Consider the following 243,793-nt stretch of genomic DNA (forward strand, 5'->3'; position numbering starts at 1 on the left):
GTTGTTGGTGCATGATGTCACGTCCATAAAGTTGTTTGTAACAATACATCTGCAGTTTGCAGAGGTGAAGTTGAAATATTTCAAATGTTTAAATAGGTACCTAGTAAAAATTGACAATAAATTATATATTTTGATATTAGTTATATACATTTTTTGTTCCATACAATCATTTTTAATTAATTAAGTTAGCTTCATTATTAATCACAGCCAATGTTTAAAATTGAAATTTATAAGACAATTGGTAACGAGATCGTACTGGTAAATTTTCAATTATTCGCTATATAAAAGGATTAAAAAAATATGGCTTCTTAAAGTAAAATGTAAAAGTACACAGTAACTCAATAACATATGCGATCATGTTAAAAGTTAATTGATTTTTTATTGTGAGGGACATATATACATTATATGTAGATACACTGTTCATTATTAATTTAAAATAGAACCATTATAGAGGATAAAGGTCTTCGACATTAGATTTTACAAGCACTTAAATGGTCATTTAATTTCCAAAAATTAACATTTTTAAGTTTTTGTGCGGAAGTCTTTATAGTTATAAACAATACAAGGATACCATTATTTGACTTTCAACAAATATGGATATATTTTCACAAAACATACTGAAAAAAAATGACACAGTATAAGACAAATGTGTGCATTGTAATGGATTGAGTACAAAGGTATAATTGTCTTTCACATAGTGTGGAAGGATAGAACACGATTGAGAACGGTCCTTATCGACTGTACCTTTTTTAATAACACAATTGAGAACGTTTTAACCTGCTAACTTTTATGCAACATTGCCACATTAATTAAAAATATAAAATATAAATAAAATATACGATAGATGTAATAGATATCAATTACCATATTTCTTTGAGTTTTTTGTTACAGAATAAACTTACCTTAAATTTGATAAATAAAAATAAACACACACACACATCATTGTGAAATCAATACATTTATCACTTATTTGTCAGCTTAAGGCATTTTTTAAGATTAAAATTTAAAAAATTAATATTTATTTATAACATATTTATATTTTTATTTGTCAGTTTAAGATTAAAGATTAAAAAATCAAAAATCAAAAGCAAACATGCCGAAAATCTTTTGTTAATCGCAAAAATGTTCGTTCACTTTATAAACAAATTTAAGGTGAATTTTGTCAAGAAATGCAAAAAAAAATACAAAAAAAAATCAGTATTAATCAGTAGCATTTCAAAACATAAAAAAAAAATATGCCCTTGGATCAAAATCCCAGCCCTAAAAATTATTACTAAAGTTTAAGATAAATGACAACGTCGCTCGAAAAATCGTTCTTAATCGTTCGATTTTAAGGTACAAAATATTGTTTTTTTGATCTGCCGACAATCGTTCTCAATCGTGTTGCTAAAAAGGTAAAAGTTCTCAATCTTAAAACATCGGTGTGGAAGACGGAAAAGAGGCCCAGAGAAAAATCGTACACTGAAGAAAGTATGATTTATTTTTTCAAAAATACTTTATCGGCTTATAAATAATATCAAATACAAATAATAGAAGATATAATGTAAAATAAATAAAAAAAATTTAGTTATTAATTTTTATATTTATCAGCATCTAAGACCATTACCATTTTTGATACGATTAGTTGAGGAACAGTGTGTGTACTGTGTAGCAGCTAGGTTTCTTAACTAAAAACTCTAGCGACGTCGGTCGATGCTTGACCTTAAAAGACGTGACAGGCCAATTATTACCGAGCCACACCAAACCCCAACAGGTTAAATATTTACAATTAATATAATAATAGCAAATATTAATTATATATATTTTATTATCGGTCACTTTAGATCAGGAAGTTTTATAAATTTTCACTAGTGTTGCTAAACTTACGAATTTTTAGTGATGGAAACACTTCACTTCATGATTGCAACGCTATTTTAGCGTATTTCAGTACATACCAATGGTATCTGGAAACTGAAGTATAATCATCCGTTGTATATAATTGGCTTGTAATTCAACATCTGCCTTCTGGTATCATAAAATACGTTATACTAGTATACTACGTACAAAGTTGTAAAAACAAGAACAATCTTCTATACGGAAGTGTTCACCGATACAAACCAAACGGTATTTATTGTACTTGTTTAAAATCTAAATTTCTAAATTGTGGATCTATGAAAAATCCTCGTTTGTCACATTGTTTAATACTACGTTAAAGACTTCTTGGTAAGTGCAATAATTTTATTTTTTGTACCCATTACTAATTATTTGTTTCCCATCTCAAAATCACTATACGTCCGCTTCGATACAAATAACTTAATAATTAAAGCATTACGTGAACTTTTTTCAGAGATTCCATGTAGTGTACCTACCCTGGGTAATGACGGACAAAGAATAACCTACCACCATCGGCTTCTGTACTGTTCTTATAACCACCCAGGAATAATGAGCAGCACTAAATTCACCAACTATTATATTATTGTTTTACTGTATATAATGTAATAATATCAATACCACCATGTTAATTTCTCATTACATATCAATTAGACAAATAAAATTAAAACAATTTATATTATCTTTGTAAATTGTTATAATTTTTTTTTTAATGTATACAAGCGTGTAACACGTCTATTTGACTAAAATGGTGGTGATGACCAACCTTTTAATGATAAAAAAACACTGATTAGCAAGAAATAAATTTGAATTTTAACAAACTTTGAAAATTGTTTAAAAATCAATGACATAACCAAATAAAAAATGTTAAACGTATAAAAATAGATATAAAATAGGTATCTTGGATTATATAAGAAAAAAATTTAATAGAAAATTTAAATCATTTAATTTTAGTTGTAAAAATAAATAACGTATAAAAATTATAGTACTGATCTCCAGAAATTATTAAAAACAAAAACATAAAAATATTAAATAGAAAAAAAGTTATAGCATTAGTCAAATAGACCTGTTACATTCTGTATAATTATATGTAATACTCGTATTATTGAAGCTTCGAGCCTGTCTTATGTAAAATTTAATTTACCTCGATTTTTATACAACAATGCGTGAATTGTCTATATATAACTTGTCTTGTACGAGGATAATCAAATTGTAATTCAACATTATATAATTTATGTCTCGGGGTAATATTATAATCATGCATAATAGTGGCATATTAAAAAAAATTATAAGCAGTTCAACGCATTGTTAAAATTTGTTATAAATTGATCAAGGTCCACCAATGTGCTGTATAAATATAATTGTATTATTTTTAAAACATTCACTAATTTTATTACCGTATTTCCCAATGAAACTTTTTGTTCGAGGTAGTACCTACTACCTATACAAGCATCATCATAAATTGTAAATACTTTCCTATATTATAGTGATGTTTAAAAAACTAGAATATACTAACTCGAAATATATTTTAACTGTAATACATTATGACTTATGAGTCAGTGCAACGTACGTTTATTTAACAAGTGAACTCGCTCACTGAATATGGGTTTATAAATCTGAAACAGGTGTGTTCATATACAAGCACTAACTAATTAATATATATATTTTTTTTTTTAATAAGCCCATCGGCCGTAGATAGCATAAAAAAAATACACTTATTATAATCAAATGTCGGAACTGGGCTGCATTATTCAAAATGGTCCACTACAGTGAATGTCTCTGGTCTCTGGTATAATGCTAGTTAATATACGATTTATAATGCCTGATACAAATTTTATACTATTTCATATCAAAATAAATTGTTGAAAAAAGCATTTAAATTTACAAAACAGTACAGATTAAAAAAAAATTAAAAATAGAAAAATATTTACAAAATTAAATTAAATTTTTATTGTCTAAATGAAGTTGAATAATTTTATATAATGAAATTATATTATTATTATTGTATTAATTTTTTGCATTGGTTGTTAAATTTTTTCAAAATTCGCAATTTAATATTTAATAAAATAAAATTCGTGGAAGTAGGTTTTATTACTATATTTAAATACTTCCGATTGATTTTTTTCAAACGCCGTGCCCAGGATGTAAATTATAAGAAACAATGATTTTAAATAATGTGAATGTTGCTCTGCTGTATAGTAAATGTAAATTTAAATGTACATCATCAGTAGTCAATCATCATTAAAAATTTTATTACGTGGTTAGGGGTAGCTTACCAATTACAAAAAAGTACCTTGGTAATGTGTATAGTCTAAATGTATTGAAAATCGCATTGTTTATAGACAACATTTTTTTCATTGAAATTAAAAACTATGGCAATAAGTTTAAGTCCCTATGAATAATATTTAATGAATTACAATTTACAAACATGATAATTAAAACCGTTACTTTTTGTTTTGATGTTTAATTATGTCATATAGGTATAATCTATCGTACATTCATCTACATATTGTATTTTATCACACAAGCATTATCGAATACAAAGCTGTTATTAATAACTATTTATTATATCTTATTAAATGATCATAATATGTTGTTTATCGTTTTACTTTTTAGTTGTATCAACGATTTCAATATAATGTTCAATGTTATTAAGCAAAATTATAATATACCAATATATTTTTATTGAATACGTTTATTGGTAATATTTCATTTTAGATTTGTAACGTATAGCCTGCACTCTGCATGCAAACGCGGAAATATTGTTTATCTTAACGATTCGTGATTTTCTTAGTTCGTTTTTTTAAAATAAAATATATATTACATAATTTTCTTTTATTATTTGATTTGATATTGGTATTCAAATTTCCATCAACTGTGTAGTTGTAACCTTGATGTACTTCTTAAGTAATAAAAATAATAAATAAAAAGGTACTTTGAGGTGATTTCTTATTATTACATAATCTACAATAATTGTAGTGAAACTAATTATATTATCTTAAATTAAAATATCTGACTATTATGTGTGCCTTATCTGTGAATTCCTTCATCAACAATTAAATAAGTACCTTAACTATGTACATAACAATTGTAGAAGTGATTTTCTGGGTAAGTAAATAATTATTTTAGTGTTAGTAAACCTATAATGGAATAATATTTTTCTATTTTTAACATCAACTACAAAGGTTACTAGCTTAGTAGCTTACATTAATATTATATAATCTTAAAATTGTATAACACTGTACATTTCAATTTTTTACTTGAAGAAATCGTATAAGGGGGTATGAAAATAGACCAATTGCTTCATATAAATTGCTCGGAATGTTAAATTAATTTCTGACTTTGTCCAAGTTTGTGCAGTAGACAACGATGTACTATACATATAGTTGTTCGTGTTGTTTTTATTTATTATTATAATTAATATAAGTTATTATCGAGTTGTCGATGCATGATTTTAATAATACGTAACATGAAATTATATATCGATAGCATCGCCAACTTAGGGATATAGCTCTAGATAGATTTACCAACCATGAAGCTGGAAAAGTATACGAATCACGTTTGACGCTTCATGAGACAATCGAGCGAACCTTAATTTGTATGCCTATCTACCATTATGGCCTATAGGTACCATTTATTTCAAAAGATGAATATAGAATGTTGAACCTATATTATATTAATTGAATAGTAACTAGGTAATGTAAGACATAGTTAAGTATGATTCTATGAATGTTATTAGCATTTTTTAATTCATATTGTTATTAATTGCTAAGCCAGTTCAAAACGAGTTTAATTTTTAAAGTTTTCGATACTTTTGTTGATATCAAATTGTAAATCAGTATCATTATTATTTACTTCATAAATGCCAAAATTAAATGAAAAGAAAATTATAATAAACGGAGAAAATGTATTTTCTGATTATAAGATTGATATAAATAGTAATATAATTGTGTGAGGGAATAAGAGGGGACTTTCCTTTTCCTACTGATATATGTATGTGTGGTGTGTGTGTGTGTGGGGGGGGGGCAAAGTTATCATTTTATCCTTCAAATAATCCATCAATACAAATCTTTAAATCTTAAAACATTTGTAAAATTGAAAATTCATAAATTTTTACAGTTAAAATGTATAAAATGTTCGATTTGTATAGCTAAAGATCTCAAATTTAAAACAAGGTCTCGTGTAAGTATTTCAAATTTTATCAAAATAATTTTAAAAATATATGACAACCGTTTGTTATAGGTTAAATTTGGTCAAAATTAAATATTTAAATGAAGAATATCGATTTTAGTTTTGTGTTATAATTTAAAAATATTATTCATCCAACTCAAACATTTAAAATATATCCTGATAAACTGTCTTCGTTTCGAATCATTGTTTCTATACTTTGATATTATATATATAATTGAATTAAAATATAACGACATCTATTACAGTGACCTATTTATTGTATCCTACTGTACAGCCGAGTGTCACCCACTTACCTGCTTTTCTTATTTACATAAATTTTATAATACTATACTTATGAATTATGATGTACTTACTATTAAACTATTTAGATAATCTTTTAGATAATTCAATTTTAATATTAATACAATAATACAAATGTTGAAATGTGTTTATTTTTATTTCGTTGGAGCAAAATTATTCACATTTCTTACAGAATAATTATAATTTTACAATATTTTTTAGGAAGAATTCTAGTCATATATTGTTTGATATAGGTAGGATTTAGGTAGAACCTACCTGAATTAGAATGATTTTTCTTATTATGTATAGATCTATTGTGTATAACACTATAATTTATACAGTCTGTTGAAATAGAAGTACTAAGAATTAGATAAAAAACTAAACTGTTATTCGAGATTATGTATTGTGCTTAAATATATACTTAAATTATTCAAACAATATTTTTCAAAAAATAAATCAGTTGAAATTATATTATTATTAGAGTTATAACATTAGTGTTACATTAGTTTCTTTTTTTTAAATAAATTAACGATTACCTTGACAAATGATCATTTAACATTTTGGTTCATATTCAAATGTTGGTGATTACGAATTTAAACTGTTGAAGGTCATAATAGCTAAATATTACCTAAGTGATATATATGTCAATATGTCAGACAAACTGCAATACTGCATCGTACTCATTCGATTGGAGAATTAATAAAATCTATATACGACGATCACTATCATTGAAATAAATAATAATTAAAACAAGACAAGGAGTGAAATACATAGTTCCTCTAAAATGTTACATACAACTATGTAAGTATATTGATACCTATAACATTGTCAAATCGCATTATTACAAATATTACACATGTGTAAAGAGTGGCTGATTTTTACGTCCATATGTTATAAAATAAAGGTGTATTATATTTATTTATAACACGTTTTTTAATATTTATAAGTTTTGTATACTATTTAATGGAATTATGGCAGGAATGAATAATACATATTATAACAACTTCATATATATACGTGTTGTGTATAAATTATTTGTTTTTAGTTGATTATTTGTGATATTTATTTTCAAATGAAAAAATTAAATGGAGCCATGGATACTTTTTTTATAGTTTATAATCTTTGATTATTTTTTTAGACTATGTTATGGTTAACTATAAAATAATAACGATCCATTTGTCATATTTTTTTTCAATTCCTTTTAACTTTAACCTAACCACTTAAATGCAAAATAAAAATGTTCTATCAATCATTTTATACATACAAAATACCTAACCAAAGGCAATTATCATGCCAAGAATTTCCATTCAGCTGAATATATATAGGTAGGCTAGGTATCTGATAAAGTGATATCATAAAATCATTAAATTTATCACTATTTACGATATATAGTCACATAAGTACCATATAGGTATATATTTTAATATTTTTAGAATATTTGTAAAAAAACGACAAAACTTATGGATTGCAATTAGCTATTAAATGAAGTATAGATAGTGCGTATTCCTGCAATCCTGCAGATTTAATAATAAAAACAAATAAAAGTTAAAATATTAAACAACAAATAACAATCACACGCGCCACGTGCCACGTATAAATTAATACTTATGATTATTAATTATTATTCAGATAAATTATTGTATAAATAGTACATTTATGAATACACCCATAGGCCATACATACTTACCTATAATCTACATGTATACTACATATTGCTTATAGTTGAATAAATAATGACAAATTTCTCATGGCCTTTAATTTATTATTAATGCAATCAATGAAGTTTATGTTGAAGGGACAGTGTACAAACTTAGTAAATAACTAAACAATGCATAATAGTCTCGAGTATTTTATTCAAGTTGAATATAAATGAAGAATAATTTATAGTATTATATTCGACATGTATATATATTTTTTTACTAAGCTTTATTGCTGTTTGAGGTCATCTTAATTCCAATTAATTACAACTAAAATGTTAATTGAAACATTCAAGTAACTTAATTTATATTTTTTTACAACTTCGTAAAAGTTAACGTATATATTATTTAGGTACATTGAATTAATCAGTTTTAAAATATGTTTTGCAATGCAATGAAATAATTTCGTTTAAAATATTGCTATAGTACATATTCGCATCAAATATATATCTATTTAAACTTGTTTCACTATTGTGCTAAAAATCTATGCACAAATACAAGTTAGTTATGAGGTTGTCGATTTTGATCGTCTTAGTACATTTATATAATACTAAAAGACAATACGCATAGTGAATATTTAAAAAATGAAGTTACTTGTAAAAACTATATTGATATTAATGTATAATATATTTATACTAAAATATATAATGTATTCACTTATTAATAATTTATAATTATAATAATATATTTCATGCAAGTAAGAAGTTGTTTAGCACATTTAATTTAAACACTACTTAGTATACCTAGATTAGGTTACCAATTATATAATCACTATTGATTGATTAATAGCTCGAGCATTCAATGTTAAGTTCTGTGTATTTTACATAAGACAAGAGAGGTAAACTTTCTATAAGCAATGATTTTGTAGACACAATTCAAATTTGAAAAATGATAATTGAAACTGAGATTATTGAAAATAGTATTATTTATGTTTAAAAATAAATTGTACATTTAACATAAGTAATAATTAGTTATTCTAAACTATTATAGGTACTACAGGGAAAAAATTTATGATATATAGGTAGTTAGAAAATTAAACGAAACATCTGTATTATATAATGGTAGTTATTCTTTTCTATTCTATGCACATCTGTATTAGTTATAGCCCTTAGTCTATACTACATGTTTACTACAATCTGATCTGTTGTTAGGTTTTCTGAATTTCTATCACAAATTACGGTTAGTTCAGCACTTCTGAATACTTTCATGATTCTGTGATAGTTGTCGTTATATTTACGTTTTAAAAATATTAATTATTGTACTTTAATACATGGATTTTTAATAGTAATAAAAAGAAAATAACTAATCGGTTGAACTTCAGTGCAGGATTTTTGAATTTTTATAACTATTAAGTACAGACTATAGAATACCCAAACATTTAGTTGGCGCGGCCGCTCCTTAAAATCCCTATCGTCACGCCACTGGGTGTGGCGCTACATAAAATATTAATACAATTAAAATAATAATATAAATTTATTTTTATGAATTCCTATTTTTCAACTTTGAAGGTTAATTCAGAATTTTATGAATTCATTATTTTTTACATGTTACATCGATTCATCAATTACTTAAAACATATTTTAAGACTGAATTATTAACAGATATACACTATTAGAAATATAATATCATACCATAATATTATAATATATTTATTACTGTAGGCTAACGTGTTTTTTTTATGCTCTATGGAAAATCAGTGACCGCTATACGTATAATTATAGTTATTTACTATAGTAGGACAGGGGTTGCACATTTTTCTAACGTCACATGCCAAAAATTACCTTATATTTTCCCTACAGATCATTGAAATGTATTTATTAAGAGATTTAATCATAGAAACATGCAAATAACATAACTAATATAATTAATGTACCCTTACAATTTTTTCAAGTGCCACAGATTTGCAACCCTTTCTATGTGACATATAGGTAACTTATATATATTAAAATGCTATACACTCAATAAAGAATATAATATTTAGTTAACTGATCAATTTATATAAGTAGATTACCTATATTTCTATTATACGGGCATTGTCTTGTCTCATTAAGAAAACGAATGATAAAATATACGAATATAACCTCAGAAGTTAATGGTTTTATACCGATAGCTAATAAAAAAAAAAAAACCTCAGAAGAATATTAAAATATAGGAAATGATTTTGTAACTCTTATTTGCTGCCCTTCTAATGTCTTGTGCATTTATTGTCATCTTATTGTTGACATTTCCTACATTCTTTTGTTAAGGGTCAAAGATTATATATCAAAAAAAAAAAAATAAATAAATAAATGAAAGTAAGCTGCTATGTATATACTACTCATTAAACTTTTTTAATGAGTGGGGTGCTTCAAAATCGGACAAGTCCGAAAGTATATATTATAATCCTACGAACTTCCAATCATTAGTACCAAATCGAAGTTATAGATGTCTACTGAAATATAATAATATGTATCTAAATTAACAATTATTATTGTTTCTTTTTGAATTTAAAAGTTTATAAATTTATAAAATTAAACATAAAATTGTAAATTATGTAAAATTCATGTAAACCATCATGTATATTATTTGATTTATTTAGTTTATATTTTATAAATGTAATCAAGTAATGTATCTTTGGTACTAAGCATAATAATTTGTTAATTGTTATCTTTCCAACTTTTAAAATTATATTATTTATACTTTGTGTTTTATTTAAATTATTTTAATGTTAATTATAATAAAGATTCTACCTATAATATAGGTATTCATTTTGATATCCGAGTAAAAATCTAACAAATTATTTAATAATGACATTAGGAAAAATACAATTATATAAATTTACAATAATGCTCATAACAATATAAATACCTACTAGAATTATTTTCATTATAATTTTATTGGTTCAAATCTCAGTATTTAGTATAAAGTGAATAATGAAATAGCAACATAACTGCTGCAGAATGCAGTGATGAATATTCTTATTATTATAACATACTCTTGAATTCAATTTGTCTGATGGGTTAATAAGATTTATAATAATTAAGGTTGCTCAGAACTTGTTCTTTCAAAAACATAAGACTTAGTCATTAATATTGTGATGTTAAAATGCTTTTATTACATATTAATTATTATTATTTCGTTCGTATAATTGTATTGGTTCCAGTAGTGGTGAAATAGATACTTATAATTTATGTATTAAATAAAAAGTTTTTTATTATAACTACTATTTTTTGTATCGTTATTCAACTATAATATTGAATAATAGTTTTAAATTAAGTTATAGTAGATATAACTTATTAAACAATTTTTAGGATTTTGTAAATTTGTCATGAGGAGGCAGGCGAACGCATTGCGATTATGATGATCGATAAATTGCGTAAGTTTTATACACTTTGTATAAATATATATAGATTATGACATGATTATATCACATAGGTACTGACATACCTACAATAATACAATGTAAAAATCATAAGATTATTTCTCTAATTAAAAATAATAACTTAATAGTTAATATAAATTAAATTATCATTTAACATAATATGCAGTATGCACGTTATTTATAAAATCGAGGCTCGGAAAACAATTCGTAATGGAATTTTTAATTTATACATTACGTTCTGCTAATAATAATAATATACATATTTTATTTGAATTAAGCCTCGGAAACTATGGCCATTGGTAACAGCCAACAATGGGTTTAACTCAAAATTATTTACAATTTATATAATTTACATATTAAATACTATTAATAAGGTTGGACTTAGTACTACTATAATATTGTTAATCGTCATATAACTATGTAATTTTTTTTTTATAGTTTTGTGGTCAACAGATATTTTAATTTGGAAGTAATTGGATCATGTGAACAGTGTTTTTCTCCTATAGATTCACGAACGTGTTAGGCGTATAACATACACGCGTATGTATTAAATAATAATACGATATGAATTTTATTATGCGCAATTTATTTAATAGATATTCTACCTGCAGATGATCCACATCCCGAAAGCCAGCGATTGCAATATTGCAAGAGTAAATATTGCCTGCATTTCCACCCCCCCCCCATTTTCATGATATATAGGTGCAGCATATGTATTATATAATAGCAGTGACGTATTTTCAAATTTTTCTGGGGGAGGGGTCCTCAGTTTATAAGTTGTGACTTGGAAACCATAGTCAGAATAACATTACTATAAATCTATAATTTCTATACTTATTACTTATTAAAACCATGCTGAAGGAACATGTAGGTTGTATAGGTATCTGTTTCAGCTATTGTAATACTAATTTTAAACTTCATTTTATATAATATTTTGTTCACGGGGAAAAATTATATCCACGTGACTGCGCGTGCCTCCATAAATCAGGTTATGAAGATATGTAAGAATTTAGGTTTTTTGCGAGAGTGAGTGAGAGAAGTTCTGGAGGGGTCCAAGGGTACTGGACCCCCCTCCCTTCCCCCTTAAATACGCCATTGTATAGAAGATACAAATACGATCGCCGACTCGACTACAACTATTGCTATATATGACTGTATTATACATTAGTAGAGTTATATTAATAAATTACAGCTAACCACCCCGTACGAATAAAGTCGACGAATTTACCAATAGGTACCTCTTCGATAACACTGCAACAGCAGTGGAGTGTGTCTGCTTATGGACAAAATTGTAATACGAAATCGTGGCAACCAAAAGAAACTCGTTTATTACCCATACCATTAATACCACCGCGTGTCGTCGACCTTGTGTATACCTATAGCATTAATGATGATAATTAAAAACAATAAAAGTATAATAAAAGATCATATTATTATTATTATTGCGCGTTAAAATTGTATAGCATAATATAATTTATTATATATTATTATAAACATCTAAGACAGAGCAAATAAATCGGGTGATTGGCTCAAAACACTCGATGACGGTCACCCGTGATGGTCACCCATCAGACGCAACAGTCACTACAATTGTTAACAAAACGTATTACGTTGCTATGTTGACACGACGGAGAGATGGAGAGAATCTCCGGCGAGAGCTGGAGAGCTCGCCGGGTGAAAAAAAATAATAAATACATAAAGCACTCGAGTGGGGACCGTATAAAAAGGTCATTGAAAAACAATCGTACGTTCATTGGTACATTTAACGTCGGCGCGGGTGCTGAAATCGTTCCGGGTTGTTTTCATTTAATATACACACGTACATTTACAATATATAAATATATATATATATATATACATAAACGTGCATCGTCCACGCACATAATATATACATTATATCGATATTTTTTAAAATTTTATTTTGTGATTTCACCAGTACCTACATTTTTTTTCAACATTTTATTGTGAAACCAGTCTCTCCCCGAAACCAACTGCAGCGCTCACTTGAAAAACAGTAAGTGTTGACATTGCACCGATCAATCCACATCATAATACTATCATAAAACCTTAAACCATTTAATCGAAAACAATATTTTATTTTCCATTGTAATACCTACATAATGTTATTTGACAAAATGGCACATGTTATATATAGGTACTTAGGTCCTATGCTACGACGTGTGGTTATATTCACTGCTCCTTATATTGTATTGGCCCCGTCTCTACATTTTCAACTTCTTATTTTATTTAAATCGTTATATTATGAATTATGATTTATGATTTATAATTAATACTTACTATAATTTTGATTTATTTTTACTCCCGCCAAATTTTCAAGTACAAAGGTATAATATAAACTTTAAATATCCTGAAAGATAATTTTTTTAGAAAATCTTTTTATGCACCATACACCTAAAACACAAGTTTTGGCATTCTAACACTATACATTATACAGTAGCTATAAACAGCAATAATTTGAATTTTAAATCCGGAGAATTATGGGGAGGATTGCCAGCTTAATTAAATTTTTGCTCTAGCGATTCAATAATAAATATTAAATAATTAAAAAAAAATGAAAGTGAAAATTACACGTTACAGTTTGAAAATCAAAAATTATCATTATTATAACAATATTAAGCGATGAGATGAAATTATTATAATTAGGTATTATGAAAAAATATAGATTGCAATATAGTGCAGTATTAACTTTAAAATATCATTGGATAGGTATCAAAAAGTTTTAATTTTACAACTAACATAATTTAATTTAACCTAAACAAGTAATCATTATCCTTTTTAAACACGAAACTATTTATCCCAATAACACACTTATTTTTGAATACAAACAATAATAATATGTATAAGTATTTTTTAATAACTACCGAGTGGTGAGTAATAAGTAATAGCAAAAAAGATCATATACACTATACTTTGTCATATTATGATAATATGTAATTGTAATCGACAGTAAAGTGACTTGAGTTATTATTATACAACCTACATATTAAATGTAATTATATGTTAATCAGCACGTTTTTTTACGACAATCTAACTTCACAAAACATGTAATTGATTCAACAGATTCGTATTCATATTATAATAGTTCTTTAAAAAGAATTATATAGATAAACAATATTTTCAAAGATTGTAGAATATTTACGTACTACGAAAGAATAAAGATTTCAACAATAATAATCATTAATTATAATTGCAAATATTGTAAGCATAATATAATATGAACTCATTTACACGGTTATGATGTTAGTATATCACTATAAATACTTTCAACTTTTCGATGTTCAGTTTTACTAAAAGTAATAGTATTATGTAAATTATAATATCAAATATATACATATAATAATATACAATGAATGTATAGAGTAGAACCTTATAATTATAATATACAATTATTATTTCTGTTGACTGCAGTTATTTTATACACAATTAACGTTAAAAAACGTCTGATAAAAGAATTTTTTTTAACAAAGACAATTTTCAATATATTTGATAACTATAGACCCAAGTGAATTGTGCTGTGTGCTTACATTTTTCCATTCTGATTATACGGAAAAAAAAGACATAAAATAGATTATTTGCCCGACATAATAATTATAATATAATATACCTACATAATGTCTATATCTATCTAAAAGAATCCAAATAATAGTTTTATAATTAATGATAGTAAATAATGGCTTTTAAATTAATTTAAAACGACTTTTGTTCTTGGTAAGCGTCGCTTTTGATACGTCACATAATATTAGGTCTGCGTTTTTCGTTTTGCATTTTATTTAAAGTTCGTATACGCATCGTATGGCATCAATCTGTTGTCAGTACGTATACAAACGAATTCGATGATCTTTGTATTTAATCGTGTATACCTGTTAAACGATTATTTTATATTTTTTGTGGTTTGACGAGTCCGCTGGTACTTTGCGTGATACAAGGACTTGGAAAGTACCTATCGCCACCACCATGGTCTTTGATATTTAATTAAAATCAATATCAGTACATTGTTTTGTAACACCAGTGATTTATGCGGTGGCTGGGCCCGCCGAAGGCTATCTAACGTGCGCGAGATTGACCGTTTTCGTCTTCCGCCGACGGGCCAATAAAATAAACAATAATTAATAATAATATCATACTCTGATACACGTGATCCCGGTGAACGTATTTAAAGCATAGTATATTTATTACTTATACATGACAGGTATACTGTTGTGTTTAATGTTTACGACGTAGCAGGTACAAACACCGAATAATAACAATAATTTCATATTATATTCTGTGGTACAAATAACATTCATCATAAAATCCCAAACGGAAAATATGTAGAGAATATTTATTATAATATCATTTTAACACATACTCGGCACATCATTAATTAATAGACTAGGTAACGATGATTGTAGTTTATAGATTACTAAAGGGCCGCGACGATTATTAATGATCTTAAATCTTGTTTTAATTCGTATTTCATAATGCGGTAACGTCGCGTACGACATGTTACAATAATAACGATATTGCTTTCACCGTCATTATTGCAAGCCGGTAATCCCACAATATCATATTATCGAAAAATGACTGTTCCGACGGATAGTTCACACTAAGTTTAAGTATACCACAATAATTACACACGTGTGCATTTGATACACGCAAGCACCGCGTATCATTGTCATAACACATAATGTATTAATAACAGAGTACATAATTAAATCTCGTATAATAAATAATATTTTAGCTTATAAAATTGAATATTATCGTAAAAAAGCTAACATATATATACGGACGCGCTTGTCTATATAAGTCTCGCAACAGGTAAATTCACTCTAACACTAAAGCCAACTCCACAAGTTTGGTCTACCGAACATACAAATTGTCCATGTTGAGCGTAGGTCGTAAAAGAGAGAGGGAGAAATAAAACAAATAATGCGCTGACAATGACGTGATATCTTAATAAAACACGAGACTATAATATAGCCGATGAATTCGCACAGATCTCCTCGACTATACGTCTGCGATCTGCAATATTACGGGCAACGAGCGGTCGTAAGTTTTGCGTAATTTGGCGTATTTTAATAATGTATAAACATCCATGGTACCTGCAGCTGGGCGCCTGCCTAAGTGCCTACTTAGCTTAACTACTACTGGGTCACACACGCGACGCAACGCGGCCTTAGCAGTTATATATATATATGTAATGTTATTTCTAATGGGACAGCGCGCGGTGTCAACGTGCTGCCGAGTCGGTGCAAGACTACAACGACTTTATTATACTATGCTACGTGGTTGGCATTGAGATGACGGTTGTGATTAAATTATTATTTATATTATTATATTGTTTTGAGCAAATTTCCAAATCGTATATAACGCAACGGCGACAAAGTTGGGTGACAATGAGTCGTAGGTATCTGTATAATAAATTAATAAGTACATAATATACTATGCGTTTATTTATATTAGCATATATCTTACTCTTACAAGGAAGATAAATAATAATATTATATTATTATCCGTAATCAAGTTGCACGACAATACGGCACGCGCTCACGCAGATACCATTGACGTATACACACTCCATAAGTAGTTTACGATATTACAATTATTGTTACATTTACCCTATGGTTTTCTTAAGTTGATTTTCTAATAATCACGCAAGTCTGAAAGATAATATCTGGTTATCAATGTATTATAAATAATAACTCGAATAGTAATTTTTCATTGCAAATGTAAACATAATAAATGTTAGACATACCATATATTAAATTCATGTGCATATGTGAATGGAAATTTGCATTTGGCGGACTCGCTGTGAATTTGGACTGAATCTCGGAAGAAAAGTCCGGTGAAAAAAGTCCTAGGTAGTAAATTTTTTGAGTTAATGATAAGTCTGAAAATATATAAACTATTCAATTCACAAATTGAAAATATTTTTAATATGTGATAAATAATTATTATTTAGTAATATTATTGATTGTACCCTATTTAACCACGATAAACTATCGTCTATCAATATACCTAATACTAGTTCAAAATTCAAATGGGGCTGTATGGCTGTAAGTTATTGTGATTTTGCATACTTTGAATTTCTTTTTATGTTTTGCTCACTATTATTATTATCGATGCTGACAGTGTGATACGTACAAAATGAAGAACTTAAAACCTAAAAAGTGATTTAATTTCTGAAATTGTATATTTATAGTACCTATATGTATCGATACATACTATGTTTCTTTCTGTGGGCTAATAACCTAAGCTGTTGAAGCCTTTTCATTAATTAAAAAAAAAAAAAAAAAAAATACTATGTTCGATTAATCGCAAGTTTGGGTATTTAGTGATTTTAACGCTTACATTTATAGCTATTCAAATAATTTGTGAAAATCAGAGATTCAACTTTTAAGGTGACGAATTACATGATCAAATACCTACCACATAATTAAGACCGTTATTTGATTCATACGTAGTAATGATACTATGATAGTAATTATTTGTAGGACGATCGACAATATACAAATCATAATTATTATAATCATTACTCTTTATACTTGTTATGACAGCCGCGAATGCCGTTGAAATCGAGTTCATAGAATCCATCCCTCAGGTTTATGCTACCTTTAACGATCTAGGGAAAATTACCTTGTGCTCTTTTTGTTGTACCGTTTTCGATTCCTTATGAGAATGTATACGCATCATCGCACATAATATACCATATTAATATATTCATATATATATATTTGACTTTTGTTGATTTTTACGAAATTAAAGAGAATAATATTATGTGTAATGTCATGTACACAATACATAAATATGTATGTTGTGTATTGGTGGTGCGGCAAGCCGTGAGACGGTTTCTGCAGTTCAAGGTCATTTACCTATTTCATAATAACTACTATGCGGCTCGGTGATTTTTGAATGTGTGCCACGCGCACGACCGCACACTATAGTGTAGAGTTTCCATTAGAGACGTAAGGACGTTCGAGCGAAATAAAAGGCTTTCACCCGCGGGAAAATGATGCAAAAACAGTCCCCAAAGTGCTAATAGGACATAAACGAATAATAGATGAGCGGAATACGTTTTCATCGACGGCGTGTTCCGAGAGACGCGTAATATTTATTTTCAAAAAGGGTTTTAACTATTAAATGGATCTGATTAATTTATTGTAAGAATAAAATATAAAAATTTTCTGATCGAAAAACCTCGAAGAATCTCTTGTAATTGCGTACTTGAGGATGGTATCATTTTTGTTCACTGAGAATCTAAAATTTTAAATACAGCCTTGGGTTCACCACTGCACGTTTCGTACATGAATTACGTACGTACAAACTTAAACGCTCCAAATTTTTCGTCCCCACGGAAGTCACATTCTATACATCACGCTATCACACCCATCACACGGTGCAATAAACGCCTACTCAGAATGAATTATTAGTGCGTTTGTTCGTAGATGATAATCTATATAATACACATACACACACACACAAGTCCCACGGAAGTGTATATATGCGCGCTCTGATGATTCACTCTCCGTCATACGGATACAAATGATATTATGATTAATGGCTAAATGTTATATTATTTTTAAAATGTACAGCACACTGTCTAAGACGCACACGAATCGTCTTGTATATCCATTATAATAATATTATTATTATACATTTTATTTAATACTCGCACGTGCATTCAATTTTCGGCGAAGGACGTACGACATCATCTTGAATCGCCGTCGTCTCAGATTTTTGCGCTGTCATGTTAACGATCCTTTGATTCGAACAATCGGGACATAAGAATTTCGCATGACGAAGCACGTCGCTTTGTGTAAGATTCTATTATTGTATTTTTGAAGACGATCATTAGTATAGTACCTCTATATATAAGGAATTTGAATGGTGCTCATTCGACGTTTGTCTGTAATATGATTTACGCGCATAGGTATGCCGACCTATAATACAAAAATGTTATCTTCGCAAGAACAATTTTTTTGATTTAGACATCCCGTCGGGATGAAACAATATATAATATTCCAATATTGTACTGTAATATCCTCCCGTTGATATATTATTATTATCTACGATGTTCGTGTAATTATATTTGTTACGAAACACAAGTTTTCGTATTAACTGTGAATTTGTCAACTATCGGTGTACATTATAATAATATTTTTAAAGACTAATTATTTTCGATAACAAAATAACAATATAATGTATAATGCAAGTAGGTACTTACTCAGTGAATGTAAAATAATAAAACTATAACTGTGCGAGACAAAAAGCCATGACACATAAACCCATTCAAACACACTGTATATCAGTTGAATAATCCTCATCTGACCATGTAAACGACCCCTCTTTTTCAACTACCAGTCGCGTGGTCGGTCAGTCAAATATACTTACTCGTATATGTTTTGTGCTCGGGACTTAAATTCCGATCGTTCTTCGTGGATAAACACACGCTTAATATAAATACTCGCCACCTTACTTTCTTGATGAATATTGTACAATATATTATCCTTAACTTAAAAATATATAAACTTCTAATTCGACCGACTCGCTTATAAGTACCTCGTTGCTCAATACATTATATAGGGTAGTGTGGTAGTTGTATGTGATTTATATTGACATAATGACATATAATATAACAATATAACGCACATTATACAAACTTAACGGATTGTCTTACCAATGATTTCAGCACAATCAGACATGGGCGTTTACCCAGCAACGACTTCGACCCTCCAAGGGCCTTCTGTCTTGATAAACAAAGACATTCAATTGCATAGATTGTTTGAACGAAACGAAAGCGCTTATCCAGAACACATGGCTGTGATGCATGGAGGTACGTGCATGAAAATTAATTTCATTATTTTTTTATACGGTTCAGTAAACTATCGTATCAGTAAACATCGTGATTCTTGTTTTTATTATTTTAATATATGCACTGAAACGCGTTTTCGTGCGTTTCGTCTTAATGTCATGAGCTTTTGTCCTCAGAACTTGGACAACCTTCCATGAGGCTTAACTTCACGGAACTGAATGCCATATCTAATCAATTGGCCAGAGGAATAATCGCACATGCTGGCCCTAAAAATGACGACGATGACTTCGTAGTAGCCGTTCAGCTTCCTCCGGGCGACGGACTTATTGCTACTCTATTGGCTGTTTGGAAAGCCGGCGCAGCGTATTTGCCATTGGACGTATCAGCGCCGCAATACCGGATCCAACACGTGATCGACGAGGCCAAGCCGTGTTTGGTGATCACCTGCACACCCGAAGGTAATTTATACACATGGGTTATTTGGATGCACAATATACACCATTCACACATTATGTACGATTTAGTGAACCATTCGACGAGTACAGAATTCATTTTAAAATGTATTGGTTAATCTATTATTATTATCAACTTTTACTATCACAGTAATATTGTATGTGCTTCGAATATAAATGAAATCGGCGTATACATCATGTGTTATTATTTATATTTGTGTTTACTGTTGTATTTACATAATTATTTTATCATTTTGAATTCGGTTGGTAGGGAACGTTAATTTGAATTTGAATTTGTATTTTATACTCGTATATTACGTGTTTATTAAAGACATCACCTTGGTCTTAGCTTCTTGGATTTCTTAAATTATTTTCCACCCATATCCTATAAGTTTATTGACTTGTATTTTTACTATATTTTATTATACAGCTCAAGTTTATAATGACAATTCGAAAATCGTATACAGCCTTAAACAATTGAAGAGCCAGTCTGTTGCGCTTTCCGCATCCAACCTAGAGGACCGTGAAACACTAGTGGGCTACGTTGATGGTAGAAGACCAGCAACAATAATTTACACAAGCGGCAGCACCGGAACGCCTAAAGGTATTGAGACTACCATGAGGTTAAGGGCCACCAAATAAATTTAAACACGTCAAGGTCATCAACTTAAAAAATTGACTTTAAGAAAAAATCTTTGAGTACAATTCTTTTTTTTCCGTTTTGGTTACCTACCTAAAAGTACCAACCATTTTACACGCCTACGATATAACGAATAACATATTACCCGTAAATATAATATTTACAAAATGCAGACCAGTGTCTGAGCATTATTGCCTGAAGGAAGTTATGGGTGTATTCAATTTTTCAAAAATAAAAATAATACTTGCATTTATTAATGTATTATAGACCTTAAAAATCATACTATTATGATTTGATTATATATATTGACTGATACGATCTATGCTTATTAATTTTAGCATGATGTAATGTTTAAAGAAAAATATAATATAATACTTGTTATAATAGCAGGTATTATAATGTGAATGATTATCAATTTTGAACGGGCTAGTATTTAATACAATTAATACAATTTAAAATGTAAATATTTTATTTTATTTTTTGAATAATAATGCCTTAAATTATTAAACACTAAATGTATAAAAATTATGTTAAATAAAAATAAATGTTTATTTATTTACATTTACCAAGGTCGTAAATATTGTAAAAAGAAATTTGAATGTTCATTGATTAAAATTATAATTTATTTAAAACAATGTCAAACATTAACTAAATTATAAATATCGGTTTATAATCTTATCACTAATATTATAATATAATATAGGTAGAATGATTTTTATAAATTTTAAAATTCCGAAAAAAAGCGTGCCATATTTTTGTCAACATAATTTATCAGACGGCGTCTTGAATAGGCAAACTAAGTACATGTTGATAAACAAACTAATAGCTTTATGACTAAATATATTGTATAGTATTATAATATTATACTCTTTCTGACTAACATTCTCTTCGGTTATTGAAATTATTATTATTCATTTTATCATGTAGAATTTATGAACTTCAAGGATATTTTAACCATTATTTTGAGTTTTAAAATGGTGTTTACTATAAATTGTCTTTCTTTTTTCTTATCCATGTTTAACTGCCCAGTAACACAAATTATTATGGACATAAAAATTAGTAATGTATAGAAATAAATCAAACTGGTTTCCACACAAGACAATATTTTAGTTGGACAAATTATTATGACTTTATTTATTTCCTATAAAAATAATTTCTTAATAAGATGTATTGATATATTGTATATTGTTATTAATAGTTTTACTACACGTACTCTTACATGTTACACAAAACTGGATTTAATTAGGTGCATTTAACATAATGATTACTTAGACACTTCATACAAAACGGTACACACCCAAGATTATTATGATTTTCTAATGATGTTAAAATTATTAATTAATCATTATTGATCGTTAAAAGTTGATTTATTATACCAATTCATAATATATTGCTGAATTAATTTAAATAATTTGAAGTGTAATGTATATATTTTCCAACGAAATAGGAAAACTAAATGAATAAAAATTTGAATAGATCCCGAGGGAGTAGTTTATTTTTAATTTTAAACATTACGAAGCAGGCTATTTTTTACTTTTTAATCCCTGTTCACGAGAAAACGTTTACTTAAAAACATTATATTCAACAATTTAATCAAAGTTCCTTCCAAAATTCCAGTGTTTCAATCTCCATTCACTTATTATTCTAAGATTATCCTAACAACTGATATAACAAAAATATACATTCAGTACTTAGTTTATTCAGGTAAATTATTTTTCTGATATTATTACTTTTAAGTTATACCGATACTTGTAAATGTTACAATTTTCAGTAACTTCTAGCCGTAAATACAAAATGAAAATAATCATATAGTTACATTGACATTACGTATTTTTGTATTTAATATCAAAACAATTATTTTATGAATGAAGTGGATTAAATGTTTTTATACAGAGTGATTCCTGAAGCATGTTTGCCCTCCTTTTATAATGAAGTAATGCATTTTGTATACATTCAAAGTTTTGGAATCCTTAGATATTATATCATTTAAAGAGTCAGAGTATCCTATGTTAATGCAAATTATCCAAAATAATTCAAAATTCGGTTTTTCAATGCAAAATGGGTAAATATTACGCATTCTTGGTGAATCGCCTTATATATATATATATATCAAACACAAACCAACATAAAATTCAATTGAATGTGGAAATTATAATCAGTTAAAAGTTATAGGTATATGATGGTATGTCAGGTAGGTATCGTAATTCATATTGGAAATCAATTCAAAATTTTTAAGAGTATTGTCCGGGGTGTATACATCTATAATTTATATACCTAAATCGTGTTTAAAAATCCAACCTAACTAGTTTTTTTTTTTTATTATTAATGATACCCTCGGCAACATGGGCCATTGGGTTTAAAGTGAAAATTATTTATAAAAAGAAAAAAAAATACATGAATTGTATCTATATCCCAACTAGTTTAATACGATATTTATACGTATATATTATGTCTTTACATCGAATGATTTAAGCAACTGTAGAAAAAAAATTAACACGAAATGCATAATATTACAGGTGTAAGACTTCCGCATTGCGTCATTTTCAACAGATTGAACTGGCAATGGAACCGGTTCCCATATAGCGATACCGAACATATGTGTGTATTCAAAACTTCATTGACATTCGTGGATTCAGTGGCAGAAATTTGGGCTCCGTTGTTGCATGACACACCTAGATGCCTGATGGTAATACCCAAGGCCATCACCAAAGATCCAGAACGGTTGATCAATATACTTCATGAAAACAAGGTAAAATAAAGTACATTGTGTTTATTATAATGATCGATACAAACAATGAAAATATGTAAAAGTAGTAGATCAAGAGTAAGTAAATGAATCGCAAACCACGCGTTACTGAATATTAAATTACAATTATCACGAATCACGATCGATGTTAGCATGCGTGGGATGGATTCATAATGGGTTTCGAATTTTCAATAAATTGAATAAGACAATATAGAATATAGTATATTCGTATATTTTTCAACCACATCTCTCCTTCATTAAATTAGTCATTCACCTAATACCTAGGATTTTATTTAAATTATAAAACAATTTGGTGTTTAGATTGAACGTCTAGTATTGGTCCCATCACTCTTACGTGCCATATTATTATACATGAGCATTTCCAACAACAATGAACATCAATCTTCAGTGATAAATCAAGTGAGTATACTACAAATATTGTAATTTTTATTTCAACTAAAATTTTGATAAATCTGCAAACAATTTTTTATCTATATTATCTATCATTGGTCACAATGCATTAAACGTCTGTATACTTATTTTAGTTTTCTTTTATTTATTCTTTAGTTATTTTTATTGGAAAATTATCACTTTTACTTTCCAAGTATATATTATCCTTCAAGACTTTAACAGTTTAATAACGGATAGCTAATCCAGTATTATCTTCGTTAATTATTGTTATGATTATTTAGTATAAAATGTTTTCTTACATTAAAGTAGTACAATTAATGCACATATCAATGTTATATTTTAGATGTATTGAAATCGAAAATTACGTTCAATCTTTAATAATTTTTTCAAAGAAAAATAATATTAAATTGATAAATTTACCATCCATGTAGGAAGCTCGAATAAAACTAATAATTGCATGTAGGTACTATATGACGTAGTTAATTAATCAATAAATACATATTTTCGTTTAAGAACGACGAACAGGGAATCCTATCGAGCTTGAAGTTATGGGTGTGTAGTGGAGAACCTCTGCCGGTGTCATTAGCCAAACAGTTTCTAGACACGTTTTCTGGTCACACGCTGTGTAACTTTTATGGCAGCACGGAAATCATGGCAGACGTATCGTACTACGCCATTAAATCGTTCAAAGACTTGTGTTTTGGTGACAAAATTCCCATTGGTAAGTCACTACTCGCACTGTTATAAAAATAAAGAAATATTACATTTTTATATATACTGTGCTTAAAAATGACGTAGTTTAAGTCTCGCCGTACTTATATCTTCCTACATTCATAGCTCCCATCGCCACTGTATATACGTTTCACTATGCCCATCATGCTCATTAAATTAACTTATACAGTTGTATACACATGATTTTTTTTTAAATTATTATAGCTAATTTAAATAATAATAAAAAATAGACTTATACTTAATACAATTTATGAACACTTAACATTATGAAGTAATAATTAGATCAATTAGCGTAAATAATAAGCCCCTAAAAATATGGGTGTTGACCAGTTGCCCCCCACGGCTGTTATCGGAATTTTAATAATATACCAGTTGCCCTCAACCAAATATACCAGTTGCCCCCAACCGAATGTACCATTTGCCCTCACATGTTAATATATACACGAATACAATATATAGCATTTAAAATAGGGGAGGTGAATATACAAATAATAAATAAATTATGACAAAAGTTCATAATAAATAATTTAATTATAATACTAATTACTAACTCAATGTGATAATTTGTCAAAAAAAATAAAAAACAACTACAAAATGATACCTTTGTAAGTATTTAATTGTAACGGTGTTAATGCTGAGTGAACTTCAGAAATAGATTTTGGTAGTGGTAGAAGTGTTTTTCTTCTCGCACGATAAATGCTTCTGCGAATGGACTTTATACATCGTTTTATGTTATATCACTTATATCCACGACGTTTGATTGAACTTCTTCACGTATTAGTTTTAATGAGCGTTTGGAAATTTCATCCACAGCTTTGCACCAAGCAGGCTATTATTATTTAAAAAAATTTTAATTTTATCCATCTTATTTGTATAGTACTCGTATATTATATTTAATACAATATTAAATGTAATTCCAATCATATGAATTTGATTCAATCATTTTATACTATTTTACTTTATTTTCATAAATAATTTTATATTTTATTTATTATTTGTATATTCACCTCCCCTATTTTACGGGTTATATATTGTAATCGTGTATATATTAACATGTGAGGGCAACTGGTACATTTAGTTGAGGGCAACTGGTGCATTTTTCTCTAGGTAGTTTGAGGGGAATTGGTATAAAAAAGGTACTTTTTGGGGGCAACTGGTACATGCCCAAAAATATAGCCAATTACGATGTAAGAAACAACACAAAAAAATGTCAAAAATATAATGTACAGCAAAATTAGTTATTTTGGGGAACCAATATCCCAACATCTCACTATATGGTCCCTAAAATAATTTATAATAACACTTCTATTCAACTACAATTTATGTTTTCGTATTGAAGGCGTTCCAGTGGACAATACGACTCTATATCTGTTGAACGATAAAGGCCAGATAGTGGAACCTGGCTGTTTGGGTGAATTGTACGTGGCTGGAGCGAACGTATCCAGCGGTTATGTTAAAAACCGTGACCCGCATCGGTTCGTAGAAAACCATTTTCCTCACAACCAAGGTAATATCACCATGAAGTGTACTTTTCAAATATATATACAGTTTTCCTTAATAATAACTGAATAAATCTTAAATCGTTAACTATACATATTATATTATTATTATTATTATTATTATTTTTTATTGGGGGTTGAGACTTCGACAACAAGGGCCATTAGCCCGCGGAACTGTCGAGGAGGGAAATGTTGGTTTTGATACTCGTGGATGTTTTTGGCATAATTTTGAATGGGCGCACCCGTAGGTTTCTGCCATGCCCGGGGGGGGGGGGGGGGGGCGGCCTCTCTTTCCAGAATATAGAAAATATAATATTATGATATATTATATTTACCTACCTATTATTGCACAAACGCGTCGTCGTAACAGAAAAACATTTTACCCACATGACTTAGGTATGGGCATGGGCCGTATGTACCAGACTGGAGACTACGGAAAAGTAGTGAATGGCGTGCTGTTGTATGAAGGCAGAACCGATTCACAAATCAAAGTCAGGGGACACAGAGTCGATTTGACTGAAGTCGAAACTGCCATTCATCAGTTGCAAGACGCGGGAATCGACAAATTAGCCGTGTTGTGCTACAAACCGGGTGAAACAGAACAGGTATATATAAATTTGAGGGATTTTATTCTGAAATATTCATAAATTAAGTTAATTTAAATAAAAACAAATCGTAGAAAGTATTGAATTATACGAATTAAACATTTAATAACATTTTCATATCTAAGTTTAAGTACATTGTGCACGTGTATAGGGACTAGGTATATAGTGTTAGTTATAGCCAGTATTGGTACAAACTACCTATATGTACATATAAATGATAATGACGTGTTATAAGGTAGGTGATAATTATGAATAATATTTTAATTATTAATTTAAAGGTACTCTAAGTATTATAGTTATACATTATATGTACAATAGTAGGTATACAATAAGATATACAAGGCAGCAATCTAAAGTTATAAAATTTTGAAATTATGACTATTATGCGAAGTTCATGATATTATTTTTTTTTTGTGTACCTATAAATAGGCTTTGTTGGCGTTCGTCGTGTTCGACAGTGATAGCAAAATGACGGCCACGGACGTAGAGGATCGACTGAAAAACAATCTGCCGGAATACGCTCTGCCACAGGTATACTTATTGTCGTGGAAAATTTCGTTGACGGTCATGATTTAGAATGCATCACTCGTCAATTGTGATTGTTATACTTACACGTTATTGATTTAGGTGATTTCGATCGATTCGATGCCGTATCTCGTGAATGGAAAAATCGATAGACAGGCGTTATTGCGCCAATACTCTGAAATATCGGGTAAGAGTGTAAGGTGACAATTATTATGGATATATACTGCAGTGACGCTTACCGCGGGGTAGGTGGTACGTATACTCGTGTTTTACGGAGTCTTCGAGAGGACAACAAAATCCAACTGATACAAGTACATTTCTATATTATTTTCCAAAAACGATGAAAAACAAATTTATTACTGGGGAATTGAAAAAAATTATTTTTATGATCACTCGGGTAATGCGTCGAATTGTGCGTACATATTTGTTTGAGGGTATTGCAATAGGGGACAAAAGTCTGTACATCCAGACACCCAACAACTACGTCACTGCAGTAGACCTGTATACAGTACACCTATATATTTATAATAATTATGATATTCTGGAGCATTAATTAATTCACAAAATGTTTTGAACGTGCAGTGTCGGAAAATTTCAAGGAATCGAAAATTGACTTTACCGGCATCGATGAAAGCCAAATGGAAACTGCTAAACACCTGTTCGAGACTGTGTCCTGCGTACTGGGAAGTTCGCTGAGGTCACACATTTCTCCAGCGGCAAACTTTTTCGCACTCGGCGGCAATTCACTAAACGCTATTTACACCATAAGTAAACTGGCCGATTTAGGATACTCTATAGGTGAGCGCATCACGCGGTCGGTTAGCATTTTTTTGTAAAAATCTAATCGTAATGGTTACATGGCTTAAAATAATTTTTACTATATTGAACAATCTGTAAACGAGTAATGTTCAATAAGTAATTTATTTAAAAGTAGGAACCTACTGAAAAACAAAATAAACACTTGAAAGAAATTCTCATGATCAAGAATTCGAAATAGTAGGTAACTAATGATTTTAAATGAAGATTATCTCAATACGGAATTCGACTAATTCGAGACTACTCGAATACAATGCAATTCACAATTGATCTACTGCGCATCTGTGCAAGTTCCCATCTAAATCTGATCGTTTTGACGGTCAAACCAAACTGGTTTATTAAGTATTAACGTGTTGCAACAACTGGTTGACAGTTTTAATTTTCGATACTCTGGTGTGTCGGAACGGCGAAACATTACTGCACTGCAGTGCACATGTTCCTGACGCTAGTTCAGTTTAACACGTATGTTGGAACAAACTCATTATTTAAATGTCTGGTCACAGCATCAGTTCCGTTTTAGAAGTCTAGGTGGATTCGCTGGAAGTTTGACTGAGAGGTTTACAGTGTAGTCAACTAAACAAGGGTAAATGGGGCATACGAAATAATTATTTTTCATTTCCGTAGAAAAGTTAGAATATCTGACAGTCGGGGTTATTCAAGAACTAAAATTAAGTTTCCTTCATATCCTACTCTTATGTTCTGTTGACTGTTATTACTTATTTTTATAACTATATATACTATATACTTATCAATTTGTTTTTAGGTTATATCTAACGTCTTAATTTCAAACATCTACCTATTTATCTAGATAAATCAAAATTAAATTTTAATTTCTACCTAATATAAATATAGCGTTATAATATTAATAAAACATTACATATTTTTTGTTTAAGATAAAAACTTAAACAAATAGCATCGAAACTCAATTATTAACTATTACTTATTAGTATTATTATTTATTATGTACAGCGAATCAGAAACCTAGCATCTTCGCATAATATAATTACAAAAATAAAACTATATAGCAAGGAATTTATAACATAATAATGTAATCCAGAAAATGGAAATGCATTTACCTATACATAATTAAAGCTCGCTTAATTTTTTATAGCTGTCAGTGATTTTATAACAGCGCCTAATTTTGGAATAGTCATAAACAAAATGAGGTTTAGTAGTAAACGAAAGGCGTGCTGTAACGATGAAGAATGGCTCTCTGAGAAATATACCAGGCAAATGCTCGAACCCAAACATAAAGACGACGTGATCAAGTAAGGATTTATATATATAATGACTGATTACCTACGTACTTAATGTGTTTTACTTATTAGTTATTACTTAATTAGTGTTATTACAATATCCCTTATTGCGTTATACACATTGCCTCATGTTTTTATTCATTTACTCCTTTTGCGAGATAGGGCAGACTGTGGTTAAACTAAAAATCTATATGGTAAAACGACCCTATAATATCCACTCGGTTAAGTATCTGTGGAGGCGATTTCTCGCCCCCTTTACCCTCCCAAAGGTTACGACTATGCTCGTAGTGCCTTTTACATATTATGCCATGTATGAATTAGTAAGTATGGTCGAGAAAGATTGTATTTAAATAGGTAAGTATCTTAATATATGTTTCGTTTTTCGCAGGATAATTGCAGACAGTTTTTACGAAAAAGCAGATCTTGAACACTGGATTGTGCCAAAAGTGCCTTACAGCGAATACACCGATGTCCTTGAGTTATTGTGGGAGCCATTATTGGAAAAAAATTTGAGGTAAATAATGATATTTATAAATAATTATAACTGATCGAAAAACGAAGTATACATATACTTTAATCACATGATAACGGAAATGATGTGTACTTGTATAGTTTTGTAGTTAAATCCAAAGAGTCCGATCGATTAATAGGCGCTGCGTTGAATTTTGACGCCTTAGACGAGCCTGATATTGAGTTCAACGGGCGTTTGACTGTCATTTTTGAATTCCTAGAATCCCTCGAAGGTCCCATAAGGTATTAAATAAGTTACAATTAATTAAATTTCTCTTAGTAATATGATTATCATTGCATAGGAGAGATCATCTGCCCAAATCTAAAGGCAGCATATTGCATAGTTTTATGATGGGCACGGACAATACACTTGACACAGCAACTAATGTCGAAGTCATAACTTACATGGAACAAGAAGTCTTACACTTGGGTAAAACCAATGGATTTGAAGGCATATTCACAACAAACACTAATCCCTTAACACAAGTAAGATTGGAAGGATATAAATATATTGAATTAGATAAAATACATTTCAAAATTGTTTATTCATTAAGCATATTATTTTTTTAGCAACTTGGAGCCAACGTATTCGGTTATAAAATACTTCATGATTGCCAGGTTAATAATTATATAACACCTGATGGTAACAAGATATTTGGAGATGCTCCAGACGACCAAAGAGCATTATGTTGTTGGAAAGTCATACAATAAAGTTAAAAAATTAGGGTATATTTATTTATAACGTTCATTAGTCTTGTAATGTATTTATTCGTTTGTAGATTTTAGGATTGTTATATAATATAAAAAAAAAATGTCATCTCATTTAATAAACATTATGTAAACTTACTGTTTGATACAAACAAATGTCTTTTTTATACGATGGAAAAATTTGGTTTTTTTTTTTAAATTAATTAACAACAAGTAGCTAAAAAACAGCCAAGTTAATTTGGAGCGGTCGACATAAATTGCAAGGTCAAGATTGATTTTGTAATGCAGTGGCAGCAGCTGCTAATGCAGCAAGTTGACTACTGGCTACTGGCATACTTGTTCGCTCCAGCTCGATATATTTCTTTATTCTCTTCCATTCTCCTGTATTATAATTCATTTGGAAGTGTGTTTCAACTAACATGTTTACTAAAGTGTGGTCATTTTGCAATACAGTCTCGTGATCTTCGCTCAATTTAACAGTTACTAGGCTGCCCAATTGAGGACATGGGTTATCTAAATTAACAAATAATTCATTGTTAATGAGCGTTAAAAATATTTATTCTTTTTTAATTCAGTCTTAATTACCTCGACTCCCTGCCATGAATCCTAATATTAAAGCTTTTTCAGGACGAGTTACTTTATTAGCATTTCTAAACATGTCCTGGGCTTCTTCCATTTGACTCCTCTGTATTAAAAATAAAATAAATTGATTTAAGTAGACAAATTAATATTACTAAAATGTTATTAAAAAAGTTGGGCATACCGTTAGCGAAAGCTGTGTTGGAGCAGTAGTATTTGAAGTAGTTGTAGTAGATACTCCGACTTGGGCAGTTTGTGAGCGCACTTGCATTTGCACCATTGGTGGCTGAAATAATAAAAAAAAAACATAATATAATTGTTTCAAAATTAACAAATCATTTGTTCTAAGTGAAATCTAATAATGTATAAGGTTATATATTTTTTAATGCATTACAAATGTAATCAAAAATAATAATGAAAACATTTTTTTTATTTACATGAATGACTTTTGAAACAGCAGGAGCAGTAGGTGGAGATTCAGCTTCTGGTTGAGTAGCGCTTGAAACACCTGAAAATTGAATATAAAATATAAATTTATAAAAACTCAAAAACATCCAAAATACATAAATTATCTTAATTTATATAAAAGGAAATATTTAAGTTTACATTATTGACCAATTCAGTCAATTAAATTAGATATATTAGTCATTAAGATGACTGTCAGAATAATAATCAAATAAAAAAAATTGTAATTTATTAATTTTATTTGCTTAAAATGTCCATATCAATTAATATAATATCATAGGAGGAAAAAATACTTTCAAATACGGTAAAAAAAGAAGTTGTTACGATTTTTAAGGTTATACATACTTGCAGGCTCATTTAAAGGTTCTGCTGGTATAGGCGTAGCAGGCGCTATATAACTAGGTACATGTTGAGGTGTAGATGGTGCTGGAGTTGGTGGGTTTAGAGGAGCTAAACCAGCAGCATAGTCTGGTGTTGTGGATGTAACTTCAGTTTTAGTAATTGGCTGACAAGTTGTCCCAGAAGTTGATATATTGTTAGCTTCCAAAAGACGTTTATTTTCTTCCATTTCTGAAAGACGCCATAAATTATTAATCATTTTGAATAAAATTAAAATTGACAAAATTAACTTACCAGCCTTCTTACGCTTTTTAGCTTGAGCATAACCTATAGGTTGCTCAGTTATTTCTAATATTTTAATACCACAGTCTTTACGCACTCCCGGTCTTGCAGGAGTAGCCATAGTGCTATTTACAGGATTAGAACGGAATCCACCACTAGGTATTGAGCGGCTTGGTATGCCTTTTAAGGGAGCTGCAAACATAATAAATATTTATAGTAAGGATAATTAGTAATGAACCATTGACTAATATAGAATTACTTGTATCAGTCATTTTACGAGGCATGCCCCTTGATCGTACTGGAACAGTGGGAGCTGCATGCTTTTTAATATGATTAGCTGCATCAGCAGCTTTTTGTAAAAGTTCAGCTTTTATAGCTGCTGCTTTGGGTTTTCTTTTTAAGTTGAAATGCTTTATTGCAGTAGGCTACAAACAATAACAAAACAATTTGTTATAAAAAGATTTAAAATTCTTAAAAACTTGATTTGATTTAGTAATGTAAGCAAAATTAATATTAGCAAGTAATATTGAAGAAATAGAAGTAATTTTTAAAAGTAACTAAAAAAAATTAAATAGTTGTAAAGAGTAAAGACTTATAAGTTAGGTATTAACTACGATCACAGATAATGGCATCAGTCTTTGGGTCATAATTATTTATTTTTAATATGTTCCACCCATAATATGTAAAAAATCTAGCAAGCAAGTAGTTTTTGAACATTAATTATTGGTTTATTAGTATGTCACTGAATAATATAAAATTATGTACTGCAAATGATTCCAAATGGTGTTTTTAAACTCAAATGTGCAGAATGACGCAAATTAGCGTATTTACCTTGCCAATAAATGCATACAAATTTGGTCAGGGTTAAAATTTTAATTTTTGGTTTAAGTCTTTAATAAATATTATTTCATAAAAAGATGTAAGTCAAACATTGATATTTTAATTTTTCAATTAAAAAAAAAATTTTAGCTCATGACAAATAAACTCATATATGAATAATTAACATTTTTGGCATATTGGAATTAGATAGTCAATTTTATAACCATAATATAAATAACACTGACAAATAATTATTATCTTAGTAGTAAAGCTATTTAATAAATTAAATATCAAAATGAAGAAATAATTAATTAATTATTTGTTTCTATTATAACTTACCGGTTGTCCCACGACATTAATTAAAGCATTTTTGTTCAAATAAAGACATTCTAAAGGCAACATTGTGTAATCCATATTTTTTCGTACTACAGACACATAAAATGCATAATAATAACTTGGTTTTAAATTAGAATAAAAGATTAACTGTACACAACTCATACCTAATTTTTTTAAATCTGTAATTAAATCATTAAATATTCTGTTATTGTCTTCATTATGAAAAAATTCTGTTACATTTAGACTACCGGTTGATGGGAATGTTTTCATCATTTCGGCTAACATAGATACCCACTGTTCACTATCTACGCAAGCGACTTCTAAGATTTCTTCCAGTTCTGTTCGCCACTACATTTAAAATAAACATTGTTAAGAAAAAATCACATACTACAATGAGTACAATGTAAATAAATCATTACTTCTGCAATATTTCTTCTTGGAATATGAAAAAATGATAGTAACAGTTTGAGTTTTACTTGGGTTTGTAGATCGGGGAAGCAATCTTTTATATTACGCAACACATCGGATGTCAATTGTGTACATATCGAGCCACTAATCCATGTGTCGCTGGTTGTGCCCAATTTATTGTGCAACCATAAAGATATGTCACTGTCCCTGACACTTGCCATTATCTAAGAATTGGATTCTGTAAAACTGTGAGGAAACAAAAAAAAACCAAATGAAATACTAGAAACTAAGTAACGGAAAACACGCTTACAAACAATTTCGCTACAACACGTCATCAATGAAATTAATTTTGGAAGCAGTATAGTGAGAAAAACTACTCATTAGTACGATTTGGGTAATTTTAAACAAAAATAATCCATTATTTACTTTTTAAAATGTGTAAAAAAATTGCACGAAAATTATATCATTTTATCATTTTCAACATATTTTATCTCTTGAACGATTGCAGTGTTGCCAAGCTGCCAAACTAGTGAATTCTTAAAAATTCCAATAATATTAATGTTGTAAATATAAATCTCCCATATAATAAATATATAATAATATTGTTAAATCTTAAATATTATATTTATTTTTCAACACATTGAAAACTGAAAATTAACTTATAAAAATATAAACTCAACAACAACCTGATTACGTGTACAAAATATATACAAATCCAGTTGCTTAGAAAATATATAAATGTATAAAATGTAGGAATGTAGATTTACCTATCCTCGTTTTTGATATTCAGCATTAATACAGTAATAATAAATAAATAATAATATACCAAGGCGGATTTATATTCCTCGAATTTAACTATGAACTAAGAAAAAATTATACCCATTATCTTAGTTCATGATAATACCTATATTAACATTTAACATCATCATTATACTATCATACTGTGTAAAATTAACATGTAGGTAAACATTTCTCCTTCAAACCATATTCTACAACAAATATCATAATATCATCTCTAAGATGACATCTTCACTGTGTTCCCGCTATTTTTCGTATTATTTATATAACTTGGTTGTGATACTGTTAGGTAAAGGTAACTAGTCCTATCATTTTGAAATTGTTTGAGGTATTACTTCCATTTTAATTATAGCTCTCTTTGGGAGAGATTATAAAACCAAAAATTGTGTAATATACAAGAATATTATTTATAATTACAAAAATGACAAAAACATTATAGATAAACACGGGTGTATGGTGTATATTATACTCATTTGAAAATGCATTTCAAAAAGCAAATAAAAAACTATTCAACTTAATATGATAAATAAAAAGATTCATGAATACATTTAAAATAAGTATAAAATAAAAAAGGGATTTGGGGTTCATAATATATAAGTATGAAAAGGAAACAAGACTACGATCCCAAGATTCAATGAAATTGATAAAGAATTTTTAAAACGATGTTTAAATGAAAAGCTAACAAAAACTAACATTACAAGTTCAAGAATAAGCAAATGTATGATAAAAAAATATTAGAAGAGGTCTGTGGACACTGAACACCCACAGACAAATGCATATTTTGAGAATCAAAAAAATAAAATATAGGTCTATATGCTTACCAAAAAATATTATCTACATATACTATAATACTATATGTCTATATATTACTTACTTACTGCATCACTTATATTTACTCAATGATTGTTTGGTACTTACTTGGTATTTTTACATTACTTCTTTACACTAACGTATCTAAAAAAATATGTTTTATTTAAAAATTTAAATATTTGCATTATATAACTCAAAAAGACAAAATATTTTGAAAATGTAATCAATAAGTAAATACAGAAAATGAAAAGTTAAATATTTAGTAAAAATGTTACTGTAACATATTATTTATGAATAAAATATAAATTTACTCAATAATAAAATCATTCGATGAGAAATTTTCAGTTAACGGATGACGGGGTGAGTATTGAATTTCGTGATAATTTGAACTTCAAAAATTGAATTTCTTTTTCTTTCTTCTTGCATTTGGTTTTCAAATCTTAAATATAAAAAGAAGAAAAATTTTTATAAATTTCTACCTACAAAATAATTAGCCTATATTCGTGATTTTGATTTAATAAAACAGTAAATATCATCGTTTCTCAACCTTTTTAGTGTCGCGACCATCATAGGCGTAAATTTGGCTTGCTAGAAGGGGGGGGGCTAACGCTAAGATTATAATTTATAACATTAGAAATTTATAACAAGGCTATACTATTTTTTAGGGGGGGCTAAGCCCCCCTAAGCCCCCCCCCCAATTTACGCCTATGGTCGCGACTCCCAAAATAAGTATAAAATATGGTCAACCACTTCGCGACCCCCTCCATCTATAATAGGTAAAAATTTGAACGGTTAAGATATCCTATCATTATCAAAATCAATTTTAAATAAGTGTTTTATTATTTTTGACTTACGCGCCCCAAGTCAAGGTGTTCGAGATGGTCGCGAACCCCTAGTTGAGAAACGCTGTAAAAATAAATATTATATTATTATATCTATAAATATATAGAATATGGTTATGTAAAATTTTCAAAATGCAATGGAACAAATTCACTTGAGCTACCCTGCATGTTTTTTGATTTTATTTATCGATTCAAATGTATTTTAACGAGTTAAGAACGATTATGCAAAAATAAATTTGGGGAAACCATTATTTTGGAAGTTATAGCCATTGGCCATGGATGAAGGCATGAACACATGTATATATATCATGATATATATCTGTGGGCATAGAGCTATGGATTAATAATAATTACTCAATGAATGAAGCATTGAAGCCACAGAGTAATAATAAATTAATAATATTGAAGCACTAAAGCCTATTGTTATCTGATAATATTACCAAAATATAACATATATCTAATATTGCTAATATCACAGAATAACATTATTCTTCATATCTGTGATAGTATATTCAATAATTAAAGATTATAATTTCCGACTAGTTGTTAGTGTTGTTACTATTTAGTATATTTTATAGTTAATAATTACTAAATAAATAGTAATTACTAATTTGTACGTCTCATAAATTAAATTATAGAACAAGTATCTTCATTGATTTTATACCAATTGAATGATTTAAGCATTCAATCGTCAGTCGTTACTTTGCTACTTGTTAGTGTTTAAAACTATTAATTTTGTACAGTTACTCTGACTACAGATAATTGCAAATCATCAATTTAAAAAAAAAGCCATACTTCAACCTTGGGTTCTCGTTAAAATAATTGTTGAGAAATGTCTGCAGAAGACGTTTTATTTGATTTGTTACACTCAGAAATTGTATCGTATTTAGTGTCCAAGTCCTCTGAGGTAATTATTGTACAACTAACGTTCTAATAAAATATGATTTAATGTTTTTTACTTTTGAGTGGAATAACATTTTTTTTTCTCATAATTTATTTACAACAATTGTTATAATTGGTATAGGACGAGGATTTATCAATATTAGAACACTTGGGTTATTCTTGTGGTTGGCGACTGATTGAAAGGTAAATTTTATTAGAAGTATTATCTATAACTATTGAGCATTATTGTGAAACTGTCTACTTTTGATTTAGAATAACAAAAGAACTGCCAAGGTACAAAGAAGAGCTAGAAGTTTTAAAATTTATATGTACAGACTTTTGGTCATGTGTGTATAAAAAGCAGGTGGATAATTTAAGAACCAATCATCAAGGTGTCTATGTATTGCACGACAACGAGTTTCGCTTTTTTAGTAAACTGTCAAATGGAACGCAGTACCTTAAATCTGCACCCAAAGTAAATTGTGTTAAATATATGAACACTTATTATATTGTGAAAAATTATAATTAATCTTGTAAAATTTTGTATAGTATGCTACATTTACTTGTGGTCTCATTCGAGGAGCTCTAGAAAATTTTGGAATTTCAAGCATTGTAACAGTTGAAATAATTAGAATGCCGTCATGTAAATTCCACATACAAGTACTTCCGTCTTCGTCTTAATAATTCATATACTCATATGGAAAATCAATACTAATGATTAAATTTAATATCAATTTTAGAATTCAATTAAATGGTTTTCCTGTACTACTAATACAAACAATTATTATTATATTCTATGTAAAATAATAATAATTCATTTAATTTATATAAATCATTTTCATTTTGAACTATGGTTTTAAATAAGACAAGTCTGAAATTTATCTTTGTCATACCAACCAATTACCTGGTTTAATTGCATACAATTTTTATCAGAATATGTGTAAATACATTTGCATTAAAGGTTTTTTTTTTAATATTTAAACCACACCTAAGAAATTACAAATATCTGAAAATGTAGTTGTATAATTAATTTTAAAATTACAAATATCAATGTAACTTAAGTTTGACAATTATTTAGATAATTTAAAATTGATTTATTACTTAGTATATTTTGGCAATTAAAATACATATAGTGGTCACTGTACTCCAAACAGTTGTTTCCAGTTCCAATTTATATGTATACTTATTACTTATACAGCAAAGAATTTCTTTTAGACTCGCACACCAATTGAAGTCATTTTGAACCTAAATAGGGAAAATCGAAAGGAGTTTTAATCAAAAATTAATTAGCTACTTAGCATATTTAATTATTACTATATTTTGAATAAAACAAAATTTCTCCTATTAAATACTTACACATATTTTTAATATTATACATTTTTTTGGGGCTTTGTTGGCTTATTCGATTAATGGATTCAATTATTCAAATGGTCTGGTCCCAATTTATCTAATAAGCAGCGACCATAGTATAATCAACCAGTATTTTATTTAATTTATTATTAATACTAAATAATAGATAATAGCAGGCATTAAGATTTAAAATAATCAGTAATTTACAAATGAACTATAATATATAAAATTACTATTACTCCCAGGAAAAAATGTATCAATGCTACTGAATTTATAGAGTATTGAATTATAATAAGCATATGACCACAGAATAAATTGCTTTATGATCATTTAAAATTATGATTTTTAAAAAACCTTGTAGGTACATAATTTTTTTTTAAGCATTCGTGGCATTGTAAATAAAACCAAGGGTTATTAAAGTATTTCAATGTTATCATACTATATAGTATATATCAAGTTATGTTTAAAAACACTGACTCAAACATATTACACACTAATATATTAAAACCAAAAAAATGAAATAATAACTCATTTAAAAAAAAAAAAAAATACATAATAATCTTATTAATAATGTTGACTTTAAGGTGTAAAAAATGTACATGGACTAGTATATTACAAATATTGATGTGATAAAATTAAATTTGCGTATAAAGTGAAAATGGGTTACAACAGTTTATCATATGCTACTAGATTAATGAAAAAAGTAAAGATATAGTAAAATAACAAATTGAAAATTTTATAGTGAGTGGTGATATAAATCAAAATTTGATGAAAATTAAATTAAAAAAAAAAAAACCTTATGTAAACTTGCGGTATCTATATAACTTTGGAGGAGCTGAAGCAGTCAAATCCATAAAGGGTAGTGGTGGTGTATTTTCAATTCCATTATTAACTCCTTTTCTAACTCTTTCATCTTCCATGTTACGCCAAAGTTTACGACGCATATCCGTTTTGGGTGTTTCGACCAGACGATTTTTAATGCATCCAAGTGCTCTTCTATTTTTCTTACTACTATCTTTCATTCCTTTAGAGTCTGTACTGCTTATAAGAGGTTCATTATCATTTTCACCAACTGCTGAATGGAATGAATCATCTGTATCATAAGTATTACTAATAATTGGTGTTGACATCAGTTGATTTCCAGACAAAGCATTTTCAAATAATTCGTTGTTTATTCGTGTCTCTGTAGATATATTTTCTTCGTCAATTATCATTTTGACTACCTATTAATTGTAATATAAATAGGTAAAAACATTAATTACAAAAATCATACTTGATTATTAAACTCGTGGATTATCATCAAGATAACAATTTAATTATTCATAATGATTAAGGTCATTATTAAAAATCAATGTTGAAGACACTGAGTTTATTTTATATACCTACTATATATACTAAATAACATAATTGAAAAAATAATCTAAGACATTTTACAAATGAATTAAATTTGAATATCTGACTCCAATATTATAGTCATAAAACTTGTCTGATTTTTTCTTATGAATTTTAGGAATACATTTCATATAAGGTTTTTTTAATTGTAATGAAGTGATTAAATTGCGAGCAAAATAATAAAGTTAATATGTAATAAGTAAAAAAGAATTGCAGTCTTTCCGACTACCAAATGACAGGTTAATTTGTATTTAAAAAAACAGGACATAGTATACTTACACGTAATGGAGTTCTGACAAAGGCAGCAGTAGGCGATCGCGGATCTGGAATTTCCACAATGTTCGACATGTCTAAATAAGAAGGGCACATTTATTTATAAATAAGTTTTCAAATATTTAAATATCGATAATACTGCAAGCAGCATTTGCTATTTGGAAAATTGATAGATACCTGAGGATTAGCGACTAGAAAGTGACGACAATGACTTCTATACTTAAATGTTCTCAAAATGTCAACCGTGGTCTGAGAATAACGAGCAACCTCTATTTACACCTCTTACTTCTTAGTTCTAAATTTCTAATGATTAATTAAAATAACGATAAGCTACTAGTCTATACTATCTGTGTACAGAAAAAATTATAATTTAATTTTAATTAATACCTACAATAGATATGGAATATGTTAATAGAAAACGAGCAGATGCCAGATGGCATTAGGGAATTGCGTATTAGTTTATTTTATACTCAAACGTCTCAAACTCAATAGTCAATAGGCAATAGGCAGTTACCAAGATATAACTCGGGATTTGTAACGGACTGTTTGAATACAATTTACTAGTGTTACAGTGTTGCCGTAATGAAAAATACATTTTAGCACAATTGTAACTACTAACTTGAAGTTTATGCTGGGATAGCGAAATTTTACGAAAAAAAAGAGGTCATACACTCACGTCTGGCTTTATTGACTTATAAGTTATAACAAGCCAATGCTCGACTTTAATTAATCTTATATAGTATATACTTATAAGTAAAAGATGAATAATTTTTTAATAATTATCCAACTTTTATAAAATATCTGAAAATGAGGGTCCATATTTTAAAATAATCCGTGTCTGACGCACGAATTAAAGATGTTAAAATATATTTTTATATTTATCTAGGATTTAAGGATAAAAATAATAATAATGATTGTATTTAATAATTATAAATGTATCCTTGATATTTTTATTCGATAGTGATAAACAATGTGCACATTTTTTAATCTCCCAAAAAATCATTTATTGTTATCAGATTTCTGGGATCTGAATTCCGAAATACTTTGAATAGTGAATAATTAATAATTAGTGATATCTACCAAGTACCAATACGTCCAATACTAGAGTATCTGACCACTAAACCCCTTCTCAATTCTTACTTATTTTCCTCCTACTCATTACTCTTCGGTTATCGTTGATGATGAACGTTGATCACCTAAATAAAAGTGAATTTACGATTAAATGCTTTATGATACATTGTACACGTATGACGTAGCAGTGCCCGCCAGTGAGCAAAAAGCAAACTACGATGACAATGGATCGAACGCCAGACCAAGGCGATTAGGCGACTGCAAAGTGGTATTCGTGCACCCACTGCACCCCTAGACACTACCTGTCGCATACCTAAGGTGTTCGGTCCAAGGCCATTCGACAACCGTGTAGAGTAGATCATCCCCAGAGGCGACCAGAGCTCTACGTCGTCCCGCGATTTCTCTTTTTTATTAGGAAATCGGTTTCTGTGTTCATCGACCCCCATGACGAGTGGACACGTAGGACATATTTAATCAAAATATTTCGTCTTGAGAACGCTTTATATAGCAGTAATCGATCAACGTGTACACGATGGCAACGTTAGAAGCAACGGTTATGAAGTTGTTGCGTGGTGAAGCTTTGGACGAAAACGATGAGTTATGCGACTTCACGTTGGCTGATCAAAACGAAGCTTGCGGTAATGACATCGTTTAATTGTGTTTTATAAATAAAAATTATTGTTGTTGACACGATCGAACGATATAGAACATCTGAAAGGCGGAGGTTTCATGTATAATAGTGAATTCCTCGAAATATTGTGACATTAAATTAGTGTACAAGATGTACAACCGTTATTAAAACATTTTAAACTTGATTTATTATCAAAACATCTCATACATTTATATTACGTAAATAACGTATCTAATATTAGAAGCTGTGGGACAGTATTTTTATAGTTACAACTGACCATTAAGAGTATACTGTATGGTTAATTAAAATCCACAAATCTTTATGTTTCTAGTGGCTAAAGGTGTGACACCCATTGGGCCTTCTGACTATGTACCTGTCACAAAAAGCACAGTTACATATATTGTGCTAGTAGTACTAATCAACAGCGAAGATGAAGTGCTCATGATGCAAGAAGCAAAAAGTACTTGTGCAGGTCAATGGTACCTACCAGCAGGTCGTGTTGAACCTGGTGAAAATTTAAAAGTCTGTTATATATAAAAATATACTTAGAAAATTCAGCATTAACAAAATTAAAAATATGCTACTTTATAGGATGCCGTTAAAAGAGAATGCTTAGAAGAAACAGGGTTAGAAATGGAGCTTGATACATTGTTGACCGTTGAAGCTGCATCTAAAGCATGGTTTCGATTTATTTTCACTGGAAATGTTACTGGCGGTTGTTTGAAAACACCAGCCCAAGCTGATAGTGAATCTCTACAAGCCAAGTGGATTAAAAATATTTCTGAAGTATGAAAATCTGGTCAAGTATGGAGAAATGAATTATTATCACATTTTTTCAATTTTAGGTCACTCTTCGTTCCAATGACATAATACCATTGATTGAATGTGGTCGAGCTTTTCACAAAGTAGCTCAGCATAAGGTTCGAAATGATTGGCACCATAATATTTTGCCTGTTATTAAACCTCATAAAAAACTTCTGTTACGTCTTCTTATCTGTGCTCGACAAAAAACTAGGTGGGTTAAATGTACCAATTTTCATACCCACCTCATTAATGATTATTTATTTATTTCAGTGCTAAACTATATGTGCTTATGTCAGAAAAAACTCAAGCCCATTTTCCGATGTGTGAAATCAACCATAATCGGAACTTGCATTCGACATTACGCAAGTTTATGACTGTAATTGCAAATATTTTATTATATGAGCAGTTATTATAATTAATATCATTTTTTTAGGAAATATTTGGTGCTGATGTAGCTCTGCATAAGCCTCATGGAGTATTGAGCATTGAACATTGTGGCCAACCGGAAGGCTCTAATGATGGTTTATGTTTATCGTTATTGGTCACTTTTCAAAAGACATTAGAAGAAGTATTTCCTATTGGCAAGTATAGTTGGACGGCTGTATCCACAGAATGTTCAAAATTAATTGCAGTGAGAACTGTACGCAACATGACTGTTCCTCTTAAAGTTATATGTTAAACAGATAATTTTGCCATACATATTATTTTTATGCTCATCAAACTACAAAATATGTGCTTTATCATATCAATATTAATAAGCACAGAAAAGTAGTGTTATACATTTTTTTCTCATTTTTTATAACAATGATTTTTTTAGATTTTATTTATTATTATTATACATTAATTATAAAAATTTAAAAATTGTTAAACTTGTCCACCTCTTAATTTCCTTCCTTTCTTACTAAATTTCTTCAATTTTTTATTTTGAGTTGCAACTTTGGGTTTTTTAACTGCTGGTCCATTTTTATCTTCATCGCTCTTCCTTTTAATTTTCCTCTCTGCATAAGTTTTCTTCAAACCCTTCATCTTCCTTGTTTGCAATGTATTCACATCTTGTTTAGTCATATGCAGCCGACCCAATTTAGATCCGAAATTGTCACGACGTACACTCTTGATTTTTTTACCCTAAATATTAAAATAAAAATTTTAGTTATATACTAACTATATATTGATGTAATCCCTAAAAAGACATATATACCTTAATGTTGGGTCTTTTGCACGCAGTTTTAAATAGATCAGCACTAGCCATATGATCTCTTCTAACTACAAAATCAACAGATGGACCTACTTCATGTAGCTCAACACGTGGAGTTTTTAAACTGGTTTTTGACAAAACTGTCCTAATGAAAAATAATAATAATAAAAAACATTAAGTTACTCTATTAATATAAGATTGTGTGAAGACTACCTATAAGAACGTAATAGTATTTTACTATCAACTGCTGTGAAAGACATGACATGTTCAATACCATTAGGTCTTATCTGTTTGAGTGGTTGCCTTTGAAACATGTCTATGAACAAATTGCGTAAACGTTTTAGTTGTTGATCACTGTCAAATTGTTCACCTAAGAAAACCAAAACTGGTTTTACACCAGCTGAAATTTCAGATAAGCCTTTAAATTCACTACACCCTTTGTATGATTCGATACCTAATTCAAACATATCTAATATGTGTTGGTCATAAGTACGGCCTGTAAAACAAATAATAATTTTTTTATTTAGTGTAAAGTAATGATTAAAGGTATTTAAAATATTGTAAAAACAATTTTAAATAACAATATGTATAATTTTCAATTAAGTCATGCTATACTCAATGCCACGAGAGAACACATGCGGCATACACATCTTGATGATCGAGCTCTGTTATTTTGAGGCCACATTTTACCCTCCTCCCCCCCACACAGCAACTGACTAGTATATACAGCGACGGATGAGCAAGAAAGAACTGAAATTGGTTGGACACCGTATGCATTCTCTAGTGGCCAGTGGCGTGCAGAACATTTTTCAGACTTGAGGCAAACTTTACAATTTGACACCCACCCTACAACCATCAGGTTTTTCACTTAATAAAAAATTGTTTACATTTATATGATATTTAAAATGTATTATCAAACTAGTGCCCAGTTGGTCAGTTGCACACCTATAATAGTAACCCATCCACCCACCCACCCGTATTTTCTCTGAGGCAGTTGCCTCAAAAAATAGCTGTGCAGCACGCCACTGCTAGTGGCACAGAGTATAGTTAAAATCATAAGTACTTATAAAATGTAACTTACATTTAATTGTCTAATAAAACATTTGTCATAGGATGTATTATTAACTACATGACTTATTAAAAAAAGAACGAAATTGCATAATATATATATATATATATATATTTTTTAATTTTATTGACGAAATCTACAATCTATACATATTCATTGTACAATGAGTAGGTTTGATAGGAGACAGAAAAAAAAACAAGTTAAATAACATGAATTGAATGATTAGGGAGGATACCCAGTGGTAACATCCTATAAGTGCAGTAAGTAACAATAATAAATTATAAATTTTGAAAGGTGTTACCTAGGAGAAATACCCAGCACTTATTCAGCTTGCTTACGGAAGAATAATATCTCTACACCATTGCCTTTAAAGTCATTGGTGTGGGTTACGAGGGAGTATGTTCGTTGATAATTTAAAGATTAGTGGATTTGTGTTGTTGAAGTTTATTAAGAAATCTGGTGTAATATAATTTGGATATTTGATTAATATTTTGGATTTTAAGGTTTTTATGGAGATTGTTGATGGTTAGGTACCTAGTTGCAGATGAAACTAGATGAAGACATATTGACTGAAAGGCTTGGATTGTACCAATGTTAGAAGGTTTAGCTTTAGCAGCACCCTATAATTGCACGCCGTAGTCCATAGTGGTCTGAGTAAAGATTTATAAATAAGTAGTTTGGTGTTTATATTCATTTTAGACTTCAATAGAGGTCTAAGAAAGTGGAGACGGGTATAAGGGGCTTTTCTTTTGGCTTTTAGTTAAGGATTCCAGGTTAATTTATTGTCAAGGATGAGACCAAGATATTTGACTTCTGGGTAGGAATGGATTGGAATGTTTTTCATTGTAACTAATAGGCAAGATACTTTTCTTAGGGTGAATGTAATGAAGGAGGACTTGAATTCTTTCATTTTAATTTTCCATATTTTTTTCGAAAGTTTGATTATGTTGAGGTGTCTTTGTAACATACTAGAAACAATGATTGAGTTTTCATTGGAAGTCACAATTGCCGTGTCGTCCGCATAGGAACCGAATTCAGTAAAAGAAGTTTTGGAAATATCGTCTGTAAAAATATTGTATTGAAAGGGAGCAATATCGCTGTCTTGGATAACTCTAGCAAATATTTAATATGTTGAAGTAGTTAGACTAGTTAGAGAGGCTCTTTAGAAAGGCATTTTTGGAAAACTTTGGATAATGTTAGGAATAAGCTTATAGGGCAGTAAGAAGTTACTTTTTCAGGAGGTTTATTGGGTTTTGAAATCACTATTATCTCTAAAAATGTCTAGGTAAGGGGGTAATACGATAAGCGCAGCAAAGGGTTATAGATATAGGAAAGTAATATAACTTTTTTGAGTAGGTTTTTGGCAGAACAATTTGTAATTTGATCAAACACAAGAGCTTTTCTGTAATGAAGTTTCTTAATAATGAATTCGATTTCTCCAGGACTGGTGTTTAGCTGAAAGCGAGACAGGTAACGCAGACTCTAAGGAATGTGTGACAATTTGGGTTTGAGTGGGATTTAGAGTTATATCATGAGTAGTGAAAGTTTGGGATAGATGTTAGCCAAAGAGGTTTGCTTTTTCTGTGTCAGAAACTGCCCATGAATTATCTTCTTCACAGAGAGGAGAGGAAGTGGAAACAGTTTTAAGGATTTTTTTTATCATTTTCAAAAGATAAGAGTTATGGGTTGTTAAGTTTTGGATATATTGTAGAAAAGTGATGGAGTTGTGTTATTGGAGTCCTTTCTTTAGTTTATTATTTAGTTGGTTATAGTATGATTTTCGGTGGGGTATTAGTGCTTTTGCCACCGGCATTAATAATTTAAAATACATATTATTTATTTTAAATGCTGAGATATTTTATACATATATATATATATAACTTAATACTTACCAAGTACCAAATTGTTTGGTCTTTTCTTATTATGTGATGAAAAAAAAAATAAAGATGAATCATGCTTCTGTAATAATTTTTCAATTTGCACGGCGTCGTCGAATGGTAAAATATCATTTTTATGAGTTAACATTACGGCATCTGGCTTTTTGAGTTTCAACTATTGACAATTGCTAATAAATTAAACCATTCATCATAATTCAATTTAAACTTACCAAATCTTTCATACAGCTGCTGACTATTAAAGATGATTTACGACCAGGAATAAATACACAGTGTTTAGTGTTTTCTATTATCTTAGGTTCTTTTTTTAACAAAATTCTTTTACCTCGTTTTGTCCTCGGTTTCCTATAAAAGTAAGATTTCAATTACAATCAATGGAATTTAATAGTTTGGTCAAATACATACACAACTCTTTGAATAACGGCCATTTTAAGAAAACAGAACAAAAGTTATGTCCAAATTGGCTACCTAATAAAATTGAAAATAGGTATATTACTATATTAAATGAATTAACTATAAAAATATTTAATTATTAGTAAAACAGTAATTTTTATTTTGTTGAATATCACGTGCTTTATTGTAGTAATGTAGTGTTTATCAGCAAAAGCAATCAGCATTCAGCAGCAAAATAGAAATTAGAAATGTAGTTAATGATAACATATAAGACTGAAGTATGGTACGACATTGATGAAAGATGATATGGCAATTGGCGGTTTTTTAAATTCACTATTAATTATTACGTGTAGTGGAGGGTATACGACGGTATATACGGTATGCGCCGTATACTTTCTGGTTATTTCTAATAAACTCCGTATACCTGCTGATTAAGGTCGTATACTCATTACTCTCTGTTGTAATGAAATTACCAAATAATATAAATATAAAAGTCATTCGATTATTATTAATATTGAAAAGAAATAATTTAACAAAATCGGAATCCAGACAACATTGATGGAATATTTTTCAATAAATTTATTTAGAAAAAATGTTTAGTTTTAATTTTAATTTTCACAATTAATGTATGTGTGTTGTGTTATTTACCCTCTACCAAAGTGATACCTAATGATAGACGATAGTATGAATGTTTAATATTATAACTCATAGTATACCCTCTGCTTTTTTTAGGACTACAGCACTGTGTATAATGTACCTATTAATGTTTAATATGATTAACAAAATTCTACGTTCTAGCAGTTACATAGAAAAATAGAAAATTACAAAACATAAATAAAAGAACTAAAAATTGAAATATTCCGTATTATGGTATTGAAGTCTGAGTTCAAATCATGGACAAAAGCCATAATGTATTAATAATGGTCAATGTTATATATAAATCATGAACACCAGAACACCTGTATAGTTCAAGTACAATTAATTATGCTTTATTAAAAAAAATGTTTTCTTACATTAATTTTTTTCTTCTATTATTTAGCAATTAACCTTCTTTTATTCTCACGTCTTATCCCAACACGACAATTATCGGAATGATTCATGTTGATTTTTTTAAATGAAAATTGTGTACTAATTAATAATTATATTATTGAAATAGGTTAATAGGAAACCTACATTTACCTTTTAATATTTAAATTAAAAATGAGTAGTCATTTGTTTTTACTTAAATCTCCTGATCTAGCCATTTTCGTTTACCCCGCAAGCCTTAAGAGGACGCCACACCCGCATGTGTTTTCTTCGTCGTACAAGTGCGTAGCATAGCAAATTTTACGCTAAAAAAAATCTCGTTTATCTCCTTCAATTTAAAATTTAGAGTGAATTGACCTATTATAAAAATTAAAGGCAAGATTATTACCGAGGGCATCTCATAGGCTTTTTATTATATTTTAATTTTAAACCGAGTTATGAGTATTTTTAGATATAAAAATAATTTTAAATTTTAAAATACTCATTATATATATATGAATATTATTATTTATTATCAGTTTATCACCCATGATGTGTACATTTTTTCCTTAGATCATATACTAGTATCTAAGATTTTTTCTATAACCACAAGCGTTATGATTATTGATAAAAAAATTAAAAACTGTACAATATCTATTATTTATCAAAATTAGAAAAATTGAAATATTTTAGTGAATTAATTTCCATTTATGAATAACAGTTTTAACTATGCGTTTATAATATGGGATTATCCCATTGAACCAACGTAAAACAGTCATTATCTCAGAAAACAGTTCAACCCCATGTAATATAGTGGTTACAGTTACAGACGTGACAAAAAAGACTATATTATGAATTATGATTTATTGTATTTATTTACGCATCATAAACAATTATAGCCATATAATTTAAACATGCGTTATGTTATCAAATATTTTAATTATTATTTGTAATAGCATGGAAAAAAGTCCTGTACATAATATAATATTATGGAATAATATGGAATATTAAGGTACGAATTTGATTGTCATTTAATAAAAATGTTAATCGAAATATTCGAAATTATACCATAAAACTTTTCTTAACATATCTGTTATATATTTTTTTAAACTGCTTTTCGTTCACTTTATTTTTAATCTTCTTCGATGTTTCCAAATAATTTAAATACAAAGAACGACAGTTAATACTACATTCGAATTTGAACATTTCCTGGTTGTTTTCTTGGTTTACCCAAGTACTCACCACTCTGGGTGTTGTTTGAATATGATGTATAACGTTATTGTAGACTGAATGTGGTATTTCGTCCAAGTATACTTCTACGTCCGAATCTGTTTCTTCGACGAATGCCGAATTGTTTTTATCCAAATGTTTTCTAGACAAACAACATTTATAATTACGAATATTTAATATGAAAGAAATTTGAAGGAGTTAAATGATAAAAATATATAGCTAGGTTATATTATACAAGTAGAGTAGGAAATTATTAAAAGTTTAAACTTATAAATTGCAAAGCAGCGCTTTCTCTTTCTCTTACACGCAGCACGCATGTACGCACACTCCAAAACGGAATTTTACAGACATGCACAGTAATTTAATATAAATGTATAAAAGACTCTTATACACTGTACCGTCTGTACATTTTATAACAAGTAGGGTTTGGAGGTTATAATTTTTTTTTTTTTTTTTGTAAGGAGAATCCGCGGCAACATAGGCCATTGGGTGTGGGGTGGTACGGTAGGGATTATTTTTGTATGTTTGTTTGTAGGTTTTTAAGTGGGTAGGGTTGCAACACGTGTTTGTGTATGTGTGTGGCAAGGATATGTTGCTAAAAATCCTGGGTGATCACCCATCCGGGAGCTAGCAACTGCGGCCGGTACGTACGCTCAGTGCGTTTCCGCAGATTGAGCGTACGACCGCGCCTCACCAAGCCACGGGAAGTTATAATGTCGTTATTAGTTTATTAATTATTAATTCACAGAAAAAAAAAGTTATATTATTGAAAACTAAAATACGGCGACTGCCGGTTGGCATTTAACATTTTATTGAACTGAAAAAATAGTAAAATAATAAATATACTTTCTTTATTTTTGAAGTGAAGTATTATGAAATGAATATATATTTTATAATACCTGTTAAGTTAATGCATTGAACCATGCTATTATTTATACATCATTATACAAAATTTTTTTAGAAAGCATTAAATACATCTTTCATCCCCTTCGTATATCCACCTCAGAGGAGGGAGGTATCGTATTATAGCTTACCTGGAGTTTAGTACGAAATCTGAGCACGGCATTTCGTCGTCATCAAACAAGCCACTCGAGTAACGCTGTCGTCGGTGCTCGTAGTCGTCGTCGTAATCACCGTCATCATCGACATCGCCGTCTCCGCAGACGTCACTGTCGCGGCACTCGAAAGATATTCTGCCGCAGTCCCGGTGCCTCGAGAACCATTCGAAGGTGGGTGGCTCGAGCAGTGCTTCAAGCCGCGATTCCGGCAGTCCTAGGGTGCGGGCGAAAAACGTTTTGCACACCTTCACTTTGACGTTGTCGTTGTCGCCGCCGTCGCCTCCGCCCCACAGCCAGAACTCGGCGGTCTGCTCGATGATGTCGTCGTCCGTGTCCACCGTGCGGTGCTTGAGCTCAATGCAAGCGCACAAGTGCAGGTTTTGCGCTATGCGTACTTCCGGCACCCGACGAAATGCGTCGTAAGCCGCGCGCCGACTGGTCGCTGACACCGTCATGGAACAGTCGAAATCGCAGTCCTCGTCGCAATCTGCGGCCAGCATATCATCGTACGACGCCACCAGGCTAGCGTCAAACAACACCGGATCCGGCGCGGCTGCAATGTAATTATCACAATTTCTACCATTTATCTCATTTAATTTATATTAATAAATTAATATTATACTATAAACTATGAACTTTAATATTTGAAGGGGGTGTGGGGGCATATAGCCATTAGTACAATATTATAAACTTATGTCATCCCACCCCAGAACTAATTCCAAATTACGCCAATGCTGACTGCTATACATTATATATTACATATACAGAATATCTACAGCCATGTGAGTTCCCCGTTATTAATAATAATATAATAATGTACACCAACATCTTAAAAATACCAAAGGTTAATAAATGTATAAACCTAAGACCTATATTTATAGGATTATATAGCAATATCGTAATACTACAAATTGTATACGAATCGGAAAAGTGAATACGTACTATAAAAATATGAAAAAATAAAAATCTTACTTGTCAAATCAAATTTTAGTGCTTCTTGCATGATAGAAATTATCTATAAAACTCAAAAATACAAAATTATGTAATTATGTAATTGTTTGAGTTGTACTAATCACATATTTTAGCAAATATAGAGAAGGAAATAAATTATGAGTTGTAAACATAGATTTTTACATATTAGGTACCTACTACGTATAATATGAATCATAGATTTGGAATATATGTATAATACTTCTGCAATCAGCTGTAACATTACAAATTTTCAAGATATCTATGTATTATATATACAATAAAAAACAAGCACACCAAATGGGTTCCGCGCATAGAGTAATACTTACTAATAGTAATAATACTAAGTAATAATTACTCTATGATCCGAACTCATTATTTACTCATTAGGTAATCGGTAATCACATTTCACTCTATGATATTTTCAAACCGCGATTTAGTTTAACTATAGTCTTGTCCGTGATTACAAAAACAATAATGATAATTGATTATATATCAAATGAAGTATATTTAATTTGATCTATGTCAATCTTAGTATTTTAAATATTTAGTTGGTAAACTCAGCATCATTTTAATGATCAATATACCAACATCCAAGTTCTTACATTATACCACTGATTGTAAATATTATAAATCAATTGTATTTATAATCAATTTTTTTGAATTTAAATACCAACATTAATTCAACGTATTACAACAATAATTGGAGTTGACTATATATATATTCCATTTTTGATAGATAACTTATTTTTAATTTTTTTTACTGTGTAGGTACCTATATTTAATTTTTATATGCAAACATACTTAAATTAATATTCAAGTATGGATTTGTATATTATTTACTTATATTAGTATGAGTGTACTACAGTACTTATTTTCCGGGTAACACAACAATATAAAAATAATTATAGATTTATTGACATAACTTTTTACAAAATTCTTTATTCAGCTAAACAATGTAATCCCACAAAAAAACAACACGAGAAAGCATAATTTATTATTTAATAAAAAGACTTCTAGTGAGCAGTTAAAAAACATTTGAACCTCTTTATTCTCATAACTAGATAATATTCAATTAATTCAATAACCATTTCAAAATTTGATTATGAGTTATGAGTTATGACTATTATCACGAAACATTTAAAATCAATAAAATATTCCAATTCGTTCAAGTTTACTAAATAAACGCGATGATACCTATGATATTATGACTGATATGACTAGATCTTTATTTTACACAATAGTCGTTATGTTTATAATACGTTCATCATTCATGAACGAAAATCGTATAAGATTGGATCTTTGTTTAATGCAATAGTCGCTAAGTTTATAATACGTTCGTCGGGGGACGAGGTGACCGAGTGGTCTACGTCTACCGCGTCGGCTGTGGCTCAGCCGGACCGGGTTCGATCCTAGACCATCGGGCGGCATTTTTCTCCGGGCAAGTCACGGTGTCCGGAGAACAAGTGCCACCATCCCCCACTCCGGGGCATCGTTCAACGAACGAAATGAACGAATCAAAATTAAAAAAATAATAATCACTAAACATTTAATGTTCATGATTTGTTCATTATATTTTAGTTTGCCATGACAATCAATCGACAAAAAAAAACATACCTATCATCACATTATTATACATATTGCATTCATCTAAAATATACATAACATCAATTAATGTAACCTATAGCTTTAGGTGACATTTTATTTTATTTGTTTTATATAGGATAGCAGTGAAAATGTTTTGTCTTTATAGTTTATATTATAATCAAGTTAATTAATTCAATAGTTGAGTAGATAGGTACCTATAGAGGTATCAATAATATCAAAGAACAAATAATAATAAATAATATACATTCTATTTGTATACAAATATTGTTTAATATGGTACTTACCTACCTTAGAAAAATAATGCATTTTTGAATAGTATTTATTGAACTATTTTATATTATGTAGACATTAAAATATACAAAGTATTACAATATTACATTACCTTCCATTGTATCAAAATTTAACACATCAGATTCAATTTTTTTTTCATGACAAGATTTAAAATGTAAAATATATCCATTCATAGAATAAAAGGTTTTAAAACAATTTTCAAATGAACATATTATGTTTAAACCCCGAGATTTTTGTTTTACGTGGCATTTGACGTGCTGAATTATTTTTTTTCACATTAAATGAAACATCACAACTATTACAAAGTAATGTTATATGTTACACTTTTAGCTTTTTGTAGAGAAATTAATTCACTATGTTTAGTACGTCTGTGTTTATAAAACCCAGATTCTGACACACGTCGATTCACAAAATTCACAACGATACATATTAGAAAAAAACTGCAAAAACGAAGTGCAAACTGCAAACAAAATAGAAAAATACTATTGATTATTGAACTGTTTACAGTTTTAAATAATGCTGTATTTTTGTTCTATATTAAGCAAAAACCACAAGACACGGGGGACAGATGTCATACTGGTTAGGTTTTATCTAAAGTACATTACTTCCAATAATAATTATCAACAATGGTAAAATGATAAGCGGCATAATTACGTCATGGACAGTAAGACATTTTTCCTGCTATGATCCATTCGTGAAAGAACAACTTTTTATTATTTCACGATCCGGATTGTTTCGTTTACAGGTTAGACCCGTTCATTTTGATCCGTTCGTTCGCGTACGACACATCTCTAAGAGCCACTATCCAATCAAAATGGTAAGATGTCTTTATTGTTATTAAAACGTGTAATATGTTGAGATATTTCGTCCGACATTATTCTCAAAAGTTATTGCCAAGCGGCAAACATGTAGGTGTGTGTGGTTTCAACGTTTCGGTACGCCATAATAATATCATAATTGTCTTCAATCAATCGATGCTTCCCTTTGGCAAATCATTTCTTTTTACTCTGTAGCTGGACCTTCTCGTAATTATCATGATTTGTTTCATAAGTTCCATCCTTGGTCTTCCACTTCCAATCACACTTGTATACATATCATTAGAACACACTTAATAATGTAATGTTATACTTAATGTCGAATGTGTAGTGTCCCTTGCGGTTTTGTAATTTTATTTGTTGCATCTGTTGTCTAACTTTAATTTTGTTTGAACAGGCTTCAATTGCAACCAAGTTCCGTCCACTCTTTGATCGAGTTTTGGTCAAACGTTTGGACGCTGTTAAGCAAAGTAAAGGAGGTATAATGTTACCTGAAAGTGCTGCGAAAAAAATTCGTGAGGCAACTGTCATAGCTGTAGGTCCAGGAGCTAGAACTCAGGTACATCAACTATTTCATAATGAGTACCTTTATTAATGAGAATCCTAAGTGCATGATTAATTTTTATTAATTATTTTAATTTTAGGATGGAAAAACAGTACCAATTGATGTTAATGTTGGTGACCGAGTATTGTTACCAGAATATGGTGGTACTGCAATTCAATTAGATGATGACGACTCATACACAATTTTCAAAGAATCAGAATTATTAGCTAAAGTAGAGTAATTATAAAAATATAATTAGGTTACCAAATTATAATGCGACTGATTAATTTAGTGGGAGATAGTTATTTTCACCTTTGTTTAAAATTTAAAAAAATTCCAACATTTTACTTCTGATTGTGCTTAAGATAGCTCTGTACTCTTTTTTTCAAATTTAATTTTATCTGCTGTTTTTTATTATTTATATTCAAAATAAAATAGTTTTGAAAATTTAAGCATTGTTTTATTATTATGAATATTCTTTATAAAAGTAGTGTCTAACTAATTCTCTCATTAAAATATGCACCTACAAAAAAAAATGTATCAAATAAATTAATATGTTATTTTGTTAGATAAATAATATCTAGGCTTTCTTAATTTGTATTTAAGTACCAAATACCTAACGTATTTTATCTATCTGAGGAAATGTTGTTTAAAAATATTACCAATGTACTAGTTCTAATTTTTCATTTTTTACTCAGACTATAAAATACATTTAAAAATGAACAACTTCATTTTATTGACATATGTACACGAGTATGTACATATATACAATGTTCACTTTAGTAAGTCATTATGTCATTATGAAGATCTATTACAAATTTTTGGTCAGTTATCCAACCTATCACTTGAAAGTGTTAACATGACAAAATAATTGTACAAATAGTCAACCGATTTTGTCATGACATTAATATTATATTATTACAACAACATAACATCACAGATTATATTAAATAAAAATCAATACATGTACCATGGCACCATAGTCTTCTAAGACTGCCTTTGGTGTTTGTATCCATGACTAATAAGTAATATATTAGTATATTTACTATACTATACTACAGTTTATTTAGTAGTTGAATGACATGCAAGGTGTTAAATATTGATTATTGGTACAAGTATGAAGTATTGATTTATTAAAATTCTTAAATAATTATGCCTATTAAGTTTTAAAAATAAACCCATAAATCGATCTGATTTTTTATTTATTTTTTTAATAACAATTGTTGTCTTACGTTAGTTATTAAAAATCTACGCTCACATAACATAACGTATGGCAATCGCGTATAAGGTTAAGGGTATCTTTAGGCCAAAACATTTAAGCTCGAATTACCTATGGTAAATGGTGATTTTGGATAAAAAAAAAGGTACCCACGTGTGCACGCTCAAACAGACGATGCCAGCTTTTAATGTGGTAATATTAGTAATATTACATAGGCGTAATTCGAGATTTTTAGTTAGGGAAGAGGGCTAAACTTTTCAGAACTTCTTACTGATATTAATATTCTCTGTCTCTCTGACCTTAAATTAAAAAAATTCTTCAATTAATATCACACCTCATACAATTCATTTGTCATGATTTTATGATTGGTAATATTAGATTAAAATAATAAATCGGGCTAACGTCGACCGCCAATCAAATTCGACGAGTATAAAGGGAACGCGGAAGCAACAAACATATTAATATATCATATAATATTAGTATCTTCTGCAGCTGATCATTGGTTGACATGGTGAATGGTGGGGTAAGCAGTTTCTAGAAGATTCTAACAATACGATAAACTCATTTGGAAGAAAATAATTAAATAACTATCAAAATAAATGACAAAATCAAAATTTATAATTAATTTATTATTTAAAATTAAATAGTAGATTAGTAGACGAGTATTAGTTGTTGGAATATGTGTTAACCGTAGTGGAAATAATTTTGATACATTTTGTAAATGGGATTTATTGACTTATTATTAACCTAACCTTATAAAATAGGTATATTATATTTAATATCTTAAAGTAAATGCGAATTAAAATATATAATTCGATATATACCTAATAATTAAAGCAATAAAATACATAATACATATTTTTGAAATTTGTTATCTATATTTTATATTATTGTTTTTCCGAATAATGATTTTATAATTGATAACATATTTTATTCTAGACAATGTAAAACAAAACGTAATAAATACTTAACAATATTTTTTTCCTCGTAAGCGACGACACTGTAAATTAGAAACCACTTTTGCATCAGCTTGTTACTCAGAACGATATAGGGAACGGCTTCACTGCTTCAGTCTCTATCACGATTTAAGATAGTATGGTTGCCCAACGAGCTATGATAAGACGGCATACGACTTAAATTTTGATGCCGGCTTTTGGTGGACTATTTTAAAATTGTCAATACTGTTTAATGTATTTATGACATACTATATAATAAGTAATTTTACTATCAATAATGATAATGACAACAATTATTAATTATCATCGACCAATGACCATCGTAAATTCGTAACACATTATAAATTAAAATAAAAACTAATTAATAAATAGTAATAAACATGTATATATAATATAATAAACTTTTTTATGTCATGGAAATAAATATTATTCATCATTAATAGACAAACATAATAACATTAATAACAAATTCTAGTTATTCTACAATGTATTTAAAATAATATAATTAAAAAACCAATTTATAATATAAATAAATAATAATAATATAATATGATTTATATGATTATTAATTATTATTATATATTTATAAGTGTTTATCATAACAATGTTAATTCGTTTTTATGATTTTAACCGTTATGAGCGCTAGATGCGGAAACAGTCACAGATCACGTGACTTTTTGATTCAAATCGTTGCTGTGTGATAACATTTTTCTAATGGGTCGTTGGGCAACCATACTATCTTAAATCGTGCTCCTCATTTAGTCTTATAAAAAAACAACAGAATTTTGATATTTGATATCTTCTTTATTTCGTGAGATATCGCAATGGGTAAATCTTCGCAGGACATTCTGTATTACATAAAAATAAAGATGGATTTAGATATTTAGAATTTTTTTCAGTTACGGCCTTTCGTAATAATATATAATATGTTATGTGCAAGCCCTAATAATATAGCCATAGTACTAAAAAAAACCGGGAATTAATTTTATGAGCCCTTTGCTCACAATGGCACATTATATGCCACTTAATTCATTTCTATATTTTCGCACTTAGGCAATTGCTATTTTAATGAAATGTGAATACCTACATCACGGACTATTATATATTTATATACAAGCCACTTGATTCATATTTCATATTTCTATATTTTCGCACTTAAGCAATTGCTATTTTAATGAAATTTGAATACCTACAATCATTAATCGTGCACATGGACTATCTAGTATTCTAGTATCAATACTGGAAATATAAGGAAGTAATAAGTAATAAGTATACGAGAAGCCATAGACGATAGACCTTATATAATATACATTAAGCGAGAAGGGAAATCGGGAAACTTGGGAATTCGCCAATTTTTTTAGAGGAAATCAGTGTGACCATTTTACACAAATAAAACATACATAATAATTAATGAATTTATATATAACAATATAAAAAAGTCGCTTATTATTGATAAGATTTCAGAGTGTCCCGTACCCCCGTGTCCATATTATTCTTTGGAGGTATTACCACAGAATAGATTAAATGGTACTACCACGGAATATATGAAGTTTCATATATTCTGTGGTACTACAACCTGATGATAGCTTAAATCTAAAAAGCCAGTCTAATCACTAATAAGTCTATAAGTATTTATAATATAAGGATATTAAGATATATAAATATCTTAAATCGTTGGCCAACAGTAAGTTGTGTTAGATCTAAGGCATTTCGAAATCCAACTTCAATGACACAATTGTCTTCATAGGGAATTACTAGACTTCGTATGATAATTGATTAAAAATTAAAATTTTAAACGTTCATTTATATTTTATTGATGAAAATAACACATTTTTAATATTTTATTATTATTTTTCATAGTGACAATTTAGTTTATACTTACGTTATACTCATAATAGTAGTGTTGATTATTATTTATAGTAGAACCGAGTCTGGAGTACTAACTGTCAAATAAGTAACTATTAACTAATAATTACTTGTAGTGTAGTGGTAAGTACTAACTGTTGATATTAATAATTATCGTAGTTCTACTTTATAATATTGACGCAACTTGTTTAAATTATAAAGTAGTGCAATTATGAATTATTTTCATAAGTACAAGATAGTTTGTAGGTACTATTGCCATGGAAAATCGTTGTTGTGTTTTGGGATGTTTGATGACTTCTGATGATGGAGTTCAATTACACGAGTATATATTCTTGCTTATAGTTGAATGATTTAATCAGAATAACTGAATAATTACTATGTATTATATTGTAGATTTCCATTTGATGATGAGATGTTACTGCCCATTTGGATAATGGCTACAAATCGTTCAAATTGGTTACCAATAGATAAAAGTAGAATATGTAACAAGCACTTTTGTTCTGATGATTATGAAGCTGGCAATAAGAACAATATGCTTAAACCAAATGCTTGTCCCATAATTAATAATATGACTAATGGAAATGTAAGTAAATGTAATAAAGTATAAAAATATAGTAAGTAAGTTATGAATTATGAAAAATTATAAGTATTTGTGTATAAAATATTACACATGAAAAGATATTGACAGATTCTGAAGACAGTGAATATTTGTCTACAAGCGATATTAATTCTGATGATTTACTTGATACACCAAATACTAGTGATATGAAATCCAGTGATGATGATTTAACAAGTACATCATCTTGTAGTAATTTTAGTGTAAGACATTTTTATTTAAATTTTCAAATTTTGAGTTATTAAAATTACTAATTATAGAATTTTTTTTTAGAATTCTAATGAAGCTACTGGATTTGATGATGATTTTCTATCATCACTTTCAGACACCGAAGTTGAACTAGAAAATATAGATATTGAAGAAACAATGTTAGAATTAGACTCTGTATCACTATCTTCATCTGTAACAAGTTTTGTAAATGTTGGTTCAGTTATTTTATTATTTTAAGTAAATATCTAATAATATTTTCAATTTTTAGACAAACCAATTTTTTAACCAAGAATGTGCGGTTGTATTATGTAACCAAAATGCAAGAAACCAGTTTGATAGATTATTTTTTATTAACTTTCCAAAGGATAATAAAGCACTTTGTGATATCTGGTGGAAAATCTGTGGGCGCAAAGACAAATTTGATCCTTCATACAAAATATGCTCAATTCATTTTGATTCTGATGATTTTACATCTGTTACAATACTACGAGAAGGAAAACTTTTTAAACAAACTATTTTGAATAATAATAATATTGTACCAACTCTTTATTTACAACCACATGAGTATACAAAGTTTGTAAGAAAACGAAAAAGGAGCTTAAATGATAGTTATAGTAAGTACTATTAAATTGGAGGTTATCATATTAATGCACATGTATTGTTTTAATATTTTGAAAAAAAAAATATTATAAGCAGGTATGCAATATAATTCAACAGAAGTTGAATCCTGTGTTATTAAAGGCTGTGATAAGACATTTTTGAAAGATGAAAAAAGAACATTGTTTTTTAGGTAAAGTAGTTATTTTTAATGATCCTGAAATAAAAAAAATATATGTATTTTACTTAAAGCCATGAATATTCATTGAATGTCAAATAAAAAACATCCAACAAAAAATTCCATTTATAAAATCATATAAAAAATATAGTTCTATATTTTCATTTAAGTGGTAGTTATTAATTCAAACTTTAATATTTTTACACATTAAGTATTAGTATAAATTTAACCTATGTAATATCATTTTATAATGTACATTCATCATTAATTTTTCAATATTAGGAATAATTGATAAAAAAAAAGCTTTTTACTGTTATGTGTCTACATGTCAGCCCACAAAAAAAGTAACTTGCATGATATAAAAAACATGGTGAGATTGCAAAGGCCCAGAGTTTGTTTAAATCTGCTCAACACATAATTTACTTCATATTTTTTTTTCTGCCTTCTTTTTGGCTGAGTCATATTTAGAGAATGAATTTTATCTAAAATACATATTTTTATTTTTTAATACACTTGAGTCTGTTCCCAAGTCCTATTTAATTAATTATTATGTTGTTAATTTTATATGTTTATATTACTCTTAGATTTCCATTGGAAAACAAAACTATGCTCAAAAAATGGTTAGATAGTATTGGATTATCTAATTGGCAGCCCAAAGATACAGATCGAATTTGTTCTGATCATTTTGAAAATAATGATTTTGTAATGACTAATGTTAGTCATGGTCTAAGTGATGATGCTGTTCCATTAATTAAGCCACAAGTATATATACTATTTTAAGGTAACAAAAGGTTTAAAGGTCATTTAATACTCATTGATTTTCTATATACTTTGTAGAATCCATTAGTAATAAACACTGAAGACAATCATGTTAAAAAATATGCATCCACAGTTAACAACAGAAATATTGATATTATTTTTAATAATTTAGAATTTAATCATTTAGAAGAAAATACTTTGATAGTTAAAGATGTAGCATGGGAAAATAAGAATGAAAGTTTATTGTTAAATTCATTGGAAAATAATTTTGATGGTCAAGGATCTGAAAATCACAAACAAATCTTTAATACATCAACAGACCTATCTAGTTCAATAAAAAATAATAGATGTGAAGGTAATTAAAATTTAAAATGATTCATATTAATAATCATATACAACTCTGAGAAATTATTAATGTACTTAATTTACAAAAGAAAAAAACAATTTTGCAACATTAAAAATAAAGATTTCACTAGAAAAATAAAAGAATAACTGTACGATAACCATCATATTTAAGAGCGCTAAAATGCAAAGTGAATCGAAAGTATAAAATTGTATTAATAATTATTGGTTGTATTATATTACAATTTCCAAAAAAAAAAACACTTGTTTAAACGTTGAATGTTTATTTTTATAAGAATTGACTTTTTAAAAATAAAAAATTATTTCTTGTTAATAAAAATGCAATTGCATTATTTTCTAGAAAAATGTAATAAATCAAATTATGAAGATGATAGTGATACTTTGGATGATGTTGGTAAAATCCAACTGTCAAAACATAATATTACAGATAGTTCTACAGAACAATGTATTAAACCAAATGATGAAGAAATCGCAAAAGGTATTACTTATAAAATTAAGTTTTTCTTAACTAATTTTTATGATACATTATATAGATAAGGCAATATAATAAAACATACAGATAAAGCAGGGACTGTAGGCACCACGTAGCCCTCATTGTTACTTTAAGTTGCCCGCAAGTAAAATTTATAATTTGCATAAAAATCACAAGTTAAGGTCAAAGATAGTATGAACTAAAAACTGCAGATTAAAACATTGTTTCATTTTAGATACCTACAATTTTTTCATATGTATACTGTATGTTTGTTGTGTATACTAAATAATATCTAATTAGTCAGTTAATATTTTAATATAATATGTATGCATGTTGTTTCACTTTGCCTAATTTAGTGATAAATTGATAAATTATCACAGTAAAAAATGCAATTTATTAAATAATTGTTTTAATCTATGATTGCAATTGCAAACATCTCTTCTTAACATTTTGAAGGTTGCTTATGCGGCCTTATGTTTGGTTATATTGTGAAAATAGAAAAATTACTTCTTTATAGTACCAACCAGAAACTATTTTAAAGCAGCTAAATGAAGTATTATGCACATTTATTTTATCTTAAATATATAGACAAAATAATGTAATGATTCTCATATAAGGTTCACAAAGCTTGAAAGCGTTATTCAAAGTTTCTCATGGTTGTCTATACTCTAATCAAAAAATATACCATGTGTTCAATTTTAAAGGTAACAGGAAATATTTTGAACACATCCCTTGGAGTTTGATTCAGTGTTTTATAACTGCCTACAGTACATATAAATACATTAGTATTTGATTAATTCTAATTTTTAACTATTTTTATCGGCGCATGCATAGTAAAATCAAAATTTCTTATATAGGAACCACTATTTTTGAGACTGGATTTGGATTGATTTATTTTTTCTGAGCAACTGATATTTACAGATTTTTGATATCTTCAAAATTGAAACTTTTAGTATAGTTGAAAATTTTAAACTGTTTTTAAATTTTCCCTTAAAAAATAGTTCTATATCATATGATCTAAAGGACCATTGTACTGGAGCATATGTCCCCATCCATTTATGGCCGAAAGTTTGGTTAAGGTATTCTCGAATAACTATTGCATTATGGGTGGGAGCCCCATCTTCTTGGAAAAATAAATTACCTTATTTAAAACTTTTGGCTGTCCTATAAATTTCAATTTTGAAGATATTAAAAAACTATAAATATCAAAGTTACTAAAAAAATAAAACAATTCAAATCCAGTCTCAAAAATAGTGGTTTCTATTTAAGCAGTTTAATTTTACTATGCGAATGCGCCAATAAAAATAGTTAATAATTAGAATTTATCAAAAACTGATGTATTTATATGTCCTGTAGGCAGTAAAAAACCCAAAATCAAACTCCAAGTGATTCGACATATTTTCTGTTAGCTTTAAAATTGAACACAAGGTATATTCTTTGACATTTTCAAAATTAATTCAATCTAGAGACTGTATTAATATGGTCTAATAGTTAAATAAATAACTTTTATATAACAATATCATAAAATATACACAGTAAAATAATAATATAGCTTGATAGACTAACTTCAATCAGAATCATTTTTTGTGTAAAATAATAATCACCTTTTGTTATTTTAATATAAAATACATTTCAGAAAATAAGATTATAAACAAAAATTCAAATAATAATGATCTGGAGTATGTTTATATGGACATTTTAAACTATAAAAATTTGAAAAACCACCAACAATTAATACTAACACTAGTATTAAAGGTACCTAACTTGTTATTGACTTAATTATCAACTATAAACATTTTTAGTGGTCTGTTTTAAGAAATGTTTTAATCCATTTTTAATACTTAAGTTGTATTCTTATGAAGCTTACCTTATAATTTTTAGCCCTCTTAAAATATTGAAATAATTTTTATCTTTGTTAGTTAGTTTTTATGTACACATTTCTGTTTTTATGATGTTCAACTTAATAAATCTCTGGTGAATAAGGTCTGAAACTCTTCATTGCACTTTTAGCCATTGTGTTACAAAACCCTAAACAACTAAATGTGATCTTCAGTTTTAAATATAAATCTAGCTAAAATTTATGATTTTTTAATAAGTTGACTAAATTGAGTATCAGCCAATTTTCCAGCTTAATTAGTTTAAAAAAAACTTGAGTTTTGATGGCTATACATACTAACATTTTTTTTTTAGATTCATACTGCTTTGAAGTTTTCATGTAGGATCTATCACATCAATATCTTTTATTATAACTTAAATTCCCATCTACTCATTTTGTTTTGTATTATTGTTATTTAATTACAACTTTCTCTCAAAGCTTTTAAAATGCAGATTTCTTCATTCCAATTACCATATTTAATTGATAAATTTAAAAAAAAGGAATTAACTTATTTAGAATATATATTTTTAACTTTTAAACAATATTGCCACTAACTAAACAAAATATCTAAATAACTCGTATCAAATATTTGTATGTTTGAACAAGTTCATGATGTGTATACTAGACAATTGACATTGACTCTTATGATTGTTTCCTCTGAATAATAATAATAACAAAGTAAATAATGGTTATATTTAATTTATTTTATGAAATATAATTTATTAATTATTTATTTTGTCACAGATGAATGTAATCAGACTAAATTAGGATCAAAACCATATGAAAATAATAGGAAAAATATGTCTGTTAATGATTCAAATAACACTACTTTAACAAAAAATAAATGCATTTCAAAAGTAGTTAAGAAATCACATAAGGAATCAATTGAAAAAAACATTTTTGAAGGTAATTAATTAACTATCAACCAATTTTTACTGATTAACTCTTAATGATTGTATTAACTCATATATAATGTATTAATATTAATGTTCTCAAACAAAAATAGATTGACCTTTTAAAATGGTAAAATATTTTCTTATGTTTTTATATTTATTATTTTATCAAAATTAAGCCAATAAATTCTACAAAAATTATTTTTATTTTAATAGAAAAAAATATGATACCAAAATCAAGGAACAATGGAAATGGCTGTAATTATATATACTTAGACATGTTGGATGGCGATGATGTTAAACATTTGTTATCATATGAAAATAAAAGTATTTCAAAGAAAACCAAAGCAAAAATTCTGCAACTATTAGAAAAAAATCATGCAGATGGTAAGAACAGTTTACTTTTAAACCTGTATGGTATAGGTTCTTAATATTTTCTTTTTAATAGACCCTTTCAAACTGGTTTGTCCCATTACATATGGTAAAATATGGGTACAATATATACCAATAAGCATTTTGTAGTATAAAAGTTTTTCAAAGTAAACTTGACTTATAATTATCAAGAAATATTTTATATTTCATATTTTATTATATTTTTCAAGATCATAACCTTTTATAAAATATTAATAAGCTTAGTATTTATAGCAGAATAACAGTGAAATTTTTTGTTCAATATGTTAGTATAAAAATAAGGCATGCTTAAAAAGAGCTTTTTTTATTATACTTAAATATTCTACAATAATTGATTGCAATTTGTAATATATTTTTTATTATGCTAAAAAAATTGCATTCATATGAATACATTTTTAATATTTATTATTTTTCTAGGATTTTTTCTGACAATAATAAATGTTTTTTTTCTTGCCATTTGATACAATTTCAATGTTTGTATTTTCTTTGTAGAAACTCCAAAATCCATTATATATGATGAAGACTTAACAGAATGTTATGGTGAAATGCTTCTACCTTATTGTGACCCGGACTGTCAATTAATATGTTATTATTCTCTACCTGGCCCTCAAAGAAGACAAATTTATAAAGAATTTCAGATGTTGAATGTAACTGAACAAAATTGTAAAATAACTGAATTAGTACAATTACGTATGTCTAAAAAAAAAGATGGCACTTTTGAAAGCTGTCCGTTATATCATTTTATTTGGAATAAGGCCTTTATACAAGTCTGCAAAACTTTTTTTATAAATACATTAGGTATTTCTGAACAACGGCTCAATGCCATCCTAAAACCTATTAATTACAGTTGGTATTCTGATAGAGAAACTGCCTTGAAAGCCAATCAACCAAAACAAGTGACCGTAATTAGTGAGCCAGTTGTCATGACAGATTTTATGAAACAATCTTTAATACCATTAGACAAGGACTACAATTCATATCAGCCTGAGGGTGAACCAGAAGTTAGTTTAGAAAATGTACCGTTTAAAGAATATGAAAAAGTATTCCTATACATGAAAAGCATTCCTAGGATTTTGAGTTCATATACTGGACCATTAAAAAAACATTACTTTGAAACCAGTATTTGTTCGGAATATATGTACAAGGCATATTCTGAAGATTTTATTAAAAATAAAACTCCCCCACCATACACAAAACGTCAGTTTAAAAAAATCTACAACCAGTACATGAAGACATTTTTAAAAATGGTTTAAATCCATATCATATTTTATTGATTGGTATTGACTTGAAAATATAATTATATTGATACTTCCATATATTCTCATAATTAAAATTATGAATGTAGTATTTTGGCATCTACACAATCCTATTTTTGAACAACATGACAATTTTTTTTAAATTATTATTATTATTATTCTAAATAAGTTATCATTTTTATACTTATTGTTTACTGTTTAGTATTTTAATAGATCTCTTATTGTGTAATTATCAATGAATATTAATCATTGTGTGTATATAAAATACATTAATTGGCAAAAAAAATTAATGTACCTGTATTGTATAATTATAGTTAATGTATGTAGTTAAAAGGAAGTTATAACTCATATGTGTGGTCTCTATATTACTAATGTATAATATAAATATGTCATCATTAGAATAATCTAATTTAGTCTGTTATTTTTAAAATTATCATGAATGACAAATCATTTAGGCAAGAATATTATCTATGACACACATAGGCATTTTTGGATATTTTAATTTTGAAGTAAGTACATGCTCATCATTACTTGCTTTAAAATTAAAATATGAATAAAACTATATGCATCTAATAAAAATAAGTCTTGCTGTTAAAATGATATTAGATCAATTAACCCTAATATTAAAAATAACAAAATTAAATACATTATTCTAAATGTAAAATTTGGCATGTTATGTGTTTGTAAGACAGAAACAGCACATGCAATTACATTATAATACTTATTTAATTTGTTTTATACGCAACACAAAAACTAAAATATTAACCACAGTAACTGAAAAATAATTTTGATTTTAGTTTTCATTGATATGTGTGGTATTTTTCAAGTACATAGTATAATATAAGAAACATACTTTTATAATCAATACCATAAGTGAATACTATATGTACTTCTGAATCAATTACAAAATATGAATGTATATAATTACAAAGATTATATTTATTATTAAATGTTATTATTTATTGTTATTACTTACTATGCATTCTAGATTATTCAAACATTTTTTTTATATAGATTATTAATTCTAAATGATAGATTATTTATGATAGGGCCATAGGGGTTTAGTTCAGAAAAGAAAACTTTCTTAAAATTGAAAAAAATTCTTAGGTGTATAGGTAAATTGACCTTTAAATTAAAGGCTTTAATTAATAATATTGAGTACAGTACTCTGGATATTGGTGGACGGTTGAAATAATAATTTACATGATATTATTGACAAGAATAACATTTAGTTATTAAAATTATAACCTAAACTACTTTATACAGTTTTAGGTATATCAAACTATCAACCATAGACTAAATAAAGAGGAGGAGGATTGGATGGGCTTACCTTACAGTTTAGCTACTCAAACCCTCCTAAAATGAAATATGAATTGTATTTTTTTTATCGAAAATGTTGGCATTCGCAATTTTAATATATTTTCTTTTTAATAAGTGTGAAGGTGTAGTCCCACAACTATTTTCCTCTGTCAAACATTTTAGCTATTGACCTCACTCAATTTAATGACTTTATTTATGTCTATGATGTCAAAATTAGTCTTTACTAGGCTAACAACATAGTCATCCTGTCTTTAATGACAGCAGTTGTTGTGAGCAACTCCTCGACCCACTCACCAATAATTTAAGTATAATTATAGTTATTACTTATTATAATTACCTATTTTGTCTTCATATTTATTAATCAACATCAGATGGATATACCATAAGGTTTGTGATATTAGCCACCTAATCATGCCCCAGCCTATCAACCCAACGGGATCAACTTTTTTCTCTTTTAACATTTTCCAACATTCCTATCGATACTAAAAATATCTTTTCAACCCAACAAAAATATATTGTTTTGTAAATTTTATCCTTTTTCAGTCATACAGGCTTTTTAATCTAATCAGACATCTTCTTTTCTTTCTTATTTGTAAATAGCTTATTTATATCTTGTATTTAATGTCTTTTAATTGTTAAGACTAATTGTGAAACAAAGTTTAAATTAAAAAAATTAATAATTTTACAAGCGTTAGAATAAATAAATATTATACATAAATTTATCAATAAAATTAAAATAAGAAAATGTACCTATATATGTTATGTATATCCTTCAAAAGCTACTTTTACACCTGTTTTATTGGATTTAAAGGTTTCCATTTCAAATGTTTTTAGTAAATTGAATTATAAAAATTTTAAATGAAAAAAACTTTACCGCTTTAATGACTGTCAATTGATTAAAATTTGTTCACTCAAAAAATAATAAATATTATTAAAGTATGAAAAGTGTACATGGGAAATTTCCAGTAATAAAATGTTATTTTATATTTTACCATTATAGTTATATTTTATGATATAGTATAAAAAGGTCTCCTATAGTCAACTATGAGGACACTATGATTCCTACTTAGAGAATTTCCAGTAATAAAAATACATCTTACTCTATAATTTTTATTTTTATTTTAATTGAGCCTCAACAACAAAGGTTATTGGCTTTAAACATTAATATTTTTTTACACAAGTATGAAGCATTAATAATAATTAATAATATATACATAACAATAATAATAGTATGAAAAAAAAAGATTGAAATATATGTAGATTAAATTAGTTGGCATATTTTAGTTTGTTTTAAATAATTAATTAATTTTTCTACGTTGATTGGTTGTGGACTTAGAGCTTCTTCCAGGTTGTCTTCTAGGTTGAGCTTAGCTCTGATGTCGGTGAATTTACAGCAGTGGCATATATTAGATGTTCAACCGTGGAAGTTTCACCGCAAGTTTGGCATTGGTCAGGTTCAGATCTGTTCATAAGGTGTTTATGAGTCACCTATGTGTGACCTATCCGTAGTCTGTTTAAAATTACTTCCTGGCGTCTTGGTAATGAGAAGAATGGCCATGGGAAGACTGTGGATTTTATTTTATTTAGCTTGGTGAGGCATGTTGACCACAATTACTCTATATTATATTAAGCTATATGCCTATATTGTATTCGTGACTCATGAAAAATAGAAACATTTTTATGAAGTATAATTGTAGTAATTATGCCATTATGAAATCTTGTTATACCTTCTATATTATGTTCTGGAGTACTGGAGTGCAATGTACATAACAATTGACGATTGTGGAACACCTGAGCTTATTTCACCTATTCTGTGGAAGTGTGGGCCTATAGTGAATAAAATATTATACCTGCAACCTGCAGTTATGTTGCTGAATAGTGAATAGTGCCATAGTGGTGCAACTGAAATATTTTATCGTCTACGGATATGGTCAAAAAAGTTCCCGCCACAAAAAAAACTGGTCACCATTACAATTAAATATTAAGAAATTCACATATTATTATGACTTTGAAAGTTGAAATACAATTAAAAGGTTTTAAGAGGTAATAAATATAAGATAATATTAAGAATCACTCTCAAGTAACCAGGCTACCTGGACCAGTCGGACCAGAGTAAGTTTAGACGTTGACGTATGTCCTCCTAGTGAAACTATATTATAGCAGTATCTCCAATAATTGAATTGTTGGGAAAATGAGCTTTTCGATTTCTTTGTTTTTCACCATAGAATCATTATTTTTACCCACATTTAAAAAATTAATTATTAGTCATAGGCATTCTTAATTTTTTGAAATATTTGTTTGAACTTCTATCATTATTTTGGTTTTTTTTCATATTTAAGGATATTATGCATTTATATCTAGTATTATTGTGTATTAAAAAATAAATTAACTTTAATAAATGCGGTATCTCCATAAAGAAACTTTTTATTATAAAAAGTACACATTTATATAAATTACAATTTAGAACTATTACCTACCAGGTTTAGTGTACAATGGGTTCTATCCTTCTATCTATTAAAATATACTAATAAATAAAATAAAATAATGTAAATTGCATTTAGTATGTTTATTTTAGTGAATTTAAATATTCAAATTAAAAAAAAACAAATATTATATCTATAAATATCATAAAACAGTAAATACATGATCATTTAGCTTAATAAATGCCTTTGACCAAAACGTTTGGTACATGGCATGTGTGACTGTCTAGTCACGACCATTCATTGATGAAAAATAAAGTTTACACATAGCAAATCCGTTTTGGAGAAAATTACTAGGAAAATATGCAGTATTTACATTGAGAAATACTATTTTATTAGTAAAATAAGCAGTATCTCCATTGGATATACCATGATTTTATCATGGGATATACTGCTTTATTCTCTGGGACATGCTATTACATGCGTGTAAATACTGCGTTTTTCCCATAGAGTAATAATTCATAATTACTCTATGGTTTTTCCCTAGTATTTGACAATATTTTGGTACATACGACATTTTATAATGTATTATAAGGCATTTATAAAAAAAAAAAATTCGGTAATTAATAATTATGCAATTATGCTGAATATGAAATAACCTCAAATTTTGAAATTTGGCACTTACCTTTACTAATAAATAATCTACTATACACAATACACGTCAATTAGTCTTTTATTTATTTACACTTGTTCCACTAGGAGGGTAGTATAGAGTATAGTCACAGATTATATAATTTTATATAATTTTATATAATCTGTGGTATAGTCGTACATCGTATAAATACATGTAACATGTATAATCATTGTTGTCAGAGCCATGTCGTATTATACGTTTTGTATTTTCTATTTATAACTTTTTATCACAACCAACCATAACGTCGGTCTGATATTTATCATATTATATATTATACATTTTAAACGTAAATATGATAAATAATAATGTTTGGGTATTAATCATCCATGTATTAATTTTTTCGCCAAATGATATTATTGGTTTTTGACGATTTTGTAGTCAACAATGTCAACCATCGTCACTTCTCACTAAGATGTCTTTCATTCCCTCGTCCGATTCAGTGGTTTGAGACTCAGACAACAGTGAATCGTTGTGCGCTATTCGATAAATGATTTCTGTCCATTGTCCACGTGTCTGGACCGGCGTGCTTGAGGCCTAACGGATATTATTAAGGATTATTATTAAACAATCACTATGACGGATACCGATTCAAGCGACGTTTCTTCAACGAGTGATGTAAATTATTCGGACATCGACTTCGATACACCTAACACCACAGACATGAAATTGAGTGACGTCAGTGATGATCCATGTGATGAACGTCCGCTCAAAAGCGTTTCATTCGAAAGAGTAAGACCGTTTTTTTTATTCAAATTTTTGTACGGCGTTGTGAACCCCAAGTGTTAATTATGGCAGTCGTATGATTTATGTTTTATTTAGAAAACAAACCGAGCCCTGAGATCATTTGACCAAGATTCGCCGTCGTCCCCTTCAGAAAATGAATTTGATGCTGTGTCGTTGTCTTCAAATGTAACGAGTTATAGAAATGTTTGTATAGTTGTTTTGTTAAAACTTTCAATTTTTCGCAAATATAATAATGATATTGTTTTTATTTTTCTCAGACCTATCAGTATGACAGTAAATGTGCTGTTGTCTTGTGTAATGCAAATGCAAGAAACCAGTTCGATAAATTATTTTTCATCAACTTTCCCAGAGATAATAGAAGTCTGTGTGAAATTTGGTGGAGATTATGTGGACACAATGGTACGTTTAATCCTATGTCAAAGATATGTTCAATACATTTTAAGGCCGATGATTTTATTTCTAATATGGAAAGGAGAGATGGCAAGCTTTATAAGCAAACTATATTAAAAAACAATTATATTGTACCGACTCTTTATTTACAATCATATGAGTATACAAGGTTTACAAGGAAACAAAAAAAACTTGTTAATGATGTTAAAAGTGAGTAAACTTTATTACTCATTAATTTAAATTATTAATTTAAATTTTTTATTGTAATTATTGAAAATATGATTTATAAACAGGGTTACCTAAGAAATTAACATCAGTTTATATATGTGTAATTCAAGGCTGTAAGAAAACATCTTTAAAAAATGGCAAAAATACATTATTTTTCAAGTAAGTTAATAAAAGATAAATTATTTTGTATAATTTAAAAAAAAAAATACAAACATTATAAAAGTACAAGCAGTTAAGCATAAAAATGTTTACAATCAGTGGCTGAACTAGGATAGTTGAGGGTGTAAATATTAACTGTTTTAACTTTTTATAGTGTAATTACTAATGTGCCCAAAACAAAAAATAAATATTACAGTATATGTGTTAATAAATAATAATAACTCATTTATTTTTTTATTTTTAAGTTATATGTAAGATTACAAAATACTTGGGATACATAATACAGCATCAAAGTAATATTTTATTAATAGTTATCAATCAATTGTGCCTATTTAGAATCTAGATACTGAAACTTACAATAGTAAATAATTCACTTAGTTTTATAGTTAGGGTACTGGTCTTGAGTGAAGAATAAATACCCAGTATTTATATATTTTCATTTAAATATATTTCACATATTTTGGTACTTAAGAATAAGAAAATTCTAGTATACTGAATTTAATTGAATGCAATATATACTAAAATTACCTTGAAATGTATTCTATATTATTTTGTTTTTAGATTTCCACTTGAAAACAAGTTTCTACTTAAAAAATGGTTAAATATTATTGGATTACCCTATTGGAAACCATTAAAAACTAATCGAATATGCTCTGATCATTTTGAAAGTTATTATATTACAAAGATTGCCAATACTTATCAACTTCATAAGTTTGCCGTCCCATCTATAAAACCTAAAGTATGTATATTGAGTGTGTGTTCAGTTTGAATCTAAGAACAAAAGTCCGGTAAAAAAAGTCCTATTTATTTATTAGTTATTTGTATGTTTATGTACGCAATATTATACTTTTATATGATACATAGAACAGAAGACAAGAGGTTGGGATCCGAGAGTAAAAAAAGATATAGGGTAGGATTTAATATTTCATTTTTAAGTTCAACAAATCATACTTCTTGACTTGGTGAGGCACGGTTGTACGCTCAATCTGTGGAAACGCACTGAGCGTCTGTTTATGATTACGTATAAAAAAATCATTACAACTCCTTAAGTCGCATGCAGTGCATATTAAACTTAATACAAAAAATTGGCATTTAAATTATATTGGTTATTACATTGATAAAAAATTATAATGTCATATCTTGTGTTGTATTTTAATTTTTATTGTACCTATAATATTGATTTAAGTTGAAAAATGTATACTTCTAAATAAATATTTTTAATAAATAAACCTAACTTTTTTTTACTGGATTTTTGTTTGCCGGCTATAAGATAAATTCCCAGTCAGTACCTAGTTTGAAACATAATATGCTTTTTACATATATTTTGTAGAACTTGTTTAACCATGAAGATTACAACAGTAGACAGCTCAAAACATCTTTTAATGATAAAATAAATCTATGTGATTTTAATAGGCTAGAATTTAATATTGTAGACAAAAATACTTTGTTAGTCAAAGAAAAAAAAAAAAAAAGTATTGATGAAAGAACTATTTTGTTAAACTCAATAGAAGATAAAATAGATCAACAACTAAAAAAATATGATAAAATACTTGAAACATCAACCCTTTCCAAATCAACTGTAAAAAACAAGAGTGATAAAGGTAAGATGAAGATAATCTATTTATAATCTTATGTATTTCTAAAAAGTACAACATGACATTTTAATGAATAATGTGTAATAATATGTATTGATTTAATATTATATTATTCAATAAAACTATTCATTAGAAAAACAATTATTAAATTCCTCAACAAAATGCAATAAATCAAATAGTGAGGAAATTTTAAATGATGTCAATGATATTAAAGAATTTGAATCTAAAGAGAAGATAACTCAAATGCTACAATCACTAAATACCTCAACAAAATGCAATAAATCAAATGTTGAAGAAATTTTAAATGATTCCAATGACATTAAAGAATTTCAATCTAAAGAGAAGACTACATTAAGTTTAACAAAACAATATCTAGAATCATTTGAAAAAGAAATTGCAAAAGGTAAACATGATTTTTAAATTTTTATATTTTAAATTCAAAAATTTGATTAAGAATTTAATATCATTAAATCGTACTTATGCATTATTTATTTTCATTATTATTTAGAAGTATTGAGAGTGTTGGCTATAGTTTTACCTAATTTTTTAAAGAGTTTTTACAATAAGTATTAATTTTTCAGTATAAAAATATGTGTTGTATATTTAAACAAAATTTATTATCATACCACCACTTTTAAAATTGAAGTTGAATCATACAATATAGTTTGTCACGTATCGTCTGATTGTAAATATCTTGAAATTCAGTTTGTTTTACAGTAATAAGTAAGAACATTTGAATTAAATGGCATATAAGAATCAAATTTTTGGTGCATGAAAATCTGTAAATATCAAATTATTTGTAGGACCTTGTAAAAGTGTATTTTCAGCATTATAACATGAAGAATACTCAATTTTAACTGTTTCCAAAATTAAAACATTAATCTATTGATATAATTTCGACCAATGGTTTTTAAAAGTGATCTGATACTTGCTCAATTTGATAATTTTGCAACTTAATTTTTGCGAGAGTAACATTTAAGCGTGTTAATGTAATCATGAACTGAGAAGATATAAATTCATTTAGTATAGTCACTGGAAATAAAAGAAGTAGGGAGTAACTATTTGTTATACTTTAAAACTTGCTACATTTTGATTTAACCAACATCATTGGTGCCTCAAAAAAATTTCATTAAATGGTTGACTGTCTGGTAAAGTAGAAAAGTTCTCAATACAAAGTAGATTGTCATTTAAAGTCCATGTTCCAATTGAGATTTATTAAATCAGGCAATTGGCAATGTTTAGTAACTTTATTTACAATAATTTAATCCAGTCGTTTCACTCAATTTCAGTATATTTTTAAAATAACTAGAAAAACATGATTTAAAATAGCTATATAAAAATTTTAAAAATGTTTGAATTCAAAAAAAGATTAATCTTATGCCATTCAATTAGAATTTCCTAATTGTTGAAAAAAAAATACTGTATTTAATGTATTGATTTGCCATGAATATACTAAGAGTGATATGGAATTTTTGGGACACTGTATATTATTAAATAATAAATTGCTACGTATTTATAATTGTATAATTGTATATTTCTCTTGTAGTTTGAGAAAATTATTATTTTTAATGCTTCAAAAATATCAACCTATATTATTATGTTTAAAATTGTGTTCTTTTATTTTATGATGCCATATTTTTAAAATAAGTTGATAATGCTTAAAAAAATTAACATACTATAACAAATTTCAGAAAGAGAGATCATAAGTGGAAATATAAATAATAATGATATGGATTTAGAATATGTCTATTTGGATATATTAAATGATGTTAATATGAATGCAAGTGTAATGGAAGTTCAACCTACATGTGATACAAATAATAGTTTAAAAGGTAACTTGTTAATTATAATTACAATTTTTTACAAAAAATAATTAATATCTAACAAAAATAAATATGCTCGATATTCCCCAAACATACTCATCTCCCTTTTTTTCTTAAAGAATGCAGTTTTTTAAATTTGAATTTTCGTATTTTACATTCTGAGCGATGAATCATGAATATACTGATTTTACTATCAGTGTTTTTTTGGTTACCTTTTGGACAATTTAAATGCTTTAGTTTACAATTTGGCATCTTTTTGGTAGGAAAGTGAATCTAGTTGGTGCTTAGTATAAAATGATAATTTTACCATTTTCGATGTGTGATACAATCTTGAAAATATTTTGATTGTTTTGAGTTGTTAATAGACATTTTCAATTTTCAATTTTTTTTTTGGTTTTTTCATTACATTTTATCACTTGAAAATTCATTGCTAGGTTGCTCATTAGATGATATAACAGCAGTTGATAAATATTAGATAGATATATTTGGACATACTTATTAAAGAAATAACCCTCAGTAACTTGGCCTGTATTATTTAATAAGTTAAGATAAACTTAATAAATATGTGGGCCAATAAAATTTATACAGGTAAAAACTAGTTGTTTCACATAGTAATTTACTTACCTTTAGAGTATAGTTTAAAATTTTTGTTGAATGTATTTTATACTACTTTAAAGACATTGATGATAAAAAGTGTTCAAATTCTTTAAAATATTTAAAATCTTACAAAATACATTTTTGTTATGTATCTATTCCTTTAACTGTAGCTATCACTTATTGCTGCACAACTGGGCATTATCTATTAGAATTTTTAATATTTTTAAAAAACTATACAGTTTATTGCAATTCTGATATATCTATCGTCTTTACACAAAAAGTTACACATTTATGTATAAATCAAACATTAAAATTAAAATTTTTAAATAGATAAATCATTGTGTAAAGTAAGAAACTTTTTACACATATAAAATAGGCAGTTGTATTAGGAATTGGTAAATTGAGTCCCGAGAAAAAAAGGTAGTAGGTATTAGGTAAGTTGGGTCCCATGAAAAAAAGATTATAAGTCCTGCCTACTAATAAAAAAAATAAAAAATAATATTATAAAATATTATTAATTATATATTTTTTTCCCAACGATAAAATAACGATACTCAACAGCACTTACAGTCAATATAAGTCGATAACTTTGTAACAGTGTACCTTTGATTAAACATAATGAAAATATTTAATAAAGTACTAATATACTAATAAAGTATTTTAATACATACATACGTATATGTATGACATATTATTGTGCTATTGTGTATCAGGTTACGGTAAGGCGATTTTTACGTATTTTGTCAAAATTCAAAACTTTGAATGCTTATAAAAAAAAATTGTGACTATGAATTTCTTTTATTTTTCAACTGCTATTGTAATAATATATTAGAAGTGTCTTGTATTACATTTTCAAACTTTTTTACCCATAATAAATACATTTTTATCGATATTAATTTTTAAAAAAACTAATAATAATCGAAAATTGTATATACCTATAAATAGTTCACTTAAGTCGAAATTTTTTGAAAATTGCATGATGGATAGAATATACTTATATACAAATTCGGTGAAAATTTCATTTATCTATGGTCATTTGTTTTAAAGTTACATGAAAAACCAAAATCGATTTTGTCGAAAAATGATTGTATGTAAAATTTCCCGTTTTCCCTTCATTTTTAGTTTGTTTTTGACCCCCCAAAGTACCAACTAGATTCACTTTCTGATCGAACGAGGTACTGAAGTCAAAAATCAAAGCATTTTTACTGCCCCAAAACGTGATGGTACGATGATTGGAAAACATCATGGTAAAATCAATACATTCATTGCTCCGCTCAGAATCTAAAAATGGAATCGATCAGACTAGGTGAATTGTACGTTTATATTCTCTGAAAAAGTATAACTTAGTATTATATTTTGTTAAAAAAAAATGGTTTATTTTAAGAATTCTGCTGCAATATGATTCTTATGCTGAAATGTGTTCCGAAACTAATGAAATAATATTAATTGGATTTTACACATAGACTTCCAATTATTGAATGATTTTCATAATTGAATTTGTTTATAATAATATAATTTTTGTTAATTGTTAATATATTAAGATAATACAGCTGTATTGGAATTTAATAGAAATAAAAATGGTTTGAAAAATATGTCTGTAGAATCAATAAAGACAAATTTATTATTTTATGGTACCTAATTATTAACACACTTATTTTAATCATTTTTCTTTCTAAATTTATATGTATCATTTACTTTAAAAACATAAAATGAACCCCAGACAAAAATTTGTATATAAAAAATTATTGGACATGATTTGAGTAACATTTTTTGTTCTATGGTTACTGCTCCTAATTTTTATCCGAGCACATTTTTCAAGTCTGACAAATGATCTATAAATTCAAATTATTCAATTTATAAAATTAAAATTGAAAATAATTGTTCTTAAAATTATATATTTAATTTGATTACTATTTCTTTTACCTATTCCATTATAATTGTCAATGTATTAGTTTTGATCCTGACTTAGGTATACTGGGTACAGTGAAACCTCTCTAAAACGGAATCGCATGGGACCAAACATTTTTCCGTTAGAAAGAGTTTTCCGTCATAGAGAGATAGAAATTGCATATATTATTTGCACGGAGACTATTGACATTTTCCATTATTAGGAGGATTCCGTTTAATAGAGGGTCCGTTATAGAGAGGTTTTACTGTATATACAATTTTGTGAATTTATAAATAGTTTGTATTTTTGGAATCGTTGACTCATAACCTTACAACATAGTTTTATTATAAATAAAATTATATAAACATTGAATTTGTTAACTTATTTTGATAATTTTAGATAAAGAAGCATTAAATAAAATTTCAAATACTAATGAAATAGATTTAGAATATGTTTATTTGGGTATGTTAAATGATGAAAATATGATTGGAGTACATCCTTTATATGATTCAAACATTAATGTAAAAGGTAATTTACTTATGACAATTTCTAAAATGCTTTTACAATTTAATATTTATTTTTTATTGTAGATGAATGTAATGCAACTGAAATAGGATTTGAAACAAATACAACTAATTCAAAAATAATTGAAGAATCTGAAACGCATAAAATTGAAGAATCCAAACACCTTGAATTTGGGGCCAATAAAAAGCAAATTGTTGAAGGTAGTACCTATTTTTGATAAAATAACCAATGTATTTTTTTTCCTCATGTAATTGATACATTTTCAATGTCTGTTTTTGTTACAGAAACTCCAAAATCTATTATATATGATCAAGACTTAACAGAATGTTATGGTGAAATGCTTCCACCTTATTGTGACCCTAATTGTCAGTTAAAATGTTATTATTCTGTACCTGGCCCCCAACGAAGAGAAATTTTCAATCAATTTCAAATGTTACAAAATGTAACTGAACAGAACTGTAAAATCACTGAATTAGTACAATTGATTATGGTTGAAAATTTAGAAAGTGATTTTGAGAGGTGTCTGACATTCCACTTGACTATGAATAAGGAATCTGTTAAGGTGTGTCGAATGTTTTTTATGAATACATTGGGTATTTCTGAACACCGTCTCAATGCTGTTTTGAAACCAGTCAGTTACAATTGGTATTCTAATACTGATACTGCATTAAAAGCTAATCAACTAACTCAAGCAAAAGTAATTAGCGAGCAGATACCTATCACAGATTTCATGAAAGAATCTTTAAAACTGTTAGATAAGGACTACAATTTATACGAACCTGAAAGTGATACCAATGTTAGTTTGGAAAATGTGTCTTTAGATGAAAAAGAAAAAGTATTACTATACATAAAGAGTATTCCTAAGGTTTTATCCATGCCCAATAACCCCGGGGACGTGAGGAAACAAATGTTTGAATCTAGCATTTGTGTGGAATATATGTATAAAACATATTCTGAAAATTACATCAAAAACAAAATTCCTCCGCCATATACAAAACGTCAATTTAAAAAAATCTACAACCAGTTTATGAAGTCTAAATTAAAATTGGTCTAAATCAAAAATTACATATTTTATTTGTGTTATATTTATACACATACAGTTTTAGGGATTACCTGTTTCTTGTTTATGTTATATTTTATTGATAAGTTTTAAGTTCATTTATTTTATGTATTACATAAATAAAAATATTTCATTGTTTTACAAAATATATAACTTAAAATGTTTTTTTTTTATGATATATTCTTAGAGCAAAAATTTTCTTTATGATTTAAACATCATACAACTTTCTCCTTTTACAATATTTTCTTGTCATTAATATTGAATATTGTATGCATAATAATAATTTGTAATTGTAAAATGATTGTAATAAGTTTTTCAAGTGTTGTTTACAATTTTTTTTAAAAGTATTGATGATAGAAATATATTATTAATACATTTGATAGTATACAGTTATAAGAATATACTATCATTAAAGTATATAGTGATAAAATTTTAATTTTTCAAACTAGAATTACTAATAATATTAAAATAATCGACTATTTGACCACACTGTATGTAGAGATATATCTGCATTAATTTAAAATTTAAATACTTAACATATTTATACATACATATATAAAATACAATGTTTTATAGCAATATAATACATTTGAAAAATTTATCAAAAAATAGATTTTTGTATTATTTTCAAATAGATGATTTGGCAAACTTTTTTTCTTAACTATTATTTATATTGCTTATTTATAAAACAACTTTAATAGAATTTTTCTATTTCAATGACTTATCAATAATAAAGAAAATACTACCCTATTTAAAGAAGAAAAAAAAGGAAATAGCTACTTCTATAATATGTTTATCTAAAATGTTCACAGTATTCAAAAATATGATTTATTAGAAAAAAAAATAACCTACATTTCAACACTATAAAAATATGTCTTATACAAGGCAACAATAAAAATAATTAAGACCAGTATTTTTTATTTTGACATTTAAAAAATTATGCGTTTGTTGTATTTAACAATCCAATTTCTTTTAAACACTCTTTAGCAGCTTCCATTTTTGCCAATTTTTTTGTTTGACATCTTGATGAACAGTATTGTACTCCATTGACAACTACCTAAATAAAATAAAACTGGTGAAATATTTTCATGTACATTTTGATTATTGAATACTTACTGTCATGATAAATGTTTTTCTATGACTAGGGCCAGATTCATCAAGGGTATTAAACTTAGGTATGTCCCACTTACGTTTTGCACAAAATTCATTCAATAATGAAACTGGATGTTTTCCTACAATAATGAATTATATTTATTAAATAAAGTTATTATTTTATTGTTTGTTCATAAACATATCCTATTGAGATAATTTACCTTCCAGTGACAACACTGGTAGCACTGTTGCTTTTTTTGCAAATCTCTTGATACGGCTTCCTTGGAGTTCTTCTTCAGCTACCAGTCCTATAAGTATAGATAGATAAAGCATATTTAATAACAATATTGAGGATATTATTTTTTACCTCTTTTATCCATTTTTACATCCAGTAAAAGTGGTTCTAAAGATCCAGATTGATTCTTTCCAAGACCTTCTCCTGGTTTCCATCCCATTTTTTGTAATAAATGAATCCCAATACCACTGTTTACAGGAGCAGAATTTTTTAGCTGGTCCTACAATTAAAAATTAATTGTAGTAATCAATTAAGATAAGTAATTTTAAATAATCAACTATAAAAAATTGTATAGTATATATTGTGATAATTTTTTTACAGCCGCATTGTTTTCGGTAAAACATATCTGTGTAGAACTGGATGATCATTAAAATCCATATAATGATGTATTTTCATTTATTAATTTTAATACTTACAAAAATACATGTTAAGTATTTTCAAATCTTTGTTTCCATTTTAAAATAAAATTAACTAAATACTGTAAATGTACCCACTGTTAAAGTGCATACATTCAAGTATCTATTAAAATTACCAAGGGGCTGCATCAGATATCCCGTGAATGTTCAGCAGACGAACCATCGTTCGATTGTGGTGTTGTTGATATAGCGCTTAAATATGTTAAACACAAGTAATACTGCCTGTAACAGATTTCCATTTGGCTTTCATGCACTTAATATGCATGTTTATTTAGCAATGTAGCAATTGCTAAACAAACATACGGTTCAAAAGAAAATGTCTTGATATAAAATGTATAAAACTTTCATTTAGAATGATTAAATTGTACAATTGAAATATTACATCAAGACTATTTCTTACAAATTAAATAACTAAACATGTTATTAAATTTATTTTGCCTGAATTGAGTAGATACTCGATAAACAACATAACAGAGTGTATCCAATAATATCAAAATGTAATGTCATTTTTTAAACTGAACACAAAAGTTTTTTTTTTTTGATAACCATTCTAGTTTTATACTACTTTAAGAGTTAAAGTAGTAGTTCTAAGTGGTTGAAAGCCCAATGAAAATTGTCAACATCGAATTTGTAGAAAAGAAATATATAGTGCAAAAATATGTTATACCCACTGTATATTAAAAAAAATAAATAAAAATCAAAGTATAATATTCCTATACATTTTACCTTTTTCACCCAGGTTTGAAATCCAGCAGATAGTTCTGCAGGGGTTAGTACTTTAGCACCAGTATGACCAGTGAATTGTCCAGTTTCAAACGACAACAATGAATAGCTGCCATGTGCCTAGAACATCAAAAATTAATACCTTTAGCTTAATGACTATTCAGCCACTTGGTAAAGTAATTTTAGTATTTTTATTTACATAAGGTGTGATTGCTGGAGTTTCAACAGCAGGTGACACATACTGATAATCCATAGGTACTATAGCATTGTTTGGACTAGAAACAGGCTGAATAACAGGTTCCACCTAAGTGAGACAATTATTTTACATTTTACCATACAATAATTATAATAATTATATAGAATCTTACGGCAGCAACTTTTGGAGCATGATGATTATGATGTGATTTGTTAGGAAGTTTGTTTCCTTCATCAGGTTTAAGTATTTTATTTAATTTTGCAGATTCCTCAGGACCTATGGGCATCCATTCAGTAAGAGCTAAACTATGAGTTTGACCACTGGATACAGGAAACTGTTGTCTCAATATATCTTGTCCAATAGTTTTTTCTTGAAAGGATTTAGTAGGTAATTGAGTTGCATTCTAAAAATATGGGTTATAATTAAATGTTTAAAGATATGATGGAATTTTAATGAAAAAACTTAAATATAATTGAATTGAGGTTTATTTACTCTAATATTCATGACTATATTAGGTCTTTCCTTGACCAAAAATGGATGGTGAAAAGGTTGTTTGAACTCGTCATCATCAGAAGAATAAGAAGAATCTTCATGATCTTTATCCTTTTTTGAAAGTTTACGACAAAAATCTTAAACAAACAAACTGTATGAAACATATATAATATTTATTATGTTACTTTCATATTTCATAATTTAAAATTTTACTTATAATTATTAACAATTTAAAGAATATTATAATCTTCCCATAGGCTTTGACAGAATTTTAGGAGGGGGAGGGTTAAACCATTTTATTAAAAGAAGTAGAGGTTTTAGAAAATGTTCAATAATTTTCAATAGGGGGAGGGGGGGTTAAGCCAAAAAAAATAAATATTTCCCGAAGTCTCACTTAATATTGCCTAAAAATTTGATTAGGGCTACCTTCTTTATAAATTTGAAAAAAAGTTCTTCCTTTTCCTTATTTTCTCTTGTTCCAACCCTACATCAATAATCGATTCTTTGTAAAAAAAGTAGGCATTGAGATGTTAACAATTGTCTCTATTCTAGCTGGTGTTCCACAAAGTAATATTTCCTCTTCCTTCCAATATAAATTGTACACAACCGACAAATCAACTACCCTAATTGTCAAATTTAAACTGGACACAAAGATTCCAATCAATCACCTTGCACATAATAAGTATGACATATTTCCATGTATCCAACTACATAATACACACAGATGTACAAATCAAAACTGTCTGAGAAATATCCTCAATCATATATAAACATTATCGTTCACAATTAGTAAATCAACCTTATCCATAAATCTCAGCACTTGTTCAAACAAAATACCTGGAAATCCCCAAAGGAGATTTAAGAGAAGATGGAGCTAACTTTAACACTTGATCCTAAATAAAGTCCAAAAAAAAAAATAATCAAATGTAAAGTATAACTGCTGGGTTAATTCTTTTTTTTTCATGTAACTCATATCATGTTAATTTAGCGCATATTTTTATTGTCAATTAAGTTTCACACATTGAATAAATGAAATTGAAAAATAAAATATATTTGTGAAAAGGAAATACTTTGAATGTGCATTACCTGTTAGTTCATCTACAGTTTTGGTGGGTACATTGGCTACATTTTCTTTTTTTACACTTCCCACTGGTAATACACCTTGTTGCACTAGAGATAAGGCATTTTTACGAGCAATTTTAAATAGTTTTTTTTTATCTATTTTTTCACTGAAAATAAAAGCTTGTAATTATTTAAAAAATAAAAAATAATTTAAATTAGTTAAAATACCATGAAGGAGATCTATGTCTAGACCTAGAAATTTCTCTAGATATTGGTTCTTTTCTTGTTCTATTATAATCTTCTGATCTCTTTGACTTTTTACTATCTCTTGATCTTGAACATCTAATTAATTTTGAATGCTTATCTGGTGTAATAGATCTTTTACGACTTTTGCTCTTTTCTTTTGATTTAATATCACTATCATTGTTCCTATACTTGGTGTTAGAGTCACTTTGGTTCTTTGAATTAGTTTGATGATTTTTTAAATCATGTCTTGAATACCTAAACCAATGATGAATACAAATATTTAAAAATTTAATTTTAATAGAAATATCTTTAATAAACATTAAATGCAGTTAAATTTCCTAAGAGAAAATTGAATGTGAATTAAGTTTATCAAAACTATATAATATGGAATAATTTCTCATAAAAAAAGAACACTTACCTATCCTTACTACTATTTGAACATGACCGACTAGACTTTTTATGTCGTTTTGGTGTGCGTGATCTATTTCTACTCCGTGATCTTTTTTTTTTTTTTGATTTATGCTTTTCTAAAAATACTATTTATATTAGTTTTAACATTATTATATATATACTTAATCTTTTCAATTCATTCACCTTTTTTTTTTTTTTTATCTAAATCATGTAATGAAATATTATGATCACTATTTTCATATTTTTCAGTTGTAAGTCGTTCTTTTTCTTGAACTTCATTAACTAGTTCATGGTATAACCGGCTCTCTTTTAAATCTTTAATTATGATTTTTCCATTATTTAGTCCTGTAGTATTAGGTTCTAAAAATTTGAAAAATAAATTGTGTTTACAGAATTATAATGGTTTACCGCTAAGTTAAGTAAATATATAACATTAGATATCACTATTTACTTGTTTGATTTGAATAATTTTCAGGTGTTTGTACTTTATTTTCATCTATTAAAGTTGTATCTAGTTGACAGTTCTCATTTTCATCGTGTTTTATGTCCTTGACACCATCACTTTTTTCATTGGCAGTACTCACAATTGTTTCCATGACCACATCTAAAGACACTGACATACCAGATTTGGCTTCTTCTAGCTTATCCATTTTAAGTTTCAGCTCTATGTAATCATCAGGTGAATTGGACCTTGTATGATGTTTTTTCTTTTTGGATTTCTTCGATTTTTTCTTATGTTTTTTATGTTTTTTTGATTTATCGTGTCGCTTATGTTTCTTAATGGAATCGGCCATTGATTTAGAAGACATAACATCAGGTTCAGGAACATAAGGTACTTTCTGCTCCAAAGAGTTGAATAGCTCCTTTATTATGGTATCTGATGTCTTCTCCATATGAAATGCAGTTTTAAATTAGTAACTGAATATGTATTATATGAAAGGTAAAAGAAAACGTATAATAAACAAAATAAGGTCTTATAAATTAAAATAACTCTCTAGTTAGTAAATAGTGTTATTAGTTTATATGTTTATAACTAAATAACTTAAACTATGATAAGAATGATATCATTATTAATGAAAAATTATTTTGATTAAAATAACCATGATAAATATAATAGGTATGTCAGCTGCAACCACGGTTTAATATTATATTATATTATACCACAGAACAATATATGATTATACGGTTTAAATTTATATCTTAAACCGTGGCTGCAACATAACGGTTTTGAAAGAAATCGCGCATCTAACTTCTAGCTCCGACCAACTATTTACTAACCCAACCGAGTGAATTATAGCAAATATTATATACGACAATATGGGACACTTACTACTCTAAAATCTGGCGACCGGTCTTATCAATTCCCCCCGAGATTGACATTAAATTGCCTAACTTTACTCCTTAAAATATGATGATACTTCCCACCATTTTTGAAGTTTGAATATCAATAATAATACATTCGTACAAACGTACGTAATATATTCATATTAGTACCTACCAGGGTCGGATTGGTGTGTATCGGCCCATCGAGATTTTAACTTCTAAGCGGCCCAATTACATATACTCACTGGCCTAAATTACGTCTAAAATTGTTACGAGCTCATAGGTGGTTAATCGTATTTTAAACATGAATTTATTTTCACCCACACTCACACAACCAGCCCAAACTTTAAGCGGCCCACCGAGATTTTCTCGGTAACTCGCCTGACCAATCCGGCTCTGGTACCTACTATTGTTCTGTGCTACTACCTATATTAGTATATTACGTATACTGTTAATTTGTTATCAATTAACAAAATTCATAAATTAACGGCGTAGTAATTACTTGTATTACCTTTAACTGCTTAAAAATGGTGTCCAAAAAAGTATGCTCTGTAAATCATTGTAAAAATGATTTAAGTGGTCAACAGAGATTGTCTTTTCATTCATTTCCAAAAGACGTTCATATGTAAGTATCTGTTTATTATAAAAATCACTCTTAAATCATAATACACTAGAATTGTTATAGTTTATAATATTACAAATTACAGTTCTCAAAAATGGGTTAAGTTTGCAAACAATTCAAGAATAAATGAAGTTATGAGAACTTTTGAACATTTACATCTGAGTTTAAATTATAGTATCAAACCATTTTAAACCAGAAGATTTTGTACCGAACACGGGTTCTAGTAGAAGATTGTAAGTTAAACATACCTATAGTATTAGTATTACCTATATTATAAATGTTTTGTTTATGAATATTTTTTTAGATTGAAATATGGTGTAGTACTTGTATTTTTTGATGAAATATTATTAGGTCGAAGCAATGCAAAAGCAGTTTCGTCACCGACTCCCAGATCCAACAGATGAAAAAATAAAAGATGGAAATATATTGAAACGAATGCAGTAATAGTATAATGCAGTAATAACTGGTTGGTATAAACATTTTTTTCATATAACATTTATTTTTTAGGGGTAAATTACGGCAACCACAACTACATTCTCGGGGGGAACTGATAAGAACTGGACGCTAGTTTTTACCATAGCTGTCCCGTATTGTCGTTTATAGTATTTGATTATAGTGAATACTGAATAGTGAATACACCGTTTCTCAAGTCCATTACTATCGCCGCTGAATACTCCACACCGTTCCACCACTCAGATGGTTGGTGAAATGCTACGTCACAGACACAATGCGTATCTCAAAATTGCTAACATACCTATCGTATTTAATTTATCATGATAACAATAAAAATATGGACATCAAAAATTTAAAACATCAATAACCATCAGCCGACATATGGTAACGTCATGTAGCCATGTAGGTCACAGAAATCACATAATACAAAAATAGTGAATAGAATAACAGATAAAATATTTAAATTATAAAAAATATATTTATTTAGTCCTGTGATAGAACTTAGAAGGGCCTTAAAAATCGATTAAATAAAACCATGGTATCTTGCTCAATATTAAAAACAAAAAAGTAAATTAAGTAAAGTGCAAAATGGTCAAATGTAAAATTAATTAATATTGTGTAATATTATCTATAAATCAATTTAGAAAGGTTCATCTAGTAGTATTGGACTCAAATTTCGACAAAACCATGTTGACAACTTATTTGTTGACTATTTTCACTGTAACAAATAGCAATGGTTTAAAACATAGACCTTTTAACTGAATAAGTCTATCGTTTAAAATATAATATTTGAAATAACCAAGCAGTCAAATAATATCAATATATTATCATTAATGTAGTTAATTATCTATGACTTATTTAAACACAGATAATATAATATCATATTTGTATATAATTGTCTATTATATATTATACAAAAAAAATAAACCTTAATTTGTCATGGACCTAAGTACCTACCCATGAACTAAGTAATATATTTGATTAATTTAATAAAATATAAAAGAAAAATAGTTCCTAATAGTGCTAATAAGTAATAGCAGTAATAGGTAGTATAACGTATAACTCGTGCGTCGTGTTATTAACTTATTTTGCATTTCACAAGATGCCAAGGTTTATAGATAAAAATAATTAGCCATTTTACTCGAATTGTTGTTGTCTACACTGTAGCGTTTATCAACTGCCAAGCACCGGCACTCAATTGTTATTATTGTTAATTATTTAATTTATTCATTTTATTCTGTTTCTATAGTTCTATACTTCCATAGTTCCATGCTCCATAGTCCATAACGGCATAACGAAAGACGTAAGACACAACTAGTCAACAACCAAAGCGATTTAAAATTTTAAACACTGTTTTGAATCCTTGTCTCTGGGCCTCTTTCTTTAGACTTGGGCTAAATGTTGCTACGGACGCTTCGGTACTACCTTGCAACTGGCAAGTTTTAACTCGTTGTTAGAGATCATTACAATTGTTATTTGTTAAATTTGTTCAAACTTTTTTACTGATTACAGTTTATCCCGATTATAATTAAATATTGATCAATTCATAACAAATATTAATTATTCAATGTTATTACAAAACATTAAAAACTGAGAAGTGATAACGATTAAATTACTTCTTAGAGCACACAATAATTTTTAATTTAAAAAAAATATTCTGTGATACAACGTAATTTCAAGTTCTTGGAGTTATATATTATACTACATTTTTCGTAAGTTTTTTACGTCCAGCCACCCAGTGCGATGGGTCGAAGGAAGAGTAAAAGAAAGCCGCCCGCGAAAAGGAAAGCCATAGAGCCCCTGGACACTCAGTTCAACTGTCCATTTTGTAATCACGAAAAATCCTGCGAAGTCAAAATGTAAGTAGCGCTGTAAATTGGTTTTTAGTTATCGTTGTCAAAATGTAATATAAAAGTAATGCTATGTTATTGTCATGCTTGTCATGATATAATGATACAACATGATTTTCACACAATCTTGAATTAATAATATCTTTCTGATTGCACATTGCAGGGACAAGAGTCGAAACGTGGGGAAAGTATATTGTCGGGTTTGTCTTGAATCGTTTCAAACGACTACAAGCTTTTTGTCAGAACCAGTTGACATATATAACGATTGGGTAGACGCCTGTGAAGCTGCTAATTGATAATGAGTGACTACAGAAACAAGTTTGAAGTAATTATATTATAATGGTGTAAACCCGGGGTGTCCAACCTTTTTTAAAGGCTGGCCCACTTCATATAGTTAGAAGTTGTTGTGGGCCACATACTTTTTTTTAAATAATAATACATTCAAATTTAATAATTCAATTATATTCTATAATATGACAATACATTTTTTTTATAATTTTACTAGGTATAGCGAATAATAAGCAGAAATATTTTTACAAGTATTAATACTAATAAAAACACAGACGTATGCATTAGCCTTAATAGTTTATTTAATATTTTATAATTTTATATTTTTAAAATAAATTTGTTCTCGTAATATTAATGTATTATATAAAATTAATTCATGGTTTTTAAATTGAATTGAGGGCCACATCAAAATCTGCAATGGGCTGCGGGTTGGACACCCCTGGTGTAAACTATAGGTATGTTTATCATCTTCTATTTAAATAGCATAATACACCTAAATATACATAAACATTACATGACTCATGTGTCTCCAACAAATATATTCTCAAGTGTTTTTTTCGTAAAGTCCATTTATTGCTACCAGATTATAAGTAAAGAAAAATATATTATGTTTGTATTTTATTTTAATATATGTTAAAAGGATGGGAGCACATATTTTTCTGTGTCCCACGCTTTACATAATATCAAATTTAACATTCACAATAACGATAACCACAATGTTAATAATTTCTAAAATTAGAGTTAAATGACCTCTATAATAAACCATTATTTTTTGTCAAATTCAAGTATTTTGCTTCAATATATTTTTGCATATTTAAATATATTCACCTCTCAACAACATACAATATTTTATAGTTACAAGTTAGGTAACTTTTCTAGATTATTTTTTCATAACTAAACATTACTTATTATTAATATAGTTTACAGAATTTATCTCATCACGCATCACCATGTTAAAGTCCTTTTTATCTTTTTTTAGATTAAAGAATAAATGGACATGAAAACAATCTTGAGTTGTAATACATTAGGTTGGTTTTTGTTAGAAGTATGTCAATATTGTTGTAATCGCCCTACACAACCTAAAAATATATGTTATTTTTTCATTTTATTTTGTTTTGTTTTAAATACCAATATGACTTAATTTTTATTATAAGAACTATCTATGGCGATTGTCTATTTTTTAATTAAAAAAATATTTCAAATTTTATGAATTAAATTAATATTATAATTATTGAATTACTATTTTTAAATACGCTTTAGAAAAAAAAATTCTGTACCTGAAAATGTATTTTGTATTTTTTTTTTTTTTATATATATTTATATATATATTTTAGTGTTTTGTGTATTACTAATCATTGTCAATTATGAGAATCTGGCCTAGAATCCATTAGATACATAAAATAAAACTAAAAAATTTTTGGCATATGTTGTCTCTATTCAATAACTTTTCAAGCTGAGTAATTAATTTACATTTAAAGTAGGAAAAGTGAAAATTATTGTTATTCAAACACATAGTTTTAAATTATGTTACAAATTGAAATATATTTTAATGATTTATGAAGAGCACCATCTCACTATCTTTTAACTTTCATCAGTGATTAATTGCATAGAAATATTTTGTGGGAAACTGTCTGCTGGGAAAGTATTTATGGTAGGTTAGGATAAGTTATATTATTGTGAAAGTATACATATGTTAATAATATTATATTAAATAAGTTCTATTTGGTTAATTAATACTATGAACAGAGTTAGACACCATGATAAATTATATGTACACATTTTTTATTTTATAATTCACAATATAGGTTTCAGAAAAAAATGGTTAGGTAAAAAAACATATTTTTGTCCATGAAAGTAATATGATTTAACCAAAAATAAGGTAGAGATACATTAAGATGTTAAATATAAATACTGAAAAACTAAATATAATGTATTAACTGAACCAGTGGCTCCCCATACACTCTCGTGTCCACTCTGTTTGGCACAACCAACACCATGGAAATAAACATCGTGTACATACCATGTGCATACAACCTCCTTAAAAATAAAAATAATAATGTAATCTACAAAATACTCAAATATAATAATATCTACCATCTCGTTCAGTTGCCGTACGACATTTTGGACAAGGTTTAGTAGAAACTTTGATCTTTACTTTGCTTGCATCATCCCATTTAGACTAAGATATTGATAATTGAATGAATTTTTATTGCATATATTAGCTATTATTATTATATACCTGTGAAACTAGCTTAGGGTCAACTGAATAACTGGTAATATCAATAATTAATTGCTCTTCCTTTGGTAGACATTCGCCAATATGATAACCTTGAAGACATTTCTTACAAAATACATACTAAAATGTAGAAAACAATTCACTTTAGAAACTTTCTAGATGAAAATTGCAATAAACAGTATTACCCCACATCCATTCATACATGTCACTTTGTCACAGATATCATCAACAAGTATACCTGCTCCACAATTTGGTTGAGGGCATAAGACACCACCATTCTTCAGTACATATTCTTCAGTAGCAAACCTTTCATACATTTCAAACTAATAAATATATAAATACTTTAGAAAGCTTAGTGACATAGTAACAGGATATGTATATCAATGGCAAAACCAGGAATATGATAGAAGTAAATTATTTGTAAATAATAAATTATAATAGTGTTTAAAAATACAATGAATAAACTTTTAGGCTATACTACTCTAGGTGTATGAATGTTTGGACACTGTCAAAAAAAGATGAATCCTCATACTTCTCATTTGATTGTGCCTTAGATATGTCAATCTATATTAGATTGTTACATGCTAATGGTACTTACATGATCTTTGCTTAATGCTTTAAAATGATAGGGCTGGTTAATTAAACTATTAGGACAACCAGCTGGACATGGTAATGTGTAACCAAGATTATTGTCAAATATAAATCTTCTTTCTCTAAGTCGACTGACTGCATACTCACAAAAACATTCTAAGCAGGTTACATGACCATCATCACATGGATATACAAATACTTTTGATCTATAAAAACATACATTAAATCATTACCTTAGAAACATTATCATAATATTACCTGACATCAGTACAAGCTAGACATTGAATATAATGTAAGTTATTTCTAATTAAATTAAGTGCCACTGCTTCATCGTTTTCACCTTTGGTAACATGTTCAGAGCATTTGAAATAAAACTCTGACCATCCTACCTCTCCATCCTAACAAAAATTAACAATTACCAAATAATAACAAATCAATGCCATCAAATTAAATTTAAAAATACATACTGTACATTGAGATATCTCACAATGTCCTGTAATTCTTTTAGATTTGAGTACATCATTCCAGTTTTTTGGATCACTGTCCACAGTAAATGCACCACTCTTACATATGAAACATCTCACACGGATTTTTCCAACTGTTATATTGGCACAAGGTGAAGTACAGTACACGTAAAAGTTAACAGCTGTACGTTTTGTATCATCAAATTCTTCATCTTCTTCTATGCATGTAGATACATGTGGCTTGCGTTTAAATGACCTGCATCTGGACTTAACAGCATGCAACACAGTCTGTTCTGCTAAATTATACTCTTCCAACAATTCCGAGTCTTGTAGTTCTTTGCCAGCAAATATGATCATTAGCTACGAGAATAACGGCATAACCGGTCAGTAAAAGAAAAAATAGGATACTCAATGAATATATTATATGACATAATGAGTATAACAATGACAAGCAAACCTCCTCGGGGGTCATGCCCAACTTTGGAGCGACAAACTCTTTAATGTCTCGAACTTCCCATTTTGGGTCCAGTCCCACAGGCACAACAGTGCCGGTATTAGTCTTAACGAATATCAACAACGAATTTGTGATGCGCCGAGCGAATATTGTGTCTAGAACACGACGGATGAAACTCAATAAGCAATCTAAGATATACATCATGAATTCAGTTTAAGAACAATTTAACATAATTTATATTTATTTTGTTTTGAATAATAATCAAATAATGACGTGAATAATATTGTTATTCGTTACAAAATACAAATTGCAAATCAGTCGCTATTTTGATTATTTTTTTAAACGGTCAACCCGCGGGGTCACGAGATAACAAACATGTGCGACAACTTCGGATCGGAAACTTTGGCGTTCTTTTTCAAACGATAGTCAGCGAATTTACTCCATGATTTTTCATTGAATTTGACATTATTTTGTAATTTTATTTGAATTATAAACAAAGAACTAAAGTACCCTAAGTACAATTTTAACCAGTCGTTAACAGTTTTTTTAAACATTTTTATGTTTATTTATTATATTCTTCTTTTTAATAATCGGCATCGAATTAAAATAAGTAGGACCCAGGTACTCCACGAATTTTTGACCATTTGACCAAAAGATTTTTTTAAATATATCACTTTAACATCATATGCTAAATGTTCCCTTTTTGTTTTTCAATTATTTTTATTCTCCAATTATCTATATTTTTACCTACCCATAAAATGGCAATTTTTTTAAATAGTAAATTTACAGGTAATACATTTAATAATTTAAAATTTTGACTTGTTGAACCTTCAAGAGTTGGTTTCTGCAGACATATCCGAACAATTTGTCTTTGTTGAATTAATAATAGAGCATTAAAAGAATAATAGAGTATTATCTATAATAGATAAATATCTAATGAATAATGATAATTAAATTAATTTATGTTTAATATATTATCATAAATCAAAGTTACCTACCTGTCTTATATTCTATAATAAATTTGATCACATAACTTATTGTATAATTCCATAAATCACTTTTAATCAGTATCATTCAACCATTATAGGTTAGGTTATAACCTTATATATAGTTATAACCTTATACAGTTATACTATATAGGTATAACTGTATAAGGTTAAGTTTTATACCTAAATTTCTATTATCATATATAAGTATGTAGATTATAGACTATAATATAATAGGCTATTTAGAATTTTGCGTTATACATATATATTTATAATATGACGTAAAAATTATAAATATTATTTAAGTTTTCATAAATCGCCAAAGTATACTTAAATACTATAAAAATAAGAGTGTTAGGTTTATGATAGTATTTAGTATGATTTATTGTTATTCTTAGACTAACGTGAGAAATAAAAAATAATAGGTATATCAATAATAAGCAACATCGTGTAATAAAATAATTAATAAATATCTAAAAGGTACTAAACTCAAAATATACCAATAGAATATATTTATATTTTATATTTAAAAGAGGTTTAGAGGTTGGATTGTTAAACAATTAAAATTGTAAAAATAATAATAAACACTGAATAACGAGTGAATAAGTAATTATCGTGACTTAACGTTCGGTTATTTAACTGATTTAAGATAATATATTATTTTATGTAGATCTTAAAACGTGGTATAATAATTACTAATTTATTTCAATGTTTTCATAAAATGCTTATTATAGTAATAAACACTCACCTTGTTGACTTGGTTACACTGTAACCTTGGTTTTATCACTGACAACTCGGACAAATTTTTATAGATAATGGTTTATCACGTTCAACATTGAACATCAACAAAACTGCGGCGTTTTCGTTTTAAGGAAATTAATCAACCGCGATTTATAGTTTTTATTTATATATTTTTTTTTTTTTTAGTCTGGGTTCATATGCCGCTATGAAAGTTGGCTAGATAGACGGACATAATCTCTTTTAATGTTATTGAAAAAAAGTAAAAATGAGCAACCTTTTAGTTTACAGAACGCTGTTAATAAAATTCACGTTTTCGTCGTTACTAATTTTCTTGCACTTTCTGTACGCGATTTATTCATGGCTCGTCGACCAGACGATATTCAAACAACCGGATCCTTGGCATAATCGTTCCATAAACGGATACAAGAAGTACCGTTTAAAAAAGTTACCCAACCATCTTGTGGTGTCTGTATGCCAGGAGGAAGTGTTCTATGAATATCTGGCCAAATTGTTGGCCTGGGCGTTATTTCTAGAAGTTCCTGTCGTCAGCTTTTATCACAATGAAAACGGTAAAGTGTATAACGAACTAACAGTTTTTTTTTAGGGATGGTGCTAGTAATATGGTTCCTCTTTAATTGTTGGCTTTAAAAGAGCCAATACCAGTGTTATAAAGTATTTAAATATCGGTATTCATGAATTATATTTAATACATTTAATAATATTTTAAATACTTTCCATCAACAAGTATTTTGATTAAATGTTGGACTGATTTATTGTATTGAATACTATTTTAAAAATATTTTCAATATTTGAAATAGTTGTAAAAAGAAATGGGCATCACAAAATTCTTATACTTTAATATAACTTAACAATATTAATATGCCAAATGATACCTTTCTAACTATGTATTTTTTAAATGTAACACACTATCAAATTTTTATATAATATAACTTAATGGTAGGAATATTGTTAAATATTAATTTAAATTTGTATATATTAATAAATAATATGGTAAGTATAACTAAAAGTTTTCATATTTTAGTACTTACTATAATTTATTAATATCTATTTATAAATACCAACTAAATAAAATAAAATTGTAAAAATTCTTCAAGATTTACTGATATTTAAAACTACAAGATTTATCATAAAACAATATAAGTATACCATAATATACTTAAATACCTTACAACAATGGCCAGCACACATAATTATTATGTCCTCGATAGCTCTAATAAAAAAAAATTATTGCAAATAATATTAAATTTATACCTTATATGAAAATTAAACTTGTAACCATTCTATCACCCATATTGGCCTTAGACCAGTCACCAGTATTCCCAGAATACCTTATTCTGTCTGACAAGTGCACAATTTATTAAGCTGTATTTTTTCTTTTTGAAATTTGAAATAATTGATTTGTTTTTTTTTCAGGTATATCTCCAGAAGAATTATTTTTTGCGTTTCGAGATCAGTACAGTAGTTTGTTAACAAAAGTTAATTGGGGATTAGAATTTAATGATAACATAAAATTTGAATCAAAGAAATGCATAAATGGTAAATATTATTATTAATTAATGCCTTATTCAAACATTTTGTAAGTTTCTTGGATAAATTATTATGCTTATTATTTATATATTTTTATACTTCAAGGATATAAATGGGAACCAAGAATTGAAGTCAATATATTGACATCTAAACATTCTAAATTACAATTAGTTAATGCCTTGCGAACTGTATGCAGAACAGAAGAAGAATTCTCAGATACTTTAGTTGAGTTTGCAATTAATAAAACATTCCCCATGGTTGAACCTGATTTGGTTGTAATCTGTGGCAAATCATGTACAACATTTGGTTTATTACCTTGGCACACCCGTGTCACTGAATTTTTGTGAGTTAAATATATTTTAAATTTAGATATAACTTGCATGTTGTTGCATAATCATATATTAATTATTCTGTTTTTGGGTTCTAGGACATTGAAAACACATTATAATGTCACATTTTTAAAGTTTTATAAATTATTGGAACAATATAGTAGAAATGAACAAAGATTTGGAAAATAAATTCTTTGTTAGATTTTGATAACTACATTTAAGTGTAAATAATAGTTTATGTTTTTCGTCAATTGTGTAAACATTGTTATTAAAAGGATATTTGTTTCCTAATAAATTATTTGTTAAAATCAAATCAAATTTATGTTCTAATATGTTTCCAGGTATCATTTAAATTGTTAAAGATAGGCAAAATATTTAAACATCATAAATTAGTAGTTAAATTTATTAATTAATAACTAACTTTTACAATATGATCCAATTTGTTACTACCGTAGTTTGGGTGACTTAGATAATGCGAGGTGAGATTGATTTTTATCCGAATTATTGATTTATTTGTATAGGATGGCTACACTGCTTATATAATAATGATAACAATTATCAGTAATTATGAGAGGTTTGATTGTGATAATATTTATCGTTGGTACAATCATGTTTTTTAAATTCTTCGATCTGTATTATCACGTTTACTAACGTGCGTGTTAGTCGTCAAATTCCTGTTGCTCTCAAAATATCGCCGCAAAGTAAGTAAAACATTATATAATTAGTTTTTTATTAATATGGTCCAAATGATTTACCTGCATGGAACAAATCTGAACTATTGTTACAATTTAAAAAAATATATCTATTGAGTATGCTAGTAATATGTATCTTGGGGCGAGATTGTTAATTGTGATGGGGTGACTTTGACTATAATTCAAATACATTTTAATATACACTTTTTGTGGTTTATAGTGGCTCGTAAGTACAAAAAAAAAATTGGTTGCAGACCCTATGTGAATTATGCAAATTCCACAATAGAAGATGCCTTGAAGACAATAGTTGATGGTGAACTATCAGTTTTGGCTGCTAGCAAACGTTTTAGTATACCTTATGGTACATTATATAACCGTTTTCATGGTAAACATGTCAAAACAACTGGTGGTCAGACAGTGTTAAGTGAAGAAGAAGAGAAAAGTATTCTAAGTGCAAAAAGTTCTTTATTAATTAATTGTTAACCTATTAACTATTTAATAACTCCTAACTAAGACTGTCAAAGAGAGACTGGGCAATGGTACAATTAATTGTTTTATACCTATTGTTTATTTTTAGAAATTATATAATAAAGTTTGTTTTGTTTTAATGAAAAACATAATTGTATATTAATTATTACAAAAAAAACTGATTGTTTAAAAATCCTATCAAAGTCACCCCGCAGTACATTTTATGCAATAACTTCTAAACTACTCAACCAAATTTTATGTGGGTCGAGATTGACTGGTCTATATGCTGTACCATCAATTTAACATAGAAAAAAATGGGGGTATCAAAGTGACCCCACATGTGGTTTAAGATTGATAGGAACATTCAAAAAATTATATTTTAAAAACTACTTACGTTTTTCAAAATATTACTTAACCTATTAAAGGCAAAATAGAACTTAAAGTAGCGATACCATTATTAGATTTTTATTCATAAGTATACATAAGTTATGAGTAATATTGTGCAAAGAAAGTTGTAAAAATTATCAGTCACCCCAAACTACGGTATATATAATGCCAAACCTTAGGAGGGAGATAGTAAATGGGTGTCCTTGCCCTGGTGCTATTATGGGAGCTTAAGCGTACTTACACTTATGAAAAATATGTATGGATTATAATATATTCCAAGACTTAATAAGAGTTATAACAGATAATCTTTCATTATTTAACAAGTTATTGATATACAGTATCTTATTGTTTTTCTAGACAGATATTGTTGATTTAAGACTCCAGTGAATTTGCAAAAGAAAAAATTCGGCATTTTTGGAAATAAAACATTGTTATGAAAATAACACTGGTGATTATTCCAGTGTATTATTCAAAAGGACTTATTCCTGGAAAAGAAATGTTTTGATAAAAATCACTTTCTTTTAACTTAAAATCTTTCGATTTTAAAAATTGATTTATTTTTTTTTAGGAATTTTCAATGTTGCATATTATCTAAGTCATTTAAAAATTAGAGAAGCTAAACACTATCCCAAAATTTAGAAAAATGGAAAAGGATCACTTTAAATTGAAAACCATATACATATATATTTTTTTTTCAAAAACAGATAACAATTGTAAGTCATTTTAACACCTATTAAATTATCTTATCTGTTTTTATTTAAATTTAATTAGGTTGGGATATTTAAAACATTATGTTTTGAACTCTTGATTTGATATTACATGGAACTTAAACTAATAAACGTCAATAATTACCAAAAACTCATAACTTAGCATTAGCTCATAAATATAATTGGGAATTTGGAATATTCTATTACGATTTGTAATTATTTCCCAAAAAATAATAATAATAAAAATTTGACAATTTAACCAATATTGATTCTTAGGTTTTATTCAGTTGTATATAATTATTAAAATCTGAAAAATCTTATTTGGAAGACCATGTTAATATATTTTAGGATTTAGTATTAAGTTTAATTTTGACGTATTCTGTAATTTTTACATGAAAACACTTATTTCAATACAAAGACTTGTATAGGATTACACTTTTTGATTTGTATTCAAACATTTTAACCTATGGAAGTGCACTGTATTTTTACTAGCCTTAGATGTAAAATTGCTGTCACTAAGTTTATATAATTTTGTCATTTAGAGTTAAAATGATTAGAAAACAAAAAATAGGTTTTCACAAATTTTAAAATAAATATATTTTTTTATACATTTCCCTTATAATCAACCCTTTTCAGATAATGCTTATGTTTGGATAAATTGAAGTTCTAACTAGTTAAAAGCAATTGTTTTCATCAGAATACAATTTTAGACCTACTGTTACGAGACAAATTATATTTCCAATCACTATGCATTATTATTTATTATTATAAATTAATTCTGAATAAAATATCAACACTTTAAAAACTGATAAATATATTTATTTGGTTATTATGTATTATTAATTACAATATTGATATAACTACCGAATGTAGAGCTTTTTTAGATTGATAATTGATTAATAAACTTTATAAAATATATATAATTATAAATATTTAATATCAAGTTCTAATCTGAATCAGTAGATGATAAATAATAAAATGTGTGTAACTGCAATAATAACAATTTACCCAGAAAGAAAAATATGGTTATTTTCAAAAAAATTATGATAGCATTAAAATGATAAAGGTATTGATTTATTTTTTAATAATGGTATGTTTAAAAAACTACTGATTTTGTAATAAATTTACTATCCATAAGTTTTTGCATACATTCCCGATACAAAAAATTTATTTTCATTTAATGATTGAGATTGGAACTTAAGTTTTCAATGATAAATTTAATAGTGATGAGTATACTACATAAAAAATTAAATGTTATATATATGGTTTTGGTTAAACGAACAATTTAATTTATTAAAAACTAAACCTAGAATTATAAAAACTTGTTAATTTAATGAGTAATTTCAATAAAACAATAATTAAGAGTTTAACCTCTTAAAACAATATTTTGACTAGAAAATTATCATCTATACTAGAGTTCATCACTTCTCGATTCATTTGAACTAGAACTATTCCATTTGCTTTTAAACTTTGTGGAATATGAATGACTTAATCTTGGCGATCGACTTTGTCTTGATCTAAAACTATGTGGAGATTTTCTACCATATCTTGAATGTGACCTACTACGCTTAGATCTTGAATGAGATCTACTTTTATTTCTAGATCGCGATCTTTGTTTTATTTTTATACTATCATTTAAAGTTTTTTCATACGAAGATTTGGATTCAATTTTATCGTTTTTCTTAAAATTGTATTTACTGTCAGTATTATCATTCCTCATACTATCACTACTACTGCTTGATGAACCAGAACTTGATGAACTTTTGGATTTAGATTTTTTTTCATGTTCATTTTTAATATCCAAATCATTAGGTAATTCTTTTTTTATCTCATCATGACACTTGTCAATCTTTTGGTTATATTCTACATCTTCATTACTCCCTGAAATTTAAGATTATAGTGGTTGATTATTGTAGCATTTATGATCAATGAATTCAGTACCATAATTTAAATGGTTTAAGAATTAAAAAATATATTAATATTTTTATCACATAATAAAGGTATAACAGTTTATACTTGGTATTGATATCAACAGAAAAACACAACATAACTCAATTACTAAATAATAGTGAATTATTTTTAAATACAAAAATATTATTTACTGACTTAAATTATTTTTAATTCTGGAATATTAAATACTAAATACAAACTTGTTCAATATACGGATTTTTTCTAATAAATAATTGAAACATAATTTTACCTTTTGTCTGAATGTTTTCCACTACCTGACTACCAATATTATTCATTTCTCCACTCAGCATGACACTATCATCAAATTTAGCCCTCACAATTTTTTCCTTATCTTCTAATTGATCCAATTCCAAAAGTATCCTAGCTTCAATATTACTGAACTCAAGTTGTCGTTTCAATATTCTTTCCTAAATATGATATAAATAAAATATTTCAATTATGTTTGAAGATCAAAAATAAAATTGATTTACTAAAACAAAGTAAATATATTATTTACTCGAATAGCTTCATCAGAATCTTGTTTTAGTTGCTTATGACATGATGAGTGCTGCTCTTCATCGTTTTCATCTGACAACTCAGATTCTGAACCATAAATTCCAAGCCCTTAAGTAAATTTTTTATTTATATAAAATAAATTACAAACAAAATGTATTCATAGATGATATATAACATAAAAATAATGATTAAAACTAAAACAATATAAATAAAACAAATAACTAATATATAATTATTGATTTGTTTTATGGATGATTGTTTATAACTTCACAATAAGTGTATTTGAATTAAGATCCAAGTAATGGAATAAACACATAAATAAAAATTGAATATTATACAACAATTAATATGATAATTTTAATAACTTACCCAGCTTACCAGCTAATGATGTTAGGTTTTGATTTCCTTGAATATCTGTTACATGGCATATATTGTAATTTTGATAATAATAAATATGTAATATATACTTAATAATCCCTATCTACTTATACAATATATATTTAAATTCATTTAAAAATATATAAATATTATATTATATTTATGTATTTAATTACTCACATACTTCAGCTATCAAACTATTGTATGAAAATAGTTACAATTATTAATAAATATTACCTATTTGTTGAGTAGTGTTTAGCACCTCTTTAACTACGCTTAACATCATATCATTAGTAACATCCATTAACAATTTTGTTAGAATTTTTCGTAGACTTAACATCTGAAATAATTTAATTTGAATAAATTTATTACTTTAAATATTTTAACACACAAATAGAGAAACAATAACTTAAAGCTATTTTTGTTTGAATACAAGTAACTGTTAAAAACTGTATTACCGTATCTTCCCAGATTTGAGCTTTAGTCTTATATGGAATGAGAGGAGAAGGATCATTCTTCACCAACACAGTTTTTTTTGGTCTGTTCATGTGATCGGAAGACACATGTTCAACATCATCATCATCAATCATTTGAGTTTCATGGACAAAGTTGATTGGTGACTAAAAAGAAAAAATTATCAAAAAAATTACCAACAGAATTAATAAAAATGTTACCTACATTGAGCCATTCTTGAGTAACATTTTCATTCATAGAATTAGTATAATCAAATTCACCAAAAGATTGCTTTTGTTCAATTTTACGACGTTTTTCCCTCTCCATTTTTTCCAGCCCCTCTCGAATCCAAGCAGGTAATTGCTTTCGTTTTGCAACATCTGATCATAAATTATAAATCAAAAAATATTATCTAATTGAACAAAAAATGATTTTATTTTGATTCTGATTTAGTAATATAAGGTAGCATACTTACTAATAAATGATGGATCTTGAGTTCTATCATCCACTTTGGAAATCATATTAAGTTTATTCCATTGATCTAATTCAGAAGGTGATAAAACTGTAGTATTGGGCCCTGCCCAATAATTCTAAAAATAATATAAGTAAGTATAAATTAATTCATATTATTGAAATATAAAAACTTACATTAGGTGGAAATGGTCTGTTTGGTGTCAACATTGGAAAACATGTGGGTGGTTCAGATAATATAGGAGGTACAAAAGGTGGTCTCAGAGAATTAACTGACTCTGTAACAGGTGTTTTAGTTGGTGGAACTGTTGAAGTAGAAGCCCAATACCAAATCGATTGTTTTTGCTGCAAAGTCCATGTATTCAAAGCTCTTGGTCTCTCTATATTATTTCCTAGAAAATAAATGTAACAAAAAGATAAATTTTTGTATAAAGATTTTCACACAAGTAGTCATTGGTAAATTAGTAACTTGTATCAGGACATGAAATATTATGATCACTAAGCATTTTATTTGTTGCTGCTGCTAAGTTTGAAGAATTCTTAGGTACTTCATCTACTTGCTGACCGAGTTTGAGAAAACTGTGTTCAGAAAGTGGAATCTTTACTTGTTGTCCAGGGGAAATAGCGAGTGAAGTTTTTTCCACTTTTATCCAATGTTGAGCCAAACTTGCCCAATCCACTAGAAGATATAAATTTGTCTTAAATCTAACCTTCATCACACTGTTAACTGTTTGATACAAACTTTTTTCGTTGTTCATATTTTTATAAAATGTTGGATTCATCCATTGGTTTCCATTAGCCATATTTGTTGACGATGGATCTGACCACATCACCATAAGTTCACAACAGCTATTGAAACTGAGTGCTCAAGAAAATGTTAACAAGAAGTATTTTCAAAGCTAAATGTTTTATTGTACGTTATAGAGCAGACATGAACAAGAATTAGTATAACTTTTACCATCTCATATGACAACAACAAAAACCAGCCATGCAAAACAACTCCACCTAAATAAAAAATATATTATTACCGATTAGTCAATAATATTATTGTAAATGATGTTGAACCGCAGTACGTACTGTCTAATTTCTAATAAATTATTTGGATTTTGGATTTAGAATTTGGTCAGTTGAATTTTACTCAAGTTACATTGGGTTCAGTCAATACGTCACAAAGAGCATGTTTGCTTTAGCCATAGACCTTGTACTCAGTATAAGAGTATAAGAGTATAAGGTCTATGGCTTTAGCGCAAATAAAAAGTACTAAGTGTAATGCCTCGTTTACACGTGACGAGTACTCGGCAGTGTCACTCGTTATGCTGCTCGGTCTTGGTAGTGGGGGTAGTCACTCGGCCCAGCGAATAGAAACTGTTTTTATTCACTCGCCTGCTTATTTTACTCGTCCGATTACTAGGCCGAGTACTGGTTCCTTGAGTTCACACGGGACAGTGCTCGGCCGAGTACTCATCACGTGTAAACAAGGCATAACTGACTATGTGCTAACTTCTATGAGGTAAGAAGTAGTTTGCTATACTTGATTATATAGTTGACAGTTGAGGTATACATTAATCAAGTGACAACTGACAAGAAGTAAACATAAGGTCATACACGATATACAGATAATTCATAAACATATAACATAATAAATATTTATAATATTATGTCTATGGTCGTAAAACTAAACACAAAGATTTCATTTTACAAATGTACGATGTACGGCACTATGGCCTTAGATCATATTATAATTTAATAAACATTTACAGCCTTACAGGTGAGATAAATATTAAGTTAATAAATTAATAATTGTATACACGATCTATGATACAGAACACAAGAGTAAGACTTACGATGCGAGTTTTACGATTGGTATGACACAATATTCTTATTCATTATTATTATTTGTTACCATTGATTTTCAAATATTTTAAAGTCAATGTTATTAGTTATTACACGAATCATGATAAAATAAAATAAAATAAATAATTTTATCATGACACGAATATTTATTTTATGTGACCTACACGGCTACACACAAGATGTATTATCAGAAAAGATCGATAAGAAAATGTTGAGTTTAAAACATAAACATATAATGCCTGATAGCGGTATTCTCAATCTCAAGAGAATTCTCCCTCCAGTTCATATAGACTTTCAAAAATAATTGTGTATTTGTGTATCGTACTTACGTCTTCCTGTACAAAATACAAATACTAAATTCTTACTAGCAGGTAGTTTTGCAGTTGAGTACTATTCTTTACTCTTAAACAATCGTCGCCAATCGCCAACGTTATTCATTACTTATTCAATATTCATCAATGTTGAAATGATGAATAGTTCAACAAGTATCTACTTTGTGCCTTTGTGGAATTTAAAAAATTTGTTCCATTAGAATATAACGTAATAACACTAATAACTAATACCAGAATTCCTATCAACTATGGACAACTCTAACATTGTTCAAAATGTGAGTTTGGTCACAATAGACCATTACATGAGTAATCCTGCTGATGGTTTCGATTCTCTGTATTCTGAGTTTTGGGGAACGCAGATACTTAAGGTTCCTGTTCTTAGGGTGTTTGGATGTACACCTAATGGTAATTATGAAGATTATATGTTAAAAATGTTAGCTATATGCTTATAGTTTATTTTGGTTAATTCTTTATATTGTAATAATATTTTAGAATGCTAATAAACTGTAAAAAGAGTTATTACTTATTGTTAAATGTTTAGGTGAAAAGTGCTGTCTACATGTGCATGGTGTCTTTCCTTATATATTTATTCCATTAGAAGAATCGTATGAAACTAGAAATCAAGAGATCTTATACAATTTTGGAAATAGTCTTGATAAGGCATTGAGTCTGGCTATTGGATCCACAAATTCAAAATCCAAACACATTCATAATATTGTCACAGTATGTGGAAAGTAAGTTCAATAATTCCTCTATAGGGTGATTTTTTTATCAAACAACACTCATTATTTAAAAAAGTATTGACTTTTTTCAAAATATTTTTTTACATAGTTTCAAGATGTTAAAAACCAACGTTTTTATTAAAAAATTATATTTTTAAATATTTTTTATCCTTATAATTTTTTTAAGTTTTTACTTTTTTAATGGCAACATAGTTTTTCAATTTCATATTCCAAAGCAGAATATTTTTCTAAAAATGTTGATACATAAAAATCGAATTTAAGACGAGTAGTTTATGAGTTATAAGTATTTAAAGTTTAGTCAAGCGGAGTAGTAGACAAACATTTTGCGAGGTAACCCCGTACCACTCCACTCTGCCAATCTAAACTTTAAATACTTATAACTCATAAACTACTGGCGCTAAATTCAAAATTTTAACGTAATAATTAATAAAAAAAATAGCTTTATTAATTTATGAAATTTTAAGTATAGGTTACCATTTGAAAATCAAAAGTTGATAGTGGTTTATCTAATAAATAAGGGTGAAAAATATAAAAAAATAAACATTTCAAGAAGAGTGTAAATCTACAATTTTGAAAAAAATCAATACTTTTTTAAATAATGAGTGTTGTTTGATAAAAGAATCACCCTGTACAAGCCTACTTATATATTTAAAAAATTATTGTTTATAGATCGTTTTATGGCTACCATAGTGATAACTCAAAATTTTTAAAAATTCTTTTCTACAATCCATATTCGGCTAAAATTGCTGTTGATTTATTACAAGTAAATAACAAATAACATATTTATATAATCGGAGTATCTATCTCTTATACTTTATATTTTATAATTAGTAGTAAGATGAAATACTTTTTACTGGATATTGCAATATTAAAATTTTTATTTTTTAGAATGGAGCAGTTTGTAACACAATATTTCAGCCACATGAAGCACATATACCATATCATTTACAGTTTATGATAGATTATAACCTTCATGGGATGAATTATATAAAACTATCTGCTGTCAAGTATAGAAATTCTGTTGAACAAGGGTAAGTTATGTAAAAAAATATTTTGTTGGTTAATTTATTTCCTACAGTTCCCATAAATAAATTTTGTATTGATATTTAATATCAATCTAAAGAATCAATCAAAACTAAAAATAATACATTTTTATACATTTGCTAAAAAATTGAGACTAATAAAAATTCTATTTATTTCAATTGGAAATATTTTAAAATCAAATAAAGTATTTATTAGATAATACTTAATAAAGTAATTTGGCTTTTTATCCTGATTCAAACACAATTTATTGGTTTTTAATAAAGAGAGGTTTCGCTTATTTTTTTTTTTACTCTTTTATTTCTTTTAATATTTTTTATTTATATTCTTAGGCTTTCAAAAACTAGTCGGTGTACTCATGAAATGGATGTACAAGCTATCCAAATCTTAAATCCTATATTGATTAACGGTATTAACATTTTTTCTTCTGAAACCCTAATTTATTTTATTTTTTTTCAATTAATTTTATATATTTATAGGAGAATTGGAAAATTCTGGTTTAGTCAATATTCGAGAACAAATAAATAAATTATCTACAGACTTGAACATTACAAGAAAAGGACTTGAAGTATTCAGTGGAGAAAGAAAATTAACTGTTCCATCAAATACTGAAATTGAATTTGGAATTGAATTAAAAAAGAAAATTAAACTAATTAAAGTAATTGTTCAATGTTTTTAGTTCATAAACAATTACTTTTAATTATTTTTTTTATTCGCTAGAAACATTTTTAATCTTTCACAGTTTAATATACAGTAATCACTCGTTATCCATGAGGTTTACGTTCCAGCAAAGTTACGCAGATATCGAAAAACCGTGGATAACGAGACCATAAAGCAATTTAAAAAATTAGATTAGGTTTTATTTATATTGTGTTTAATTTAAAAAATCACAATAAGGTTAATATTTTTTTACAATTATGTATTTTCTAAATTATTATTTTTATTATATGTGATTTATTTTGTAATTTATTATTTATCTATCATACATACATTGTGAATGACGAAAAAACTACTGAACAAATTAACGATGTAATAAAATAAAATAAAATAAGTTATTACGTAATGCTTATCTGTGCATATAGTACAAATAAACAGTTGTTTTGCTATACTTAATGATATAATAACAATTATTTACAATTTTCTAAAATAAAATATTATCTACATCATATAATAACGATAAAATGTTATCGCCAATACAACCGCGGATAACGAGGGATTACTATATTTATTAATTAATTTCAAAATTATGTAGATAGAATTTTAGAGCAGATAAATATGTGTATATAAAATATAATATCTCTATTAAAATTCTTCATAGTAGTTGCTGTATAAATGTATTATTTTAATATTATGTTATTTAAAACATTTGTGTTTTACAGAAAAAAAATGAAACAAAAAAGACAATGACAGAGCTAGAAATATCTGTGAATGAAGAGTTAGTTATTAATTTATCACAAATTTTCCAGTCTCAAACCTCTTGTAAGTTTTAAATTATATATTTTTTAAACCTATTAATGCTTCAATATACCTATATATAGAATCGCCAACTGCAGAAACGGGACAAATCCATTTTATCAATTTTGATTTTATTACCATTTTTCATTAAGCATGAGTAAATACATAGTTTACTACAGAAAGGAGTCAAATCTGACTATCCAAATGCTAAATATAGTGTTTGGAAATTTCACTTTACTGCAGAAAGGGCACATGTCCATGACATGTCCCATTTCTGTAGTAAACATCTTTTAAATATAATTATTTTGAATTTATCTTATCTTAGTTGTATTGAAACCAATTAATGTACTTTAATATTATACAATATGTCTTGAACAAAATACCAAATACTATAAAATATATAATATTTTTATCAATATTATCCATAACCATCATAATGTGCTGTAATCAGTGTAATGTCAATCAGTATATTGTAGACTTTACTAGAGTAAAGTATAGTGTAAACTGTTATTTTATTTTTGAAAATCAATTCTGATTGATTCAGAGACAGAAATTTTTGGAACGTCAAAAAGGAAGAAAAATATAATAAACAGCAAAAAATATAAATTAAAAATGCAAAAGTACAAGGTAAAGCTTATAAAATTACGCTGTAAAAGAAATTCATGAAAAATTACCAGCAACAATACTTTTTTTTGGGTTGATTAAAAGATAGATAGTAAAATACGAAACACTATTCACAATAACCAATATATTAATTTAATTTCCAAGGCTTCGAAAATTCCCAACAAATTTTCAGTTGTAAAAGTTGATCAAAACCATATAATTGACTACAAAAATTGGTAGCCAAAATATTACAAAAAAACATGTTTAAATAATGCCTCATACTGGGGAAAATGTACCTAGAGCTAATAAATCATCATTTGTTTTATCATCTTATCATCACCTCACTGTTTCATGTTTCAATAAAAACGAAATTAAATGTCGTGAATTTTATAAAGGCATTGGTTGAAAATACATTACGTCTTCAAAATTCCAGAATGAGCTTTTTATTTCCAATCGATAAAGCACACGACAGAAAATTGCCAATCAACGAAAAAAAGTTGGAAGATATCAAAAATACATTGAAATTTATCCCGTAGGGCCGTAGGAGTATATTAGATTTTGGAAACCAATAAGTTAATCTAACTTAACCTAACCTAACCAATAAGACTTCAAAATCTGATGAAAATGTATAAGACTAAAAATATAATGACACAATTGTATTAAAAATAATATCATCAATGTTTTTTAATTATAAGTTGTAGTTCAAAAAAATAAAAAAAAATTGTAAATCGTAAAAAATAATTTTATATTTATATTTAATAATAACATAAGTTATTTTTTTTTTTTTTAATTTTATTATAAATAAACGGGTAATGACCCTTAGTTACCATTAGACAATAGTACAGTAGTAAATAATTAGTTACAATGCAAAACTTACAAAAAGATAATAATAGTGGATAGTGGATAGGTAATTAATAAGCTATAGTTATATAAGATATATTTAGTAAAAATTAATTGATGGATAAAAACAATATTTAGCATATTTATATAGTGTTTCTCTACCTACATCAATAAATTATAATATATAAAACAATGTTTTCTACAAAAGGGAAACTTGTCTATAACTTAAATGTATTAATTAAAAAAAGTTATAAAACTTTTTTTACAAATTAAATGAATTTTTTTAGTGATTTAATTAAATATAGAGTCAAAAATTTCAAAGTTTTTACATTAACATTCCATAAGTTGTTAAGTTTTTCATCATTCCTGAAAAATTAGGATAAGTGGACTTGTTCCCTTTTTCTGCACTTAGCGATTCATATACTGTTTTGAGATTATACCCAACACTCCCATAAATCATAATACTAGGAGTTAATATATAATTTTTTTTTTAATATTATAAAAATCAGGGACTGCCAAACTTTTTTGGTCACAATCTACTAAAAATTTACTTCACCTTAGAACAGGGGTCTCCAACCTAGGGCCCGCCAAGCTAATTAATGTTTTGAAAATAATATATTATTTTTAATTTATTTTTTATTGATTTGATTAATGAAATAAAATGAATTTATAATATTTTCTTTTGGTAGGTATTATTCATAACAACTTATAAAAAACAAGCAGTTCCAAACGTCTCACTAAGTAACTTACTCGTATCATAATAAAACAAATTTTGAATTATAAAATAAAAAGATTATATAAATAAACATACATCTTTTTAAATAAATATCATCTATTCTTATTTATTTCTCAATTTCATAACCTATCCTAGATTCCTAGATAGACAACAATTTTTTTTTTTTTAGACAACACATTTCTAAAAATGTTGGCCCGTGATGCCAAAGCGTACATCAAATTTGGCCAGCCGTAAAAAAAGGTTGGAGACCCCTGCCTTAGAAGATCGACTCTCACAAAAAACATTTTTTATTATTCAACAACTATAATTATTAAGAAACATACTAGTATAATGTGTATATAAACATACAATAATTATTATAAACTTGTTACTTATTACTAAAAATAATATAACAATAAATAATAATTTCTAAAATCTAATTACTTAAGTCTAATTAACTTATTATTTTGTTGAAGTGTGGCATTGCATTTTTGTGTGCATTTCCCTAAAAATAAATTCTAACATGAATGACTTGAAAATTGTCCGCGATCGACCGTTTAGCCGCTCCTGATATAAAGCTCAACAATAACATAAGGCATTATGTTTGAAATACGATAGCTATCAAAGATTTGCATATTTTCTTATTTTTTTCAATCATAAATTAACTGAATATTAAATTATGCTTGTTTAATATAGGGGATAGTCAAAGCATTGATTTAATGAATTTATTAATGAAAGAAACAATTGCTTCTAAACATGAAGATAGTATTCTCTGTCACAACACTTCAAACGAAGACGGAAACGATTCTGAAAATGAAGAATTGTCAGAATCTATGATGCAATTAAATGAAAAGTACTTTACACTATTACTTAGCAATATTATTATATTAGTTCTGATTTATTATTCTTTTTTTATGTTATAGTCTATCTCAAAATTCAATAAAAACTAATATTTCAAATCAAACCCATACTAAGGATTTATCAATTAACCCCAATTTTGATGTGGATAATTTCAATTTATATTCATCCGATAATGATCAGTTAATATCAGTTTTTAATAAAATAAAATAATAATTACATAGACTGTTGTCCTTTTTTCAGAACATTTATAGTAAATAATAATGATGAAGAAACAAACAGTAATCAAACAAGTGATATGTTTCGTAGTTCAAATAGTTCTGTTGAAATGAATGATGATAACACATTAAATTATGTGTCTTTCACTGATGTTGATGTTAATACTAGTAGTATTTCAAGAACATTGTGGACATTAAGTTTTAAACCTCCTTCATATGATGATTCACTAAATTTCATTGATACATTTAAAAACACTCGAAACTATAAACAATTTAATTTTCAACATAATAATATTATCGAAAATATCAGAAAGGATCTATTATCATTAAGTTTTCCTGTTAACAATAATACACATTTTTTTGCTTCTGAGAGCAATGTAATTTTAGAACCATTAAAGCAACCACCATCATATTTATTAGCTTTAAAATGGTTAGAAACACGTTATCCAAAATATAAACGTAAAAAAAAAACTGTAGATAGTAATAAACTTAAGAGTCTTATAACTCCAGATTCACTTTCAAAATCAATACTGTTGAAAAACATCAATTGTGTAACACCACATTCTAGTCAAAATAAATTCTATACCTCTTCACCATATACACCAATGCAAGTTGTGAATAAAAGCTTGAAATCGAAAAGAAAACTCAGCACCCTTTTTCTGGATTCATTAAATGTGAGAAAATCCACAAAACTATAGTCCAAAAAAAATTATTCCAAAAATATAAATATACATAAAAAAAATTATTCTTTAGGCAGATGCAAGTAATGATTCAAGAACAGAATTTTTCAATTCATTTAGAACTACCAACAGTTCAGATAGCAATATTTTAGAAGGAATGCATATTGGTGAAAGTTCTCACAATTTTTGTATTGATTCAGACAGTACAAAAAATGTATTTTATTATAATTATTATTAATGTGTTGAATCAAAACTAAAAATATGACAATTATTTTTTTAGGGGGACAACCTTACTATAATAACAATGGAGTTACATACACAAACTAGAATTAATATGAATCCAGATCCAGAATATGATTGTATACAAGGCATTTTTTATACTATTTTAAATATGTCTGAAAATTATTCAAGAACAGGCAAATATATCAATTTAAAAATTAAAAATTACATTTTTTAATATATTATTTGTGTTTAAATTTATCAGGTTCTATTTTGGTGAATCAAATAAGCAACAAATATAATGGTTTTTCAAATTTTAAACCAGAGATAATTGTTTGTAATGATGAAATTGAGTTACTAAATACATTTTTTCAATTGGTAAATAACTGGGATCCTGAAATTATTTGTGGCTATGAAGTGAGCATAACTAAGAATAATATACTCTACAGTCTACAAATTATTTTTTTTATCTTATATAACTTATCTCTGCTAATTGCATGTACAATGCATTAAAATGGTAGCACAAATTTTGTTTTATAAACCATATATTGAGAAAACTGATTTACCAATAACATTTTTTTTTTGTTACTAATGATAGATAGAAATGCATTCTTGGGGTTATTTGAGAGATAGATGTCATCACTTAGGCCGTAATATGAATAAAGAATTATCTAGACTTATTACAGAAAATGATCAAACCTCTGAATATAACGAAGAAATAAAAAATTCTGAATTAAAAATCAAAGGAAGAATTGTTCTTGATGTTTGGAGATTACTGCGACATGAAGTTAAACAATTTTGTTAGAGTTTTGAAACATATTTTAAGTAACTTTTATGTTTTAGTTGGCAGTTCAAAGTTATACATTTGAAAATATGGTATACCTTATACTACATCAAAGAGTACCCTGTTATTCTTATCAAACACTCTCATTTTGGTGGGATCATAATACTTTTTTATACAGGTAATAATAGATATATACCTCTTGAAAGTTGAACTAAATTAAACTATATAATAAATATAACAATACAATTACTATTATTATTTTTATATTTATAATATAATATATATATATATATTAAAACTTAATATTTCAGAATGTCATATCAAAATAAACAATCCATAGTTAAAAATATTTTAGAAAAGAATAGCAATGCATTACGCTGTAATACAAGTCGAATACTACTTAATTTGGTACTTTTCGGTTATCATACTCTAAAGGTCAGCCGGCCGACCGTGGCGGCGATTGAGATATACCGATTCCGTTATTGTACCCCTTTATATTTATCTCAATATTGTCACGTTTCATTGCCAAAATATAATTTATTTTAATAAAATAATATAATATGAAATAATATGAATACATAGAAATTACAATAAAATATGAATACCAATAAAGTATAATAAAATATCAATACAAAAAAAAAATTATAATTAAATAAGAATATCAAAAAAATTATTGTAAATAAAAAATATTTTTATAATGGAGGCATTGAAATAAATATAATGGGGTATGATAACGAATCGGTATATCCTGACTGCCGACCGTTGGGGTATGATAACCGAAAAGTACCCACAATTTAATAAAAATCCCTAAATATTCACCAGTATATAACATAATATAATCTACTAATAATCAAGTTTTCTATTTTCCACGGTCCACCAGTTACCGACAGTTTACTTATAACTTATATTTATATTATATAAATTATAAACCTTAGTTATATTAAATATATTTAAAACCTTTTACCTTATCAAATACTATGTTATAACAATGAGTTTAAAATTGTTCATATAAATGATTTGTTTCCTTGAAAATGTTGATGATAGGATATTTGAATGATTAAATTACTTTGATTACTTTACTTATATATTTTTATGCGTAATTCTTATGACTAATAATTTAGTATTACACTGGTTCACTTGTTGAGGGATTCAGATGTTAGAAATTTTGGATTTCTCCTCTTACAAGTTACCTATTATTTGTGTTGTACTTTTTACCGATAAAGCATACTTATAGTCTTATAGATAGCTTTTATGTGATTAATTTTTATGCATTATACTTAGATGGTTGACTATAGATTATTATATGTTCAAAGTTGAGAGCACAATAAACATTTTGCAACAACTAGATATAATTGGTCGAACAAGTGAACTTGCAAAATTATTTGGCATACAATTTTATGAAGTATTGTCGAGAGGTTCACAAGTAAGTAATTGTCCTTAAAATAACTCATGGTTTTTCTGAATATGTTAATAATTTTCAAGAAATTTTCCTTTGTAAAATAATTACAAAATTTTTCGCTTTAATGTCTTTATACAGTAACTTAATTTCCTACAAATTATATTTTATCCAGGACATTTAATTTTTATGATTTACAATTGAATATATTATTATTATAACTTTAAAGTATAAATATTTAACATTAATTTGTGGTATTTTCAGTTTAGAGTAGAATCAATGATGTTACGTTTAGCTAAAAATAAGAACTATGTTGCTGTTTCACCAAGTGTAAAACAAAGAGCTGAAATGAATGCAGCTCAAAGTGTACCGTTAATTATGGAACCAGAATCAAAGTATAAATGATTACATGCCATTTAATTTTTTTTTTAACTTTTCGTTTATTAATATATGTGTATTTTTGGAATTATCAAGATTTTATACAGATCCGGTCATAGTATTAGATTTTCAAAGCTTATACCCTTCTATTATTATAGCTTATAACTACTGTTTTTCAACATGTTTAGGAAATATTGACCTTCTTGGAAAGTTAGTAAAACGTTTAATATTAAATTAAAATATATTTAGATTTTCCATATTTTTGGATTGTTTTTAAATTATATTTATTTCCATTTTTATATAAATATATATATAGAAAAGAAGTATTTAAGTTTGGCTGTACTAAGTTAAATGTACCTTTTCAAACCTTACTCAAATTAACTGATGATATAACAATTTCTCCTTCTGGAATTGCATTTGTTAAGAAAAATATCCGTAAAGGAATTCTACCATCCATGTTACAAGAAATATTAGACACCAGAATAATGGTAAACAATAATGATAAAAATTTGTGCTTGTTGTAATATGTATTTACTTACTTACTCTACACAATTTATTTAGGTGAAAAATTTGATGAAAGAACAAAAAAATAATAAACATCTATATAAAATATTAAATGCCCAACAACTTGGCTTAAAATTAATTGCCAATGTTACATATGGATATACTTCAGCAAATTTTTCTGGAAGAATGCCATGTATAGAGGTACTAATAAAGAAATAAAATGTTTTATTGTTTTAGTATTAAAAATGTTTTGGAAATTTAGGTTGGTGATAGTGTTGTAAGTAAAGGACGTGAAACTTTAGAAAGAGCAATAACTTTAATTCAGTCATCAAAAAAATGGAATGCTAAAGTTATCTATGGCGACACTGATTCTATATTTGTGTTATTACAAGGTCGATCAAAAGAAGACGCATTTAAAATTGGTAATGAAATGGCCAATATTGTTACTAAAGACAATCCCATTCCTATTAAGTTAAAATTTGAAAAAGTATACCTTCCCTGTATTTTACAAGTGAGTTTTCTTATCTTTTCAAGTACCAATAAATAGACAAATATTTTTTTGTTATTTATTTTGTGTAATAAAATGTAGACAAAAAAAAGATATTGTGGATATATGTATGAAAATAATGAACAAAAAAAACCCAAATATGAAGCTAAAGGCATTGAAACAGTGCGTCGTGATGGCTGTCCTGCAGTGTCAAAGGTATTTTTTATTTTTATAATAAAATAATTATAATATCATCAAAGCTTTAAACCTGATGTATTTATTTTCATCACTTTCATATAGCTCTTATTATTTCTTTAGATTTTAGAAAAAAGTTTATGTATTTTATTTGAAACAAAAGATATTGTAGCAGTAAAATGTTATATTGATAAACAGTTCAAAAAAATTTTTAAAGGCAATGTAAATGTTCAAGATTTTCTGTTTGCTAAAGAATATAGAGGGCGCAATAATTATAGGCCAGGTGCATGTGTACCTGCTTTAGAATTGGCTAAGTATATGTTTTAATTTATTTTAATAACTAATTAATGTCATATAACTGTAAAATATTTATAAATAATAAATATAAACTGTTGATTTTATCTAAGACAATGGACTGCAGTAGACAGACGTGCTGAACCACGAGTAAAAGAACGAGTTCCATATCTTATTGTAGCCGGACCAAAAGGTTTACCATTAATAAAACTTGTACGGTCACCAAGACATTTTATTTCAGACAAATCTTCTCGCATAAATGCAGAGTATTATATTACAAGAGCAATAATACCACCACTTCAAAGATGTTTTTCTTTGCTTAATGTAGACATAAACAAATGGTAATTATTACAGCAAACAAATCATTGATTGATGAAATTTTTTTTATTAATATACTTATTTCAGGTATTCCGAATTACCTCGTAAATATAATTTTCACTTTCCTGATATCACTACTACTACAAAAAATCGTAAACAAACACTATCTCAATATTTTTTTTCACAAAATTGTATTTTATGTAGTAAATTATCACAGTATGGTTTCTGTGATCAATGTCAACTAAATCCTCAGTATTTAATTGTACAGCTTAACCATTTATTATCAAAATGGACTAAAAAACAAGATGATTTAGAAACGGTAAAAATAATAGTTAATAAGGTATAAAAAAAAATATTCAAACAATGTTTCATATTTTATGTTTAAGCAGATCTGTCGATCTTGTTGTGGAAGGAACTTTGAGTTGAAGTGCAACTCTTTAAACTGTCAGGTGTATTATAGTTCTCAACAAGCAGCAAAAGATATGCAACAGTATTCCTACATTAATAACATAAGGCAAAATTTGAGTTTATAGAATTTTTTAAATACTGTTCTAATTTTATATATTTATAATTGATGTTTTAAAAAATTACATAGTGCATTTAATTATACATATATGTGTTAAGTATGGTTTTAAGTTGTGTCACACACAATTTTTTTGTATTTGCCTGATGTTCTGCAGCCGTCAGATAATATTAATTAAAATGCCAAAACGTTTGGTTTATGTTTATATTCCTAGGTATTAAAAAAATACTCGACCGTTCTGACAGAAATCGATTCAGAATAGTAATTATTACAGATGTTACAAACCATAATATTTAAGGTCGAACCGAACCGAACTCTTCAAATACTTTATCGAACTAGAACTGAACATTAAAAGTTAAATTGGATATTATTTAATTTAATATTTATCTATCATTTAGCCACCATACCTTAAAATTATTGAATAAAGATTTTCATCTATTTACTTAAATACTTTTTAATATCTAGTTAATAATTATTATGCATGAGATTTTTAATTTTTTAATTTTTAATTAAGTATTCACTGATAAGAAAAAGCGAAAAACATCAATATTTAAAACAAGCAAACATTAAACAACTAATATATATTAATCTATTAATTATTAATTATTAAATAATAATTTATAATTTTAACCGTTACTCCATCGACTTTTATTTTTATTTCTCTGGTTCGATTATGGAACGGAACTATTAGATATTTGGTTCGGTTCGATTATTTGGAATTTTCAGTTCGGTTTTCGAACCGACTCGAACACTCAGAGTTCGGTTCGGTTCAGTTCGAAAATCGAACAGTTCGTCAGTAAATGTTATATAGTAAGCTAAATCGTAACATCTCTAGTAATTATCTTTATTATCTAAAGCAAAACCGAAATGATAGATATTATTCGGTTATAGGTTATAGTGTGGTTAAAGGTAGTGCAGATATTATTAATTGGCGGTTACCTACATATTATATTTAAATGACAATAGAGACATATTATAGCACATATATAGACATATAACACGTTTTTGACATTGCGCATGCGCTGAACGTTTGCAACCACTTGCAACACTGTGCTGGAAGAAACCTAATATATGCAAATCGTCAGTTTTTGACAGGTTGGCATCACATGTTGTGCAGTCATATTAATTGGGATCCCGGATGGATCATAAACTCGTAAGTATACATATTTGAATAGAAACAACGGGTATCGCCTATCATTATACAATAAAAAAGAAACAGTGTGTACTGTGTATTGCTTCAGTGACGGGTATTATCATTTACCAAGGGGGGGAGCTAATTAGGCTCAAAAATTTACGTAGTTGTATTTTAAATCTATATAACATTTTAATTAACACAATATTATGTATTTCAATTTTTTTTTATTATGTATTTGTTTCACAATATTGCTATCAATTTTCATCTGAAACCATTTATAAAAGTAATTAGGTATTTTAAAGAAATAACTAAAATTAACTGTTTATTTGAAAAATATATTTATATTATTTTATTAATTCCAAGTTTCTTTCTTTAACTTTTGAAAATCGTTCGATATTATTATCTGTTGAGACTATTATTCTTCAATGAAGATACCTATTTTATAATAATCATTGATAATTGTATCATAATACTTGTCATAGAAAAATAAATAGCTTAGTCCCAAGTGGAGCTAATGCCCCCCATAGCCCCTCTTTTAAACCCAATTGTATGACTTACAGAGTCAATGTATGACTTTGGAGAATGATTTTAACTGTTCGGGTGCGATAAAAGGTTTGGATAATAGATTGAATCAATCATTTTATGATGGATTATGTACTTGCTATTATTAATATGAAAATTACAACCGTATACCTACCTATATACGGTACCTATGTGGCTATGTCCTATTCGTTTGTAGGTATACTTATAGTTGTATGTATTCAAAATAAAAACTATCACATATTAGAACTAGTGTTTTTGTGTTTTTTTTCTTAATTAGGATTACAAGAATACTGTTAATATCGCCGAGCTATAGAATTAAAACCACTCAATCGTTTCAACTAGGTACCACTGTCCAGTGTCCACTCCAATCCAAAAAAATAAATAAATAAATATTCGTAGCCCGTTATGGTACGTTTAATTATTCGTAAGTTGATGCTTTGATGGCCTAAAACGTCTGTTTACACTTTACAGAATGTAAAAGAAACATATATATAACAATAGTAAGTACCTAAGTATAAACAAACACTGAAAATAGTGTGCCTGCCTTTTTTCATCGACAAGGTCAGTGGTTAGACTATATATACCTACTAATATGTTACTATGTTAGGTTGTGCCAGATACCTGTCCCACTATTAAAGCTTAATAGTAAATAGTTATTTAATATATATAGGTAGATAATGATTTGTATTAGCGGGGTACATAATATCATGTACTATAGCTGGTATGTAGGTTGTAATCCCTAATTGTTATTGTCTATTTTCACAGAACTTTGATTAGTCTTATTAGGTTAATTTTATACATGTATAATACGCCTATCTATCTGCTTATTATACCCAATAATTTCTTGAAATGTGGCTCGTTCAGTCGTTTTGGAAACTGTGCGGGGTGTTCAATACAGATCTGACTTACAATAAATTCCAAAATGTGTATTCATTACTCTTAATTTTTACGTGCGTTTACAATTTTATCACCGCGTCGAATACTGTATGCAAATTAGAACAGTGGTGTAACATTTTCTCGATGGCCATGATCGAAATGTACACTAGGGTGTTGGCATCAATCATTCTTCTGTCGAGGATAGCAATAATGATTCAATCAAAACAAAGTTTACTCAAGTACAAGGAAACTATAAAGGCTTTCGAAATGTATTCACCGACGTCATCTGCGCAACATAAAAACTACAAATTATTTTCATTCACCGTCGTTTTCGTGTGCCTAAGTATAATTTTACCCTTAAACATAAGCCGGTTGTATTATCTGTACCGAAGCAAGACCCACGACATATCGTTGTTCATTTACTATCTGTTCATATATATTCAAAATCTGAGCATGTGTTGCATAGAAACTCAATTTGTCTCCCAATGTTTTTTAATCTACACCAGATTCCGAGGAATTAACGATGATTTGAAAAATATACGTAATGAAAACGTCAACTATGTTAAATACCCGTTTATAATGGGATCTTCAGCAACAATGTGGAAAGATTACAAAAAATCGTTCCAGTGCGTAAGATATGACAAAGACTTTTATCGACCTCGGCTTATTAGCCACCCAATGTCCAACTCTGTGGAGATACTTAGAATTAAGCATTGGCTAACTCGCCAAGCCGTGGACATCCTCAATAACCTGTTGGGTATCCAAATGGGACTGTCGGTGTTCTTATTGTGGGTAATGGCCGTGTTTGATATCTATTATGAGATATTTTACAACTCTCCATCTAAATTATTAGTTTACGGTTGGTTGTTACAATACACTCTGAGATTGTTCATGATTACCTTAGTAGCACACTACACAACAAAACAGGTATAGATAATAACTAATAAGAACTATATAAATTAAAGTAATAACTAATAGAAAAAAAATTGTATAAAATATATATACCTATATAACTGTATAAGACATAAGATAGGTTGACTGCCAGTGATGGCGGCGCGAGGTAAAATTTATATGTGGACGAAGTAGACTTAAAGAGGCCCTTTTTTAATTTTTTTAGTAAACAAAATTTTTGTATAGATACTTCTCCCATATTTTTCTATGGTTAATTATAAATAAATCCCTTTGGAACGCGAGGCGCTTTTAGGTGCGAGGCCGTGGGCAATGGCCCACTTCACCCATGCCTAGCGCCGCCACTGGACACTGCGTTTCGTAGCTGATCGTTATTTATGAGTTTGAGATTCTAAATAGAAAAATATTAGCAATATTTACTATCAAAGATTTTAATGTTAAAATAACAGAAGCGCAGCCATTCTGCGAAACCTTTTATTAGTACCTACACATCTTTATCCTTTATTTTGTGCTTAAACTGCTTAAGCCTTAAAGACAATCATTCATAATACTTTATAACTAACTTTACTTCTTCCGAAAATATGGCAATACGTAGCTGTATATCTTAACAGTTATCTATTTTATGCGTTTTGCAATACCTATTTCGCATTTTAGACTGATGTTAATTTCATTCCTAATATTTTAGAAAAATATTACTATACATACAATGTTTACATTTATTTTAGGCATTAAAATCAAAATCAATCATTTTAGATACAAATAATCAAATGTTGGATAATAGTACAAAGGAAGAGGTAAAATACTCATAATATGACTAAATCTTATAATCATAATATAACATTATAATTTATAATAATATCCCATCTTTAATCAAATATATTGTACTTACTGTTTTCACTAATTTACATGATTTAGTTGTTGCTGTTTGTGAATCAAATACGTCACCAATCTATCGAATTTACTGCGTACGATTTTTTCACATTGAATACACAGATTATAAAATCAGTAAGTATAAATATATTATAAATAAAGTTATTATATCTAGGTGATTAGGTGCATACCTATATAATAACAAATAGGTTATTTGTTACGCTTTCCATCAAATTGTTAGCTTTGTTAATAGTACCTAGTGATAAAATAGTTTCAGTAGTTTATAGATTAAAAATTATTTGTTAATTTTTTTATAAATTTTCTCAATTATATAGTTGCTTTTAACCATAGGCATACCCTATCTTATTTAAATAGGTTTCGGAAGCAAAATTAAAGTCCTGGTCTAATTATTATATATTATAATTTCTTAACCGTTGCTATATTCATTGGTCAGGGAAATTTGATCTTATTATTGTTTTTGCCTCTAGATGAAAACCGTTTGCTAAACACGTGATATAATATAAAACCAAATTGGAGCATATTATATATTTTGTCTAATTGATGTTAGAGTTTCCTCATAAATTACTAAGGTAAATTTTTTTTCATATTGTACTTTCGTTTGGAATCGTCTTACTAATATATTGTTCTGAAAATCGGAATGTCAATGAATATTATATCATTGTATACGAAAAACGATTCTGAGCGGAGACGGTTTATCTGTCTAGGATATATTATAGATTATTAAAATTTTTCAAATCTTAGATTTAAAAAGAAAATTTGTATGAATTTCTAGTTTAAAATAATTTGCGAATTTTCGTGATTTTTAAGTATTTTAATGCTTGTAAAAAAAAGTTGTGACAATGTATTTCTTTTATTTTTCAACTGCTATTGTAAAAATATGTTAGGAGCCTTATATTAAATTTTCAAATCTTAGAATTCAAAGAAAACTTTTATAAATTTCTATCTAAGATAATTTGAACACTGCCGTAATTTTTATGTATTTAGTCAAAATTTGAACTTTAAATAAATGATTTTAAAAAAAATCGTGCCAATGTATATTTAATATTTTTCAACTGCTATTGTAATAATATGTTTGAAACCTTGTATTAAATTTTAAAGCTTTTCAAACCCAACAAATACATTTTTATCGATATTAATTTAAAAAAAACTAATAATGATTGAAAATTGCATATGCCTATGAATAGTTCAACTTAAATCGAATTTTTTTGAAAATTGCATGGTGGATAGAATATACTTATATAAAACATTTGGTGAAAATTTTTCGTATCTATGGTCATTTGTTTTAAAATTACATCAAAAACCAAAATCGTTTTTATCGAAAACTGATTGTTCGTAAAATTTCCCGTTTCCCTCTTAATTTTTAGTTTGTTTATTCCGATTATTTAAAAAAATATTGAGAATTTTTTACTTTTGAAAGATACTTTGGTACCTACAACTAAATTCACTTTGTGATCGAATATCAAAGCACTTTTACTGCCCCAAAACGTGATGACAGACACACACAAAAAAAAAAAAAAACACACACACACATCATGGTAAAATCAATACATTTCTCGCTCCGCTCAGAATCTAAAATGTGCAAAATCAATCAATACTAAACGTTGACGAACTATTTACCCAAAAGAAGACGAGAAAGTTGTAGATGTCCCTATTGTAAAATTGTTCAATGCTATATAATATCATGTAAAACTTACAAAAACTAATAATTAAGAATTAGGTAATCAGTGATTACTAATCAATAATTAATGTTTATTTTTATTTTTATTTTTATTTACAGGCTATAGCGGCTGGTACAACTTATCTGGTAATTTTAGTACAATTTCATTCATAAAATATAGTAAATTTTATATATATTTAATATTATTATATTAATCTTGGACAACTTAGGCATTATTCAAAGGTAAATTTAGTTTTATTAATTAGTTAAAACTTACAATTTCAATATTTCAATATTTATTTTTATTTATTTATTTCATTATAGTTTATGATTTGTTTGAAATATTAATAATGTGTAATCAAAACCAAAGTGCTTTATTCTTTTAAGTGGCATACACTCGGTGTTTGATTCTTAATTTACAGTGAAAATATAAATATATTATTTATTTATATATGAATTATTATTAGTTTATTATAAAAATATCATGTTGTGCCATAATATAACACAAACAGTTGTATAAATGTATAAACGGTTTACATGTTATACCATTATAGAAATGTATGTGGTTGGCTAAATTTTATCAGAGAATTATTTCACTGGAAGATAATCTAATAACTGTTGTTACAAGGTGTTTAAAAATTGATTAAATTTTTTTATATATTTATATTTAATAGTCTATATAATAGACATCTGTTAACTGGAGTAGTGAATATTTCGTAAAAAAAATTACCACCACTTACATCAAATGAATTCCAAATGTAGTAAAAGTAATGAAAATCCATTTTCATTACTTAAATTAGACATCCAAACATAAGGATGGAGGTCTGTATAGAAAATTAAATTCATAAAACATATATTGACAAGAATAAAAATATAATATTTGACATATCTATTTTTATGTGTCTTACGTACGACGTACCTCGCAAAGTCGCAACGTATTTAATTATAAACATAACCATCATATTATATTGTATCATACTATCATATACAATTATAGGGACTTACACACAAAAAACATTGTTTAAATATAAAGTAATTAAAGTTTGAAATATTCTAAGTACTAGGTAGATAACTTAATATTGTTATGTCTACTAGTAAGTAAATACTAATTTTTGGGTGAAACCTTTCTCATCTTTTCAGCTGATTTCATATATAGATCTAAAGATCTAATATTTACTTTATGCGTATAGAATTTAAAAAAATATTAAAAATGAAAGCTTATAAAAAAATTGTAATATAAAAATTAAAATATATACCTACATAATATTATAATATGATTTTGGTCATTAATTATTTTATCGGTGATCGTTAAAATTGATTGTTAGATTCTAAGATAGATACCTCGCATATGACTGGTCGACATACATAATAATTAATAAATCATAAAATCCGTTAATATATTGTATTATTATATTTTTTAATTATTTTCTATATGTATGATATGAGTTACATTAAGTAAATATTAAATTCTGTAATAGGGCTTAAAAGAGAATCGACATTTTTTTTAAATTTAGGAAAATTCAATTGGTCAAAAACGGTTAATATATTCTAATTCACATCATCTACTCAACTGTGCCTGATTTTAAACCAGTGTTTAGTTTTGAAACTATATTTACTTTAAATTATTATTTTAATTCAATTTTATTCTTTAAAAAAACATTAGCTTGCTCTATTGTAATTGTAATACTAAGAAAAAAAAAATCGGAATTTTGATCTTAGTCGTGATTTTTGAAGCGTCTCATTTCACACAATGTATTTAATATTATTTATGTTCATTTGAGGTGATTACAATAATTGTCTTTTTGAAAACTTTTAATCACTATTTCAATGTATGTAAAATATTATGTTTTTCGAATTCATACAATTAATTTTAAATCGATACACCAATATATATGGGAAATATGTCATTATGTATAACGCTCATTGTAATATCATGTGAGAATTATTATTTATTATAATAATAAATAAATAAACAGATTGTCAAGTTGATATTTTACTGTGCCATATTTATGTACCTATATCGTTGGAATTAATGTGAAAATAAAATACAAAATAAAGAATTCGAGTTAAAATAGTGTGTCAAACGTCAAGTCGAGTAGGTGTACCCATTTGATGGTTTCTTAACAGTAAACTTAATAAAGAATTCATTTTTCGTGTTAAATATATAGGTGTTATAGGTCAGTATTCCTATTATATTAAACACTTTCTCACATACACACATACTATGTCATGATGCATACATACCTACATAATATGTACAAATACATAGTAGGTACAAGCACGAAATAAGTGAAAATAACAAAATTAAATATGACTAAGTCTCAATTAAACTGGACACCTCTGACTAAATGCCACTTGTTAAAACGTAGCTATGAATGTGGTTATATATGTATATAATTTTTTTTTTTTTTATCAAGTTTATTAAGGCTTCAACACAACACGTTTTTAATCAACATTTGATTATATATATTATTATTTGTTATATCATTATACATATTAGATGCAAAAATAAAAAAATAAAGATCGTGAATACACAAAAATCTATTATCGAAGTCTGTACATTATATACATATAGATCTTTCAAATATGTTTTGCCACAATAATAAGTAATTATAAAATGTCGGTTTATTGGCCTATCACATTGTTTTGGAGGATATTCGGTGTGTTCCCAAAAAGCATACAAGGTAGTCGCCGAAACATGAACACGTCACTACCAACGCTGTCCACCGTGTTACTGTTGGTGTTGAGTTTGTACGTACTGTTTGCCGCGCCGCAGATCGTGTGCGAGATCGGCGAGAAGTGCACCAGCGACTCGGTAAGGATCCTAAAACAGATTTTTCCAACCATAGCGAACGTGACGTCAATACTGTCGAGGATTGCACTATCGTACTCGGTAATGGTGGGATTCGACAAGTACATGAAGACGATGGAGTGCTACGAAACGTATTCACCAACGACGGTGGCCGAAGCAGGCCTGTACAGGATGTTCATGACCATTGCCGTGTGCACGTGCCTGCTGTTGGTCATACCGGTCAACGTGTTACGGTTGTTGATCGTTTGGATGGACGGCTCTAGCCCTAGGCTGGCGATCGTATTCCTCGCGTCCACCTACGTCCAGAACGTGGCCATGTGCTGTTCGGAGACGCAATTCGTCGAACAGTGTTTAATGTTGTACTGCAAGCTGAAGAATGTTAACGATGACGTCGCTATGCTAGGTGGATCCGCGGGGTTGGCACGTTTTTCGAGACACATGCGTGTGACCGTTTCAGCAACTCTCCATACACCTGACTCATCTGAAACTTCTATCACGCCACCCGTTGCTGCAGCTGGTGTAGCTTCAGCAGTCGCGGTCGACGCGATACAGGACACATCAGATAACGTTATGTCGGCGGCCTTCGCAGTTGAGACCCTGCGGATCAGACACTGGCTGCTGCGCCAAGCTGTCGGTAGTCTGAATCACCTGTTTGGCGTACAGCTGGGCATGTCAGTGTGTGCTCTGTGCGTGATGTCGTTTTTCGACATATATTACGAGACGTTTCACGTAATGGGCAAATACCTCATGTCCGACATCATCATATACTCCTGGATGCTGCACTACGCAGTGCGGTACCTGGGCATCATCCTGATTTCACATTACACTACGAAGCAGGTGGGTACAACCTGTTCACGTATATTATTTGTATTAATCGTAGTGCAATTTATTAGGTTTATTATTAATATAATATGCCATATGCGTAGTGGCCAGTGGAGTACGGGACACGCTTGCCCTCCTCCCAGATATGCCAACAATGTATCATTATAATACTGTAGGTATTTAAAAGTATTTATCAATATATAGGTATCTTTTATCTATATCTTCAACCTTCTACATTCCGTTCGCTGAGAGAACGCAATTCGTTCACGCATCCAAATGAACGACCTCCGCCGTCTCAAGGCGAATCACCTGGGCAACTGCATTCTCTCGATGAACGGAGTATATAGTCATATTTTTTTAAAACCATAAAACGAATCTTAAGATTTGAGTAGAAACAATCATTTAGATAAATATACATGGAGTATAAACATATATTTAAACCTGCAGTGAATGAGGAGGGGCTCAGAGTTTTAATTTTAATTAGGTAATAAATTATTTTACCACACTCCTCCTATTATTGTTGTTTGCCCTGCAGTTATCCCACTGAATATATGCATATATAGAATGAATTAAATTTTTTAATATTCGTTTTCTCTCTTCTCGAGCAACAAGCAAATATGCGTTTAACAGAACCAACTTTGTGTTCTAACGTTAGTTATTACTTATTTAGTTATTTTACAATGTTTCAATTAAGTGAGATACATAATCGTATCATTTTACATGGTATAACAAATAAAAAATAAAATTTATATCCACGCACTTCTTGCAGCAATGTGTAGAAACATTTTTTTTTAGGTATTCTATACACCTTTAGTCTTTACTTCTATTTACATTATAATTAATATTAAACAATAATTATATATTTCAGGCACTTTATACACAGACGCTTATAGCAAACCTAAAAAGTAATTGCTTGGATTGTAGTATTAATCAAGAGGTAAACAAATATATATATTTCACGCTATACGATGAGGACGCATGTTTTCATGTGTATATAATAATATATTATCTATACATTAATTGTTTCAATTAATTTTTAAGTAATCGTTCTATATAGTCAGTCAAGTCTAAACTGTCCTGTATTGCGTATACTTATTAAAAACAATAAATTTATTATTTAGAATTAAGTGCAGGCATACCTTTGCTGGAAATTATTATTATTGATTTTTATAACAATGTATAAAAATTTATTTTCATATAATTTCAAACGTAGGTATGCTGTATACCTATATGTATACAGAGCATATACTGCGTATGCAACTGCACTGTTGTAGAATAATGTGACTGGACAAAACATTATTGACCCTACAATACGCCCACAAAGCCATATTAGTTATATATCCAAGAAATTGATCTCCTTTACCTCTGACTTTAATTAAAATGTCAATGATATATTTAACCATAAAATCGATATTAATTAAATCTTTATCACTTTTTGTACAGCTCAATTTGTTTTTGGACCAACTTTCTCATAGTTCTGTCGAATTTACAGCATGCGATATATTTACATTAAATATCCGTCTCATTATTTCAGTAAGTTTAATATTCGTGTTATTTCATTAATTAGATGTAATATATATTTTTATTTTTATTTATAGATTAAAAAACAACAATCCAATTAGTAATTCTTCTTTTATGTTTTTTGTTGTTGTTTTAAGACTTTTGCTGCGGGTTTGACTTATCTTGTCATCTTGATTCAATACCAGACAAACATGAAATTGTGAAAAGTTCTACGAACACATTAAAACTATCAACTTGGTCTGAAATATTCATTTATTTTATAGTTATGTCTTATGTATATTTAAATACCTACAATATGATGTAAAGTTGTAAAGGCGAGAATTATATTAAAGATCTGAAGTCAATGTTTATAAATATATTGATTAATTGATATATTTAATAATTGCACGACATGACAATAATAATGTGTATTATAAATCAACAAATTATCTTTTTTAAACACAACATTATGCGTAGTATTTATATAGTTATACCTATCCTACTGTAACTCAAATAATATCAATAATAATTCAATATTCCAACCAACTATGATAACTCTGAATTATAAATCATTTAAAATTATTGTGCAGGATATTATAAATTTTAGATTTTGTGCATTCGAAATCGTTAATAAATCGAAATATATTTTACAATTATGTTTATTTAGATTATGATATAGTTGATAAAATTTTCTAGTAAGCAGGGGGTAAAAGTTGGTTATTACAGGTAGTAATAATTTTTTTTTTTTCATTGTTACATCATCAACTACAAGGTTATTAGCTTATAGTAGTAATATTTTTAGTTATAGATTATAATATATTATACATTTACAATAAATTAAAATTATATTATGTGGTACATTTCAATTTTTTTTAGGAAAGAAATTATTATTTTTTCTGGATCTGTATTATAAGGCCCAATAGCTTCATAAAGGTTGTTTGGGATTGCGTGTTCTTCTCTGGCTTAGGTAAAAAGTTGATAATGAATGAGTATACGTGTTTGACAGTGATGATCAAGTTACAAGACGCATATGGAGGGTTCGGATTTTCTCATCAGGTATCCACGGGAGAATCGCGTGTGGCCAATTCTAAGTCTATTTAGTATGACCTCATCATTTTGGCTTAAACTGTTGAGTTTTGGCCAGGGGTAGTAATAATTGAAATGTTTTAGAACGGGAATACTTGTCTTGGCTTAAAAACATCATGGGTCTATATGGGCAAAAATATAAATGAATTCTACAATAAAAGGATAAAATGTTACCTCATATTAACCTACATGGATACATATCTATTACTATACATAGATAATTTAATGATTTGTTTGAAATGTTTTCATCTGTCCTTTATAAGTTGATGATTTATAGACAAATATATATTAAACAGATGAAACTTAAGATTCAAAATTCAAATAACAATAAAAGAGACTCCCCACTCGAAAAATTTTAATTAGCTTAAAGAGCAGTTAGACTGTTGTCATGGCAGCACTATGTAAGTATTGATATCACTATTTATAATATTATTATGACGTACCCTTTGATTACATACAGTACAATTTGATTTTTTCGTATTTTTTTTACTATAATATTATAAATTAAAGCAATGGAAATCGTTACCCTAAAAAATAGAAATATAATGTCTATACCCGAATCTCTTATTCGAGAGATAGGTTGTTTCGTTAGAGTAAGTACAATATTTTATACTTACATATATATCTGTCATGTTCATGTTCTTACTGTTTTTTATTTTAATTAATTGATATTATGATTTTTATAATAACTATTTTACGTAGTATTTATACTTGGACAATAACATCATACGGACACTACCCGATGAATTATTTACTGGTTGTACAAATCTTATGTGGTTAGATTTACGATGCAACAGAATACGTCGATTACCAGATGGTATTCAGGGTCATAAAAATTTACAGGTATTGCTTTTGGGAAAAAATGATTTAAAGCGATTGCCTTTAACGCTGGGTATGTATAATAATAATTATATAAATAGTATAAAATATTATTTATATATTTATACGTATATAATATATATATTTATTTATTTATATCTATACCTATAGTTACATATATGCGCAAATAGCGATTTGGAGTTTGGGAATGGGGCTAAGCTCTATTATTTTAATATTGAATAAGCTCATAAGCTAGCCCCTAAAGCCCCCTCCTTATTTTCACCTAGGCCTAACTATATACATAAAGCTTAGAATATAATAAACATATAAATATATAATCATAAATATATACTATACCTAATAGTAAAAATAATTTTTATTAAAAAATGAGTATTAGTTAATTGGATTATAAATTTGAATCACCTTTCATTGTTATTTATACTTATATATCATATACTTTCTGTTTAGGATCATTACCGAAACTTCGAGAATTACACGTTGCTGGAAATCCACTTGATTGCCTTACTAGGGACATGGTGAAAAAAGGTTCTAAATATTTAATAAGTTTTTTGCAAGAAAAATGGAAAAGTGATCAAAATATTATGGAAACAATTCAACAAAATAATGATCAATTAAACGTAGTAAAAAAAATAGATGAAAAAATTCTTAAAAAAAACAAAAAATTTAAAAAAATTGTAACTATATAACTTTAAATTACTAAAAATAATTAAATAATTATTTTATTGTTTTCTGTTATTAAATTATAAGTTGTATTTTATTGTTTAGACGGATACATCAAAAATGCAGTTGATGGAAAGATATAGTTGGCCAATGATATTTCTTACTAATTGGTTAGTATTTATACTTTGTAATCACTGTTATATACAATAATTTGATATACTACCAATGGTATATCGAAGGGGACCTAGTGGTCTGCAGCCCCCCTTGAAATTACAGTAATTGCTTTTATATTTATTTTTATGTTGATAGCATTGCCCTACCCCTCGGCCCTAACTACGATACAATAAGCACGTCTACGACTGTTTGACGAGTAGTACGGACGAAATATATCTATAGACTCTATAGTAGATTAGGTGTTACATCACTTGCTAGTAATTATCTATCCACCACAAAAGTTATTTCCATATTCCACTTCCACTGTTAAATACCTAATTACACTTATACTGTGAATTATGACATTAGATAAATAGTAACTATTATAGGTATTATATATTATTAGTTAGTATATTATAATATACTTACGAATTAAATATTAATAAATTACCTATATTGGCTATATTTAAACTTTTGTCATGTATTATACGAATTAGGAGCAGCGACCGTTTAGTTACTGATCGTGATATTAGGATGAAAGAACTAGAGAGACTTTACTTAGAAAAACAAAAAGTAATATTAGAAAAACAAGAACGAATTTTACAATCCTACAAGTAAGTTAAAAATTAAAAACTTAACTTATTTTTTATCATATTTAATACAGGTGATAGAAAATCTTTATGATACACACACACATATTATAATGATAATGATGCGTCTCGAAAACTCGAATTTTAAGGGGAATAAAGTAACTTCAATTCATGTATTTTTGAATTATACCTTTACTTCAGAAACATTATTTTAAATTACTTCATGGGCCATGGCCAATGAGATAACAAAAAAATTTGAGTTATCGAGACTTCACTTAAGTCGCTATATTGTATAAATTAAAATTTAAATAGATATTTTTGTGTACTCGCGTGTAAATCAGTAATATAGTGTAAATATACTGGAACTACAGTACCTACCTACAAATAAGAATATTTTGTGTACAATAAAATTCATATCAATCACAACATATTTGTCAATCAAAAAACTTGAAAATGTAATACTACTCATCATAATTTCTTTCTAGTAGAATTTAAAAAAAAAGTTAAGTCTACATCCACAGTACTTTTCCACGAGCATCTAAAGTTAATTTATTAAAACCCACGAAAAATTCAAATTATTTCAAGTTCATGACATCAAATTAATTTTTTACAAGCGTTTGGAGAGGATATTCACTTGTAAATTATACCTTAACGAATACGTATGCCTACGTATATCCGTAGGTACCTATATATACAATTTAGTATAGATAATGAACTATATCGATTTTAGTGACACGATACTATCGACTTAAGTGATTTTAGTAGTAAATATCGATAATAATTATTATATAGCCGACTTGTGTCCCCAAAACGGGACTCAAGTTACCGGTCAAATTTACTACCTGTAAGGCTGTAAAATATACCTTTTTTTTGGGACGAAAGTAACATGCAGCCGTGATCACTGGTCAAACTAAAAAAAGCCGCAAACATTTATGTACCTACCTACACGGCTACACTAATAATATTTACTAATGTATGGCATAAGGACACCACTGTTGTATTTTCATTTTTCTAAAACCAATTAAAACTATGATATAATGTATTTTTAAATTTTAGAGATGAAGAAACGTTGAAAATATGGAGAGCTAAAGCAAAACAATTGCAATATTTTGAAAATTCATCCAAATTAAACAACTGTGAGTCCCTATACCTTATTAAAGCCCAAGGCTACGTTTTGGTGAATTCCTGTAATCTAAATTATAAAATCAGTTTTTTTGTTATATCATTTAAATTCTCAATGAAGTTAGGAATGTATTGATTTTACAACGATGAATATTTTAGATTCTGAGGGGAGCGAGGAATGTATTGGTTTTATAATGATGTTTATTACATATTTTTTTCTTTTTTATTCTGTAAATACTTTTTCTTCCTCTAAACTTGGTAGAAAGTATCAAGTTAAGCATATTTTCTAAAAGGTAATGTTCTTGAGCTGGTACTTTTGAAAGGTCACTTTTTGATTTACGAAACGGTACTCGAAATAAATGTGGTTAAAGGAGAAAAACGTACGATTTCATAATTTTATAATATTAAATAAATACGGACGACGTTTTCTACCAGAAATATTACTTCAAATGAATAATTACAAGAGAACTTTTTTGTTGTATTTTGGCTTTTGTCCCTTACGGTTTGAAATTCGGAAAATTTTAGCCATTTTTGAGCTATTTATAGACATTTTAATTTTGGGAGTTTTTTGTTGTTATTCGGTTAAAAACATTCGTAAAATCTTAAAATTTGGGTTGTTTATTTATATTAACCTTAGTATACATGGTAAAATTTTCAAAACATTTGAGCGAACTTTTAATAGGTTTAAGATAAACCGTCTCCGCTCAAAATCGTTTTTCGTATACAATGATATAATATCATTGGATTCAAATTTAATTCCATTCATTACAGTAACCCACTTGTAACCTACTGTACAGCAGAGCGATATCCACGACTTAGTCGCTTTTTTTTTGTTTCCGTCATCACGTTTTGGAGTATAAATAATTTTTGACTTCAGTCCTTGTTTGAAAAGGAAAATTAGTCTATTTGGTACTTTGGGGGGTCGAAAGTGAAAAATGTCCAGTAGTTTTTAAAAGCGTAGTCTGGAAAAACCCTAAAAAAGTAACGAAAAAACGGGAATTTTAACGCTTATAATCAGTTTTCGACAACATCAATTTTTTATTTTACTGTAACTCAAAAACGAATCATTAAAAAAAATACTTGGAATTTTTACCAATTGTTTATACTAGCGTTATCTATTTATGATAAAATTTTCAAAATATTTTAACTTTTTTTAAGCTATTTATAGACAGTTGAGATTTCCGATTTTTCTAAGTTTTTTTTTATTGAAATGCCTTTAAAAAAAATTTGGCTGTCCAAAAAATCATTAAAATGCAATTCAATGTTAATTATAAATTGTTCATATCGTAATAAAAAATAATCAGAAATCGTTAATCACAATTTTTGTTTATAAGCATTTAAAGTTCAAACATTTACGAAGTATGTCAAAATCATGAAAATTTGCATGGAATTATGAAGTTCAAAATTCTTAAAATTGTTGTGATTTATACTTAGGTTCAAAAAACTCAACACAAGGTTCTCCATAAGTTTTTTTTTCAAATAACTGTAAAAAAAATTCTTGTGTCATATAGAAAACATTTTTTGAGCGTATAAAAATATATTATAATTTAAATATAGGGAATATGATATATCCTAGACTGACAAATCATCTCCGTTCAGAAACGTTTTTCGTATACAATTATACCTGTTATTACATTCAAATTTAATACATTATATATTATAGTGACCTACTTTCCATCTCTAATAATATACAGCAGAGCAATTCCCACCTATCACCTTTTTTTTATATTACATTTATTTATTATACCATCAGTTTATAAGTAATTATTTTATGTTAATCCTAATTGGTATAAATAAAACCGTGTTACAGTAATGTACGACGGCCCTTAATGACGTCAAGGCCCGAGCTGCAGTCTCCCCAGTCAAAATCCATTAGTATGACTTTTTAGTCTTTACAGTGTATCTTATATCAAAGTTATATGGGATATAGGTGCCTATTTCAATCTAATCTAATATGTAATATACTAAATACTAATATGTTTTATAATAATAAATATAGGTATAATTGCTTCAATAACTATATTATTGGTGTTTTTACTAATATCAATAATTTCATACATTTTTTAAATTTAGATCGAGGACTCGAGGTACCATTTGGAGTAAATAAAGAATTTTCCAAAATGATATCCAGACAAACCTACAGAAAAGTAATTATTTAGTCATTAAATTTAATAAACATGTTAAATCGTAGGGAAGGGTTTTTTCCGAATACCATTTGTATATGACAGCAACTGGCTACAGAAGTTTTTAGAACAAGTATAGCATGGGGTTGTAAACTTATAATTTGTAAATAAAACTACACATTAGTTTATTTAAAGTAATGTATAGGTATATTATTGCTTCCATAAATCCATAATATTGTAGTTCAATGGTGTATTTAGAAATCTTTCATGGATGTGGTCCAACTAATTTTCCAAACACATTAAGTTAGGGGCTCCAGCGCTCCGCCCCTCCCTCAACACCGCTAAACATTTAACTGAAATAGTAATTCAATAGAAGGATTCTTCAATATCTATATGTATGTCCCAATAAAAGGACGTCATTGTTTTTTGCTAGTTGACTTTTTAGCCTCGTCTACATAACAATACAATTCAAAATACAGTTATTATTATGGGGTGTTTAATAGACCTCCTCCTCTTAAAGCTTAAAATTGGTTTTGCATAATTTTTTTCCCTTTTGATTTAGAAAAATAGGTATTATTTTATATCCTATTTTTAACCCTCCAATAGGTACTCTATTTTTTTACCCAACTTAAAAATTGTTCTAGATACCTAGTAGTTACCATCAATTATATTTTTGATATTATGTTTATACAATTAATTTAAAAATATTTCAATGTGTCAATTTTCGTCCTGGTAACATGTAGGATATAAATTTAATTAGTAAAATGTATTAGTATATCATATTAAATTACAATATTAGCAATAGTGGTAATAGGTACCTATAATATAAAACGTGTAAATATAATTTTAACCATGAATCACAATGTGAAAAACAATTATCCTGGGTCAACTTTTAATTTGTTTTTATTAATATTATTTCATCTCTATATGATTATTGAACTTATAGTATTTTATTTGTAAACATTTTAAGTTAAGATGAATGATGTAAGTAATGGTGATTACGGTTTTAAGGTACCGGTAAAATGTATAACAATTAATAGTTAATACCTACAAAATAATCAATATACCTATAATAGACAGATTAGCTTTTCTCGTAAAAAATTAGGTTTAAAAGCTGTTATGAGTACCTGAAAAACTATATTATTTGTTAAACTACTTTCACAATATTATTATTTCTATTTATAATAATATACTTGTATTTAGGAAAGTGTGGAAAATATAAATTATAAGAATGCTGTAAAACACACAGTAATCAAACCGTAAGTATTGTGTTTATTTTTAGTTCTGAATATAATATATTAGTTTGTAATCATTATGCCATATTATTATAAAGATGTAATTAAAAATGTATTATTATATTTTTATAAAAAAATACTATGGGATTTAAGAATGTATGGTCGATCAGTTGTTTAATGATTTTAATCAAATATATTTGATATTTATTTATTACAATTTTTGAAGGTTTGATTTTGACTTGGAAATGTCAGACATTTACAAAATGCTTGTAAGTTTAACATCAAATAATGTAGAGAATACAAATAGCAATAAAAAGAATGATCCAAAAATATCAAGTATTGATTGGGAAATTCAAAAGGTTTGAAAATTACTGTTCTATAACAGAGTGGATTAAAAATAAAAGTAACATAAAATATTTTGAACACATGACCCCATATTTTATTGGTATTTTTTAATTACATAGACTTTTTTTTTTTTTTAAATAAGAGTAATATTATGTATTTTATGCAGTAAATAACCATAAATAAAATTCAGGGTTTTCCAGTCATGTGCTTGAAATATTTGCTGTTCCTTTAGTTAGATTTAACATCCAATGTATATATTTTTTTTTTTTATCTTTCTAGTCACATTATACACATATTTATTGAATATATTTTCCATTGCAGTTGCATGATATACAAAAAAGAATTTCACAGTTGAAAATGCACATGATCTAATAAAAGAAGCCAAGAATGAGAAGAAATAACTTCAATACCAATTAAAATAAAATAATTTTTTATTTATTTTACATTTTTTACAATAACCTTGTATCAGTTATTAATTTATAGATTTCTAACTGATCGTAGATACAAATAGACTTAAATATTTTGCGAAACTTTAAACCAGGAAAATATACACCATAAGGATTGTACATTTGTTATTGCTATTAGGTTCATTTACTCTATATGTGTTTAAATATCACTTAAATAAAATCAATTCACAACACTCAATTTTAAAACAATAATCCAAGTATAAATTATTTTATTTTATAGTCAAAATTTATTCTTACTATTATATTTTATTGAAAAGTTCACAATTAATATGTAACTTTTATATTCTATTTTATAGATAAACAACAAATCTTATCTTAATGTTGATTATGTAAAATTATAAACTCTGTTCAGCAAGAGAACATTTCAATTATATGCATCCCCATTTAACACCAATTCCACAATGGGAGGTGTTGCATGGGAGTGCTTATTTTTGTAGGAAAACGGCAAGATTTTAACAGAGTATAGAATTAATTGTAAATATAACACACGTTATATATTATTATTTACCATTTATTAAATCACTAACTAATAAAATATTATTAACAGATACTTTTGAACATTTAAATGTTGTATTTTTTGACTTTGGGTTAAAAATATTTGAAAAATTTAATTTTTACTTGACCTTCAGAATTTTACTTTTCAATGATTTTTTCTGATATAAATTATTGTATAATGTATAAACTAATAATAATAAAAAAAAATTCATCATCCACCTATTTAAACTTAAATTAATAGTCCATTATTCAGTATAAAATACTAAGGATGTGTTAAGATAAAAATATTAACAATTAATTACATTTTGGAAAAACTTATTTCAGTATGAAATTATTAAGACATTTAACTATATGATAAGACAATTCTATGGAAGATATCTATTATCCCACTGGCATACATCAAAGTATATTTTTATTTTAAGTAACTTTTATAAGACAAGACACTATATCTGAAAATCTTTGTAACTATTGCAATACATATTAATTTGATAAATAAATACGAAAAATATATGTCTGAATGAATTTATTATAATTATTTGTATTAATATACTATATAAATACATAAAATAAAAGATTTACAAAAAATTGATTTGTATAATGCACTGTATCGTTGAAATGAAAAATGAATTTATTCAAATGGAAATTGGAAAAGCAAAAGAGAGATCGATTCAGTTTTATTAAACGGTATTTAACTTATATTGTTCCAGTAAATAATCCTGGTGGTTTATTATATTCCTCATAATTTCAGCTGTTAGTATTTTTTATCCAGTCCACAAACTCGTCTAACATAACAGGCCCTATAAATAAAAATATACATTTTAAAATAGTAGAGTAAGTAAATAAAACAAAAAATAATAACTATATCCAATTTTTTAATATAGAATGTGCTTTTACAACGGTATATAGTTTATTGAGACACCAATAAAAATTATTGAGTCATATTTAGTTTAAAATTCAGTGGTTAAAATTAACTCATTGATCATAAATATAATTGTATAAAATCTATTAATTAGATTAATAAATTAATAATAAAAAATGTATAAAATATCTGTTTGTTTGACTAACCAGACATTTACTTTACATTTTAATTTTTAATTATCAAAGTTGGTAATCTACTACCTAGTTTATAAAACTAACGGTTTTATTAAATGGATTAGATAGTTTTACATAGAACGTAAAAATATTTAATTTGAATAAATATGTAGAGAATCGAATGATATAAAACTTACATGCTCCATCTATGTCATAATTTGACAAATCTGTAGAGATAGATCGTGAGAATTCTAATATATTGCACCATTGGTCTTTATTAATAACTCTATACTTTGATTGATCTATAAATTTAGCAAATAAATTGTGAAGTTTCCATTGTTTTCCAAGTAATAAATTCAGCATTAATTTTGCAGTTTCTATGTCCATACTTCGTTGATCTTTATCCTTAAAAAAGTAAAAAATAAACTTATTTACATTTAGATTAAAAACAATACAAATTTAATAATCATTTAAATAAGTTAAAAATTACTAAAAAAGGAAATAACAATTTTTTTTCTGCCATCATAATAATCATATAAATTAGATATCTATAAATAGTTACAAATAATAATTATTTTATCATATTAAAAGTAAAACTTACTCTAGCAAAATCATATGCATATCTATAGATACTTTTGAATGCTAACGGATCATTAAAATACAACCTCAAAGAATCCAATTTACTTTGAAGTTTTTTAACTGAATCACACCTGCCATCAAAAAACATTTTATTAATTATTAATTACATAGATATTTAAAAAAATATATAAATCAAAATATTTACTGCAATTCAGTAAGACCCTTTAACCATTCAGCACTTGAAAAATACCCCATTGATTTAGCATTCATTTTCCAAGCCAAAACAAGCATTACTAAATCTTCTGGGTCAACCCCAATATCCATACAAAATTTTTCCATGCCTTCAGGACCTTGAAATAATTCAAATACATATATGGATAAAATCAAAGTTTCAAAAATGCATTATTCTTTCCTTTTTATAAGTACCTAGTTCACCGACATCATTTGTATATTTGTGATACCATGAGAGACATTTTTTATGATTAAAAACCATCATTTCATCAAGATGAGTTCTTTGTGCACTGAAAATTATAAAAACATATTGAAATTTTGAAAATATACAATCAAGTAGTGTATGATTATAGTTGTCGATTAATTTCAACTCACCTAGTATAACGACGTTTTGGAACCGAAGCATTTTCAGCAGTATTTATTTCTGTTGTACTACGTCGTTTCCTTGCCATCATTTAGATAATTCTTAACTTAATTCATAAACCTGAAAAAGTAAGACTCACATTAAACAAAACATATTATATCTTATAGAAATGTAGGAGATTGGGATTGTAGACAATAATTATCATATTAACAGGAAGTTAACATTTTTATATAGTCGAGATATTGGAATGCATAAATATCAATACTTGCCATAATTAGCAAGTGAATTATTTCAAATTTTCACATTGCATTGTAGTTGCCTATCATTAAAAATAATTTTATTGCGAGTTATTTTTGCACCGTTCAGTTTTCTTACAATTGTTTTGTCATTATTAGAAACAACTACTTAATATTCAACACTGAATAAAAAATGTTCACTTATACTTACGAGACAAATCTACTGTTATCTATTAAAAGTTGTCGTAGTGTATTTAAGCAGGATTAAGCTGTTGTTATTGTAGGTACAACGATCAGGAACTCGGGGATTTGTTGTTTTATATTGGAAACGATCCACAAATTTCTCGGTTATCATCAAAACGTTACAGATTGGACATGACTAGTTTCATTTTGTATATTAAAACTAAATAAAAACAATTGTTTTTAGATAGGTGTTTATGCTATTATAAATTTATCTCGTACCTGATTTTTTTATTTATAATTTAGTAAGATGTAAATTAATGTATTAAAGTTTAGTGTATAATGTGAAACGTAATAATTTAAACAGTTTAAAAGTAGTAGTACAGAATAGATTAAATCACAGAAATGTACCTAGTAGGATATTTTACTTATATACACTGTATGTCGAAATTCAATATATTTTAGAAAAAACTAAAAAAGGTACGATAAACTTTGCGATGGTTCTTGACCAACCATAAACCACATACCAAGACCAAACAATTTGGCTCTTGTGATTACGTTCATTATGATAAACATTATTATTATGATAAGACGTCTTTAAACTGATATGTACCCATTGAACTATATATGATATAGTTAGTATCATATAGTTCAATGTATGTACCAAAGTGGATTTTTCGTTACATATTATATACCGTGGTATAAGTAATGTATTATTATTTTTGAAGTAATTAAAAATGTTTGATAATTTACCTTATAACATATTATACGAGAACATATTTTATGTTCATGAATATAAATAAAACTTAGCTAATGAATTAGACATTAGTCATATCATATTATTTACATAATATTATAAATATTATATTATACATATATATTATACATATTATTATTTGCATATTATTATTTATATATTTTATCTGATACGGTGATATTTGATAACAATGGTCAATGATAAACGGTATAATGACGTCATGAACGGTGAAACATTATTTCTGCATTCTGCTACTGCCTACTTTACCATTTGTTTGGGTAGTTTGGGTTTGGGCTCTAAACTTCGAAGCGCTAGTGTAGGCAGTGTAGCCTGAAATCATAATTTTGACTTTCTATATCTTGTATTCGTATGGTATATACAATTCATCCTAACATTCCTAACGTAGTAACGTCTAACTTGCGGGCCCTTTCCCAGGTACATGCTGTACATAAAAGTATTGTAGAATTACGTTTCGTTTTATAAAATTCAGCGACCGAAATGGGTTTATGAGGTCTAGGTACAACGATTCTTTTAAACTCACGAATCTTGTTTTCGTTCAGCAATTATCATATTAACTAAACTATTATTAAATAAATTAGTATAGATCGTTGTGTACATAATTTGACATAAAAACTAGATTAAAATAAGTTATTTCGGTTTTTTTTTTTCATCTAAAATATGTCTCAAATAAAGGTAAGCTATGATTTTATTTATTAATAATTTTTGATTTTCTATTATTGTTTATACTTTTTGCTTGGAAAAATTTTTATTGAGACTGCTATCCTATTATTCACTGTGTTCTCGTAACAAAATACTCGCTCATTAGATAATAATAACTTGCGTTGTGTTGCAATTTTATTTACATGATCTAATAATTTATTTATTTTGAATGTACATAATAAAAATCATTAATACTTTTCATACATCATACATGTTATTTGTTTCACTTAAAAATAATATTAAACTTAAGTTACTTTCATAAATATAAAAGAAAACTATCAACCGATTATTTTAGACTGATAAGACAATAATACGATTTGAAGAAAAATGGCCAGAAATGAGACCCATTGTAATTAAACTATTACAACAAGAACCAGTAACTCAAAATGAATGGCAAAATTTATTTTATGCAGTTCACCTTGTATGTCTATGGGATGAACAAGGACCAATAAAAATGAGACAATTCCTAAAAACTGACATTATGGAATTCATAAAAAAAGCTCAACAAGTAAAATGTTTTTAAGCTATCTTAATGTTAAATTGTAATTTGAATTTATTTTGATAAAATGAAAAATAATTGCTCAAGATATTGTATTAAAAAAATATTATACTACTACTTTTATATTTTAATACTACCTAATGTAAATATTTTTGCTAATTATATTTTGTATTATTTTATTATTAAGAGAGTTATGGCCCATCAAGAAGATCAAGCTCTACTTAAAGCTTATATCACTGAGTGGAGAAAATTTTTTACTCAGTGTAATTATCTTCCAACACCTTTTAGACAACTAGAAAATTCTCTAACTGGAAAATCATCAATTGGTTTAAAAAAATGCAATGCTGATAAAGATTCTGTTGTCCGAAAGGTAAAGCTGATACTTCATGTAGTATATTGTATTTTAAACAAATTTATTTTGTGGTGGGTAAATTTAATATGTTACACAATTTTCCTTAGTTATATAATATGTCATTAAATTATTTTGAAGATGCAGTATTTTAAATAAATATTTTTCACTTAAAAATCGTAATTTATTGTATTAAATATTCGTTTCTATTCAGTTGATGTTAGACAGTTGGAATCAAAGTATTTTTAATGATATAAAACAGCGACTTCAAGATTCAGCAATGAAACTTGTTTATTTAGAGCGAAATGGAGAGGCATTCGACTCTCAATTAGTTATAGGAGTAAGAGAATCATATGGTGAGTGGGCTTACATTTTTGCTTTAATTCAATTTATTCTAAATAGAATAAAATTTATGTTTTAGTAAATCTATGCTCAAATTATGATGATAAGCTTCAAATATACAGAGATTATTTTGAACGAGCATACATTGAAACTACAGAAGCATTTTATAAAGCAAAAGCTCCTGAATATTTAGAGCTCCATGGTGTTCAAAATTATATGCGATACGCTGATGTGAAACTTCGAGAAGAAGAAGCTCGTGCTCAAAAATATTTAGAAACTAATAGTGGTTCTGTCCAAATGGTATAATAATTTGGTTTAATTTTAAATCAATACTATTGTTAATGATAAAAATAACATTGATTTTTAGTTGACAGATTGTTGTGTGCTGGTGTTGGTTTCTAATTTCCGCCATACTATTTTAGCTGAATGTACGGATATGATTAAAAGGAATGATACTGAAAGTATATTATAATCAATATTAACTAATAACCAATTTGAATTTGTTCTTATTTTATTTTTTATTCCAGAATTAACACTTTTATTTAAACTAATGGACCGAGTACCTGATGGAATTTTAAAGATGTTAAAAGATTTAGAAGATTATATTGTAAGTGCAGGCTTAGCAGACATGATGGCATCTGCAGATATCATAACTCAGGTAAAATTAACATTTTCATTAGTATGATCAATGGTTTTAATCTTATCAATATTTTAGAATTTTAATTTTAATAAATTTATTTGATTATAGGATTCCGAAAAGTATGTGGAACAACTTCTTCTATTGTTTCATAAATTTAGTAATTTAGTACAAGAAGGATTTAATGATGACCCAAGGTTTTTAACTGCAAGAGATAAAGCATACAAACAAGTAGTTAATGATACTACTGTATTTCGATTAGAATTACCTACAAAACAAGTTAGTGATTTAATATTATTCTTAAACAATCCTCGACCTGATTAGTTATGACCTCCTTGGTGGGTTGCCCACACATAATATTGATCATGAATGATTTTTAAATGCAAAATTTAATTTTTTTGGAAAATACCACTAAAAAATTATTAAGGATCACTTATATATTATTATATTCTAATGTTTATGAAGTAAATTAATAAATATCAAATAATATTTAAATAAGCTACCATTTGTAAACAAAAATTTCCATCATAAATCTCAAAATGTCTATTTGAGCATCTTCTGGGGTTAGGCCCATCACTGTATAACTCAGCCCATCTTCTGCCCATAGGTCTAATATATCTATATACCAAATTTTATCGCAACCTGTCCAGCCTATTAGGAATGAATAAAGGACAGACAAAAATCCATTTATATTGTAAATACATATAGATTAACTTAGTCAACTTAAACTTAAATCATTAGTATTTACAATATAAATTAATCAATTTTTGTTAAGAATGTCAGGCTCAGCAGATCACGTTTATCTCTGTTAGCTTAAAATTTAATATTAATCGACCTCTTATAAAAATTAAAGGTAACATTATCATCTAAGACTTCTCATTAGTTTTTTATTATATTTTAATTTTAAAATGAGTTATGAGTATTTAAAAATATACAAACAATTTACAATTTTAAAATACTCATAACTCACTTTAAAATTAAAATATAATAAAAAGCCTATAAGAAGCCTTAGATAATAATGTGACCTTTAATTTTTATAAGAGGTCGATTAATTCAAAATTTTAAGCTAACAGAGCTAGATGTGATCTGCTGAGCGTAAAATTTACTTTGATATGGGTCTTCTTAATGTGAATCCACTTTAATACCTATTGTACATGACATGTACCTACAATAATCTAATTTGATATCTTAATGTTAAAATTTATTAGGATAAAGGCCATAGTAACCATGTAAATACGAGTTATTTTTAGTGGTTTTTACACATTTGACTTTTGTTTGTGTAACATTGATTTGATGTCTAGGACATTTACAGTTTAGGTGCTGGATTTTAATGCTCACTAAGAGCAGTATGAAGTTGGAATTAATACACTTAGAGTTTTCAAATTTTCAAAGTTAAAAATGTATAATAACTATTAAAGATAACTGTATTAAATGATTTTAATTATTGCTGTATCAAATTTTTTTAGAATTCTGCAGTTAAGTGTCAGCCTGAATCAAAATGTCCAGAATTATTAGCAAATTATTGTGATATGTTATTAAGAAAAACCCCTTTAAGCAAGAGATTAACTGCTGATGAGATTGAAAGTAAATTGAAAGATGTGGTATGTATGAAATTTAAACTACTCTTTGTTAAATTTTCTAGTAATATTTATGTTGGTTTTAGCTACTTGTGTTGAAATATGTTCAAAATAAAGATGTATTTATGAGGTTTCACAAAGCACATTTAACTCGTAGATTAATATTAGATACTTCAGCTGATTCTGAAAAAGAAGAAAACATGGTTGAATGGTACTACTCGTAAAATAATACGTTAGAGATTTATATTTAATTCATTCATGTTTTTATAGGCTAAGGGAAGTTGGTATGCCCGCAGATTATGTAAATAAGCTAGCTAGAATGTTCCAAGATATTAAAGTTAGTGAAGACTTAAATCAACAATTTAAAGAAACTTACAGAAATCTTAAAGGAAGCATTGCAGGTAATTAATTTGTATCAGGCTGAAAATGATATTTTAAGAACAAAAAATATAGCTCAACATCTAACATATATATGGATTACGTATATCTCTAGCTTAAGTTACAAAATTATCTAATGGGCTACATAGCATGCCAAAGATGGTTTATGTTCTTATTCACATTTGCACAGATCCTACACGGCTACACCCATACTAAATTAAAATACAGTCCATTCCTTCCAATCCATTATTGTCAGTAAATAAGTTAGAAGATGAATCCTTAACCTCTTTTTGCATAAAAGTTGATTTATTAAAATAAAAGTATGTAAATAATAAAAAATATAAATGAAAGTGTTCTGATTCATAATCAAAACTGAGCCAAACCTTATAGACATTTTGAGGATCGATTAATATTATCTTTTCACCTTGTACTAAGAAAAGATTTTTCAAAATTTGATTTTAAGAAGTTAAAATTGGCAGAAATAAATTTTTGCTTGTAAATTGTATATCTTTATACATATTGTAAGTTAATATAATAATAGCAGTTGGTCGATAACGTTTGGTGCACGTGTCCCGAGTGAATGTCAATTATTATTTATGAATATTATAATGTTATCTCATCCATAAAATATTTTACGTATTTTCATATTATTATCAAACTATATATTTTAGTAAATTTCGTCTGATCTCACAAAATATGTCTTGCGCCTGTTAATTTGATAGTAATTTTTCATTCAAATCCTGGCGTATAATATATTGAAAAAAATATTAAGATAAAATAAAAACATAATTGTTTTCATAAATTATAATTTTAGATTCTGAACAAAGTGATGAATGTATTGATCTTACAATGATGTGTGTTTTGTTTTTTTTTGATTTTGTGTCTGTGTACAGCATAACTAGTCGAAACAATGCTTCAATTTCAAACCTTGGGGGTGGTTTCTGATGTAAAAGTGAATATCCTTGGTGCATTATAGAGGTCAAAAGTAAACATTTTTCAAAAAAATCGAGAAAAACAAAAAAAAAAATGACAGAAAAACGGGAATTTTTACGCAAAACCAGTTTTCGAACAAATCGATTTATTTATATGGTTGTAAATCAAAAACTGATCACTGTAAATACTTGAAATTTTCACCAAATGTTTATGTTTGTGTTACCTAAACTGGGTGTCCCTCGAGGATTTATCCATTGCAATATCTAACAAAATAATGGAGATATCAAAATTCTGATTTTATAATAAGATTTACAAGGATAAGAACTACAATTTTATTATTTCATTTTTAAATTTATTTTAATGTTTGGGTAACAAAGTTAAAAATATATTTTTTATTTAATTATTTCCAAAAAAATTAAAGATAGACATTTTGTAGAGTTTATTTTTCTGAAAATATTGACGTTTCAACATTTTATTTTCATTAATTTCCTGATTTTAGATTCTGAACAAAGTGATGAATGTATTGATTTTACAATGATGTGTGTTTTGTTTTTTTTTGATTTTGTGTCTGAGTACAGCATAACTAGTCGAAATAATGCTTCGATTTAAAACTTTGGGGGTGGTTTCCGATGTAAAAGTGAAGATCCTTGGTGCATTATAGAGGTCAAAATTAAACATTTTCCAACATTTTTCAAAAAAATCGAGAAAAACAAAAAAAAAATGACAGAAAAACGGGAATTTTTACGCAAAATCAGTTTTCGACCAAATCGATTTTTTTATATGGTTGTAATTCAAAAACTAATCACTGTAAATACTTGAAATTTTCACCAAATGTTTATGGTAGTGCTATCTATATACAGTTTAATTTTAAAAATATTTTGACTTTTTTTGAGTTATTTATAGACCACTTAAATTTTCGACTTTTTTGAGAATTTTTTTTTGAAGTGTTGGTAAAAAAATGTTGGACGTCCAAAAAAACTTGAAAATTTAATACAAGGTTCCTTATGAGTTGTTCTTATTGTAGCTAAAAAAATTAAAAATCGTAAGTCACGATTTTTTTAATAAGCGTTTATAGTTCAAAATTTTACGAAATCTGTCGAAAACGCGAAAATTTGCAAGTAATTTTGAAGTTGAAAAATCATAAAATTTTTTGCGTTTATAACTAAGGATTAAAAATACAACACTAAGTTTTCCATAAGTTTTCCTTCAATTAGCTATAGAGAAAACTCGAAGCATCATTATAGGAAAAATTTTAAGTGCGTTTGAATTTTAAATTTTTACGAAATAGCGTAACGATAACGATTTATCCTCAAACGAATTTAAATATTTGTTATTATTCAAAAAGTATAAGTCGCAGATACTTGAAAATTTTATCAGTTATTTAGATTGGTATTTTCTTTACATGATTTAATTTTCAAAATATTTTGACTTTTTTTGAGATATGTATAGACGACTGAAATTTTCAATTTGTCTGAAAATTTTTTTTTTAAGTGTCGATAAAAAATTTTTGTTAAAAATACTTGAAAATTTAATACAAAGTTCCTCATAAGTTATTCTTATAGTGATTAAAAAATTATAAGAATACATAGCACGATTTTTTTTTATTAGCATTTGAAGTTCAAATATTGACTTAATACGTAAAAATTACGGCAATTTTCAAATTATTTTATTCTAGAAATTCATAAAAAATTTTCCTTTTATACCTAAGATTTGAAAATTTAAGGCTCCTACAATATTTTTACAATAGCAGTTGAAAAATACAAGAAATGTATAGTCACATTTTTTTTTTACAAGCATTTAAATTTAAATTTTGACAACATACGTAAAATCACGAAAATTCGCAAATTATTATAAGCTAGAAATTCATAAAAAAATTTGTTTTTAAATCTAAGATTTGAAAATTTAATACAAGATTCCTTACAAATTTGTCAATCTTTATCACAAAAAAAATGTCCACCGGAAATTCAAATTAAATTTTTATTAGCATTTGAATTTCAAATATTGACAAAAATTCGTCAAAACCATGAATATTTGCAAATTATTTTGTAGTTCAAAATTCATAATATTGTTTGTATTTAGATCTAAGGTTATAAAATTTAACACCAAGTTTTCCATAAGTTTTGCTTCAAATAGCTGTAGAGAAAATTTGAAATGTCATTATAAGAAAAATGTTTTGAGCGTTTTAAATTTTTATGAAATCGCGTAATGATAACGATTTATCCTCAAACCAGGTATTCGTATATCTATGATAATATAAGGTATTATGAATTATGATAACTACATGATAACTACACTAATTGATTAACCATGCCTTATGCTAAATGCGACTTAATTGAAAAATAAAATATTTGTTTCAAAATAGAATATATGACAATATTTAAATATAATATATCCTAGACTGAGTTCAGAATCGTTTTTCGTATACAATGATACCTATCATTGCATTTAAATCTAACCTACCCTAGTCAGAGGTCCACCCCATCACCTAATGTACAGCAGAACAACATCCACTTACCCGCTTTTTTTTTCATAATTTTTAAGTTTTATTCTACAAAAATAATAACTTAGTATGGGTAAAATGCTGTTAAATTATAGTATTGATAACTATTTTTTAAAGACAGACAAGGTTTTCTTTTATAAAACGGCTATTCTTAACTGGCTTAAATGTAGTAATTTTAGATTCTGAGCGGAGGGATAAATGTATTGATTTTACAATGATGTGTGTTTTTTTTTTGTGTATGTGTGTACACGATAAGTTGTCTAAATAATGCTTCAATTTTCAACTTCAGTAGCTTTTCCGGTTGGAAAGTAAATTTAATTGGTAAGTTGAGAAAGCACCCAATATTGGTGTAACTTTAACCATATTACCATAGATACATAAATTTTCACTGAATGTTTTTACTGTAATTTCCTATGCTTGAAAAAATATTTAAAACCTTTTTAAGTTATTTATAGACATTTGAAATGTTCCTTATTTTTTTTAATAAATGACTGTAAAATTTTATTCCTTTGATAAAAGAGCTTCAAAATGTAATACAAGGTTTCTAATATAGTGTTACAACAGTTAAAATATATTAAAAAATACATAGTCACATTTTTTTTTAATAAGCATTAAAAATTCGAATTTTGACAACATAAGTAAAAATAACTAAAATTTGAAATTAATTTTGAGTTAAAAATTCCTAAAATGTTATCTCTTTAATTCTAAGATTCGAAAATTTAATACAAGTTTGTTCATGAGTTTATCTTCTTTTATAAATAAAAAATATCTACCAGAAATTCAAATTAAATTTTTATGAATTTTTGAATTACAACATTGTATATTCATTCACACTAGTACCGGTATTCTTATTTGGTTGTAATTAAAAAACGAATATTTATAGAAACTTAAAATGTACTCAAAATTTTTATTTTATCAATTCCTATAGTTACTGATTAAATGTTCAAAATATTTCAACTATGTTTAAGCTATTTAATGACATTTGAAATTTTTAGTTTTTTAAGTTTTTTATTCTATAAATGTCAATAAAATTTTATTCATTGGGTCAAAATACTTGAAAATTTAATACAAGGTTCCCCATAAGTTGAAATAATAGCAGTTAGAAAATATTAAAAATCCATTGACCCTTTTTTTTTATAATCATCAAATTTTGACAAAATGTATTAATTGAAAATTTACAAATCCTTCGGTTGTTAAAAATTTATAAAATCTTTAACTTTTATAGCTGAGGATTGAAAACTAAAAATATAGTTCCATGTAAGTAGTTTATTCTGCAGTGAAAAAAATCTAAAAACTATAAAAAAGCGGTTTTTTTAATAGTTATTTTAAGTTCAAATTTGAATGAAATTGCCTAACTAAATTACCAAAAATAACAATTTTAGCTATACTATTGTAATTTAAAAATATTATTTGTGGGTACTTAAAATTGTATATACCTACTATGAATAACTGAATGAGTCGTGTGCATAATGAATCTGATTTGATTAATTTGGAATTTATTTTATAGATACCTACATTTTTTTTTTTTTTTTTGAAATAATAGCAATTTAATTAATATAGCATAAAACTATAAAATATCTTAGACTGACAAACCGTTTCTACTCAGAATTGTTTTTCATATACAATGTTATAATATTATTGAATTCAAATTTAAGACCACCTATTACAGGAATCCATTTTTAAACTCTTTACAGCAGAAAGACATCTACTTACCTGTTTTTTTTTTAATTATGGCTTATAATTTTGATTGTACTATTGATATAAAATATGCAATCTGTAAGTACAGATTTGAATAATGACTACAATATTTATTTGTTAATTTGTAGATTCTATTAATATTAAAATATTGAACGCTGGAGCATGGTCACGGGGTAGTGAACGTGTTACAGTGTCATTACCAATGGAGTTAGAAGATTATATTCCAGAGGTAGAAGACTTTTATCGAAAAAAACATAGTGGTCGTAAATTACAGTGGTATCATCACATGTCTAATGGCACAGTAAGTGCATTTTGTTGTATAAAATAAAATATGTATTGTTCACTTTCAAACAAAACTAATGTATGCAGATAACATTTTTAAATGAAATTGGTCGGTTTGACATTGATGTTACAACATTCCAAATGGCAGTATTATTTGCGTGGAATCAAAGACCAAAAGATAAAATATCTTATGAAAACCTTAGATTGGCTACAGAGTTGCCTGATCCTGAATTACGACGGACATTATGGGTTAGTATATTAATGTTTAAATGAAAATTCTTGAACTTGTTAACTGAGTTTAATTTTAAAACTAAATTGTTCTAATTACATAGTATATTAATTGGAGGATTATGAAAGTTTGGTTTGTTTTGTGAATAGGTTAATTGCTCTGATTTATCTGGTTTTAATTATATAGGAAATTACATTTTTTATTTAACTATTTATATTCTACAATAATTAATTGAAATTTTCAAGGAAGAAATTTGATTATGTGATACATTGATGCGTATTATTTTCAAAATCGATCGTTACATGATATACTATCAATCCATATTGATTCATATCAAAATTTAACCTTGATTCAAATAGTTCGAATGTTTTAAGTATTAACATCAAAGATATTTTTTGAAAATCATGGACGTAAAGAATATTCTAAATATTTTTAATTTGTAATATTTATATACTATATGGAAATTTGCTTAACTAAACTAATGTATAACAACATGACGTGATATGCGGAAGAAGACCCACCAATGTGGAAAACCCTCTTAGACCTATGTATTTGGTTTGAATTGTAGTTGGGATTTGGATGTTTTGAAAGTATAGTGCAAGGAATTTGAAAGAATTTATCTGATACTATCTTATTCTTATACTTCTTATATTTTATTTGGAGGACAATATAAATATTTTTTCAATGCATTTAGAGATTTTGGTTATGGAGTCTGAATGTGTTTAGATTGTTTAGAAGATTGTTATATCGTTGGTGTAAGTGGCTATTATTGTATTTTCAGAGTGGAATATCAGCTGTGTAAATTATGTAAAATTGTGGTCATGAATAATTTGTTTGAGGTACTCCTGCCTTGGATTTGGAATTGTGACTAGAAGAAGTGTTCTTTCAGGACAAGGAATAAGCGGTTTTGTAGATAAGATATTTGGACAAGTAGAGTGGAGCCAGACAGAATTTTTTTAATCACAAGCTTGTGATACATCTAAGAAAACTCCCAGTCAGAAGTTTATGCTCTCAAATGATCAGGCTATTTTGTCAAAAATTTGGTGGATCTGTTAGGTTGAAAACAATTTGTTAAGTCATAAATAAGGGTTAACCACAGGACCAACAGTTGTTGCTAATAAATTAAATTTTTTTTTTTAAATTATACCTATTTTTCATTAAGAAATATAAAATAGATAATACATATCGTGTAAATATATATTAAATTTGTTATTGTTATACAGCCACTCTTCAAAAACTATTTAAATACAAATTGAAATCAATATTAATTTTATAGCTCTGATTATATAAATGTGTTTCAAATTCTGATTTTTGGTTTAGCTATTGAGAACGTTTTTAAAATATATAAGTTATAGTTACTGTTATTTTGTTAGAAAATGTAAGCAATATTTTTAACTGGATTCAAGTACCAAGCATAAATATTAATTTGACTTTAATATGTAATTTTTGTGGTTTTTAGTCACTAGTTAATTTCCCTAAATTAAAAAAACAAGTGGTGTTAGTAGTGCCAGAAGTACCATCTCCAAAAGAGTTCAACGAGAATACAATATTTTGGATAAATGAACAGTTCTCTATAGTGTAAGAGTGACTTGAATTACAATATATTTGATAACTTTAATAAATATGAAATTTTGGTGATAAAAAATTTTTTTTTAGTAAAAATGGTAAAATTCAAAAAAGAGGGAAAATAAATTTGATCGGAAGACTACAACTATCTACTGAACGCAGTAAAGAAGAAGATAATGAGTGTATCGTTCAATTACGAATATTAAGAGTCCAAGTGAGAATTTCTAATTTTGTTAGATTGAGTCTTGTATTAAATAAGATTGTCTTATTTATTTAATATTTTTCTCTAGGAAGCGATTATTAAAATATTAAAAATGCGAAAACAAATATCGAATTGGAATCTTCAGACAGAATTAGTTGATATTTTAAAAAATATGTTTTTACCAAGTAAAAAAATGATCAAAGAACAAGTTGAATGGTTAATTGAACATAAATATATGAAACGAGATGAAGATGATATTAATTTGTTTGTTTACATTGCATAATTGCCAACCTTTAGTACCATATCTGTGATACTACATAAAGCTTTTGTGTAAACAAATTTACATACCAGTTAATGTTTGTTTTCATAATTTATTTATTTATTATTATTATTTTTTTTTACCAAAGATGTTGGATGTAAATATTTATGTATAATTTTATGTACAAGGTGTGTATTGTAAATACTAAATAATTGATTCTAATTAAATTAAAATGATCAAGTTATTTAATTATTACAATAAATATTTTCATTAACTTTTTCCCTTTTGGATTAAACATTAAAATAATCTGGTATTTTTATTTGGTTAATCATGATAATTCATGTGAAATATTTTATACAACCTTTATCTCAGAGTTACAACATTTAAACAAAACTCTTGGTAAAAGTAAAAAATTATGAGAATAAATAATAAATACTTATCATACTTACACATTTTAATTATTATTTTTACACACTATGAATTTATTAAAAATTTAAAAGTTATGTAATTAAGTAATTTTATTAACAGTCTTAAAGAAATAAATACTAGAATGATTAGTGATTTTGTCAAACATACAACCATTTTGAGAAAAGTATGTTAAATAATTTGTCCTAATAAAACAATAACTCTAGAGAAAATATTTAAAATTTGAAATTTTTAGATTAATGATAATAATAAGTATTTAAAATATTAAATAAAATACACAAAATATTATTAAAAATACATAGATATCTAACAAGAAAATAACACAATTTTATTTTTCTGGTAGCCTTGTATGTGGAATTGTAGAAACCGATGTTTTAATATTTTCATGCCCTTCAGCCACATGTAAAACAATGCCTGGTAAAGTATCAGTTGCAGCATGGATTTCATGGGGTTGGCCTGAAACCAACAAACACTTATATAGATAACCATTAATATATACAATCAAAATGTAAGTTATTTTTTTTAAATAGATATTTCGCTCTAAAAATTAATAGTCATATTTGTACTTAACATTTATATAATATTTTATTGTGGCTTGGTAAGGCGCGGTTGTATGCTCAATCTGTGGAAACGCACTGAGCGTACGTACCGGCCGCAGTTACTAGCTCCCAGATGGGTGACCACCAGGATTTTTAGCAACATATCCTTGCCACACAAACACGTGTTACAACCCTACCCACTTAAAAACCTACAAACAAATATACAAAAATAACCCCTACCGTACCACCCCTCACCCAATGGACAATGTTGCCACGGGTTCTCCTTACAAAAAAAAATAATTTATTATTATTTTTATTTTTTATTTGATATTTACAATCTGTATTTGACAGCACAATAAGTAAATAGGATAATTTATGTACAATATTATTACCTTGAATAATATTAAGAGGGAGGCCAACCAGTGATGGAACCCAATGTGAGTTAAATATAATATTTAAATTAATATTGTTAGCCCATTTCAGAAAATACATGTATATTTAATAAGTCACTCAATGTAAGTTATAATATTATTATAACTCATACACATATAAAAATATGTAAGTATACATGAAGCAAAATTATATTATGCAATTACCTGGTGTGAGACTTGCAATAGCAGCTAGTAAATCATAATTAATGAGAGGTTCGCCTTCAGCTCTAGGTACCCAGCCTTCAGGTGGTGATGGTGGAGGTGATATTAAAAACTGTTTAACTGGAGCCGGTAGTTGTAAGTGTTGATCCGCTGCATCAATTGGTGTGACAGGCTTAAATAAATCAGAATTTTATTTTAATGGCTCATATAATACATATAATTTGAGCAAAATTTACCTGTGCAAAGTAGCAATTAATTATGGTGTCATAAAACCTTATTTGATGCATCTGAATTCTGGCAGTAGCAGCAGATACTGAAGTGCCGTAATTAACCCTTATTCGTTTAAAGCTACGGAAATATTGAACAGAAATTATTTCTCCAAATCGGCTAAACAACATTTCCATTTCTTTCTGCAAAATTATTTTAACAATATTATTGACAAATTATTTACAGTAATTAAAGAAACAAGATATAACCTTAAGATCGTCGTCTTTAAAAATTGCAGGATCAACATTAGTTACAATTAACGATGTAGGCAAATCTTCATCATTTAGATCGTCCAATGAGGATTGTTCAGAGGTCACGGCTTTGTATAAATCATTTTTTTCATCAAGTAAACTGGGTAATCCATCGACTTCGTTTACAATGATCTCTTGATCCTCAAGTTCTTTTTGTTCGTCCACCATCATGTAAGCACGCTACATAAACGATTGTTGAATACAATTTTTAGTAAAAGAAAACACGAGAACCACTACCACAATAATATTTTCGAATGTATTAGGTAGCATCGAACTTTAGGAGACACTCACCACTCACAGTAAACAAGAAGTTATCGTTTTAATATATGATTAGTGTTTTTAAGCGTTCGTCATAGTTTTAAACTGGAAGTCACAGTAGTAATCTTTATTCAGTTTTCACAGTTATGAGAAATGTCACTGATCAGCGTCCTGTAATCTGAAGCTGTTATGGTGACTAAATAATGATGGCCGATGGGACGTCCACCAGACACGTCGTCCACTGTCCAGTGTCCGACCAGCCGAGGTTTAGGCGAGATAAGTAATGTGAAAATTAATTTTAATTAAAAAAAAATTATAATAGTGAATTGTGAGTACTATCTTGCTGATTAATTCTGAACTGCTGAACTTTTTATGTGTAATGTGTATACCATAAAACACTTGAAATGGAGATGGAGACAGGTCTTAAAAGTTAATCACAGTAAATAATGATTACATCGCTGTACAGAGTTTAATCATTAGTCTGATAACGCCTGCGCCAGCAGCTGCTGCAGCAGGCTGCTGCTTGCTTATTCATCTACATTCATCAGTAGTTTTTGTTGTTGACCCACCCTGGATCATATTCTTATCATCAATGTTTATATAATTTTTATTATCATCCATTCATCCCTAAAAAAGTTAAATGTTAAATGTAAACATCGCTTAATTTTCTGTAACTAATAACTATATAGACAATTAATTTAATTTATTATTACTTAACGTAATAATTTAGTTTCCAAATTTCCAATATCATTGTATTTTCACTCAACGTTGTTTCACAATCGCGTAAAATTTTACAATGTCGGAGTACAATAAAGTCAGAGTATCCAAATTGGTTTTAAAAAACGAAAAAGTCAAGTAAGTCAAAACACAATCAATGCTTCAGTTAATATTTGAAAATTTTTTCCGTAAGACAATAATTTTTAATTTAATTATTTATACTGCTATACAACTTGAAGCAAGTAAAAGCAAAAAATAAAAAATATTTAAAGTATGAAGTAGTGTATTATTATTGTGTCACAGGAAAAGAATTTAAGTTGTATATACAAATGTTGAATATGTAATATCTAATAATAAAATAAATATTTATTTGATTCTTTTCAGAAAGAAGAAGAAAAAAGACAAATCTAAGAATAAGGATGAAAAAATTAATGTTGAAGAAAATCAAGACAAAATTAACCATGGTAGTTACATTGATGTTTAAGCAATTTGTTCTAAATATTCTATATAAAATTTAAAAATTATTTTTTATTTATAGGAAACTGGGCAGAGGCTAAATCAGTAAGCGAAATTTCAGGACCAGTAGCTCTTGAATTTGGTTCTCAGACCTATGTTACTGCTATGGACAATGGGTTATTTACTTTAGGTCCTCCACATAATGAAGGTTAGTTCTCTTTACAGTTGTTTCATTTGTAGAATGGCATTGAGTATTTTCTTACTTCTATTTTCCTAAAGACCAAATTGTTATGAAATGCTAGTATTTTAAATCTATAAAGATAATCTATACAATTATAATTTGTTTTTATTTATTGTAGTTTATTCTTTATTATATATCTCTTAAATTTAAATATAATAAAATAAGTTGGTAGTGTATAAAAAAACTAATAAGTATTAAAAAATAAATTATTTATCTTATTTTTATTAATAATTTAAAACTTTTAATGTAAAAATATGTTTTTGTTGTTATTTTAATAGGGGATGGTCCTTTGCCTGAAGAAATCTTAACAGCTATCATTGTCAATGAAACTAGAATTGCTTTAAAATCTGGATATGGTAAATATTTAGGAGTTGATAAAGATGGAACTATAGTTGGAAGATCTGATGCCATTGGACCACTGGAACAATTTGAACCAATTTTTCAAGTGATACAATTTAAAAAATAGATATTACAAATTATTATACTATAATAAAATAATATCAATAAATAATTATAAGTTAATAAATTTAACTAACATATACTAATAGATAATTTTTTTATAAAACAAACAATATATTTCTCTATAGTCCATGCGACAATAACTGGACAATGACTATCGTCACCCGCTAGCCATATATCGGCGGTTAGCCATGGGTTCTCAAGCTGCACTCTGCCACTGTGATGTTATATATACAGGGTGTCCCACAGAGATCTGACATTCTGACAAATGAAATAACTTTTGTTCTAATCAATATTTTTTAAAAATTTCTTTTAAATATAGACACTTGTGCTACATTTTTTATTTTTATTTTTTAATACTGAAAATAAAAAACTTAAAAATTAATAAATTTGTTTTTCAAAATATTCAATATAGCCAATTTGTAAATTTGATTTTCAGAAAAATTTATATGGTAAAAACACTTATTTAAGTCAAAAGGTTGATTTTTTACAATTTTTTTAAATATCAATATTTTTGTTAGATAATTATAGTAATTTATAGTTTATTCATCACATATTATTAAAAAAATACAATAAAAAAAATAGTTAGATTTTAACATGCACTTATTTAAAAATTTTATTATAAAATATTTTTAAAAAACTTTATTATTATTTGAAATTACAAGGTTTCTAGCATAAACTAAATCGTAATTTACTTAATGAAAATATTGATGTTTAAAAAAATTGTAAAAAATCAACCATTTGACTTAAATAAGTGTTTTTACCATATAGATTTTTCTAAAAATCAGATTTACAAATTGGCTATATTGAATATTTCGAAAAAAATTTTTATCAATTTTTAAGTTTTTTATTTTCAGTATTAAAAAATAAAAAATGTATTCTAAAAATGTAGCACAAGTGTCTATGAATTATATTTAAAAGAAATTTTTTTAAATATTGATTAGAACAAAAGTAATTTCATTTGTCAGAATGTCAGATCTCTGTGGGACACCCTGTATATATATATGTGTATTAAAATAATTTTTTATAACATTTTGCTCTCATAGTTTGTATAATAATTAATTAATATAATATAACAAGTTCATAAATTAATTTTTAAAAACGCTATTATAGTCGACGCGACTCACCGACTAGTTTTCGTTGTGCGGACTATTGTTTTAATCATTTATTTAATCAACATCAACCAAAAGATTTTTGTTTCTTTTCCTAACTATTTAAAATATCAAACACATCTACTTTAGTTTTTAAACGTTATAGTTTGTTAGTAATACTGAAGACTTATAAAAATAATGATGTAAGTTTTATTTTATTGAATAATTACAGGATAATAAGCTGGCAATACTATCTTCTACTGGATGTTTTATAAGTATACGAGATGAAGATGACTCTTTAGTTGCAAAGAATCGAACTGTTGGTCCAAATGAATTAGTTAAAGTTAGACTCCATGCTATTGAAAATACAGAACAAGAGATTAATAAATTGGACGAAAAGAAAGGGAATATTAAAGATATAGAAAAAAATTATGTGTAAGCATTCTCATAATTTCTTTATAAAATGTATTACATATTTTAAACATGATTATCTTATTATAAATAGTTAAATTTATATATATTTTTTTATTTATTTATTTAAGCCTTAACAACTAAGGTTATTGGCTAACATTAACATTAATAAAGATACATGATACACATTAAATTTAAATTTATAATTTTCTCATTGATATTTTATCCTTAGTATGATATTACTAAACCATGGGGCTAATTTTTTAGTCTGCATAACATATCCAAATGTATTATTTTATAATCATGTTTATTATTTTATTAGAAAAATGTTCCAAAAATTTCAAGATAAGAAGATGCGTATGATCGAAGGAAAAAGAAGTGAATTAAAGAAAGCTCAAAAAGAAGGAAAATTACACGAATCATTATTAGACAGAAGAGCAAAGACAAAAGCAGACAGATATTGTAAATAGTACCTATATAGGTTTTAAATTGTATTTTTTGAATGGATCGATACTTTGATAAATATTATATTAAATATTTAACATCAAGTATTCTTAATTCTTATGAACTTTTTTAAATTTGTTGTTAAATTTGTATAGGTACTCTTAAAATGTTTAAATTTAATAAAATACTACAACTATATAATATCTTGTAATATTTTTTCTTAATAAGTAATCCTTATTAAGCCTACTAAAACTCTTTTTATAAAAACATAGGAAACCTCAAAATATTGTTATTTGTTTTAATTACCTTTTATAATATCTGCTATTTAGATGTTTTGGCCTTAAAAAAGACTTTTGCTAAGTTCTATCATTTCTACATAATATAAGAAACTTGGGGTAGTGTGGCATCCTTGAACAGTTAAGTCTAACTTCATTATTTACATAGATGATTGATTGATATAATATTAAGTACTTATAATAAATTACAATTTAATTATAACTTAGTATAGATATTGATTACTCTGTGAACTCATAATTTTTAGTTATACATAGTTATATGGTAAATACAGTAGCTTACCTAGTGAGGAGGGGCTAATATATCACCATCAGACCATTTTTTTGTATAGTTAATTATTGTTAGTTCAAAATATACTTTACAATTTTTCAACAACACAATTAGTATAAGTTATTATCAAGTTGTACCACTTGAAATTAACTGGTAGCAGCCAAGTTTAGAATTTAATAAAATGTCATCAACTAATTTGAATTTTTAGACAGCAATGATCCTTTTTTGTGTAGGTAACTATATATAGCTATCGACTTCTGTCTTCTACTATCTACACTTCCTGTATTGACAGCTACACCAGAACTCACATTTTCGAGTTAGTATTGTATTAAGACTTATTCATAAAATAGTTTATTTAATTATTAACAAGTTTAATTTAATTATTTAATTATTCACTTACTAGAAATGTATAAATTTTTTATTTGTCAGGGTAGACAACTAGGCTGAATAAATTAGCTGCTATGTCTATGAATAAACCTATTTAGTTGTATGTCAATGCTATTATTCAAAAACTATCTAAAATCTGTTATAAATGGAAAAAATCATGAAAAATTACTTAATATAACAATAAAAATATATATAATAATTTTACAAATATTTTGAATAAATTGTATTCGTACACATATCACATATGTTATTGTATATCTATGGATTTATTTAATAAGAATTAAGCCTTCATAAAAGTTATTTAAGTATATAAATTATAAGAAAAATATTATAATTTTAGAGATTAAATTAAAAGGTAGGTACTGGACCTACTACTGTTGTCTAGTATAGTTGACCGTAACCGGCTAACCAGCCCGCGTATTCTCCCGCCACTTATTATTTATAGGTTTAGTACTTTAGTATATCTCTCGTATGTTCTATCTTCTATGTGCAGATAAAAAAGGTATGAAAAATTTGGGGGAAATACGTTTGGGCGCATTTACCCAAAACAGAACACTTTAGGAATTAGGGCGTAAATGCCGTAAATCCATAACACGTTTGGGCGTAATATTTCCCTTTATAAAAGTACGTTTGGGCGCATTTCTTTCTTTTCATATTTTCTTTTCATATATTAACATATTTTACTAAATCTGAGCCTATTAGCGTTACCCAGAAGACACAGCGAGGAGGTTGGCTCAATAGTCTTCCAAAAATAAAAAAACGGCATCCTCGGTATCTGTACTAGTAGATAAATATCTATAGCTTTATTTGGTGTGGTATTTTCCAATAGTATTATGGACTATGGTCTACAAATCAAACGATTAAGTACTTATTAGATTAGATCAATTTTTAATATACTTTCGATTACTAGTTGCAATAACCATAGGCGTGCAGGTGGTGCATTCCTATTTTACAATTTATCACTATTCAGTATTCACTACTATTTTTGCCACCATGCCAATAAAGCAATAACATACTTGAATAAAAAAAATAGTTTTCAAGTTTCCGCAGGTGGGGCATAGGCTGCACCACCCGTTAATACCTATTGTGCCCAAAGGTGTTTTCATTATATGCGCCCAAACGTGTTAACAATTTTCAGGTAAATTATTTATACTGCGCCCAAACGGGTTCTCCCCGAAAAGTTTATACCGTGCAGGTAGGTATAGATACATTAAATATTAATTAGTTGGATATTTTAAGAATGTTTGATGAAAAATCCTTCAAATAAGAGATTAATTATAAAATAGATAGGTGCAATAGTAATAGTACTAAAACAAAAAATAAGAACTTTCGATAAATTTATATTGATGTACATGATGATCCATCAGCAAAAATTTTTTTGCAAAATTCAAATATTATTCGTAAGACTAAGATTTGTGAAAGTGAACGTGAAATGGTTTTAGATATATTAAAGCAGTGTCACCGTGTCGATGGCGAATGGTGATGTACCGATGACCGATTATCGATAACCGATGTAATTTAAGATCATGCCGAAAAAATAAAATGGTGTTAATACCAATAATTGGCTACAAAGTTGTAAGGTAAAATACATGTTTGGCAGAGTTTATGTAGCGAAGTAAACTAAACGGACAAGATCCGTAATCCGTTAAAGAAAATACTAAAAGATATATCTAAATTTAGGCCAACTAACAACTTCATAAGTTTATTTACTTTTACTTTTTACGATTATTGTTTACTATTCATATACTTATTTTTTTTTTTATTGGTTTATCATTATTTTTAAATACATGCGATATAATTAGGTACCTTTTTATTTGCAGTAATATATATTTTATAACAGATGATTAGTACATCAAAAGTAGGATTTATATGTGTAGCGAACGTCAACTAAACCAGTACCAATTAAAATTTTAAAATTTTAAAAATGTATTTAGTATTTACTCAAATATGAAAGATCTTATATTCTTATTCTTATCTTTGATTTATTTGTCTTAATAGAAATTAGAAATATTTGATCTTCCTTTAGCAAAACGTTGACATACAATGTACAATCAATTTTCCACTGTTTGTTTTTCTAATTTTCCTAAATGTTCCTACATCCAATATAATTTTCTTCAAAATGCTAGAGTAGACTTTTATCTCGGGACTTCTTTCTCTAAAACCCAAAAAACTGAGAAAATTTGAATGTTATTTAGAAAAAACTAATAGGACATTTGTTGTCTCCGTCTTACAAGACTTGTGTTTATATCACATTTACGTTCAGTAGATTACGTTTATTTCCGTTACTTTAAAAATTATTAGAATGAATTGATACATTATGAAACTTGATGGTTAGTAGTTTAGTACCTACTTAGTATAATGTTTGTGTGTGAATTGTGGGCATTTACTTATTTACATTAAATAAATGTTTCCTGGTATCATTGACAAATGTCCGTATCATATAATCACCCCCCCCCCCCTCAAAAACATATTAAAGACCATCCAACTGACATGTACCTATGTGATCTAAAGTTTTAGAACCAATATTAATAAATAAATAGCTATCAATAAGATCATATATAATCTCTTAAACAAATGTTGTGTGTAATGAAGCATTTAGGTGCATAGTGCATTGCAACATACATAATGACAACGTACGTAGTTATTAATTTAAACCTAGATGGGCACTGAATATATTAAAACTATTTAATGCGTTTAAATAAATAGTTTAATATCGTTAATTGTCAAATCGTCTTGAAACATCTGTTGCAGTGTCACAGAAGCGGATGCAGAATGTTTTAAAGACTCGAAATAATAAATATAATTTGCAAAAAAGAAGTTAACAGTTAACAGTTTCAAAGGTCGTAAATATTTACGAGACGAACGGTCGAGAATTCGGCATCAGTATGATGATGTAAATTTCATATTTGGTTTATTAATTATATAACATCGTATTTACAAACGATTACAATATTATATCAATATATCATATTATTATAATATTATGTCACTGAAATAGATCCAGCGACACGGTAGTGTCGCGAGCTAAGTAAAAAAAAAAGGAAGGCGAAGCACTCGACCGTGTATATATACAGAAACCTAAACATTCCCATTTAATACGTGTTAATATTTTGGTATTCTTTATTAAAGGCTGTAGGTCTAATAAATGAACCAAATAGTTAGAATGAGATATCAATCGATCGAGAAAATCATAGGCTACGTGCTTTTATAATTTTAAATAGAATCGGTTGAATAGTATTTTAGTTATGATCAAAAAACTGTGGATATTTAAGTGATCATTTTATATTACTTTCGCCGCCGGCTGCCGTATTAAACGCGTCATGTTGACGGGACGAGTGAGAGGATTCTTGCGACGGCGGCGTGTGTCTCCCACCACTATTGCTTCCCCCCACCGCTAGACACATACAACATACTAACACGCGAACATGGTCCACAATCGCTTATCAGTTATCGGTATCGGTGCATTCTGTTAATCTGTTTTCGTAATTTGAAATTTCGTTCTTTCGTCTCGCGTCCTGCGTACGAGCTTGTTGTCGGCGTTATTGTCTCGTGTCCATAATATTATTATTCAATGCACGTGGTATCACCAAACCTAACCGTATCGACTATCTATCATTTTCCATTGAGCATTTTATTGTTAAATAATATATAGTCGTTATAATAATAATTATTATTATAACAGTCTTTATTATAATTTATAATACTTTATTGTGACTGTCTTCATATTTGTGTCGAATTGTGTCTACATTAAAAATGGTAACTTAACTCCAAAAGGCGCGAGATATGAGGAAAAAAAATATCAGGAGTCTACTCAATCTAAAATCGTAGTTGAAAGTTATAATAGTACTACTATTAAACAGTGCAGTATTAACACGGTACATGAAGTACCACTAAAAAGAAAGAATCCAAAACCCAAACAGTTATTTCCATTTTATTAAATATTGAAAAATGTGCCAATAGATCAATTGGTAAATTAAAAATGCCTCTGGTTCAAGGTAGGTGTGCAGATAGAGTATTAAAATGGGTGCTGAAGTATAGGAAACAAAATGTACTTTTGTACAGAACGATATGTTTAAACATCTTAAAAAAATTATAAATAAGGCATTACATCATAATAATGGAAAAAAAAATAAAAAATATCTTGACCCTAATAAAAACTAATGATATCTCAACAAAAACACTACGTCAACTCCGTGTAAAAAAACGCTAAGTAAAAAAAAAAATATATATAAATGCAATAAAATGTGTGATATAAGGTGGAATCTAAGTAAATAGTTTAATGAATAAAATGTATGTATAAATAATTAATTCCAATTTAATAAAAATTGGTTATTTATATTAATTTATAATATGAATTATTTTAACTCAAATTGATCCAATTTTGGTTTACTTGGCCGGAAGATTCAGTCTAAAAAATGTATAGCCAAGTACTAATAGTTTATGTAATAAATAATGAAAGCACCATTACAATAAATAAATTGTTTCCGGCTAAGTAAACCAAAATTGGATCAATTTGAGTTAAAATAATTCATATTATAAATTAATATAAATAACCAATTTTTATTAAATTTGAATTAATTATTTATACATACATTTTATTCATTAAACTATTTACTTAGATTCCACCTTATATCACACATTTTATTGCATTTATATATTTTTTTTTTTTTACTTAGCGTTTTTTTACACGGAGTTGACGTAGTGTTTTTGTTGATAAGAATATACTGGTCACTGGAGCTGGGACTCACCCGCTTTTGTATGTTACGGAATACAATAGCCGCGTCTCAACCTAACACTGAAAGACTAGGTATTTTGCCTTAACATAAAGCTAGGATAAATATTAAATGGTCTCATTGCACTAATTTTGCTATCAAAATGTTTGTTTTCATGTGGACTTCAAATTTATACTTAACAAAAATTAAAATTCTCTGAGCAGCATTTTTATTAATAAAAAGTACGCAAAAATATTTATAAAATATTAAATAATACTAATTAAGATAGCCTAACCCTAACGAAGATTTATTTTTGTGCATTTCATGAATATTATATTATAGAAGTAACGCATTCTTAGATACATTTTTTACTAATTTCTTTAAATAAGGTATACTCAAAGCTATAGGAGCACTAAAATTATTAATAATAGAATGGAATCCATTAAAAAAAATATTAATTTTGGGTAATATACTTTTTTTATATTTTAAAAATCGAATTGAATTGAATTGATATTATAATAATGTTATACAATTGTTTTGATTATATTTCTATATTTTTTTCGTGGTAAGTTGGATTATTGATCAAAATTTTTAATTAGAAAACTAAAACTTATGTCCAATGAAATATGACATAATATAGCAAAATTTAAAAATTTGATTTTTTTTTCGTTTACCATATTTATTAGGTATACATATTACATATTATTATATATTACATATACATTCTTATACATATCGGCGTATTATTTAAGTACCTATATATAAATATTAAATACCTATATAAATAAACTGTGCAATCACACAGTCATACGGGTACCTGTTACTTATTAATATTACAATACTAAATAGTAACTACTAATTAGTGATTATCTATACTTGCAAGTTGCAGATCCATGTTGTATATACAGTTTTCACATCATAGTTTTACTGCATCAAAAGGAAACAAATAATACAAGGATAAAACAAAAGATGGTGAACATAATATTATATGGATTTTATGGAAACTAGTGAGTGGTGACTACAACTATAGCTATTTGTCTATTTATTATTATTATTATATTTATGCACCTCAAAAAGTAGTGTGATGTCTATGCCGTGTTGATTAAATATTTTATGGATGGGTAAAGTTCGAAAAAATGCAGGTGTCTATACCTATATTATTTTTAAAATAAAAACTTATCAAATTTTAACAATAGCCAAAGAATTACAGGTTACAGAAACTCCCCAGCAATATTAATAAATAAATAATACGTTAGGGCCTTAGAGCCTAGAGAGGGCTCGGCACGAGTCATGACCCTGCACGGTTGCACCCGCATATATAGGTAATATATACTTGTAAACTTATTACCCATATATCTGTTCTTAAATATGGGAGGGATTAAGTACTCCTCTTTTTTGTAAAAATATTTTAATGTGTCCTTTCTATACTATAATTATATCCTTATCAATAACTAATAAGATATTTAAATCTATAATTATTTTTTCTTACACTACTGCGTGCCGCTTCAAATTTTTTCCAATCCAAGTTCTACCCATAAACCTATATCACATAAATTCGATATGCTTATATATTATGATATTCCTAGGCAAATATAAATACTAATAATATCATAATATATAATAATATCATGTCCGAGTGGTACGAACATATACTCGGACGTTTGGCCGTCGAAAATCGAAATAGATTCGCGTGGCAAAAGGCCGTAAAACCCGAGTGATGCCAGTGATGGCCAGTTTACAGCGGTACATCTATTGTATAATAAACGCGCGTTTGATGTGCGCGCGTCAGTCGATAAAAGTTTGAGCAAAGGTCCGCGAGGTTGCGCCCTCACTGCGTGAGGGTGAATACACCCCCAAGAGGAAAAGTTACGCACACGCATATAATACGCGGTGCATATAGGGGTTGGGAATATATACTCTCTGACCGTCATCGGCACAACGGCGTCCATTCATATTATCCCGCAGTCGTGATGTAGCGTTCGTGTGTGCTGTCGATATGTCCATAATAATATAAGCATCGCTTTTATTTTTTACTTTTCTATTTTTTTATTACTTGTGTAAAATAATAAATAATAATTATATACGTATACATGTATGATAGGAACTGCAGTAGATCACCCATGTGCTTTACTCACCCCATCGCCGATTATATATTATTATACACGTTATCGAAATGTGTCTAAAAAATATGCATAATAATCTATTGTATTATGACGTATGAAACGAGAAGACTAATGTTTTAGTGCAATATCTAGGTTTACACAAATAATAGCTCATATTTCCTTCAACCATAGATTAAGTTTATATAATATTAAATGAAATGTTAAATATATGTAGTATACCTATTTTATATCCATAAAACTGTGAGTATCATATATTAATATTAAATTCACAATGAATCGTCAATAATAATGTATATGCCTATTATAAATCATAAATTATAATATAATTCCGCTGATCTTAATATTATATACCTATAACGTAGTTTTTTCCTTAAAGTGAAACCGCGCGAAAATCGATCGATTTGAATTTTGAACTATATATAAAAGTAAGTTGATATTAGAATTTAAAGATTTATCAAATATTTTGTAATATAAATATAAATTGTTTAAATATCTGTACAATATTGTATTTATTTTATGAATGACCAACATTTTTTTTATTGTATTTCAGAACGACGTTTTATTAATTTTCATAAGAAATGTTTGATAAATTGTGAAAAGAAAAACATGATTGATCCTGGAAACACATTCCTCAACACGTTTTATATTACGTTTTGTCTAATTGTTGGTAAGCACCTATGAATCGTATTTACTATTTACATATATTCATAATATTTATAAAATATTGTTCAGTCTTGTAGATATTTTTATGAGCTTAAATTATTATAATATCCAGCGAAGGTTATTATTTATATTGTAATTGTAACATCTTAAATTTTTTTTTTTTTTTGATATTAGTGTTTGTTGATTGCTCTCAGTTATTGTATGTAAAATGCTTATAATAATTTTTTTCTACGGGTGTAGTTGTTTTCAAATTAATTATGTTCATAATATTATTCTATACTGTATAAACTGCAATTAAAAACATCGAATTTTATCAGTAATAAATCTGCTTGAAAAAATGTAAACAATCATTAGCATTAATATCAGTTGAAAATGAACTATTTAAACAGTTGTATTAAGCAAACAAAGTGCATAGACGCACTCTTGAGACAATATTATGTAGAGCGCCTACCTACATCATATAATATAGTACATTGTTTGTATAGTCTGTGACTGCATATGTGTATTGTACATAAATCAACAGTGCTCTCATATATTAAAATATACATATAAACTATGGACTTCCATACTTTCATTCATCTTAATGGTGTTTTACTACAGTCAAGATGTTAGGGGAACATGAAGCTATACAATCAATATTTACACTAGGTTCATGTTAAATTGACCTTAGTAGCTTATGAAAAAAAAAACTAAAACTAAAACACATTTAACACGCAACATTACTTTTTCGTGACCGTTATATACCGTAAATCCGTAAATACTGTACATTATTATATACAATATACATCATACACTATACAGTGTACCTTTAAGTTTGAAGAATTAAGAATTTGTATTATTATTTATTATTTCGATTAATATTACGTTTCGATTTCTAATGAAATATACAATATAATATATAACAATATCCATATTATAAGTTAGGCATTTATATCATTTATTTTGTTGACATTTTAGGTGTTCGAGTATTATCCGTAGAGTTGTATATTTATTTAACTATATGATTATTTATTATTATTTAGCATTACGTATTACACTATGATAGTGTTAAAATAATTATTTTTGAGTAAATTTAGGCATATGCGTGGCGTGAATACCAATTTATTTGTAAAGTTTAAACAAATAAACATTTTGAGAAACGTATAAATTGTTTATCTAATCATCTATATCTCTTTTTCAATTGTTACTTACGAATAAATTTAAAATAAAGTGTAAAGAATGTATAGATACATATTATTACGTTCTAGTTGGTAGGAACTAATGATAGTTATCATACACCCTATAATACATAAATTAATATATTTATGTACATGCACTTACCTAAGCTATTAATTATTCCATATATTTAGTATCAAAGTGCTTAAACTTAAACTATGTGTTATACCTAATATAAATGTTTTTGTTTTTAATTATTAATTTTAAGTTTAATATAATGTAAATTTTATATACAATTAGGGAACTACGAAATTAAATTTTTATATAAAAAAACTAAAAATATGTATAATAAAACTTAAAGTAGGTAGGTGTTATTATGCTTCATTATAATTTAAGAATGCGTGTTAAAAATATTAACTTATTAATTTATAATTTATAGTTAAATATCAATAAGTATTTACTTAATAACTAAATATTACTGTTGTTATACTTATAATCAGATTCACAGTTTTATGATTGAATAACCTAGTAGTAACATTTTACTAAATAACCCTGTAAGCTGTAAGGACTTCAAAGTATAATTATTACAATTTTCATAATATAGGTATTAATTATTAAGTTTAATAGGTATAAATGTTTTAGTATCTAAAAAATAAACCAAAATATTAACATTACTTAATAAATTGATACCTTGTAATGATTTTATCATTGCATTCATATTTATAATTAAAATACAGTATATCTTTGGGCGGTAAAATATTATCTATCGTTGTTCACGAACCGAAACGGCGATATCGTTTAGGTTCAGTGTTGAATCCAGGTATACTTCAGGGGGGGGGGGCGTTCGCCCCCCCTGAAATTTCTTTCGCACCCCCAGACAAATACAACTTTCTGACTTTCAACAAAATGTACTTATTCATTAAATGCACAATACTAATTTAAATATAAATGGTTAATAGGTTTCTAATTTATTTTGTAATTTTTTCAATATTTATAATTTCTGAATTTTAATAAATTATAATAATACAATTTATAATATGTGACGACCTTAGATTAACCTTAGATTGATTTAAAAATTTAAAAATGAATAATTTGTTTTATAACTTTTTAAATACATATAATTTCTGAATTGCAATAAATAATAATAATAGGTAAGTAATACGATTTATAATGTATGACAACCTTAGAATGATTTAAAAATTAAAAATAAATTTGTTTTGTAGTTTTATATAAATTTGAAATGTCTAAATTATAAATTGTAATAAGAATAACTACCTATTAATAGATATAATTCATAATACTAAAATGACGTATCACCATTCACCAATGAAAAAAAAAAGTGAGCACCCCAGAAAAATTGTCTGGATTCAACACTGTTTAGGTTTGTAGTCAGAAAGAATTTTTTCAATCAAATTTAATATTAATAATAGTTATACATTATTATTAGAGAATATTGGATACTCATTTACAACTATTAAACTGTTTTATGCAGACATTGCGAAATATAAATCCATAATATAATACCTACTGGTAATGGATTTATTAACATTTTCTTAATATTTTTGTAATATATACCTATAAGGCTATAAGTGACATTTAAGATATTATTTCATGAATTTTTGTTCGAATTTTGTAATTTTCTTTTATCGGTACAAGTGTTATATTAGATGTGTTCACTACATATTTTATATTTAATGTTGAAAATACCTTGCCAGTATTTTTGAAATCATTTAAATGATAATAAATAATTACTTGCGATTTTTTACTCTACTTTTAAATACATCCATGTAATCATGTACCCAATGTCTAAACATTGTACAGTTTTATTTGTCTTGTAATGCGTAGTTAATTAGTTAAGATTAATTAATATCTTTATTCCTTAGAAACAAATGAAAGATACTTTTAAATGTTTACAGCTTATACGAGTATGAAACCACACTGTACGTGTCACACTATTATAGTCTAATATGATTAATATTACACCTCCTTGTACTTTGAATTAGGTATTTAGGTCTAAACCTTAGTTTGATCTTATTTTATATTCATAAAAAAATTACTGCTTCTTTAAAATCTTCCGCTTTAAGAGGATTCCGTATAACGTATAAGTAGGTATATGATATGGAATTATTCTGTAAATTTATGAAGAACGATAATTATTTGATATTTAAACGACTTAATAACCCCTTCTAAAACAGTAATTTAATATTTGTGTTATCCCTCGAGCATTAACTCTTATAGGTATAGACGTATAGTTGGTTTTCTTATATTGTAATATCAATTTAAAGTATACATTATATTATGCAGGTGAAATTGAATTATATAACAATACTGTTTTTAAGGTTTCTTATACCTACCTACTAAATATTTATGAAATCAATGTTATAACTTAGATCAATATTAGAAGTACCTATAGAATAAATATTTGGAGAAAATATGTATTTATAATTATTATTAATAAACAGTGACTAATCCTTTATTAACTAATAACTAAACAAATGTAGTAGTGATTGTTACCGAATTGTTATATTATATGTTTTTTATTATGTATGTATGGGACATGGGTTATGGGTACTGATGTAGTGATGTACTTGTTTATACATTTTATGGTACTTACTATGAACGTTGGATTTTAATATCCCTTTATCCATTATTACTAAAACTTATCTAAATTTGTATTAATGTATACAGGGTGTCCCGTGAGGATTTACCCATTGCGATATCTCCCGAAATAATGGGGATATCGAAATTCTGGTTTTGTAATAAGACTCATAGGGATAAGAACTACAATTATTTCATATTTTAATTGATTTTAATGTTTTGGTAAAAAAGTTAAAAAAATATATTTTTTTATTTAATTATTTCCAAAAAAAATAAAGATAGCCATTTTGTAAAGTTTATTTTCCTGAAAATATTGACGTTTCAAAATTTTATTTTCATTAATTTCCTGATTTTTAATATTTTTTTTAGTTTTGAGAAAAATTGCGAATTATTGTTATCAAACATGTGACCCACCACGCCGCGCTTATTCCCATACGGCCGGCCGAATACTTTCCGTGTTCCTAATAGTTTTAAATTTATAATCATATTTTATTTCTTCAAAACTAGAAAAAATGTTAAAAATCAGGAAATTAATATTAATTTTAAATTTTTTAAATTTTTTACAAATACACTAAAATAAATTAAAAAATGAAATAATTGTAGTTCTTATCCTTGTGAATCTTATTATAAAACCAGAATTTTGATATTTCCATTATTTCGTGAAATACCGCAATGGGTAAATCCTCGCGGGACACCCTGTATATACTTAACTAAAACAAATACCTACATGTATACTTATATTGGCTATATTGTTTACAAATAATATTAAAACTTAGTTAGGTTTTATTTCAAATTGGCTTTTCTCATAAAAGTTAATAATTATTTACTTTATTTTAGTCTGGGGAAATCAGATTATGGACATAGTTGAATACCACTTTCAGGTGATATAATTAAATGCATCCATGACTTTGGGTACCTACCAGAAATGACAAACAATACAAATTCAATATTCATTCGATTTAATAGGCATAATCGAATATATTTTCAGTAATTGTGTATTTCGGCATAATTTATGACTTGTGTTTATACGCATCATGTTGTCATATATATTTTTACGTTCATAATAAGTAAATAATATATTACTACTAAGACCTACCTATGTATGTTATAACTCATAATCATAAATTATAAATGTAGCTAAATACTTTGAAACGGTCCATATTATGCCAAACCACTATTTTTTTTTTAATAATCAAACTCTTCATAAAAAATTATTAACATTCATTAATCAATACATTATTATGATTACAATACATTATTAGCTGAATAATATTTTATTTATTTTTTATTTTAGTATGTGTAGTAGCTCAAGAATGGTTAAACGTAACATCCAACTATACAGCTTTAATGAGTGACCTCAATATAGACTTACTAGAGCCAGGTATTGCTGTGCAGCTATATGAAGCTAAAAACGACAATTTTACATTAATGGGTACAATACCTGTAGATGAGAGTTGGCAAAACATTACCATACACTGTGGCGTTATCACCAAAGGGGGACACTATATAATTCAATTAATTACTAATGACACTACCGAAGATGATGACATAATTCAAGTAGGTGGACTATACTTTATGAAGATTATGAAATATATTTTAACATTTATATAACCTTTTATTAATATATAAAGTAATTTAACTATAAAACTTTTGTGACTTGAAGCATTAGTATACCTAATAACAAAGGTATTTTTTTTTAAATATATTTTATTTCGGATTAGGTTTTAAATTTAGATCCTTTTGCCCCCTTGCCTAAAGGACAAGGGTTGGACTTGTTCTAGTTGTCTCTATAGCTGGCGACCAACGTTCAATATTATTGTACACTAAAGCAAAATGTACATAATAATTTCAACATAAATAAATAATTGTAGGACGGGCAAACGGTCGAACTTGACGTCCGATGGCCCGAGGCTAGTTTATCGTTCGAACCAAAACGGATTACGACGTACCCAGATCCGTGGCAACAAGTCGTAATCGTAATGAAATTCGAAGGGCCTCAATGCGAACCTGCCGTCGGGTCTGCTGTGCCAATGCTGTGGCTCGACTTGATATACTGTGGTCTATCTGCCAATGCGTGCAAGAATGTCTCCAGAGAGTCGTCCCGGAGTTCTATGGAACATTTGGTATGCGTGCATATATGTGATATGTATTGATCGGCTTAAATAATTTGACCACGCACACGTACATGGAACAAATATAGTGCGTATACTAGAATTTTGTTTTTCTGTTGCAGATCGTTCATTCCGAACAAATCCGTGGTTACCCGAGATTCAGGAAGTTATTTCTAAAATGCGATGTCTTTGGTATTGCCGGTTTTTACACGGCGGTATTGAGACCGCCTGAACGCCAAGCGGCTTTCACTCACGTCATGGACGGACAGTTAGAGGTAGGCATTTGAGTAAAATTATACCATGAGTCTTGACTACAATAATATTATATGCTTAATTAATTGAGTTTTGCTTTAAAATAAGGTTGTCCCGAGCAATAAATTTACCTTGAACGTACATGGCAAATCAATATTCCCTTGTGATAACTACGGTGGTGGTGTTCCTGTGATGTTTCAGTACCCGTCGTGTATCTTGCCAACTTCTGACAAAGTAATAAATTTAATCTGTTCTCTAGTGTATGCAATTATAGAAGTCGTGATTTTATTTTTAGCATACCATAGTTAAAACTTTAAAAGTTTCTCATACGAACAAACTAAATAAATTTTATAAAACTGCAAGCGTAAATACTCTCTTAAAATTTTTTGAAAATCTTCCAAATTTGTGTACTTCCTTTATTCAGCATTGAAAAGTTATTTTAACTTTCAAATAAACGTTATTCAAAACCGATTGAAGTTAAAAATTGGACTGAAAATTAGTAAATATTGTATAAATAGTTGTTATGTTTTATTCTTATCATCAATATTTTCTATAGTTTCTAAAAATATTGTATTTATAAGTAAAACTTTAAAACACTTTAGTATCTAATAATTATTTATTATTTTGCTACAAATATCTTCAATATTTATTTGTAAAATGTTAATTTGTTAGTATTAAAATATTCAAATATATTCAAATTTCTACAGATCAGACTGTTTGGTCGACAACGGGAAGATGTATCTACATTGTTACCACCGACGAAATTGCATTACGTATCTGAGCATCGAATAATTAAAGGACGCCATAATGTGAACTTCGATTGCGATTTGTTTTCAGAAAAATATATTGAATATTGTTTCGTCTATGTTAATCAAGCCATAAACAGAGCATATACAAACATCAAAACGAACTGTGTGCCAACATTGCCAATCACTGGTACGTATATAGCAATAATGAATAAATGAATACCTGATGATTATTAATTGCGTATATAATAAATGAGTATTAACATTTAATAAATCGAATACAATTTTTAAACATGTGATTGACTTACTTAGAAGACGATTCTGGACAATGGAGTAAATGGAGTGAATGGTCGCCGTGTTCGACTACATGTTATGGAGGGACTAGGAACAGATATAGGACTTGTGACTCGCCTCCACCAAAATATGGAGCCAAATTTTGTCAGGTAGATATATAAATGTAGGCTACAGAACTACAAAAGCACTTAAGTTTATGATGAATTGATATATAATGACACATTTAAGTTTATTTTTTTTATGATAATGTATATATATATTGTATGAATTGTGAATACACTCTTATACCTACTTACATGATGACTACCACTACCTAGTATATAGTACATGGCTATAATATATTAACCGATAATTTTTACGAAATAACTTAAATGGAATCCTACAAGAATATAAATTTACTATATCTACGCATATACGAGATATTTGAGTATTCTATATACTTCTTAATATAGATATAATAAATGCTAGTAATGCTGCTATGTTTTATACATATTATTACTATACCCAGCCATTTTAATTATCGTGTACGTGTTTACTAATTTAACTCGATAAATAATAAAAATTATTAAACAATTGTTTGTTATTGAAGTCATAACACATTTATCATATATTCATAAGTAAATATATAAATATCATTAAAATGTAATGCACTCAAACACTCAATATAATATAGATTAAAATATTTAATATTGATCCTATAGGGTTCATCGTTACAAACTGAATCATGTGGTGAAAAACAAATGTCTGGCAATGAATGTGGAAAAATTGAACTACAAATTCAAAAATACAATAACACCTCAACTACCGGCTTTTTGTCCACGTATGTTAGTGATGAACTGGGGGCTGAATGCCGATGTGGGTGTGTTATACACATGTCCAAAGCTACTCGAACATTATCTGCCACGACGAAAGGGTGTCCTGGACGATCGTTTTGGTTGATAAAAGTATGATTGATAGTAAATGTTTTAAATTTCATAAAAGTATTGAACTAGACACTAGTATATAAAAACAGTTTCGTATGAGACGATGTCTAGTAACAGTTTTTCCGATATGTTTAGAATTATTTGTTCGACTTTATACTGTATCGTATAAACCGTATATTGTTTGAATATTTTATTTTGTAAGTAATTTTTTTGTGTTTTATGTCTATACTGAACTATCAATGTATTATATTTAGACTGAAGAAAAAACTACTATACAATTTGAGTTCATCCGTCTGTTTTTATCATGCTCGAACCAATGGATTAAACTTCGCGATGGTGACTCAACAGCTTCCGACCTTTTAGCAAATTTAGAAGGGACTCCAGATTCTACAAATCCTATTATGTCGACTGGATCATACCTATTGGTAGAATTTTTTTCAAGTTCTACTGTGCTATCAAATGGTGATTGCTTCGGAGGATTTTTCGCTCAAATAAATCGCATTGGTTAGTTAAAAAAATGTTTGTTAAACGAAATATTATTTTTATAACGAAATGTTTTTATAAATATATAATTGTCTTCACAGGAGCCAATAATTGGTCATTGCCAAATTCAAGCCATGTAGAATTCAATAACAACTTTACTTATTTAATATCAGATATTGATTCGTTTTTAGCTACAATTTCTGCAATTTTATTATTTTTGCTGGTTACTTGTATGTGTTTTTCCTTGCAATTCGCTGAACGTAAACACAAATACCATAAAGCTATTACTACAATGGACAAACATTCTAATAGTACGCAAATAAATTATAAAATGTATTTGGCCATTTAATACAAATATTTATTTTTAGTGGGTTCAACTTGCAGTATGTTAAACGATAATGACTATACAGCATCAACTACAACTTTACAATCACATATACCACCAATAATAGAAATTTCAGACACTGGTGAAAACCAAGATGATGTGGTTGAAGGAGAAACAATTTCTGTAGCTGGGTAAATTTTATAATTATCTTTTTATTTCATATCTGTTGTAGAGGATGGTCAAATAACTTTATAAAAAGTATTTATCATAGTAGAAAATTATATATATTATTACATATATAGGAGTGAAATAGTACCAGAAAATATTGTCACGTGTTCTTCAACAATAGATCAGTGTACACCATTTGTTTCTCAAACGTCCTTATCTTCAAGGAAAATTGTTCGTATTCTTAAAATATTTTCTTAATCTGTTGTAAATACTAAATTTTAGGTTGTTAAAATGTTTAACTTTTTATTTTTATTTATAGATAACCCAGTCAACGTCTACTTTGAATGACCGACCAAAAATTCATAATAAACACAACCCGTTGACTAGTAGCACAGATTCGAGTATTCACGGCCACGACGTGTCGGACTTAGAGATGGATTACTATGATTACAACGTTCAGAACACAAACAGTGTGCCTGGGTCGTACATAGGAATGGACCCGGCTTATTGCTTATGGATACCTCCTTTATCGGACCAAAGTCCTGGGGATCACCACGAAAGTATGGAAATGTCCATTTTGGACATAAAAAACGACAAATGTAAAAGAAATTGCGAAATTAGCAGCAAATACAATAATAGGTTGTCTGCTGACAGTGAATCGACGTTAGTTAACGAAGACTGTGTTTCATTGAAAACCCTGAAATCATCGCCAAAAGCGTATTTTTCTAAAAATAATCAAAAGGCTGAGTATATAAATGATTCGAGTATTAAGTTTGTTGACGACGATGACGGAGTTGATGTAGTTTATGTAGATAATAAAGCGGCTTACACGCATTAATTTTCACTTCTAAAAACCTTTGAAGTCTCAATAAATTGTCCTTATTATAAGTTATTTTATTAATTGAATTTCAAAAATAATATATTAACTTTTATTGTAGGTACGTTACAATTTTAATTTCAGGAAAACTACCTACCTATACCTATAGTTGTTTTGTACTTTTATGTAGTACTTACCTAATAATATTTTTTTGTTTATAATTAATAGAGCAATAAATAATCATTGTCTTAGTGTTAAAAATATATTAATGTATACATCATTATCGTATATAGTTAAAAAGGAGCAAATATTTTATATATACATTTTTAAACTATTTTTATATTAGTAAATACTATTTTAAAAATCGTTTAATTTTTAATGATATAACATGTTATTTTGACTGATTAAAAAACACATTTTAAAAACAACGAAAACTATAGTTATATTTAAAACAGTTATTATTGATTTTAAAACTATCGTTGAGCTAAATAGCTATCTTTTCGATATAGAGGTATTTATTACCTATACGCGGCTATACGGCTATACCTAATCTATGATACCTACATATATGTAGGTTATAACTTATACCTGCATGTGGGTCGACATAAAGACACTAATTTTTCAGTGTTGGTGAGTTGCGGCCCAATCCCTAAATGACGTACGAGTTGCAGCCTGGGTTTATGAAAGGTAATTAATATTTGTTTTGAAAAAAAATAAAAGCATTCATATATTAATAATATTTTATTGTTTTGTTAAGAATACAGTATAAAATGATCATAATGTCAAAAAAAATTATAACATAAATATAACTTCCCATACGTATTGAACATTTCGTTTAGGTCTCTAACACCGGAAACGACAAATCAGGCCGCAACTCACCCACAGCCTAATTTTTAGATCTTAAAATATTTTAATCAATTAGCCTTTGCTGTTTATTAGATATGGAGTGCACGTCATCATCAATCATCATTGAGTAGGTCACTGTAATTAATTTTTTGAATTTGAATTCTATGATAAATCATTGTATTATACAATGTAAAATATTTCGAAGAAAAGACAGTCTATCGACTATCACCGATCACCGTATATTTCTAAGAATATTTTATTCCTGTATTTGAAATCAATTATATGTTTTTAAGTAATCTTTAGAGTAAAAACACCCATTACAAAAAGATAAAGAATAATATTTTTGAGGGAATGACATATCGATATTATATTTTATTGTTATATCATTTTGTAATCAACTTTCAAAATAAACAAAAAAATTTTGTAAATTTAAATTTCTAAACTAATCCTCTCATTAAAGACATGGCTTCACTTGAAAAACTTAAAAATGAATTCTTAAACAATAAGAATTCTTCCCTCTAACTTGATACCTGATCGCAAGATCAGTAATAATAATAAGAATCTATGGCAATTACAACACAAAAATCACTTGGTAATCGGATAGCACTGATAGCAGTGACTCGAAGATATTGGAACTAGATTCTCGTTAGACAATAGTTTTTGTTCGTAAATCTGTACAATATTATCCTACATCTGATGTGTTCACTACATTTAATTAAGAAATGTTCGGATTCAAGCAGTATGGATAGCAAAATAGTTGAACCAATGGTTTATGGAAATGTAAATTACCATTCCGAAGGTATTCCTATTAAAATCATACTAATATATAAACAATAACCTGCTAGTATATTATTATGTTTACAAAAACATGTTTTTGTCGTTTATACCTGCTTATTTTAAATACCAATATGACTTATTTTATCAATGTTACTTTTCTTAAAAAATTTAATTATTAATAGATTCGATTAATGTTTAAGAGTTATTAGGTAGGTATAGAATATATATAGACTAAAACTAGTGCCATAGACGAAAATCCATTAAAATGCCATTTACAGCTTCTATCATCAATGTTAGCAAGGGCCAAGGAGGAGCTTCGATATTACACAACTAAAAAACTATTTTTAGGGGCTATAACGGGGCCAAACCAGAGGTTCCCAACCTTTTTCGACTCACGAGATTTGAATCCGGAGGCACCCTATGTCCAGCCTACTTTGGTTTTATTTAACTGCATTGCATATTTGCATAAGTGCCATAAGTATAAACAAAAGTAGTAAGACCTATATATAAGCATAATATATTAGATTTCACAAAACAAATTATTATTATTATTTATTATAATATAATAAGTATAATACTTATAAAGTATCAACTACATAGATTATTAGCTTGAACAAAAGTATTACATTTTTACAATGTTGCATTGTTATTGTGCAATTTGATTTTTTTAAGGTAAAACAAATTATTACATTGAACACTAACTATTTTTTTTTTTAATTGAGAATAAATACCAAATAAATAACGTTCGTGGTACCTTGGTTGGGAACTCCTGGGTTAAACCTTGAATAATAGTTATAGTTATGTAATAAATATTTATATTGTAATTCAGATTCATTCGAGGTGCATACTATAAAACAAAATAGTACTAATGTTCCAGAATGTTGTGGATTTCAGATAAATATTGGCAACAATAATACTTTGTGTTCTGCAGAGAAATACAGTCTATTAAAAGAAGAAGACATTATGTGTTTACAATCATGGGTTATTATAAAGAAAAAGAGTTATTTAGGATTTTCTAGTTTATATCAAATTAAAGGTAAGTAAACCACAATTTAATTTTTAATGGTTCATATACAAAGAAATGATTAGTCCATTTTTTATCTTACATTTATCGATGAATAAAAATTATAACGAATTCCACAAAAATTTTGTTTTTCTAGTGGTGCGTACATTTGTATAAAGTATAGGTATACCTATAGTAAATAGCAGTGGCGCTGTGTCGTAACTATAGGATCTAAATTTAGGAAGTAATATTACTGAGCATTTATCATTAATGACAAGTAGAGCATATGTATTAAACTATTAAATAAGTTTTATTAACATTTAAAAAAACAAATTGAATGATTATAATAAAATATCTAGTTTTTTGAGTTTTTTTTTGCTAGCTCGTCAATTATTTCATCAACCTGTAAGTTAAATTAAATGTGCTTATTTATGGACATAGCAGCTAATCCATTAAGTCTTTCCTGAAAATAAAAATCTTTACTTTCTTGTAAAATGATAGTCAATTAAAATTGAATTAAAAATTAAAACCAAAATACATACTTCTGAAGTTCTGACATACTACGTAAGTAAGTTTATCAAAATACGTAGAAAATAAAGATTTTGGGCCTTCGGGGGGGGGGGGGGGGATATATCACCCTCTAGTTATGCCACTGGTAAATAGTATTAGAATTTAGAATAGTATACAGTATAATACTGGTTACTGGTATGATAGGTTATAGGTATATACTTTAATATAGGTACCTACATATAGTATTGCTAAAGAAGGAGCACTGATGAGGGCAAACGCCTTCTTTAAATTTTTTTGAACAATGTTGTAATAAGTTAATGGGTGATAAATAGGTATTCGTGTTGTACAAAAACAAGAGAAAATATTAAGTACCTTCCTCCCCTCCAAAAAAAAAAAAAAAACAAATTTCTAGATACGGGATAGTTAGGTACTTCCAGTGGCGTGGCGAACTTCATTAAGTTATGAGGCACCAGTGGCGTGCGCAGGAATTTGGTATGGGGGGGGGATGTCATAAATAAAAATGTATTATGTTTATGTTGATGAACTAGAGATCCAAAATCCACTCGTTAGAAGACTAAAAAAAGCCCATGGGGGGGATATATCCCCCATCATCCCCCCCTGCGCACGCCACTGTGAGGCACAGTTAAATTGTCAGACCAACCACCCACTCCACCCATCACAAAAAACATTAAAACATTTTTTTAAGATAAAATATATTTATTCATTTAAATAATAATGCTTTTTTTAACACATTAGATGATCTTTGAGGACACCCACCACCCCTCAAACTGAGTCACGTGCCTCAAATATAGTCCTTCGTCACGCCACTGGGTACTTCATAATATACGTAGTATTTATGATTATTATCTGTAGGTTACATAATCAAGCTCAATGCTCAAAACAATTATTTTGATTAATAGTCATCTACTCATATTATGCTACTTGAATTTCTACATGATGTCATGTCAGGCCGAGTGGCCGTGCACATCTTATTGTTCTGCGGTAGGTGTAATTCAGAAATTGATTGCCGAATTAACATTTAACACGAATAAGTACCTAAAAGTTCACAATAATATAGATATAACATATAAATTTGTTTTATGTACAGTAAAACCTCTCTATAACGGACCTTCTATTAAATGGAACCCTTATAAGTTATAACGGAAAATGTCAATAGTACCGGTATACAAATAATATATTATGTAATTTCTACCTCTCTATGACGGAAAACTCTTTACAACGGAAAAATTTTTGGTCCCATGCGATTCCGTTATAGAGAGATTTTACTGTATAATTATTGTTTTATTATTTGTTTGAATATCAAATTTCTATAAAAGAGAATAATTGTAACAATTTTTTTATATTTAAAGAATGCTGTAGTAAGACCAACTAATAAAAACATTATTATTTTTTAATTCAACATAACATTTTTTTTCAATATTTATGTGATAATAACTAAAAAAAAATCTACTAAGATCTTTAAAAAAATTGATTAGCCCTCCTTCTTAGAATTTAGTATCAGATATATCATATATAACATAAAATTAAATCAAAGGAAAGATTTTATGTTTTTTTTGAAATCATCGTGCATTTTCAATTTTGATCTATTAAAAGTACTAACTATAGATTCATGTACCATGTTCTCCTTACCAGAAAAAAGACGAAAGTTGAAAATTAAAGCATCATTATTTTAACTACTTATCGTGTACCCATACATACAAATAAAATTTTAAAAAAATCGTTATAAAATCAATACATTCATCGCTGCGCTCAGAATCTAAAATGTATGGGGTACTATTAGGTGGGCAGAGTAGTTGCTAATCGATAAAGCATCGTAGTCCCTAGATACTGGTGAAGTGCAACCCCTCATCAGTTACATGACTGGATGTGTGAACTGTGAAGCCGTGAATGCGTCATATCATTGGGTCATGAAAATGGGGATATAATTGTCAATTGAAGGAAAGAAGGAATATATACTGTATTAGATTAGATGTTACATATTACATACAAGTTTTAAAAGTTAAAGTTTTTAAATAATATTTGTGGTAAATACAAATTCAATTATTTCGGTGTTTAATTTTCGTCGAGCGCTTCTGTTATGGTGGATGGCATTATTTTGAGGTCGATGCGAGTTGGAGAATATGGTGAGCACTCCTCCACTGTGTGTTTGATGGTAAATGCAGTGTGCTAAGATTCGCATAATGGTCAGGGTTATTTACTCATTTACTAATTTATTGAGTGGGTGAGAAAAGCGTGTCCGATTCTGATTTAAAAAAAATATTTTTGAGTTTGTTAGACGATGGTATTGAGTTCCGGTAATTTTTCCAAGATGAGAGAATTTTTTGATTGAAATAATTTTTAATGTGTGATGATGATTGTGGGTATGTTGTTTGTTGTAGGGTTTGGGATGGTTAAATGGTTTTCGTTACCGGGTCGGCATATTTGTCCGATTTTTCATTTCCTATAAACTAATGTGAGATAGGAGTATATGACCCATGTGAATTCAATATTTTTTTGGATTAAGGATGCTATTTTAATTTTTGACGATGTGTTTTTAAGTGTTATTAAAGTACTAAGGGAGTCGCTGGTTATTAGTATATCGCTTGGTTCTAAAGTTTTTGCAAGTGTTACTCCTTCAAAAATAACGTAGTTTTTGGCAGAAAATAAAAGTTACATTTTTTTTTTTAAATTTGAGTACACAATCAAATGATAATAATAGTAATAATAATATCCTGTATAATTTTCTTAATAGATGATTTTACCCTACGGTAGCTCATAAATCAAATGATTTTTGGTGAAAGCTCCGTTGCGCGTGAGTCTGAATGACAAAACAAATATTGCACTGGCATTCTCTTAAAGGCATTGTCAAACAGAGGGGCTGCCCGCCTTATGTTTAACAGCACCTTAAGAGGATGCTACTCGGAAATTATTGTTGTCTCTGTCTTACAAGTGTGCAACATGGCAAATTTTACGCTTAGTAGATCATGCTTAGCAGTTTAGCTCCGTAAGCTGAAAAACTAAAGTTAATTGACTTCTTATAAAATTTCAACATTTAAAATTTTAAGGTAATATTATTATCTGGGGCATCTCACGGGATTTTTATATTTTTATTTTAAAGCGAGTAATGAGTATTTTAAAATTGAACATTGTTTATACATCTTAAAATAGGTACCCATTACACGCTATAAAATTAAAATATGATAGAAAGTCCAGAAGATGCCTCAGATAATATTATAATAATCTTCCTTTCAATTTTATAAAAATTCAACTAGGTAACTTTAAAGTTTAATTTTTAAGCTTACGGGACTTAGGTGATCTGCTGAGTGTAAATTTGCTGTTATGCACCTGTAAGACTGGGACAACAGATGGCCGTGAAACATCCTCTTTACAAAACTGTTCAGTTATGTAATTATGTAGTATGTACTAATGTACTTTTTTAGTTGTAAATACATAAGACTATAAGAGGATATAATTTATTCACTTATCTTATCTTTGTAAAATTAATTAATTATATATATGTAAATTAAATGTTTTGCCATATTTATGTAGCTATGAAGCATATTATGAGTATTACTAGTACTCCATGCTATATTGCTATAAGGTTAAAATATAAAACTGATGTAATACATTAATTTTATTTAAACTGATTAAACGATAAGTGCCTACCTAAATAATATAAACTATAAATCATAAAATTATTTTCTAATCCAAGTAAATATTGTTACATGATACATTTAAATGTAGGTACAAAACCAGATAATTTTATATTTTATAATGAAGTAATGAGTTAGTGTCAATCATATATGTTATATTTTCTATTATATAATTATTAATAAGTTTGATGACCCTGTATGTCAGTAACACTGTATTGAGTTATGGTATACTTGAACATATAGTTATTATTTAAACATAATTTATATATTAATATTATCATTTAGGTAAATTATGTGATCAAAAAAGTTCAAACATTTCTGGAAAAATACATAATGCAGGATTTATTAAAAAAGTTATTAAAAAAGACTTAATCGAAACAACAAACGGTAAGTACTTTTTAAGTACGCCACCTACTGATTCAAATAATCAAATAACAAAAAAGTTTTACACATTTTGGATGATAGCCAAAGGATTTCCCAGAAAATTTGATGAGCTGTAAAAACTTGAACAAATTTATTTTAATTTGCTGTTAAACAATTATACATTTATATTGGTAAATTAGATTAATTTTAACACATTATACAATATTACAATGTTAGTAGTAAGTGAATAGAAGTATTAAGTAAGTAGATAATTACATAATTTTTAAACAAGCACACTGTTTATTTAATTTATCATAATTCATATAAAGAGTATTTGGCGTGCACAGACTAAGATAACATTTATCTTATTTGATAGCACTGAGAGAATAAGGAGTTTTTTTTAAATGTTTGACTTTAGATAAAATTAATTCTTAACTGAATGTACTAGATTAAAATGAAAAATACTTAATTTTTGTTTAAAAGATGTCTGACCAAATATCTATGCGTACATTTTCCTTTAAAAATATGTTTGCACATCCTAAGAATATGGGTTACTGAATGGTTTTATTGTAAAAATATTTATGACAAAATGTTTAGAGGAGTTTCAAATTTAGTCTTATAAGAAGCAAAACAGTCCCCCATACTCAGTTCAAACATTCCCAATCACAACTTCATCCTCTCCAAATCGTCACAAAATACATCTTTATCGTCTTTTTAACATACCCCTCAATATTGCATTATTATTTTTTTATGCAATAGATTTTTTTCTACTTAAATCATATTTAATTATTGAACACTTTTCTTAAGTCTAGCAATTACAGCTGATAGTAGGTACTAGGTTTATTACTGTGGGGTTAGAGCATGTGTTTGTTTGGAGAGAATTTGTAACTAAATATCCCAATTGTCACCCATCAGGGATCAGCGGTCGATGCTTGCACACATAATCAATTTTGTGATTAGATAAAACTATACTGCACCAATCCAGGCCACTGTTTAATGCTTTAATGTTTGCACACTTGAATGTTCTTAATTTATGTTATCTACCCTAAATGAATACAATTTTAAACAAATAATCTGAATAAGTTATTTATTTTTTTCATCAATCATAAAGAATATTAATCAAAAACACAATAAGTTTGAAAATCTAATACTTAAAAATATTTATTGCTTAGTGAAATAATTGATTAACATTAACTACTTAGGCTATATTTAACTATCTGACTGGGAACTACAATGTCCAGTATCACTACACCCAAACTTTTCATTCCATGTTACATAATGATTTAAATCTTCAGAAGATACACTGGGCATGACAATCTTTAATGCAGATAGAAAATCTTGTAAATTAATTGGCCGTACCTATAAATAAACAAAAGAATGACTACTGAGTTCAAAATCTGATGTAGATAAATTTACTTGGTCGGCTTCAATTTTATTAATCATATCAAAACTCATTGATCTGATAGGTCCAAGAGATGCTTCTTGGCATAGACTTTTCATATCTGCTCCAGAATAGCCATTGCTGAGAGAGGCAATTTTTTCTAAATCATCATCGGATAGAACATGGTTTTCTGAATCCACTAACTTTTTAATCATATCTTTTCTAGCCTTTAATAAAATTAAGTATAATTCAAGTATTATTATTTTTTCAATATTTATATAAATTACTTGTGAGTCAGGCAATCTAATGTAAAGTTTTTTTACAAGCCTTCTTCTGGCTGCTTCATCTAATTCTTGGGGTCTATTTGTAGCACCAATAATTAATATTCTATCATCATCATTTGTACCAGCTCCATCCTTTAGTATTTAAAACATAATAATTTAAAATTTTAAGTAAGTTGCGTGAGATAAAAATGAAACAATGTACTTGCACATAATTTGATCATATAATGGAGTAATAAGTTAATAAGTTTAATATTAACTTGTAAAAATGGGTTATGGGCATTTAAAAATGCATTAACTGTGTCTGTCTATATAATAATGTATGTGGTTGTGTCTGTATGTGTATGTTATATGGTTGTCAGTGGCGATGTGAACTTTTTTTCTTATCAAGTAATCACCTACTAATTTTTTTTCACACTTATTACTTTATTTTTAATTCATTTTAAATGCAGGCCATATATGTCACTGTATACATTTTAAACTAGTTTAGCTGTTCAGGGTCTTAAAGACTGCAATAATCGTTGGGATACCAACCCCCAAATTTTTCATGAGGCAGCCACTTCATAAAATAGCTGTTCAGACCGTTGCTGATCATTGTACACATCCTAATGTGTATGTTATAAAATCTGGACATATTTTAGACTACTCTCATTGGTAAACAATTTTATCAACACTAAACAATTATATCTTTAAAACTATTCATACAAAATACGCCTTTTAAAATTAGAAAGTAAAAAGTACTAAAAACAAAACATATGTACATACTAGTTGAATAAGAAATTCTGTTTTAATTTTTCTAGAACTTTCGTGTTCTTGTTCACTTCTTTGACATAATAATGAATCAATTTCGTCAATAAAAATGACTGCAGGCTGATGACATCTATTTATTATAAAAATAATAAATTTTAATTGCTTTTTTTCCAATATTAATTCAAAAAATATTGTAGTACCTTGCTACTGCAAAAAGAGCTCTCACAGATTTCTCTCCTTCTCCAATCCATTTAGATGTAATAGTTGATGCGCTTATACTAAAAAATGTTGAGTTTGACTGAGAAGCGATACATTTGCCTATATTACAAGCATCACCATTTTTTAAAATTATCTAAGTAAATAATAAATATCAGATAATATTTACATTACCAATCAAAGTTTTACCGGTACCAGGTGGGCCAAAAAGTAATATTCCTTTAGGTGGTCTTCGAATTCCCTTGAATATATCTGGTCTCAAAAGAGGCCAGATTACTGATTCCTTAAAAACCAGAACTTATTATTAAACAAAAATGATTGGAATAAACAATATGAAACGTGATATACTTGTATAGTATTTTTAGCAAATTGTAGTCCAGATATGTCGTCCCATGTTATTAGATTTTTACATTCAATTATTTCATTTCTAATCATTTCAACCATTTTAGGATCGATATTTTTTAAATATGGATTTTCATCAATTGTTGATTCATATTTTACTTCATCTTTTCTGTGGTGATCAAAGAAAAAAATCATGTAATAAAATATGTTGTACTGTGCCCAATATTTACGAGTATAATATCATGCCCAAGTTTTCAACAAGGCGGGAATTTTATGAATAATAAGTAATAATACATTTAAATGAATTGTAGTGGTAATATCAAAGACACGAAAAGAGATTTATGGGACAATGGTAAAGAATATAACCATTAACCTCTCTCTGGGCATGCCACTGTTAACATAACACTCAGAATAGAACATACTATTTTATTTATAAAATAAATATATATTTTATAGCCAATACTGCTATATGCTGTAAAATATGTTTTGTTAAAAAATTGTATTATAAATATTGGTAATTTACTTGTGATTATCAGTTGATGGATTGACAAATTTGCTAATTACACTGCGAGATTTATTCACACCCAAAGATTTTTTAATTAATGTTTCTGAAGTATTAGAATTAACATTGTTTTGTTTTTTAACTTGAATATGCTGAAAATTAAAAATGATTCAAATTTAACTATTATATAGTATATACATATAGGTATTTCAATAAAAAATGTTATGTTTCAACTTGCCAATTCTGTTTTTGCAGTATGAAAGCCATTAAATTGAGATTGGTTGCTATAAGTTTCTTCACGTTTATTTTTTAAGCTAAGCTTTGGAGGTGAATCTTCATCATATTTACTAAAAATATAAATATTAATTTTGATAAAATGTCCAAATAATCTCTATAAACCCAATATACAAATGTATATTAATTTCATAAAAATACCTTCTTTTTCTATTATTAATAGGCTGAAATGTAGTAGGTGGTGTTTTAATAAATGTTTTATGATTGTCAATTCGAGTTGAGTGGGTAGCTGAAAAAATATTACATTTAATAATTACCAGATAATTTCAGTGTAGCAAGTCTTATAAGTTATAAGCTATAATAAAATAATTCATTTAGCTAAAAAGTATAATGTAATGAAAGATTATTACGTGAATTATTTCTAAATGAATTTGTATGATTAATTTGTTTATTAGAAATATTTGCATTTTTAATATCATTGTTATTTTTTGGAAAACTCAAGTAAAATTCTTTGCCTGGTTCAATCTTACAGTTTTTGAGATCTGGACATTTAATAGATTTTTTAAAATCATTTACAGGTTCTGTAACATCAAACTTGGTTTTCATCTTCCAGTTTCTTACATCTATATAAACATTAATGAAACTTTTAAACCATTTGGAACAAAATCACGTCTGTTACCATAATTTTTTTGAAGCTCACATATTTTAATATACAATATTACAAAAAAAAAAAAAAATTAAAAAAAATACTTTAGATTACCTATGAACATAATATATACATTCATGTAAAAACAAAAAAAAATATGAGCTACCTACCAAATTGAATTTATGCTAGTAATTGTCACATTGAAAGTAAAATATTTAAAAATTTTATAAAAATTAAAAAGAAAAAAACTATATTATATAGAATTTATAGCTTATATAAGTACATACTGTTAGTTCCTAATGTTAACTCATCAATAGCTGATATAAAATTGTTGACACCTTTTTTATTGTCAATAAGATTTGAGTAAGATTTTAATTCAGATCTCATGTGGCTCCATATCCAATCAGTTTCTTTCCTTAATAATAAAAGTATATTTACGTATACAAAATTACAACTTCACATAATTAGAAATGTACATCATTGGTTAAAACATTGAACTGATTACTATTTAATAAACTTAACTAATGTAAATATTAAATAAATAGGTATACACATTTATCATAGCACTTACAAAGAGTTGGCCAAGGAATATGCCTGGTACAAGCATTTTCTTTTTGACTTGGCAGTTTTCAAATCATCGTTAAGGTCTTCATCAAATTTACTGAGCAAATAAACATCTCTAAATTTATCCTCGATATCGTTTACAACGTAGGACATGACGTTTCACAAAAAAATGTAATAAAATACCAGTAAGCGGAAAATTGTATGTTTTAATGGCTCGTCCAGCGAATGGAAATTCAGAATTCCAAAAAAAATCGTGGAAATCAAACAATGAGTAATCAAAAAATTTTTTTTTTGATTGTTAATTGATATTATACCCTATCACCTCTGAGGCTATTAAACAATAATCACAGTTTGCATATTTTAATATTAATATCATACTATAGTATAAAGTACAACTGCCATCGGTCATATGATTATAAGATACACATATTGAAGTATCTAAAGCCGTGATGAAACTAAGATCTGAAAACTAAAAAAGAACAACTCAATCTTAAAGAGTATAGACTAATATAGTCAATAATCATTGAAGATATATTAATTTAGTACGACTATAATACTAATAGTTAATACCTATCTGACATATTCTGTTAGTTATTCATTATCAGCTATCTTACTTTGTCAATTGTCATTATTATTTTCTTCAGGGCACAGAGTGCAGACTACAGACAGATTTTTGGCGGGAAATTCATATTATTATTATTATCAAAAATGATTCCGCTGCTGCCGGATCCGTTGAGTTGGCAGCGACGGTCGGGCGGCCTCAGCGGTGCCAATCGACCGACGAAATGCGTGGGTACATATTTCTATTTTCAATTTCCATTGTTCCACCAACGACACGAAGCGCGTCGCTGCGACAGTGTTGTTATTATTGCTGTCGTCCGTGGTTGCCGACGACGTCTGACTTATTCTGCAGTCTACACTACCGTCTACTACGGCATACCAGTGTACCACTCTTCTACTACCGTCCATCGCCTCCGCCTCTATACAATACAACTACTACTGTCTACTACTACTACTTCGGTGTTGTCTGTTCAACAGATTCTGTTGTGTAATCCTCGTGTGGGACTGTGGAAGTGTGCGCGTGTAGTACAAGGAGGAATACTATAATAATAATTATTAATTAATATAATAATCGCACGCGATACGCCGTGCGCTTCGGACACTGCGGTTATCATCGAGGAATTAACTTCTGTCAGGCGAACTGCAAGGAGAAGAAGGTGGACGACGACGACGACCAGAACGAGAACGACGGAAGCCGCGGCCACTGCCACCCTACCGGAGGAGCAGCTCTACTCGAAAATATACTGTGCCCACTCGCCAAGATGGCTGACAACTGCTGCGTTTCTCAAAATGACAATTTCATTTGTGGTGTTGTTGAAGGTACGTTTCTTTCAATATTTTTTTCCATACTTGACAACTCTACTGATCGCCTCCATCGTCATTACGTCTTGTCATTATTATCTAACAACACTTACACCATTGTCTAGATACCGGTACCCCGGTGTAGCTATTGTAATATCGTCTCTATATTAGATTAATAATTGGTATTACGTCGTCGTGTACTCGACTTTTACCACTGTGTGTATTGTATGTGTGTGTGTGTGTACGCGCGTTTGAATGAATGAATGTATGATGAGTGCGGTGTGTGGGTGTGCCTATAATATTATAGGATACCGACCGATACTGCAAACCCATGTCATCGATACTCACGATTGACAACTATTAACAATTACAATATTGTACGAGTCTATCTGAAGACGCGAGCCCCTGCACCCCTTTCCCCACCACCAGGTTTTGATCGCCCGGTTCGTGGTTGCTTTTCGATAGCCTACAATATTGATTTCTGTGAGACGTCGAGACGTGCATTATTGGAATAGGAGTACCTATATAGTACTAGATACATATTGTACGTTTGACCGGAAAAATGGTCGTGTTATTGTTATTTTGATCAGCGTTTAGCGTTTTATTTTTGTAGCGTGTTTGCGAGATCGCGAAAAAAAAATTCATTCAACCGATAAATAATTTCACAGACAGTCAATTGTATCGTGATTTAGTGAATGTTTACTGTTTTCTTATTGGCTTTCACATTAAATGTGTTTTTTTTTTCATGAAAATGGAATTTTATTAACATTTTCATAGCATATATAGGTATCTAACCTATAAAAGTTGTAACCCAATATGACCACATTCAAGTTCTATTAATTTATACAACTGAGTAAACATTTAACTCACAAAGACACAAACTGACAAATTTGGCTTTATGTTCAAATGTACTACATACTTATAATTTTATGCACTGAACAAAAAGCTTTAAACAATTACGTCAATGATTAATCACTAAGTTATCATTTTTTAAGTTTGAAATTATCATATTATATATATTTTATGTAAATGTTGTTTAAATCATTGAAATATTATTTAGGTATTTAATTTAATTATTTTTATTCTTATTTAAAATCTAGTGCTATTCTAACATTATGCAAAACAATAAGGTTACCACTACTACATTTGTTACAAAACTACCTGACCAGGCGACATTTAAAAAAATTGTCATCATCATTACATGGGTACCTACTACAGTTTTCATAAGGTTTTGCTCTATTGTCGTTTTTACATAACCTTATCAAACTGCCTATATAGTCACTGTGAGGTTAATTGTTTGCTCACAGTTTAAATAGTGTTTTGATTTGTTATTCAAAACCAACCACTTTGGGTGGGTATTTAGGTTAAAACATAAATAATGTTTAACCTACTCGGTACATTATTGACAACAGTATAGTTATCACTGCGAAAGCAAGACATTTTTGTTTAATGCATTGCCCGCTCTAATTATACTTTCCTTTCAATTTTTTTTTCATTATTTTAGACTTAGTCTGATTTAAAAATTATTTTTATCCTTAGATATTCTCTATTATATTTCATTTTAGTTAATTTAAATACATTATTTACCAAGAGATTTATTGTAATGTTCCTATACCTAAGCCTTTAAGTATGTTAATTTGATAAAAAATATATGTGTAATGTGCATTCATGTCTGTTCTACAACCAATAACTTTTACTTTATTCTGAACCCAAAATAAATCTTTTTTTATGGGTACCTCAACAAAAAAAATTTAAAAACTATACATAGGTAAGTATCACAAAAATTTTCTATTTTAATTTTCAATAAAAATGTGTTGTTAAAGTAAAATCTATTTTAAAATTTAAATTGATAAACCTAAGAAATTTTATTTTGTAGTTGTTTCTCATCAAGTATTTTTAAACACTATTCTGGCATAAGTACTCGCTGTCACATATGGTAATCAGTTATTTTGCTTTTGGTGCCAAAATACTAGTATTTTAGAATATTTGATTATATCTCAGATTATATAATACAGAATTTTCCATCCACATATAATTTTAAATTGATCTAAATGATAATTAATATTTTTTATTAATTATTAATCAATGTTATATATTTTATGTTTAACCTTGAACTGAGGGAGGCTGTTTTCATATTGCTCCCCATATAGTAGAAATGATGTGATAACCTACAATAAGAATGTATTCGATTAACATGAGATAATATTTTAATATCCTAGTAGGCCAGGACCTAGATAATTGTTGTCCTTTAATTGTGTATATGATTTAATAGCTTTAATATATAAGTAAATAAGACCAATCAAGTATCTACCTATTTAAAAACAATTAACATTTTAATTTATTAATATTTGTTTTAGGATTTTATGGAAGGCCATGGACTACAGAACAACGTAAAGACTTGTTTCAAAAGTGAGTAGTTTTCCAAGCTGTTTTGTTATAATTCGCTTTGCAAGCTAATTGTGTTTACCTTTATCTTATCTAGTATAAGTAGGTCTACCATAACTCCCTTTTTCATTAGAAATATATACATTTATAAAATTAAGTGATAATTTAGAATAACACCTCTTCAAAACGCTTTTGAAAAACTATAAATTTTAATTTAAATCCTTATGGACAAACAAATCACTAAACTAGTGTCCTTTTAATTGTTCCTTGGATTTATTGTGAATTTATTTAGTTAGATACTTATTTATTTAAGTTGCATTAATTTGTATTATTAAGAAATTATATTTGTATATTATACAATCTTTTAAGACTTTGATTTATAAGACAAAAATGGCTGTAGTTAACATGAATAGTTTAATGAATGGTAAAGACTCACGGTGGCTGCAACTGGAAGTATGTCGCGAATTCCAACGTAATAAATGTTCACGTAGCGATACAGAATGTAAATTTGCTCATCCAGCTGCTAATGTGGATGTCCAGAATGGCAAAGTAACTGCTTGTTATGATAGCATTAAAGGAAGGTGCAATAGAACAAAACCTCCTTGCAAATATTTTCACCCTCCACAACATTTAAAAGATCAACTTTTAATAAATGGACGAAATCATTTGGCTCTCAAAAATGCCTTAGTACAGCAAATGGGTTTAGTGGCTAATCAACCAATGGTTCCTGGACAAGTTTCTGCTCCTTTACCAAATCCAGCTTACTTAGCTCAGCTACCCAGTACTCAAATTGGAAATGCATTTAACCCATATTTTAGCCATACAAATCCACTCATGAATCCTTTGTCACAATTTTTTGCTCCTAGCCCTAACAACTTGACAATGGCGATGCAACAAACAGTTGTACAACAAAACTTACAACCACCAGAACGCTTAGATATGGACTTGAGTAAAATTTCCCCTTTCTACTATGAGAATTTATCATTGCCTGGTTTAATGCCTTTTAAAAGGCCTTCGGGTGATAAAGCAGGGTTACCAATGTTTCAACCAAGTGCAGCTGCAGCAGCTTACCAACAACTATTTCAATTTGTTCCACAACAATCTGACTATCCCCCTACATCATCTGCAGCAGCTTTATCTGTAATGCCTAAACCACAATCACAAGCAGTAGCGCAACAACAACAACAACAACAACAACAGCAAACTCAACAGTCAATAGCCCCTCAAAAATCTCAGACTCCTGAATTACCTGCTACTCAAACTCAATTACAGTCCCAAGCCCAACAACTTGCTGCATTTCATCAATTGCTTGCTATGTCTCCTCAACAACAACTACAGCAACAGCAAATACAACAACAACAATTACAACAGCAATCGTTACAACAGCAACACCAGTCTTTACAGCAGCAACATCAGCAACAACAAGCTCAATTGGCTCAAGCTCAAAATCAAGCTCAAGCTCATTTAGTCCAATCACAGGCCCAAGTACAGAATCAATTACAGGATCCTAACCAACAAGCTCAGATGCAACAACATCAAGCATTTGCAGCAGTATTCAACCAATTGATTGCTATGCGCCCACCACCTCCACCATTAGCTTTCCAAGCTCCACAATTAGCGCCTAATCCAAATTTGATGACAACACCATCTATGAAACAATTCATTGCAGCACAAATACAACATCACATACACAATACCAATTTAAGCGGTAATCTAAACCCAGCTGCTATTAATGGTAATATTAATACTAAGGGTGACGAAGAAGTTCAACAACCTTTTAAGAAAATGAAAACCGCTTGACAATTTTGGATGTTTCATTATTAATAATTTTTTTAATTATTTTATAGAATCATGACATTTGCTTATTTAAGGTCAGATTATTGTACCAAGATAAATGTTCTAATTTTTATGGAACAACAATTTTTTCCCAATAAGCCTGTTAATCAGGTAAAATATTCTATTTTAAGTATATTAATCATTATTTTTTTGAGTTATATTAATATTAAGTTATCTTACTTATGCCATAATTAGACTATTTGTGTTTTTAACATTTTATTATTAAATTATACTTATTTTTATTCTATTGCGCTTGAACTTTAATCTACTCGCTTATAACCAGTTATTGCAATATTTAACCTACCTATATTATTGTTTAATCATTACTATATTATTGTAATTCATAATTTTATTTAAACTATTGTATCGTATAGTTCCTTGTGTAAGTGCTTTCAAGCAACAATATTTTTAAAAAATTAACTGCATTTTAATCCGTTAATAATTAGTTTAGTGATTTGAGTCCATTATTGTTTTTACATGCATTTGAATTTAGCAATTAAATGTTTGTGTAATTAAGTGATTATGTTAAAATCAATTTTGTAAACTGTAAATCAAATATTATTTTTTGAATATGTAGGACATTTATGTTCTAATTAATTTTTTACAAATGTTATAAACAATAGATATTAACAATCTATTTTTAATTAAAATTACTAAAAGTATGTTTTTATGTCTTTTATAAACTGTTATAGATTTTGAACTATAATACTGTGTAATTTAAGAATTTTTGAATTGTGATAAAATAGGTATTGCCTTATTCAATGTTATATTTAGATTTATATCATCTACCTCTTTTTTTTTTTCTCACTAAATAATGTCATTCCAAATTCCAATCCTAATGTAATCTATAGCAAGAATAATGTTTCTAATATATTTTTCATACTTATTGTGCATGTGCAATAAATAAAACACTGCTCTGCCAATATAATGCCCACCAAGCTTCCTTTTTTCATGGAAACCTTGTGTTTTTATATATATATATATATACATTAAATACATTTATTTATTTAAACATACTAACTAAACTGTAATATGAACACTGAAAATTTGGGATTGGAGTTAAGCTTGTGTGGAAATATATTAGTTTAAATAGTATTTACTGTTAAAAAAAGGCTATAAAGCTTTTACTAGCCATTATTTATCTTGGTTATTGGCTATTTTCAAATAAATAAAATATTTATTTAGGCCTACATGTATGTTGCAAATACTTATGGTAGAATTAAGGCTATTTTTCTATAGTAAAATGCTTAAAAGAAACATTGTGAATAAAGTAGCTTGTACTTAATAAAGGTGGCATACCTAAGCTAGTCTTATTTTTATTTTTTTATCATCGTGTGTACCTACCCTTGCACTGGCTTCAACTATCTGTTTTTAGCAAAACTCATACATGAACAAACATATAGCTTCTTTTATTGGTTGTCTCCATAACAAGGGTTGAAGTGTCAATGTTTTGCTACAAGCAGCCTACAACTACCATTATCATTTGCAATGCCTGTCATCTTCGTTTGTTTTAAGCGGACAACCTCTTGTTTGGATTGCTAGGTAGCAATATCTTCAAAAAAAAAAAAAAAAAAACAAAAAAAAAAATTCAAAAATAAGAGGTCGTTTACTACTACTACTACTACTACTACTACTACCCAGCACTTGAGCTATGTTTTGTAAATTGTTTTTGAAATATTAGGCTTTTGAGTTCAAATGACTTGTTTTTATTTGTTTAGTGGTAAGTTGAAATATTGAATTAGTTAATTACATTTATCCTGATTTCATTATTTAGGCAGTGTTAAAATGCAATCATTTGTTTGTAGATATAGCACTGTAAAGAACTATCAACATTCTCTTGTAAGCCTAACTTTTTAGGTAAATTTTAAATTTCAATTTATTTCGATTTGCTTTATCATTAGACTTAGACATTTTTATTTTGTTTTGTTTGCTAATTGAAATGTTTAAAGTTTATTAAATTGTTAAATACCTAATACTGGTTTTTTTTTCATCAAATAATTAAAACAAAAATATTCAAATTAATTTTAATCTGATTACTCTATACTTATAAAATAAGAGTTCAATTAAAATCATGAATATAGTTTTACCATTCAAATTAACAATTGTTTTTATACTAATTAACACACTTAAAAAAAAAAAATTAGAACCTTGGCATATCAAAGTTCAAATAATGATAGAATAAAAATAAATTTGCAGATACCATTGGTTTTGAGTAGTAATAAGTTATTATTTAAATGTATGACTTCAGAAACTGAAAATACCAGTAAATGTTTTTTTAATTCTGAAAAAAGTGCTTCTAGTGATTGGCACTTATTGCTTTACTACTCAGTGCTTTCACTCCATTCTTATATTGAGAACAACCCTCAGTTGTTATGTTTAATCACTGTGGATAGGTTACAGGGTATTTTTACAACAATTTTTATGAGGCCGTAACATGTAATCACCACCGCTTATATAGTAGTAGTACTTACCGATCGGCCATGCATAATACTTACATTGCATACTTTAAATAAATATAAATTAAAAATGATTAATTTTTGCACAACTATTCATGCATTTTATTACTCTCTAAAAAATAGCATTTTAAAATTTAGAAAAATTCACACGTATTACGCCAAACCTTCAACCAATTTCAATTTTTAAATAAAAATTGATTATAGATATTTAAAAATTTTTTGTCCTAGATATATACATATTTATTTTCGTGGTCAATTAAATTTTATGTTTGACAATTTTTATCTTATAATTTACCTTTGAGGACATGCATATTTAGATTTAACAATTAGCTACCACTTAACCTGCTTATTCTCAAGAAAAATATTTAACCAAGTATGCATGTATACAATAATACAGATTCCCATAGTATGTTATAATTCAAATTTACAAGAATGATTACATGATGACCATGAAAATAGCTTAATGTATAATTTCTACTCTTAAATTATATTTTATGTTTTTTTTTAACCTTTCCTAGGTATATAAATTTGACAAATGTTATATTATCTTACTCTTTTGCATGAATACATAAGAATTAATAAAAGGTGAAATAGATATCTATATTCATTTTATATTGTTTATACTATTATGAGTTATGACTTATGAATCATTTGCCAAGTATAAATGATTTTAATTTATTAGTAGATACTGTTGAAAGCTATACTGGTGGCCCTAGACATGTTACAATGGATTGTTCTTCACACTGCAGTCTAGTGATTAACAGCAGCATTTTAAAAAACTAGGTCAATTGTTGTGGTAAAAAATATTTGAATAATTTATTATTTGGTATTATGTTTGACTATATTTTTATTAATGTATGTCATAATATAATCTTTAAGTAGTTATTTAATCTGTTTAATTGAAAATGAAAAAAGCAACTATACTTATAATAATTCGTACTCTTATATATGAGGTACTCATTGAGGGTTTTTTTTGTGTTTAATAATCTTCTATAAGATAACATTTTATATCAAAACTAAGTGACTTAATATCAAATAAGATATTAAATAAATTTTTTTTATAATTAAAAAAAAAGTTGTGGTATTCAAAATAATGCTGTCAATTTAAAAAATAATATGTTTGTTTGATAACCATTTGTGTCAAGTATAAATCGTAATCTTATTTAACAATATTAATAGAAAATAATTAAGTCAATGATCATACTTTAAGTATGACTGAAAATATAAATAAATATTAGATAAAGAGAAGTATCAGATAATCAATTTATAATTGATTAAAAGTATATGGGAATGGATTAATGTAAACCTGCATAAATAACAATTATTAATTAAACATTTTCATATACATGTGTGTGTTGTGTGTATTATAACAGCTTGGTTGAAACCAAGTTCTAAAAAATGAAAACTACTTTTTTTGAACGCATGAAAACAATGTTGATTTAGTTCAGGTAGTTTATTATATTTGGTAACTAAGTATATTGAAACTACCATTAATGAATTATTTATCATCGCTGCTCTCACTCTTCATTAGAATATATGTACAAACAATATGTTTGTGTTATATTTTTACATTGAAAAGTATAATCAATGTAAGAACAAAAACAAAACAAATAATAACAGATTGTATGCAAAGAATGATTCACAAACTTATTGCGTTTTGTTAATAGATTTATGTATTCAGTAAAAATAAATTGAAGTACAAAATAATTATAAACACTCTTATTTTAGCTTAATAAACTTGGTAAAAACTTGTGCATACAGTCTTAACTCAATGGTTTATGTTATTTTGTGTCTTATTAGCTGAGCATGTTATTCTGGAGTAAAACTGAAAAATTCACCCAAGTAATATATATGGCTTTGGCCCGTTTGTGCTACAAATAAATGTATATTATCAAACCCAGGCTGCTGTTACAATACTTGAGAATGGATTCAAATTCTAACCTGTCACCTCTCACTCGCATCTGCCTCTATTTCACCCCAGTCTCCAAACCCTTTGCACCGATTTCAGCCTGAAATTCTGCAATGTTTTCAATACTATGTGTACTATATAATACATGCTATGGTGATTGTTATTTACCGGTTACTATGCTGTTTTCTGGTCGCTAATGGTGGATTAAAAATAAATTAAATTTAATATATAATGCCTCGCATTTACGAAACGCTATACCTGTGCATTTTTTTTTGCCGTAATTTTGTGACAATTGCAATTAAAAAGTGTTTCATAGTGAAAAAATATACAAGTGTGTCGCAGACGAACAGTCAACAGGCAGCTATGTTATGATTTCACATCATTTTGATAGTAGACTCATGCTGTGCTTAGTTTATAATTTTGTTTTCTTTTTTTTATGTATTTTTTTCATACATTTAATCACCACCTAAATTAACAGTAGCAGAAAAATAATTGGTGCAGATACAAAAATAAACAAATGTTGGGTTGTATTCATTTTATTTAATATGCTTATTTTATATTGCTGTGTTTATATGCTTATTCATTTAAAATAATTAAATACGTTCAAAGCTTAAATTTAAATTTTTTATTTATATTTTAATATTATTTATGTAGTTTTTCTATATCAAAATTTTCTTTTAGGTTAAAAAAATGGGGAGTAGGTTGTTATGTTTATGCGCCCAAAGATGATTACAAGCACAGGGCTTATTGGAGAGATTTGTATACAGTTGAAGAAGCCGAACAGTTGGGTGGCCTAATTAGTGCCGCTAGAGATTGTGGTGTTACTCTTTATTATGCCTTGTCTCCAGGACTTGACATGACTTATAGTAGCCAAAAAGAAATAGCAACTCTCAAACGAAAATTAGATCAAGTTGCTCAATGTGGTTGCAAAGCTTTTGCTTTATTGTTTGATGACATAGAACCAGATATGTCACCAGCTGATAAGGAAGTATTTCAATCATTTGCACATGCTCAGGTAATTAAGAAAATTTTTTTTATGTATTTCTCTAGTTGTGAATTAAAATTTTTTAATTTTTAGGTGTCAATTACTAATGAAATATTTCAGCATCTGGGTCAACCTAAATTTTTAGTTTGCCCAACTCAATATTGCTCAGCACGTGCTGTACCGAATGTTCAAAATTCTGATTATTTAAATACCTTGGGCTCTAAGTTGGCACCTCAAATTGACATTATGTGGACCGGTTAGCTTCTGTAAATTGAATCAAAAGTTCAAAATTAAAAAAGTTATATAACTCCTTTGACTTATTTGCTTATATTTATTTCAGGACAAAAAGTTATATCACGTTCATTAACTACTGAATCTATTAGAGAAATCACTGAAGTACTGAGGCGACCTCCTGTTATATGGGACAATTTACATGCTAATGACTATGATCAAAAGCGTGTCTTCTTGGGACCATATCAGGGACGTTCACCTGACTTGATTTCACAATTAAGAGGAGTTTTGACTAATCCAAACTGTGAATATGGTGCTAACTTTGTAGCTATTCATACATTAGCTCAGTGGAGCAAATGTACTTCTGATCCTCCATCAATCACACATGACAGTAAGTACAAAGTAACATTAATACAAGTTCTTATTAATTTTTGGGCAATGAATTTAAAAAAATACTCAAGTATATTTAATTTTAGTTATAAGTTAAAGATAACTAATATTTTCATTTATTACTTAGTATTAAAGGTAACCAAAGAATTGAGTATTTCATAAATCTAATATTTATTGTTATAATTATCTTTGGTATAGAAATTTTTATGAGTTGTTAATATAATATCTACAGTCATAACATAATGATTGTGTTTAACTATTCATATACAGTATTCAATAAGAAATTAACTTAAAATATATTATCCTTTCACAATTAACAAGTATTGGCATCAAACTATTTATGATATTGTGTTTGATTTATAAAAGTTAAAAATAAGATAAATTTGCTTTAACTATTTTGTATAAAATGAAACCAAAGAATTGAGTATTTCTTAATTTTAATATTTAATGTAATAATTATCTTTGGTAGAGTAATTTGTATGAATTGTTAATCTAATATCTACTTGTCATAATATAATGATTGTGTTTAACTATTCATATATAGTTTTCAATAAGTATTCACCATAAAATGTGTGCCAGTTAGTGCATAGTTTTTAGTTTGTTGGTATTCCGTTATTTATACATTTTAAAGAAATGGAAAAAGGATGGGATGAGAGCTTAAATTTTGATACAATATTTTTATTTTTAAACAACTATTTTAGAATACTATTAAATATTGTATTAGTTCCAAATTATTTAACATTAAGTATATGTATACTATCTAATAATACTTGTATAAAAAAAGCATCATTATAATGGTTAGCTAAAACTTAATTGACTAGTCGGGGGCCACTGTTCCATAAGTTTACTATTGATTCATTTATCATTAAATATTTAGTGATGTTTTTGTTTTATACAGCTCAGTATCAATACATTTGAAAAGATCTGAAATATAGTATAGAATAGTATATTAAAAATATATACAGGGTGTCCCACAGAGATCTGACAAATGAAATAACTTTTGTTCTAATCAATATTTTAAAAAAATGTCTTTTAAATATAATTCATAGACACTTGCGCTACATTTTTTATTTTTTAATACTGAAAATAAAAAACTTAAAAATTGATAAAATTTTTTTCAAAATATTCAATATAGCCAATTTGTAAATCTGATTTTTAGAAAAATTTATATGGTAAAAACACTTATTTAAGTAAAATTGCTGATTTTTTACAATTTTTTTAAATATCAATATTTTCGTTAAGTAAATTATAGTTATTATAGTAATTTATAGTTTATACATCACATATTATTAAAATAAATGCAATAAAAAAAATAATTATATTTTAACATGCACCTATTAAAAATTGTCTTATAAAATATTTTTAAAAAACTTTATATTATTTGAAATTAAAATGTTTCTAATATAAACTAGATCATAATTTACTTAACAAAAATATTGATGTTTAAAAATATTGTAAAAAATCAGCCATTTGACTTAAATAAGTGATTTACCATATACATTTTTCTAAAAATCAGATTTACAAATTGGCTAAATTGAATATTTCCAAAAAATTTTTTATCAATTTTTAAGTTTTTTTATTTTCAGTATTAAAAAATGTAGCGCAAGTGTCTATGGATTATATTTAAAAGAAAATTTTTAAAAATATTGATTAGAACAAAAGTTATTTGTCAGATCTCTTTGGGACACCCTGTATATATTAAATTGGATAATGATTGAACATCTTTTCAGGAAAATAAACTTAACTATATTACACATTTACATTTTATTTTAATTTTTTAGATGAGAGTATGAAATTAGAGACTGAGAGTGATGAAGAAGGTATTATCGATCTTCCAGAAAATATTTACCATTCAAGAAGAGCATTACGTATTGCTATCAAAGAATGGATTCCAGAATTTCGCAGACAGAAACAAGCTCATGGTCCCATTATCAAACCACAACCTACCATATCGATCATGTCTCCTGTGGCTATTCCTCTTGCATCATTTAACACATGTATGGCAACCTCAACTACTACCATCACAACTTCTACATCTACTGCTCCATTGTCTTTGTCTACAACTAATAATGTTGAGTCAATTTCATCGACCACTGTGAATGGCAGCCCTACAAATGTTTTACAAACTGCTGTAGCTGTTACTATGAATCCACCCTTAGTGATAATGAATTCTTTGGTATCTGAAAGCAAAGTCATAAGCGAGCCTATGGATTGTAACATGTCACCAGCACCATCACCACAGAGTTCAGATACAGCCATGAACACTGATAATGGATCAGTATGTATATTTTGTTTAAAATTGCCTAGTGTTTTTTTTTTTATTTAAACAGAGTTTTAATTGTTCTAGAGTGTTTCAATGCAAGTGGAAACGCCTAGCCCTAGTGCGGATATGGTTGTTGATGTGATTCAAGATCAAAAACATTCATATGAAAGGTATGATTGTGAATTAGACTGAATTGTTTGATTTATATCACAACTTTGATTGTAATTTTTTTTTGATATTAGAGATCTAACAGAAGAAGATTTATTGCTAATGTGCGATTTATTTTATTTACCATTTGAACACGGTCCTCAAAGTGTTCAATATTTAACAGAATTTAATTGGCTTAAGAGCAATGCTTATTTGGTTTCAAATGAAAATCTTAGAAAATCAAAGAAAAAAGATTCAACTGACTCTAAACCAGAAGTAAGTATATTATTTATTGAATACAACAAAAGTTAAATTATTGTTCAGTAAAAATTAATAAGTTTAATAATAATAATATTCAAATAACTCAATTACTTAGATCTGAATTCTATGTTGTATTGAAGATATCAAACTTGTTTTGAGTAGACATTTTCCTTTTTTTATTTTTCATTTGTTATATTTGACCTTGAAAACATGCTTTAAACACATTAACTTTCGAGTAATAATTGCTAGTAAATACATTATTTGCAAAATGTTACTTAACCAGTTACTACATCTTTTGAATATATCTTATTGGATTTGAATTGAGTTAACTATAAATGTAGTTAACTATATAAGTAATGTATTTGACAGTAAATAAAATGTAGTAATTGGAAAATAAAAATATATTGTGGCAACTTTATTATAATCATTCTTTCCTTAACTTTAAAGCTATTGAAAAAACTTTAAACTATGAGTTTAAGAAATTTGGGAATCATTGCTATAGAATCAAATATTTTTGATTCAAATACCACTAATTTTAGTTTTATTTGATGGTATTAGAATCACTCCAAAAACACTTCGTTATAACTCCATTTAAAAAAAAGCTAAGTTAAAAAAAAAAATGTAGTAAATGATTAAATCTTTAAAAGACGTGATATAATATGGAAACTAAGTAAAATTCCATATTATAATATTAAAAATACCTATAACTACAAATAAGATCAATGGTAATGTTAAATATATTGTTTATACATTATTAACTACAAAAAATAGAAGTGGTTACTTATTAGTTATTTGTATATATTTAAGTATACTTCTACAGTTCTACGCCCTGCCATATAATTGAACATAATGTTAACTAAGTATTTAACATTACAATTGATCTTCTTCGTCATCTTAGTTATTTGGGATATTATAAAATGGCATTTTACTTAGTTTCCATATTACATCACGTTTTTTAAAGATTTGATCATTACTAAATTCATTTATTTTTAACTAAGCTTTTTTTTACACATAGTTATGATAAAGTTATAATAATAATCCAGCTAGTATCCTTCTATTGTTATATTTTGTATTTTAGATATTTTTTTTCAAAATCTTGACTGTTAACATATTTCCCACCATAAGACTAGCGTTCCATACTTACAGACATATTATTATATTTAATAATTGATGTGTGTCATAGATAGACCATGATTACAAATCGCAAAATTAAGAGCATAAGATTTGTCATTGAAGTTAAGAGGACGTCGCACTCGCATGTGTTGTCTCCATCTTATACACATACTACATAGTAAATTTCCAATCACTTCTTTCAATAGTGAGCTGTTAGTTTTGATATAAGAGTGAATTGATTGAAACATGATTAATCTTTTAGGTAAGACAGTATATGTGTTCTGTTGTTACTTGTTGGTGTTTTACAATATTTAAATTTTTTAATGAGTTATAAATATACAAAGTTTAAACATTTAAAAATGCACATAGTTTATTTAAAAATAAAAATATCATAAAAAGCTAAAAAGAGAATACAGATAATGTTATTACTCATAAGTTTAATAATGGGTTAATTCACTCCAACATCAAAACTAACAGCATACTATAGAAACTAGTGAACCAAAATTTGCTATGTAGAACATGCGTAAGACATACAAGTGTGACGTCCTCTTAATTGTTGCCTTAGATAATGAATTGATAATCAGATCGATTATTTTATTATTTAAATTGTTAATTTTCTGTATATGATTTGCCACTCTATTACACGTATTATAATAACAATGTAATTATAAATAAAGAATTATATTATATTATAAATAAAAATACAGTAATATAAAATTTACGTTGTCGTCGTGATGAGAGGAAAGTGAATCGATAAGTAATTGGGGAACATATATTTTACAATATTTTTGTTGCGTATGCAAAATTGGTCTTAAGAGTACTTGAACACTTTTGGTAATTACTTATAAACAATCTCACCAATCTGCTTGTGAATTACTTGTTACCATCTACACAATATTTCTGATCATTCAAGTCTTATGCGACTATGTGTTCAGCCATTTGCCTTGTAGAGCTGGCCTATGGATTAACAAAAATTAGCATGCTATTTCAATGGTACAACTCAGTTTCCAGTTATTATACGTTAGTGACTTCTACGCTATTTTTTTTATTTAGTTTCGCACCACTACTGTCATGCTGAATTCATAACAATCAAATCATTCTGAAATTACATAATTATGAAATAACTAGTTATTAATTTAATTACTTATGTTTTATGCTTTCTTAGATCGAAGAATGGTATGCGAGAGCAAAAAGAATGGATGAATTAACTGAACAAGTGAATGAACTATTCCAAAGACTGACATTTAGTGCCAATAGAGAACTTGTTCATGACCTTTATCCTTATGTTTGGGATGTTAGATGTGTTATATCATTACTAAACTTCTATGTAAAATGGCTTTGTAAGTAATTTAATGTCTGGTAGCTTATAATATTTTGATTTATTTATATTTATTCAATTCTAGCTGAAGGCCATTTCCCACAATCTATTACAAATTATACTCTTGGATCTTATACATGTAAGTATATTTAAATACATATTAGCTCGAAGTAGTCTTTTTTTCTTTATTAGTAATTTGTTTTATCTTTAATAGAACTCAATATTGGTCAAATAAAACCAACAACTAGTGTTTTCACTGTAAGTTGTATTAGTTAATCCTTTTTGTTATTGTTAATATTCTGAACCAAGATTGTCTAAAAATATTTAACTTTTAACTATATGATTGCTTACATTTTTTTTTTTTTTTGCCTCAATTGTATTCTTCTTGGAAAGTACATTTTTTATTGTTGCTTGTTGAAATTTTAGATAATTTTAACTGTTAAATAGTTGTTGGCTTGTATTGATCCAGATTGGGCTTTCTGTATTGTATTTGTCATATTTTTAGCAATCTATTTTAATGGGATGATTAAATCATATTACCTAATAATTTTTTTATGTATAAATAAAATTTATTCAATGTTTACAAATTGTTTTATATTTTTCGATTTGATTCTGTTTCACCAGTGATAATATTAAAAATATTTAAATTTTAGGGTTTTCAAAAGGATGGAAAGAAAGCTTTATGAGTGGCGATCAAGAACCCTGGGTTTTTAGAGGTGGTTTAGTTGCCGATTTACAAGTAAGTTGAACATTATTTGTTGTTTGTTGGTATTTTATGTATAACTTAGGTAAATTATGTTAAACAATGTATTTAAATATTAAAATATTTGTGTAAATTTAAATACATTGATTGAATTTGATCATAAAACAAACAGTTTAAAAATATGTTAATTTAAGTTGCTTTAGAGTAGTAGTGTGAAGGTAACTAAAACATGACATGTCAGAAACCTACGGTTGCCCAATTAGAAATTCTGCCATGAGGGCAACCAAGCTTTTAGGCTTTTGGGCCTACTGCCTAAAATAACACGCCATACGCAAAAAAAAAAATTGAAACTTAAAACTAATATTAATTTTTCAACATTTAATGCTCGATTGCCCATAAAATTAATATTTTAAGATAATATAATGAAACTTGTAACTTTCATCATATAAATTGTATATATTATGTGTTAGTTAGAGTAAAATTATATCATGTATTATTTTATTAGGTATTATTAATCAATAACAACAAAAAAATCTTTATTTTATTTATTTTTATATTTTCAGCGACTAATGCCAGTTGATGCTGGTTCTGATTTATTTATATATAAACCTCCCGATATACCCACAAATAAAATGTACAATGTACGACCATATACTTTTGAAGATGAGTCTGCTGTATACAATATTTGCCGGTGTACTTGTTATACAAGTGTTGATGACCATAGTATAAACAAATCTGATTTGCCTGACTTGATACCTGACAGGTAATGTTTTGTTTAGTTTAAAAAAATTAATTTTTATCAAAATAATAAATTTTTTTTTTTAGACTGGTTGGTTCGTATTTGACACTTAGTCCAGAACTTTGTTTTGTCGTAGAAGACAATGGCACCGTCATAGGTTATGCATTAGCGGCTTTAAATGCAAAAGAATTTTATCAAAAGTTACAAGTATCGTGGTTTCCTGAAATGTGTTCTAAATATCCATTGTCGAATAATTCCAGTGAAGAAATACAGTCAGCTTCGCAAGTGAGTTCCCATTTTAAATGTTTGTATACTAAATATGAAGTTTAATCCTTAAGATGATGGATGGAACTAAATTGTTGAATAATTTAGGCGCTTAAGTATTTCATTGTAATTCATTTATTTTTAAAGTATAATACATTTTTAATGATTTATTTTATAGTTGTTAAACATTATTAATGTTCTTTGTAGAAAGTCTATTGCAAAAGGCTTTAAAATTAAAAAACAAAAAGACCTTTTTGATTAAAAGAATTTTTGTTCAATTGATAATTTCCATTTAATGTCCAACAATGTCTTATACCGTTTTTGTCTATACTATTTTGTCCTATAAAGTTTAGGCCAGACTCCAGAATATGATTGTCTAATATATTTTATGTCCAATTTTTGAAAATTAAATAAAAAATATATTAAAATGAATTTAACGAAATCAGTATATAACTTATTAGCATTAGCTTACCATTTAAAACTGCATAGTAGTCCAAATACTGATACCAAATTTACAAAAAATTTGCGATTTGTATTTATTTAGTTTTTTTTAAGACATTTACTAATAATGAATGGAAAATAAATACATAAGAAATTAATAAATAATGAACAAAAATGTATATAACCATTTTATTTTTGCACTTAATAATGATAAGACCTCTTTCACAGAAAAAATTATGTTTTTATAACCAAATATTTACTATATAAACCAACAATTGGAATAAAACTTAATTATTCAATAATAATATTCAAGTTTATGTGATAATTCCACTATCAGTTATATTTCTACATACATTTTATTTTTATTAATAATTTTAATATTAAACTTCATAACTTCATACCCCTATAAAATGTTTAAGGTTTGATATATACTTATATATTAAAAAGAACTTATCCGGATACTAATCTAGAATAAAATAATTCCTAATGCTCAATTTGGCTTTAGAAACAGCACCCCTCTCCACCAACTACATAGACTAGTCGACATTATTGCCTCATTCCTTAAACAAAAAAATTTGTTCTGGGGTTTTTCTCAATGTTGCTCAGGTTGATCGGGTGTGGCATGAAGAGCTAGTGTTCAAATTATTATTTTTACCCACCCCGTTATTCCTCTCTTACTCAAATATTTCCTATCGAACCGTGCTCACCAGTAAGACGTGAAGACGAAACTTCTGACCCACGTCTTATTAAAGCAGGCGTCCTTCAAGGCAGTATTCTTTCCCTGACTCGCTATAATATAATATGCAGCAGAACTCCACAATCTATTAACGCTACTCTAGCTACCTTCGTTGATGATACAGTCAAAATCTCAATCAACTCCGAAATAACCACCACTACAAATAACCTCCAAGACCATATAACCCAACTACAAGATTGGTTCAGCTCAGTGGCGTGGCGAACTTCATTAAGTTATGAGGCACAGTTATATTGTCAAACCAACCACCCACTCCACCCATCACAAAAAACATAAAAAAACATTAAAACATTTTTTTAAGATAAAATATATTTATTCATTTAAATAATAATGCTTTTTTTAACACATTAGATGATCTTTGAGGACACCCACCACCCCTCAAACTGAGGCACGTGCCTCAAATATAGTCCTTTGTCACGCCACTGGTTCAGCTTACGGAAAATTAAAATTAACGAAAACAAATCCACTCACCTCACCTTGACCCTCAGGTCTACAACAATTTCCCCTGTTTACATAATTAACCAAATAATTCCAATGGAACATTTCGTTAAATACTTAGGCCTTCTTCTTGACAAAAGATAACTTGGGCTAATCACATCAAAGCTAAAAGAACTTTGCTTAACCTCAGGTTTCACAAACTAAGACCACTTCCAAAACCTCTCTTACTATTAAAATACTAATATACAAATAAAGTTAACATCCGGCAATGACATATGGAATTCAACTGTGGGGTACCTTTAAAAACTCAAACTTAATCAAATTTCAAGCGTTCTAATCAATAGCTCTCCGTATCTTCTCTAATGCTCCCTGGTACGTCAGCAACCTCACCCTACATCAAGACCTCAACATACCTTCAATATTTTCACTTGCCTCAAATCATTATAACAAATTATACTCCCAAACATAGCGTCATATGAAAAAAAATTATAATATGAATACATAGATTGTAAATTTTTTTTATAATAGAAAAAAAATTTGATATATTTATATTTTTTATATGTTAACTATTTTTGTTTTTCATAGGAAATCATAAATTGGTTTCATTCATTTGATATAAATCAAGAATTACCAGATTCCAATGCTCTGTCTCAACATCAATCAGTAATGACCTATGCAACATTACCTGTAAATAATGATGCTTCAGTATCCAAACGATTAATTATTTGTCTTCTTGCTGCATTAAGAGCTAACGGTATTAATATAACAATTAATAATTGCTTTATTATTACATTTGGTTTATTTTATTGTAATATTTTATACTATGTTAATAACTCTATAGGGTCATTCGGTGTCCATGTACCTTTGAGAACAAAAGATCAACATACATTGGAATTTTACACTAAAATGGGATTTATGGAGATTTCACAGGGGTCTAATCTAAATCCTGGTTATACATACGTAGGACGTGTTTTTTGAAATATTCTACTGTTTTACATTGTCTGCCAATAAATGTTAAATATATGAATAAAAATGCAAACATGGTAATTACTGCCAATCATTATAGAAATAATTTTAATTTATTTGTATTAAATACATTATTATACTTGTTATTAGTAATGTCAGTACTTATTTCAGCTTGTACACAAAATAGTCCAGATTAAGTTACCTAAGTTCTTTAAAGGAAATTTAAATTTTGCGAGCTATAATATATTTAATTTTTCAAATTGGTTTGTAAGTGTTAACATTACATAATTGATAATTTTATAGATAGTTTGTAATTTTTCTCATTATTTAATATTTTAATTATTTTAAGGCCTTATTACATTTTGTATGTTGTTTTGTATGAAAATAAAATAAATTCTTTTGTAAGTGACTACAATTTTAAAGTATTTTGTTATCTATTTTTCTGACTACATTTTAACAATCATATATTTGTTTTATTGTTTATTTTCTTGTAAGCATACTCCATTATGATATTTATTCATATTAAGTGTATTATACTATATAGTATATATTTTTATTTATGCTATTTTAAATTAATTCCTATTTTGCTTCTTATTCAAAACTTATTTCCTTTTCATCCTTAATATATTTGCTGATGTCATTCGTTTTTATTTGGTCATTACTATTGACCTGTTTATTATGACAAGTATTGCGTGCCAACCTTACCAATTTAAAATATATACAAAGGTATTAATTTTCTTTGTCAAAAGAGTGAAAGTTGAGGTTAGTTAAATCTTTATAAAAGTGCATAATTTTTATGTCCATGTTATAGTTGCATCTCCGTTATTGTTTGTTAACTAGTATAGTAACACAGGGCTTGAACTTGTACCAAAGAAGATTAGTAGTGACTATTAAGTATGTCATCTTCAACTGTTTATCAATCCTTCCGTAAAATCAATATAATCTCTCGTATATTTGGTGTTATGCCACTAAAAATGGTACCAGGGAACCAGATAAGTGGTCCTATTTGTTTAATGTCTACATTTGATTATGTGTATTCAGTTGTTTTACTTATTGTATCTGTCGTGCATGGAATATTGGCGCCGTTTTATGTGTTACATACAATCATGCCTTACGCATATCAACACTCGATGTTTACAGTGGCATTAAATGTACAACAACCCATCAATGCAATAGAATCAGTAATCGATGAAGAAGAAATCAGCGAAATGGCTACTGTCATGAAAATTCTTAATCCAATTATGATATCCTTGTCTAGTATTTGTAGCAGATTGGTCGCACTCACATTTCTCCACCGCAGGTTTAGTGAATTTATTACTGTTTTGCACAACACGGATAGACTTATGGATGTCACCATCAAGACACATGTTTCCACTGCCAGCAAGACATTCCTACAAACTATTGACACGTATCTGTTATGATATTTTGCCCTGATTGGTGTTCCAGTGAATATTTTTTATATATTTACCGTGTCAGCCGTAAACAGCAAGGCTGGTATTATATGGTGTATCATACTTGCATTTAATAATATGGCCTGTCTTAGCACAGATATGCAGTTTATTCGTTGTGCCTGCATGCTACACTACCGTTTTAGAGTCATTAACAACCAGCTCGAGACATTTGCATCCATATGGAATTTCAAACGTGGGTTAGTGTTCATACCTATAATAAAGCAATAATTAATATATTTTATATTTTTTAATTTGGTTTAAATGCATTTTAGTTCCCTCGGGATTTCTCCAAAATGTGTGTTTTAAAGCACTCAATACAAAAGTCTAATTCAAAAGTTCTTACAAATCATTATTTTGGAAGTTATATCTTTTCAAAGTTTACGATTTTACGTATTTCCGCATGTATGAGTGAAACACTGTATAGGTACTTTGCTTTGCGTTGGTCACTTCGCGTAATGACATTTTAATGGTGTATTATAATCTAATTTCCATAACAATAATATAATATTATTTTAAATTAAATGATTATTAAGTACCGCCCATCCCTCAGAGGTTGGTTATTTTAGGGGGTTTGGGTGACCGGAGCCAGTAGGCGAAGGGATCAACTGTTTTTCATACTCTAAGTTACTTTCTTTACAAAATTTCAAAAACTATCGTTAATAATATTTTAATTAGATAAAATAACATTATTAATAAGAGACGACAATCCAATACGAAAACCCAGGAAAGCAAAGTATACAGCGTTTCGCGCATGCATGCGTAAATACGTATAATCGTAAACTTTAAAAATAATATATAACCAGTGGCGTGGCGAACATCTTTCAAACCCTAAGCAAATTATTTATACATAAAGGTATAATTTTCTGTATACAAATTTTGAATGTTTGTTCTACGGCTAAGAAATTGCATTAGGTAAACGTCGTTCACCACGCCACTGTATATAACTATATTAACTTCTAAAATAATGATTTGCGAGAATTTTTTAATTAGACTTTTGTATTCAGAGCTCTAAAACACATTTTGGGAAAAAAAATCGCGTGGGAACTAAACTGCATTTGTTCCTTCAATTTTATTGTTTTGATTAAGTATCATCGACAAGGGATTATTTCTTATGAATTTGTGTGCTGTAAGTTTGTACCTTGTAAAAAGAAGTACCTTCCATTCGCCTTTAAAATTATAGGTAAACCATTGGTAGATTATCGCCTCTCGATAAATATTAATTAAGAAAATACCTAACTTTTATTCGTGTTTTGTATTCATCAAAATTCCCAGGAAAAGTGTGGTTATTCAACTAGGTAGGTATATCTGATAATTTATTATATCATAAAATGACAGTAACAGTAGGCCCGAAAAAGTGAATAGTAACTTAGTAACTATTCAAGACTTGCTAGGTATTGAATTGACTGTGCAATTATGCTTCGTAATAATTAAGAACAGTTAAAAATAAAATTTTTATTACAGTGCTTTGGTAGAAAGAAAATCTTGCCAATCGTTTTTGAGTGAACTATCATATGGCCACAACATATGCGATTCTATCGAAATGTATAGGTAAGTCGTTAGTACATTGTAGTATTGTACTTAGTAAATATATGCCTAATAAGTAATAACCAATAAATAGTACTCAATAGGCACCTACGACCTACCTACCCTTCTATTTTGGTATGTTTGTAAAATGTTAACTCTAATACTTACCCACAGTACACCTATAGGTGGTGCAGTCCCTAAAATTGTGTGTAGTTCGAAAGATTCAATTTGTAGTACGAAATTTGAAAGTGTGTTATTCACATTAAACCTGTATAATAATATTATATACAATTTTAAAATAATACAGGATATCAGAAAGTTCTTCGACCACAAAGAATAAAAAAAAAACTATAATTTACATACTTAATATATAGGTAATTTAAATTTATTTTTATTTATTTACTGATATTTTGTATTATTATTTTCATGCATTTTGTACGCTTAAAATGAGTTGTATATAAAAAAAAAAACAATTTTTTTTCAATAAAAATTCTATTTCACAAATTTTTCCAAGAACCTTTAAATTTGTTAAATAGAGATTCTACTTTATTTAAATAAAATTATTTATTGTAAATACATATTATTATTAATTAAAAGGTACTATGTATAATTTAGATTTGACTGATTTGGAACTATGTGTGTAGTGCGAAAATTTGCATATTTTAGGGACTGAGGTGGTGCTTACAAGTTTACCTGTCTTTAGATATAGTGTTACAGACAGTGACGTAGTTGTAGCTATCCTAAGGTAAAGTGAGGCAGTGCTCAGGGACCCAGGAGCTTAGGGGGCCTTGTCATCTTTAGGGCCTATCTTAATTTCCCCAAACATTTTATACCTATACTATTCAAGTAATTAAACTATTGTGAATAATTCCGTCCATGTATTTCATCACGATACCGGTTTATGATTGTCACTTTTATTACACATTAAAATTTAATTACAATTCATTGTAGAATGTGCGCAGAGCCGCAGAGTACACGTTAAAATTTTAAAAAATTAAGTATTTTGAATTAGTATTAAGTGTGTATGATATTTTATTGTGTTATGTATTTATTAATTGTCTCATTGTTTTTATTCATGGCTATAAATAGCAATATGTATAATATTTTAAATATCGATTAAAATTATATTGGTCTAAATTAATTACTGCCCCGCGGAACTTTCCCATCTAGCACTGGTTACAGACATAGTGGCCGTTCACAACTATATGGTAATAATAAGCTCAATAAATTCCGGATTAAGGTTACGTACCTAAATTACTTATATTATGTTGTCAACTTAACATTTTAGTAAATGTTAATTATTTGAACTTTATACCTAGTGAAAAAGATAACATTTTAAAAATCTAAAGGGGAAAAAATATAAAAAGTTTGTTCCAGTCAGGACAACTTTAGAAACTATTGACGTGTGAGTCGGCAGAGGGGCACCAAAATCAACTTGGGGGAGGCGTGGTTACTAGTTTAGATGATTAAAAAAAGTGTATAGGGCGCCGAAATAATGCTTGCGCTGGGCGCTGAAAAACCTAGAGCAAGTTAGGTCGTAACTTGTCTGATTGTGCCTTGTGGTATTATCTGGTACTTAACTATCTATTTACTGTGTAGATTCCTGCCGTATTTTCAACTACATAATATTATCTGTTTTCAGGAAACTAATTATACCTACTGGCTATACTACCTACCTATGTTTCCCCGCGGAAAGCGGAAGATGACTAGTATCTACTCTACGACAGCTTATAATAATAAATAAAAATTATATAGTTGTTTTAATATTGAATACTTTTATCATTGATAATATAATATTATAATTTTTTGGCCATTTAGTTAAAAATAATTAAACTAGTTTGACGCATATTAGTGTACGAGTATAGGTATTATTTAAATATCATATAAATAACGAATATATATGTATAGATCCGAATTGTCCGATAGTGTTATGGTAATGTCCTAAACAAAAATATACCTCAAATGGAGCAGAGAAGGATAAAGAATAATTAAAAAAATTAATAATTTTGTTTTAATTTCAAAAATCACCAACGGGATACTTGTGTAAATTCGTGTCGTAGGAGATAGAACTTCATTGCTCCGTTATTTAGCTAGGTATTAACTACATATCATTTAACATTTTGTATAACCGACTATAAAGTAACAGTTTTAAAATTGCTAGGTATATTAGCTTCACCAAACTGCACTAATTACATTAGCAAAGTATTACTTATTTTTATCTGGATTCTTGATTTTGATTCTTACAGAAATCGATTGACCACCAAATAAAATATTTCTTTTTTTTTAGATACTGTTATGGACAATTTTGCAACATGGTGTGCCAATTAAACTCTACGTATCAGTTACATCTTTTGGGATGCATTTCAGCATGTTTTTTAAAAATATTATTCAATCTGTATTTTTCTATGTTTGGATACGTTATTGGTACTAATGGTCAGAGAGAACAAGACGAACTAATACGAGCTATCTTTTGGAATGTATTTTATGGAATGAGATTCTTAACCATAATTTATGTGGCTTATGCTACGAGCAAACAAGTGAGTCCGAGTATTTAGTCAGACATTTAGTAGGTTATACGTTACTCAGTACAAATTGTTATCTCTCGTGACCATATCGCTGTTGCTGCCAAAGGAACTTCGTTATACTGTTCAACATGTACTACGAACACCCCGACGGGCCCCTATTGGTAATGCATTTTTTCTGGTTACAAAATTTCAGAATGTACCTACTTGATAAAAACAATTTCACCAATCTGCAGTGTTTCGTGGTCTACATTATTACAATAACGACGATTTGAATAGGATAAAAACCAAAGATAATATCAATCTCGTCAGATTTCCGTTTCTCGGGAAACCTACACGTTCAATATTTATGTGATTCGTGTGTCAAATTATGAAGGAAAAAAAACATAAATTTAACTAAATTATAAACGCAGTACGATGAAAATTAATTTGATTAATTCTTATTAAATAACGTTATTGTGCTACAACTACCTATAGTGGGTTAGATTATAATATTAGTAAAATTACCATACAAAAAATGCTTCAATTCGTTGGGAAGCAAGGCTATGGAAATATTTGGAGCTTGACTAAATCCTTCTTAAGCTCTCCCTAGTTGCGCCTATGTACTTACATCAATATTGAAACTCTTGCCTATTTATTTTGTTAGTCAATCACCATTACCTACGCATAATTTATGAATGAATTATTTTATTCTAGGCGGTGAATGCAAAAACATTAATAACTGATATAAACAATAGGTATTTGGATACTAGTACACAAGAAGAGGTGAATATCCTTATAATAACATTAATATATAATATATTTTATTTTCGTTGTTAATTTGTATTAATGATAGCTTCAACTATTCTACAATCAAATATCTAGTCGTTCTATTGAATTCACTGCTTGTGATTTATTCACTTTGAATACCCGTTTAATCACTTCAGTAAGTATACTTAATTTTAATTTATAATTAAAACGAGTAATATATGTTTTTAAATGATTTGTTTGTTTTTTATGTAGGCTATAGCTGCTGGTGCCACATATCTAGTTATTTTAGTGCAATTTCACTCTGGAAAAAATTAAATTTATCAACATATTACATACCCACTCAATTAAGTGTTTGAAATGTTTCAATATACGCATTTAATTTATGCAAACGAGCACGATTTTATTAAAAATATAGATTATAATTTTTGGGCAATATATATTTATTACTATAACTTAGAATATTATTTTATTAGAATTTAGAATTAACCTTAAGGTATTTGATTCTACGGATATTTATAAAAATTACTTTAGAATTATAAGTACTTGTATAAAATGGTGCAAGCTACAATACTACTGAACGATCGTTCTACAGACTAGTATGCTGTTTCATCTTTCATGATTAAACTTAAAATAGAGCAAGTTGGTAAGAAAACATCTGTAACTTCTAAAATTATTTTATATTCAGCCGAATAGCTTGGTTAGGTTAGGTAAGGTAATAGGATTACTAGGAGGCAAGCCTAGGCATAAACGAGTTAAAAAGCTAAAGTTTAGTTAATTTCAATTAGCCTTTTATTTTATGATAAATCGCGATTACAAAAATAATATTGAAACTCGTGTTCTTTAAATTATTATCTTTTCATAATTTCTTAAGTATACCTAAATATGAAAACATTCAATTCGATCATATCATAATCTTAGTCTGTTCAAAAATTTAAGTTCATGGCATTAATTAGTGTGACCTCTATTCTCTGTTTTATTTATGTATTACCGAATTAATAATTAAAAATGAAAACACATCTTATAGGTACTATTATAGCGATTTGTAATGCACTAATGCTTTACAAACGTTTTCGTGAAAGTAACGAATACTGAAACATAATATATAGGTACTATATATATACTATATATATATATATATATAAATATATATATATACTCACCGCTGTTGGGTTGATGCGTGAAATCTATAGATGGTTCAATCGATATTTCTACTCTCCACTCTCATTGTACCCACCCCTCAAAGCGTTTCACTTTTCATTCATTCCAATTTCTCAACATGAAAATTTACGATTTACTATAAACATCATATAATAATACATAAATGATAATTAAATGTATACATAAAAGGGGTAATAAATATGTAGTTAGAATAATTATACACACTTATACTTATGTATTTGTATATTATCACGTCATTAGTACACGTTGTTCTATGTATATCATATTTGTATGATCACTTCTTATAATGAGGAAAAAAAGTTATTTTTTTCTCAAGTGCAGAATAAAAATTGTTATAATATACTTTTCAATTTAATTGTCGACAAACTTGAAGTATTCGTAATATATGCAATGCGTGTTTATATAAACATTCGAGTGTTTCGAAGGCGGTTAAAAACGAAAATATAATAATATACCTATGCCATAGGTGGATATATAGGCATACCGAATTAGATGTCTCGCACTCTCGCTGTTTACATTACTGACCATGCCATAATCATGACGGGGTAGTCACTAATAATTTATAATAGGTAAACAAAATAGTTTATTATGGATAACATAAATATTACAGTCGTGCAGGGGCAGCAGCAAACGCTTCTAAGTATGTTGTAGTTGCCGTGAGTAGATATGATATAATAATATTATAATTATGATACTAAAATATATTAGGTATATAGGTCATAGATACTCTGCGTTCTATACGCGCTATGTGGCTTATCCGGGCGTTTTGGAGCCTGTGTGGAGTGTTCACCGTCGACCTGTCACACAACAAGTTTCAAAACGCGTACTCCGCACTGCTGATCGCCATGTGCGTGTACAATTTCACGAACGCGTCGCAGGTCTTGTGCAAAGTGGACCACTGGTGCGCCACATTCTCGTTTACGCTGACGGTCGTGTACGACAGGACGTTGTCGACCGCCGTGTTCTTCTCCCGGATCGCCGTCGTGTACAAATGCGAGCCCAACATGTCCAGGTACCGGGCGACCATCAGCGCGTTCGAGGCGTACTCGCCACCGTCGTCCACGGAACTCCGCCGGCACAGGGCGTTTTCGCTGGTCGTGGTCGCCACGTGCCTGGCCGTCATCGTGCCCACCAACGTGATCTGCATGTACTACTTGTGCCACTACGAGCCCAACGTGGACGCGTCGCTGTTCGTCTACCAGCTGTTCATGTATATACAGAATCTGAGCATGTGCTGCATCGAGACGCAGTTTGTCGTGCAATGTTTCAAGGTCTACACCAAGTTTAGTGGCATCAACAGCGATCTGAAGAGGCTGAAGGACGCAAACGTCAACCGCTCCGAGTACCCGTTTATGTCCTCCGAGGGCTCGCCATCGTCGACCGCCGTGTTCGACAAAAACTTTTACCGTCCGCGGTTCATGAGCCATCCGACGGCCAACACGGTCGAGTTGCTCAGGATCAAACACTGGCTGATCCGGCAGTCGACGGACGCGCTCAACAACATGTTCGGCGTGCACATGGGACTGTCGGTATTCTATCTGTGGCTCATGGCTCTGTTCGATATCTATTACGAAATGTTCTATAGCTCTCGGTCGCGACTGCTGGTCTATAGTTGGCTACTGCAATACACGCTGAGGCTGTTATTGATCATATTGATGGCGCACTTTACGGCAAAACAGGTACTGCAATTTTAACCTTTCTATCCATATAATTATGTAAAAACAGTGTAACACCTTGTAAGTTGGTTACATGTTTGTATGATATAGTTGTATTGTAATATCTTTAATCTTAATACCTTTATGATATTATGTGCAGGCACTAGAAGCGAAATCGCTTATCACGGATACCACTAGCGGAATTATGGATAGTAGTACCAAAGAAGAGGTAATTATATGACTTCATACTAGGTATAATATATAGTATCGCAAGTTCGCAACACATGTAAGTTAGTAAGAAAGAATAAAATAAAATAATTTATTCCACAATATTCGTTTGTATCTTTTTTATACTATTAGGTATCTTACATATACATCATACAGCTCAGAGACGTTCGCTTATATATATATTAATAAGCCTAAATTATTAAAAATATTTTGACACGTGGTGTCTCCACTCAGGATTTTTGAATTATGATTTTTAAAATATTTGTTATACAATTAATATAATTCATAATATTTTTTGGTTTACCTGAATCTGAATTATAAATCAAAACAGAATCTAAAATTATTTTTTTTGTATGGTTAAATATATTACTACCTATGTCAAATGTATAGAATTATAATTAAAGTTTTTATTAAAAAAGTGTTTAGAACTAATTAGTAAACTAATACAATGTTGATATTGGAAAAGCTATGTTTCGTATCATGTGAATAACAATTTGAAACGTGTACCTACATACTGAATTTTGATATTTTCGATTTTCGTAATTGTTGGAGTTATAATAAGTAGGTAGATAATAAAAGCTCATCACGATAAAATTATCAATAATAGTATAAATTTATGTATTTGTCATTAAAATATTTAAAAATCTTAATGAAATTAATTTCAATTTATTCAAAATTTCACGAAACTTACCCAGCTGTAGTCAAACTACACATAAATACTTATTATATTGATCGTACTTGAAGTTTTATTGCCAAATAGTGTATAGTCTCCTTTTCATGTATTTCATATTTTCATGTCATGGTTCTGAGTCTTCTATCACCTATGTCATTTATTGTTGAATAATGTTACTATAATTGATTGTAATATTATACATTTTTAATAAACTGAATATAAATTCATACCCTATATGATGGCGAGTGTAAACGAAGACAAACGCGTCTTGGAAAATTATTGATCCAGAATAACCAAATATTATTACAAGGTCTAACCTAACCTTTAACTTATTATTAGTAAAAATATATTTTTAGGATTTTAGAAATATTATTTACATTTTCATATTTCAATGTTTTTATTTCAGTTACAGTTGTTCATAAATCAAATATGTAGTTCTACAACAGAATTTAATGCGTATGATTTCTTCACGTTGAATACACAAGTAATAAAATCGGTAAGTGACTTGTTCAAAATACCACTAAATATTTCTGGGTTTTAAATTATAATCTTAAAACAATAGTAATTTTAATATATTATTTTATACGTTGGAAAACACTGAATAAAAACTAAAATTTAATACTGTGAACATTATAATTTATAATATATACTAATATTAAATAATGTTTTTTAGAAAATTTAATTATTTGTTATGCAGGCTATTGCTGCTGGTGCTACGTGTCTTGTTATTTTGGTACAATTTCACGCTGAGAGAATTTGAATTAATTTACCATCAAGATATCCATATAATATAATGATACTTAAACACAAAATGCACTTGATAACAAAATAATAAATATAGAAAACAAACATTATATATTTAATTCAGAAAAATCTTGTTTTCGTTCCTACTTATTTTGACTTATTTCCTTCTTTGAAGAATAGTGAGATATCTTCAGCTAAGATCGTCATTGTTAATAACATTAAGAAAATCTAGAGATACTTACGTTATGTCTAATGTCAAAGAAAGTCGTATTCTTATTGTATGACGCGTCAAATTTTTTTTCAGCGTAAATTAATTTACTAAAATAACATTTTATTGCTTTATCGTTAATTTTCCGTTAAGGAATGCTTGAATTTTCTAATAATCAATTATTATTTTTTCCATCTAATCAATTGTTACATTTATCTTTAGTTAATAAGTATATCGAAGTTTTATACATAATATAATATATATTTTTTTTCTTTTAATGTTATAAATTTCTTTTTTGCGATGTTATATAGATAATAGATTTAGAATAATATCAAAACAACTTAGTATTATAAACATAAAAATAAAAGCTACACCCTCCAACACAAGAACAGGCTTAAAGAAAGTATTAAAAAAACAATTATAACATTAATTAAATTATACTGCAATAAAATATAAATATATAAAATGTTAAAATATAATAATATAGGTACTAATTATTTAGTGTCTTAACTCTATTAACTTCTAAACAGAGCCGCCAGAACCGTGTTGAATGTGTTGATAGTAAACGATAAAAAATATCTGAGGAAAACAACATTTTTCGTTTAGAGTTATTTACAGTACCAGTATACCTAACCTAATTTATTAGGTTTATAAAATTTTTTTATGTTTTATTCTATAAATGTCAATAAAATTGTATTCGATGAAACAAAAAGCTTTAAAATTGTATGCAAGGTTCCTTATAAGTTTTTATATATTAGCAGTTGATAAATATTTCGAAGATTCATGTAGGTATGATTTCTTTTATGAGTATTTAAAGTTTACATTTTGACAAAATTTATCAAAATCTCAAAATTTATAATTTTGTAATTAGATAGTAGATAGTACCTATAATAATATACTTATTGTAACTCTATAGTATATTACTAATGCCTATAATAAATTAAAATGTATTACTTTAAACATGATATGATAAAATATATTACCTACAATTATTATAATATTATAATCTAATGGGCATGGCCGTTTTCGACCAAAAACGTACCCTTCCCTTTTCGGCCGAATGCCTATTCACTTTTAGACCAAAAAAAAGTTTAATATAATAAATTAATAAACAATCTTAATGTTATACAAATCGAAAATTATTAAAACCTATAATAATAACTTATATAATATAAGTAATATAATGTTTTGTCGTAAATACATCATCACGTGATGGCAATTGGCAACTACCATAATATTATAAAGGTTGCTGACTTGTTGTATAATATGTAGAATGTACCCAAACCGATTGTCATAGGTATTGTAGCGAGTCACTATCTTTCATAACTAAGATAAAATATCAATAATCAGTAACTTATTTTTGTAAAATCGATGCTCGTGCAGTCTATATAACGTCATAACTACAGAAGTACTGCGCGCAGTGTCTACGCGTGTATTATAGGTACTATCTTTACGACGTTTTCATAATTCAAGACTTTATTTTTTTACAAATAGTTGAATTTATTAAAAGTAATCGCCGAGTTATTAATTATAGATAATTATAAACTTACTAGAAAACTATGCATTACTGTTAGTATACCTAGTCACTAACCGTCTTTTGACGCGTATCGTCAGTATCTAGCCGTATAAGGTATAAGTGTAAAACCTATAGGTGAAAAAATGTCTGAATCTAGCTGTGATGACAACGATGTAAATAAAAATATGTCACCGCCTAAGGAAAAATTTAAAAGGTTAGTGAAATTTAATAATACTTGGCTTAAAAATTATGCATGGATAATGTCTGCCCAAAATGAATACCAAGCCCATATTGTAAATTTTGTCGTTGTAATATCTCCATATCGCATGGAGGTGAAAATGATTTTAAAAAACATGAAAAAACAATAAAACACTTTCAATTTGTAAAAAATCAATCAAAACGTATTTCTACCATACCTTCATACATTCCATTATCCACGGAAGAATATCAAGTATCTGCTGCTGAAACCGCTTTCATTTACCATACTGTTAAACACGCACATAGTTATAACTCGGCCGAATGTGCTGGAACATTATTTCATTCATTATTTCCTGATTTAAAATTAACTCCAAAATGTCGATGTTGTAGAAAAAAGGCCACCAACATTTTTAGTAATGTTTTAGCACCATATAGTATAGAACAAGTTTAAGACGATCTTAAAAATAATCGACCATTTTCTATAGCAACTGACGCCTCAAATAAAGGAAATATTAAAACATTTCCATTTTTAGTTCGGTATTTAAAAAAAGATGTAGATGAATGTGCAAAGCTTCTTTTATTTTATTCACTAGAATGTGAAAAATCAACTTCTATTGCTAGTTCTATTTTGGAGAATATAACAAAACATAAATTAAATATTGAAAACGTTACTGGATACTGTGCAGATAATGCACCAGTTAATTTTGGTAAAAACCAAAGTGTACCTACGTCTTGTTGAATTACAAAAAAAAATTCGAACATCTTGGGAATTGGGTGCCCTTGTCATATCTTACACAATATGGGGAAATATGCTTGTAAAGTACTGAAGTTTGATTTAGAAATAATTATCATAAAATCTTATAACGAGTTCAGTAATTCTACAAATAAAACAACCTCCCTTAAGTCTTTTTTCCATTGGTTAGACACGGAGTGGTGTGAACTTTTAAGGCATGTTCCAACTAGGTGGCTAAGTTTAATACTAGCTGTCGAAAGATTGATAAAAAATTTTGAACCGATTAAATCGTACTTTTTATCTCAAGAAAACACATCAAAAATATTGTCTGATTTTTTAACCAGCTGATTTGGGATTTTTAGCAAATATCGGTCATATATTCAATTTTATAATAATGAAACTTGAATCAAATCAATCTTTAATTGTTGATCTATATAATATAATGGAAAAGTTAAGAAATGATTTAATTGAAAGAAAAAAGAAAAGTTTTATGGTGCTACAGTTCGTTCTGCAATAATAGGAGCTCAAAATAATAATAATAATAAAAAACACCTTTTAATACGACCTCACCTTTTTTAGACGAGGCTGAAATGTTTTATGATCAATGTAATACCTATTTGGATAAGTGGTTTCCTTTGGAAAATAATGAATTACAGTTATTCCGTTGTTTATCACTTAGTACAAAAAATTACGAAAATAAAAATATACCTACATGAAATTATAAAGGTAGCAGACACATTATTAATTAAAATAGAAGAAACTTTGTTGTTTGAAGTAATGAGATAATTAAAGTTATTTTTGGTAAAGTATGCATCAGATAATACTTTTGAAACTACCTCATCAAATAAAAAATGGGTTCAATTTTTAAAAGAAACTAATGCCCCTAAACTTGAAAAAAATGATTAATTATGTATTATCAATATAGATTATAATATTATAACTAACTCATGATAAATTTATATTTTTTAAGTTGCAAGGGGTTAATAAAGTTTAAAAATTGTGTCCACAAAAATAAACTAGTTCTATATTTTGAAAATAAAAATGGAAAAATAAATTAAGGATAATTGAATCATGATAAAATTAGATTTTTTTGTTGAGCATGGTTAAAAGAGTTTGAATATTATGACCAAAAAAATAAACTAGAGCTAAATTTTGAAAATAAAAATGGAAAAGTGGTTTTGGCGGCCGCAGGCAAATGGTTTTTAAGGATCAAAAAAGAAATTTGGAGAAAATTAAATTCTCTGAATACACAATGAAGACTGCACAATGTATTCTCAAGAAAAATTAGTGAAATAAAATATGAAGGATAATTGAATAATGATATTATTATATTTTCTAGTTGCAAGTGGCTAATAAAGTTTAAAAATTGTGTCCACAAAAATAAACTAGAGCTATATTCTGAATATAAAAATTGAAAGGGGGTATTGGCGCCCGCAGGCAAATGGTTTTTAAGGATCAAAAAAAAAATGTGGAAAAAATATAAATTCTCTGAATACAAAATGAAGACTGCACAATATATTCTCATGAAAAATGAATGAAGGATAACTTCCTCATGATAAAATTATATTTTTTAAGTTGCAAGGGGATAATAAAGTTTAAAAATTGTGTCCACAAAAATAAACTAGTGCTATATTTTGAAAATAAAAATGGAAAGGGGGTATTGGCGCCCGCAGGCAAATGATTTTTATGGACCCAAAAAATGAATTTGTATAAAATTATAGTCTTGGAATCAATGAAGACTGCACTATGTACTCTCAAGAAAAATAAATGAGGGATAATTGAATCATGATAAAATTAGGTTTTTTAGTTCAACTGGTTAAAAGAGTTTGAATATTGTGATCAAAAAAATAAACTACAGCTATATTTTGAAAATAAAAATGGAAAGGGGGTATAGGCGCCCGCAGGCAAATGGTTTTTAAGAATAAAAAAAGAAATTTGGAAAAAATTAAATTCTCTGAATACACAATGAAGACTGCACAATGTATTCTCAAGAAAAATTAATGAAGGATAATAGAATCATGATAAAATTAGGTTTTTTTGTTGAACATGGTTAAAAGAGTTTGAATATCATGACCAAAAAAATAACCTACAGCTATATTTTGAAAATAAAAATGGAAAGGGGGTATTGGCGACCACAGGCAAATGATTTTTAAATATCAAAATAGAAATTTGGAAAAAATTATTGTCTTAGAATACACAATGAAGACTGCACAATGTTTTCTCGAGAAAAATTAATGAAATAAAATATGAAGGATAATTGAATCATGATATTATTACATTTTCTAGTTGCTAGTGGCTAATAAAGTTTAAAAATTGTGTCCACAAAAATAAACGAGATCTATATTTTGAAAATAAAAATGGAAAGGGGGTATTGGCGCCCGCAGGCAAATGGTTTTTATGGATCAAAAAAAAAATTTGGAAAAAATATAAATTCTCTGAATACAAAATGAAGACTGCACAATATATTCTCATGAAAAATGAATGAAGGATAACTAACTCACGATAAAATTATATTTTTTAAGTTGCAAGGGGATAATAAAGTTTAAAAATTGTGTCCACAATAATAAACTAGACCTATATTTTGAAAATAAAAATGGAAAGGGGGTATTGGCGCCCGCAGGCAAATGGTTTTTAAGGATCAAAAAAGAAATTTAGAAAAAATATAAATTATCTGAATACACAATGAAGACAGCACTATGTATTCTCAAGAAAAATTAATGAAATAAAATATGAAGGATAATTGAATCATGATATTATTACATTTTCTAGTTGCTAGTGGCTAATAAAGTTTAAAAATTGTGTCCACAAAAATAAACGAGATCTATATTTTGAAAATAAAAATGGAAAGGGGGTATTGGCGCCCGCAGGCAAATGGTTTTTAAGGATCAAAAAAGAAATTTAGAAAAAATTTTATTCTCTGAATACACAATGAACACTACACAATGTATTCTCAAGAAAAATTAATGAAATAAAATATGAAGGATAATTGAATCATGATATTATTATATTTTCTAGTTGCAAGTGGCTAATAAAGTTTAAAAATTGTGTCCATAAAAATAAACTAGAGCTATATTTTGAAAATAAAAATGGAAAGGGGGTATTGGTGCCCGCAGGCAAATGGTTTTTAAGGATCAAACAAAAAATTTGGAAAATATTAAATTCTCTGAATACACAATGAAGACTGCACAATGTATTCTCAAGAAAAATGAATGAAGAATAACTAACACATGATAAAATTATATTTTTTAAGTTGCAAGGGGATAATATAGTTTAAAAATTGTGTTTTCAAAAATAAACTAGAGCTATATTTCAAAAATAAAAATAAAAAGGGGGTATTGGCGCCCGCAGGCAAATGGTTTTTAAGGATCAAACAAAAAATTTGGAAAAAATTAAATTCTCTGAATACACAATGATGACTGCACAATGTATTCTCAAGAAAAATGAATGAAGGATAACTAACTAACTCATTATAAAATTAGGTATTATAGTTGAACATGGTTAAAAGAGTTTGAATATTGTGACCAAAAAAATAAACTAGAGCTATATTTTGAAAGTAAAAATGGGAAGGGGGTGTTGGCGCCCGCAGGCAAATGGTTTTTTAGGATCAAAAAAGAAATTTGGAAAAAATTTTATTCTCTGAATACACAATGAAGACTACACAATGTATTCTCAAGAAAAATTAATGAAATAAAATATGAAGGATAATTGAATCATGATATTATTATATTTTCTAGTTGCAAGTGGCTAATAAAGTTTAAAAATTGTGTCCACAAAAATAAACTAGAGCTATATTTTGAAAATAAAAATGGAAAGGGGGTATTGGTGCCCGCAGGCAAATGGTTTTTAAGGATCAAAAAAGAAATTTGGAAAAAATTAAATTCTCTGAATACACAATGAAGACTGCACAATGTATTCTCATGAAAAATGAAAATAGGATAACTAACTCATGATAAAATTATATTTTTTAAGTTGAATGGGGCTAATAAAGTTTAAAAATTGTGTCCACAAAAATAAACTAGTGCTATATTTTGAAAATAAAAATGGAAAGAGAGTATTGGCGCCCGCAGTTAAATGATTTTTATGGACCCAAAAAATGAATTTGTATAAAATTCTAGTCTTGGAATACACAATGAAGACTGCACTATGTATTCTCAAGAAAAATAAATGAAGGATAATTGAATCATGATAAAATTAGGTTTTTTTGTTGAACATGGTTAAAAGTTTGAATATCATGACCAAAAAAATAACCTACAGCGATATTTTGAAAATAAAAATGGAAAGGGGGTATTGGCGCCCACAGGCAAATGATTTTTAAATATCAAAATAGAAATTTGGAAAAAATTATTGTCTTAGAATACACAATGAAGACTGCACAATGTATTCTCGAGAAAAATTAATGAAATAAAATATGAAGGATAATTAAATCATGTTATTATTATAGTTAAAATTGTGTCCACAAAAATAAACTAGAGCTATATTCTGAATATAAAAATTGAAAGGGGGTATTGGCGCCCGCAGGCAAATGGTTTTTAAGGATCAAAAAAAAAATTTGGAAAAAATATAAATTCTCTGAATACAAAATGAAGACTGCACAATATATTCTCATGAAAAATGAATGAAGGATAACTAACTCATGATAAAATTATATTTTTTAAGTTGCAAGTGGCTAATAAAGTTTAAAAATTGTGTCCACAAAAATAAACTAGAGCTATATTCTGAATATAACAATTGGAAGGGGGTATTGGCGCCCACAGTTAAATGATATTTAAGGATCAAAAAAAAAAATTTGGAAAAAATATAAATTCTCTGAATACAAAATAAAGACTGCACAAAATATTCTCATGAAAAATTAATGAAATAAAATATAAAGGATAATTGAATCATGATGAAATTAGGTTTTTTAGTTGAACATGGTTAAAAGAGTTTGAATATTGTGACCAGAAATATAAACTAGAGCTATATTTTGAAAATAAAAATGGAAAGGGGGTATTGGCAACCGCAGGCAAATGGTTTTTAAGGATCAAAAAAGAAATTTAGAAAAAATTTTATTCTCTGAATTCACAATGAAGACTACACAATGTATTCTCAAGAAAAATTAATGAAATAAAATATGAAGGATAATTAAATCATGATATTATTATGTTTTCTAGTTGCATGTGGCTAATAAAGTTTAAATATTGTGTCCACAAAACTAAACTAGAGCTATATTTTGAAAATAAAAATGGAAAGAGGGTATTGGCGCCCGAAGGCAAATGGTTTTTAAGGATCAAAAAGATATTTGGATAAAATTAAATTCTCTGAATACACGATGAAGACTGCACAGTGTATTCTCAAGAAAAATTAATGAAATAAAATATGAAGGATAATTGAATCATGATAAAATTAGGTTTTTTTGTTGAGCATGGTTAAAAGAGTTTGAATATTATGACCAAAAAAATAAACTAGATCTATATTTTGAAAATAAAAATGGAAAGGGGGTATTGGCGCCCGCAGGCAAATGGTTTTTAAGGATCAAAAAAGAAATTTAGAAAAAATTTTATTCTCTGAACACACAATGAAGACTACACAATGTATTCTCAAGAAAAATTAATGAAATAAAATATGAAGGATAATTGAATCATGATATTATTATATTTTCTAGTTGCAAGTGGCTAATAAAGTTTAAAAATTGTGTCCACAAAAATAAACTAGAGCTATATTTTGAAAATAAAAATGGAAAGGGGGTATTGGTGCCCGCAGGCAAATGGTTTTTAAGGATCAAACAAAAAATTTGGAAAAAATTAAATTCTCTGAATACACAATGAAGACTGCACAATGTATTCTCAAGAAAAATGAATGAAGAATAACTAACACATGATAAAATTATATTTTTTAAGTTGCAAGGGGATAATATAGTTTAAAAATTGTGTTTTCAAAAATAAACTAGAGCTATATTTCGAAAATAAAAATGGAAAGGGGGTATTGGCGCCCGCAGGCAAATGGTTTTTAAGGATCAAAAAAAAAATTTGGAAAAAATTAAATTCTCTGAATACAAAATGAAGACTGCACTATGTATTCTCAAGAAAAATAATTGAAATAAAATTTGAAGGATAATTAAATCATGATATAATTATGTTTTCTAGTTGCAAGTGGCTAATAAAGTTTAAATATTGTGACCAAAAAAATAAACTAGAGCTATATTTTGAAAGTAAAAATGGGAAGGGGGTGTTGGCGCCCGCAGGCAAATGGTTTTTTAGGATCAAAAAAGAAATTTGGAAAAAATTAAATTCTCTGAATACACAATGACGACTGCACAATGTATTCTCAAGAAAAATGAATGAAGGATAACTAACTAACTCATTATAAAATTAGGTATTATAGTTGAACATGGTTAAAAGAGTTTGAATATTGTGACCAAAAAATTAAACTAGAGCTATATTTTGAAAGTAAAAATGGGAAGGGGGTGTTGGCGCCCGCAGGCAAATGGTTTTTTAGGATCAAAAAAGAAATTTGGAAAAAATGAAATTCTCTGAATACACAATGATGACTGCACAAAGTATTCTCAAGAAAAATGAATGAAGGATAACTAACTAACTCATTATAAAATTAGGTATTATAGTTGAACATGGTTAAAAGAGTTTGATTATTGTGACCAAAAAAATAAACTAGAGCTATATTTTGAAAGTAAAAATGGGAAGGGGGTATTGGCGCCCGCAGGCAAATGGTTTTTAAGGATCAAAAAAGAAATTTGGAAAAAATATAAATTATCTGAATACACAATGAAGACAGCACTATGTATTCTCAAGAAAAATAAATGAAATAAAATTTGAACGATAATTTAATCATGATATAATTTTGTGTTTTAGTAGCAAGTTTCTAATAAAGTTTATATATTGTGTCCACAAAAAAAAACTAGAGCTATATTTTGAAAATAAAAATGGAAAGAGGGTATTGGCGCCCGCCGGCAAATGGTTTTTAAGGATCAAAAAGAAATTTGGAAAAAATTAAATTCTCTGAATACACAATGAAGACTGCACATTGTAATCTCAAGAAAAACGAATGAAGGATAACTAACTCATGATAAAATTATATTTTTTAAGTTGCAAGTGGCTAATAAAGTTTAAAAATTGTGTCCACAAAAATAAACTAGAGCTATATTCTGAATATAAAAATTGGAAGGGGGTATTGGCGCCCACAGTTAAATGATTTTTAAGGATCAAAAAAAAAATTTGGAAAAAATATAAATTCTCTGAATACAAAATAAAGACTGCACAAAATATTCTCATGAAAAATTAATGAAATAAAATATAAAGGATAAATGAATCATGATGAAATTAGGTTTTTTAGTTGAACATGGTTAAAAGAGTTTGAATATTGTGACCAGAAATATAAACTAGAGCTATATTTTGAAAATAAAAATGGAAAGGGGGTATTGGCAACCGCAGGCAAATGGTTTTTAAGGATCAAAAAAGAAATTTAGAAAAAATTTTATTCACTGAATACACAATGAAGACTACACAATGTATTCTCAAGAAAAATTAATGAAATAAAATATGAAGGATAATTAAATCATGATATTATTATGTTTTCTAGTTGCATGTGGCTAATAAAGTTTAAATATTGTGTCCACAAAACTAAACTAGAGCTATATTTTGAAAATAAAAATGGAAAGAGGGTATTGGCGCCCGAAGGCAAATGGTTTTTAAGGATCAAAAAGATATTTGGATAAAATTAAGTTCTCTGAATACACGATGAAGACTGCACAGTGTATTCTCAAGAAAAATTAATGAAATAAAATATGAAGGATAATTGAATCATGATAAAATTAGGTTTTTTTGTTGAGCATGGTTAAAAGAGTTTGAATATTATGACCAAAAAAATAAACTAGATCTATATTTTGAAAATAAAAATGGAAAGGGGGTATTGGCGCCCGCAGGCAAATGGTTTTTAAGGATCAAAAAAGAAATTTAGAAAAAATTTTATTCTCTGAACACACAATGAAGACTACACAATGTATTCTCAAGAAAAATTAATGAAATAAAATATGAAGGATAATTGAATCATGATATTATTATATTTTCTAGTTGCAAGTGGCTAATAAAGTTTAAAAATTGTGTCCACAAAAATAAACTAGAGCTATATTTTGAAAATAAAAATGGAAAGGGGGTATTGGTGCCCGCAGGCAAATGGTTTTTAAGGATCAAACAAAAAATTTGGAAAAAATTAAATTCTCTGAATACACAATGAAGACTGCACAATGTATTCTCAAGAAAAATGAATGAAGAATAACTAACACATGATAAAATTATATTTTTTAAGTTGCAAGGGGATAATATAGTTTAAAAATTGTGTTTTCAAAAATAAACTAGAGCTATATTTCGAAAATAAAAATGGAAAGGGGGTATTGGCGCCCGAAGGCAAATGGTTTTTAAGGATCAAAAAAAAAATTTGGAAAAAATTAAATTCTCTGAATACAAAATGAAGACTGCACTATGTATTCTCAAGAAAAATAATTGAAATAAAATTTGAAGGATAATTAAATCATGATATAATTATGTTTTCTAGTTGCAAGTGGCTAATAAAGTTTAAATATTGTGTCCACAAAAATAAACTAGAGCTATATTTCAAAAATAAAAATAAAAAGGGGGTATTGGCGCCCGCAGGCAAATGGTTTTTAAGGATCAAACAAAAAATTTGGAAAAAATTAAATTCTCTGAATACACAATGATGACTGCACAATGTATTCTCAAGAAAAATGAATGAAGGATAACTAACTAACTCATTATAAAATTAGGTATTATAGTTGAACATGGTTAAAAGAGTTTGAATATTGTGACCAAAAAAATAAACTAGAGCTATATTTTGAAAGTAAAAATGGGAAGGGGGTGTTGGCGCCCGCAGGCAAATGGTTTTTTAGGATCAAAAAAGAAATTTGGAAAAAATTAAATTCTCTGAATACACAATGATGACTGCACAATGTATTCTCAAGAAAAATGAATGAAGGATAACTAACTAACTCATTATAAAATTAGGTATTATAGTTGAACATGGTTAAAAGAGTTTGAATATTGTGACCAAAAAAATAAACTAGAGCTATATTTTGAAAGTAAAAATGGGAAGGGGGTGTTGGCGCCCGCAGGCAAATGGTTTTTTAGGATCAAAAAAGAAATTTGGAAAAAATGAAATTCTCTGAATACACAATGATGACTGCACAAAGTATTCTCAAGAAAAATGAATGAAGGATAACTAACTAACTCATTATAAAATTAGGTATTATAGTTGAACATGGTTAAAAGAGTTTGATTATTGTGACCAAAAAAATAAACTAGAGCTATATTTTGAAAGTAAAAATGGGAAGGGGGTATTGGCGCCCACAGGCAAATGGTTTTTAAGGATCAAAAAAGAAATTTGGAAAAAATATAAATTATCTGAATACACAATGAAGACAGCACTATGTATTCTCATGAAAAATAAATGAAATAAAATTTGAACGATAATTTAATCATGATATAATTTTGTGTTTTAGTAGCAAGTTTCTAATAAAGTTTATATATTGTGTCCACAAAAAAAAACTAGAGCTATATTTTGAAAATAAAAATGGAAAGAGGGTATTGGCGCCCGCCGGCAAATGGTTTTTAAGGATCAAAAAGAAATTTGGAAAAAATTAAATTCTCTGAATACACAATGAAGACTGCACATTGTAATCTCAAGAAAAACGAATGAAGGATTACTAACTCATGATAAAATTATATTTTTTAAGTTGCAAGGGGATAATAAAGTTTAAAAATTGTATCCTAAAAAATAAACTAGAGCTATATTTCGAAAATAAAAATGGAAAGGGGGTATTGGCGCCCGCAGGCAAATGGTTTTTAAGGATCAAAAAAAAAAATTGTAAAAAGTTAAATTCTCTGAATACAAAATGAAGACTGCACTATGTATTCTCAAGAAAAATTAATGAAATAAAATATGAAGGATAATTGAATCATGATATTATTATATTTTCTAGTTGCAAGTGGCTAATAAAGTTTAAAAATTGTGTCCACAAAAATAAACTAGAGCTATATTTTGAAAATAAAAATGGAAAGGGGGTATTGGTGCCCGTAGGCAAATGGTTTTTAAGGATCAAACAAAAAATTTGGAAAAAATTAAATTCTCTGAATACACAATGATGACTGCACAATGTATTCTCAAGAAAAATGAATGAAGGATAACTAACTAACTCATTATAAAATTAGGTATTATAGTTGAACATGGTTAAAAGAGTTTGAATATTGTGACCAAAAAAATAAACTAGAGCTATATTTTGAAAGTAAAAATGGGAAGGGGGTGTTGGCGCCCGCAGGCAAATGGTTTTTAAGGATCAAAAAAGAAATTTGGAAAAAATGAAATTCTCTGAATACACAATGAAGACTGCATTATGTATTCTCAAGAAAAATAAATGAAATAAACTTGAAGGATAATTGAATCATGATATTATTATATTTTCTAGTTGCAAGTGGCTAATAAAGTTTAAATATTGTGTCCACAAAAATAAACTAGAGCTATATTTCGAAAATAAAAATGAAAAGGGGGTATTGGTGCCCGCAGGCAAATGATTTTTAAAAATCAAAATAGAAATTTGGAAAAAATTATTGTCTTAGTATACACAATGAAGACTGCATAATATATTCCCAAAAAAATTAATGAAATAAAATATAAAGGATAATTGAATCATGATGAAATTAGGTTTTTTAGTTGAACATGGTTAAAAGAGTTTGAATATTGTGACCAGAAATATAAACTAGAGCTATATTTTGAAAATAAATATGGAAAGGGGTCATTGGCGCCCGCAGGCAAATGGTTTTTAAGAATCAAAAAAGAAATTTAGAAAAAATTTTATTCTCTGAATACACAATGAAGACTACACAATGTATTCTCAAGAAAAATTAATGAAATAAAATATGAAGGATAATTGAATCATGATATTATTATATTTTCTAGTTGCAAGTGGCTAATAAAGTTTAAAAATTGTGTCCACAAAAATAAACTAGAGCTATATTTTGAATATAAAAATGGAAAGGGGGTATTGGTGCCCGCAGGCAAATGTTTTTTAAGGATCAAAAAAGAAATTTGGAAAAAATTAAATTCTCTGAATACACAATGAAGACTGCACAATGTATTCTCATGAAAAATAATTGAAATAAAATTGAAGGATAATTGAATCATGATATAATTATGTTTTCTAGTTCCAAGTGGCTAAAAAAGTTTAAATATTGTGTCCACATAATTAAACTAGAGTTATATTTCGAAAATAAAAATGAAAAGGGGGTATTGGTGCCCGCAGGCAAATGGTTTCTAAGGATCAAAAAAAAAATTTGGAAAAAATGAAATTCTTTGAATTAACAATAAATACTGCACCATGTATTCTCGAGAAAAATTAATGAAATAAAATGTGAAGGATAATTAAATCATGATATTATTATGTTTTCTAGTTGCAAGTGGCTAATAAAGTTTAAATATTGTGTCCACAAAACTAAACTAGAGCTATATTTTGAAAATAAAAATGGAAAGGGGGTATTGGTGCCCGCAGGCAAATGGTTTTTAAGGATCAAAAAAGAAATTTGGAATAAATTAAATTCTCTGAATACACAATGATGACTGCACAATGTATTCTCAAGAAAAATGAATGAAGGAGAACTAACTAACTCATTATAAAATTAGGTATTATAGTTGAACATGGTTAAAAGAGTTTGAATATTGTGACCAAAAAAATAAACTAGAGCTATATTTCGAAAATAAAAATGGAAAGAGGGTATTGGCGCCTGCAGGCAAATGGTTTTTAAGGATCAAAAAAGAAATTTGGAAAAAATGAAATTCTCTGAATACACAATGAAGACTGCATTATGTATTCTCAAGAAAAATAATTGAAATAAACTTGAAGGATAATTAAATCATGATATAATTATGTGTTTTAGTAGCAAGTTACTAATAAAGTTTATATATTGTGTCCACAAAAATAAACTAGAGCTATATTTTGAAAATAAAAATGGAAAGAGGGTATTGGCGCCCGCAGGCAAATGATTTTTAAAAATCAAAATAGAAATTTGGAAAAAATTAAATTCTCTGAATACACAATGAAGACTGCACAATGTATTCTCATGAAAAATGAAAATAGGATAACTAACTCATGATAAAATTAGGTTTTTTAGTTGAACATCGTTAAAAGAGTTTGAATATTGTGACCAAAAAAATAACCTAGAGCTATATTTTGAAAATAAAAATGGAATGAGGGTATTGGCGCCCGCAGGCAAATGGTTTTTAAGGATCAAAAAGAAATTTGGAAAAAATTAAATTCTCTGAATACACAATGAAAACTGCACAATGTATTCTCAAGAAAAATGAATGAAGGATAATTGAATCATGATAAAATTAGGTTTTTTTGTTGAGCATGGTTAAAAGAGTTTGAATATTATGACCAAAAAAATAAACTAGAGCTATATTTTGAAAATAAAAATGGAAAGAGGGTATTGGCGCTCGCAGGAAAATGGTTTTTAAGGATCAAAAGAGAAATTTGGAAAAAAATAAATTCTCTGAATACACAATGAAGACTGCACAATGTATTCTCATGAAAAATGAATAAAGGATAACTAACTCATGATAAAATTAGGTTTTTTAGTTGAAAATGGTAAAAAGAGTTTGAATATTGTGACCAAAAAAATAACCCGGAGCTATATTTTGAAAATAAAAATGGAAAGAGGGTATTGGAGCCCGCAGGCAAATGGTTTTTAAGGATCAAAAAGAAATTTGGAAAAAATTAATTTCTTTGAATACACAATGAAGTCTGCACTATGTATTCTCAAGAAAAATAATTGAAATAAAATTTGAAGGATAATTAAATCATGATATAATTATATTTTCTAGTTGCAAGTGGCTAATAAAGCTTAAATATTGTGTCCACAAAACTAAACTAGAGCTATATTTTGAAAATAAAAATGGAAAGGGGGTATTGGTGCCCGCAGGCAAATGGTTTTTAAGGATCAAAAAAGAAATTTGGAAAAAATGAAATTCTCTGAATACACAATGAAGACTGCACATTGTATTCTCAAGAAAAATGAATGAAGGATAACTAACTCATGATAAAATTATATTTTTTAAGTTGCAAGGGGATAATAATGTTTAAAAATTGTATCCTAAAAAATAAACTAGAGCTATATTTCGAAAATAAAAATGGAAAGGGGGTATTGGCGCCCGCAGGCAAATGGTTTTTAAGGATCAAACAAAAAATTTGGAAAAAATTAAATTCTCTGAATACACAATAATGACTGCACAAAGTATTCTCAAGAAAAATGAATGAAGGATAACTAACTAACTCATTATAAAATTAGGTATTATAGTTGAACATGGTTAAAAGAGTTTGATTATTGTGACCAAAAAAATAAACTAGAGCTATATTTTGAAAGTAAAAATTGGAAGGGGGTATTGGCGCCCGCAGGCAAATGGTTTTTAAGGACCAAAAAAGAATTTTGGAAAAAATATAAATTATCTGTATACACAATGAAGACTGCACATTGTATTCTCAAGAAAAATGAATGAAGGATAACTAACTCATGATAAAATTATATTTTTTAAGTTGCAAGGGGATAATAAAGTTTAAAAATTGTGTCCACAAAAATAAACTAGAGCTATATTCTGAATATAAAAATTGAAAGGGGTATTGGCGCCCGCAGGCAAATGGTTTTTAAGGATCAAACAAAAAATTTGGAAAAAATTATAGTCTTGGAATACACAATGAAGACTGCACATTGTATTCTCAAGAAAAATGAATGAAGGATAACTAACTCATGATAAAATTATATATTTTAAGTTGCAAGGGGATAATAAAGTTTAAAAATTGTGTCCACAAAAATAAACTAGAGCTATATTTTGAAAATAAAAATGGAAAGGGGGTATTGGCGCCCGAAGGCAAATGGTTTTTAAGGATCAAAAAGATATTTGGATAAAATTAAATTCTCTGAATACACGATGAAGACTGCACAGTGTATTCTCAAGAAAAATTATTGAAATAAAATATGAAGGATAATTGAATCATGATAAAATTAGGTTTTTTTGTTGAACATGGTTAAAAGAGTTTGATTATTGTGACCAAAAAAATAAACTAGAGCTATATTTTGAAAGTAAAAATGGGAATGGGGTATTGGCGCCCGCAGGCAAATGGTTTTTAAGGATCAAAAAAGAAATTTGGAAAAAATATAAATTATCTGAATACACAATGAAGACTGCACAATGTATTCTCAAGAAAAATGAATGAAGGATAACTAACTCATGATAAAATTATATATTTTAAGTTGCAAGGGGATAATAAAGTTTAAAAATTGTGTCCACAAAAATAAACTAGGGCTATATTTTGAAAATAAAAATGGAAAGGGGGTAAAGGCGCCCACAGGCAAATGGTTTTTATGGATAAAAAAAGAAATTTGGAAAAAATTAAATTCTCTGAATACACAATGAAGACTGCACATTGTATTCTCAAGAAAAATGAATGAAGGATAACTAACTCATGATAAAATTATATTTTTTAAGTTGCAAGGGGATAATAAAGTTTAAAAATTGTGTCCACAAAAATAAACTAGAGCTATATTCTGAATATAAAAATTGAAAGGGGGTATTGGCGCCCGCAGGCAAATGGTTTTTAAGGATCAAACAAAAAATTTGGAAAAAATTATAGTCTTGGAATACACAATGAAGACTGCACATTGTATTCTCAAGAAAAATGAATGAAGGATAACTAACTCATGATAAAATTATATTTTTTAAGTTGCAAGGGGATAATAAAGTTTAAAAATTGTGTCCACAAAAATAAACTAGAGCTATATTCTGAATATAAAAATTGAAAGGGGGTATTGGCGCCCGCAGGCAAATGGTTTTTAAGGATCAAACAAAAAATTTGGAAAAAATTATAGTCTTGGAATACACTTAAATGACTTTAATATTTATTCTCAAGAAAAATTAATGAAATAAAATATGAAGGATAATTGAATCATGATATTATTATATTTTCTAGTTGCAAGTGGCTAATAAAGTTTAAAAATTGTGTCCACAAAAATAAACTAGAGCTATATTCTGAATATAAAAATTGAAAGGGGGTATTGGCGCCCGCAGGCAAATGGTTTTTAAGGATCAAACAAAAAATTTGGAAAAAATTAAATTCTCTGAATACACAATGATGACTGCACAAAGTATTCTCAAGAAAAATGAATGAAGGATAACTAACTAACTCATTATAAAATTAGGTATTATAGTTGAACACGGTTAAAAGAGTTTGATTATTGTGACCAAAAAAATAAACTAGAGCTATATTTTGAAAGTAAAAATGGGAAGGGGGTATTGGCGCCCGCAGGCAAATGGTTTTTAAGGATCAAAAAAGAAATTTGGAAAAAATATAAATTATCTGAATACACAATGAAGACAGCACTATGTATTCTCAAGAAAAATAATTGAAATAAAATTTGAAGGATAATTAAATCATGATATAATTATGTTTTCTAGTTGCAAGTGGCTAATAAAGTTTAAATATTGTGTCCACAAAAATAAACTAGAGCTATATTTTGAAAATAAAAATGGAAAGGGGGTATTGGCGCCCGAAGGCAAATGGTTTTTAAGGATCAAAAAGATATTTGGATAAAATTAAATTCTCTGAATACACGATGAAGACTGCACAGTGTATTCTCAAGAAAAATTAATGAAATAAAATATGAAGGATAATTGAATCATGATAAAATTAGGTTTTTTTGTTGAGCATGGTTAAAAGAGTTTGAATATTATAGCCAAAAAAATTAACTAGAGCTATATTTTGAAAATAAAAATGGAAAGAGGGTATTGGCGCTCGCAGGAAAATGGTTTTTAAGGATCAAAAAAGAAATTTGGAAAAAATTAAATTTTCTGAATACACAATGAAGACTGCACTATGTATTCTCAAGAAAAATAAATGAAATAAAATTTGAAGGATAATTAAATCATGATATAATTGTTTTTTAGTGTGAAGTGGCTAAAAAAGTTTGAAAATTGTGAACACAAAAATAAGATAGATTTTTTGTATGTTATTGAACAAATTATGATCAGAAGATGCATTATTTATTGTTATTGACATTAGTTTACATGAAATTCTGGTATAACACTAATACTCGTATGGCTTTAAAATCGTGATCCAAATTATGACAATATTAATCAGGTATATATAATATTTTGAGTAATAAGTATTCATTATAAAAGCTAAAAAAAAGTATGTATAATTCACTTATATATAAGTTTAATATTATATTTTAATATTAATAATTTCCTCGTTAATTTTTAAATATTTTTCATTGTTATGTTGACAATTTCGAATACCTTGTTAGTTAGTATGAAAAGATCTATGCAAAGGTCACGACCAGTGATGATAGTCATCTATCATCACTTGAGCTCAACTTACCATTGACTATAGGTACCTAACCTAAACAAACCTTCTTATGACTTAATTAACCATCTGCACGTCCGCGGGGAAGGCAGTGCCATAGCCAGGGTTAGGATTTGGGGAGGCGAAGTGTATACAGTACTATACACCCAATACCCCTCGGGAAGGCTGACTACGACACTGGGTTTAATAAGTATCAATCTAAATATTCTAAATGATCATAGAAAAATAAATGCTATTTGGGTAACGCGTGACAAACGGATGGTTAACTAGGACACTTTGAATAAAAAGATCCTTAGTTGATTTCCGATTTAAGTGTTTACTTATCAACAGGGACCGGATTTATATGCAAATGCATATATGTATTGGAATAAGCTTTTCGAAATTTGATGAAAATTTTCCCCGATTTCGATCACTCTTATTAAAATAACACCAATTTTATTTTGCATATTTTGCATATTTCAACGTTTTTACCTATTAAATACATATTGCATGCATATTTGTAGTTTTAAAGTGCATATTATTATTTATAACACATATATTCGTTTTTCGTCGTATTTTCACGTTTACAGACACATAAAATCGATAAAATTGACATCGGTCGTTATTTCCAAAGATAAGATTACATACTTCATATAGTCATATACTCTTATGCAGCATATATATATATATATATAAATATAGATAAATTCGTTGCTCATATAATAGAATTTAAGTGTTAGACGGTCAGTTTTCGATGTCAGTCCGTGTCTTGCGTTTGATGTTTAAAATTGTGCCCGAGTGCGTCTAGTGAGTTTAGATATAATTTTAATTCGGAACTTTGAAATGCCTAAAGTAAAAACTCCAATTAGGAGTCGTTTACAGACATACGTAAACGATCATAAAGATATTTTTAAAACCGATGGTTCAATTTTGTATTGCAATATTTGTGAAATTCCAGTTAATGCGACTACAAAGTTTTTGGTAGACCAACATTTATCACGTGATAAACACAAGAACAATTTAAAACTCAAAGAAACACATTCAATAAATAAAAAACAAACTTTTATTTCTAATATGAACATGGATAACTTTAATGAAGATATTTGCCAAGCTTTTATTTCTGCAAATATTCCTTTATTTAAATTACAAAATCCATCTCTTCGCGCTTTCTTAGAAAAATATACTAAACGACACATACCAGATGAGTCGACCTTACGAAAAAATTATGTGAAAAAATGCTACTCTGAAACTATAAACAACATAAGAAGTTCAATTGGGGATCATAATATCTGGATTTCAATCGACGAAACTACCGATTGTGAGGGACGATATGTAGCGAATGTAATTGTCGGTACATTAGAAATAGATCGACCAAGTCAAACATTTTTACTTCATTCCGAGGCTTTGGAAAAAACAAACCATAGCACAATTGCTCAACTTTTCGATCGGGCGCTATCAATTTTATGGCCTACTGGTATTCGGCACAATAAGGTATTGCTATTTTTAAGTGACGCTGCACCCTATATGATTAAATCAGGTAAATCTATTAAATCATTTTATCCAAAAGTCGTTCATATTACATGTGTAGCACATGGATTACACAGGGTTGCCGAAGAAATAAGAAATCAATTCCCTCAAATTGATGAACTTATTTCTAACGTCAAAAAAGTTTTTTTAAAAGCTCCATCGCGTACGATACTTTTCCGAAATATGGCCCCTAATCTCGCACTTCCACCACAACCTATATTAACGCGTTGGGGTACATGGCTAAACGCTGCTTTTTATTATTGTGACAACTTGGAAATTATTAAAGAAATAATTCTTCAATTAAACAGTGAAGACTCTATTTCAATTAAAAAATCGCAAGATTTGATAAAAGATCCTAATTTGAAAACTAATTTAATTTACATTAAATCAAATTTTGAAATAATTCCGAGCACGATAAAAATGTTAGAATCAAAAGATTACTTGTTATCAGAGGCCATGATCAAAATTAAAAATGCAAAAACCACATTAAAATTATCAAAAAACAAAATTGGTGGTATTATAAATGCCAAACTTACAACTGTATTAAAAAAAAACCCTGGATATAAAATAATGAAGACAATTTCTAAGATTTTGGAAGGAGAAATAGACGGAAACTATGAACTACCTGAAGATTTAAATGCAAGTGATATTGCATGTATGAAGTACGCTCCTATAAATACTGCTGAGGTCGAGCGAAGTTTTTCAATGTATAAAAATGTACTTACAGATAATCGGAGGAATTTAACGTTTGAACACATTAAGGAACTTCTGATCATCCAATGCAATAAGGTAATATATGAATTCAATTTTTGTTTCAGTTTTTATTAATGTGAGCTAATACTTTATAGATTGAAGATACAGAATGTTGAATGGCGACGAAGACGAAAAAATACTTTAAAAGCTTTTTTATACTTTTTTAATACCATATTAATTAATAAATATTGTTACATAATTTTACATAATACATTTACATATTTTTACATAGTTTTAAACAAAATTTTAAGTGCATATTTAAATACATATTTAGAAATAAATACATATTTTATAACATATTACAGCATTTTTAGAAGCATATTTTGAGGATTTTTTGTGCATATAAATCCGGTCCCTACTTATCAAGTTGTTCTCTTGATTGTTAACCTCTTAGAAATAGCTCTTATTATTAAGATGTTGAGCCTCTTGAAATATTTTTCTCCCTACTAGATTTTTAAGACTTCATAGCAAATGCTTCTTAGATAATATATTATGGATAGAGCCATGTCCATTTTTTTGGTGCACATATTTTTTATGACCACGAGTGTCTGGCCACGATGAGTGCATAAATAAGTATACGTGAGGGGATCTGTTGTTAACACATCCATAGTACATTCTATGAAGTCCTAATCAAAAATTGTCATCTAAACTCGCAAGTATGATTGGATGTAAATTGTACAAGTAATAACTAATAATTATAAAAGATTTATGTGTTTGTATTGTCTCCGACTTACAAAAGGCATGTTGAAGAGAATGAGAGTGCGACATCCTCAT

The 243,793-nt window shown here is 27.7% G+C and overlaps 31 protein-coding genes, 2 long non-coding RNA genes and 1 pseudogene across 59 annotated transcripts; 22 read left to right on the forward strand and 12 right to left on the reverse strand.

Annotated features, from left to right (window-relative positions):
* Nucleotides 1-13,158: 13,158 nt before the first annotated feature.
* Nucleotides 13,159-31,265, forward strand: e (nonribosomal peptide synthetase ebony). 2 transcript variants are annotated; one of them, XM_015513489.2, is made up of 17 exons: nucleotides 13,159-13,411; nucleotides 20,087-20,230; nucleotides 20,386-20,667; nucleotides 21,092-21,265; nucleotides 23,818-24,050; nucleotides 24,369-24,467; nucleotides 24,972-25,179; nucleotides 26,530-26,697; nucleotides 27,086-27,294; nucleotides 27,724-27,825; nucleotides 27,922-28,006; nucleotides 28,402-28,617; nucleotides 29,747-29,903; nucleotides 30,280-30,405; nucleotides 30,504-30,644; nucleotides 30,704-30,887; nucleotides 30,972-31,265. In XM_015513489.2, exons 2-17 carry the CDS (start codon nucleotides 20,098-20,100, stop codon nucleotides 31,110-31,112), a joined length of 2,658 nt encoding a protein of 885 aa, XP_015368975.2. In that variant the 5' UTR covers nucleotides 13,159-13,411; nucleotides 20,087-20,097; the 3' UTR covers nucleotides 31,113-31,265. The 2 variants fall into 2 exon arrangements, with proteins under 2 accessions (XP_015368975.2, XP_015368977.2); XM_015513491.2 differs by lacking the exon at nucleotides 13,159-13,411 and adding an exon at nucleotides 19,820-19,995.
* LOC107165314 (Negative elongation factor A) lies at nucleotides 30,928-34,805 on the reverse strand. Of its 2 annotated transcripts, none has more exons than XM_015513492.2 (11): nucleotides 34,648-34,805; nucleotides 34,349-34,583; nucleotides 34,094-34,277; nucleotides 33,933-34,018; nucleotides 33,034-33,199; nucleotides 32,787-32,966; nucleotides 32,499-32,723; nucleotides 32,126-32,196; nucleotides 31,873-31,974; nucleotides 31,695-31,794; nucleotides 30,928-31,622 (listed from the first exon to the last, which is right to left on the reverse strand). In XM_015513492.2, exons 2-11 carry the CDS (start codon nucleotides 34,556-34,558, stop codon nucleotides 31,375-31,377), a joined length of 1,572 nt encoding a protein of 523 aa, XP_015368978.1. In that variant the 5' UTR covers nucleotides 34,559-34,583; nucleotides 34,648-34,805; the 3' UTR covers nucleotides 30,928-31,374. The 2 variants fall into 2 exon arrangements, with proteins under 2 accessions (XP_015368978.1, XP_089084431.1); XM_089228305.1 differs by having other exon boundaries at nucleotides 34,652-34,793.
* Nucleotides 34,806-36,040: 1,235 nt separating this feature from the next.
* Nucleotides 36,041-37,068, reverse strand: LOC149055185 (uncharacterized). Its single transcript, XR_016192212.1, has 3 exons — nucleotides 36,800-37,068; nucleotides 36,257-36,384; nucleotides 36,041-36,089 (listed from the first exon to the last, which is right to left on the reverse strand). It is a non-coding gene; the product is annotated as an uncharacterized LOC149055185 (long non-coding RNA).
* A 250-nt stretch (nucleotides 37,069-37,318) lies between these two features.
* On the forward strand, nucleotides 37,319-38,517 carry Trs33 (trafficking protein particle complex subunit Trs33). The gene is made up of 4 exons (XM_015513474.2): nucleotides 37,319-37,694; nucleotides 37,812-37,873; nucleotides 37,943-38,144; nucleotides 38,219-38,517. The coding sequence occupies exons 1-4, from the start codon at nucleotides 37,620-37,622 to the stop codon at nucleotides 38,348-38,350; spliced, it is 471 nt and encodes a 156-aa protein (XP_015368960.1). The 5' UTR covers nucleotides 37,319-37,619; the 3' UTR covers nucleotides 38,351-38,517.
* Nucleotides 38,518-39,503: 986 nt separating this feature from the next.
* Nucleotides 39,504-41,959, reverse strand: LOC107165318 (uncharacterized). 2 transcript variants are annotated; one of them, XM_015513496.2, is made up of 4 exons: nucleotides 41,825-41,959; nucleotides 40,862-40,987; nucleotides 40,691-40,761; nucleotides 39,504-40,242 (listed from the first exon to the last, which is right to left on the reverse strand). In XM_015513496.2, exons 3-4 carry the CDS (start codon nucleotides 40,757-40,759, stop codon nucleotides 39,817-39,819), a joined length of 495 nt encoding a protein of 164 aa, XP_015368982.1. In that variant the 5' UTR covers nucleotides 40,760-40,761; nucleotides 40,862-40,987; nucleotides 41,825-41,959; the 3' UTR covers nucleotides 39,504-39,816. The 2 variants fall into 2 exon arrangements, with proteins under 2 accessions (XP_015368982.1, XP_015368983.1); XM_015513497.2 differs by lacking the exon at nucleotides 41,825-41,959 and adding an exon at nucleotides 41,076-41,427.
* A 291-nt stretch (nucleotides 41,960-42,250) lies between these two features.
* Nucleotides 42,251-44,051, forward strand: LOC107165316 (8-oxo-dGDP phosphatase NUDT18). Its single transcript, XM_015513494.2, has 6 exons — nucleotides 42,251-42,393; nucleotides 42,718-42,908; nucleotides 42,978-43,172; nucleotides 43,232-43,401; nucleotides 43,461-43,566; nucleotides 43,624-44,051. Exons 1-6 carry the CDS (start codon nucleotides 42,288-42,290, stop codon nucleotides 43,867-43,869), a joined length of 1,014 nt encoding a protein of 337 aa, XP_015368980.1. The 5' UTR covers nucleotides 42,251-42,287; the 3' UTR covers nucleotides 43,870-44,051.
* On the reverse strand, nucleotides 43,936-47,959 carry Non3 (Ribosome production factor 2-like protein Non3). The gene is made up of 6 exons (XM_015513495.2): nucleotides 47,755-47,959; nucleotides 47,562-47,694; nucleotides 47,347-47,506; nucleotides 44,599-44,881; nucleotides 44,389-44,530; nucleotides 43,936-44,315 (listed from the first exon to the last, which is right to left on the reverse strand). Exons 1-6 carry the CDS (start codon nucleotides 47,775-47,777, stop codon nucleotides 44,055-44,057), a joined length of 1,002 nt encoding a protein of 333 aa, XP_015368981.1. The 5' UTR covers nucleotides 47,778-47,959; the 3' UTR covers nucleotides 43,936-44,054.
* Nucleotides 47,960-49,603: 1,644 nt separating this feature from the next.
* LOC107165290 (uncharacterized) lies at nucleotides 49,604-52,299 on the reverse strand. Its single transcript, XM_015513458.2, has 3 exons — nucleotides 52,008-52,299; nucleotides 51,012-51,588; nucleotides 49,604-50,119 (listed from the first exon to the last, which is right to left on the reverse strand). The coding sequence occupies exons 1-3, from the start codon at nucleotides 52,036-52,038 to the stop codon at nucleotides 49,810-49,812; spliced, it is 918 nt and encodes a 305-aa protein (XP_015368944.2). The 5' UTR covers nucleotides 52,039-52,299; the 3' UTR covers nucleotides 49,604-49,809.
* A 2,223-nt stretch (nucleotides 52,300-54,522) lies between these two features.
* Nucleotides 54,523-55,714, forward strand: LOC107165289 (10 kDa heat shock protein, mitochondrial-like). Its single transcript, XM_089229598.1, has 3 exons — nucleotides 54,523-54,720; nucleotides 55,116-55,277; nucleotides 55,363-55,714. The coding sequence occupies exons 1-3, from the start codon at nucleotides 54,538-54,540 to the stop codon at nucleotides 55,501-55,503; spliced, it is 486 nt and encodes a 161-aa protein (XP_089085724.1). The 5' UTR covers nucleotides 54,523-54,537; the 3' UTR covers nucleotides 55,504-55,714.
* A 3,217-nt stretch (nucleotides 55,715-58,931) lies between these two features.
* On the forward strand, nucleotides 58,932-67,102 carry LOC107165291 (uncharacterized). Of its 7 annotated transcripts, none has more exons than XM_089229095.1 (13): nucleotides 58,932-59,426; nucleotides 59,543-59,625; nucleotides 59,697-59,886; nucleotides 59,982-60,122; nucleotides 60,193-60,333; nucleotides 60,398-60,743; nucleotides 60,823-60,919; nucleotides 61,489-61,666; nucleotides 61,742-62,018; nucleotides 62,367-62,504; nucleotides 65,119-65,280; nucleotides 65,484-65,654; nucleotides 66,171-67,102. In XM_089229095.1, exons 2-13 carry the CDS (start codon nucleotides 59,561-59,563, stop codon nucleotides 66,929-66,931), a joined length of 2,667 nt encoding a protein of 888 aa, XP_089085221.1. In that variant the 5' UTR covers nucleotides 58,932-59,426; nucleotides 59,543-59,560; the 3' UTR covers nucleotides 66,932-67,102. The 7 variants fall into 7 exon arrangements, with proteins under 7 accessions (XP_089085221.1, XP_015368946.2, XP_015368945.2 ...); XM_015513460.2 differs by having other exon boundaries at nucleotides 58,934-59,426; nucleotides 59,505-59,625; nucleotides 60,193-60,339; XM_015513459.2 differs by having other exon boundaries at nucleotides 58,934-59,426; nucleotides 60,193-60,339.
* A 4,552-nt stretch (nucleotides 67,103-71,654) lies between these two features.
* Nucleotides 71,655-80,479, forward strand: LOC107165288 (uncharacterized). Its single transcript, XM_089228128.1, has 11 exons — nucleotides 71,655-72,097; nucleotides 72,188-72,295; nucleotides 72,370-72,712; nucleotides 72,796-72,889; nucleotides 73,451-73,628; nucleotides 74,220-74,490; nucleotides 74,618-74,887; nucleotides 76,176-76,316; nucleotides 79,192-79,320; nucleotides 79,383-79,517; nucleotides 79,602-80,479. Exons 1-11 carry the CDS (start codon nucleotides 71,942-71,944, stop codon nucleotides 80,369-80,371), a joined length of 2,595 nt encoding a protein of 864 aa, XP_089084254.1. The 5' UTR covers nucleotides 71,655-71,941; the 3' UTR covers nucleotides 80,372-80,479.
* A 703-nt stretch (nucleotides 80,480-81,182) lies between these two features.
* On the reverse strand, nucleotides 81,183-86,345 carry Son (Son RNA binding protein). Of its 4 annotated transcripts, none has more exons than XM_089228130.1 (13): nucleotides 85,762-86,344; nucleotides 85,494-85,670; nucleotides 85,318-85,426; nucleotides 84,882-85,154; nucleotides 84,678-84,820; nucleotides 83,592-83,728; nucleotides 83,272-83,502; nucleotides 83,103-83,207; nucleotides 82,907-83,023; nucleotides 81,837-81,984; nucleotides 81,691-81,777; nucleotides 81,494-81,609; nucleotides 81,183-81,434 (listed from the first exon to the last, which is right to left on the reverse strand). In XM_089228130.1, exons 1-13 carry the CDS (start codon nucleotides 86,201-86,203, stop codon nucleotides 81,315-81,317), a joined length of 2,205 nt encoding a protein of 734 aa, XP_089084256.1. In that variant the 5' UTR covers nucleotides 86,204-86,344; the 3' UTR covers nucleotides 81,183-81,314. The 4 variants fall into 4 exon arrangements, with proteins under 4 accessions (XP_089084256.1, XP_089084255.1, XP_089084257.1 ...); XM_089228129.1 differs by having other exon boundaries at nucleotides 85,318-85,435; XM_089228131.1 differs by having other exon boundaries at nucleotides 81,276-81,449; nucleotides 85,318-85,435; nucleotides 85,762-86,345.
* A 182-nt stretch (nucleotides 86,346-86,527) lies between these two features.
* Nucleotides 86,528-87,699, forward strand: LOC149055186 (uncharacterized; annotated as a pseudogene). Its single transcript, XR_016191855.1, has 3 exons — nucleotides 86,528-87,258; nucleotides 87,341-87,488; nucleotides 87,560-87,699. The product of XR_016191855.1 is annotated as an uncharacterized LOC149055186 (transcript).
* Nucleotides 87,700-88,925: 1,226 nt separating this feature from the next.
* LOC107171530 (transcription elongation factor 1 homolog) lies at nucleotides 88,926-90,954 on the forward strand. 3 transcript variants are annotated; one of them, XM_089228135.1, is made up of 3 exons: nucleotides 88,926-89,143; nucleotides 89,221-89,567; nucleotides 89,722-90,954. In XM_089228135.1, exons 2-3 carry the CDS (start codon nucleotides 89,452-89,454, stop codon nucleotides 89,852-89,854), a joined length of 249 nt encoding a protein of 82 aa, XP_089084261.1. In that variant the 5' UTR covers nucleotides 88,926-89,143; nucleotides 89,221-89,451; the 3' UTR covers nucleotides 89,855-90,954. The 3 variants fall into 3 exon arrangements, with proteins under 3 accessions (XP_089084261.1, XP_089084260.1, XP_015377263.1); XM_015521777.2 differs by having other exon boundaries at nucleotides 88,927-89,567; nucleotides 89,722-89,883; nucleotides 90,826-90,954; XM_089228134.1 differs by having other exon boundaries at nucleotides 88,926-89,567.
* A 657-nt stretch (nucleotides 90,955-91,611) lies between these two features.
* On the reverse strand, nucleotides 91,612-93,930 carry park (E3 ubiquitin-protein ligase parkin). 2 transcript variants are annotated; one of them, XM_015521778.2, is made up of 8 exons: nucleotides 93,595-93,927; nucleotides 93,141-93,497; nucleotides 92,932-93,071; nucleotides 92,681-92,879; nucleotides 92,268-92,405; nucleotides 92,086-92,202; nucleotides 91,941-92,025; nucleotides 91,612-91,883 (listed from the first exon to the last, which is right to left on the reverse strand). In XM_015521778.2, the coding sequence occupies exons 1-8, from the start codon at nucleotides 93,793-93,795 to the stop codon at nucleotides 91,780-91,782; spliced, it is 1,341 nt and encodes a 446-aa protein (XP_015377264.2). In that variant the 5' UTR covers nucleotides 93,796-93,927; the 3' UTR covers nucleotides 91,612-91,779. The 2 variants fall into 2 exon arrangements, with proteins under 2 accessions (XP_015377264.2, XP_089084259.1); XM_089228133.1 differs by lacking the exon at nucleotides 91,941-92,025 and having other exon boundaries at nucleotides 93,595-93,930.
* A 1,482-nt stretch (nucleotides 93,931-95,412) lies between these two features.
* Tango14 (transport and golgi organization 14) lies at nucleotides 95,413-98,507 on the forward strand. The gene is made up of 5 exons (XM_089228049.1): nucleotides 95,413-95,887; nucleotides 96,753-96,875; nucleotides 96,972-97,209; nucleotides 97,294-97,896; nucleotides 98,108-98,507. Exons 1-4 carry the CDS (start codon nucleotides 95,584-95,586, stop codon nucleotides 97,382-97,384), a joined length of 756 nt encoding a protein of 251 aa, XP_089084175.1. The 5' UTR covers nucleotides 95,413-95,583; the 3' UTR covers nucleotides 97,385-97,896; nucleotides 98,108-98,507.
* A 1,739-nt stretch (nucleotides 98,508-100,246) lies between these two features.
* LOC107165287 (uncharacterized) lies at nucleotides 100,247-105,231 on the reverse strand. Of its 5 annotated transcripts, none has more exons than XM_089228044.1 (12): nucleotides 105,062-105,231; nucleotides 103,960-104,222; nucleotides 103,687-103,896; nucleotides 103,395-103,609; nucleotides 103,222-103,336; nucleotides 102,972-103,126; nucleotides 102,752-102,913; nucleotides 102,531-102,633; nucleotides 102,285-102,329; nucleotides 101,917-102,023; nucleotides 101,650-101,827; nucleotides 100,247-101,330 (listed from the first exon to the last, which is right to left on the reverse strand). In XM_089228044.1, the coding sequence occupies exons 2-12, from the start codon at nucleotides 104,051-104,053 to the stop codon at nucleotides 100,861-100,863; spliced, it is 1,854 nt and encodes a 617-aa protein (XP_089084170.1). In that variant the 5' UTR covers nucleotides 104,054-104,222; nucleotides 105,062-105,231; the 3' UTR covers nucleotides 100,247-100,860. The 5 variants fall into 5 exon arrangements, with proteins under 5 accessions (XP_089084170.1, XP_089084173.1, XP_089084172.1 ...); XM_089228047.1 differs by lacking the exon at nucleotides 105,062-105,231 and adding an exon at nucleotides 104,749-105,040; XM_089228046.1 differs by lacking the exon at nucleotides 105,062-105,231 and adding an exon at nucleotides 104,719-105,040.
* A 66-nt stretch (nucleotides 105,232-105,297) lies between these two features.
* PolZ1 (DNA polymerase zeta catalytic subunit) lies at nucleotides 105,298-117,754 on the forward strand. 2 transcript variants are annotated; one of them, XM_089228042.1, is made up of 26 exons: nucleotides 105,301-105,808; nucleotides 105,945-106,137; nucleotides 106,816-106,909; nucleotides 107,035-107,177; nucleotides 107,520-107,596; nucleotides 107,667-107,845; nucleotides 108,567-108,666; nucleotides 111,497-111,653; nucleotides 111,724-111,840; nucleotides 111,902-112,550; nucleotides 112,630-112,770; nucleotides 112,837-112,972; nucleotides 113,041-113,192; nucleotides 113,374-113,562; nucleotides 113,619-113,737; nucleotides 114,841-114,982; nucleotides 115,220-115,350; nucleotides 115,430-115,543; nucleotides 115,650-115,821; nucleotides 115,895-116,038; nucleotides 116,100-116,348; nucleotides 116,427-116,540; nucleotides 116,643-116,833; nucleotides 116,927-117,154; nucleotides 117,219-117,450; nucleotides 117,521-117,754. In XM_089228042.1, the coding sequence occupies exons 1-26, from the start codon at nucleotides 105,652-105,654 to the stop codon at nucleotides 117,662-117,664; spliced, it is 4,464 nt and encodes a 1,487-aa protein (XP_089084168.1). In that variant the 5' UTR covers nucleotides 105,301-105,651; the 3' UTR covers nucleotides 117,665-117,754. The 2 variants fall into 2 exon arrangements, with proteins under 2 accessions (XP_089084169.1, XP_089084168.1); XM_089228043.1 differs by lacking the exons at nucleotides 116,927-117,154; nucleotides 117,219-117,450; nucleotides 117,521-117,754 and having other exon boundaries at nucleotides 105,298-105,808; nucleotides 116,625-116,681.
* Nucleotides 117,755-118,300: 546 nt separating this feature from the next.
* On the forward strand, nucleotides 118,301-123,909 carry LOC107165285 (uncharacterized). Of its 2 annotated transcripts, XM_089229423.1 has the most exons (4): nucleotides 118,301-118,807; nucleotides 121,843-121,911; nucleotides 122,033-122,122; nucleotides 123,786-123,909. In XM_089229423.1, exons 1-4 carry the CDS (start codon nucleotides 118,793-118,795, stop codon nucleotides 123,837-123,839), a joined length of 228 nt encoding a protein of 75 aa, XP_089085549.1. In that variant the 5' UTR covers nucleotides 118,301-118,792; the 3' UTR covers nucleotides 123,840-123,909. The 2 variants fall into 2 exon arrangements, with proteins under 2 accessions (XP_089085549.1, XP_015368938.2); XM_015513452.2 differs by lacking the exons at nucleotides 118,301-118,807; nucleotides 123,786-123,909 and adding an exon at nucleotides 120,182-121,135 and having other exon boundaries at nucleotides 122,033-122,143.
* Nucleotides 123,910-125,588: 1,679 nt separating this feature from the next.
* LOC149055187 (uncharacterized) lies at nucleotides 125,589-129,565 on the forward strand. The gene is made up of 4 exons (XM_089229424.1): nucleotides 125,589-127,314; nucleotides 128,168-128,236; nucleotides 128,743-128,832; nucleotides 128,958-129,565. The coding sequence occupies exons 1-4, from the start codon at nucleotides 126,283-126,285 to the stop codon at nucleotides 129,021-129,023; spliced, it is 1,257 nt and encodes a 418-aa protein (XP_089085550.1). The 5' UTR covers nucleotides 125,589-126,282; the 3' UTR covers nucleotides 129,024-129,565.
* A 771-nt stretch (nucleotides 129,566-130,336) lies between these two features.
* Nucleotides 130,337-138,349, forward strand: LOC107171829 (uncharacterized). The gene is made up of 10 exons (XM_089229898.1): nucleotides 130,337-130,478; nucleotides 130,588-130,777; nucleotides 131,173-131,399; nucleotides 131,491-131,555; nucleotides 132,036-132,152; nucleotides 133,185-133,264; nucleotides 135,324-135,397; nucleotides 136,577-136,632; nucleotides 136,835-136,967; nucleotides 137,275-138,349. The coding sequence occupies exons 1-10, from the start codon at nucleotides 130,398-130,400 to the stop codon at nucleotides 137,323-137,325; spliced, it is 1,074 nt and encodes a 357-aa protein (XP_089086024.1). The 5' UTR covers nucleotides 130,337-130,397; the 3' UTR covers nucleotides 137,326-138,349.
* A 74-nt stretch (nucleotides 138,350-138,423) lies between these two features.
* Nucleotides 138,424-141,000, reverse strand: SCCRO4 (DCN1-like protein SCCRO4). 3 transcript variants are annotated; one of them, XM_089229902.1, is made up of 9 exons: nucleotides 140,820-141,000; nucleotides 140,569-140,760; nucleotides 140,391-140,440; nucleotides 140,133-140,241; nucleotides 139,953-140,047; nucleotides 139,732-139,876; nucleotides 139,549-139,657; nucleotides 139,145-139,352; nucleotides 138,424-138,712 (listed from the first exon to the last, which is right to left on the reverse strand). In XM_089229902.1, exons 4-9 carry the CDS (start codon nucleotides 140,210-140,212, stop codon nucleotides 138,660-138,662), a joined length of 690 nt encoding a protein of 229 aa, XP_089086028.1. In that variant the 5' UTR covers nucleotides 140,213-140,241; nucleotides 140,391-140,440; nucleotides 140,569-140,760; nucleotides 140,820-141,000; the 3' UTR covers nucleotides 138,424-138,659. The 3 variants fall into 3 exon arrangements, with proteins under 3 accessions (XP_089086028.1, XP_015377572.2, XP_089086027.1); XM_015522086.2 differs by lacking the exon at nucleotides 140,391-140,440 and having other exon boundaries at nucleotides 140,820-140,999; XM_089229901.1 differs by lacking the exons at nucleotides 140,391-140,440; nucleotides 140,820-141,000 and having other exon boundaries at nucleotides 140,569-140,812.
* A 561-nt stretch (nucleotides 141,001-141,561) lies between these two features.
* Nucleotides 141,562-156,654, forward strand: Cul5 (cullin 5). The gene is made up of 16 exons (XM_089229897.1): nucleotides 141,562-141,987; nucleotides 142,310-142,522; nucleotides 142,701-142,883; nucleotides 143,077-143,218; nucleotides 143,284-143,504; nucleotides 143,572-143,665; nucleotides 143,732-143,862; nucleotides 143,953-144,120; nucleotides 145,308-145,442; nucleotides 145,505-145,629; nucleotides 145,689-145,819; nucleotides 151,056-151,228; nucleotides 151,297-151,458; nucleotides 152,898-153,016; nucleotides 153,095-153,218; nucleotides 153,295-156,654. Exons 1-16 carry the CDS (start codon nucleotides 141,973-141,975, stop codon nucleotides 153,487-153,489), a joined length of 2,331 nt encoding a protein of 776 aa, XP_089086023.1. The 5' UTR covers nucleotides 141,562-141,972; the 3' UTR covers nucleotides 153,490-156,654.
* Nucleotides 153,966-155,712, reverse strand: sra (RRM_RCAN_like domain containing protein Sra). The gene is made up of 4 exons (XM_089229903.1): nucleotides 155,500-155,712; nucleotides 155,260-155,433; nucleotides 155,027-155,195; nucleotides 153,966-154,347 (listed from the first exon to the last, which is right to left on the reverse strand). Exons 1-4 carry the CDS (start codon nucleotides 155,710-155,712, stop codon nucleotides 154,220-154,222), a joined length of 684 nt encoding a protein of 227 aa, XP_089086029.1. The 3' UTR covers nucleotides 153,966-154,219.
* FRG1 (FSHD region gene 1) lies at nucleotides 155,894-159,819 on the forward strand. 2 transcript variants are annotated; one of them, XM_089229899.1, is made up of 6 exons: nucleotides 155,894-156,079; nucleotides 156,901-156,980; nucleotides 157,055-157,180; nucleotides 157,492-157,658; nucleotides 158,996-159,198; nucleotides 159,497-159,819. In XM_089229899.1, exons 1-6 carry the CDS (start codon nucleotides 156,003-156,005, stop codon nucleotides 159,642-159,644), a joined length of 801 nt encoding a protein of 266 aa, XP_089086025.1. In that variant the 5' UTR covers nucleotides 155,894-156,002; the 3' UTR covers nucleotides 159,645-159,819. The 2 variants fall into 2 exon arrangements, with proteins under 2 accessions (XP_089086025.1, XP_089086026.1); XM_089229900.1 differs by lacking the exon at nucleotides 155,894-156,079 and adding an exon at nucleotides 156,469-156,654.
* Nucleotides 159,820-159,963: 144 nt separating this feature from the next.
* On the reverse strand, nucleotides 159,964-160,661 carry LOC149055188 (uncharacterized). Its single transcript, XR_016192213.1, has 3 exons — nucleotides 160,583-160,661; nucleotides 160,195-160,474; nucleotides 159,964-160,026 (listed from the first exon to the last, which is right to left on the reverse strand). It is a non-coding gene; the product is annotated as an uncharacterized LOC149055188 (long non-coding RNA).
* A 6,560-nt stretch (nucleotides 160,662-167,221) lies between these two features.
* Nucleotides 167,222-179,219, forward strand: gogo (thrombospondin-1 like protein golden goal). The gene is made up of 14 exons (XM_089229313.1): nucleotides 167,222-167,829; nucleotides 167,955-168,071; nucleotides 173,115-173,377; nucleotides 173,692-173,943; nucleotides 174,054-174,206; nucleotides 174,292-174,417; nucleotides 174,891-175,119; nucleotides 175,242-175,372; nucleotides 175,925-176,167; nucleotides 176,401-176,650; nucleotides 176,731-176,940; nucleotides 176,998-177,145; nucleotides 177,257-177,353; nucleotides 177,442-179,219. The coding sequence occupies exons 2-14, from the start codon at nucleotides 168,011-168,013 to the stop codon at nucleotides 177,958-177,960; spliced, it is 2,682 nt and encodes an 893-aa protein (XP_089085439.1). The 5' UTR covers nucleotides 167,222-167,829; nucleotides 167,955-168,010; the 3' UTR covers nucleotides 177,961-179,219.
* Nucleotides 178,593-185,808, forward strand: LOC149055189 (uncharacterized). Its single transcript, XM_089229521.1, has 3 exons — nucleotides 178,593-178,626; nucleotides 180,392-180,598; nucleotides 185,014-185,808. The coding sequence occupies exons 1-3, from the start codon at nucleotides 178,593-178,595 to the stop codon at nucleotides 185,226-185,228; spliced, it is 456 nt and encodes a 151-aa protein (XP_089085647.1). The 3' UTR covers nucleotides 185,229-185,808.
* Nucleotides 185,809-186,161: 353 nt separating this feature from the next.
* On the reverse strand, nucleotides 186,162-190,601 carry LOC107165304 (fidgetin-like protein 1). Of its 2 annotated transcripts, XM_089229314.1 has the most exons (13): nucleotides 190,015-190,601; nucleotides 189,731-189,858; nucleotides 189,208-189,420; nucleotides 188,999-189,086; nucleotides 188,802-188,910; nucleotides 188,585-188,715; nucleotides 188,068-188,230; nucleotides 187,894-188,002; nucleotides 187,704-187,821; nucleotides 187,519-187,633; nucleotides 186,760-186,888; nucleotides 186,508-186,699; nucleotides 186,162-186,450 (listed from the first exon to the last, which is right to left on the reverse strand). In XM_089229314.1, exons 1-13 carry the CDS (start codon nucleotides 190,158-190,160, stop codon nucleotides 186,301-186,303), a joined length of 1,791 nt encoding a protein of 596 aa, XP_089085440.1. In that variant the 5' UTR covers nucleotides 190,161-190,601; the 3' UTR covers nucleotides 186,162-186,300. The 2 variants fall into 2 exon arrangements, with proteins under 2 accessions (XP_089085440.1, XP_015368968.1); XM_015513482.2 differs by lacking the exon at nucleotides 189,731-189,858 and having other exon boundaries at nucleotides 190,015-190,156.
* A 299-nt stretch (nucleotides 190,602-190,900) lies between these two features.
* Nucleotides 190,901-211,383, forward strand: Oga (O-GlcNAcase). The gene is made up of 15 exons (XM_015513475.2): nucleotides 190,901-191,387; nucleotides 193,727-193,778; nucleotides 200,637-200,970; nucleotides 201,034-201,196; nucleotides 201,281-201,562; nucleotides 203,343-203,839; nucleotides 203,909-203,994; nucleotides 204,067-204,247; nucleotides 206,511-206,685; nucleotides 206,749-206,802; nucleotides 207,317-207,402; nucleotides 207,930-208,129; nucleotides 208,192-208,390; nucleotides 210,588-210,756; nucleotides 210,844-211,383. The coding sequence occupies exons 1-15, from the start codon at nucleotides 191,330-191,332 to the stop codon at nucleotides 210,978-210,980; spliced, it is 2,673 nt and encodes an 890-aa protein (XP_015368961.2). The 5' UTR covers nucleotides 190,901-191,329; the 3' UTR covers nucleotides 210,981-211,383.
* On the forward strand, nucleotides 193,784-196,893 carry LOC149055190 (uncharacterized). The gene has a single exon (XM_089229315.1). The coding sequence runs from the start codon at nucleotides 194,145-194,147 to the stop codon at nucleotides 195,552-195,554; it is 1,410 nt and encodes a 469-aa protein (XP_089085441.1). The 5' UTR covers nucleotides 193,784-194,144; the 3' UTR covers nucleotides 195,555-196,893.
* Nucleotides 211,384-212,388: 1,005 nt separating the features above from the next.
* Nucleotides 212,389-217,659, forward strand: LOC107165305 (gustatory receptor for sugar taste 43a-like). Its single transcript, XM_015513483.2, has 6 exons — nucleotides 212,389-212,616; nucleotides 213,881-213,967; nucleotides 216,231-216,480; nucleotides 217,162-217,230; nucleotides 217,301-217,390; nucleotides 217,468-217,659. Exons 1-6 carry the CDS (start codon nucleotides 212,498-212,500, stop codon nucleotides 217,528-217,530), a joined length of 678 nt encoding a protein of 225 aa, XP_015368969.2. The 5' UTR covers nucleotides 212,389-212,497; the 3' UTR covers nucleotides 217,531-217,659.
* A 1,337-nt stretch (nucleotides 217,660-218,996) lies between these two features.
* On the forward strand, nucleotides 218,997-221,994 carry LOC107165309 (uncharacterized). The gene is made up of 4 exons (XM_015513486.2): nucleotides 218,997-220,073; nucleotides 220,210-220,278; nucleotides 221,357-221,446; nucleotides 221,648-221,994. Exons 1-4 carry the CDS (start codon nucleotides 219,141-219,143, stop codon nucleotides 221,708-221,710), a joined length of 1,155 nt encoding a protein of 384 aa, XP_015368972.2. The 5' UTR covers nucleotides 218,997-219,140; the 3' UTR covers nucleotides 221,711-221,994.
* A 19,169-nt stretch (nucleotides 221,995-241,163) lies between these two features.
* On the forward strand, nucleotides 241,164-243,318 carry LOC149055191 (uncharacterized). Its single transcript, XM_089229730.1, has 2 exons — nucleotides 241,164-243,055; nucleotides 243,115-243,318. Exons 1-2 carry the CDS (start codon nucleotides 241,583-241,585, stop codon nucleotides 243,133-243,135), a joined length of 1,494 nt encoding a protein of 497 aa, XP_089085856.1. The 5' UTR covers nucleotides 241,164-241,582; the 3' UTR covers nucleotides 243,136-243,318.
* The last annotated feature ends 475 nt before the right edge of the window (nucleotides 243,319-243,793 follow it).

The sequence above is a fragment of the Diuraphis noxia genome, unplaced genomic scaffold (genome assembly GCF_037042655.1).
Source record: "Diuraphis noxia isolate RWA-SAM2 unplaced genomic scaffold, SU_Dnox_SAM2 contig0005, whole genome shotgun sequence".
NCBI classification, from domain to species: domain Eukaryota; kingdom Metazoa; phylum Arthropoda; class Insecta; order Hemiptera; family Aphididae; genus Diuraphis; species Diuraphis noxia.

What these genes read in the sequence shown, in the direction of transcription:
- e (XM_015513489.2), top strand. Translation starts at nt 20,098, where the DNA reads ATGGGCGTTTACCCAGCAACGACTTCGACCCTCCAAGGGCCTTCTGTC. An exon ending in AACCGGGTGAAACAGAACAG is followed by an intron (nt 27,295 to 27,723) that starts GTATATATAAAT and finishes ACCTATAAATAG; the next exon opens with GCTTTGTTGGCGTTCGTCGT. An exon ending in TCCCTCGAAGGTCCCATAAG is followed by an intron (nt 30,645 to 30,703) that starts GTATTAAATAAG and finishes ATCATTGCATAG; the next exon opens with GAGAGATCATCTGCCCAAAT.
- LOC107165314 (XM_015513492.2), bottom strand. Translation starts at nt 34,558, where the DNA reads ATGGCAAGTGTCAGGGACAGTGACATATCTTTATGGTTGCACAATAAA. An exon ending in TACAGATTTAAAAAAATTAG is followed by an intron (nt 34,019 to 34,093) that starts GTATGAGTTGTG and finishes ATGTGTCTGTAG; the next exon opens with TACGAAAAAATATGGATTAC. An exon ending in CAACACAGCTTTCGCTAACG is followed by an intron (nt 31,795 to 31,872) that starts GTATGCCCAACT and finishes TTTTTAATACAG; the next exon opens with AGGAGTCAAATGGAAGAAGC.
- Trs33 (XM_015513474.2), top strand. Translation starts at nt 37,620, where the DNA reads ATGTCTGCAGAAGACGTTTTATTTGATTTGTTACACTCAGAAATTGTA. An exon ending in TAGTGTCCAAGTCCTCTGAG is followed by an intron (nt 37,695 to 37,811) that starts GTAATTATTGTA and finishes TAATTGGTATAG; the next exon opens with GACGAGGATTTATCAATATT. An exon ending in GGTTGGCGACTGATTGAAAG is followed by an intron (nt 37,874 to 37,942) that starts GTAAATTTTATT and finishes CTTTTGATTTAG; the next exon opens with AATAACAAAAGAACTGCCAA.
- LOC107165318 (XM_015513496.2), bottom strand. Translation starts at nt 40,759, where the DNA reads ATGTCGAACATTGTGGAAATTCCAGATCCGCGATCGCCTACTGCTGCC. An exon ending in TTGTCAGAACTCCATTACGT is followed by an intron (nt 40,243 to 40,690) that starts GTAAGTATACTA and finishes TACAATTAATAG; the next exon opens with GTAGTCAAAATGATAATTGA.
- LOC107165316 (XM_015513494.2), top strand. Translation starts at nt 42,288, where the DNA reads ATGGCAACGTTAGAAGCAACGGTTATGAAGTTGTTGCGTGGTGAAGCT. An exon ending in GGATTAAAAATATTTCTGAA is followed by an intron (nt 43,173 to 43,231) that starts GTATGAAAATCT and finishes TTTCAATTTTAG; the next exon opens with GTCACTCTTCGTTCCAATGA. An exon ending in TGTGCTCGACAAAAAACTAG is followed by an intron (nt 43,402 to 43,460) that starts GTGGGTTAAATG and finishes TATTTATTTCAG; the next exon opens with TGCTAAACTATATGTGCTTA.
- Non3 (XM_015513495.2), bottom strand. Translation starts at nt 47,777, where the DNA reads ATGGCCGTTATTCAAAGAGTTGT. An exon ending in GCAGCTGTATGAAAGATTTG is followed by an intron (nt 47,507 to 47,561) that starts GTAAGTTTAAAT and finishes AATTGTCAATAG; the next exon opens with TTGAAACTCAAAAAGCCAGA. An exon ending in ACCAAACAATTTGGTACTTG is followed by an intron (nt 44,882 to 47,346) that starts GTAAGTATTAAG and finishes TTTGTTTTACAG; the next exon opens with GCCGTACTTATGACCAACAC.
- LOC107165290 (XM_015513458.2), bottom strand. Translation starts at nt 52,038, where the DNA reads ATGCAAGAAGCACTAAAATTTGATTTGACAA. An exon ending in ACTAAAATTTGATTTGACAA is followed by an intron (nt 51,589 to 52,007) that starts GTAAGATTTTTA and finishes ATTACATTGCAG; the next exon opens with CCGCGCCGGATCCGGTGTTG. An exon ending in GATTTCGTACTAAACTCCAG is followed by an intron (nt 50,120 to 51,011) that starts GTAAGCTATAAT and finishes TTGTTTGTCTAG; the next exon opens with AAAACATTTGGATAAAAACA.
- LOC107165289 (XM_089229598.1), top strand. Translation starts at nt 54,538, where the DNA reads ATGATAAGCGGCATAATTACGTCATGGACAGTAAGACATTTTTCCTGC. An exon ending in GCCACTATCCAATCAAAATG is followed by an intron (nt 54,721 to 55,115) that starts GTAAGATGTCTT and finishes TTGTTTGAACAG; the next exon opens with GCTTCAATTGCAACCAAGTT. An exon ending in GTCCAGGAGCTAGAACTCAG is followed by an intron (nt 55,278 to 55,362) that starts GTACATCAACTA and finishes TTTTAATTTTAG; the next exon opens with GATGGAAAAACAGTACCAAT.
- LOC107165291 (XM_015513460.2), top strand. Translation starts at nt 59,561, where the DNA reads ATGGAAAATCGTTGTTGTGTTTTGGGATGTTTGATGACTTCTGATGAT. An exon ending in AAAAGAACATTGTTTTTTAG is followed by an intron (nt 60,920 to 61,488) that starts GTAAAGTAGTTA and finishes TATTACTCTTAG; the next exon opens with ATTTCCATTGGAAAACAAAA. An exon ending in TGATGAAGAAATCGCAAAAG is followed by an intron (nt 62,505 to 65,118) that starts GTATTACTTATA and finishes ATTTTGTCACAG; the next exon opens with ATGAATGTAATCAGACTAAA.
- LOC107165288 (XM_089228128.1), top strand. Translation starts at nt 71,942, where the DNA reads ATGACGGATACCGATTCAAGCGACGTTTCTTCAACGAGTGATGTAAAT. An exon ending in TGAAAAAGAAATTGCAAAAG is followed by an intron (nt 74,888 to 76,175) that starts GTAAACATGATT and finishes AACAAATTTCAG; the next exon opens with AAAGAGAGATCATAAGTGGA. An exon ending in TTCAAACATTAATGTAAAAG is followed by an intron (nt 79,321 to 79,382) that starts GTAATTTACTTA and finishes TTTTTATTGTAG; the next exon opens with ATGAATGTAATGCAACTGAA.
- Son (XM_089228129.1), bottom strand. Translation starts at nt 86,203, where the DNA reads ATGGAGAAGACATCAGATACCATAATAAAGGAGCTATTCAACTCTTTG. An exon ending in AAATTATTCAAATCAAACAA is followed by an intron (nt 85,671 to 85,761) that starts GTAAATAGTGAT and finishes TCAAATTTTTAG; the next exon opens with AACCTAATACTACAGGACTA. An exon ending in ATATAGTCATGAATATTAGA is followed by an intron (nt 83,503 to 83,591) that starts GTAAATAAACCT and finishes CCATATTTTTAG; the next exon opens with AATGCAACTCAATTACCTAC.
- LOC107171530 (XM_089228134.1), top strand. Translation starts at nt 89,452, where the DNA reads ATGGGTCGAAGGAAGAGTAAAAGAAAGCCGCCCGCGAAAAGGAAAGCC. An exon ending in AAATCCTGCGAAGTCAAAAT is followed by an intron (nt 89,568 to 89,721) that starts GTAAGTAGCGCT and finishes TGCACATTGCAG; the next exon opens with GGACAAGAGTCGAAACGTGG.
- park (XM_015521778.2), bottom strand. Translation starts at nt 93,795, where the DNA reads ATGATGTATATCTTAGATTGCTTATTGAGTTTCATCCGTCGTGTTCTA. An exon ending in GTGAGATATCTCAATGTACA is followed by an intron (nt 93,072 to 93,140) that starts GTATGTATTTTT and finishes AATTTTTGTTAG; the next exon opens with GATGGAGAGGTAGGATGGTC. An exon ending in CTAGCTTGTACTGATGTCAG is followed by an intron (nt 92,880 to 92,931) that starts GTAATATTATGA and finishes ATGTTTTTATAG; the next exon opens with ATCAAAAGTATTTGTATATC.
- Tango14 (XM_089228049.1), top strand. Translation starts at nt 95,584, where the DNA reads ATGAGCAACCTTTTAGTTTACAGAACGCTGTTAATAAAATTCACGTTT. An exon ending in CTTTTATCACAATGAAAACG is followed by an intron (nt 95,888 to 96,752) that starts GTAAAGTGTATA and finishes TTTTTTTTTCAG; the next exon opens with GTATATCTCCAGAAGAATTA. An exon ending in ATCAAAGAAATGCATAAATG is followed by an intron (nt 96,876 to 96,971) that starts GTAAATATTATT and finishes TTATACTTCAAG; the next exon opens with GATATAAATGGGAACCAAGA.
- LOC107165287 (XM_089228044.1), bottom strand. Translation starts at nt 104,053, where the DNA reads ATGGTGATGTGGTCAGATCCATCGTCAACAAATATGGCTAATGGAAAC. An exon ending in AAACACTACTCAACAAATAG is followed by an intron (nt 102,330 to 102,530) that starts GTAATATTTATT and finishes GCCATGTAACAG; the next exon opens with ATATTCAAGGAAATCAAAAC. An exon ending in GGAAAACATTCAGACAAAAG is followed by an intron (nt 101,331 to 101,649) that starts GTAAAATTATGT and finishes CTTAAATTTCAG; the next exon opens with GGAGTAATGAAGATGTAGAA.
- PolZ1 (XM_089228042.1), top strand. Translation starts at nt 105,652, where the DNA reads ATGGACAACTCTAACATTGTTCAAAATGTGAGTTTGGTCACAATAGAC. An exon ending in TTGCTGTTGATTTATTACAA is followed by an intron (nt 106,910 to 107,034) that starts GTAAATAACAAA and finishes TTTATTTTTTAG; the next exon opens with AATGGAGCAGTTTGTAACAC. An exon ending in GCTGTCCTGCAGTGTCAAAG is followed by an intron (nt 116,541 to 116,642) that starts GTATTTTTTATT and finishes TTATTTCTTTAG; the next exon opens with ATTTTAGAAAAAAGTTTATG.
- LOC107165285 (XM_015513452.2), top strand. Translation starts at nt 120,182, where the DNA reads ATGTGGCTCGTTCAGTCGTTTTGGAAACTGTGCGGGGTGTTCAATACA. An exon ending in CACACTACACAACAAAACAG is followed by an intron (nt 121,136 to 121,842) that starts GTATAGATAATA and finishes CATTTATTTTAG; the next exon opens with GCATTAAAATCAAAATCAAT. An exon ending in ATAATAGTACAAAGGAAGAG is followed by an intron (nt 121,912 to 122,032) that starts GTAAAATACTCA and finishes TACATGATTTAG; the next exon opens with TTGTTGCTGTTTGTGAATCA.
- LOC149055187 (XM_089229424.1), top strand. Translation starts at nt 126,283, where the DNA reads ATGTCGGTTTATTGGCCTATCACATTGTTTTGGAGGATATTCGGTGTG. An exon ending in ATTGTAGTATTAATCAAGAG is followed by an intron (nt 128,237 to 128,742) that starts GTAAACAAATAT and finishes CTTTTTGTACAG; the next exon opens with CTCAATTTGTTTTTGGACCA. An exon ending in ATATCCGTCTCATTATTTCA is followed by an intron (nt 128,833 to 128,957) that starts GTAAGTTTAATA and finishes TGTTGTTTTAAG; the next exon opens with ACTTTTGCTGCGGGTTTGAC.
- LOC107171829 (XM_089229898.1), top strand. Translation starts at nt 130,398, where the DNA reads ATGGAAATCGTTACCCTAAAAAATAGAAATATAATGTCTATACCCGAA. An exon ending in GCGATTGCCTTTAACGCTGG is followed by an intron (nt 130,778 to 131,172) that starts GTATGTATAATA and finishes CTTTCTGTTTAG; the next exon opens with GATCATTACCGAAACTTCGA. An exon ending in TTCATCCAAATTAAACAACT is followed by an intron (nt 133,265 to 135,323) that starts GTGAGTCCCTAT and finishes TTTTAAATTTAG; the next exon opens with ATCGAGGACTCGAGGTACCA.
- SCCRO4 (XM_089229902.1), bottom strand. Translation starts at nt 140,212, where the DNA reads ATGATGGCAAGGAAACGACGTAGTACAACAGAAATAAATACTGCTGAA. An exon ending in CCAAAACGTCGTTATACTAG is followed by an intron (nt 140,048 to 140,132) that starts GTGAGTTGAAAT and finishes TATAATTTTCAG; the next exon opens with TGCACAAAGAACTCATCTTG. An exon ending in AAGGGTCTTACTGAATTGCA is followed by an intron (nt 139,658 to 139,731) that starts GTAAATATTTTG and finishes TTTTGATGGCAG; the next exon opens with GTGTGATTCAGTTAAAAAAC.
- Cul5 (XM_089229897.1), top strand. An exon ending in ATAGTGGTTCTGTCCAAATG is followed by an intron (nt 143,505 to 143,571) that starts GTATAATAATTT and finishes ATTGATTTTTAG; the next exon opens with TTGACAGATTGTTGTGTGCT. An exon ending in GAAGAAAACATGGTTGAATG is followed by an intron (nt 145,630 to 145,688) that starts GTACTACTCGTA and finishes ATGTTTTTATAG; the next exon opens with GCTAAGGGAAGTTGGTATGC.
- sra (XM_089229903.1), bottom strand. Translation starts at nt 155,712, where the DNA reads ATGATGGTGGACGAACAAAAAGAACTTGAGGATCAAGAGATCATTGTA. An exon ending in TTAAAGACGACGATCTTAAG is followed by an intron (nt 155,434 to 155,499) that starts GTTATATCTTGT and finishes ATAATTTTGCAG; the next exon opens with AAAGAAATGGAAATGTTGTT. An exon ending in TATTGCAAGTCTCACACCAG is followed by an intron (nt 154,348 to 155,026) that starts GTAATTGCATAA and finishes TGTTGGTTTCAG; the next exon opens with GCCAACCCCATGAAATCCAT.
- FRG1 (XM_089229899.1), top strand. Translation starts at nt 156,003, where the DNA reads ATGATGGCCGATGGGACGTCCACCAGACACGTCGTCCACTGTCCAGTG. An exon ending in CCGAGGTTTAGGCGAGATAA is followed by an intron (nt 156,080 to 156,900) that starts GTAATGTGAAAA and finishes GATTCTTTTCAG; the next exon opens with AAAGAAGAAGAAAAAAGACA. An exon ending in AGGTCCTCCACATAATGAAG is followed by an intron (nt 157,181 to 157,491) that starts GTTAGTTCTCTT and finishes TTATTTTAATAG; the next exon opens with GGGATGGTCCTTTGCCTGAA.
- gogo (XM_089229313.1), top strand. Translation starts at nt 168,011, where the DNA reads ATGATTGATCCTGGAAACACATTCCTCAACACGTTTTATATTACGTTT. An exon ending in GATCGTTTTGGTTGATAAAA is followed by an intron (nt 176,168 to 176,400) that starts GTATGATTGATA and finishes TATTATATTTAG; the next exon opens with ACTGAAGAAAAAACTACTAT. An exon ending in CGCTCAAATAAATCGCATTG is followed by an intron (nt 176,651 to 176,730) that starts GTTAGTTAAAAA and finishes TTGTCTTCACAG; the next exon opens with GAGCCAATAATTGGTCATTG.
- LOC149055189 (XM_089229521.1), top strand. Translation starts at nt 178,593, where the DNA reads ATGACGTACGAGTTGCAGCCTGGGTTTATGAAAG. An exon ending in GCAGCCTGGGTTTATGAAAG is followed by an intron (nt 178,627 to 180,391) that starts GTAATTAATATT and finishes ATTGTAATTCAG; the next exon opens with ATTCATTCGAGGTGCATACT. An exon ending in TAGTTTATATCAAATTAAAG is followed by an intron (nt 180,599 to 185,013) that starts GTAAGTAAACCA and finishes ATTATCATTTAG; the next exon opens with GTAAATTATGTGATCAAAAA.
- LOC107165304 (XM_089229314.1), bottom strand. Translation starts at nt 190,160, where the DNA reads ATGTCCTACGTTGTAAACGATATCGAGGATAAATTTAGAGATGTTTAT. An exon ending in GCTCTTTTTGCAGTAGCAAG is followed by an intron (nt 187,634 to 187,703) that starts GTACTACAATAT and finishes TATAATAAATAG; the next exon opens with ATGTCATCAGCCTGCAGTCA. An exon ending in ATAAAATTGAAGCCGACCAA is followed by an intron (nt 186,451 to 186,507) that starts GTAAATTTATCT and finishes GTTTATTTATAG; the next exon opens with GTACGGCCAATTAATTTACA.
- Oga (XM_015513475.2), top strand. Translation starts at nt 191,330, where the DNA reads ATGGCTGACAACTGCTGCGTTTCTCAAAATGACAATTTCATTTGTGGT. An exon ending in AATTGACATTATGTGGACCG is followed by an intron (nt 201,197 to 201,280) that starts GTTAGCTTCTGT and finishes TATTTATTTCAG; the next exon opens with GACAAAAAGTTATATCACGT. An exon ending in AAATACAGTCAGCTTCGCAA is followed by an intron (nt 208,391 to 210,587) that starts GTGAGTTCCCAT and finishes TGTTTTTCATAG; the next exon opens with GAAATCATAAATTGGTTTCA.
- LOC149055190 (XM_089229315.1), top strand. Translation starts at nt 194,145, where the DNA reads ATGGCTGTAGTTAACATGAATAGTTTAATGAATGGTAAAGACTCACGG.
- LOC107165305 (XM_015513483.2), top strand. Translation starts at nt 212,498, where the DNA reads ATGGCCTGTCTTAGCACAGATATGCAGTTTATTCGTTGTGCCTGCATG. An exon ending in GATTCTATCGAAATGTATAG is followed by an intron (nt 213,968 to 216,230) that starts GTAAGTCGTTAG and finishes CTTTTTTTTTAG; the next exon opens with ATACTGTTATGGACAATTTT. An exon ending in ATACCCGTTTAATCACTTCA is followed by an intron (nt 217,391 to 217,467) that starts GTAAGTATACTT and finishes TTTTTTATGTAG; the next exon opens with GCTATAGCTGCTGGTGCCAC.
- LOC107165309 (XM_015513486.2), top strand. Translation starts at nt 219,141, where the DNA reads ATGTGGCTTATCCGGGCGTTTTGGAGCCTGTGTGGAGTGTTCACCGTC. An exon ending in CGCACTTTACGGCAAAACAG is followed by an intron (nt 220,074 to 220,209) that starts GTACTGCAATTT and finishes TATTATGTGCAG; the next exon opens with GCACTAGAAGCGAAATCGCT. An exon ending in ATACACAAGTAATAAAATCG is followed by an intron (nt 221,447 to 221,647) that starts GTAAGTGACTTG and finishes TTTGTTATGCAG; the next exon opens with GCTATTGCTGCTGGTGCTAC.
- LOC149055191 (XM_089229730.1), top strand. Translation starts at nt 241,583, where the DNA reads ATGCCTAAAGTAAAAACTCCAATTAGGAGTCGTTTACAGACATACGTA. An exon ending in TGATCATCCAATGCAATAAG is followed by an intron (nt 243,056 to 243,114) that starts GTAATATATGAA and finishes AATACTTTATAG; the next exon opens with ATTGAAGATACAGAATGTTG.